General features: G+C 37.2%; 4 protein-coding genes and 1 pseudogene across 5 annotated transcripts; 4 read left to right on the plus strand and 1 right to left on the minus strand.

Annotated features, from left to right (window-relative positions):
* The first annotated feature begins 21,646 nt into the window (after window positions 1–21,646).
* ARG1 (arginase 1) lies at window positions 21,647–36,804 on the plus strand. The gene is made up of 8 exons (XM_054569973.1): window positions 21,647–21,800; window positions 26,848–26,920; window positions 30,162–30,336; window positions 33,452–33,611; window positions 34,641–34,735; window positions 35,078–35,182; window positions 35,385–35,521; window positions 35,765–36,804. The coding sequence occupies exons 1-8, from the start codon at window positions 21,744–21,746 to the stop codon at window positions 35,929–35,931; spliced, it is 969 nt and encodes a 322-aa protein (XP_054425948.1). The 5' UTR covers window positions 21,647–21,743; the 3' UTR covers window positions 35,932–36,804.
* A 1,054-nt stretch (window positions 36,805–37,858) lies between these two features.
* MED23 (mediator complex subunit 23) lies at window positions 37,859–81,147 on the minus strand. Of its 2 annotated transcripts, XM_054569971.1 has the most exons (30): window positions 80,866–81,147; window positions 80,500–80,531; window positions 80,258–80,345; window positions 77,771–77,895; window positions 76,183–76,294; window positions 74,682–74,780; window positions 73,217–73,318; window positions 72,530–72,599; window positions 71,067–71,179; window positions 69,435–69,530; window positions 68,842–68,859; window positions 63,622–63,822; window positions 61,859–62,002; window positions 59,487–59,632; window positions 58,297–58,542; window positions 56,240–56,382; window positions 55,039–55,213; window positions 53,838–54,001; window positions 50,371–50,495; window positions 49,250–49,452; window positions 48,991–49,171; window positions 48,046–48,216; window positions 47,436–47,652; window positions 45,768–46,004; window positions 44,633–44,798; window positions 43,995–44,067; window positions 42,776–42,990; window positions 42,017–42,137; window positions 41,143–41,274; window positions 37,859–39,530 (listed from the first exon to the last, which is right to left on the minus strand). In XM_054569971.1, exons 1-30 carry the CDS (start codon window positions 80,911–80,913, stop codon window positions 39,363–39,365), a joined length of 4,131 nt encoding a protein of 1,376 aa, XP_054425946.1. In that variant the 5' UTR covers window positions 80,914–81,147; the 3' UTR covers window positions 37,859–39,362. The 2 variants fall into 2 exon arrangements, with proteins under 2 accessions (XP_054425946.1, XP_054425947.1); XM_054569972.1 differs by lacking the exon at window positions 68,842–68,859.
* A 12,901-nt stretch (window positions 81,148–94,048) lies between these two features.
* On the plus strand, window positions 94,049–178,116 carry ENPP3 (ectonucleotide pyrophosphatase/phosphodiesterase 3). The gene is made up of 25 exons (XM_054569975.1): window positions 94,049–94,253; window positions 97,199–97,274; window positions 102,660–102,782; window positions 104,519–104,644; window positions 110,554–110,614; window positions 117,483–117,580; window positions 128,532–128,611; window positions 130,304–130,423; window positions 130,985–131,094; window positions 132,362–132,427; window positions 133,141–133,213; window positions 142,130–142,238; window positions 143,841–143,969; window positions 144,361–144,392; window positions 148,310–148,437; window positions 153,301–153,367; window positions 155,183–155,270; window positions 156,575–156,753; window positions 158,387–158,438; window positions 159,542–159,696; window positions 167,409–167,544; window positions 169,636–169,713; window positions 170,327–170,459; window positions 172,012–172,168; window positions 177,946–178,116. The coding sequence occupies exons 1-25, from the start codon at window positions 94,176–94,178 to the stop codon at window positions 178,114–178,116; spliced, it is 2,625 nt and encodes an 874-aa protein (XP_054425950.1). The 5' UTR covers window positions 94,049–94,175.
* Window positions 178,117–219,371: 41,255 nt separating this feature from the next.
* On the plus strand, window positions 219,372–279,483 carry ENPP1 (ectonucleotide pyrophosphatase/phosphodiesterase 1). The gene is made up of 25 exons (XM_054569976.1): window positions 219,372–219,608; window positions 242,619–242,691; window positions 245,075–245,191; window positions 245,922–246,047; window positions 248,133–248,193; window positions 250,447–250,544; window positions 252,496–252,575; window positions 254,196–254,315; window positions 255,389–255,498; window positions 256,902–256,967; window positions 257,260–257,332; window positions 260,063–260,171; window positions 261,156–261,287; window positions 263,542–263,573; window positions 264,357–264,484; window positions 265,689–265,758; window positions 266,809–266,896; window positions 267,991–268,163; window positions 268,987–269,038; window positions 270,339–270,493; window positions 271,982–272,111; window positions 273,628–273,708; window positions 274,575–274,707; window positions 276,203–276,365; window positions 279,264–279,483. The coding sequence occupies exons 1-25, from the start codon at window positions 219,372–219,374 to the stop codon at window positions 279,432–279,434; spliced, it is 2,778 nt and encodes a 925-aa protein (XP_054425951.1). The 3' UTR covers window positions 279,435–279,483.
* On the plus strand, window positions 251,304–251,448 carry LOC129068086 (uncharacterized; annotated as a pseudogene).
* Window positions 279,484–288,358: the final 8,875 nt, after the last annotated feature.

Below are 288,358 nucleotides of genomic sequence, written 5' to 3' on the forward strand. Positions count from 1 at the left end.
GTAAAATGCCTCAGATTATTATCACATCTGTTAAAATTGTATACATTATCATCACAACTTTGTTTAGATTAAAGGTTCTGATTATAATCCCATAATTTCCCCCTAAAATTCTTCACCCATTCAGCCTGATGAGTATTTGAGTGCTTATCAAATGCTCTTGGTGGGACAAAATGAACACGCGGCGGGTTTGAATGCAACTTCTAAGACAACGTGTTATTAAGTGTCGCAACGAATGGTCCCGACGATAACTGCTCTGCAAGTGGAAAGTTGGTGGAGCTGAGCGTCCCGGGCGGACTGAGCAGGCTTCTCACAGCAGCAAGAAACTACAGAGTGTTTTTCCTCCTCTTAATCAAGCCTTCTGTTATCTTGTCGGATAGCTTTCATTAACAAGTATGTACAACCGATAAAATGTTTAAAGAAGAGTTTCCAAAAATTGCTCCAGGATTGAGAGCTGTGCTTCAGTTTTCCTGTGAGATTAAATTTTATTGCCTAAACTCAGATCTTAAAAGATAATGGCGTTCAGTGAATTCAGATGTTACACGCCGTTAGAATGATTTTTCCTCAAGGGTTTTCCAAAAGCAACCATGCACAGCACGGATCATGTTAGGCACCGCTTAGTCCTCTGTCCTCCTGACACAACCTTAGTCTCTACAACCTCAGTAATGCACAAGTCTACTTGAACCACTTTCTTAAGAGTATAAATTGCTTAATGCTTCTGTGTGCATTTCACAATCATCCCCCAGTTGTTCACATCAAATAAAGTAAGTAGGAGTGCGTCATGGCCTTACTTTAAAAAGAGGTTTTTAAATCCCCCTTTCCACAACAAGCTTTCACCCAAACAGCTCCCAGTTTTGTTTTGTTCCCAGTTTGTGGAAACAAAATCTCTAAATTACATGTGCAAAGACCATATCATAATCATAAAGAATGTTGATATAAAGTCCATCACAATGTTATGACAAGCTACCAAAAATTAAAAGCAAAAAAGTGATCTTCAGTTTGCTACTTTGAAAATTCAACTACTGTGACTAAATATACATACCATTCATCAGTGCATATAATAAATACATATGTGAAAAAAAGTTCACATATTTCCCACTTTAATATTCATAGTAATTTTTCTGGGCTTGTTTATAGTTGACTAATTGGTAGAAAAGAGAGTTGCCTAATATATCAATACCATAAATAACATGATGTTCATGACAGTGTTTAGCTTAGGTTAAGATCATTTAGGACACACAGCACTTTAGCAACAGCATCTTGTTGTATTTGATGTGTCAATTGTATATCTATTCCTTCAAAAATGTTAGCACTTTGAGTTACTATTTTATTTGAAGGCAACAAAGCAATATTTTCTTGAATGATTTCAGAATTCAGACTTCTCACTCAGATTGACCTTCCTCTGAGTTAGCATGAATTGGTGAGCTGTTACTGCATGTGGATTTTTCTGTTTATATGACAGTTTCATGTCCTAAAACAAAAGAAGGGATTGGCCTTAATGGAAAATGCATCTTGCTTAATGCAGCTATTCACCTGCAGGGGGCATTAAGGTAAAGCGGGACAGTGCACATTGTTTTCTTCCCTTTTCTCAAGTTTATCTGCAATTGTAAGAAAGTAAATACCAGTTGATGAATTTAATTTCTCAAAGTTAAGAAAAATGTGTTAACAAAAATGCTACAATCCAGTATTAGTGGGCACTCCTAGCACCCAGATCTTGGTTTCTACATACATTTCTCAAATACAATGGACCAGGGATCTTTGGACAAATGCCTAGTCCCGAAGTGATATCATGGAAAGTACAAGATAAGCTTGGGATATCTTGTGGGAGTTGTTTAAAAAGAAAGCTACAGGAATCAATTTGAAACATTGGCCAAATCTGGAATACTCTGAACAACAAAACAAATAATGATAATGCCTTAGCTCAGGAAGCTATAAAAAAAATAACACAGACTGAGTAACTTAAAAAACAGAAATTTATTTCCCACAGTTCTAAAGTGTAAGACTGAGGAGCTGTAGGATAAGTTTCATCTGAGGCCCCTGTTCCTTGCTTGTGGGAGGCCACCATCTGAGGATGCACTCATGTGACCTCTGTGTCCTACGTGGAGAGAGGGAGCAAGCTCTGTGTTGTCCCCTTTTATAAGGGCAATAACCCCATCATGAGGGTGTAGCCCTCATGACCTCATCTAAACCTAATACCTCCCAAAGGCTCTTGTCCCCATATACCATCATATTGAGGGGTAGGGCTTCCATGTACGAATTTGGTGGGAATGCAAACATTCAGTCCATAACAAATAACAGTGGATTATAACCCATAGAGTAAAATAAGAATATGGTCCATGGTAATGTAAACAATTAAAAGAATAAAGAAAATAAATAGGAAAAAACAAAAACTCTTTCTTAGAGTGGAATTCCAACTAATACATGTAAAAAATGATGGAAATAATTACCATTTGGCAAATGCCACGGTAATAAATTATTTTAGTTAAGAATCATCAATGGAAGCAAAACTTAGTGGGTTAAGTATATTGCAAAACAGGGTAATTTTATAATATTAAAGTATCACCCAACCCAAGATACTTATTAATTACCAAGAAAAAAAATAGTAACTTCATAGTCGAGACTCCTGGCCGATCCTACCATAACCAAGTGATCAAAATGAACATCAATGGTAACTGGACAAATTGACAGCCCATGCCTTCTAACATGATACATTCAGTACACAATATTGCTTTTGTGGCATTCTTGCAAAAATGCAAAACTTGGATTTTTTTAAAAGATTTTATTTATTTATTTTTAGAGAGAGGAGAAGGGAAGGAGATAGAGAAGGAGAGAAACATTGTTGTGTGAGATCAGTTGCCTCTCGTGTCCCCAACCGGGGACCTGGCCCACAACCCAGGCATATGCTCTGACTGGGGGTCAGACCAGCGACCTTTCAGTTCAGAGGCCAGCACTCCATCCACTGAGCCGCACCAGTCAGGGCAACAAAACTTGCATTTAATCAGAGGAAACTTCTTAGACAAAGTTAAATTGAGAGACTCTTAATTTCATGAAAGGCAGAAAACCCCAGACCCAAACAAAACAGAATAAAACAAAAACTGAGACACTGTACCAAATTAAAGGAGACTGAGGAGACATGACGAGTTCATGTAACCCATCATCCTAATTCATTCTAAATTCAGGATAGTGTCTATACAGTACGCTTTTGGGTTCCACATAACAAAAACACTAAGTAGAATGGATTTTAGTAAATACTTATTGATTGATTACTTTCTAAGGACTAGATGGGTGGAGCCATCTGCCTTCATCAGTCCCCCTCTCAGTGAGTGGAAAAACATGTGGAACTACCCATTGAGCATAGGTGTGCACTTAGGTAAGTCACAGGAACTCTGACAAATGTAAGTGAATTTATAATAAACAGGCCGTAAAAAATTGAACAAGTGACTTAAAAGTGCTAGACCTGCCAAGTAAAGATGCTTCATAATCTCAGAGATGACTGATGTTTTTGTTCTTGACTCTGGAGAACCAGCAAGCCAAGTCTCCTTGCTGATGTGCCCTCAGTTCATGTCCTCACAGTATCCCTCCAGAGACATGGTAGCTTGTCTATTTCTTGTCACTGGAAAGATCATAAATTAAACTTCCCACAGTATTTGCTTGCATATTATCAAAAGTCCACCTGCAAACTTGCTTTCAGTTTTCAAAATGGTAGTCTAGGTTATTGAGCTCATCTCTCTTAATGAAAACAACTAAAAATGCTGGGAAAAACCTATTTAAAAGCAGTGAAGTCCTAACATGACACTAAAGAATTACAAGGCTAACATTAAAATGGCAAATGGGAAGCCAAAGCTGTAACCTAGAACAGAAACTGCTTTTGCTCTGGGGCATTGGACAATTCAGGTAAATTTTAACTTTTGCTTTGATAACCTCATGGAGTAAAGGACGTACATAAAAGCTCCAGGCATATAAAAAGTTCAGAGTTGAAGAGGGGACCTTAAAAAAAAAACAACCTGTGACCCTAAGATCTTCAGGGTAAAAATCAACAAAAAGTTAACGAGCTTTCACAACAATCTGCACCCAAGTTTTAATTCCCCTGAGTGGTTCAGGGAACCTCAGTCCCTGAATTTGATTTAACGTAGCCCTACACTTGTCTTGCTTTTATGTGCCTGGAAACCACACAGATATTTCCTGCAGGAGGATACCTTCATCATGTTTTCACATTATTTTGCCCCACCCTATATTTTCAAGATGGGGCAAAAGTAGGTTTACAGTTGCCCCTATAGAAAATAATATAACAATTAATAAATAATAATACAAGAATAAACTCTGTGATTTGCATACTCACAACTGTAAATCTACTTTTACCTCAGCCTGTATTTTCATTCACAAGGACCAGTACAGGGACAAAGGATCTGATATTAAAAAAAAATAAGTCACCGTAAGAAAGAAACAATAAGAACAGTGGTAGGTCTAGAAGGATTTGAAACACTAAAATTACCAGAGACAGACTGCAATCTGAGTATATTTACTATGTAAAGAAATAAAAAATACTTGGATGTAACTGTTAGAGAGAAGGAAACCATACCCCCCAAATTAATAATATAAAAATTAATAATGAGAATTTATTGACCAGAAAATTTAGCTAAAGAAAGAATAATTGAACCAGAAAATAGGCCAGAATGGGTCTTCAGAATGCAACATAGAAGATTAAAAGTAAGTGGTAAGAGAATGGAGGTAAAAGGCTTAACACACTTTTAACTTTAATCCTTGAAGAGAAGAGAGAACATGAGGTGCAGAATATGAAACATGAACACATTATAATGGCTAGGAATTTTAAAAAATCGATAAACAATATTTACCCACAAATTCAAGAAGCCTAACAAATCCAAGAAAGAGATATAGAAATCCACAATTAGATACAGCACCCCCAAACTACTGAAAACCAAGGGCAAAGAGAAAAATCTTAAAACCAGCTAGACAAAATCCACTTTCCTCCAGAAATGCCTCAACTGACATATAAATAAGTTAGTTCCCAGAGCATAAACCAAGATATTTATTTTTTTAAAAAACCCAAACTGTGCCATTTCTTAGATTAAGACGGTTTTAGTTTCCTTTAACAATTATAAGACATTGATATCCAGTGTCAATTAACAAGCAGACACACAAAACTCCTCAACAAAAAATAAAATTTTGCTTTCAATTTAAATTAATTTTCCAGAGATACTTTGAAGGCATCCACCATTTAATAGAACAAATCAAAAGAAAGAAAGTACTGAAACATAAAATAATCAATTTGTCTTGATTCCCTGGGTTTACACATGATAGATTTTCTACAGGTTCTCTGTCAGATTTTTAAGTGTATGGTGTACTAGTCACTCACTGGCATTAGTTTCTGAAAGATTCTGAATATCCCCTTTGTCTTCTAAAAACAAAAGATTGACTATCTCTTTGACAAGAATGAAGAAGTCTCAGAGGTGGAGAAGGGTGACATGAAGAAGTGGAAATAACATTAGAGGGACCCAAGTCACATGGATTCCAGTCTCAGTTTTAGAGCCAATTAGCTGTGTGACTTGTATAAGCCACCCTGCCTCATGATTATTTCATAATGCCTGCCATCTTATGTTGCAGGCCACTTACACCTTTGAGGAAATCTAGATCCCACCAATGGCCATATGCAGCAGTTCTTGGGCTCCAATATTTGCCCATGAGTGCAGGATATTAAGTCCAAAAATATTTTAGGTGGCACCCAGAAGTGACTATATGTACTCATGATCTTCATGATTTTATTTTCCTGTGACTTATGCCTTCTTCCTCTCCTTATTTTTTGACTCTCTTTGGGAGTCAGTAGCTGTAACCTCCAAAACGAGATGTGAATATCTTCCCCCAACAAGCTGCAGTTCAGGGTCTCATTGAGCACTGGGTCATATCTTTGTAGACTAGAATGGTGCAGTTCCCCACCTTAGGTTACTGTCTGTCACCTGGGGCAGTAACTCCTTGAGCTTCTCATGCTGTTAGAGAGATTAAAGACATTGCTTCTCCACATGTTTTATAGGCTCCACACTCCCAGGAGTCTGGTTGGGAAAAGAGAGAGGGAGGCAAAGATAGAAGAGGAGGCTACAAGCATAGAATGAAGCATCATGAGCCTGACACTGAGTGTGAACTTTCTGTTGTGGCCACCCACTCTGCTTAGGCTCATAGCATGTCTCAAAGGGGTAAGGCAGCTTCTACCCAGAGATATGACTAGGTTACTTACCAGAGATCATTCTGTTTGAACATTCTCATAAACTCAGGTGTTCCAGGAACAAGCCCATTATATTGGATTGGAACAGGAACTGTACTGGATTTAAAGAGTCTTGTCAATGTACCGAATGAAATGGCTCCCTGAAATCACATTAATGATTTCGTTCCTTGGATTTTGTGCATTTTCTAGTCCTCTATAAAAGTGCTAAGAATCTTGGGCTTCATCTGAAAAGAGTCTTGTATGTTAGCTGGTTGATGAAAAGGCCACAGTTTGGAGTCTTAGAAAGAGGTAGAGAATAAGGGTTGTGTCCATTTTTGGTTCCTCTCATTATGCAACTTATTTATTCATTTTTTATTATTGCAAAAACATTTATTGAGGGCTCTTACGGCTGCATTGTGTTCCCCCAAAAGATATGTTGAAATCCTAATCCCCAGTCCCTCCAATGTGGCCCCTTGTAGAGACATGTCATTGTGGATGTAACTGGTTGAGATGAGGTCACACTGGAGAAGGATGGGCCTTTGAACAAATATGACTTGTGCCCTTATGAAAAGATGGTCACATGAAAACAGAGACACAGGAGAATATCATATGAAGACAGAGGATGAGAGTGATACCTCTATAAGGCAACAGACACTGAAGATTGCTAAAAAAAAAACCCTCAAAAATCAAAAATAAAAGTAAAAACACCAGAAGCTAAGAAGAGGCAAGGAAGGATTCTGCTATAGGATTCAGAAGAAGCATGGTTCAGCTATATTTTGATTTCAGACTACTGGCCTCTAGAATTTTGATTTCTTCTCTTTTAAGTTGTCTAGTTTGTGGTATTTTATTATAGTAGCTCTAGGAAACTAATACAAGGGGCTATGTGCCAAATCTCATTCTAGTGGCTTTGGATGCATGTTGAATAATATGTGGTCCCATCATCAGGGAAATACCAGATAAGGAAAGAGGGAGGGCGGGGGCGGGGGAGAGGGAGATTCGTTAAGAATTTTGCATTGTTAGGAGAAGGGGTTTAAAAACTTAATATATATACTATAAAATAAAAAGATTGAGCTGAAAAACTAGGAGCTGTGATAAAATGACATAGATAAGATGGCTTTTTATTCACTTTAGAAATCCTGAGATGGTAGCTTTTGGAGATTGAAAATATGGTTTATGTTTACAACAAAAAGGAATCAGTGATCACTAGAAGTCACCTCGAGTTCACCAGGAGCAGGTTTTGTCACGATGAAGTCATCACCTTGGAAGGAAAGTCAGACTGGCAGTTGACAAAAGGCAACAAAAGTATAGCAAGCATTTATTGACACATTGGATAGTTTGCTCATAATGTTCTCATGGATAAGATGGAGTGGTTTACTTGGGAATTGAGTGAACAGATGTGTGTATGGATTGATGATTAATTAAGAGACCGATGTCAATCTGGGTTGAGGTTTCCAGTGGAATGCCAAGGAGCTATTACATAAGTGTTGTCCTGGTCAACATTTTTATCAGTGAACTGAAAAAGTCAAGCATTGCCCAATATTTCTTTGATGGGCCAGATAACTTTGTCTACATCTGGACATATGAACTTAGTTCTGGATGGAATCACATATTCAAGGAGGGCATAGGGAAGTCAGAGGATGTTTTGAAGAGAGTGATGAAGTTGATAACCTGAAGGAAAGTATCAAGCATATGATTTATTGATGATAGCCATTCTCAAAGGTGTGAGGTGATATCTCATTGTGGTTTTAACTTGCATTTCTCTGATGACCTGTGACATCAAACATCCTTTCATATGTCTATTGACCATCCGAATGTCCTCTTTGGAGAAGTGTCTATTCACATCCTCTGCCCATTTTTTAATTGGATTAAAAATCCACTTTTGTTGTTCAGTATTTTAAGTTCTTTATAAATTTTGGATACTAACCTGTTACCAGATGTATCCTCGTTAGATATGTTCTCTCATTCAGCAGGTTGTCTTTTCATTTTGCAGATGGTTTCCTTTGTTATGAAAAAACTTCTTAATAGTCCCATTTGTTTATTTTTTTTCTTTTGTTTTCCTTGCCAAGGAGACATGTCAGAAAAAATATTGCTACAAGAAATGTTCAAGATTTTACTGCATGTGTTTTCTTCTAGGATTTTTGTGGTTTTTGAGTCTTACATTTACATTTTGAATCCATTTTGAGTTTATTTTTGTGTGTGGTGTAAGAAGGTGGTCTATTTCTTTCTTTCTTTCTTTCTTTTTTTTTTTTGCACATATCTGTCCAATTTCCCCAACACCATTTACTGAATAGACTATCTTTATTCCATTGTATCATTTTGCCTCATTTGTCAAATATGAATTAACTATGAAGGACTAGGTTTATTTCTGGGCTCTTTATTCTGTTCTGTTGATCTATATGTTTGCTTTTATGCCAGTACCATGCTGTTTTGTTTAGTATGGCCTTGTAGTATAGTTTGATATCAGGTTGTGTGAATCATCCAACTTTGTTCTTTCTCAAGATTGCTATGGCTATTCAAAGTCTTTTGTGGTTCCATATAAATGTTTGGAATATTGGTTCTAGTTCTGTGAAATATACCTTTGGTATCTTGATAGAAATTGCATTGAATCTATAGATTGTTTTGGGTAGTAGGGACATTTTAATGATGTTAATTCTTCCTATCCATGGACATGGTATATGCTTTTATTTATTTGTATCTTCTTCAATTTCTTTCTTGAGTGTCTTATAATTTTCTGAGTATAGATCTTTTACATTCGTGGTTAAATATAGGACTTTTTTTTTTTTTAGTTTTCCTTTCTGATAGTTCATTATTGGCATGTAAAAATGCTACTGATTTCTGGATACCTATTTTGTATCCTGTTATTTTACTGAAATCATTTATCAGTTCTTGTTTTTTGGTGGAACCTTTAGGGTTCTCTATATACAGTATGATGTCATCTGCAAATAGTGACAGTTTTACTTCTTCTTTTCCAATTTCGGTGCCTTTTATCTTTTCTTCTTGTCTATTTCTGTGGCTAGAACTTCCAGTACTATGTTGAATAAGAGAGTTTAAACAATATCCCTGTCTTGTTCCTGATCTTAAGGGGAACACTTGTAGTTTTTGCCCATTGAGTATGATGTTGGTTGTGGGTTTGCCATATATAGCCTTTATTATGTTTAGGTATGTTCCCTCTATTCCCACTTTGCTGAGGGTTTTTTATCATGAATGGGTGCTGGATTTTATCAAATGTTTTTTCCGCATCTATAGATATGATCATGTGGTTTTTATCCTCCATTTCATTTATGTAGTGTCTCATGTTTATTGATTTGCAGATATTGTACCAACCTTGCATCCCTGGAATAACTCATTTGATCATGGTATATAACATTTTTTATATATTGCTGCATCCAGTTTGCTAATATTTCATTGAGTGTTTTAGGATCTATATTCATCAAAGATATTGGCCTATAATTTTCTTTTGTTTTAGTCTCTTTATCTGGTTTTGAAATCAGGATAATGCTGGTCTTGTAGAATGAGCTTGGGAATCTTCTTGCTTCTTGCATTACTTGCAATAGTTTGAGAAAAATGAGTATTAGTTCTTTAAATGGTTGGTAAAATTCACCTCTGAAGCCAACCAATCCAGCACTTTTGTTTTTTGAGAGTTTTTTAAATTTCTGCTTCAGTTTCACTAATTGTAATCTGTCTATTTCAGATTCTCTGATTCTTCCTGATTATGTTTTAGAAGATTGCATGTTTCTAGGAATTTATCCATTTCATCCAGGTTGTCCAATGTGTTGGCCTATAGTTGTTCATGATGTTTTCTTTTAATCTTTGGTATTTCTTTGGTGCCATTTGTTACTTCTCTTTTAATTCTGATTTTATTTAATTTGGGTTCTCTCTCTCTTTTTTCTTAATAAACCTGGTAAAGGTTTGTCAATCTTGTTTATATTTTCAAAAAGCTCTTTGTTCCATTGATCTTCGTATTGTTTTTCTAGACTCTATTTCATTTATTTCTGCCCAGACCATTACTATTTTCCCTTGTCTACTCATTTCAGGCTTTGTTTGTTGCTTTTTCTAGTTCCTTTAAGTGTAAAATTATATTGTTTATTTGAGATTTTCCTGGGTTTTTTGAGGTAGGCCTATAATACTATGAATTTTCCTCTTAGGACTGCTTTTGAGGTGTCCCATAGATTTTAGGTTGTTGTGTTCTCATTTTCACTTGTTTCAAGGCAACTTTTGATTTATTCATGGAATTCATTGTTAACCCATTCCTTGTTTGGTAATATTATTTAGCCTCCATGTCTTCATATGTTTTTCATCTTTTTATTTTTTTTGTGATTGATTTCTTGTTTCACAGCATTATGGTCAGGAGTTATATGATTTCAATCTTCTTAAATTCACTGAGACTTGTTTTGTGTCCTTACATGTGGTCTATCCTAGAAATGTTCCATGTGCACTTGAAAAGAATATATATTCTGCTGTTTGGGGCTAAAATGCTCTAAAGATATCAATTAAATCCATCTGATTTTGTGCGTCATTTAAGGCACTATCTGCTTGTTGGTTATCTGTCTGGAAGATCTGTTCAATGATGTCAATGGGGTGTTGAAATCCCCGACTATGACTGTATTACTGTCAATCTCTCCCTTTATGTCCATCAAGATTTGCTTTTCATATTTAGGTGCTCCTATGTTAGTTGCATAAATGTTTACAAGGATATATGCTCTTGTTCAATTGCTTTCTTTATCATTATGTAGTGTATTTCTTTGTCTCTTACTACAGCCATTGTTTTAAAGCCTATTTTGTCTGATGTAAACATTGCTGCCCCAGCTTTTTTTTTCCCTTCAGGTTTGCATGAAATATCTCTTTCCATCTCTTTACTTTTAGTGTGTGTTATCTTTCGTTCAAAGGTGGATCTCTTTTAGACAGCATATACATGGGTCCTATTTTCATATCCATTCAGCTACCCTATGTCTTTTGAGTAGCAGAGGTATCCAACCTACAGCCCATGGGCCACATGCAGCCCTGGATGGCAGTGAATGCGGCCCACCACAAAATTGTAAATTTACTTAAAACACTATGAGATTTTTTTTTGTGTGTGTGATTATGTGTCACAATGTATTTAATGTGTGGCCCAAGACAACTCTTCTTCTTCCAGTGTGGTACAGAGACACCAAAAGTTTGGACACCCCTGGCAGAGCATTTAACCATGTACTTTTGAATCGATTATTGATAGGTATTTTTGCTATTTTATTCTTTTGACTATATTTCTCTGTTACATCTCCTCCTCCCCTATGTCCTCCTTCTTCCCCTTCTTCTTCCTCTTCTTCTTCTTCCTTCATCTTTTTTATCAAGCACACCTTTTAACATTTCTTGTAATGCTGGTTGAGTGGTAACAAACTTCTTTAGCTTTCTCTTGCCTGGGAAGGTCTTTATTTTTCCTTCATTTTAACATGTTAGCCTTGCTCATTAAAGTAGTCTTAGTTGCAGGTCCTTGTTTTTTATCTCTTTGAATATTTCATGCCTATCCCTTCTGGTTTGAAATATTTTTGCTAAGAAATCAGCTGACAGTCTTATGAGAACTCCGCTGACAGTCTTATGAGAACTCCCTTGTAGGTAACTGTTTTTTCTCTTGCAGCTTTTAAGAGTCCCTCTTTGTCTTTAACCTTTTGCAGTTTAAAAGGTGAAAGATTTATATGATCTGAAGAGAAACCAGAGTATACCTTTTGCAGTTTAATCACAATGTGTCTTGGTGTGGGCTTCTTTGGGCTAATCTTGTTTGGGAGTCTCTGCACTTCCTCGACTATGTGTCTTTTGCCTTAACCAAGTTAAGGAAGTTTTTGGTCATTATTTCTTGGACTATGTTCTCAATACCTTACTCTCTCTCCTTTTTTTCTAGTATCACTGTGATGCAGATATTGCTATGCTTCACATTGTCCAAAAGGTTCCTTAAACTATCTTTATTACAAAAAAAAAAAAAATTTGCTGTTGCTGCTCTGATTGGGTGTTTTTTCACCTTGTCTTCCAAATCACTGATTCAATTCTCTGCTTTATTCAACCTACTATTTATTCCTTCTAGTGTATTCTTAATTTCAGATATTATATTTTCACTTCTGACTATTTAAAATGATTTCTAAGCACGTTTTCATGCTTTGTAGTTCTAAGTTCATCAATCATCCTTATAATGATTTGTTTTAAACTCTACATCTGATAAGTTGCTTGCTTCCATTTCATTTAGCTTTCTTTTCCCCCAGGAGATTTCTCCTCTTCTTTCACTTCACCTCAGTATATCTCTTTGTCTTCTCATTTTGGCTGCCTCTTTGTGATTATTTCTCTATATTAGGTAGATCTGCTATGATTCCCAGTCTTTGTAGGGTGGCCTTATGTAATAAGTGTCCTGTGGGACCCAGCAGTACAATATCCTTGATCACCAGAGCTGGGTGCTCCAGGAATGTCCTTTGCATGGGTTATGTGGGCCTTCCTGTTATAATGGAATCTTGATTGCTTTTGGCCCATTCATGTTGAGATTGACCTTGAGCCTGGCTGACTGTGAGGATAAACTTTGTTAGCAGTGTTCAAGTTCCTGTGCAGGTGCTGACCACACAAAGCAAAATTCACCTCAGCAGGGTCTGGTGTCTGCCAAGACTTTCCTTCAGAAATACTATTTGTGAAGCTTATTGGATCCTGTTCTTATGTTGTCTGAAGCTGATCACTGGGTGTATTGGCTCTGGGGCCTCCTGGGAGGGAGTCTAGTACAGGTCAATATCAGATACTAACTGTGACTGACCGTGAACAACCTGTTTAGAGTTATAAAGTGATCCATAGTTTGTGGCTGCTTCTGCTGGGCCTGGTTATACACAGGAGGGACCAAGCTCTGCACCAAGGCTGGTTCTTACCAGCACTGGGCCCAGAGGCAGGTCAGCAAAAGTCCCAGGACACATGGAGATCTGCCTCTGCCTAAAGACTACCTTTTCCACTCAGTCACTAAAAGTGCCTCTGGCTGTATTTGACTTGCATGAGGTAGGTTCCCAGTGAGTTACTAGCTAGAGACTAGTGCTGTTCACCAGATTGATATAGGTTCAAACTCAGTGCCTGTGTTGGGTCTGCAGCCACGCAGCAAGTGTTCTTAGGATATATTTAGTCTAGTTGCTCACACACATTTGCGGTGGGGTGGGGTTTCAGAGGGTCATCAGGGTGAGGCCAACAGAGTTTATTAGGCCCAAACAGACTAAGATTCGGCCATGTAAAGGGAAGGCTCTGTTTCAGTCGGGCATGTGAGGGAAAAAAATTGTCTCTGTTCTAGAGCCACATAGTTTGTCCCAGATTCTGCTGGGACAAGACAGAGTTCAGCAGGGTGAGGCTGCAGGGAGTTGAGAGGATGGAGCTAGCAGATCTCCCATGATGGGGAAGTGCTAGTAAGGCTTCAGAGAAGGTGAGGAGTGTGGTCCTTGCCATAGAGCCACACCGCTTGACCTGTCCCGGTATTTTCCTGATCTTGGCAGGGTGGAGCCACTAGGAGTTGAGCAGATAGGGCCCATAAATAACTAAATCAGTTTTTAAAAAGAAGAGCAAAAATGTTACTCTTGTTAAAAGAAGAGTAAGATATACTATAAAACTATGATAATAAACCAGTGTGGAAACTTGGTGTCCACAGGTACATGAGCCAATGGAATAGAAAAAAGAGCTCAGTGACAGATCTGTGTGTTTAGTAGAACTTTGTGTATGATAAAGATACCTCTCGACCCAGAGCAGGCGCGCACACTTGCGCCGAGTGACCGGCGAGGGTTGGCGAGCGTGTGTGTGACCCACGCGGGCTGGCGAACGCTTGCACCTGCCGGCAAGGCCTCACACAGACTGGCACCCATACGGCCTGCGAGGGATTGCACAGAGGGGCAAGGGCAGGCGTAAATTGACCTACCCGTCGCGATTGCGGAGCAGCCCACAAAATAAGTAGAGCTGCCCAGAGTCCCTGGAGGAGAGACCAGAAACAGGATTAACCTGAGAGTCCTAGAGCTGATTTCCTCCCATTTCCGTAGTCCCCATTTGGCAAGGGCAAGCAACGCACCCAAAGAGCCAAAAGCGGGGAAAACACACAATAGAAGGCCCTAAACTGACCAGTGCCGCGAAGCTCGCGTGCCAGGGAGGCCAGATGAGCACGGGAGGTCGCGAATAAGCCCCCTGGTCTGGGGCAAACACATGCGAGCCCAGGCAGCTGGGGGACCCTGCCGCGCTGGGAACGCGCTCAAGGAGCTCTCGTGAGAGCGCAGAGAGATCCCAAAAAATAGCCCAGCCCTGACCGAAGGGGTCACAGAGCTGCTCCAAGCAGGAGTCAGACACAGGCATTAGACTCCTGAAAGGCTCAAACAAACAACCCAAGGCCCTATAAGGTCAACAACTGACATCATCAGAGGCAGGCCCAGAAAGAAAAGTAAAGGACAAAAATACTTAACAGACTCTCACAAAAATGGGAAGAAAAAGAAGTTCCCCCCCAAATGAGTGGAAAAGGGGACTCCCCACAGAGAGAGCTCAATGAAATAGAGGCAAGGGAACTATCAGATATGGAATTTAAAACAATGGTTCTAAGGAAGCTCAATGAGCTCAGCCAGCTCAAAGAGAACTATGAGAAACTGCAGAGAAACTATCAGGATCTTACAGCAAACTACATTAGCCTGGAAAAGGACATAGAAACTATCAAGAAGACACAAGAGGATATGAAGAATACCATTTCTGAATTGAAGAACACAGTAGAAGGAATCCAAAGCAGGCTGGATGAAGCTGAGGATCGAATCAGTGAGATGGAGGACAAGGTAGAAAAAAGCTCCCAGAAAGAACAAGAAATGGAAAAACGGCTCAAAAAGAATGAAGAAGCATTTAGGGAAATGCAGGACAACCTGAAACGCAATAATATCCGTATAATAGGGATACCAGAAGGAGAAGAAGAGGAGCAAGGAATAGAGAACCTCCTCGAAAAAGTAATGATGGAAAATTACCCTAATTTAAGGAGAGAAAGGTTCTCATGGATCCAGGAGGCACAGAGGACCCCACTCAAGAAGGACCCAAGGAGGTCCACTCCAAGACACATCATCATTAAAATGGCAAATGTCAAAGACAAAGAGAGAATCCTGAAGGCAGCAAGGGAGAAGGAGAAAGTAACATACAAGGGGGGCCCCGATACGGCTAGGAGCTGACTTCTCAACAGAAACACTCCAAGCCAGAAGGGAATGGCAACAAATATTCCAAGCCATGAAAAGCAAGGGCCTACAGCCAAGGCTGCTCTACCCAGCTAGGCTCTCCATTAAAATAGAAGGAGAAATACGGAGTTTCCCAGACAAAAGAAAGCTAAAAGAATACATCTCTACCAAACCAGCACTCCAAGATATGCTAAGGGGACTGGTTTAAGCAGATGAAGGAAAAGAATGAGACAGAGAGGAACAGAAGTACAAAGAGAAAAGATGAGTAAGTTTCTATCAGTAATATCTCTCAATGTGAATGGATTAAATGCCCCAATCAAAAGACACAGGGTAGCTGAATGGATAAGAAAACATGACCCACACATATGCTGCCTACAAGAGACCCACCTCAGAGCAAAAGACCTACGCAGATTGAAAGTAAAGGGATGGAAAATAATATTCCAAGCAAATGGACATGAGAAAAAGGCCGGGGTTGCCATACTTGTATCAGACAAAGTAGATTTCAAAGCAAAGGCCATAAAGAGAGACCCAGAGGGGCACTTTATCATACTTAAAGGAAGAATCTATCAAGAAGACATCAACATTGTAAACTTATATGCTCCCAATATAGGAGCCCCCAAGTTTATAAGGAAATTGTTGGATGACTTCAAAAAAGATATAGACAGCAACACACTGATAGTAGGGGATTTCAACACCCCACTGTCCAAAATGGACAGATCTTCCAAACAAAACATTAATAAACATATCGTGGCGCTGAATGACACACTGAATCAAAGAGACTTAACTGACATATATAGAATCTTACATCCCAAAGAAGAAAAATACACATTCTTTTCAAATGCTCATGGCAGTTTTTCAAAGATAGACCACATGATAGGACACAAAGCAAGCCTCAGTAAATTCAGGAAAATTGAAATAATACCAAACTTTTTCTCAGACCACAAGGCCTTGAAACTCGAAATTAAACTCAAAGAGAAACTTCAAAAACTTGGAAACTCATGGAGACTGAACAGTACACTATTAAACAATGAATGGGTCAATAATGAGATAAGAGAAGAAATCAAAAAATTTCTGGAAACAAATGAAAATGAACAGACAACTGTCCAAAACCTATGGGACACAGCAAAGGCGGTCCTGAGAGGGAAGTTCATAGCAATACAGGCTTACCTTAAAAAGATAGAAACATTTCAAATAAAAGACCTAACACTACAACTTGAAGAACTGGAGAAACAACAGCAAATAAATCCCAGAGCAAGTAGAAGGAAGGAAATAGTCAAGATTAGAGCAGAACTGAATGACATAGAGACAAAAAGAACAATTCAGAGGATCAACCAATCCAGAAGCTGGTTCTTTGAAAAGATTCATAAAGTGGACAAACCTTTAAGCAGACTCATCAAAAAAAAAGGGAGAGGACCCAAATTAATAATATCAGAAATGAAAGAGGAGAAATAACAACTGATACCACAGAAATACAAATGATTATCAGAAACTATTATGAACAATTATATGCCAAGAAATTTGAAAATCTTGATGAAATGGACAAATTTTTAGAAAAGTATAATCTTCCAACACTGAAGGAGGAAGAAACAGAAAGCTTGAACAGACCGATAACAGTTGGGGAAATTGAAGCAGTAATCAAGAAACTCCCAGCACACAAAAGCCCAGGGCCAGACGGTTTCCCAGGAGAATTTTACAAAACATTTAAGGAAGAGCTAACCCCTGTCCTTCTCAGACTATTCCAAAAAATCCAAGAGGAGGGAAGACTGCCAGACTCCTTCTATGAGGCCAGCATCACCCTGATCCCAAAACCAGATAAAGACCCTACAAAGAAAGAAAACTACAGGCCAATTTCGCTGATGAACATGGATGCTAAAATCCTCAACAAAATATTGGCAAACCGCATCCAGCAATACATTCAAAAGATTATCCATCACGATCAAGTGGGATTCATCCCAGGGATGCAGGGATGGTTCAATATACGCAAATCAGTAAACGTGATACACCACATAAATCAAAGAAAAGACAAAAACCACATGATCATCTCGATAGATGCAGAAAAAGCATTTGACAAGGTACAGCACCCATTTATGATCAAAACACTCAGTAAAATGGGAATAAATGGGGCATTCCTCAACGTAATAAAGGCCATATATGAAAAACCTACAGCCAATATCATACTCAACGGGCAAAAACTGAAAGCTTTCCCACTAAGATCGGGAACACGACAAGGATGTCCGCTCTCACCGCTTCTTTTCAACATCGTATTGGAAGTCCTAGCCACAGCGGTCAGACAAGAGAAAGAGATAAAAGGCATCCAAATAGGAAAGGAGGAAGTAAAACTATCATTGTTTGCAGATGACATGATAGTGTACATAGAGAACCCTGTAGACTCTACCAAAAAACTCCTCAACCTAAAAAGTGAATTTGGCAAAACAGCAGGATACAAAGTCAACATTCAGAAATCAAAGGCGTTTCTGTACACCAGCAATGCAATAGAAGAAGAAGAAATCAGGAAAAATATACCATTCGATATAGCACGAAAAAAGATAAAGTACCTAGGGATAAATTTAACCAAAGACACAAAAGACCTGTATGCAGAAAACTATGCAACATTGAAAAAAGAAATTAAGGAAGACACAAATAAATGGAAGCATATACCGTGCACATGGATTGGAAGAATTAATATCCTTAAAATGTCCATACTACCCAAAGCAATTTATAGATTCAACGCAATCCCTATTAAGATACCAATGACGTATTTCACAGAAATAGAACAGACATTTCAAAAATTTATATGGAACCATAAACGACCTCGAATAGCCGCAACAATTTTGAGAAAGAAACACAAAGTAGGAGGGATCACAATACCGGACATCAAACTCTACTACAAAGCCACTATACTCAAAACAATCTGGTACTGGCACAAGAACAGACCCATAGACCAGTGGAACAGAATAGAAAGCCCAGAAATAAGCCCAGGTCTCTATGGACATCTAATATTCGACAAAGGGGGCAGAAGCATAAAATGGGGCAATAACAGCCTCTTCAACAAATGGTGTTGGGAGAGCTGGATGGCTACATGCAAAAAATTGAAATTGGATCATCAGCTGACACCATACACAAAAATAAACTCAAGATGGATCAAAGACTTAAATATAAGTCGCAACACCATCAAAGTCCTAGAGGAGAACATTGGCAGGAAACTCTCAGATATCCCGCGCAGCAATTTTTTCACTGATATGTCTCCTAAAGCAAGGGACATAAAGGAAAGAATAAACAAGTGGGACCTCATCAAAATAAGAAGCTTCTGCACGGCTAAAGAAAACATCAGCAAAATGAAAAGGGAGCCAACCATTTGGGAAAATATATTTGCTAATGATACATCAGATAGAGGTTTGATCTCCAAGATATACAAAGAACTCACTCGACTTGACTCCAAGAAGACAAACGATCCAATCAAAAAATGGACAAAGGACCTGGGCAGAAGCTTTTCCAAGGAGGAGATACAGAGGGCCCAGAGGCATTTGAAAGGATGCTCTGCATCACTAGCCATCAGAGAAATGCAGATCAAAACCACCATGAGGTACCACCTCACACCGGTCAGAATGGCCATCATAAACAGATCCACAAACAACAGGTGCTGGCGAGGCTGTGGAGAAAAGGGAACTCTAGTCCACTGTTGGTGGGAATGCAGACGGGTGCAGCCACTATGGAAAGCAGTGTGGAATTTCCTCAGAAAGCTGAAAATGGAACTGCCTTTTGATCCAGCGATTCCCCTGCTGGGACTATACCCTGAGAACACCAAAACGCCAATACAAAAGAACCTATGCACCCCAATGTTCATAGCAGCACAATTTACAATAGCCAAGTGTTGGAAGCAACCTAAATGCCCATCAGTAGATGACTGGATCAAAAAATTATGGTACATATACACAATGGAATACTATGCAGCAGAAAGAAAAAAAGAAGTACTAAACTTTGCGACAGCATGGATGGAACTGGAGAGCATCATGCTAAGCGAAATAAGCCAGGGGGCAAAAGACAAATACCATATGATCTCACCTATAAGCGGAACCTAACCAACAATACAAAGATGCAAGGAAAATATGACCAGCAACACTGAAAGGAAAAGAAATCAACAGAGACAAGAGGGAGGGGGGGGCAGGGAAAGGGAAGGGAAGGGGAAAGTCAAGGAACATATAGCAAGGACTCATGGACAAAACCAAAGGGGAAGAGCTGAGGGAGGGAAGGTGGGAGGGGGCAAGGGAAAGAGGTGGGGGGAAGGCAGAGACAAATGTATTTAAAAAGTAAATAAATTAATTTAAAAAAAATCAAAAAAAAAAAAAGATACCTCTCAAGTCAATGAGACAAAATGGAGGAACTATACAGATATTTTTTAGGAAACTGATGGACTATACAGGAAAAAGTGTAGTTGAAAAATTTTCACAATATACCAAACTGTGTGCAGATGGATTAAAGAAGTAAATGTGAAAGATAAGCTCTAAAGCACACAGATGAAAATATAGAAATGTATATTGTGATTTTTGGAGTAAGAAGGACTTAATCAAAGTTTCCAAATTAAGAAAAAAACACATATGGGGGAAATTATTCAGTTGCCTATCTAAAAATTAAGAACTTGGGGTGATAACATGTACAAAGTTGTCAGATTACTGACATTTGGGAAAATATTTTTGCAATATCAACACCATAAACAGCATTTTCAACTGGTGTGCCACAAGAATTTTGGAAACATGAAATACCTGACAATTTAGTTAGAGGCACTGACATCTTTTCTCTTAGATTGTCAAATAAAAAGGCAACACAACAATATATGGGAAGCCTATTTGGAATATGGTCCTATTAAAAGGGACCTGTGAGCCCTGAGCAAATAGCTCACTCGGTTGGTTAGAGCATCATCTCAATATGCCAAGGTTGCAGGTTTGATATTTGGTCAGGGCACATACAAGCATCAACCCATGGATGCATAAATAAGTAGAATGACAAACTGATTTCTCTCTCACTCTCCATTGCTCTCTCTAAAATTAATAAATAAAAAAATAAATTAACTAATAACATAAAATGGACCTGTGAGACTTTGGTTTTCTCATTTGCACATTCTATAAATATTTATTAAGTGCTTATCACATAGCAGCATTATTCTAAGTCCTGAAAATACAACAGACAAAATTCTCTGCCCTCACAGTATTTGAATACTCCACAATGTTCTCTCCCACTAACAGAAAAGGAAATTAGTTTCTACTAACTTAATTTTCCTTCTTAGCAACAATCATGTTATTTTAAATTAAAAAAACACTTGGTGCATTTCTCCTAAATCCACACTTTTGAATGGCAATAACTTCTCTCACAGATTTGACAGGCATGGATATTTAACATACGGCTCATGTTTTGACTGTAAAGCCTAGAGGTTAGGTGGATCCAGAGTGCTTAAGAGTGAATCATAGCTCTTTCTTTACAATCTGTGTGACATTTGGCAACTTTCTTGAGTTTCAGTTTCTTCATCAGGAAAATGTCACTAAAGTGGAGACTTGACATAAAGTTGGTATAAGGATGAAATGAGGTAATATAACAGGACAGAATCCAGCACGTGATAAAAACTCAGTGTTGGCTGCTTTTACTTCTATATCTTGATTATGTATTATGATTCTGAAAATTTATTTCCCTACACACTCTATTTAAAAATTAGCATGGTAACACCTCTTGGTTATTAATGAGGCAATTAAAATTTTCTTTAAGTAATAAGCAGAAAAGGAAGTCTTATGTTTTCCCTAAATCTATACCCTAGTGGTGTATAATGTGTGACTAATTGATTAACCATTAATCCTAGTGTGTGAAACCTGAACTCAGGATTGTAGGGCTTGAAGGGATGTGAGAGATTATTTTACCAGTCCCAGCCCTTTTTTACAGAGAAGGACTCAAAAGCCTAGAGGATGTACGTGCCTTTCCCCGAATTGGCACAGCTAGAAGATGGCACTGCTTATGTGATAGAGATGAACTGATGATTAAAAAAGAGTATCACGATTGGGAAATAAAGATTGTGATTAGGGGAGGTATTACCCTAGATGACTTGTCAAATGGCTGTGAATTGGTGACATGAATAATCTCACTTAATCAGAGATCCTGGACTTGGAGGATTTATAGTTATGCCACATATAAAGAACTTGTGAGACTTCCATTACACTAACATTCTTTAGTTCAGTAGGTGGAGCCAATCTTCCTCATTAGAATAAAGCAAACAGATCCAACCCAATTATAAGTGGGAAAAAAATGTGCCTTCTGTCACTGAGGGTTGCAGAGAGTGGTGACTAGCTGGAGAACTCGGGTGCAGTGACAAGAAACATCAGAGCATGAGTTCTAAGTCAAAACCCATAGGGATCATCGGAGCTCCTTTCTCGAAGGGACAGGTGAGTAAAAAGCCTGCCTTTGAATAGCTGGAATTTATTAGACAGTTCCAGTTTTTAAAATTAGTAAGGTGTTATTGTCTAGGTAGTTAAATTCAAGCTGGCCCTGAAATAGTATGTAGTTTGACATTGTCTCACCATTTTGAAATTCTGTACAATTATGTTCACAAATCCATTTATATTAGTGGCTTCTAATCTCAGCCACAGTCTACTTTATTTGAATGTACTAAATTTCCCTTATATTTTTAGCCTGCTTCCTGCGTGAAGCATTGCTCAAATGCTCACTGCCTGGGCCCCTCCTGTGTGTTTTTCTTCCCTGGTCACCACGAAACCCCAGAATAGGGCAGTAATTTGCTGATTGAGATCAGCAGCTCCCAGGAAGCATGAGAAGCAAATGGTTTTGCAGTAAGTACATAGTTGGTTATTATTTAAGATGAGGATGGAAAAAAAAAAAGTTCTAACTGGGGGAAGATATTCTTCTGCTTTAGGTGTAATGTCAAATGTACCCAGTAACTCTTGATATGACTAAGGCATTCTTAATACATTTATTTGTGGTTTGTGGACCAGATGGATTAATACTATACACACACTTTTGGGGGCTAAAAATTAATTTGAAACTCATCTTCTGACATCTTGAAAAAATAATCTTTTCTCATTGCCTGTTGTTTTTTCATCTTGCAAAGTAAGGAAAATTAATGTCAACTTCCAGTTAACTGTATAGAGATTTTTGGAAAAGAAATCCTCTCTTATGGGTACTAATTTCTAGCAGCATGGAAATCTATTTTTCACAACTAAGGTGAGTAGGGCTGCTTCAGTGCTTTCTTTTCACCAAGAGTGAGAAGTCTAAAATCCTATGGAGAAAGCGGCCCATTTTCCTGGTTCTTAGCACCCCCAGAAGTTTCGAGAGCCTTCTCTCCTTGAAGATGAGCCCTGCCATGCTGCAGAGGGCCTCTAATGACCCGTGCTCAATACCTGCACCAACTAGTGTGCTTACAAGGCTTAGGGGGCAGAATGCCAAAGATATGACAAAGAGAGAGGCTTTTTGGAGAAGTAACATTATATGGCTTCTGTTTCGGCAGTATTTTGTCTCACCTCTTTTTCCCCCAGCAAGGGACTCAAACTACTTTGAAATGTCTCTTCACTACTCTGTTTTCTAGAAATTAGGTGTGGGGTTTTATCTTGTTTTTCCACTGAGATAATTTCTTATTAGAATAAAATATTGCTCTGGCCAAGAACGTTGATTCAGAACGTTGTCCCAAAATGCCAAGGTTGTGGGTTCGATCCCCAGTCAGGGCCCATTCAAGAATCTACCAATGAATACATAAATAAGTGGAACAATAAGATTCTCTCTCTCTCTCCCCCATTTCTCTAAAATCAATCAATAAAAAAATAATGAAATGTTAAGCTCAGTCTGGTAGGAAGACCATATTTTAAGTTTACTAAAGAAATATGACCCACCCCTCATTAGAATGCAAAGGTAAATACATACATCTGCTGCCTGTAGTTGCCCTCTCTAATATGGCTCCATTTCTTCATGTCTCAGCTCCATAGACTATATATATTTACGTGGTTCTAGTTTACAATAGCCGTTTCACTTACTTTAATCTCTCCTTTGCCAAGTGAGTGTATATGTAAGTGTTGTCTCTTGTTAACAAGAGAAACCCACAAAAGTAGAGGAAATCAAAATTAGAAATACTAAACTTGCATTTGAAAGAAAAACACTTTATGTAAAATGTTTTTTCCACTCATTTCAATTTCATTTTTCAAACATGTTAATTTTTTTTAAATGATAAAGAAATAGCATTTTTAAATGATAAAATAGCATTTTTTATCTGTCACAGAGCAAAAATAGCAATTGCTCTGTGACAGATAAAGCAGTCAAGTTCTTTATGAGCATTATCTAATTTGATTCTCACAGTAATCCCATGAGTTGGTTACAGTAACGGTCTTCACTTTATAGATGAGGAAACTGAGGCATAGAAAGGTGATGTAACTTAGCCAAGGTCACACTGATTGGCTGGTGGAGAGGTGCAGCTGGGATTGGAGCTTGAGTCTTTTAAAATCCAGAGTAAGTTAAATTAAGTTTTTATAAAAAATAGAGAAAATAAATTTTCCTCATATTTTTAAAAAAGAAATATTTTTATTTGAATGGAAATGGGCTATTTCTTCATTTTAGCTACTTATTTAGATTTCCATGTTCTCATTGTTTTTAGTGCTACATAGAGAAAGAATTTTTAGAAAATACATTTATTTAGTTACATAATTAATGTCTAGAAAAATTTCATAGAGTGGCATCAACCATCAGAGTTCTTTTAATTTGAATAACCTATATATGATTGCTTTATGCAACTTTGTGAATGATTCATACTTTTAAGGGCTTTAATAATTCTATAAAGTGTTAGTCCATGTATTAAAGAATCCTTTGCATACCTTTCTTTGAGGCAGGAAAAAAGAAAAGTGAAAGAAAGAAAATCTGACTGTAAGTTGGTAATGTTGAAAGAGCTAATTAGTGGATTTAAGAAACTCTGAGACTGCCCAAACATGACAGTAACATTGAAATCCACTCTTTTTTTCTTCTACCTGGTCACACTCATTCTGGTAAATATAGTAAGATTACAGACACCAAAGACTTGGACATATAAAAAAAGAGCAGATTCGGACAAGTGTGAATTGACACTCTTAAGGTTATTTTGTTGTTGTTGTCATTGTTGTTGTTTTAAATGGAATTTCCTCCAAGTTTCTCAGAACTTTCTCTTTGCTCACCCAGGCAGTGTTATACTCTTCTTAGTGTTGAACTCCTGCTTTGCGCTCTGGCCTCTTATTGCAAAACCAAATAGGATGGGTCAGAGGTTAGAGACCCAAACTGCATTTGGACGGTCAGTAAATACTGCTTCACTTTCCCTGGAAGTCCTTCAAAGGTCTTCTCAGAACACAGGGACATTTTGTGACACTGAAATGGCTCTCTCATATATATATGTCTATATATATATATGTCTATATCTATATAAACAAAATAAAATTTATTGTGCTAATGATCAGTTGTTTCACAAACCACCTGAGTCTCATCCAAGACCACATGCTAAGAACTCCTATCCTTAAGTATACCTAGAGCACAGTAGGGCTACTGTTTTTTGCACTGTATTCTACTTATTTGTTTGATTATATTTATTGGGGTGACATTGGTTAATAAGGTCATATAGTTTCAAGTGTGCATTTCTAAGATGTCTGGTCTGTACATTGCATTATGTGCCCACCACGTTTTGCTGACTCAGAAATTGCTCTTTTAAGGCTGCGGTTAATTGCAAAATCCTCAAAATGTTCACTTATTCTTGGGCAGGTTGTAACAAAGATAGAATTGAAACAACACACAAAAGAAAAGGAGCAAGGGAGACAAGAAGGGAGGTTGGGAAGGGGGAGAGGGCGGGAGAAACAGTGCGAACCTGCTCTGGGCCCTGGACCTCGGCAAAGGCATTAGGCAGATGATGACCCCTTTAGGGGACGTAAACCAAGCAATAAGAAAGGACTGTTCCTGAGAAGCAATTTGAATCAAAGAAATAAAAAAGAATGCTAGCAACGGTCACTCTGGAAAAATTTAGTGACTGTGTTAGAGCAAATACAGTGTCAACAAAGAGGTCCATAAAATTTGTTCTAAAGTTTTGAAGGGAGAAGGAAAAGGCCAGGGAATTTTATCCAACTGACAATTTTTGAGCATCGATGAAGTGTCATTATAAAGAAACTTGGACCATAACCTGATACAAAACCACAGGCAAAATTTGAGCCAAGCAGCATTCTATGGGGCTGTAAAGAATGAGAAATTGTATCTATTTGATTGGAGTGGGGGTGAGGAAAGTCAGGTGAAAAGGGAATGGAATAAAGGAGCGAAATGAGTCAGGCAGAGCACATGTGGTCCCATACTGCCAGGGACAGGAATTTGAATTAAGGATTTGCTTGGCAGCCAGGACAAGTCATCTGCTCATTTGAATTGGGAAGAAGTATTTCTTGGTCTGGTGCCACAGTCCAATCCTACAGACAGATGTATGTCTTTTGGCACCTCTTCTCTGACGACAGGAAATAACTTTGTATGTAAAAACCTTGTCGGAAATTAGAATCAGAGAGATGCATAAAAGAACTGTCTCTTTAGATCACTAATCTGCCAGGAGCTGGATAAGGTTTATTACCAGGAGGAAGTAGGTTAGCTTCCCTGACGTAAAAACAGCAAGTGCAGATTTCTTGTTCACTGAGTTTATTAAGCAGGTCAAAAGTTGACATACCAGGTTGTCTTTGTGGGTTCAGCCAGCTCCTAGGTGATTTTTCCTTGCTGCCTGCGTGGTCCCCAAGACCCCCACGTTCTACCGTGAGGGCCTGCGTGTAGATTTCTCCCCAGCCACATTCTAAAAAATGCCTTTACTCAAGCTCTTCCCCAGCTTTACAAAGTTTCTCCATCACCCCTCCGTTGTCCTGAACTCATGTTGCAACACTAAACTGAAATACCATCTGCTCCACCCCATACCCTCTGGGTCTGGCAGAGTTAGGAGTATCTTGTTTCTGTTGTTATGACGTCTTGTACAGTATTTGGTTTGAAGCAAATCTCTAAGTACTGGAATGGAGGTTAAATATCCAAATCTCCTATTGCCTCATGAGTTACTTAAAAGATACAAACCCTCTCCTTTTAATAATTGTATCTCCATCTATTGGAGTGCTTTTATACAAAATAAATGTTTACTATGTGGGTAACATGGTGTGATGGGAAGAGGACATACAGGTTTTGGAATCCGAAGGACCTGGGTAAGGTCCTGAGGCTCTGCCACTTGTCAGCTGTGTGCCTGTAGGAAAATTATATAAACTTCCTGATTCTAGATCCTCATGTCTGACATAGAAGTAATCCCCTCTACCTTGTTGTGTTAATTAAATGAGATTACATAAATTTCTGGCTCTGTAAGAACTCAATAAATCACAAGTTGCTATTCAACTGATTAAAAAAATAAGAACTTCTTATTTGTGTGCATCTGATGATTAAGATGATGTCTGAATTTGTTTTTTAATCATTCAGCCACGAGGAGGAGTAGAAGAGGGCCCTACAGTATTGAGAAAGGCTGGCCTGCTTGAGAAACTTAAAGAACAAGGTAATTTTTTTAAAAAATCTTATTTATTTATTTTTTTTTGGAGAGGGGAAGAGAGGGAAAAAGAGGGAGAGAGAAAACATCAATGTGTGAGAGAAACATCTATCAGCTGCCTCTCTCACACACACCCCGACCGGGGATAGGCGGGCAACCCAGGCATGTGCCCGGACCGGAAATCAAACCTGCAGCCTTTCCATTTGCAGGGTGACACTTGACCAACTGAGTCATGCCAGTCAGGGTGAGATCATTTTTAAGTTGCAAGATGATCAGCTTGATTTCCTCCCCACTCTGAAGAGAAGAGCTCTTGTTAACCCAGGGTGTGTCTGGAATGACATCTGTGCTACAGAACTGCAGCTCTGGCTGTAACTTAGACACACACCGTATTAAGAAAAAGCAGCATATGGGGGAAATGCATGATCAGTATTGTTCATTTACTCAGCATATTTTGTCTTTCCAGCCAGATTACTGTGTAAGAGAATCTGTGTGTTTAAGAACTGGAGTAAGGGTCGGTGGTGGGGGAGTTGAGGGGATTGAAAAGGAAAGGCAAGGGGCAGCAGGAAGTGCACTACTAGCAAGAGGAGCCCTATTTGTAAGAGGAAATAAAACAGTAATAATACTGAGTCTTTGTTTGACCACACCATTTTCCTTGGTAGGGGCTTAGCGCCAGCGAAGAAGCGGCAGGCTTCAGGTAGGTCAAGTTGGGCTGGGAAAGTGTGCTCCTCCAATGGGTCAGGTGGGGAACCAGGTTCCTAGGGCCTGGTGTGTAAAAGGAAGAGGCACTGAGGAGCTGGATGCAGGAAGAACAGCGCCCCCCACCCCAACCTTCCCAGCTCTGTGAGGGAGGAGGAGGAGGAATCGGGGCTAGTTGTTCAGCGTCTCAAGGCTTTTCAAGCCCTTTGCCACCCAGAGCCCATGAACGGGGTGGCCTATTGCATCAACAGGCCTCCTTGGATACCACCCTTCTGTCAATGGTGTTAGGGCGGCCGGTACCACGGGCTGTGAAAGAATTCACAAAGAGAAGGAAAGGCAGAGAGCAGCGTTTTATTCACTTCACACGGTGAGAAAGGACCTGGTGTGAAGAGATGTGAAATGACGCTGTGAGTTTTTACTGGGTGATAAAGGAAGAGGGGAGCGCAGCAGGGTAGTCATGGCAATTAGTTGCAAATTAGGAGGTTTCCGGCTGATTGAGCAGGCTTCAGTTTGTTCTGCTGTTATCTTTAGGTTCAGTGTCTAGGCGTTTGGGTCTAGTATGACCTGTTTGTATAAGTTCTTAAAACACCTGTGTGGGGGATGCTTTTAGTAATCTCTCCAGTCCTAAGGATAGAGACGTAGAGAAACAACAGTTGAGTAAGCCTGACATATTCAAGGAAAGAGATAGCTAGCTCTGGTAAAGAGGGCTTGAAAGGTGCTTTTTTTTGTCCTTTCAGTTGATTCTGAAAATGGGGCCACTCAAAAGGATTGGGAATGGAATGGACCTGGGGTCTCTGAGTCAGAACCAGGTGGGGAGGAATACCTATGGAGCTTTCAGCAGCTTTACCATTAGGCCTGGGTGGCTATGCCAAATTCCTTGTCTTTCCACATTGTGCAAGAGTAAAGTTAGAACTTCTTGTAGACAGCTAGCTACATCCACGAATACCTACCGTAGACATCAGAATGAGCTATTAAGTCAAAACTGTATTTTCTTTCAGTTTCTGCCTTTCTCTCCAGGCACTTCCTTCCACTAGCTGGAGCAGTTCATTTCCCTTGGCTGTTGCAAAAACTGATACTTATTTTTCTTTAAGAGGAGGACTAAGCTCTCCAAAAATATGCCCATGAACATCCACTGTAATATGAGAAATAATAAGGGAGTATTAAGTTACACCACTGCTATTCATAAACATGGGAAGTATAAACAAAAAACCACTAATACTACTGATATATTTCTATTATTACTCATACTATACACACATATGTATTTGCATATGTGAGCATCCCAATGAAAAGTACTTTGTATTTTAAAAGCATAGCTAAAGTAAATGTCACCTGTATATATAAAAAACACTGATGAAGTGTTGGTGAGGATATGGACCACCTGGAGCCCTCAGATGTTCCTGATGAGAAGTATAATGATACAGCCACTTTAGAATGGAAATGGGCAATTCATGGACTGCAAAGGGCCCCGAGGGATCTTAGGGGGGCAGTGGAACTGTTCTAAATCTTGACTGTGGTGGTAACTGAAAGACTGTAGATATTTCTGAAAAAAATCATTGACCAGTATACTTAACATAAATACATTCTAGGAAATAAGAATTACATTTAATAAGTCTAAAGAGAGAGAGAAACCCCAGGAGAGAAGTACTGAGTAAATGAATGGCACTAGTTCATCAGTTAACAAGCATAATTTGGTCACATTTTATTTCAGGTTAAATCTCTTGATGTTGTTACTGAATCATGGATACACACAGACATGAATGAATACAATACACAATGACCGTTCAGTTGAGAACACCGAACTGAGCCCCTATTACAGTTTCGCATGAAGCTCTGTGTCTTGAGGCCTAATGCAAGGCCTTTTAAAAAGTGCACCCAGGTCCTTAGGAACTTTGGGTTACCTTATTTAAAGAGTATAATAATTAAGTCTTTATTTCTTGAGCTCACTGAAGCGTTACGATCAATGGTAACCACATACTCTTACTAAATTCTGACAATACCACTGTGAGGTTGGTACAATGGACAGAAGAGGGAGCTGAACAGCTTCATCAGGTGACAGATTGGATTGAAACCAAGGATTACAAATAAAATAATGGTGTGTTTTCTTCTGGGCATGTACACACACACACACACACACACACACACACACATATTCTATTAAAATGATTTATTTCTTTACTACAAATAAAATGCATGCTTATTGTGAAAAGTAGAAAGCACACAAGCCCAGACAGAGACAAAGACAGTGACACCACCCATTAAACCCAAACTAGAAGGACGCCCGCTGCTGTTGTACTTACAGCCTAACTGGATGGATCCAAGTGTTTCCTGAGAGCCCAGTGGGCAGCAGGCTCCGGGGTGCAGCCCAGGTGAGGCGATGATGTCAGGCAAAAGTAGGCATTGTTTCTACCTTCACAACTTTCTAGTCTGTTTAGACTTTTTCTGTTCATACTTTAGAAAACATACCTATTTTGTACATTTAAAATCATCCTGCACAGGCTGTTTTGCAATCGTTTTTTTATTTCATAACCTGCAACTTTCCATTTGTTTATAGAATGTGATGTAAAAGATTATGGCGACCTGCCCTTTGCTGAGGTCCCTAATGACAGTCCATTTCAAATCGTGAAGAACCCAAGGTCGGTGGGAAAAGCGAATGAGCAGCTGGCTGGTATGGTGGCAGAAGTCAAGAAGAATGGAAGGATCAGCGTGGTGCTGGGTGGAGACCACAGGTGCTGTTCAATGATGAGCTCTATGGTGCCCTGGCACAAATGGCATGAAGGAAGTATAACCAGTATTGTGTGACGAGAGGACATATGGATGGGAAAGCACTGATCAATAGTTTACACCACATTTTCTGCCCTTAAAAAATTTGTATTGGTTACTACTTTATTTTGGAAAGAGACTTAGCTCTATTTTAAGTCATGCATTATCTTTACTACAGCAGAAAGTACATGAAATATGAATGAATTTCAGTAACATATTCAGCACAGGCTTACCTTTCTAAATAAATAAGAACTGAGGAAATTCATAGTCAACTTTTTGTACTTGATCATGAGTAGGAACAACCCAGTAGGTCAATCTTTAAAAGTGTTTTCCATTATAAAATAATAATTATACAATTTTTGAAATATATAACACATAAAAGGAAAAAAAACAATGGTAATTATAGTTCCCTAACAAGCTTTTCAACTGGAATTGAAAATCTGGCAGTTTCCTTCCTGCCAAAGTTTTTTCCCTTTTACACAATTTTTTTTTTAACATTTGTGTGCATGTGTGCATGTTATCTTGCTTTGTTCTTAATCTACAGAAATTTCCTTATCTTACTTCATGATCTATAAGCATATTTTTTACTGTTTCATAATTTTTCATTAAATTATTATATCATTGTATATACCCATATTGTCTGATATTCAGGTTATCTTCAAATTTTCAGCATTACAAATAATATGACAAAGATAATTTTTGTGCATAAGCCTCTTTAATGTTTACTTTCAAGTTCCTAAAATATGTTAATGGAAGTATGATTAGATCAAAAGTATAAACATTACAATGGCTCGCAATGCAAGAGACAATTACTTCCCCCTCCTCAGTTTTCTTCTCTAAAGTCAAACTCTTACTAGGGCTTCTAAGACAAACAGCAGTTGATGAACTGGGGCTTGCTTTCTATTTTAAGTGGAAAGAAATTTAAGTGGACAATTTAGAAGTGGCAAAAAAGACAAGAAACCTAAAAGGAAAACAAGCATCCAGCTGAATAATCAATACTGAATATGAAAGCACAATTGCTTCCACTTTAGAAACCAGACACTCATGATTCTCTGAAGGATACTCGAAACATTCAAGAGTGGGAGAATAAGGGTTTTGTATGGTCAGTCCTAATCTTTTAACTTTTGTGTAAGATTTGTTTGTTGATTTGTAAATGATGGCCATTCTGACTGGTGTGAAGTGGTATCTCATTGTGGTTTTAATTTGCATTTCTCAGATGGCTAGTGATAATGAGCATCCTTTCACATATCTCTGGGCCTTCTATATGTCCTCCTTGGAGAAGTGTCTGTTCAGGTCCTTTGCCCATTTTTTAATTGGATTGTTTGTCTTCCTGGAGTGGAGTCATGTGAGTTCTTTATATATTTTGGATTTCAAATCCTTGCCCCAGGTATCATTGGCAAATATATTTTCCCATATGGTTGTTTCCCTTTTCATTTTGCTGATGTTTTCTGTAGTCGTGCAGAAGCTTCTTATTTTGATCAAGTCCAATTTAGTTATTCTTTCCTTTATGTCCCTTCATCTAGGGAACAGATCAGTGAAACTATTGCTGCGTAGAATATCTGAGAGTTTCCTGCCTATGTTCTCCTCTAAGACTTTTATGGTGTCACAACTTGTATTTAAGTCTTTTATCCATCTTGAGTTTATTTTTGTGTATGGTGTAAGTTGATGGTCAAATTTAATTTTTTTACATGTAGCCGTCCGGATCTCCCAACACCATTTGTTGAAGAGGCCATTTTTACTCCACTTTATGCATCTTCCTTCCTTGTTGAATATTAATTGACCATAGAGACATGGGTTTATTTCTGGGCTCTCTATTCTGTTCCATTGATCTATGTGTCTGTTCTTATGCCAGTACCAGACTGTTTTGATTACAGCGTGTGGCCTTGTGATATAGTTTGATGTCAGGTATCGTGATCCCTCCTACTTTGTTCTTCTTTCTCAAAATTGCTGCAGCTATTCAGGGTTGTTTATGGTTCCATATAAATTTTTGAAATGTTTGTTCTATATCTGTGAAATACATCATTAGTGTTTTAATAGAAATTGTATTCAATCTATAAATTCCTTTGGGTAATATGGATATTTTGATGATGTTAATTCTTCCAATTCATGAACACAATATATGCTTCCATTTATTTATGTCTTCCTTAATTTCTTTCTTCAGTGTATTGTAGTTTTTTGAGTATAGGTCTTTTACCTCCTTGGTTAAGTTTATTCCTAGGTACTTTACTTTTATTGTTATAATAGCAAATGAGATCTTTTTTCCTGATTTCTGATCCTGATATTTCATTGCTGGTATACAAAAATGCCCTCAATTTCTGAATGTTGACTTTGTATTCCACTATTTTGCCAGATTCACTTATTAGGTTGAGTAGTTTTTTGGTGAAGTCTGTAGGGTTTTCTATGTACACTATCATGTCATCTGCAAACAATGACAGTTTTACTTCTTCCTTTCCAATTTGGATGTCTTTTATTTCTTTTCCTTGTCTGATTGCTGTGGCTAGGACTTCGAATACTATATGGAATAGAAGTGGTGAAAGCGGACAGCCTTGTCTTGTTCCCAATCTTAGTGGGAAAATTTTTAGTTTTTGCCCTTTGAGTATGGTGTTGGCTGTAGGTTTTTCATATATGGCCTTTATTATGTTGAGGTATGCCCCCTTTACTCCCACTTTGCAGTGTTTTTATCATAAATGGATGCTGTACCTTATTGAATGCTTTTTCTGCTTCTATTGATATGATCATGTGATTTTTGTCTTTCCTTTTGTTTATGTGATGTATTATGCTTATTGATTTGTGGATATTGAACCATCCTTGCATCCCTGGGATGAATCCCGCTTGATCATGGTGGATGATCTTTTTAATGTGTTGCTGGATGCTACTTTCTCTGTTGTTATAATTGGTTAATTGACATCTCTGATTTAAAAACCTATGAGAAATATCAGACATTTTGACTTAAAGGGAAACAAAGCATGAGCATTGAGTTAATAATATGATGTATGTAAAGAGAAAACAAAAAGGAGAAAGAAAGAGGATGTACGTTATGATACTGCAAACCTGAAATACACACAAATTTTTCCTCCCAAGTTTGGCGATTGGAAGCATCTCTGGCCATGCCAGGGTCCACCCGGATCTCTGTGTCATTTGGATAGATGCTCACACCGATGTCAACACTCCACAGACAACCACAAGTGGGAACTTGCATGGACAACCTGTGTCTTTCCTCCTGAAGGAACTAAAGGGAAAGGTAAAAGGCTGGTTGGTATTTTATTACAAAATAATAACCTTAGGAGCAGTTCAAGTGGAGGGAAGGAAGAACCTTTCTGTCATCTTATTCTTGGTGGTACCTCAATTTTCTTGGAAGCCAATAAGCAAAGGGTTAGAGGATAAAGGTGGTAATGTTCAGTACCTCTCCTTTTTTTGACAGTTTGCAAACTGACTTTATATATATCCTTTTGATTCTTAAACTACCCTTTTTAGTAGGTGGGGCAGAGTGTAGTCCTTTATAAGCAACTTAGCAGGGGCTCAGAGGTTAACCCTGCTCACCCAAGATCACATGCCAAGAGTAGTCAGGAGTCAGGAAAGGGCCAGAACTTGTTTCCTAAAGCCAACCTCTTTCTATCACAGGCCACACAGCCGGCCTCTTATTCTTACCAAGTGTCCCCTCTGCATGATAGGGCCTTTTCAAAAATGGAGTTTTAAAATGCAGATTACAATGGCTTATTATTTAACATCTTTATTGTGAAAAGCACATATCTAAATCATAAGTAGAACTACCTCCTTGCTCCCTAGAAACTTCTTTTCTAAAATATGTAAGATAAAGCAAACTTGGCTCTAGGATATTTGAAGAACAACTAAAGGGTTAGTCAAAAGTTTCCCTCAGCCACTCTGAGCCATCTTCTAGATTAAGTCCTTACTGAGAGAGAGGAGTTAAGAAGGAATGGAAGTGATGGAAGCACACTGACTTCCTTTTGGAAGAGTCCCAGGAAAGGAGGGCCCAGTGGAAATGGTGCCCACTTGATTAAAAACTGCTGAACTCTGATAAATGATTCAGGTTAGGTCTGGGCCACACGGTCAAGCTGAGTGAGGCCAAACTAATCAAGGTACTACCAGGGGCGGCTGGCATTCTCTTCTTCATTTTGTATTCTTTTAATGATTCTTAAAAATTTGTGTTCTAAATATAAGACATATGCAATCCAACAAGTGTACTTAAATTTCAATGTAAGATTTGCTCAAGAGAAGCATATATAACCAAATGGAAACATTGCGATTTCAGATCCCAGATGTACCAGGATTATCCTGGGTGACACCCTGCATATCTGCCAAAGATATTGTGTATATTGGCCTGAGAGATGTGGACCCAGGGGAACAGTAAGTTTATTCCTTGATGTGATTGACCTTCATTTTTGTCCTTTTGTGTGCTAGGTGTACTGGCCAAACGTATGAGGAAAAATTATCTTAAGCACTGTCTATATATCTATACTTATAAATACATGTACCTATAGGCATATATGTATGCGCACGTGTGTGTGTATTCAGATGATTTTTATATTGACTTGCTGTTAATAATATGTTGATATATACATAGAGTTCACAGAACTTAAAATATTTTATGTATCTTACCACATTGATCTTTCCTTAAAAACAAACAAGAGGGCATAGGGTCAGCCTCCATATTAATTATGGATTATTTTAATATCTCCTCTTTCATAGCTACATTTTGAAAACTCTGGGTATTAAATACTTCTCAATGACTGAAGTAGACAAACTGGGAATTGGCAAGGTGATGGAAGACACACTCAGCTATCTACTAGGAAGGTATGATGCTTGTGTGTATAATATAAATATTGTTAAAAGAACTTGCTACTGACACTAATCAATGTTATTAATGAAGCCTTTATGTAAAATCATGACACTTCATTAGGCTGTTCCTTTTTATAGAGCAAAGTAAGAACTATATTTATTTACTAAATATTAAACCACTAACTTTAAACTAAATTCCTTTCCCACCTCTTAAAAGAAAGAAAAGGCCAATTCATCTGAGCTTTGATGTGGATGGACTGGACCCATCTGTCACACCAGCTACTGGCACACCAGTCCCCGGAGGTCTGACTTACAGAGAAGGTCTCTACATTACAGAAGAAATTTACAAAACAGGTAGGTATATATCTGAGTGAATAAAGAAGCAGATATACAGCTAAACATGGCCAATATGTATTAATACTCCCTGATCTGAAAATCAAGCCCCAGTTGACACTTCCAGAATACCCATCACATGATGTAAGAGCTGAAGTGGTTTCAGTGGGTCATCCCCTCTTTGAACTCCTGAGTAATATTTCAAAGTCATTGAATTTAAAATGTCAACTATTTAACAAATTAACTTATTTCCATTTGTTATAGGACTACTATCAGGATTAGATATAATGGAAGTGAACCCATCTCTGGGGAAGACACCCGAAGAAGTAACTCGAACAGTCAACACAGCAGTAGCAGTAACCTTGGCTTGTTTCGGTGTTGCCCGGGAGGGTAATCATAAGCCTATTGACTACCTTAACCCACCTAAGTAACTGTGGAAACATTATATATAAAACTCTCAGCTAATAACAGAATTACCAAATCTAATCATTTACTTAAGGTTATAGTTATCCTCTTATAGATTTGGTATTTCAGAAAACTGTTTTGCCTTAGGAAATAGTAGTACAATTAGTAACTGTATCAATTCCCTCTTGGTGTAAAAGATTTGGAAATTCAAATTTTTGTCAACTTACAAAGCTTATATTTTGACAAAAGACATAGAAATATACATTAACTTCCAAATAAAAATTTGCTGGCATAAAAAATAAACACACTCTCACAAGAAAGTGGCAAGGAATATTCAAAGTGATGAAAAACAAGGACCTATGACCAAAATTACTCCACCTAGCAAAGCTGTCATTTAGAATCAAAGGACAGATAAAGAGCTTCCCAGGCAAGAAAAAGCCAAAGGAGTTCATCACCACCAAACCAGTGTTACATAAAATGTTAAAGGGTCTTCTTTAAGAAGGAAAAAAGATAAAAAATATGAACAATAAATACATATCTATCAACAATCCAATCTAAAAAGCACAATAAACTAACAAGCAGAAACAGACTCAAAGATACAGAGAACATTTTGACGGTTGCCAGACAGGAGGAGTGTTGGGGGGATGGGTGAAAAAAAGTGAAGGGGTTGAGGAGCATAACCTGGTTGTCACAGAAAAGTCATGGGAATGTAAAGTAGAGCATAGGGAATAATCTAGTCAATAGCATTCTAGTAACTATGTACGGTGTCATGGATACAGGATTTATCAGGACATTCACTTAGTAAGTTATATAATGTCAAATCACTGGGGTGTTCACCTGAAAGTAATATAATACTGTATGTCAACTGTAATTGAAAAATAAAAAATGATTAAATGTTAGAGCTTCTACCTTCTGATTTTTCATATGCAGCCCAGAATTTCAAACCTAACCATTGACGTATGGACTTTGTAAATAAGTATTTTACTGTATTACTTTTAGAAAAGAGCAATTAGCCTGGATCTTGCTTTAATGTATATTGTCCAATACAGTAGCCACATGTAGTTATTCAAAGCTTAATAAAATTTTAAATTCAGTCCCACATTTCAAGTGCTCAAGAGGCACATGCAGTTACTAACCACTGTCTGGAACAGCACAGACACAGAGTATTTCCACTGCCACAGAGAGTCCTCGGGAACAGAGCCGCTTTAAAGTTACTAGTAAAAAAACAACAAAGCAAACAAAAAGCTTTTAGGATGTAATGAATATAAAAGCATTTTTGCCCCTCAGGTGCATTATAAACCCAAGTAAAACTTCTGCTTCTGCCTTCTATTAATGTCTCTGATTAATAATTCTTTAAAGAGTCCATTTGGGGAAAATCATATTCCCATTTTTTAAGCTAGAGAAGAAGAAATTGAGTTTTTAATAAATGAATTGAAATGTATAGATCCTTGAGAAAATTATATTGATCTTTTACTTCCTTCACGCCATTTGTGTAATACCAGTGTCATAATTATTCCCATTCTAGGATCTCAAAGCAATATATTCCTCAAGGTAGCAAGACTGTATTGAGACTATGTTAAGAGAAGCACTTGAATTCATGTCTAGCATAAAATCCCTCGAGAATTTTAACAATATTAGCCTGGAAAATTACTTACACCATTATATAAATATTAAGCAGGACTTGCATGGCAAATAAAGGTTTAGTGAGTACAGTAATATGAACCACGAAGAAGGGTCTAGAAAGATGTATTTGGAAATAAAATTTGAAGTATTGTTGATTAAACTTTAATAAATCTTTTTTTAAAAAATCAGGACCCTTAATTCTAGGTCAATGTCAGCCACCAGCTGTACTGTACAGCCCATGTGCTTTGTAGCCCAGCTCTGTTTTAACCAGCCAGCCCCCTGCCTGGTACACAGCAGACGCTCATTCACACAGAATAGTCAGTCAGACAGTTTATTCATTTAACAGATTTTACTAATTACTTTGAAATCTTTTACAATCTTAAGGCAATTTCCCCCCAGAATTGACATTAAGTTCCTCAAAATTTAATAAACCTTGAACAAAATTGTACACTGCATTTAAAAAATAAATATTTAAAAATGTTAAGATTAGAAAAATGCAAAGAATCACATCATCTGCCAGGTGAGTGTCAACCTGGAAAAGCAATTAATGTATTTTTAAAAACAGAGATTGAAGAATCACCATTTAAGCATGAATTATTAAGTTTATGCATTTCTAGCTATGCTATTTACTTACATTGCTTCCAACTCATTTCCTACAGTTAAGTTCAAGTCCACAGCAAAGGCATAAATTTGCTAATCTACCTCAATTAGGAACATTAGCTCATTTACTTGGAAATCTATGATAAAAATTTTAAGCCATTTAAAAAGAATATGAAACTGTGTTTACTCCTGCAATGCAATGAAATCCTTAGTTCTTTACATGACAAAAATCTCTTATATCAAAGACAGACAAAATAGATTTACGTATAAAAGGGTATATAATAACTGTTCTACATGTGTGGTGCCTTTAAAACAATGTATTTGAAGGCTGAATGACATTAATAAAAAATATAAAAACAAAACCCATGGCTAGAATAAGAAAGACTGAGAGTTATCTAATAAAATCTTGATCACAGATACCTTGATGTTCCTAGGCAGCTCTAATAAACAGTTATGGACACCAACAATGTCTAGTTTACTCGATCTCTTAGAGACGTAAGTATAGACAGGGAGATGGGAGTTACAAGGTGTCAACAGATTCACTATTTGAATCAAAATATTGGGTTGGCCAGAAAGTTGCCATGGTTTTTTCCATAAAATAAAAGACAATTTTCATTTTCACTAATAACTTTATTGATCTGGATATTTTGAGTTATGTCAGCTATCTCCCATATGGTATAGCATTGATATTTCTCAATTAATGTCTCAATTTGATTGCTATCAATTTCAACTGGTCTATCTAACTGTGGAGCATAGTCCAGCAAGAAATCTCCAGCACATAACTTCGCAAACCACTTTTGACATGTTTGATCAGTCACAGCACCTTCTCCAAACACTACACAAACCTTTTTTTGCATTGTTGTGTTTGTACCTTTCTTTAAATAATAAAGCATAATAGGCTGAAAATGTTGTGTATTTTCCTCCATCTTCCGTATTAAAATGGCTACACAAAATTTCACTAATTTTGATAAATTTTTTGTAAATGCACGCTGAGACGACAGCTGTCACAATACAATCTAACAAAATTGTTTTGAATGAAGTTAAAGACAACTAAGACATATTAGAGCCATCTAATGGAAAAAACCAAATGGACTTTTGGGCCAACCAAATGAAATAATCTGAACGTCACTGCTTCTACTATATCACTGTGTAGCATGACCATGTTCAGATTTAATAGACTTGAGTCCACTTTCCAAGACGATGTGTTTCCATTTCACCACAGTACCGCCTGATCTCACTGAGTCACTGGTAAAGACACTGGCACCTGATTAGACTGAGGTGCTGGAGACCCACTATTTATGGCTTGTGGGGGTACTGTGGCTGGTTCCATCTTGCTAATGTGTGTGATAAATCGAAGACGAAGTTTTAAAGCTGGTTTTAAATTACAGATGATCTTCTCTACCTAAAAAATGAAAACACATGAAAAAATATTTCAACCAGAGAACTTTAATTTCCCACTTTTTAAAGTGATTTATACATATCCTGAGACAATAAACTAGGGATCAGGGTGGATGAGAAGTTTATCTATATGTTTTGTGTTTTAACAAAAGCAGATACAATTATTTCTTTCTCACATAAGAAAAATGTGTTCTCCCTCACATACATTCTACATGTGTATATGTGGGCATATGCATATATCTATGTATATGTGCATATATTTACAAGAACATATACACTTAGCTAGCCAGTAATTCCACTGTCAAAAGTTAGTATAGTTTACACTGGAAATTTTACACATGCAACAGGTGATCATCCTTTTAAAATGCCGTCTTCACAGAAGCATGAAGCACAATTATATTTGGAAGTTCTTTGAGTAACATATGTCTGTAACATGTATCTACAAAGCTAATTTCTTTTGGTTCTGATTTATATTTGGAATTCAAACTAAATAATATCAGATCTACTCTTACTTGAGATACTTTAAAGAAATAAATACATCAAGCAGTTTCGGTTTTCTTCGCTTTACTCAAATGCTTTTTGGCCTTCTCAGGAAAGGTCCCCCCATTAATAATTTTTCCTTTCAGCAATGACTATGTGTCAAAGTGCTGTAGGCCCAACTATAAGGGATATGTTAAAGAAAACATGCCTATGTTGGTTCCCACTCAACTTTCCTTGACAATCCATCTGAAAATGGAGTCAACATCCTCCCCTCCCCATGTCCACGGCTGCAAGGAAAGGATCCTGTGGACTAGGGTTCCTATGTTTTTTATATCAGTTTATCTCTCTTTCCCATTAGAAAAGGAAATAACATTAAGTATGGAGGAGAGGCTATTTAATGTCTCCACTCTTCTGAAATGGCCAAGATTGTTTCCTACAGACAGGAAGCTCAATTATGGCTCAAGGAGGTCCTGTCTGCTTTCAGACAGTTGTAACAGGAAGTGGATCTTTGTATGCTGAGTCAGAATGTGCTTCCCTTTAACTTCACCAGAGTTTATATGCCCTTTGACATGACACAGAACAGATCTAATACCTAATGCAAATGGCAACCCTCCACATAGTGAGGACACAGACAATTCCCTAAGGATTCTTAAAATTCAAGTCAAGCATTCCCAGTTCCTTCAACTATTCTTCATGAAATTGCTCTCTGGGCTCTCCTGGCTTCAGTGTTCTAGTGGTGCCGCAATTTGTCTACAGTTCCATGATGTACCCTGATCGCTGTGGGGAGAAGTAGGGCCTCCTTCCCTCGTAACACAGCACCTATCTGGCTTTTCAGTAGCCACACCAAACTGTTTCTTCCTATTCAGGTTACTGTTAATTAACCCCCCCATGTCTTTTTCAGATGTCCTGTTGCAAATATCAAGGGGAAAATGTGGGAAGTTATAACATGTATTTACTTTTACTTTGATACTATATCCAGAATAATATGCTCATGTAGTGTAAAGGGGTCTGATATCAACGTTTTTCCCTTAAAAAAAAAAACACATTAAAACCACTCACCAAAACAAAAAAATTTTATTACCATATGGTCAAATTTTCTCAACTAAACATATTAAAAATAATGAAAGTTAACTTACTTGCTCTTTTATGCTGTCACCAGTAAACATATACTTCATATGATACAGGAAGTCACAGATGGGATCCATGTAATTTAAGTGGGCGCTACACTGGTCTACATTCAGCAACATGTCGTAAAATGCCACACCAATCTATTTAACAAATAATATAAAATTATTCAAATGTTCAAAAATGGTTTAATGACTCGGCAGGATGCAGTTGGGTTCCATCCCAAGACTAGCACAGAGGGATAACATGTTTGTAGAAGAACTGTCCCTGACCATGCAAACCTCTGTGTGCATGGGAGATCGGACAGGGCCTGCGGCACGGGAGAATCCACAGCGCCACAGAAAGCCCCCAACGGGGCTTCAAGGTGATTGCTCTTTATAGTTCAGTAATTTCTCTTAAAATTAAGAGGCAGACGACCCCCTTTCAGGAAACCATTTCTCAATTTATGGGATAATCGCAGTCTCAGGGATCCTTTACATTATACCCTCTTAGTTCTATTTGGTGGCTCATATGTTAAGGTTCTATTCCTGCCTCATTTTCTTTCCTCTGCACTCGTGTTATAGGTGATTGACTTCATCCAGTTCCACGATTTTAATTAATTTCTCTGTACTATAGTGCAGGTTCTCAAATGCATTTCTCCATCCTTAAATTTCTTCTCAACCTCGATGATGAGTACTTCCTCCTGCATCTCCAGGTCAACACATCCCACACCAAACTCATTATGGGTATGTATATTAAGTCACTAAGTCCTCTAAAATCGCTCTTTGATCCTATTACAGACTTCACCACTGATTATGATATGAAGTTTGAAAAACACTGGGAAAGAAACCTAAATAGATTTTTTAGAACCTAAAGTTATCACAGAAAACCTAGATTATATTTTACCTCTATCATACATCGAGTTCTCTCTTGTTGAAATCTTTGTAAAAATGGTCCCACAAGATGGTACACATAAAGCAACTGGAATTCAGTCTTTACTATAGGAAGAAGTACTTCAGTGAGAAACCTAAAATTTGAAGATAACATTTCATGTGATTCGAAATCAGTTTAATTGTTTGACTTTTGTTAATACAGCCTATCCCAGTATTCGCAAAACTTATAATAATTTTTTTAAAAATTTCTTTTAATTTTGGTAACATTTTAAATTAACCTCACATCTCTCAAATCTTTATCCCAAAGATTTATTTTCATTTGATTATTAAAATAAATTGAGATTTAAAATCATTCTTAAAAATAAAATTACTGAATGACAGAGCTGAATAATCAATCTAATATAAATGTCATGCTCTAGAAATTTGAATCTAATTAATACCAATTTTATAGTCAAAGTAAAGAATCAGAAAATAGCCTAAATAGCAGTTATACAGTTCAGAAGGCAACTTTTGGAATACAGTCTGGAAAAAGCCTCTTTAAAATGTAATGGAAAACTAGTTACCAAATTATTATTGCACAAATTACATTTTTTCAAATAATTCTGGAATAAAAGAGCCTTTTTTTGATTATCTACAAACACTGCTTAACTCTTACTTTGCAAGTCGTTCTACTGAAGGAGATATATATCTTATATATAAATTAGGTTATAAAACAAAACAAAAACAAAATGAAAAAAAAAGCCAAATTTCTTTAAGAAATCATAATACCTACTTGGGAATGAGAGAAAGCTGCCCGATGCTGGAATGGTGCCACACAGCATGTGCTAGAGCTAATGTATAGCTACAGCTCATCTCAGAGTAGGACTGATGACAAGCAGTGAAGTCAAACAGGCGGAATGGATAGCCGACCCACTCTGTTTCAGACGTCAGGCTGGGGCTGCTGATAACACTCACAATTTGATCGTGAAGGACAATCCAATATGGCTCCTTGAAAACCAGAGGACAGCCTGACGAAAAATATCACTTACCCAGTATTCCACCCCATATTCATTATCACACTCCCACGTCTAAAATAATAGCTCTTTCTCATTCTTTAATGTTTTCTACTTATCCAGCTTGTGTCTTTGTGTAATAGGGATTTTAAAATCAAAACTGGGTGGCTTCATAATGAATCATTAACAACCTGAAGAGAAATGCTTGTGAGTCAGAGGGCTCCATACACACGCCTGTCCTGTTCATTTAGTACCTGATACATACTACACAGTGAACCCACTTTAACAATATTTACTACAGACAATACCAATACGCATATAAAAGTGTATATATATATATATATATATATATATATATATATATATATAGTGCGGAAGGAAAAAGTGACTCATAGAGGTGCATACTCAAAGAAGTCTGGAGAGCACAGTTTTAGACAATATTATTGACATTCAAAGATACAACAGACAACTATGTGGTGTTGACTAGACGCATGTGGAGGTCACAGAAGGGAGACTTCAGATGAGTGGCGAAGTCAGGGAAGGGTTCCTGAAGAAGCAGGTCTAAGCAGGCAAAGAGTGAGTAGCTTTAGGGAAGCTGACAGAGGAAGAAGTGTTCTGGCATAACGTCTTATTCCCTAACATATCAGAGGTACCAGAAACATGTCTCAATGAGCATTATTTGCATGAAAAAAGACTCTAGATATATAACATGCTAAATGGTCAAAACTAGATCAAATTTTAACTTAAAAACTAAGGTTGGGTGAATAAGGTGGGACCAATGGATGTAGAGACCCAAAAGTCAGGGAGATTTAATTAGGTTTGATGCAGAAGGCAAACAGAACAGTCACTGTAGATTTTTGAAGCACTAATAATATGAAAACTTTAAAAATATGAAACACTTCATTAACTTTATGAAGTCCAGTGTAAAGGCATCCTATTCTTTCGGCTGACAGGCAACACCGCATTCCATTGCTAGGTACAAATCATAGTTTAACTCACTGGTAGAGCAGTGATGATCAATCCAATTGCATTCATCCATGCTGTAATGTTCTCTCTTGGTACTAAAGGCTGGCTACAAGTTGGAAAAAGAATAAAAATGTAAAATTATAAAACATTTCATATGGTTGGCAATGGATCTTATTTTGAGAACATATATAATTTGGGGGCTTACAAGTGACCTAATCCAATAAATCTATAGTAGATTTCTATTGAATAAAAATTTAATATACAGAAACGAAAGCAACATAAAGCTTTTGTTTTGAGTTGTTTCCTTTAACAAATGGGCTGAAAGACTATTTTCATTTATTTATACTTCTCTAGTCATTATCCCCTATTTTATGTTGGTCTTTAAAGAAAGGACTCTTGACTTTTTTTTTCCCGAGAAGTTAACATTATTCCTAAATCAAATGCCAAACAACTAATAGAGAATAGAAGATGGAACAAACCCAGGTATTCTGACACTGTCCAGAGCTCATTCCACTACACATATATTATAAGGTTAAGATCTGGAACCAAATGACAGTTACTAGCCAATGCGCATCGGCCTTGGAACAACAGATTTGTCTAAAAGCTCCAAATGAAATATTATTCCCTTTACAAATAAGCAATAATCTTATTTCATACGACAGGATACACACCTTTTCAGCACAACATTTAGAAGAGCATTTCCAACTTCTTTGCCTGAAACAGCTAAGGCCATGAGTTCCACACAAGTAACATGCAGAGCATGGGCAGCTGGGTTGGGAAACTCATTGAATCTCCAGTCACAGTTTGGAAATGGACCAGGAGATTTGCCAGCCATCGGTGCAAATGATTAAAGCAATAACTATTTGATTATTTTGAGATCAATGGTTCACATTTGTATGGTGCTTTATAGTTTTCAATGTTTCACATGTAAACATGTCATTAGATTATCAATTTATCTGATTATGAACCCCCAAGAAGTGATTTATCCAAGAGATCAGAAGGCAGATAATACAAACCAAACACAAATAAGCTTCACATGACAAATGTATTAATTGCAACGATGTGATCAACCGTAAGGTATAAAACGTCAATCTTATACAGGTGGGCTTTTATAACTGACGTGATAGCTACAGATGCAACCAAAGTGTGACTATAACTCTCAACCTATTTCTTTTAATTGTTATAGGACAGTTAAAAAGAAAGTTACTTCATAATAAGTAATTCTTTTATGTCAGGAAATAAATTCCTTGTGTAGGAAAATAAATTGTGTCCATTTATATACAATTTCTCTACCTAGTAAAGGGTAGCATGGTATATTGACATATTAAGTACAGCGTGCTGATAACTTAAAACACGAAATCAAAATGAAGAAATAAAAATACCAATATAGCAGCTTTTTAACTAAAAAAGAGAGAAAATAAGTTTTATTATTATTTAGTAACATTTTTAAAACATTCAGTCATTAAAGCAACAAAATTCTATGTTCACCAGTAGCAAACAGATACATGTACTATAATACATAGTTCATTTATTTAGAAATAGGATTGTGTTCTTTGAAACAAATCTTATAATATCTGTTTTTAAATATAAATTTTAATGGAATGAATTTCTGCCTATCTGGCACAATACTGGTAATTTAAGATTTCAAAACCTTTACAGAAGTAAAACTAAAAATGACCTTTAAGAAACTTGAAGTCTTAGAATATATAAAATAATTACCTTGAAAAGACAATACACCTATGTTCTCACAAATAATACATACAGTTATTTCTAAAAATTCTGTAAAGATCACAATAAAAAGGATATTATCTACTAGTCTGCCAATCAATCTGCAATAGTAGGTGTCATCTGGGACCCAAGGATTGTCTTCTCGTGCGTTCATAGCACATTTCAGGTAAGTGTCACTTAGACACCAACCCTGCGGTCGATTATCCTTGAGTGAGCCAATGATCGCATGGACAAGTTTTCGTTTGAGAAATGTGCGATCTCTCAGGTGCTTTTCATAATAGTGCAGAGTATTATACAAATAAGTCACTGGACGATCTGCCAAGAAAACAGATCACCACAATGCTTATCTGGTTACTGACAACTATGAAAAACTAATGCTCTATTTTCTAGATTACTAAAAAAGAGCTCAGAAGATTATGAAACTATTTTACATGCTGGGTAATTGCAGACAATGAATATTTTAATTTTAGGACGAGGCAGAAGACTTCCAATAATATACACATCTTGTATTTAAGGGTATTCATTACATTCTGAGGTAGTGATTTCACTCCTCACTCCTGCAAAAATGACATGTACAAGGACATTCCTTGCTAGGTGACAGGAATGGGGCATTTTACTGCATATGCTTCTGTACCGTGTGCATATATCACCTAATCCAAACGAAAAATGTTTTCAAAGGAATGCTCACTTGAACTTCATACCTATTCTGTAATGCTAAAAGACAATTCAAGCTTCTGCACTGGAGGAAAACACTTTAGTTTAAAGACCAAAAAAGAACTGTTTCCTCCCCCTGACCACAGAAAAATATACTTTGTCCCCAGAGTGGCTGTTCTGGGACATTCATGCTTTTGTCACTGACTCTACCATTTTCCACACTAGGTTTAAAACTTTAAAATTGTCTTTAATTTCTTTCTTTTGATATTCTCCCCATGACCAGCCAACCAAGTCCTATTCCTCTTTCTCCTTTGACTATCTGTCCCTTCTTTCTCATTTCCAATGCCATCATACATGTTTAGATACTATTCACACACCTGAACTTATTGACATAAGCTGTTAAAATGGCTTTCCCTTCCAAGGCATGCTGCCAACTACAAAAGGATTTATCTAAAATAAATATTTTCCACTTATGCTTTCCATGTCATTACCTTACTCAATAACTTCTAGTTTATTATTGATTATTTGCAAGTTATAAAATCAAAACTGCTCATTCAGGCCTTTAAGGTGATCTGTCAGTACAATATATGAATTTTCAATTTAACCCACTGAGGTGACTGTTTTGAAAATGCCTTGTTTTTAATACCCTCATGAGTTTTTCAAAGGATTCTTTCTGCCTAGTACGTTTTTTTCTTCTGTTTATACAAATCACATATACCACAGTTAAAATCCTATCCATCCAAGAAGCCTGCCAAGATCCAATTTGTTCACAGGTAACATCAGTCTATTGTGGACACATAATTTTCCCCTTCTATACTCATTTGGCAATTAATCATACACTATGTAAAATAAAGCATCTCTTGCATATCATTCTTCTTTTTCTGCTATTTAATACATTTGCTATGCTTACCTATTCATATTTATATGTCATCTGTTTTATATTTCATAGTATCAATGTATGGCACGCACCCTCAAAACACTTTTATTTTAAAAAAATTAAAATCTTTAGAACCACTATTACCTGAATAATCATGCTCAGCCCACTTTTGTTTATAGAGCTATTAAATGGGAATAAAATTTGAAAAATCTCACCATGAAATTTATATAACCCCCCTAGGTGATCTAGTAGAGTCTCCAGTGACTTGGATACTGGCAGCAACTCTAAAAATCTGTGGATGACTATATCAAACACTGGAAGGAACCGAAGACACACATTTCCAAAATAGATGGGCAGATAGGGGGACTGGATCTGCACAGGGGGGTCGACCTGCTCTGCCAGGCCCTCGAAATACAGCTTCTCTGGATATTTCTGTGGAAGTGAGGAAATGGTAAACGTTTAGGGTGTATTTTTTTTATCCTCTTAAAAAAAAGAGCTAAATAAACTTGCTGTTTTTAAAAGAACATGAAACTGTGTTTGTTCCTACAATGCAATGAAAACTAGAGTCCTTTATTTGGCAAAAATTTCTTATCCCAAAGATACATTAAAAAAAATCATGTATAAAAGGATTTGCAATAATTTTTTTCATTTTGTACTGTAAGTACCCATGTCTACAAAAACTGTAATTTTAACTTATTTATAACTTTAGAGATACCATAGAACCTTGAAAAGTTTAGAGACCAGAGAGAAAACAGCCATATCAATACCCAAATACCTAAGTATGGCTTAAAAAGGATTAACTGAAGTGCAAATATGAATTAGTACCTTGTGATAATTCATGTGCTTGGTGTGCCAATCATTCTGCAGCCAGTGCTCTGGGGAATTTTCCTTCACAAAGTCGCTTACTCGGTTTCTAAAATCATTTGGTTTGAGTAACAGCAACTGAATTATGAAATAACAAACCTGGGCTTCATTTCCTTCGTGACTACGCATGGCCTTTGAAGAACAACAGAGAAAGTCTATGAAAACACTCAACCTGTACAAAAACATGGCTCTGCCACTTGACAGTCTAAATTTAAATAAGTCTTATTATATCTCTAGTTTATCCTTTTTTTAAATTGATTTACAGATTTGCATCATTTACCCTAGTGGAGAGTAACCATCTTTTCTATCTATGCTCCACAGCTAAGAGATTAATGTTAACCAACTAAGTCACCTCCAATACCACCACTATAGTATTAAAAAATGCAGCATTGTCCACCCTGATCCATTATCTTTTTCTTCAATTTTTGCCTGAAATAGACACCAAAGTCAGGAGCAAAAACCATCTGGGGAATCCTGGGTGGCTCTGAGTCAGTTCAGTTGTGACTGTGGCTACCAAATTGTACAGAAATGGTATCAGCACTCTGCCAAGCAATGCAGTGACTTATTAACTTCTGATGCTGGTGGGAGACTTTGAGAATCAACTCAGGTCTAACTGCCTGTACTGTTAGATAATCACAAGGTCAGGTCATTTCTGTGCCATTTACTCTATACCTTCTGTGCATAGAACATAGTAGATATTCAATACATACTAATTAAATGAATGAATAAAGAAACTTGGAAATCTCTAGTTCTTTAGGGAAATGATATCAATGCTTGATTATAGTATAAATTTATCAAATCCTTAGAAGCAATATACAGCAGATAAGCACACGATCCATCAATCACACACCTTGATCCGAAAGAACACAGACAGCTTAGAAACTTATTAAGTAAGCATATTCTTACCAAGCAGAGAATTAGTCTGTCCAATGTAACAATGTTGTACTTCCACACCATGTCATTAAGAATTTCAATGCATTTGTTGAGCTGCTGACCCCCAGCGGATGTGGAGAACTCATATACCAGGAAATCCGCAAACGTTCTCACGTGGGCTACTAAGGCTCTGGCTCCAATTCTTTCTAACACTCTGGAAAGCAGAGAGTACAAATTGCTGCATGGTAAAACAGGCTGCCAAATGGATTGCAGATCTAGGTTTCTGGCTTACCTATAGCCAATCTGATTAATATGATCTGTTTCCAAGAGCATTTTCCAGAGGAGACAAAGAAAGAGAGGAGAGCCTTGATTAGAAAAGTGGGTAATGATGTTATTTTCATTGCTCATTGACTTCCACTTCCGATACTCCTCCTCCACATTTTTTTTCAGATTAAAACGACTTTCCTGAGGTACATTATTTTGCTTGAAGAATGCCTAAAAGGAAAATCAGAAGTTTATTTCAATGGTTGTAGTAAAAAGAGCACTGGCTATAGAGTCAAGAAATCTGTTCTAGACCTGACTCTGACACTCATAAACACTCAATGACCCCAAGCAACTCAGTAATCAAGGCCTAAATTTCTATATTGGGAAATGTGCAGGCTTGACTAGATTACTGTGAAGATTCCGTTCTTAGATTTCCTAAACAGAAATTCCAAGCAAGCCTGAATTCAAAGGTTCTTCAATCATCTGGTGATAATTCTGTTCCCCTTTAAAAAAAAGGAAAAAGAAAAAGAAATTTATGTGCCCTTTGGTTACATATTTTAGTATTTCTGTAAGGAAAATCCATCACACCGGCCCAGGGGTTCTCTGAGTGCGGTCCCCAGGCCGTCGGCACCGGCCGCAATTGGAATCCAGGCGATTGTAATGAGTTTGAGGACTACTGCTCTAGCCCCACTAGAAGTTACAGAAAACAGATGTTCATTATGCCTAAAATTTCCTCTGAAAAGTAGATGACAGGTAAGGTTTTCTTTCTCTATATTACAAAAGTCAAGTTTATTGTTTTCTCTCTGTGTGATTTTTTTAGAAATATACTCAAGTGTAGCATATATGTATTCTGTGAAGCTCCATTAAATTATATTTCTCTCCATTTCAGTTCTATAAGGATGAATTTTTCAGGTAATGTGTTCATTCTCACAAGAATTAACTAATAAAATGAAGCCATCATAATTAAAATTTTAGAAACATATAGTCCTAGAATAAAACAAGGAAAAACTCAACATTTTGGAATAGCAAAGATTTTTTTAAAAAAGCTAACTTTCTTTGGATGTCAACAGAACTAACTCTCTAGAATAACACTGTAAATGGGAAGAGTGATTTCATATATATTCAATATGTAATTCAAGACCAACTTACCTGTAGTGGGCCCGGAAAACAACTAAGAGTATGTGAAGCCCAATTATGAGGAGTAAAACTCATGATGGTCTGAAGTATGTCTTTACACCAAGTTCCCTGGATTGAATCTGAGCCTGTAAAAAAATCTAAACATAAACAAATAGATGTAAACCGCATAGAAATGATCATATCTACAATTCATCACAGAGAAAGCCACAAACAATTATGTACACTCAGAGAATCTCACTGTAGTGCATTTACTGCTTAACTAGTAATATTCAGCTTAGGACCTGAGTTTGAATGATATGAATTACCACATTGGTAACTATGAACATAACGAGTGAAAAGAAGACCAAAGACAACTGGTATCTTCTTAAGTTAGAGTATCAATGATATAACTTTTGTACAGGTCCACTATGATTGCTCATTTAGTTCATTCTGATAATGTGGTATTGGAACTCTTCTGCACCAAGAGAATAGAATTAAGAAAGTATCCTTTCTGGTCGTTGAAACAACTATAAACTACAAGTACCTCCCTAAATTAAAGAGATTTATTTATTTACACAAATGTAATTTAGATTATTAAATTCAATAAATATTTCTTTAAAATAGCAGTTCTCAAAGTGTGATCTATAGACTCTGTGGTCCCCAATATCCTTTCAAAAATCAAGTCAAAGCTATTAAAGTAGTATAGCTAAAATATCATTGGCCTTTGTACTGTATTGATATGTGCATTGATGGTGCAAAGGCAATATGGCTAAAGCTGTTGGCTCTCAGAACAAATCACTGGCACCAAACTATACCGATAGCCTCCTCACCACCAGACGTTCTCAGTGAAAAAAAAGTTCCAATTTCACTTAAGAATACCCTTAATGAAGTAGGTGATAAAATGCACTATACCTCAGGCCTTCAGTGTACCTATTTTTAATGTTCTGTGTGATAAAATGGAAGAATGCATAAAGTGTTCTAGCTATACACCAAAGTGTGAAGGGCATGTTCAGGAAAAGTACTTGTGTAATTGAGTGTTCAGTTAATTTAGCTTTTTTTTTTTGCATGTCAAATATGTATATTGTTCAGGGTCTGGTTTTATGTCAGGCTGCACACCTTTCATCAGTCCACGCTCTCTCACACCACGTCAAACTGGCCTCAGCTAGCAATACTTCATTAAATCCAGAAGATTGAAAAAAGAAAACAAAGCCTTAATTTTGAGGAAGAAAATCCCGTTCTTTTTTTTTTTTCTCATGGAATTCCAGTTTTACTTTAAAGAACATCTGACAGATAACTTGGGCATTAAGGAGACTTTTTTTTTTTTTTTTAAATTAACAATGGAAGCCTGTCACTTCCAGAAAAACAAATGACTGCATCTTTTACTGAAGATAACATTTGACCTTTCAAATGGAAATAAGAATTTTGGAAAACTCCTATCCACTGCCATGAAACTGACAGTTTTCCAAAACTTGAAGACTCTTCTGATGAAATTTGTAGTAAAATCAACACAAGTAATTTTATGATACTGTACAAGGAAATGTGTCAACATTTAGAAGATCTGCATAACCCAGTGAACCAATGTTTTTCAAGAAACCAATTCAAAAAGTTACAAAATCATCATGATTTAAAAAATCCATTAAAAGTACAAAATAGATCCATGGATTATAAGGTAACAGAGTGCAAAATACTCACTGACAAGATTTTGCATTCCACATGTCAACTAACTAATGTTTAAGAAACTTGTCCAATTTTGTGTGACATCGAAAAACACGCACAATCAGCTGAAAAGGCTATTAAAATACTCCTTTTCCAACCTCCATCTATGTGAGGCCATATTTTCTCCTCTTACTTCTACAAAAACCAAATATTGCAAAAGATAAAATACAGAAGCGAATATGAGAATCCAGCAATCTTCCTTTACATCGGCCATTAAAGAGATGCAAAAAATGTAAAACAATGGCACCTCTTCTGACTGAAGTTTTGTTTTTTGTTTTGGAGAAATTAGAGTTTATTTTTCATAAAATATGTAATTTATGTTAATATGTTTGGTTTGTTATTGTTACTTTAAATCAAATAAATATTTTAAAAATGTATATTTTAATATATCATAAAGTAAGTATCAATAGATATAATCCATGTAAACAGAAAATCTTCGGGAATTTCAAATTGTTTTTTTCACATTTTGTATGAAATGTCCAGAATAGGCAAATACCTGGAGACAAAGTAGGTTAGTGTTTCTCTAGAACTGGGAGGAGGGAAAGAATGGGAAATGACTACTAAGGGGTATGCAGGTCTTTTGAGGGTGATGAAAATGTTCTGAAATTAGATAATGGTGATAACTACATAACCCTGTAACTACAATAAAACTGAATTTTACACTTTAAAAGGGTGAATTTTGCCTTCGCTGGTGTGACTCAGTGGACTGAGCCTCAGCCTATGAACCGAACGGTTGCTGGTTCGATGCCTGTTCAGGGCACACGTCTGGGTTGTGGGCCAGGTCCCCAGTGAGGGGCGTGCACGAGGCAACCAGTCGATGTTTCTTTCACATATTGACGTTTCTCTCCTTCTCTTTGTCTCTCTCTTATCCTCTCTCTAAAAATAAATAAATCTTCACAAGAGTGAATTTTATGGTATGTACATTGTATGTAAAGAGAGAGCGAGAGAGACAGCTGTGGCATACTCACTGCTCTTACACTAAAACCCCAATTTTAAAGGCCTACAAGGCCCTTGTGACCTGGTCCCTGCTGCTTCTCCTAAACTGACAAGTAAAATGTACAGTGCCAGATGGTGATAGGTTCTATGAAGAAACAACAACAAAAAAAGGCAGAGCAAGGGATGAAAGAGTTCTGGTGGTAGGGGATTTGCTATGGAAATAAAGTGGTTCAGGAAAGGTCCTCCCGGGTGAAGGTGACCATAGTCAGAGGCCTGAGGGAGGCAAGGGAGTGAGCAACACAAGATGTAGCAAAGTTAGGGTTACAGTTGTGAGCACCTGAAGCAGAGTTGATTCTTGTGTTGTCATTGATTAATTATGGTATTATTTTACATATGAACAACTGTAAATCCACATTTGCTCCACCCTGTATTAATATTTAACTGCTTGATCTGCACTTTGCTGGCTCTCCTCCAGACAAATGAGCCTCCTCTCTGAACCACCGTGCTCGGTTGTTCCTCTGGGTCTTCACCTGGGTCCCATCTACTTGAAACGTCCCACTCCCAGCCCCTCAGTTATTTTTTTATTAAGAGTGTAAAGCGCGGTCCTGAGACCAAAAAGCTCAAGAACCACTATTGAAAAATGGCTGAAAACTGATGTTCAACTTAGTTAAAGTGACACTGCACAGAAGAAGCTACATTAATGACTGAAACGGTGAAGCTATCAGAACAACTGTTTTTTTCTCGAGCAAGTGGAAAGCATTTTTTCAATACGCTATCCCCCTGATAATCAGTAGAGGCCTAGCACGCTAATTCAGCTGTTTTTGTTAGTGGTGGTGGATTCACTGTACCTGTTACGTGAGTTGCTCTGGCTAATGTCAATATCAAGGCTCGGTTCAGTTCTTCAGATTCCGCAGACAGCACTGTTTTGGGATCACTAAGGAAGCGTGTAAACTGTGGCTGTACCTCGGAGCTACCTAATGCTGTTATAAGCCTAAGTGCAGTGCTCTCAACACTGAAAGGTGGGAGAACAAAAAGAAGCATGAAAAAGGTAACTTGCTTATAGATTTCAGAATTACAGAATTAAATCTAGCTCTAGGTTAATTACAATGGGAAAACACAAAACTATGAATTTTCCTTCTTTGATTAAAAACAAACAAACAAACAAACAAACAAACTTCTGTGTGAGATGAGCTTTGCTTAAATTCTTTTTAAAACCTGAGCTGGCAAATTTTGTAGTGAAAACCACCTGACATGTTTGCACATTTGAAAAGATAGCTTATCACCCGTAGGACTAAAAAAATTCATCTATGATAAACAGCATTTCAAAAATTACATTATTTTTATTTGTATTTTTACTTAGAGCAAAATCAAAATGACATTATTGATACTTTGACAACAGTCTGAAGTATCTTTAAACCCGACAGTTTAAAGGGTTAAGTTAGCTCTGGCCAGATAGCTCAGTTGGTTAGAGCATCATCCTGATATACCAAGCTTGTGGGTTTGATTCCCAATTAGGGCACATACAAGAAAACTATAAATAAAAATTTTAGCCCTGGCTGGTGTGGCTCAGTGGACTGAGCGCCAGTCTGTGAACCAAAAGGTTTCTGGTTCAATTCCCAATCAGGGCACATGCCTGCATTGCTGGCCAGGTCCCCAGTAGGGGGAGTGTGAGAGGTATCTCTCACACATCAATGTGAGAGATCGATCGATGTGTCTGTCAGACATCAATGTTTCTCCCTCTCTTCTCCTTTCTCTGAAAGTAAATTAATAAAATCTTTAAAAAAAAATTTTAAAGGGCCAAGTTAGACCATAATGTCAAAGGCCTTGGAAGTACTTATTCTCAGTCCAAAGATTCCAAAGCAAGGACTCAACTACCTTAATAAACTTTGGTTTAAAAAGTTAGACTCCATTCTATACTGGAAATAATATACCCCAGAAGCAAAGGAGTTTTTTTGACAAGTGAGTACAAATATTATAAGGCAAAGGTTTAAGTTCCCATCTCCAACAAAGTTTCTTATAAATCTTAAAGACAGTTTCCAATGAGCTCACCAGAGATGGAGCTGGTTCTGGTTTGTCTGGGCAACTGCAGCCAAAGTATGGAGATGACTCAAGAGTTGAACTCTGTAATGAGGCTGAATGTGGTGCATCCGGTAGCTGAACATCTCAAGGAGTGTGTGTAAGATCCCCCAGGCGTGAGACTTGAAAACAGTTGGCAAAAGCTGACCTTGAGGAATAAGGTAATTTAAGACACCAATTGGTAAAAGCTGTGCACTGAAAGGCGTTTAAAGAAAAGTCACACTGAATAAAATCTATGCAAAGGTTTGATTGTGAACACACACACAGAGAACCACACATATGTACGCATATTTCCCAAATTTTCCCTATAATTTCCACTTTAATTGTAAGAAAGAAAATCAAGATCATAATTATAATACCAAGTTTGCTTCCCCCCATCCTGAAACTTGACAACTGATCTTCAAGTTCATATGGACAAATAAGAGACAAGATATGAAAAAAGTTATTCTAATCTTTCTCACTTCTCAGTTATTTTTTAAATTCTTTTTATGAAGTTAATGTTCCCAATGTTTTGAAGCAAGGGGATCACTTTTTAACACAGGAATTGCATCACGTGTGCTCTTATTACTTTCCCCCTCCCAAAAAATTTTATTCAGCTCTCAATAATCAGATAAGAATAGGAACTATGGTTAAAAATAAAATTATATTGTATTGGTGAAAAGTTAGAATTATTATGCATTAGAAAAACGCTTCCATTTAAGAAAGTATTTATTATTCAGAACCGCATAATAACTAACAGACATTATCAGCTCCCATCTGCCATGCAGGAAAACTCCTTGCATACTTCCAGTCAGCTTTAGTACTCACTGCTGAGCCAGAGGCAAACAGGCAAAGAGGCAAATAGGACCATGACTCTTGCATTAAGACAATGACTATGTCTGTCCTGCTCCCTGCATCCCAAACACAATACCCTTTTCTTACCATAACTTTACATAAAAATGCAACTCACGCCCCTGACACTATCCCTCTTTTTAATTTTATTTTTCTCTGTAAGATTTGTCCCCTGACACATTGCAATTTCATTTATTTACTTTTTTGTCTGTCTCCCTCATTAGCAGGTGACTCTGTGGTGGCAGTGACTTCTGTACACTGCTGCATCCCCAGCACCTAGAAGAGTACTTGTTGAATTAATGAATGGGTTACTGGCTATAAACACCCGAAGGTCCTGGCTTACTGATGAATCCTTTGATGCCCAAAGACTCTATTTCCATATAGACCAATAAGCGACTGTACGTTTCCACGAGGGCTGGAGCCAAGGCCACACTGGACTTTGCATGAGCAAGTTTTATCACTCTGGTAGCAATGCTGTGGATAAGGCTGAGGAGAAACAAAAAGAAGGAAAATAAAAATCCCTTACTTTTGGCATAAATACAGGAGTTACTCTATTGTTATGAACTCAAACATATGAAAAGAATGTCCCACTTTAATCATGTAAGTTGTGCAGGACACTTGGTAGCAATGCAGAGTACAACCTGAGACCTACTCTGGTTTCCGTGGTACTTCCAATGTGCATTAGGATCCCTCTGCTCACGGAAAAGCAGAAACCGAGTATGTCTTGTTAAGAACATGCTTGAATAGTTCCAGCACATTTTTCTTTTTCAAATGTGTAACTAAAAAACCATTTAAGAAATTTAACTTTTGTTACAGAATTACTTAATAAACCAGGCTAAGACCCAAATGCTGGGTTCCACCCGGTCTTCCCTCAACTCCAACACACGTGCTGCTAAAGTACACGTGTAATTCTACCACGGTTTACCATCTGAAAAAGAGCATGGCTTCCCTAGAGCTTACGTCCCACCTAGAGGCCCAGAGATGAATGCTCTTTGACCTGCACAGTATTTGAAATTTGAGCCAATACTTAAGAGCCGAAAGACTAGAAATAAAAATCTGAATTTCTAGCCCTTCTCCAAAAAATGTACAAGAGCTCACCAGGCTGGCCTGCACTCTTACACTAGAGAAATTAGCTAAAGCAGCAGCAGTAAGATGGGCCCTGCAGGCCCCGGTCAGCGCGGCGCCCCCCATGCACAGGTGCTCCCACATGCACCAAGAGCCGGCTCGCCTTCACTCAGTGCCCGGCATCACTCCTCTGTTCTAGCAGTTTGGCCCTTGGAGACACTTGAAGTTTGAGAATCACACTCAACAGAATCTTTCTGTCTTTTAGAAACCATAATGCCAATTCTAAAAGTGCCCATTTTGTAATAAACACAGTTAAGGCATTGCAATGTTTGCATCCTTCGACACAGCAATTCTATATTCAGTGTATATTTAACAAAAATATAATTATGGATAGAGGCAAAGACAGCCATAACGATAGTCTTCATAACCATCTTTATAAACTAAGATAATGCAAATAACTTCAATGTCCAACAATGTGGAACTGGCTAAATAAATCATTTATAGCCAATGTTGGCCAGGTAGCTCAGCTGCCTAGAGCATCGTCCCAATACGCCAAGGTTGTGGGTTTGGTCCCTGGTCAGGGCACATACAAGAATCAACCAGTAAGTGCATAAATAAGTGGAACAACAAATTGATGGTTTTTTTCCTCTCTCTTTCTGTCTCTTTCCCTTCCTCCTTCTCTTAAAGAAATCAATAAATAAAAACTTTTTAAAAATCATTTATAGCCACACAAAAGACTTCTTTGTAGTGATTAAAACAATTGTTTTTGAAGAAAACTAAAACTAAAGAGGAGCCTGAGAGATTATTATGGGAAAAGATGGTTAAAAAACTGTATTGCCCTTAAGGGCCCATTTTGTTTCAAGAAGTCCATACAGCCATATTTATATATAGAATAAAAGACTCAGAATATATACAAAAATTTTTACAATCCATATTTCTCATGGAGGGATTATAGCAATTATTTCCTTTGGGTATATTTGTATATTCTAGAAATCCTATAATAAACAATTATCAATTTATAATGAAGGAAACTACTTGTAGAAGACTTTATTTATTTTTTTATTTTTAGAGGGAAAGGGAAAGAGGGAGAGAAACTTCAGTGCAAAAAACATTGATCAGCTGCCCCTCGCACGCTCCCCATTGGGGGCCAGCCTGCAACCTAGGCACGCACCCCAACTAGTGACCTCTTCGCTTTGCAGGCTGATGGCCAACCAACCAAGACACACTGGTCAGGGCAAACGAAACCTAATTATATTTTAAAAATGTACCTGACCATAAAACATACTTAATCATGATATCAACTCCATGACATAGGACCAAATAAATCGACCATACCTCATTTTGGCATGAACCGTCAGTGAATCCAGGAGGTTCATTGGTAAGGGAGTGATAGATGCTGAAGCCAAACAGCTTGTTCCAGGAAGAGGTATCCTCATAATTCCATTTCCATAAATAGTTTCTACCAGAGCTCCCATGGGTAACGTAAAACATTCTGAATTTGTAGAGTATGCATTACACAGCAGGGCAATCTTATAGTCATTCATCTGTAAACTTTTATTTCTAAGACTCTGCTGTAGGAACCTAAAATGTCAAGTCCCATTAAACAGGAAAAATGTAAACCATTTCCAGTAGTTAACCTGCATTTTTTTTAAAAAGTTTCATTTCATGCAACTATTTACTAATATTGTCTTTATTCCCACAGGTTTTATAGTTTCTGCCCAAAATATGGAGTAGAAACACATATAAAAGTGTAAGTAGCATTTCAGAAAGAGTTTAAGTAATTACAAGTTAACAATTAGTATTTTTAAGTATGTACTACATATACAGCACTAAGATTCAGAAATGAATAACTCACAAATTCATGAACAAGGTTTCTAATGTTTATTATATATCTGCTTAAGCACAACAATAGGCCTTCAATATATTGTAGATGTAACTATGAAAAGATGGGTAAGGGGTGTCTGATAAATGAAACATAGTTTGACTATTGTGCAGTCTCTTATGAAGTCCTTTCCAAAAGTTCTGGGTGGGAAGTTCAGATACTCCTAACACCTTTGACTGAAGCCCGGTCCTATCAAGGGAGGGCGCCTTTGGGTAACCACAGCCTAGAGAGTGATGTCAGGGAGCATGCCAGGCAGGACAGCCCCATCAACCCTGGCAGCCCGGGGAGTGAGAGACATGTCAGCCAGGTCATGCTCGAATCCCAAAAACTTAAGAAATTTTGAAACATTTTCACAGACTTTGGGTAATTTTTAGTAAAAATTAAAGTAAAACATATAAAAGCAAAGATTAGACCTGATTAAATATATATATGCACATATATATAGAAACAATTAATTTTCTCATTGTTCTCTGATGCAGATATTGGTCAGTTTCTCTTGGTATGACATGCATATTAAATATTCACGCTTACTTCCAGTGAGTGTGGGGAGATTTCTATTCTTTATACAAATACTAAGAATAATATTAGTCTATAATTCATGATTTATAAAATAAAAATTAACTGTTAAGCTACAAATACTTACTCATGGTGAAGGTTTAGGGAATGAGGTATTGGAATTTGTAGCTTGGAGTTGTCGTTTTGGGCTTTTCTATTAAGATGAATCCAAATGCAAGTCATTGCAAAGGCATGAGTTGACTGAGGTTTGTTAATATCAGGAACTGGAATACACTAAAAAATAATATCAGAAAGAGAAAAATTATCTAATTAAAGCTATTTAAGTAATCTACTTTTGATATAGCTGTTTTAAAAATATCCTGTACTAATTCTTAGCTCCAATAGGTCTTTGTTCAGTAATATAAATCAGAAGATATAACAGCTATAAAATATTGAAACTATTGCAAGATTGTTTTGATTTATCAAGAAAATAACAAATTCACAGGTGCTTAGTCAACCTTTTCCTTCTACAGAGCATTCACTACCATGAAAATATTTTTATTCTTTAAAAATTAAACACTATGAAGTCTTACTGAGGGGGAAGTGGGTATGAGGGGACTAAATGGTAATGGAAAAATACAATAAAAAATGAAAACAATTCTTATGGAATGTGATAAATATAATGAAAACACAAAATTTCTAAAAGTCACATATGGTTTTTTAAAAAGTTTTATTTACTTTTTCTTAGAGAGAAGGGAAGGTAAGATAAAGGAGAGGTAAAGCAACATTGATGTGAGAGTGAAACACTGATTGGTCGCCTCTTGTATGCACCCCAACCTCAGACTGAACCTGAAACCTAGGCATATTCCCTGACTGGGAATTGAACCAGCGACCTTTTGCTTTGCAGGATGATGCCCAACCAACAGAGCTACACTGGCCAGGGCATATATATACTTTTTTGAGAAAATAAAAGTTAAGGATTTGCTTTTAAAATGTCCAGCATTAACAAAAAAGATAAAAAGGAAAGATGAAACAAGAATATTTCTTGGCGATAGGTACATAGGAGCTTACTTTTGTATTCAATCTTAAAAATTTAAAGATTTCCACAAATTACCCTGGTCAGGTAGCTCATTTGGTTAGAGCGTCATCCTGATATGCCAAGGTTGCAGGTTTGATCCCTCGTCAGGGCACATATAAGAATCAACAAATGAATGCATAAATAAGTGAAACAACAAATTAATCTTTCTCTCTCTCTCTCTAAAAAATCAAAATAAAAATTTGAAAAAAATTATCATAAATATTTAAGGAAATGCAAATAAAAACCACAATGAGATACCACCTCACACCTGTTAGAATGGCTACTATAAAAAAATACAAGAAATAACAAGTGTTGGAGATAATGTGGAAAAAAGGAAACCCATGTGTACTATTGGTGAGATTGTAAATTGGTGCAGCCACTAATTTATTCAAGAACGGAACTACTATATGATCCGGTCATTTCACTTCTGGGTATTTATCTGAAGAATGTGAAAGCACTAATTGAAAAGGTATTTGAACCCCTATGTTCACTGCAGCATCATTCACAGTAGTCAAGACAGGGAAAAAAACCCTAAGTGCCCATCAATGTATGAATGAATAAAGAAGATTTGTACACATACACACACAATGGAATACTACTCACCTATAAAAAAAGAATGAAGTCTTGCTATTTGTGACACCATGAATGAACCTTGAGGGAACAATGCTAAATAAAATAAGGAGAAAGACAAATACTATATGGTCTCCCTCATGTGGAATCATAAAAAAGAAAAAATAAACAAAAAAAACCTCCCAAACCAAACAAAATAAAACAAAAACAAATTCATGTATAGAGAGAACAGATTGGTGGTTACCAGAAAGAGAAAGGGGTCTGGGGGTGGGTGAAACGAGTGAAGGGAGTCAGTTGTAAGGTGACGGATGGAAACTAAACTTTCAGGGGTGATAACTTTGTAGTGTACACAGATATTGAATTATACTGTTGTAAACCTAAAGCTTCCATAATTTAAAAAAAAGATGACCTGATACAAAACTGGAAAAAATTTCCATAATAAAATGTTTTTAAAAAACATTGGGAGGGGACACAATTGGCAAACAAACAAAAAAAGATATTCAGAGACACTAATGATATCTGCTTATTTAATGATGTGCAAGCTTAAAACAGCATAATGCTTTGTAAAACTGTGAATCTACTTAAAATGTAGAAAACAGTTTGCTATACTAAATGTTCAATTGTGGTTTAAGATAAACTTCATGAATAATTTATTTTAATTTCATTATATATGAGTAAACTTGTGACAAGAGAGGCCCAATTAATTGATGTCTATCCCACAATTGTGGTTAGTCACAGAATTGAGGGAAAAAACCAACATGGATTTCCAGGTCTTAAATCCAGTGCTTTTTTCACAAAATCACACTAAAATCCTTAAACATAAATTAGACATAATTCACTCGTCACATTGTTAACTACTCAGTAAAACTTACTTCTTTTTCTGGGTACAGAAGGTCAAAGAGTTTCATGACAGGGAGAAAATCAGCTAGTGCGTTTTTCTGAATACTTCCGGAAATGAATTGCAGGAGAACCCACATTAGATGATCTCTGCCTTTAATCAGTCCTCGCCCTGCTAACTGGAAAAGATGTTTAAACACACATTTACATGGCCAGTTCAAGAGATAGATGCAGTAAAGTTTAAAGATGAAAACAAAAAGGAGAAACTGTGCTTTCTGAGTGTTAGCATCTAACTTTGATATTTGCTAACTACTTAGTCTCTAAGTCAAGACACACCAGGAAAAGCCTTTTATGTTATTTCAATATATATTTTTCTTCCATGACCCCCACAACTATGCATATCAAAAACTTAATGTTTTTAAAGAAAAAAACAAAAGAAAATTAAGTGTTTTAGAACATAATTAAGTTGCTCATATGTGCATGAGAATCGAGTTTAATATGGGATAATTACTACCAATACCTCACCAAAACATGAGGAATGCTTATTAAACTCCCCAAAATTAATTTAAGATTCTCAAGATTCTCAGCCTGTTGGCTAAGCTCAAATATAATTTAAAATCCTTATGGGTTGGTTATCAAAAAACACTTTTTCTGGTTTCCTGTAGATTATAAAAGAAATCAATGGTGGTGGTGGTGGTGGTGGGGTGGTTGGGGGTAACTGGGGTTGAAAGAACTTTAGCAATTCTTCTGAAAAAAATTTCCCCAAATAATCCATGTTAGAGAGATGTTACAAATATAACACTTATTTTATTCCCAATGTGTCTGACACCTTATGACTGAAATCAACTCATCCCACAAACTTACTCTTCCAATGTTTTGCATTCATTTTCTTACCTTTCCATTCACTGCGAAAGTAGATACCAGTGAGTGATCCTAGACTCCTGTTACTCCCTCTGTTACCTACAGTCTCCAAGCTCTATTCAACTCGGCATGCCTGCTCTCTGGCTTCTCCTCCCTCTCTTGGTTCAGGCCTTCTGCGTCTCTCACCCAGACCACTGCAATAGCTCCTCGAGTAATTTCCTTGCCTCTGATTTTGGCCCTATCCATCTCCACGTCACCATCATCCTTCATGTGGCCATCAACAATCTTTTCAACTTGTTTATGAAGATGTCATTCCCCTCTTCGTCTGCCTCCCAAAGAAAATCTAAGCTCCTTAGAACAAACACATGGCCATATAAGGCTTTGTATGTCTGGTCTTACCTTCCTGTCTTCCTTATCTCACCAACACTTTCCCCTTGACATTTTATTTTCATTTCTTATACACTTCTATCCCTTTTCAAATGATGATCTTATTGCCATGGAAACACTTTCCCAGCTTCTGACAAATTTCTGTTTGTCCTTTAAGTGCTAGCTTCGAGATCTCTTTGATAAAGCCACTCCTATGTCTTTGACTGGGACTCTTCTTCATTCCCTTCAGGGAAACATGTTTTCATTATGAAAACTACTAAATTATAATCAAATTGTCTCTCTATCTTTTCTCTAATAAGGAGGTCATTGAGGGTCCTACAGTGCCTTTTCATCTTGTATCCACTCCTTCTTGCCCTGTGACTATATAGAATGAATGACCAAATGCAGTTTTTGTAATGACGAGAAAGTGAAAAGTTAAGAAACCACTCAACAAAACATAAATTAGGACTCAAAACTTCTGCCAATGCTGAAATCACTAGACAAAGTCCACACCAGGCTAAAACAGACTCATCAACAGGTGAAGCAGCTCTAACAAAAGATTAGCACTAACCTTCTGATGGAGAGACAGAACCATATGTGGAAAACTTGCAAACTGGAAAAGCACAAAGAAAATGAGCTGACTTGAGAGATGCTGCCACAGGAGTTGACTTGTTCCCCCATCATCAAACTTCTCCTCAGTCTCAGATCGCTCCATGGCATAGACCACCAGGTCCACCAGCTGGTCCTCCAGCACAGGGCAGCGCTGCTTATGCTGTAGGGCAGAGATTAAATACAGTATTCCAAAAGCCTCCTGGTTAGTTTCCTAAGTTACCAGTTAATGGGCATTATTTGTAACAAGAGGCTGAGAAGCATGAAATGAAGTTGAACTTAGAAAGTTAAGGTTAGATTTAGTCTATTAAAGCTGCATCATGTTACATTATCACAGAGGATGAGTTTCATTAAAAAAACCCTTTTTCAGGCCTCACACAAGACAGACTTCCCATTAACTTTTGACTTTTGCTGTAGACATCATTATTTCAATTTGACAAAGGGCACTGCACAGAACATTTTGCTATTTATCCTTTGAAAAAGTTAATTTAAAAGGCATATGAAATGGAGATAGCAGTATTAACTTTCAATCTAACCCAAAAAATGAAAACCCAGGATTTTCAGGAATCAAATATTGATAGGAGAGCAAAGAAACATGTGAATTTATTTGAAAGTAACCACAGATTTACTCTAACTTTATATACAGAGGTATACCTATAAAAAGCTGCCAGATTACTCAAAATCTCTTTTTTCAATGAGTGCTACTGATCCTAATACTGAAATGGAAACTTCCTTTAACAAAAAAAAAAAAAAAAAAAAAAAGGTCTCAAAGTTAATCTCTGCTCTTCTCTCTTAGAAGTCAAACATAATGCAGCTTTAATTGTAAATTAGACTATTTTAAAATCTAAAACAAGAAAAAGAACTGAGTTTAAACACTAAAAATGAGAATGCAACTTCCCTTTCTAGAGGCAAAAAGATTTATGCTTTTTAAAGTGATTTAAAAAATATATTTTACCAAAGGATATGTGTTAAGCCATATTTTATGCATTTTCATATTTCCTTAATAAAATGTTATATGGCTTAATAGTGAGGCAGTTACATGCCTTTCTAGTGAATACAATTACTAATATACGTGCTTTCCTTCTAAACTTTAGATGTAGTTATTAGTCTTTTGCCATGAAAAAGGGATATGATTTCTTTAAATTTAGGGAAAAATGCAAAATGGGGACGAATTTGGGGAAAAAAAACAAAACATAATGAATAGCATCCCCTCTTTTGCATGCTCTTTGCCAGCTCCAAACTTTTAAAGCTCCAGTATAGCTGCACTTTCTTAAAGCATGCACATAAAACAAACATCTATCCGAAACAGTAAGCATCAATGGTTGGTTCATATTTTTTTCCAAAAACACAATGCCATGTTCACAGTTCAACCACATTACAGGTTTACAAATAGCAATATTAACACCACCAGTTGAGACTACAGTACTTTTCCTCCAAATGTAATTATCATTATGAAGCAGAGCAAAGTGCAACAGACAACACTACAAACTATTTCTTAAATCAGCATGCAAAACTACTGTGTACAGGGCTTGAAATTCACTAGTTCTGCCAACCACCAACAACCTAAGAAATGTTTCAGACAACACAAATTTAGAGTGAGATCATTCAAAGTATATAAGAGTCAGAAAAATTCGGGAAAAGGAGTAAAGCCATCATTTCCAGTAGGAATTTTTCATTAGTGATGGGAATTCGCTTCGAGTTTGCCAACTAACCAATTTGTCACCTAGTCTTCCATCCGTGATGGTCTTTCACCAATCTGCTTCAGGAAAAAGGAGCAAACTAAATAAAGTTGGTTTTAGCATCTGAATCATTTTAGAGTTACCCTTTTTAATATTAGCTATTTTTTTTAAACTGGATTTTCACCTACAGATTTTAGGGGTGTAAGTGATGGTCATACAGTTAATGATTTAAGGAGAAAAAACAAAACTATTAAGGTTTTGATAAGGTAGAAGGATATTTTGACAAAGTAGAAAGGAAATTTACAGTTAAAGCGGATGATTTTTCAATACATACCATGACTCAAGGTTACATGCAAATTTTCTGTAGAGAATTAAATCAGTAAGGATCTCCTCGGTGCCTAAACGCCCCAGCGTCTGAGGGAGGCAGAACGTCTATCAGGATTAACTCTACATTTCCCAGGAGTTTTTGGTTAAAACCAAGGATACTTCTTAAACCCCTAACTTGAACATGTTTCTTTGTTTACGTGCAAATTTTAATAATACCAAAAAAGAAAATGATCTGTGCTACTAACTACTTTAAAATAATAAATTTTGCTGTAGTTTTCAATTACTAAGGTAAGTACATTAAAATTAAGACTTCCCATCACATAGATTATTGTACAAAGTGGAACAAATGAAAATTTGCACAGCTGTTAAATGATCTGCAAATAAAGGTTAATTATCAGTCACTAGGTTATGATAATTCTGTAGACCAATAGATACTATGTCTATGGTTACTCACAATTTGCTTTCTGAAAGCTTTTATAAATTTAAGTCTTCATTATATAAGTGTATTAAGTTGAATTAGTTTGTATGTCTATATGCATGTTTAGTTAAAACCTCTTTTAATGATAAAAATCTAAATTCAATATTTTAACAATTCAAATTCTGTATAATAGCTCAAACTATATTGGAAACATTTTCAACTTTCAGCTTTTACTGAAAGCTGAGGCATTAAGAGAAATATTAACATTAACCTCCACCCATGCCCCTGATTCTTTACCACCACGATTTCAGATGGCAGATGATAAGGCTTTTTTCAGTCTCAGTAATGATATTCCAGCTAAGCAGCCTCTAATACTTTCATATAACAGTTCTGGTACTGCTTTTGTGGTAAAATTTTAATATATTGTATTTAGGTGGCTTAAATAAATTTAAATCATTATTTCAGTGCTAGAAAACAATTTTAAAGCAATACTTATTCAGGACAAGGTGGGAAAAAATATCCCTTTGTATGTCATTTATTATATTCTCTGCCAGTAATAACAGGAACACCATGCCAGTTAACACCACTTCAATGGTGCCTCTAAACAGTGATTAGTCTAGTACTTCACTGTCTCAGGGTAATGAGAGTTCATAGACTACCACATAAGAGCTTGAGGAGTATGTTTTGTAATGCTCTTATTCAGTAGAAAGAACACAAACTCATGTAAAACACACAAAACGGTATTCTTCCACTGTGAACACTCCACCTTGCTGGTCACAGAACTGGGCTATTTATGACCTTCTAAATGTGAATGATTTTAAGATAAAATATAGCCCAATTCCTACTGGAAAATGCAATTTGGACAGCTCTTAAAAGCCTTCAAGCTTTCATTAATTACTGCATTGCTAGAGAAAGGACAAGAAAGTACAGTGCAGGATATAGTTTTGTAATGATAAAAGATATAATGTGATAACTTTCTTAGTTTTAATCATATTCGCCTTATACTCTGTGTTCTCATTTTCTTCTCTACTGGTGATAAAAATAACATATCAAGTCAATTCAGCATATTTCTTCCACCTCCAAGTCCATTCACTACAGCGTTCTACTGAACCACTACGGATGAATCGTCAATTTTTGACAATGTTTACACTTCAGTGGGACCAATAATAATAATGTTCTGTCAGCATTTCCATTATAAACTTTATTTTTTATGGATTTATGTCTTAGTCATAAACTTTTTTTAGGTTGAAACTTGTTATTAAAATGATTAGATCAGAGATACTCTTCTTTGAGTTGTTCTGTCAATTTTTGGTTTGAGAAGAGCTGCCCCCCAAAAGAAAGAAGCTAACGACAGCCGAGGCTGCCTGGGGGAAGGTGCTCGCAGCTCAAACGACCAGGGGTACATTTATCCACCAAACTGTAAAAAAATTGAGTCAAGTTTGATTTCAAGTTCACTGTAAAAATTAGTTTTAAGACACAGCATGAAGCATTCTTTCAAAGTTATCTGAATACTTACCTCTAACTCAAGTGAAAGTTGATCAGAATTAATGACTGGGTATTTAGGATGTTAAATTGACAGACTGATTATATGAGGTAACTGTCAGATACTGTGTGTGAAACAGTTTCATTTTCACATGTACAAAGGCTTGTCCAAACAAGGAAACTTGGTAAATTTTTCAGAAGAAAAAACTTAAAATAATAAGAGATACTGCTACTAGGGTGAGGTTTGGCATGCAAAGTTTCAACACTGAGCAAGTTTTATGGCCAAGCTATATGTCCTTAAAAATAGGGCTTTATAAATGGAAGCACTGGCACAACCTTCACTATAGTATTGCAAACAGTAACGCTATTTTATGTAACCTAGACAAGAACGTCTTTTTAAAATAAAAAAGCTGGTCTATTTTAATATGTTGGGCTCAAAAATTTTTAACAAAAACAACTGGAACCACTATTTTGCTTAAAATCTCCAAGGTGAAAAGTCCGGGAACAGACTTGGGACTGTATAAGAGTTTGATTTTTAAAGTTTGGCCATGGTGTTTTTCTCCCACCGTAGGTGAACTTCAGTGGAGAGGAGGAGCTCACTTTAGGAGGAGGACACCTCGGCAAAGACTGACAAAGAAGGGTGTCTGTCAGGCAGGTGTGGGGGCACCTAAGAGTGAGACATTTCTTAGTCAATCCCCATGTTTCCAAAAAAACCCTTCCCTGTATAAAGTTTACCACTCCAGGTTTTCAAAGTAACATATCTCTATTAAAGTGCTTTTTTTCCCTTTTGTTTTGTTTTTAATTTGTTTTCTTTTTTAAGGCAAAGCAACGTAAGTCTTTTATTGATGTTGTTATTTATTTATGTTTTAAAAGTCTGGAAAGATAAAGGCCACCACAAATCTTTCCATCTCTAAAAATGCCACCAGGCTAGCTTTAGCCCTATAGTATGAAAAACAGTAAAATGGAGTGGGAAGGAAAAACAACCCGTCAAAAAGTGACAGGCTTTATTGTGTGCCAGGTGTTGTCTCTTTGTTAAAAAGAAAAAAAAAAGAATATATTAAAAAAAAACACCAAAAACCAAAACCAAAAACAATCCAACAAAAACAACTCTCATATCTCATATCCCAAGAAGAAAGTCATGATAGTGGCCTTGGTCTCAGCATGGTCCTGCCAATTTCAAGCCCCGACCATACATGTATTCTCTAAATGAAATCAGTGGCTACAAAGCGGCCAGCGTATCGTTAGTCACAATACAACAGTAAGGTTGTGAACATACCTGAGCAATGTTCAAGGTCTAGAGCATTGGAGGATGGGCAGGACAAGACAGGACAGAACAAAAATAAAGGAAGAAAAAAAGAAAAGACAAAACAGTGACTATGAGGCCAGCCTCAAGGAACCCAGAGTCAGCATAAACCCTCCCACATGTTAAACCACCAAAAAACAAACATACACCAAAAAAAAAAAAAAAAAAAAAAAAAAAATTCAGCCATGAGGCCACGCTGAAGATACTAAGGGTCATAAAAAAGGATACCCAAACAATAAAAAAAAAAGTCAAAAATTATGGTTAAGTCATGTGTAGGTTTCTCTGGCAAAAGGTATACTTGAAACTGGCCTTATAGAAAAAAAAGCAATGCAAAATAAACCAACTTTTAAAATATTTCCTCTTTAATTTAAACATTCTTAAAGCAATATATATATATATAGATATATGATAGGAACAATACATTGTTGAATAAATCAAGTTTTTAAAAAAAAAAAATCACCCAATAGTTTTTAACTGTTTTGCTCAGTTAGCTATAGCAAAGAAAAGAGAAAAGAATAGTGCAGATTCTATGCGGAATTTACTGGGTTTCTAGCACAGTACAGTACCTGCTTATTTAAACCTAGCATATTGCAGACCATATCCCTGGAATAAGGCTGCTCCAATACATATCTCAACAAAGCAGTCTGTGGTTCAAACAGATCCTTTAAAGAAAATAAAGAAAGAATTATTGTTTCAAGATCAAAGTAAATGTTAATTCAAATAATTTGAAATTGGGATCAAAAAATGCCTCTAAAAGCACTTGTTACCTGCACACAGTAGGCAGTATCTAGTGAAAAAAAAATCATAGGATTTTAGTGCTTGCAATTAATCTATTCCCACCCCTTGTTTGATAAGTGATAACTAATGTGAAAGGACTTGCCCAAAGTCATGCAGAGAATTTAGAAATGACTTCAGGTAGTCACATGACAGTCATAAGCATCACTGTAAGAAAAGGATTTTCTGCTCTGAAATCTAATCCAAAGAGAAATGGTGGCAGTTTCCAATCACCCTTGTACAAGTGAAAAAAACCCAATTTCCAAATTTGGAGAGGAGAAATGACTTGACAGCACCGGGTTTAAGAGTGTAGATTCTGTGATCATATTGTTTGAGTTCAAATTCTGATTCTACCACTTCCTAAACATTGGGGCCTCACTCAAGTTACTACCTACTTTGTGTCTTATTTTCATCATCCATATAATAGAGATATTAAGATGATAGTTAAAAATAAGGATCTTGCAAAGTAAAGTTTTTAGAATACTACCTGGCACATAGTAAGCACACAATAAATTTATCTGTTTTCATTATTATTACTATCACGATGACAGTAAATTCCATTTAGTTTACCACTTTTTCACATTCCAAAGCTTTCTGACTAATACACCAAGAGCTCAGATTGTAACCTGTCTATTTTACCTGCCTCACTTTTGGACAAGTTCCCTAATTTTACTCAATGTATCACTTTTGACTTGAAACATTTACATGAAAAATTATCTAGCCCTGCCCATACCCTGGTCTGTTTTTACGCCAGTCCCCAAGACAATATAATGATCTGTCAAATTTCATTATAGCTTGTCTTTACCTCATGTTTCATTTTATTGAAACTTGTGAATTTTCTTTCCTTTGAGACTTTCTATTCCACTTTTGTTTCATACCCCCTTTTAAAAAATCTAACACCAGGAAGCTCACTCTTCAAATTTTACAGACATTGCAAATTCATTTTTGGTCCTCCCTTTGTAAAGGAAGAATGAAAACAAGGATTCGATTTAAAAAGTCTGTTTCCTAACACCAAGAGCTTTGCCAGAGGTGGGACCACTGGAGTATAAACACCTGAAATATTGCAAACCACAGAGCATATGTGGATTCTGGAATCACACATTGAGCCATACACTATCTTTCATTAAAAGTTACTTCTTCAGCCCTAGCTTGGTAGCTCAGTTGGTTGTAGCACCGTCCCGATATACCAAGGTTGTCGTTCTATCCTCAATCAGGGCTCATACAAGAATCAACCAATGAAAGCATAAATAAGTGGATCAACAAATTGATGTTTCTTTCTTGCTCTCTCCCTCCCAAAAAATCAATAAATTAAAATTTTTAAAAACTTACTTCTTCAGTGTATGAAGAGACAATTAGTATCACACATTATGTAATACAGGATGAAGACTGTTAGCCCAGAAGTTCCATTATAATTAGCAACATACCTTATCATATGGCAAAAGGCCTTTCAAAGGAAAACGAAGAGTTGCAGGATCCAATTTCCATGAATTACAAATGGCACCTGAGTTATTTACAACTGGCAGAAGGCTGCAGCGGCCTGTGTGTATTACAAAAAATGTTTTTAAGCAAATGTGAACACAGCAATGCCTAGTCCTTCACTCACTCTATAAATATTTAATGAGTATCTGTGCTGAACCAGGCACTGGTTTAAAAAATGTTTTAATCAGATAAAAGTTTGAAAATGTTCTTTAATTCTTTTTCTTTGAATATTTTTAGTCCAGGTGGTTAGAGACCAATTTGTGAGGTTGTGGACATACAATGGGTCTGAAGGTATCCACAAAGTCTGATACCAATTTGTACAGGCCTTCTAAACTCAAAAAGGTTGCATTTATCTAAGTATCTAGGACGGAGGTCAGCAGTCTATAATCCATGGGTCAATTCCAGCTTGCTACCTGTTTTTGTAAAGTTTTATTGGATCACTGCTGTTTTGGACGACAATGGCAGAATTGAGTAGCTGCAACAGACTGAATAACCCACAAAACCTAAAATATTTACTGTATCGCCATTTATAGAACAAGTTTGCAGACTTCTCTAGTCTAGGGTCAACATGATTAACTTCAAGCATAATGTTCCCAGAGGCCTTTGATGCAGCATGTGACTAACAGCACATAAACCCAACTGCATGATGAATGTTGCCACTTGGGTGGCCCATGGGTACCTAAAGCTCAACATGTGTTAAATTGAACTCATCAACATACTTCTTAAACCTGTGCCACTTTCATAATTCATTAAATGATATCAATCTCCACTCAGTTACAAAAGCTATAAGTCTGAGAATTATCTGTCTAGTGTTTAATTTATTTTTGTATTTCAGTATCCAGAATAGCATCGTACTCATAGGAAGTGCTGCTATTGACTAAATAATGGACTATATTCCCAGACAGTTCTGAGGCTACCATGCTTATTGCAAACATTGTCAAATCACATGCTTATTTTTAAAAGAAAATTCTGAGAATCCAAGAAAACATGAAAAAATGGAAAATAAAATAAGTGAAATAGAGAGCAAAGTTGTGAATTGGAATGGGCTTGAAAGAGTCTCCTAGTTTTGTATATTGTGGCCACAGAGGGACAGGTCTGTAGAGATTCCAGTTCTTAGAGATTCCATGGTGCTTTACTAGCTCTATTCCAAGTTCCCTCTAATTGCTAGGAAAGGCAGCTTTTAGAACAGTTCTCTCTGAAACTTAGACTCATTCCAGACATTTTCTTTTCCCTCCCTTTATTCAGTACACAAAGTACCTAAAAGTAAGTAAAAGGCTATTATTAAACTCCTAGAGAGTTACTAAAATGACAAGCCATCAAGACATGTATAAGATACTGTCAACTTTGTTCCATAGTCAGATCAGTAGAAATCACACATTATTTAGTATATTTTGAATTATAATCCTACCACAAATGGAGTTTATCCTTGCTGTGGGCCTGAAGGTATCCACAAAGTCTGATACCAGGTTTCCAAGTAACTAAAAACAAAACAAAAAAACAAACAAATATAAAAATAAAATCAAGACTGCTCTTAATATAATGATCATTTACATCAAATGAGATAATATGGAAAGATTTAGTATGATGCCTGGAACATTAAAATTACTCAAAGTTTAATTCTCTTTTGCTTCCTTCCAATTACTTACCAGTTCCTCTCTCTCTGAATTAAGCCAAGTCATACCACAATGTCCTTAGCTATTGATGAAGCTACGCGTATTTTATCACGTAGTACATAAAATGTTTCAATAGGAAAGCAGAGAAATGAAGGAAATAGAAAACAATAATAAAAATATGTCGTATCTAAGGATGAAAGTAACCATTTTAAAAATAAGCATAGCCTTGGCTGGTGTGGCTTAGTGGACTGAATGCCAGCCTGCAAACTGAAGGGTTGCTGGTTTGATACCCAGTCAGGGCAAATGCCTGGATTGTGGGCTAGGTCCTTAGTTGGGAGCACATGAGAGGCAAATCTCCTCTTTCTCCCTCCCTTCCCCTCTAGAAATAAATAAAGTCCTAAAAATAAGCACAAAAAAAGATTAATATAACTATTTTTAAAATAAAAATTGCTATTACATTTTTTGAAAAATATCAAACTTACCCAGTGTGGAAGTTTTCCCTCAGGATATAGTTTTCTGATCTCTGTGACTGCAAAATAGGCTGGTAACAAACAGGCATTTCTTTCCAAGATATATGCTATAACCTAAGAAAAATAAAAGGGCAATATTGTTATTTTTGACTAATTCCTTTAAATGAATTTAAATATATTTGTTGTTATTATTGATCCCTTTAAATACAACAACATATTAAAAAGTAAAAATATTTTCATTAATTTCTTGGACTTAAACTATAGCATAAAGGAAGTCATTTATATGTGAAAAATCTCTAAAAATGAAGATTAATAAACAATGAAATGGCCCTGGCTGGTGTGGTTCGGTGTATTGGGCGCCAGCCTGTGAACAGAAGGGTCGCCAGTTCCATTCTCAGTTGGGATGCGGGCCTGGGTTGCGGGCCAAGTCCCCAGCTGGGGGTGTGGCAGGGGAAACTGTCGATATCTCTCCCTCTCTTTGATGTTTCTCTCCCCCTCCTTCTCCCTCCCCTCTCCTTTCTCTAAAAGTAAATAAATAAAATCTTAAAACAAACAAACAACGAAATGGATTGCTGATGGTTATTAAATAACGTTGAAAATGCTTTAAATATTGGTAGATTATCTCCAACAGAAGAGCAACAGACCCAAAGTAACAGTTCTTGCAACATTAGTTACAAAACACAAAGGTCTTTTAAGTGGTCCATAGGCTGACATCTTATAAAGGTTGAAAATACTTTTATATTTATATTTTTACAATTAAAAATGAATTAATTAAAAAGTAAAATAGCATCTTTAAAACTAAAAGTGGCCCTGGCTGGTGTGGCTCAGTGAATTGAGTGTGCTGGCCTGTGAACCAAAGGGTACTTGGTTCGATTCCCAATCAGGGCACATGCCTGGATTGTGGGCCAGGTCCCCAGCAGGGGGTGTGTGATATGCAACCACACACTGATGTTTCCCTCCCTTTTTCCCTCCCTCCTCCTCTGTTTAAAAATAAATAAATTTTTTAAACATTTAAAAAAAAATTCGTTACAAAAACTACAAGTGATTTTGGGTACACTCTCCATCTAAGGGAGCTTACCCATGCTCTTGGGCTTGCATCTCCTTAGCTCTAAGGGTGCCCAAGAGACCTGCAATGGGCAGCGGCAGCTTGTCCCGGACTCGCCCCCTGAGCCTGTATCCAAGGCCCCTTTTCCCAGCCTCTCCAGTGAGCCAAAGCAGCCCCGCCACGGCTCATTTCTCTCCCATAACATTTCTAGAGCAAAGCAGCCCCGCCTGGGCTCTCTCCTGTTGCTTCTTTTATCCTAAGCCCTTCCGTATTTCACTGTCCCCAACTTTAATAAATGTGTTTTTTTAAAAGTGATTTTTTAAGAAGTAAACTAGAACATTTCACAAATTACATAAGTTTTAAAAGCACATAACTCCATAAAACTACTTTTTGGAGGCTATGATCAATGCACTGCAGACATGTTTAAATTACCTCTCTTGCTGTTAGAAGCTGCTGTACAACAGCTGAGCTCACTGTATTAGGAATTGTCAAGATTTTCTCTAAAATTGCTTTTAAGAGATCTCGAACACCCTGATTGAAAAAAAAAGCCATTGGTTAAAACTAAGTAATGTTCCCTGTGCTAGTTAAGCATCTAGTTTCAAGATTATAACACTCAGAAAAAAAGTTTCCTTCAAGGTTACACCTTCAAGTTTTCTGAATCAGAGTTAATATTCAAGTCCCGAACATTAACCCCAAGACATGAGTCGTGTTCCAAGACAGAATTCTAAAGGATGCCTTGTCATATGAATGAACAAAGAAAGTCACTAATATATAAAAATGAAACTTTCCACACTCTGCTAAGCTTTTTTGACCTTCATAACATTAAGAGTTTCTATTGTTATAAAGGCCAAAAAAGCTTGATTTGGGCTTACAGACAGATACGTATTTCAATAGAACCTGTAAACAACCTGAAAATATGGACAAAAATATTAAACTTTCTGGCAGATGACCCTTTCTGCTCCCTCCCTTTGGCATATTCTAACTTTATTCTCCGTTCTCATCACTGCATACCTTAATCCTTCCAATTTATCCAACAAGGCTATTCTGTTAATCATTCATCTCCTTATATCTATTACAAGTTGCATTATTTGAGAGCAGAATCTGATATATAGAGAAGAAATTCAATATACACTTACTGAGTATAAGCTATGTGATGAATCTTATAGAGAAAACATATACATGAGAAATTTAAAACACAAAGCATCATATAAATAAAAAGGCAAAAACTGCATATTAACTTGCTAAGGAAACTGAAATAAAGAGAAAATAATCAGAAAAAGCTTCTTAGAATTATTTTGTATTAAATCATAATTCATGTCAACAGTTATCAACTAAGTCATTTTAGATTAGAGAAAATACAGACATGAAACACAGGGTCAAGCATTGGCAATTCTTTCAGAAAGGAAAATAACAAAAGTGGCTTAAATGAACCAGAATGACTTTTGCAGCTATTGAAATACTGAGCTTTATTATGAGACACAATGAGAGTGTATGTATATGCTATTGTTTTTGGTCAAGAGCAGAGCACCAAAGAAACTTGTTAAGAAAGGACACGTGTGCAAGGAAGGTCAAGGTGGAGGTGAGGCGGGGCTTGCTCCCTTCCGTGGTTGATGCCTACATCTCTTAGTTCTGTGTATTCCTCCCCAAAGCTTTTGTTTGAAAGGGACCCCGACATTGTAAGAAACCTAAAGTCTGCTTGGCAAATTCCCTACTCACCACAAAAATGTATTAGCCACCTGCATATTTATGTTGGGAGGCGCGCAAGGAACTGTAGAAAACAATGAGTAATTTTAAATCCTTTTAAGAAATAAGCAACACAAAACAGATTTAGTAAATGTTCCCACTTCATTGCTCCCATCTGAAATTAAGATATATACAACTGAAAAATTAATCTGGCCTGAAAGCAATTATTTTTATAATCAGGAAAATATACCTTATAATCCACTCCACCAATTATTTTCCGAACCAGTTTAAATGTTAAGGCCCAAAGCTGTGTTCTTTCCCATTCAAGAGTATCAGAATTTATTAAGGATTCACAAACCATCCTAGAAAAAAAGAATACCCATTCCAATTACAAAGACAGAATTTTGCAAGTTCTCTAATAGCCAGGGTCTTTATACCCTGGATATTACATTTGTCATAGTAAGTATCTTTCATAAAAGTACATTATTCAAGCACACTTTTTAAAAATTGTGTATAGTACTTTACATATTTTACTTGTATAAGAAAATAAACACAAAGTAGAACTAAATAATACTCACTATATTTTTACTAAAAAGAAATCTATCTAAAGATAGATGGTTAAATGTTTGCCATCTATCAGCTTGTGGTAGACTGTATATTTCCAAGACGGCTACAATAAGATTTTGATACTCATGCCCTTTAAAATATGTCATTGATATTCCTCCTGTGAAAAGGCTGGAGGAGAGTCAACATTCTCTACCCTTAAATTTGGACAGGCCTAAAACCATGGCAAAAGGGATGCTGTATGACTTCCAAAGCAAGATGATACAGCTTCTACCTAACCTGCTTTTGAATGCTTCCTCTTGGAGTGCACCACGCTTTGAGAAAGTCCAGGTCACATAGAGAGGGCAGGTGCAGATTCAGGCCAATAGCCCCAGCGAAGGTCCCAGATGACAGCCCAGCACCAACCACCAGACATATAAACGGGGAAGTCTTTATCATGACGCTAGTCCTAGCTACTCCCTGACTATAATCATGAGGCTCTGAAAAAAAAAAATGTCTAGGAAGCCCAGTCAACCACCAGTAACTCTGAGTGTTAATAATAAAATGATTATTATTGTTTTGGGACATTAAGTTGAGGTGCAACAAAAGTAACTAGAACAAGCTCATCAAAGTGAGTGATTTTAGCCTCTGGGCTGAACGGCAATGCCAGCCTGTTTTTAAGCCTTTAAATATACAATTTGAAGAATACTGTACCCTAGCCCTGGCTGGGTAGCTCAATTGGTTAGAGCATCATCCTAATACACCAAGGTTGCAGGTTGGATCCCTGGTCAGGGCACATACAAGAGGCAATCAATGAATGCGTTAAAAAAAAAAGAAAAAAAAAAAAAAGGAACAAATCAATGTCTCTTTCTCTCTAACAAAAATTAATAAATAAAAAAATTTTAAAGAATCTTGTATACTAGAAACTAAAACCCGAGATATTATAAAGAATTCTTGTTTTTTATAAAAATTGATTGATTTTAGAGAGAGAGGAAGTTGGGGGGGAGAGAAAGAGAGAGAACGAGAGAGAGAAACACTGATTTGTTGTTCCACTCATTTCTGCATTCATTGGTTGATTCTTGTATGTGCCCTGACCAGGGGTGGAACCTGCAACCTTGGTGTATTGGGATGATGCTAAAAACCTACTAACTACCTGGCCAGCACTGAAGGATTGTTTGTTGAACCTAACGTCCTTCTTCATTTCCTTATCCTTTTATAAAAATCTTGACCAATTTCCAAACATTAATTAAAAAAAAGAAAATTCTTTGGATTGTTCCCACCTGCCACAAACATACCTGGGTGGAAGGAGACCAGTCTCGACTGCCATTGCTAAGCAGTCATAAAGAAAAGAAATTCTTTTAGGACTATGCTGGCCATGAATGAATTTAACAATCCACTGGATGCATTGTTCATGTGATTCCTGGAAAATTAGAAAATGATTGTATTTTAAGTTTAAAGTTCTATCTTGTAACTAACAAATGGCTAATACTATACCTGGGAGTATATCAAGACTGTGACTGAGATACTGAACTATAAACGTTCATGGGTAAAGACAATTTTTAAAAAATAAAAAAATTCAGATTTTGTATTTTACTTATATTAAGCTTAAAATCTTACAATTATATAGATTAAACTACCATCATTTTTATTACATGGGACCTCCAAAAGGAGTAAGAGATCATTAACATATTTGTGGACAATAGAAAACTCCTAACACAGACCGTGTAAGCTATTGTAAACAGAGACCTATCCAACAGCAGATATCAATATTCCTGTCGCTGAGGGAAACATTCATTATGGGTTAGTACATTAATTAGCCTCATGAGAATTTAATGTGAATCTAATCTGTAGGAGCTCAATCAAATATGAATCCAATGACATAATGAATTTCTAGACTTATATAACATGAAATCTGATACGCAGATATAGTGCCATATCAAAGTCTGTCTTCTAGGATACCCTTGAGAAGAGCCTATGTCCTGTTCCTCTGCACCTCCACTGCCCTCGCACATACTTCGATTGTTGAATGTATCCTGCTGATTTAGAAATATCCATTTCCTTCCCAGCTCCCCATTAGAATATAATCTCCTTTGAAGATAAGGGCCATACGTTACCTCATAACATGTTTAATGAATTATTTAAAATTTTAACTATTTTGGAAAGATGTTCAACATCACTCAGAGAAATGCAAAATAAAATTATATGGAGATAACATTTCTCATGTTTTAGATTGGAAAAGATCAAAAAGTTCTGCCCTGGTCAGGTGGCTCAGTTGGTTGTCCTTAGCACTGTCCTTTCCACCAAAAGGTTGTGGGTTCAATTCCCAGTCAGAGCACATACCTAGGTGGCAGGTTTGACCCCCTATCGGGGTGCATATGGGAGGCAGTCCTTCAACATTTCTCTCACATCGATGTCTCTCTCTCTTTCTCTCCCCCCCCACCTCTCTCTTCATCACTCTCTAAAATCAATAAAGGAATCTTCCATCAAAGATTAAAAAACCCCTTACCACTCAATTATGAGCCTATTGGGAATGTATACTCTCATACATTGCTAATCAAAGTATAAATTGGTGACCCTTATGGAAAGCTATTAGGCAATTTCTATAAAAATTACAACTATATATACCCTCTGACCCAGCAATACTACTTCGAGGAATTTGTTCGGTGTTTGCACATTAATATCATTCATTTTACATTGTTTAAGGTAGAAAAGGTAAGAAGCAACCTAAACATCAGGTAGAGGGAGTCTGGATAAATAAAGAAAGGCACAGCCAAAAAATAGACTATTATGCTGCAAGAAAGGAAGATAGGCTGAAATTTTAACTTTTAGTGGATTTCTGTAGAAATTATTTTCAGAATTTATTAAGAGGGAAAAAAAACCAAGGTGCAAATGAACAGTGTTCATAGTATATGACTGTTCTGTAAAAATCATTCTACATGCATAAAACACTTCCAGAAGAAAACAAATTGATCATACTGGGTGCAGACCAAAAAAAGAACAGGTAATTAAGCTAAAAGAGATGAAAGGCAAACTGTTAATTGGGTCCACCTTTTTGCACTTCTTGCATCTTGCACCATATGACTATATCATCTATAGAAATAGAATTAAAAGGTTTTTTAGAAAAGCGAATATTTTACCACTATGTGATCCACATCTGAGTAGCAAGTCTTACCACCAGCACCTCAACTGCAAACATTTCCCTACCTATCAGAAATCATAAGAAGAAAATGCATCACTGGAACATGAATTTTTTAAGGATCACACATTTTGTCTTTTTCAAGGATACATTTCCTGGTGACTGTTCTTTGTAACTGTTTTACTGTTCTTTTCCTCGTTTTTATTAAACCTTTATATCCTTATTATAAAATCACTGTATCCTTATTGTGGCATTTCTGTATATTTAATATAGTATCTTCATTATACCGTGCCAATTCTTTGGATGAGAAAATAAATGAAATTTTTACCCTTTATAATCTCTAACACATCTGTTTTCTTTCAAGTGTACCAAATAAATCAGAATAAGTTGCAAATGGTGTTATATAATCTAACATGGGGGAGACTGTTAACATCTCACACTGCGCTGTCATCGACCTGACTTCTTAATACAGGTTCTCCCCTGGAAGAGTACAAATTGGAACAAATGGAAACCTGAATGGGCAAATAAAAGATGATAATTTTATCTTTCCCTTCCCAGTAAACCTCAACAGTAGCATCAAAATAAATATTAAAAAGAAGGGGTCAAAAATCATCAGCTGAATAAGTATTAAAAATGCAGTACTCACCTGAGGAAGACCACCCCAAAACTGTCTGAAGGCCCCCAAACAGCTAATTAGTTTTGTTTTTTCATCTTCAGGGGTATCCATAAACATTCTATAAACAAAAATCACGTTATTTGCCAGTAGTTTGAGAAAGGTCATTCAACACTACCAGAATAGTTACAAACTTCCAAGGCAAAACTACGGGAAATCGTACAAAGATGACACCTTCACGTTAAAACACAAAAATCTGCCATGCAAACACTCACCCAGGGAAAGCCTCTTCTATAATTTCTGTTTTCTGTAAAAAACAAAAGAAAACGACGTGATTTTTTTTTAAAAGAGGGGCCTCCTCGAGCAAACAATTACAATGTAACATCGCGCAAATCATCCTAATCAGCTCCGTGCTAGAAACTAACAATTTCTGCCTAGCCTATCACAATGGGTGTTGTGGATTTCAAAAGGACTTAGAATTTGACAGCAGTTTGAGAATCGCTAAACCTCTGCACACACACACACACGGTGTCACAACAAAGGAGAGGCTGCGAGAGGTTGTGAGTGCAGGTCCCTTGATCTGCTGCCCCAGGTTCTCCCCCTCGCCCAGCCGGCGCCCTGGATCCTTGGCGTTCACTCACCACCACCTCCTCAAAAATGCTCTGTAGTTGCGTTTCCATCTGTACCATCGCCCCCGCCCCCCTGGGCGCCCGGCTCGAGGCCGGGTGTCAGGCCAGAGCTCCGGCAATAGACCAGCAGAAGGGCGGAGACGCCCGCAGGAATCCGCAGGTAGATAGGGTCGCTCTCCACTTGAAACGCTCAGCTGGGAGAGTCCTTTCTACGGCCCAGCCAACGCTCGGGGCCTGCACGGAAGCGCCGGGAAGTGCCTGGCGCTCGCTCATTACCAAACCCTCAGAAACCAGGGACCCAGCCAGATGGTTCCGCGTGACGGGAAGGGCGGTCTATGAGCCAGACGAGAGCGCCCCCAAGTGGAGTCTCAAGCCTAAGTTACCCCAAGGCGTTGTCGGCGCCAGGTCGCCACCTCCCGGCTGGAGGAGGATTTGCTGCAGCCTGCAGGCGATGTTTCTGCGGCAACCTGAGTCAACCTGAGTCAACCTGAGTCAACCTGATGATGTCTGAGCTACTGACTTGTAGCTCCGTTTGCAGCTTGGAAGCGGGAGTTGAAACCACACTTTCCCTGGCCACAGGGACCATATCTTCTTAACTATGGTAACCCTAGTACAGTGCTGAACATACTGCAGGTTTTCAATGAATATTGAAAAGAAGTCATCATTGCTTTTTAATTAGAATAATAATACACTTTAAATTATAATAATCTAAAAATAATTATATTTACCAGTTACTGAATACCTATAACCTATTTGGTGGGGGTTGGGGTCGAGAAAGGTGACAAAGAGGAAGGCTCATTCCATGGCATGGTCAGAGCAGATGTCTAAGTGCACTGACTGGCGTGCGCTCCACCATTTTATTTCTTCAAGCATCAGTTTGACAGATTCTGGAAACCTAGTCCAACTTTTTCAAGCTGATTTAAAGTCCTTTTCTTTATCCTTGTATAATACCTTCGTGCATAACTAGTAGAGGACTTAATTTATGGAAATTTTTTCACCATTCGCTCGGTGCTAGACATGGTGTTAGGTATTTAATGAATTTTTTTAAAAAAGATCTTTAAATATCCTCTTTTCTTTTTTCCTTTTTTCTTTCTTTTACAAACTCTTGTGTGGAGGGCTGACTTTCTACAGCTCGCAGCACAGGAGCTGCTCTGCTACTCTGCTAGTAGAAACCCCGACCCAGAAGCAGGTCATCTACAAATGGTTTAGCGTTAATGAATTATTGCACTAAGCAGTTTTGCAGTGTCCAAGCTAGATGAACGACAGAGCTAGAATTATTAAAACTCAACTTCCTTAACAATCCACTGTTTTTTTTTTGTATTTTAAACAGATTCTTATTGTGGATTATCTTGAATCAGAGACTCCTCTAAAACAGTTTTCACCTACTATCAAGCATATTGTCATGCTTTCACTCTGTTTCCAAATCATTGTATTCTCAGCAAGTACCAGCCAATTAAAAAGGTAAAATTAATTAAAAGGTAAAATAGTCAGGAAGGAATTATATTTTTGTCATAACCAAGTACACACTAGTATTTATATCATGCTTGCTGATGCTTCAGTCATTGAATAGAAATTGACCATTTCTAGAACCTCTTAATGTGTCTTCTTTGTACACTAAATTTTAACATTGATGCATAACTTCTTACAGTGAAATGTATACATTTTAAATATACAGATTCATGAATTTTGACAAATATTTACACTTGTTTAACTACACCTCTGTCAAGATATGGAACAACATTCATCACTCCAGAAAGTCTCTGTTGTTTCTTTGTACTCAACCCTCCTCTCAAACACAAACCATTAATTTATGCAACCATTAACTAGTTTGCATGTTCTTGAAGTTTATACAATTGGAATCATGCAATATGTATTCTTTCATGTTTATTTTCTTTCTTACGATATTGTATTTTGAAATTCATTTATGTGTATCAGTCCATTGTATGAATGTACTACAGATGACGTAATGATTCATCAGTTGGTAGTGAGGACTTTTATAAGAACTTTAATTTCATAACTTGTGGTCCAATATTTGGAATCTTTTTACATATTGTGGATGATAAAAAAGAGTTCTATGGAAAGAAATCTCACAAGCTGGGCAGATCATGGTGGGCAGTCATGTCCCAGGCCTATAACTTTTTTAGTGAAAGGTTTTAAGCTAGACCTGTCCATTGTTTTTGTGCTTGTAGGTTAAGATACCTTTGACATACCAGAATGCCCATGGAAGGGGTATTAACCTCAAAAGAACACATAATCTTGTTAACTATCCTATAACCCAACCTCTACCCTGCTTTTTTTCCCACCTCTATGTAATCTATTCATTATGTTCCCCCATAAATTTTAAATGCATAAAAGAAGCTGCAAAACTGTTCTTCTGTGGAGTATAAGAGAGCTTTCTGCCAGCATATGTCAACTCTTATAAAAATTCTCTACATGTTTTTCACTCAGACATTTACTTGGCAGGATTCTGACAAAACCTACCCAGGGCCACCTTGAAGTCTGGGACCAAGTGCTAGGCACAAACAAGGGCCCATTGTGCCCCATCGCTATGCATCAGGTGACCAGGGGTGAGTTTCTCTTGAAATTCCAGGCATTTTTGCTTTAAGTAGCAGGTTATGACTTTATCTGATTTATTTTTAGAAGATCCTGAGGTGGATACGGGTTAAGATAGCCCAGGAAAAGGGGGGGGAAAGGAGGTTCTTGCTTTTAATTTTGGCTTTTTAATTGGATTATTTAGTGAACAAAATCTTTGCTGGTTAAATGAGATACTGAACTCTCTTTAGCTCCAAAAAGAAAAGAACACTTGCTTTTGAACCTAAGTATCAGTGATGTGACAATAGTGCTGTAAATTCGGGATGTGACCCTGAATGTGGAGAGGCAGAGACGGGCTCTGCAAAGTGTCCAGAAGTGTCCAGTGCAGTAGCACAACCAATCCTGGAGAAGCTGGAGCGAGCCCTGGGAGAAGGCCTGATCTCCCTGGAAAGGGTGCACCCCAAGAAAGAAGCCCAAGAAGGGGACCTCTGCTTTGGAAAGTCATGATTTGGGCTGCATTGGGTAAGTTTTTGCTTTACTCGGGTTTTTTTAGGTGACTTTGAATCTTGGGCTTGCTTGAGAGGGTAAGGCAGTCCTCATCTGGAGATATGCATGTAAGGACGAGTTTTCCCTAAAAGTTTGTTCAGACTCTACAGATCTCAAAATTAACAGGGGAAATCATCCCTCCCAGGCCGAAAAGACCCACCATAGCCTCCCATATATGACCAAGATAGCCAAGGTTCTTTAATACTTCTAAATTAATCTTTGTGTGCATAATTAGAAAAAGTTAGCTGTAAAATTAGGCAAAATGAAAGGAAAAACAAAAGTCTTAGAGACTATTTTAGAATTTAAAAGGCTTCCTCTCCAAAGCTAGAAGTAAAAGGATTTAGATAAATGGATCAACCTATGATATCTTTTAGGTGTCAACCAAATTGAATTCTTTGTGGAATTAAATATGTCTGTCCTCAATTTAAAAAGAGGAAGGTCATTTGGAACTTGACTCGTCAAGGACACATATAAATTTGTAAATGCTTCCAAAACAAAATTTGGATCCAACTCTTCTGTTTTTGTCTGTCTGTGTATGTCTGTATATGTATGTTGTAAGTGCGAGATAATTCCCTACCTCTGGATAGTATTGTTAAAACTAATTTAAAGGCGAGTGCTTGTAAGGATAGGGTATTCTCAAATTCTCAGAAATGCAGAAACTAACTCAAATGCTTTTCAAGTTCACATGATCTAAGATTAATCCCTAGTAAATAAAAGCTAGCTTAAGTTTGCATGTTAGTAATTGACTTTTACACCTATGAAAAATGTTTCTAGGGGTTATAAAATTTCCAAGCCCAACCATGTTGATTGATTAGTTCTTAGTTTGTATTAGACACTAAGATTTTAAGGGTTAAAATCTCAATATATGGAGGAAAACTTCTAGGGTAAATTGTATGGGTAAACCATGGTTGTAAATTAAATGCATAGTTGGGGCCCTGGGAAACCAAGGTGACCACTAGTTCTTCCCGGGTCCCTGGCTTCCGTTTTTCAGATTTCGCTTCCCTTTATACATCACAGTGCATTTAAGCTGGACTTAGATGAAGCAACTTATGAGCTGACATTATTGAAAGGAGATATCTTACACCCTTGCCAAGTTCTGCTAAAGTCGAAAATGTCAGTTTGGGAACTGCTTCCTCTCACAGTGAGCTCCCAAGAGACAAAGACTTTAGATATTGATTTTTGGAAACGACATCAAATAAAAGACACTCTTCAACCTTCTTGGAAGGGATGTTATCAGGCGCCCATCCACAAATGGACTTTGACCCCTGTCTAGGAACTTCAAAGTCTCCTTGAGGAAAAGTAACCACCAACGGAGGTGGACAGCTAGCCCAAGGCACTGACAAGGCTTATATAGCCATGGATGGATGTTTGTGGACGAAAGGGGCCACATATTCAGGGGGGGCCTGTGTGGGCAGCCTTACTGCGTTTGTACTCAGACACCTAAAGTAACCACTGAGGATGGTTTGAAATTAGTACATTTTAACTAAAAGCAATTCTTGGCTGGTAGTTATGTCCTAGGGCAGTGTTTTCCCCTAGCAAATGTCAATCATTACCTATCCGTCTTTTGTATATAGGATAACATAACTGATAACATGCCTTTGGAGTAACAAAATAATCCCCCTCACCCCTCATTGTTTGCATCATGGTAATTGTTGGCTGTTAACTATCCTGTACCACCTATGTAAAAGAAGCATGTGTCTATCATTTTACTTTTTATTCAATTCCAGAGGTTTTTTTCACTTTGCTTTCTCCCACCTCCCTAATCTGTCATCAATGGATTTCTTGTAACCCACTTACAATATGTCTTCTTTTTTTTATTGTAATGTATAAAATAAGGTGCAAAACTGCCATTGTTATGGAGAATTTTCTCAATCCGTTGAAGTTTTGCTTCCCAGCAGTTGTCCTCAGTTTGGTTCAGATAAGCTCATAAAAATTCTTACAGGTTTCAATGTGTTTTGCATTGACATACTGAACTCAGAATATACTTTCATTTTTTTTTCTTTAACTGTTGCTAATGATATTCATCATAATATTACTTTTGTATTGGGCTTTTCTATATAGTCCAACCATTTATGATTGCTGAACATGTTTAAAATAACTTCACGGCTTATGTAAATGTTATACTAGATGCCAAATACAAAAAAATGAGAAGGCAGCAAAATTCAGATCATGATAGTTTATAAGGCAAAAAAAATCCAGAGTGTTTTTTTGCAATAAAGGCCATAAGACCTGACTACCACCCGTTTACCTTCACTTACCTTCCTGGGAGAAATTCAGCCTCAACACAGACCCCTCCCCCAGGGGTCAACGAGACCAAGTCACTGAGACTTCCTAGGAATGGGCCCTCCTAGAGCTGTGACACCACACTCTCTTACCACAAGGCTGACTATCAATGTATTATTCAGGTTATTATTATTTTTAAAGATTTTATTTATTTATTTTTTAGAGAGAGGGGAAGGGAGAGAAAAAGAGAGGGAGACAATCATGGACTGGTTGCCTCTCACATGCCCTCAGCTGGGGACCTGGCCTGCAACCCAGGCACGTGCTCTGACTGGTCAGCGGCCTTTTGGTTTGCAGGCCGGCACTCAATGCACAGAGCGACACCACCCAGGACTGGTTATTTTTATTTTTTATTTTTTTTAACCACAAAGGGGCACTGTGAACAAAAATGGTGTTTTATGGAAAGTAACCTCATAGGATGATCTGATAATAAATTCCTAACCAGGCAGGTCATGGTGGATAGTCATACCCCAGGCCTATAACTTATTTAGTGAAAGGATTTAAGCAAGCTCTGGCCATTCTTCTTGTTCAATTTGTTAGTGAAAAGTTTTATTTATTTGTTCGTTTGTTTATTTATTTATTTAAATACTCACCTGAGAATATGTTTATTGGGTTTAGAGAGACAGGAAGGAATGGGGAGAGAGAGAGAGAAAGAGAGAGAGAAACCATTAATGATGAACATCCAATGCAAGCATGTGCTCAAACTGGAAATTGAACCCACGACAATTTTGGTATATGGGATAGTGCTCCAACCAGCTGAACCACCCAGCCAGGGCTTTAGTGAAAGGTTTTTAAGCCATCCCTGTTCAGCGTTCCTTTGCTGCTGGGTCAACACACCTTTGAAATGCCAGTAGCAATACCCCTAAAGGCAGTAACCACCCTTAAGAAAGCACAGACCCATGTAATCCAATTCCTGCCTTGCTTTCTCCCACCTTCATATAATCTTCCTAATGTTCCCTTCTTAATTTCAAATGCATAAGAGAAATTACAAAACTGTAATTTCTGCAACATTTTAGATCTTGTTTCCGGAAATTGTCATTTTTGGCTCAAATAAACTTATAAAAATTCTCTACAGGTTTGAATATTTCTTATGTCAATACATCTTACTATGAAAAAATGAGTACTCAGTGTTCCTAGATATCCCTCACATTTCCTGCATCCCAATCTTACCCATGTATCAAAATGTATTGGTTAGGTAATTACAGACTACTTATTGTTTTGACCCTATAGCTATTATTCACGCATTAGCAACACAGTACCTTGTGATTCCATTTTCCTTTTCTGTCAAACTTTTTATTTTGTTTTTGGAGTTAAAAATTGTCTAATGGTTTTTCCTTTGCTTCGTTTTGAATGTGTCTATTGCTAATTCATCTGGAAACCTCTGCCTGAGGTGTTAATTTCCTCTCAGGAAGTTCAGGCACACAAAGAATTCACCTGTTTTGTCTTCCTCTTGGGGATATCCATCCTGGAATCTCTGCCTTTCTCTGCCTGTCTGGACTGGCTGCTTTCCAAATCTACCTCCCAGCTACTGCCCAGGAATAGCATCTGGCCATTCTCTTTCTTCTCTGCTATACACATCTTTTGTTAGCTCAGTTTCATGACTTCCTCTTCCTCAATTTACTCTCTTGTTTGGAGATGGAAGAATGCATATTTTCTATTAACTTCCTTAAAATGACTGTTTCTTTCTTCCCAATCTTTCTTTTGAAAAAATTTAAACCTAGAGAAAAATTGCAAGAATTTTATAATCAGCACACATATTTTAAATATTTTACATTTGCTCTTTCTTTGTCTCTTCTCTCTTTCTTCTTTCCCTCCATCCTCCTTCTCTCTACTAATCAAACCTCTATGTGAACGATTTGAGACTTATTTACAGATAACTTCACCCCTAAATATTTCACCATGTGCCTTCTGAAAGTTATGCATATAAAACCTGACTTTCATAACCATGGTGCACTTATCACAGCCAAGAAATTAAACAATACAACACTACCATGTAAAAGATAGTCATACTCACATTTCTTCAACTGTCCCAATAACATCCTTCATTTATCATTTTTTGTCTTCCATCAAAGATCCAATTAAGGCTCTTGCATTGCATTTAGTCATTAGGTCTCTGTTCTCCTTGAGTCAGAGCAGTTCACTAACCCTTTCTTTCTCCCACTTTTCATAAAATTGACATTTTTGAAGGTTCCACACCAATTTTTTTTTCAGGATATCTTTCAGTTTGGATTTATCTCATTTCCCACTATTATATTCAAGTTAAACATATGTTATGCTCTATAAGTCATGTTGTATCAAAGAAGTGCTGTCTCTTTGCCTTTGAGATTCTGACGTAAGCCTTATAGAAAACATACATATGCATATATATATATATATACACACATATACATGCACATATATGCAAATAAAGTTTGTGCATAATTTCAAGTGTTTCACAGACGTTTCTTTGAAGCCTATTCATGCAAGTGCGTGTAACTTGACAAAGATGGTGCTGTAAGCACAATTGCCATGAGAGATGAGACTCATGCTTCCCCTGCTCAAAAATGTGAACATTTTCTAACTGCCCTGTCTAGTAGAAACCATAATTTTTTCAGGAGGTTGTATTTTACTTCTGTAAAAATTATTCCTTTATCGTTACTTTCATCATACTGATCCTTACATGTAAGCTGTCCATGTTGCTAAAAAAGGAGGCCATACGTACAACGGACTCTCCTTAATATTGTGCAATTAAACTGTGGCTGTTATTTCTGACGTAGCAAGACATTTTGTTTTCCCATTGTAGGCACACACAGTGTCTCTTTAAAAGGCTGCTGTATCCCTGGCCAGGTGGCTCAGTTGGTTAGAGTGTTGTCTCAATACGCCAAGGTTGTGGGTTTGATCCCCTTTCAGGGCACATACAAGAATCAACCAACGAATGCATAAATAAGTGGAACAACAAATCAATGTTTCTCTCTCTCCCCCTTCCTCTCTCTCTAAAATCAATTAATAAAAAAATAAAATGCTGCTGAAGTTGTAGAGAATGTAGCTCAAATGGTAATAAATAGTGACAGTTTAAAAAATAAAATGCTACCTCTTAAAGTACTGCTGTGGGCTGACTTGTTCCCCTCAAATTCATATGTCAAATTCCTAACCACCAGTGTCCCAGAATGTGACTGTATTTGGAAGCAGAGTCTTTAAAAAGGTCATTAGGTTAAAATGAGGTCCTAATCTAAGATGGCTGACATTTATCAGAAGAGAAAATTGTGACAGAGATAGACACGAGGCAGGTTAATGCACATGGAGACAACCATGTGAAGACAAAGGAGAAGGCAGCCATTTGCAAGTCGAGCATGGAGGCCTTAGAAGAAACTAGCCCTTGATCTTGGACTTCTAGCCTCCAGAACTGTGAGAAAATAAATTTATGTTATTTAAGCCACCGTATCTTGGATACCTTATTATGGCAACCCTAGAAACTACTATAAGTACCTTTCTGAATCCTCTTAGAAAATTTTATTATTTTCTACTGCATTCCCCTAGTACTTCATTATTTTCACTAGTATAGCCCATATCACATAGTATTGTGGTTAAAAATATCTGTTTCTTCTATCAGACTAAAGCTGTTTAGAGAAGATACGGAAACTGAACATTTTTGCATTTCCAAACACCTGACATAAAGTCTGGGGCTTGGTGGTACCCACTTATTATGTGTTACTTTGGATTGAATAAAGGCATCTAAAGTCCCATTACTTCACAGGAAAGGCTTCCTTTGAGGAAATAGCTATTTCTGAAATATTGGAGGTAAAGAAAGATTTAGATCACATACAAAGTTATCCCTGTAAGGTTATTATAATTTATAACAATTTGTTTCACTAGATGTTTATGTGGTAGACTTAGAGCTCCAAGGTTATTCAGCAAGTGCTCATTGAATGTCTTCTAGATGCTGGCCATTGTGCTAGACACTGGAACAAAATGGCAAGCCCAAGCTAACCTAGTCCTGGCCTCTATGGTGCTGACCTGGCAGAGGGGATGCAATGTGTGTGTGTGTGTGTGTGTGTGTGTGTGTGTGTGTGTGTGTGTGTTGCAGGGAGATGGTTTGCAATGTTTTGGCAAATAACCCAGTTTCTGCCAGGGTTCAAGAAGTAAAATGAACCCGCAGCCTATACCTTCATGAACTGGCACTTACAAAGGCCCAGCCTTGGAGAACTCAAGTAGCATGCTGGCACTCTGGTTTTAGAATGTCTCTTCTGGAAAGATCTCTAGAATTTGAATCATGAATGGGGCCCACTTCAGAACATTGAAAACAAGAAGAGTCTGCTAGAGTCTAGGAAACTTTTGGAAATAAAAATATTTCTGAGTTTTGAAGTGAACAAAAGATGGTTGCTAGAATTCTAACACTAGTTGGGCAGATTGCTGCACTTGATGGCAAGTAAGAGAAGTAGCCCTCCAAGGCCCATGGCCCTGGAAGTGTTGACTGTAATGCCACAGGAGGCATCAGGTCAGGTTCGGACTGTCTGAACCATTAGAGGTGCTAATGTGTGGTTGAAGTGACAAGCTAATGCGGGTTTCTTTGGTTAAGTTTAGTAGTTGCCAGGCTTTGAAACTTGAAAGAATTAAGGGGATAGATCAGGGATCCACTACAAAGGGCCAGTTAGTAAATCTTTTAAGCTTTATGGGCCAAGAGGCAACACAAAGGTATTATATAGGTATATGTATGAAGTCAAAAATGTGTGTACTTATATAGTAAGAGAGAAAACAAATTTTCATAAGTTTTTATTGATAAAATTCAAAATATAAAAGTAGAGTATCTCCCCCCAATAAGTTTTGGGAATAATGTTTTCTCTGAGGGTCTAAATTACTGTTCCCTTTCTCCATGTTGATTATAAATTTCATCTGTGCTCATTAAAAATGAGATATTACATATCTCATCTTGGAAAATGTTTTTCACATACATAGATACTGCAAAATAACTGATACCAACACATAAGCATTAACTCTATCATTTGGATGTCTAATAACTGAGACACTTAATTTATATTTCAATTTCAAAAACTTGAATCCTATAGTCCGTACTGAGATTTTGCCTCATCTCTTTCTATATACCATTACCTCTAGGCTTGGATTTGTCATTGCTAAAACCTCGCCCACCAAGGCAGCTAGCTCTAGACTCAGCTTCAATATTGGATCTCCCCTTGTCAAGGACTAGCATCTGTTCTTCCTATACCAACTGCTTTCCTGGTTAGTGTTCTGCTTGCAGAACATGCTCATCAATCTCCCTGTAGGTTTTTCTGCCTTTTTCCTATGATGGGCCCTGTATTGTAGTTGGCCACCTGCCTACCCAACCCTACCATGTCATTTGAGCTCTCCATGCTTTGTTGGACTCTTTCCTGCTGCTGGACTTGAGCCTAGTATCAGCCTCACCTCCACCACCCTTCTCCAGGTGTCTACTTCCTCTGAACTTTCCCCATCTGGCTTGCCCAATTACCACCTGGCTTTAGTGCTAGAACCAGGAAGGACAGGTTGATGAAACTTAAGAAAGTAGATGGTGGCAGTCCCCTTGGGCTTTCCTGAGATAGCAACAAGTGATTTTTCTGTGACTTACAAAAGTTTCTTGAATTCTGCGGACACAGGGACCTTATAAAATATGAAAAATATTTATGATTAGTGGGGGATGTAATGTAACAGTAGCTGCCTTGCAGAGCACAGGTGTTCTTGGCAATAAAGCATTAAAGTATGCACAGTGAAGGTTTCAGAACCCAGAAGGTACAGATTGTTCTAAAGTTAAGGGGAAAGGAATCATGAAGTTTCCAAGGTTCAGGTAACTTCGAAAGTATAAGCTCAAATCCACATGACACAGGCAATCTATTCCAAAGTCTAAATTGCATGAAGGGTGCGGATTTGGCTGGTGTCCAATGCTCAGGTGAACAGGTAGGAATGTTTCTCAGATTTGAGATACTTAAAATAAGTTGGGATTTAGGGTTCAGTGATGGGAACTGCAATAGCAGAAAATATGACTAGAGACTGGGCAATGCCAACATTTCTACTGTACCTTAGGTAGATTCCCTGAGGTTTACTCATTTCAGGACCTGAAGGACTAAGGTATTTCTCCATTATAATATTCAAAACTTAGTAATTTACAAATAATATGAGATCATCTTAAAGAATTTGTTGTCAAGAGTCAATGAACTTATAAGTTGCAGAGATAAAACTATCAGAGGCCCACAACGGTCTTATTTAGTATTTTGTGTGTGTGTGTGGGTGGGTATGTTTAAGTGGGGTGAGGGATGCTGGTAGTGTGGGAGATAATAAATTACATTGACAATTACTCCCTTTGGGTCATTTAAACTGTAAGAACTTAAACTATAAGAACTTCACAGCCACCATTTACTATAACTCTCTTTGGCTTCATTGCTATTAATTTAGCTTCTTTCATCATAAGTATGTTGTAAGCAGTTAGACATACATGAGCAGAGCAAAGATGACGGACCAGGTACAGAAGGTCCCCAGGGTGGAAAGCCCCAGGTGCCTAGCAAGGGGCAACACTGGGGAAGCAACCACTAAGGTAACATTTTCTCCCCTGGCATATCACTGATCGTGTGGTTTGGACCCACTGACCTTTCATATCACTGGCCATGCAGTTTATACCTCCTGACCTTTCCTCCTTAGAGATAACTTCTAGGCCTCAGATGTAGTTTAGCTCCAGGATCAGAAAATTGGCGAAGCCACACAAGCAACACTATGGCTGCTTCAGGCTCAGCTGTGATGACTAATGTCCCTCTGCCCTGCTGCTGATGATCAGTGGAGACCACAGCCCTGAAATGCTGGAAAGCTGATGAATAGTCTGCTGAAACTCTCCCCTGAGACCTCCTCTGAGACCTCCCCTAAGATTCCCACCTGCAAGAGAGATAAAACCCAGAGGGCAAAGGACCCAGAGCCCACTCTCCCTCTGGGTAGCATGCTCTTGCCTTTCCCTTTTTCCTTTTCTTCCCCCACAGGCAGGCACCTCCTAAACTCTACTAAGGCACCCCACAAGACTTGCAACCAGGGGAGCAGCAGGCAGTGGCAGCTTGTCCTGGGCTAACACCCTGAACCTGTCTCCAAGGCCCTCTTTTCTCTGTCTTCCCAGTGAGCTAAAATAGTCCAGCCTAGGCTCTCCTGTTATTTTTTCTATGCTAAGCCCTTTCTTGTTTCACTGTTGTGAGTGTGCTTTTGCAGCAGCCAATAAATTCTTGCTTTACTGCACTTTTCTCTTGACTGAAATCTTTCCTTCAAGAAGACAAGAACTGAAGTCTCGTCATTTTGCTGGTAGCAAGTACATGATTCTATAAATGTAAGAAAATCATCTGTTTAAGTGGTTAATAAAAAGAGCTTTGGCTATGGAGAGTTAATTGAGTAAATACTTGATTTGGGATAAATAAGATACAAAATTTAAATAACCAGAGTCTTACTTTACTCATTAATAATATAAGGATAAAATGTTGGTAAGGGATATTGTTAAGTTTGACAAGAGATAATATGTATAAAACATGTCAAATTGTGAATAATATAAAACACAACATATAATTATCCCATAATTAAGTACTTTGCATTGGTATAGTAGAGTTGGAATTATTACTATGGTTAAAGCACATTTTTTAATGTTAGTTTTCAACTATGACATAGAGTGTATGTAAATATTTAAACTCCCTGGAGTATCTGTAAGGGGGTTTTTTGTTTTGTGTTTTTAGTATAAACCAAAAAGAGAGAAAGCACAAGTTATCTACAATGTGCTGGACATACACATTCTCATCTCTACAGCGATGTTATTACAACTTTTTTCTTCCCTCTTGATTGTCCAATCACTAAAGGTCTGTGATCCTCCCAAAGAGTTAATAAGTCAGCCACGTATTAACTGCAGCTGAGAAACTGCTGCAGTTTCTCTTTGCCAGCCTGGAGAAAGGAAGGAGTAATCTGTCACTGCTAAAACAGGTTTATGCAGCTAAAAACCAATGGATTCTCTGATGACTTCACCAGAGGAAGAAACTGTTAAGAAGAGCACTCTTAAGAAATATAAAATAATTTGTATTGTAAGTACAGCTTATTTTTTATTTTAGTTTATGGTAGCTTTGTGTCAAATGTTAAATGTACACTCTCTTCATACTTGTTTGTGTTACTATTTAAATATACAGTTATAAGTAACTGTTCAGTTTTATAACAACTCTAAGGCAGTTAATAGTGTAATTCACATTTTACTAGTAAAAAAATTTGAGCAATAACGATGAATATTTTATCAACGTGAAAAGTCCGGGTCTGCGCCAGAACACTTTGCAGCATTTCTTTTAGTATGGTTACAATTACTTCCCAAGTTGATCTTTTGTTGCATGAATATTTTAAGACCAGAAAGAGAGAAATTAAAATCACTGTATCTTATATCCTTTGTTGGACTCTTGATTTTACCCTGTTTTATTTCCCTCCTAGAATTCATCTCTTTTCCATATTTTCTTTTTCTTGTTTTTCTCTGTCCTAAAAACAAAACAAACAAAAAAACAACTACAACAACAACAAAAAAACCCTTTTCTTGATTTTATTACACTCTTTTCTTTCTACCATCAAACGTTCAGGAAAAGAGGCGCGCTTTCTATTGCTTTGTTTTTTTCAGTCCTCAACCATTCCTTGTTGTCCAGTTTTGCTTTCACTATACTGAAGTTACCCTTTGAAAGTTGGTCCTCCCCTGTCCTGCTCCAGTCTTTATGACAACAATACATAGATATTGCTGAGAGTTTTCTCATTTTGAATTATTCTCTCCTTCTGTTTCTATGATGGCATTAAAATTCCCATTTTTATGACTTTTCTCCTTATCTGCATTCTTGGTTGACATCTTTCTTTTCAATTCAAAACAGTCTTTCACCAAGTCATATCTGAAGATCTTCAGATGATCTCATCCTTTCTCTTTTTAAGAGGCATATTCTGAACTGACAATTCCAAGTACCTTGCTCTGAGCTCTCCCTGAGTTTCTGTCTCATAATTTCAAGTGCCTACTTGCTGGCCCCTCAACCAGTACCTCAAGCCAAAACCTACCGCATAATTTCCCCACACTTATCCTGCTGCTGTGTTTTTTCCCAAAGTCCTTACTTGAGTCAATGTCACCACCATTCTCTGTCACTCAAGCATTGTTTCTAGGAATAAATAAGACAATGTGTATAAGCATTGAACCCAGTGGTTATAGTGAAGTAAATAGTGAAGTTCTTTTATACTTACTATCCTTCTGGGAACTTTGCAGAAACTCCTTTTAGCTCATATGCCATTCGTTATATTTATCATATCTGTTACATTCAGGCAATGATAAACTCCTTGGGAGTAAAACTTAGGCATCATTTATATACCTTTGTATCCTTCTAGAGGTTTATTAGTACATATGCTAGAAGCTCAATACTTTATAATCATAATTTCAAAGGTACCCTAATGTTTCCAAATTTTAACATTTCATTAACATTTTTTTAAAGGTATCTACTATGTTTACAGCACTCTTTAGTCAGCCAAGCTGAAGCCCAGTGTTGGATTCTCAGTGATTTTTGGAGTCCCCTTTGCACTTTGTAGATAGCATGAGATAGTTTGACATACATAGGCATCTCAGTATCAAGGTGCTTATTCAGAATTACATATTTAGAGTAAATAATTATATGAGATTAAAAAAAAACCCTTCTTACTATCAAGGAGCTTACAGAGCAATGCAGAGGGAAAGCCATAAATATATAGAGCAAGTACAAAGTCAGCTAGATGTTGCTTATTTTTCCAGTAAGTTTGAACTGCCAAGGACTAAAGATAAGATGTACACAGAAATATATCAACTTGTAAATCTATGGTGCATGAGGTTTATCATAGGAAAGCTTCCCAGTGTTTTATTTCCTTGTAGTAGTCTCGGTCTTGACCCCAGTGGCTTTTGAGCATCATAACAATGTACTAAGTGCTAATGATGTTATTTAATAAATGTTTCTGTTCACCTTTTCCTCTCCATCGTTTGCAATAAATGAACACCGGCAGGAAGGTTACTGACCTTTGGGTGAACTTGGGACTTAATATGAGAATTATTTTCACTAGATATATTAATTTTTCAGTCGATTTTTAGAATGCAAACAGACAAAAATCCAATAGTTTATGTAGGTCTTCATTGGTGAAGCAAATTTTGATGTAGGGTTTGTTTGTTTGTTTTTTTTTCATGAAAGTGATTTATAAAAAAACACAAAAACTATAGCAAAGGCCATTGGGATTGTAAGATACTTCCTATGTGATCTGTGCATCTGTTGCATTCATATTCTTTATGGCAATATATAGTATTCAGACTCTCATCCAATTTGCTTATCATTGGATTTAGTAGATGGGGAAAGAAGTGAGAGGGAAGAATTCTCTTTAATTATACCACAGTTTGACACTAGTCCTAGCATAAAGTCCACTTCATTGAAGAGCTTTGTCAGCAATGGTGATACTGAATGGTACGCACAATCTTTGGTCATATAGCTTCCAAGTTACACTACATCACTTTTGTTTGAGCTGCAAATCAAAGCAGATTATATATCAGCTAATTTTTTGGACACTATGTTACATATGTTAAATATTCTCATTTTCTTCTGAACTGACAATGAGGGGGAGACTGCACGTAAGAACGAGGTAGTTAAAGACTTCACAGTTTTGGAAGGTTTTCTTTAGATAAATGACCTTCAAACAGTTGTCTAGTTAAGAAAAAAAAATGAGCAAAGGTAGATGGCTTCCATGGTTTCATGTGTTTAATTCAATTTAGGATTCAGCTAAAAGGGACTAATGTATTTAAACTTAAAGATCTGTAATAATATGTTTTCCCAAACCTTTCTTATTGTCTGGCATTATATAAAATTATGTGCCTCTGTCATTGTTGGATCTGGTATTATGCATAACCAGAACACTGTATGGCCTTAAAATTTGTGGAGGGAAGCAGTTATCTGGATCTTTGTATATATCGTTTTAAATTGTAAAGGTCACTTTTCATTTTTTGTAATAGGTTCTTCTCGCTTTGTTGGTGATTGTGACACTTGGATTAGGCCTGAAACTTGGACTCAGGCAACTAGATGAGCAAGGTATACCCCTCAGTGTTTTCTCAAAATATTTCTTAATTTCTTCTTTCTCCTCACCTTCCCCTGTGAAAACTTGCGCCCTCCTCCCTCTCTCTCCTACAAGTAGTGCCCTTCTACTAGGCTCTCCCTCTTCTAACTCTACTTACCAGGAGCCCATCTCTGTGATTAAGCATTATTTGCTGTCATTTCTGGACTTTACTCTTCACCCTCACGCCTCTGCTCCTTTGAGAGTCATACACGTCATTCGGTATTTTATCCTCACTTTTCCTTACCTTCCTTAGAGGACTTTGATAACTGGATTAAAGACCCCTGACCCAATTCCTACTCTAATCATGAATATCTGATAATCAGCTGGGCCTCAGGTCTCTATTGCTCCCTTTCCAGGACCTCCTGCTACTTCTCCTGCCTCTTGATGTCACAGGAGTATTACTCTTTCCCTGAAATCTCAAGATTTTTTGGTTAGGCAGCGCCATATTCCTGAAATGTAGTGCAGAATAAAAGCTTCACAGTTTTTTGTTTTTTTTTCCCATAAGAAGCAAAGAAAAAAATAAAAGATACATTTCCCAAAATATCAAAACACCTCACATCTTTTTGCTATATCTCATTAGTAAGAACTGTGAATAATCCATTTATGTGACTACGTATTGTTTTGGTTATTTTACTAAAGGGAAGTACAAAGTGAAATGATAGATAATTTGTAAATCTTTTTATTTTAATTTGGTTGACTCATTTCTAGTATGACTACTGTGGAGCAAGTCTTATCACCTCTCTCTGAGGGGGATTCTTGGTGAAGTCAACTGACAATTTTCCCATTGTTTTCACTTGAGAACTAACCAACACTCAGTACCCCTAAGGTAACATGAAAACACAGTGGAACTGAAAAGGTGGACATTACCTACAAAATTACCCTTTTTTCTTGGTCACTTGCCTGCTGTGTTTCCAATCCCAGCGCCCGTGTTAATCTAACAAATGTCGGCAGGCCATTTTCGCAGCAGGATTCGGATATTAGAGCACACAGGTGGGCATGATTTCTTGGTTATTTTATCCCACAAATTACATTGAATGGCAAGAGGCACATACTAATCTCTGAATGAAATCTCCAGCTCTTTGACTTTCTTCCTTCCGTTAGTACTACTCCTACTGGCTGGCTTCCCAAAGTAATTGTTCTGCATTCGTTTCTCTTCTCTCAGTCTGTCAGCCCTGACCTGGCGTCACTCCCTTCCCCTCCAGCCCAGGGCATTGGTATTGAACTCCAGCCCCTCCGCACTTTTGTTCTTAATGTGCTTATCCTCTCATGCATCTACCACAATTGTCTCCGAATCCTTAACCCTGGATCGTTTTCAACATTCTTTGCTCTAGTTAACCCGCTTTTTACGGGCAATATATTTTTCTCTAGTGTGAATTTTTAAAGTAGCTTTTCTACTTTGAGTTTGTATGTGTTTTACAAATTTATTGTTTTATGTGCATGTACTTTTTTTTCACTTATTCTTTAATGCTTGAGCACTGACTATGGGCTAGATATTATTCTAGTTAATATAAATCTAGGTACTATTCTAATTAATGTAGTTCTAATACAGTGATAAAGAAACAAAAATCCTTCAGAGAGTGTACTTCCTAGCAGGGAAGACAGACAATAAGAATATGAATAAGCAATATATATATAATAGTAGAGGGAAAGTGCTAAGGAATAAAAAAACTTTTAAAGAGGAGTGTGGATTATTGAATCAGGGTGGGGTGGGGTGGGGTGTGTGTGTGACATAACTTCTGAGTAAAGAGCTGAAGGAAATGAGCATGAACCAGGATATTTTGTGTAAGAACATTCCAGGCGAAAGAAAATAACAAGGGCAAAAACCTAAAGCAGGAGATTGCCTGGCACGTTTAACTTCAAGAATAGCAAGAACAGTGAGCTAGAACTTAAGAGGACTAGAAGAAGGGTAGTGAAAATGAGATCAACCAAAGAGGAGCCAGGTCAAAGAAAGGTGGGTAGGTCAAAGTATGATCTTCAGTTTTCATTCTGAGTGTGATGGGAAGTGATTGGAGGTCTTAGGCGGAGGCATGACATGCTGCAGTTTGCTTTTCAATATTACTACTTAGGCTGCTATATTATTAACAAATGGCAGAGTGAAACAATGGGAAGAAGAGAGACCAATTAGGAAATAATTGTGATAACACACATAAGCTTTATGTCTTGGACTAAGATGATAGTGTGTAACTGGTGAGATGCAGTTAGATTCTGAACATTTTTTGATGTGGTGGATAGATTTTATTGACAGACTGGATATAGGGTGAGAAAGAGAAGACTCAAGAATGGCTTTAAGCCCTGGCTGGTGTGGCTCAGTTGGTTGGAATGTCATCCAATGCACCAAAAATTTGTGGGTTTGATTCCCAGTCAGGGCACACATGAGGGGGGACCCAAAAATCCCCCCAGAATTTATTTATAAAAAATTGTGTACTTATTCTTACATATTTAAACTTCAATCACCTTCAAAGTAGCCTCCATTTGATGCAATACATCTATCAAGATATTTTTTCCACTGCTCAAAACAGTTTTTGAAGTCATTTACTTTGATGCCTTTTAGTGCTTCTTAAGTTTTTTGTTTCACTTCTTCCACATTGGCAAAATGTTTCCCTTTGAGGGCATTATTTTATCGAGGGAAACAACAACAACAACAAAAGTTGCTTGCGGTGAGATCCCGTGACTAAGGACGGTGGGGCACAGAGGTCAAGCCATTTCTGCTCTAAAACTGTTGAACACTCAGCAAAGTGTGGGCAGGTGCGCTCATAAATCACCCATCATAAAATGAGCAAACATGCTGAAAGAGTCTTCAAAAAATTCACTGAAGCCTAATGCAGCCTCTCACAACAATGCCCGCTGGCACACTGGAATAGATGGGTTCCTAGAAAAGTCGCCTAGTGGGGGAAGCCTGTACCATAAGGGGCCCACCCTCCAGAAGATAACTATTTTTTTGGGTCCCCCCTCATTCCTAGGTTGTAGGTTCAACCCCCCGTTCATACTCCCACATATGGGAGGCAACTGATTGATGTTTCTTTCTCTCCGTTCCTGTCTCTCTAAAATCAGTGAACATATTTTTAAAAATTTTTTTAAAAAAGAGTGACCTACAGATTTCTGGCATGAATGTCTGAAAATAATGGCATTTTCATAATTAGGTTGGGGAAGATTGTAGAAGAAGTTGGTTTGGGGAGACTAATTAGGAGCTCAGTTTTGGATATGTTAAATTCGAAATGTCTACTAAATGTCCAGGTAGAGAAGTCAAGAAGATAGTTGGATATATGGGGCTAGCTTTAGAGGGGAAGTCCTGGATGGACATACAATGTGGTGGTTATCAGCACCATATGTGGGATTTAAAGCAATGTGACTGGAGTACACTAACCTTAAAGGACTGGGGAAATGAGGGGAAAATACAAGACTAAGAAGTGGCCAGGAATATTGGAGGAAAGTCATATGATTGTTGTTTCCTGGAAGCCAAGTATGGAAAATGTTTCAAAAGAGGAGAGTGAATGTAAAAATGTAAAGGCCTTTTGTGTAAATGGTATATAAACATTTTTTCTTACCTTTTTACTGAACATTTTTAAAGATTGATCTAAATTGCTATGCATACATCTATTCATATACATCTATTGGCTTACCTCTTAGTACTCTTTGACATGTATCCAGCATGCCATTTGACCTATGATCTCTCCAAGTGCTGAAAACCAGGTTGGCTTTAATTTCTTAATACTACAAAAATTCTTTATGTTCTCTTACTGACCTGTGTGAGGTTTGCTTTGTCATGTACTCAAGAATGGAATTCCTGCGTCTTAAGGTTTACATTTAACTTTGGTAAATAGTCCCAGAAGATTGCTTTCTAGCCTACCTTACCTTCACCATGAATCCCAAATGACCCTTGCAATTATCTGCCTCTCTCATTTTTGACAATGTAAAGTTGGATATAGAGTGATATCTTTTATTTTAATTTTTGTTTCTTTGTCTTGCTGCTCCAATCTGTATTGGTTGTTCTCTTGTTTTGTTTGGTATACTATGATTGGTGTTTCCGTGTCCTCTACATTGTACTGGATCTTACAATTTTTGGGTCTCTCTCTCTCTCTCTCTCATTTAACTTCCTCATTTTGCTAAAGAACATCCTTCAAGCAGCTTCCTAAAGACTTTCATCATCTTAACACTTGATCGTTTGGCTAGATATTGAATTCTGAGATGAAAATAATTCCCTCCAGAAATTTGAAGACATTAGTTTCCTGTCTTCTAGCTTCCAGTGTTGCTTTTAAGAAAGTTGATACCATTCTGACTTGTGATCCTTCATAAATTGTTCATAAACTTTCTCTAGGAGTTTTCAAGTTCTCTTTATTCCTGTTGATCCCTTGGTGTGAGTTTTGCCCTGGAAAATGTAGTGAGCAATTTTGAAAATTTTTCCATTATGGGAAATTTTTTAATATGACTTTTTTTAGTAACATCATCTCCATATTCTTTGTTTTCCTTTTTTGGCACTACTTTTTTTTTTATGGTCAACTAAGTAGTAGCCTTAATTAAATCTGCAAAATCACTTTGCCATCTAAAGCAACGCATTCATGGTCTCAGAAATTAGGGCATGGAATCTTTTTAGGAACCATAAATCTGCCTGCCACACTTTTCTATTGGATTTTATTTTATGACTGCTCCTACGTTTTTATTTCCAAGACCTCCCTGAATGTTATTTCTTTTTTTAAAAACTGTATCTTTCTTTCTTATTTCATGGATGCAATATCTTCTCTTTTCTGAGGATCCCATTATTAGTTGTATATATGTGTTGGGGGCGGGGAGGGGGCATGTTTAACTCTTATGCTTCCTGCATTGTTTTCTTTCAATTAAGCTTTTTCTTTCTTTTTTTTCCCTTGTTGTTTTGGTCTTTGTCTTTTTATGCCTCAAATGTCTGGTAACTATCTGTTCACATTGAAGAGTAAGGTTTACTCATCTTTTCTCATCATAGCCATCCTCTATGTTTACTGTCTCTGTGATAAAATCTGCTCCTCCTAAAATGCTCCAGGTTATGATCCTTCTACTCTGCAGTGGCAGGTGGGGTGGTAGTCACTGCTTTATATCTGATTTTCAATCAGTTCCACTATATTCAACCTTTGATTGTCCCTCCTACCCTCACCTAATAGAACTTGGTGTCTCCAAGTCTAGAACCTCTCTGGGGTCCTGGGAAAAATCATTCATTATTTGTCACTCATTATTTATCACTGTACTGAGAGATCATACAAGAAAAATTCTCTATTTGTCTGTCTGTCTTAGCCTACTCTAGGTACCAGTGTGCTTTTATCATCTACCTATGCACTCTACCATCTAGCTGTGAGATCCTAAGCATTGGTTTCCGTATTTTCTTCACTCCACAGGCAGCTGCAGGAAAAAATGCTTTGATTCTTCATATAGAGCACTGGATGGCTGCCGGTGTGATGGGGGATGTAAAAACCGAGGCGACTGCTGCTGGGATTTTGAAGACACCTGTGTGGAATCAAGTATGAATTCCAAGAATAAGTTTATTATCATGTTGGTTGTGCTATCATTAATGCATGTCCAAATGTTTACCATACACCTTGTATATTAGTTTGCTAGGGCCACCATAACAAAGTGCCACAGACTGGGTTGCTTAAACAACAGAAATTCATTTTTCTCACCGTCCTGGAGACTAAAAGTTCAAGATCTAGGTGTTGACAGGGTTGGTTCTTTCTTATTAGTCAAACTAGTTTAGGGCCCACCCTCATGACCTCATTTTAACTTGATTATCTGCAAAGATCCTTTTCAAGTAAGATCACATTCATAGTCATGGGGGTTAGAACTTAAACTTTTTGGGGGGTGATTGTCACAATTCAACCCATAACATCTTGTATAGAGGGTCTATTATTATCTCTTCCCCCTTTACAGTGATAAGCACAGAATCCACACTTTAGTTAACTGAGGTTGAGGTTTCCAGTAGGTGAAATGTTGTATAATTATGTAAGTTTCCATGGAGTTTTGCCATGACTTAACTTAATCATTGTACTTAGTTTCATTTGTAGTCATTCTCAGATCTTAGGGTGCATAAGACTTACATGGAAAGCTGATGATTCTTGGAATTCTTTTGCCAGTGCTTCACAAAACACAACTTGAGAAAAATACTCTTCTCTAGGTAGAAGACATAGTTACAATGTTTAATTTCCTAAGAAATTGGGTTAAGCGGAGGTGGGTCTAGTGGTTCCAGGAGGAGAGAAGATTAGAATCTCTTGACCTGGCTGGTGTGGCTCAGTGGATTGAGCACTGGTCACCAGTTCCATTCCCAGTCAGGACACAGGCCTGGGTTGTGGCACAGGTCTGGGTTGTGGACCAGGTTCCCAGCTAGGGGTGGGGGGAGTAGGCATGGGAGGGGTGTGGGGCTCCTTATGTTATGCTCTTGGAAAAGAGCAAGAGGGGGAGGAATAGCCTCATATAGATAAGATTTGTATTCCCTTCACTTAATCTCCAAAGACCTTTTCTTTCTATGTTATAGGGAGTGGAGAACTCAGTGCTGAAGGAAGCTCACAGCAGTCACCTATTCAACATATTTGTCTAAGCCCAGGGCTGATACTGATTTTAGTTACTGTTTCCTAGCAGGTGCCACTAGGAAGCAGCCTCAGTCCAGCTTCACGTTGTTTTTAGCATTGGGATTTATTCAAACTATCTCAAACATTAGTGTTTAGCCTGCAAGAATACCAGTGGCAGGGTGAGGCATTGATCTACCATTTCTGTCACTCTCAGCTGGGAGATCCAATGACCTGCCTATGTTCTCACAGACCTGACTGTGCTCCTGTTACTTTTGTTGTCATGGCTCTTCCTTGCTGCCTGTCCTCAGACAAAGCTGGCAAAACAGCTCTTGGGTGACAACAGTCACTCAAGTGTTCATAGTTCTTCACCATCAGAAGCTCCTATCTTTTGGTGCAAATAGGGCCAGTGTTCAGATTTTCTCCAAACTCAGGAGTGTATGTGTTAAGTAGACCAGAGTTATAGCTTTTAAAGCTGCAGTTCTCTTTGTCACCCACACCAAATGAGGAAAAGTAGTAAATTGCTTCTCCTCAGTAGTAGACTGCATTTGTAGTACATATTCTCATTTATTAATGCAAGTTAACCGAGAAATTGAGTGTGCAATAATACAAGGAGAAATGCAGGAAACTTATAAATATTTGTATTGGATTCTTAAAATAAGTTAAATGTTCAAAACCAAATCATGTGATTTTTGCAGCTCGAATATGGACATGCAATACATTTCGTTGTGGGGAGAAGAGGCTAGAGTCCAGCCTTTGCTCTTGCTCGGACGACTGTTTGCAGAGGAAGGACTGCTGTGCAGACTACAAGAGTGTTTGCCAAGGTCAGTGAGGATGCCAATCCATTTTACCTCTGTGAGACTAGTGACCCTAAAGCTTCAAAAATTAAAACAAGACGGAGAAGGACTCCACATAGAAAAAAAGACAAGCTGTGTTTACTGCGGGAAGAAATGTGGTTTGCGTGCTACAGAGGAAGCAAGCTAATAACATAGATATTACAAGGAAGAAGAGAAAGATTAGAAGTTCATATTTGTCTCTTAAGGCAAGGTCTTTTTCAGTCCAATGACTATGCTAGACATACCTGTGGTTTGAGATACCAGCTGGAAGATTCTATGGATAAAACATCATGAAAGAGGTTATTTGGCTCAAATATCAGTTTGTTAAACCAATATTATTGTTGGAACAACTGCATCCTGGGTGGTTAAATTATTTATTGAGGACCCTCAGGAGTTAATGCAAAGTCAAGATTAAAAACCAGGTTATTCAACTCCCGATTCCACCTGCTTTCCATGTTCTTGTGGGGAGCGCTGCAAGAGGTGCTCCTAGATCTAATGATTACTGTCCAGAGCCAGCTGGGGAGGGAGCGGGGCTCTGAATCCCACAGAGCCCACCCTGAGGTTGTCATGGATGGGGGAATAAACACTAGTTGTTGCAAACACTTCTCTGTTTGCCAGGAGAGGGGACAGGGCTCTTCCCTCTAGTGGAGAAGGCCCTGAGCTCCCACGCCCAAAAGCTTTTATTGAGAATCATATGCACAAGGATATGGATGCAAAGCACATCAATCAATGTCAAAAACTACATTTGCAGGAAGCAAATAGAGTTCATAGATAACAATTGAAGGAACACAAGAGATCTGCCTCGGGTCAGGGTCTATGAATAATGAAAATTTTTCTTGCCAGTATGAGCTGGTTATCATAGCTTTTAAGGGAAGAACAAAGCATGCTTCAAGGAACTTACTTCTAGACCTGATTTTCCCCTGGGAACCGCCCCATCCTGTTTAGGTCTGTTCCTGCCTTTAGTATTGTTTCAAGCCTGAGCCAGATGGGTGGGGCAGAGATGCCAAGAGATAAAGAGACTTCTTTCAGATAGAATGAGGACTCCTAGCCATATCAAAACCCAGCTGAGGGGTGCAGACCTTTTTGCCCTTCCTCCATGTCCCCCAAGTCCTTGTCTGCTGCCCATACCAATCGTGTCTGTCTTAGGTCGTCCCTCCTCGTGAGGAATATTACCCATCATCAACTACCGACCATCACAGGGCCAAGCAGGGTGATGTGAGGGGGGCTGAGGCTGTGCCCCTGCCTGGGGGACAGGTTTCGTCTCCTCAGTGGCCTGTTTTTCCAAGGCCTCCTTGATTATTTCCAGCCTGAGGCTCTCTCACCTCTCGGTGGGACCACAGTCCCTGAAAGCAGGCAGGGCTTTTCCCAACATGTTATAAGTGATGTCAATTTTTAAAAAATCACCAATCCCTTTGAACATCTGGTGGGATTTACAAAAATGCACATATACACACAACAAAGATTTGCTTCAAGCTATAAACCCCCTTTTCATAACACCAAACCTGAATCAGCTAATTACAACTTACACTTTCAATATTTTTAGACAAAAAAGAATTTAGGTTGAACTCTGATTTTTTTTTTTAAATAGGAAGAAAATATTGAAGTAGAAACATTAACTATATAATCCCTTAATAGAAAATAGATTTCGTACTAATAGATGAATCAGTTTTTATATAAAATATAATGGAAAATTAGTTTAAAAAGGAAATCAGAAAGGGAAATATTTGATATTTTGATATAGTATTTAATATAGTGAATATTATACCATTAAAAATTCCTATAAATTTCCAAACACATGTGTAGTTTCCAGTTTGCTTATTTCTCTAAAAGTTCAGTGACCTTATTGCATCTGAGCTCTGTATTCTCAGCCTTCATCTCTGATTTTGGAAATCTTAACTTTTATCTCAAGACTAATCCTGAGGAGACTTCCAGCAAAGATGAAGGCATAGGTAGATATACTTTGCTTCCTTGCACAAACAAAAGAAGGACAACAACAAATTTAAAAACAAAAAATAATCAGAACCGCCAGAATATGAACCATATGGAAGTCTGACAACCAAGGAGTTAAAGAAGAAACATTCACCCAGACCAGTAGGAGGGGTGGAGACAGGCATCCAGAGCACAGAGGACTCATGGTAAGGGGCTGGCAGATGAGGAGTCCCACGTTCGCAAGCAGATAAACCAGGAGGAACAGCTGGGGATCAAGACAGACAGTGCAATCCTGAGTTCCAGTGTGGGAAAAGAAAGCCTCAAAACCTCTGGCTGCAAAACCTGTGGGGGATGCAGCAGCAGGAGAAACTCCCAGCCTCACAAGAGAGTCTGTTAGAGAGACCAATGAGGTCCTAGAAAGTACACAAACCCGCCCACCTGGGAATCAGCATTAGAAGGGCCCAATTTGCTTGTGAGTAGCAGGGGAAGTGACTGAAAGCTGGCCGAGAGCTGAGCAAGAGGCACTGTGCCCTCTCTGACCCCTCCCCCACATACAGCGTCACAATGCAGCCGCTGCATTACCCTGCCCTGGTGAATACCTAAGGCTGCACTCCTTCCAGTGTAACAGTCATGCTGTGACAAAGAAATATGGCCCAAATGAAAGAACAGATCAAAACTCCAAAAATAGAACTAAGCGATGAACAGATAGCCAGCATATCAGATGCGGAGTTCAAAACACTGGTAATCAGACTGCTCACAGAAATGGTTGAATATGGTCATGAAATGGAAGATAAAGTTAAGGCTATGCAAAGTGAAATAAAGCAAAATACACAGGGAATCAACATTGAAGAGAAGGAAACTGGGACTCAAATCAACGATTTGGAGCAGAAGGAAGAGATAAACATTCAAGCAGAACAGAATGAAGAAACAAGAGTTTAAAAAAATGGAGAGGCTTAGGAACCTCTAGGACAACTTCAAACATTCCAACATCCGAATCATAGGGGTGCCAGAAGGAGAAGAGGAAAAGCGAGAAATTGAAAGTTTATTTGAAAAAATAATGAAAGAGAACTTCCCCAGTCTGAGGAAGGAAGTAGACTTACAGGAAGTCTAGGAAGGTCAGAGAGTCCCAAAGACGTTGGACCCAATGAAGCGCACACCAAGGCACATCATAGTTACGTTACCCAAGATCAAAGATAAGGAGAGAATCTTAAAAGCAGCAGGAGAAAAAGAGACAGTTACCTACGATGGAGTTCCCATAAGACTATCACCTGATTTCTTAAAAGAAATCTTGCAGGCAAGAAGGGGCTGGAAAGAAGCATTCAAAGTCATGAAAGGCAAGATTACTCTATCCAGCAAAACTATCATTTAGGATGCAAGGGCAGATAAAGTGCTTCCCAGATAAGGTCAAGTTAAAGGAGTTCATCATCACCAAGCCCTTAGTATATGAAATGTTAAAGGGACTTATCTAAGAGAAAGAAGAAGATCAAAAACTATCAGCAGTAAAATGACAACAAACTCACAACTATCAACAACTGAACCTAAAACAGAACAAAAAGAAAAACAAAGTAAGCAAACAACTAGAACAGGAACAGAATCACAGAAATGGAGAGCACATGGAGGGTTATCAGAGGGGAGGGTGAGGGAGGAGAATGGAGGAAAGGTACAGGGAATAAGAAGCATATATGGTAGGTACAAAATAGACAGGGGGATGTTAAGAATAGCATAGGAAATGGAGAAGCCAAAGAACTTTTATGTATGAACCATGGACATGAACTAAGAGGGGTGGGAGTGTTGGTGGGAAGGGGGTTGCTGGGCATAGGGGAATAAAGGGGAGAAAAAAATGAAACAACTATAATAGCATAATCAATAAAATATACATATTAAAGAAAAGCAAAAAAGATTAATCCTTAAATCATTTGGTAAATTTTTCCAATGAGGTCATTGCATAATATTACACAATTTCACAGAAACAAAAGTAATTATCATAAGCAATATTGAAGTTTACCATTACCACTAATTGAGTACTTTGATAGTTACTAATTTTATTTCATTTTTTAAACAAAAGTAAGTGTTTTTCACTCTAAGGATTAACACATTATATTTAAAGATTTTAAATGATTCTTGCCAAAATTAGATATTCAGACAATGTTCTGAGTGGATTTTAATAATTTTTGTGCATGAAACCAGCTGGTCACATTTTAAGTTTAGAATTTTAAAAAGCTTTATGATAAATTTCTAACAAACATAGGAGAGGATATTATAACGTTTTCCCATGTGTTCATCACCTAGCTTCAGCAATGATTAATTATTCGCCAACCTTGTCTCATTGACACAGTATAAGTTTCAAAAAGATAAAAACATGAATCTCATGGGAATATAAAATAAACATGTCAAAGATTTATTAACCTGATAATAAGATAAGAAACTGGGATGTTAAGCTGTTCAAAGAGAATCAAAGAGCGAAGTGTATATGAGACTGGAAGAATGTTAAAGTAAAATGACTAAAACTAACTTTTGATGGGACAAAATTGATCTACATTTCTATAGGACTATTTATTTGTTATCAAACAAGAATCAATTATATTACTATTAGTTTTCTACCAGTTAACTGCTACCCTTATTGAGTTGTAAAATGACTAGTAAAGAATAAGCAAGATAAAGGTATATACTCCTAGGTAATTGGATAATCCATGTGTAGGCTTTTTTTTAGATAATTTCCAGAGTGACTTTGAAATTGAAATTTAGTGATCAGTTGTCTTTTTGTTTATTTTCAAGTTTTGGATTTTTTCCTTAACAAAGTATCCTCTTTATTCCCCACCCACCTATCCCAAAATTTTACATTATTTTGAAGCAAATTCTACAGTTAATATAATTCATCTATAAATATTTTTAGTATGCATCTAAAAAATGAGGATTGAACAAAATCACAATACATTAACATATCTAAAATAAAGTTGGTAATGATTGTCATCAAATATCCATTGTGTTCAATATTGTCTGTTTCATAAAATTTATTTAAAAGATTGTTTGACATATGATCCATATAGATTCCATACACTGCAATTGGCTGATATATTTCGAGTCTTTTTAAAGTAGGTTTTCCCTTCCTCTTTTTTTCCCTTTGCAATTTACATTTTGGAGAAATGGGGTCAGTTGTCCTGTGGTTCTAGTTTGGGTGTGCAGATTGCATCCTCTGTGATAGGTAGTTTGTCATCACCTACATCCCCAGCAAACTGGTAATTAGACCCTGAGGACTGCTCAGATTCAGGTGTAATTTGTTTATTTATTTTCCAAGTATACTCCATTAGATGGGGGTGTTACTTCCATTGACAGGCACATCTTATCTGCTTGTCTCTTTTGGGGAGATGTTAGCTATTGATGCCATTGCCTAGATCCATTAGAGGTTGCAAATGATGACTTTCATATTCTATCAGTTATGCTTTATTAGTAAGCTGGAATGCTTTATAAACAGAAGAAACATTTATAGAATAAGAATTGTTAGTTAAGATCTTAAAAATGTGTTCAATTTTTCCCAATTTATATCAATTATTATCACTGGGTGTTTTTTTTTTTTTTTAAATGCCATCTTTTCTCTGTTTTAGATTATATACCTGTATTTGTTAAACTCATTTTTTTCTAATGGGAAAATATTGTCCTTGAGGGTAAAAACAATTATAAATAAAAAAAGAAAAGAAATGGTCCCTTTGCTAAAGCTAAAGGAATTCCCTTTGCTTTTCTTAGTAAAGACGGGTTTACTGGTGTTCAGTCAGTGTAGATTACTGATCTGTGCAAATCACTAGAGGCACTGAGCTTGCCAATATGTAAAATAGCACTTCACATGTTCTGGAAGAATTTCCTCATAGGAATAATACAAACTGTAGTTTGGGATGATCTTGTCCATCGAACATGTGTTTCTCTTTCTTGTCTGTGGTGCAGCAGTGTAAAGATTTTGATCTTATGCTTTTCAGGAGAAACCCCCTGGGTGAAAGAAAAGTGCAGCACAGACCAGCCATCTCAGTGTCCAGAAGGGTAAGGACGATATGGGGAATTTTATTCCTCTTGAACAGATGGCACAGGGGATCGTGGGAACCTAGAAACGTAGCTAAGAGGCAGGATAGAATTTCCTCCACTCTGTTTACATTTACAAAAAAAAAAAAAAAGGTAACAAAAGATTAGATTCCTTGTGGCTCAAACTGTTAAATGACTTCTGTTTGCTTTATTGTTTACAAAGCACTTTTACATTAATTTATTACACTTGTGTCTTAAAAAATGCCTTAAAAATTGGTTGAAGTATTTATGCTAACATTCCCAAGGTCCTATGGTCAGGGCTGGCATTCAGATCTAAATTACGTCAGCCAGAACTCTTTTCTATTAATACCCTGACACGTCAAATTTATTCTTATCAAGGGAAGGGAAAGAGATTGTCCATGGAAGGCCTCAGGGTGAAAGGTGGACCTTGAAGAAGAGCCGAGCGGGGCTTTGTCAGGTGGGCGTGGGTGATGAACACATGAGGTAGCACCCCTCTCTCCCACACCTCCCATGCACCCCCTCCACACGGTTATGATGTCTACTTCTCCGACTGCCCAAGCCTGGCAACATGCCCCCTGTCATCTCCCGGGCAGGGTGGATTTCCCCTTCCCTCCAGTTGCCCCTTCTGCCCTTGACCTGCTTCATTTTTCTGGCCCAAGCACTGGGAGGATGTCAGTGGCATAGAAGGAGGAGAAGGGAATATTTGGTAATAGGAAGACTCAGTGGAGGCATTTTAGATAGCTTTATTTCATTTTTTAAAAATCTGTGTGGATACTGTGTTTTTATATGACGCTACTTTTGTCTAACCCAATCCTCAGATCTAGCTGCCTTCTTCAGCAGCTTCTAGGTAGGAGAGCAACAAATTTAGAATAAAAAGGAGACTTGGGTTTGAGTCCTGGTTTTTCCTGTGGGACTTGGCAGTCGTCATTTTTCTGAGCTTCATCAATAAAATTGGAATAATAATAATAATAATGACAATATAATAAAGTTCAGGTGATTTCATGTGAGAATTGTCAACAAAATAATGTCCAGCCTAGAGAGAAGTTTTATAAGTTTTCTTGAGCCAAGAGTTTGAGGACATTCTGGGAAGCAAGATCTCAATGGATTGAGAAAATGCTCTGGAGAAGGGCAGTTTTGCCGTTTATTTTACACATTAGAATGGAAAGAGAAGCTGTAAGGAGAGTTACATGAAATCCATTGATGGTAGATTAAGGAGGTGGGAGGTTTTGATAAAAAGCAAAATGGAGAGACACATACTTCTTTTACATTGGTGGCTATGGTGTAGTTAATAATGAACAATTACAGAATAGAGCCATAGTTTATGGGAACACGGTTCAGTTGTCTTGTGCTCTGGGGCCTGCGGTTTTGCCTTCAAGGGGTCTAGAAAAGAAAATTACTCTGACAGGGTTCACTTAAGGTAAAGATTGACCCTTGCTAAGGAAGCTATTGGCCTGGAATGTGACAACCTGATAAGAACTGCCCAGCTAGGAATTAATGAATCAGACCATCGCGTGTGGTTACTTTGATCACTGAGCTTTTTGGGCCTGCCATGTGCCACTGCCCCCCCATAGCTTGTCAGGTTTATAACATAGCTCCTTTTTCTTTATGTTCATAGAACTGAATCAACATCTTGATCTCATAGATGTTTGATGCTGTTTTTAACCTGCAAGGTTATTTTGGTGGCATATTTATAAATATAAATTTTTAAATTAACATTATACCAATGCAAATTGCAATATATCACTTTAATTTCTTGAAGAATTTTTTACACATTGCAGTTGAAACAGTCCCAATTTTCCATTTTTACTTTTGAGGTATAATTCATCGTCATTGAAATGCTCACACTTATGTGTACAGTATAATGTGATTTGGAAATTCAGAAACCTGTGTAACCCACAAATATAGAATATTTCCAAGGTATAGAATATTTCCTTTATGCAGAAAGATGCTTTATGTTTTAATTTCTATCACCATAGATTCCTATTCTTAAATTCCATATCATGGAATTATACCATATGTTCTCTTGTGGTTTTTGTGTGTGTGTGTGTGTGTTCTTTTCTTAACCCAATGTTTTTGAGACTCATAAATGTGGTGTGCATGTATCATATTTCTTACATGAGCCTTTGCACAACATATTTTCCTTGATTCAAATGTTGGTCCCATGCTCTTTAAAAAAAAGTGATTTTATGTACTTATTTTTAGAGAGAGGGGAGGGGAGGGAGAAAAACCAGTTGCTTCTCACACGCCCCAACCAGGGACGTGACCCATGACTCAGGGATGTGCCCTGACTGGATATCGAATGGTTTACGGATGACGTCCAACCCATTGAGCCACACCAGACCTGGAAGTTCCATGTTTTTTTCAATGTTATTTCTATTTGTTCTTTAGGGTTTGCTTCACATATCATACCCCTGGAGAGTCTATTCTCACAAAGGTTAAATTTGACACCCTTTTATATACTTGAATAGCACCCTGTATGCAAATTTAGCCCTTAGCCATTCCTGTTTACTTATCAATTTCACCTAGTCTCTTCTAGAAGAGAACAGATGAGACTGTAATTCCTAGATAAGTGCTGTAATTACTTTGTACCTTTATTCTTAGTCTAAATGAATTATTCTACAATAAATCATATTCTGGGAAGGCAAATAGACTTGTCCTCTAGTCTCTTTTTCCCAGTTTCTTTTACAGAGTGAAATTAGATGGCTATACTGGTATTTTTTCTAGTGTTATTCAAGCACATTAAAAGAAACTGAAATTATTTTTCTTTCTTTTCCAATGTACTTTTAATTTGACCCAAATAACTATCCCTATGGATGGAGAAAAGATTGGAAGCACTGTTCTCCAATTTCTCGCTGAGAAAAAAGTGGGCATTTCAGTGATGAGCATGGAGCACCCCTCTGTCGAAGAGGGCAAGTGCTACCATTTATTTAACAGGTGGATCCATTGTTGTTGCTCCTTTGGGAACCTTGCAGTTCTTTGCCATTGGTCAGCATTAGGTCAGGTGTTACTTTTTCATTGACTTCTGGGATTTGCATTTCACTCCTTCCCTGTCAATTATCACTGGGTTTCAGGAGGTCTCATTTTGGTTCCCACAACTTTTACTGTCACAACAGCAGCTGCATATGATTTCATCTATGAGCTACAGTTGGCACATTTCTGGGTTCTTGTCTTGGCCTTCATAGGCTATGGCCCTTTTAGGGTTCAACTCAAATTGAGAAAATGTTATGTTTCTCTCTGGCTTGTCAACTACTTTGTTATGACATGTATCTTTGCATTGTTGTTATTTTTCTTATTTTTAGCTGGTATCAGCATTCAGAATTTTCTTTGTAATAATATTGAGTGTTTGTCAGAATATTTAAAGACTTATTCCAACAACATTTCTTGAAAACATATGTTTTGCTCAAAAATTTCAAACTCTGAATTTAGAATTGAAAATTTCTTCCACATAATCACTTGCATGTCCTGTCTTTGCAATTTTAAACAAGTTTACTGTGTTCATAATTGCTATTCATAAGAGCCCTAACTTGAAAAGTACCTAAATACCTGTTAATAGTAAAATGAATGAGTTGTTTATTCATTCATTGCAATGCTAGACAACAATGAGAAAAACTACATGCAACAAGATGGATAAATCTCAAACATAATATTAAGTAAAAGGAAGTCAGACACAACAAAACACATACTAAATGATTTCATTTATATTTAAGTATTGCATATAAATAGGTGCAACTAATATATGCTGTTGGAATTCAGGATACTAATCATCCTTGGTGGAATGGTGGTCTGCAACTAGAAGAGAACAGAAAGGGATGATTCTAGGGTACTGGTAGTATTCAGTTTATTGTTCTAGTTCAGATAGAAAAAATTGATGAAACTATACATCTGTAAAACGTGTTTGTGACCTCTGGTCAAGATGGTGGCATACACAGACATGGCTCACCTTTTCACACAACCACAACAAAATTACAACTAAAATATAGAACAACCATTGCTCAGAACTGACAGAAATTGAGTTGAATGGAAGTTTGATAACTATGGAATTAAAGAAACCACATCTATCCAGACTGGTAGGAGGGGCACAGACGCAGAATGGGCTGGTCCCGCACCCATGTGTGGAGGATAAAAATTCAGAAGGGATCTCGGGAGCAAGGAGTCCCAGACCCATACCAGGACCCTCAGCCCAGGGTTCCAGTGCCAGGAAGATTAGTCCCAACAACTTATGGATGCAAAAACCAGTGAGGATTGAGTTAGTGGAAGAAACTTCTGGAGCCCCAAGCAGTTCCTCTTAAAGAACCCACAAATGGACTCACCTACTCAGACTCACTCCCCCTGGGCAGCTGAGGGGAGGCAGCTTGATGGGCACTAATGGCCTGCAGGGGAATGCTGAGGTGCCTGTCATCAAGGCAAGCAGAGATCATTGTCCCTTTTCTGGGCCCTCCCCTCATAGAGCCAGGATGCAGGTGCCATATCTGAGACTCCATCAACTTGGCTAACACTGTTTGACCCACCTTGGAGATCCCCAGAGACTGTGCCCCACTCAACTTACGGGCCCACCCACACTGCTCTTCCATATGAACAAACAAGCAGCAGCTGGCCTCAGTGAGTCCAAGGTCTGGAACTAACAGCCTAGATTCACAGCTTGGCTTCACCCGGATATCTATAAGCCCAGCACAAGCAGCAACTATCTCAGATTGCTTTATAACTCAGGCAGGGTGGCACCAGGAAAAACACAGGTGGGGGCTGACTTTGGCCTGCACCACCCAGGAAATCCTAGGGCCAGCGCACCCAGTGGACAGCTACAGACCATGTTGGAGCACCACCACCCTGCATCTGTACAGCTGATCCTCCACAGAGGGTGGAAGTTTGTGGTAAGTGGTTATAGCCAATCCTTGCAGTTGACTGGCCTGGGTAAATCTTTCCCATTGATCTGTCAACAGCAACCAAGGCTCAACTACAAGAGGAGGGTGTACTCAGCCTACACAAAGGGCACATCTCTAGTACCCAGCTTGGATGATAGGGGAGGCTGTGCCACTGGACCTTACAGGACATCTACTACATTAGGCCACACTACCAAGACATGTAGTTAAAGCAGCTCTACCTAATACATAGAAACAAACACAGGGAGGCAGCCAAATTGAAGAGACAAAGAAACATTGCCCAGATGAATGGACAGATCAAAACTCCAGAAAAAGAGCCAAAAGAAATGGAAATAAGGAATCTATCAAATGCAGAGTTCAAAACACTTGTTATAAGGATGCTCAACGAACTTGGTGAGGACCTCAACAGCATAAAAAAGATCCAGTCAGAAATGAAGGATACACTAATTGAAATAAAGAACAATTTACAGGGAAACAACAGAGCGGATGTAGCTGAGATTCAAGTCAATGATATGTAACATAAGGAAGCAAAAAACAACCAATCAGGACAAGAAGAAAAGAGAATCCAAAAAGAAAAACAAAAGAGGATAGTGTAAGCAGCCTGTGGGACAACTTCAGGCAATCCAACATTTGCATTATGGGGTGCCAAACGGAGAAGAGAATAAGGAAGAAATTGCAAATATACTTGAAAAAATAATGAAAGAAAACTTCCCTAACTGGTGAAGGAAATAGACACGCAAGTCCAGGAAGTACAGAAAGTACCAAACAAGATGGACACAAAGAGGCCCACCCCAAGACACATCTTAATTAAAGTGCCAAAGATTAAAGATAAAGAGATTGGTGAGGGGGTGTGGGAGAATGGGTGAGAGGTGAGGGGATTAAGAAGTATGAATAAGTAGTTACAGAATAGCCACAGGGATGAAATGTACATTTTAGGAAAAGGAGTAGCCAAAGAACTTACATGCATGACCTGTGGACATGAACAAGGATGGGGGGACTGCCTGAGACACTGGGGGGTCCTGGGTGGAGGGGAGCAAAAGGGGAAAAATCAGGACAACTGTAATAGCATAATAAATAAATTATAATTTAAAAAAATGAATGTATTTGTATATAAAACACAAACATTTAAAAGTAAAAAAAAATGGATTAAACACTGTATGGGTCTAATGCAAAAATTATCTTCTATCATTTCAACTTAAATACTGGTCTAAAAAGAAATTATAAAACTTTTGAGGTTAATATTAATATCCTGAGATATTAGACTAGTCAAAAGATAGAGCTTTAGAATAATAAGATACTTCATAAACTACACTTAATTAGCTCCATGTGTATCTCTCATTGCAAAATACTAAATATATTTGAAGTAACACAATGTATCAATATTAATGTGCTATATTATAATGATTTCAAAGTATTGGGTTGGGATCAAGTTTTGAGAGGTTAAGTAACTACTTAAGGTTAAATGAATAGTAAGGAATGAAGCTGAGAATTGAACTTAAATATTTCTGAGGCCAAAACCCTTCCCTTTTCTATATAATATACTTCCTTGTCATAAACTTTCAGGGCTAGAGAAATTTCACACATGGTAGACCTGGAAGTCATAGATAGCCAATGCCAAGGAGAAAACAGAAATAAAGAAAATTAGCCAAATGTATTTGAACTCTAGAACTCAAAGGGAAGTAGATGCCAGAGTTGTAAGGCCCAGACAATTACAGTAGATATTAAAGTTGAAAGTCCCAGATAATTATGTACTCTTTATGTTTTTTTAATTACCCATTTTATTAGATTACTAAAATACTAGAAGTACTGATTGTTATGGAAAATAACAATTTTAAAAAATAGAAAGGAAAACTTGACCTGGAACTAATTTTTCTAAGAACTTCTTTAATTTTAAAAAGTTGTAAGTAGTATAGAAAGGTGTGTGTGTGTATGTGTGTATATGTAATTTTTTACAATCAAAATCATGAAATAATTTTTGTTTTCATTTTTAGATTTGATCTGCCACCAGTTATTTTGTTTTCCATGGATGGATTTAGAGCTGAATATTTACATACATGGAGTACTCTAATGCCTAACATTGATAAAATGAGTAAGTCTTCTACAATCGGAGGCATACAAATGATAATGACACCTAGTTAGTCAATCTCTAGATGCTGCACCTCTCTTTCTGACCTTTAATGTTTGTGGTTCATCTTAACCTAGGTCCTCTCAAGATCTGGTGACTTTACTACATATTTATTTTTATACTTGTTGGCTCCTCCTTCCTTTTCTGTAGCATACTTGGCTCTTGTTTTAAAAAAATATTTATTTATTTTTAGAGAGGGGAAGGGAGGGAGAAAGAGAAGGAGAGAAATAATCTGTGGTTGCCCCTCGAGTGCCTCCTACTGGAGTGGCTCCTACAGGTTGCAGGCATGCGCCCTGACTGGGAAATGAACCAGCAACCCTTTTGTTCACAGGCCAGTGCTCAAACGCCTGAGCCACACCAGCCAGGGCTCTTTTTTTAATTTTGATTTGCTTTGTATTTGAATATATCTTTTGCTCTAAGGAAACCTGTTTACATATATTGTCTCAATAGTGGCATTTGTCAGACCTGAATTCTGAATAGTGGCATTTGTCTTAGCAATTGGATATGAGTGGCAAAGACAGGCTCATACCAATACTCCAGTAGGTGAATAGTCCATCATTTATGTCTGGTTCTGGAAACAATGCACCTGGAACCTGGCTCTACCATTTAGTAGTTGTAGACCATGGGCAAGTTTGTCCTACCTACTGGAGTCTCTTCATCTGTAAAACAGTCACTTCATACCTGATAGAAATACTGTGAGAATATATACATGGTGTACATTGGATGATTTTAAGTTATCATTATAATCATTTTTATTATCATCTTTATTATGATATTTTACACTTTATAAGGGCACTTCACCTTCATACAATTTTATAAAATTAATAATAAAAAGAAATTGAGTTCCAACTTTCACTGCTCCAATTCCTGTCTTTCTTTTCCCTTCTATCAGCCTCCCCCCCACACACTTTTTTTTCCTTTTAAAGTCCTCAAGTTTTATGACAATTTTTACTGGTTTCCTGTTTTTATTTTTCTCCAAATTAAAAAACTGCTGTTTGACTCTGAGTAAATCAGTTACCCTTTCTGGGCCTCAGTTTCCTCATTTGTAAAATGAGAGAATTAGATCTAATGATTTCTACTGCTAATTCCAGCTCTAAAATTTCATGATTGCAGACATATAAACTTCTTCCCCTACAACACATGGTGTTTTGTCTCTTCAGCGTCTCACTCTCTGAGCCAGGTCCTTAGCAAAAAGATTAAGAGTTTGGGGCTCTGATAGAACTGGCTCAAAATTCAAGACTGGTCTCATATCGCTGAGTTACTTTGGCCAGGAAGGTTAACTAATACCTCTCAGTTTCTATTTTCTTATCTAAATTACCCAGGATAGTTTAGATATCAAACTCTGTGTCCAAAAGGGAATTTAACTGGCTAGGCTGAACTGAGCCCCATGGAAGTGGAATTATTTGATTTTCTCAGGCCACTTAGAATTAGAAATAGTGCCAATGGAATGTTGGGCCATTGAGAGCTCTCCCCTAAGGTCTAAAATATTTTTTTAAGTCATCCAGACAGCATCATGTGTGAATACTTCACTAACTGAATATAGCAAGGAAAATGTGCTGTTAGTTTCTTGGAGGCCCAATTAAGAGAAAGATTAGGACCTCCCCAGAATGATAGGCTCGAGGGGAGGTAAGTGACAGCAGGCATTGCTTTAAGGAAGTCTAGAATCTCATCTCTAGTGCCCCCATTAAGCTGCCTGGATTAGGATGGGCTACAGTGGTTGTAGAAACTGAGCATGAACTAACAGCACAGATCAGTGAGTCGTATCACTGAGTTATTAGGTTAGCAAGGGGACTCTCAGGATTCAACTCTAGTGAGAAAGTGAGACCATTGTCTTGTCTCAGTGTGAGTGGAAACAAAGGGCCAGACCCAAGATCAGAAATGTCAGGTGAGATAGAAGTGATTTGGCTTGAACTGGAAGTCAGCCTTCCTGGAAAAGTAGGTAGGAAACCAGGGGTAGAACAAGACGATTAGTAACAAGTAGATCTGGCAGGTAATGGGCGGCTTTGAAGATTAGAGTTAATGTGGTTTACATTCATAAACAGTAGAACACAAATTCTCCACAGCAGATGCTGTTTGCTATCTGCCTTCTCTTCTTCCTCTTATTCTTATTTTTAAATTTTTATTGTGGTAAGAACATTTATAGTATAGTTTGATATCAAGTAGTGTGATTCCTCCAACTTTGTTCCTTCTCTTTTGCTATGCAGAGCCTTTTGTGGTTCCATATACATTTTTGAAATATGTGTTCTAGTTTTGTGAAATATGACTTTGGAATCTTGATAGGAATTGCACTGAATCTCTAGATTGCTTTGCACAATATGGACATTTTAATGATGTTAATTCTTCCTATCCATGAATAAGGTACATGCGTCCACTTATTTGAATCTTCTTCAATTTCTTTCTTCAGTGTCTGATAATTTTCCAACTACAGGTTTTTTACATCCTTGGTTACATGTATTATGAGGTATCTAATTCTTTTTGAGCAACTGTAAATGGGACTGTTTTCTTAATTTCCCTTTCTGTTAGTTCATTATTGACATATAAAAATGCAACTGATTTCTGTATTAATTTTGTATCCTGCCATTTCACTGAATTCATTTACCAGTTCTAGTAGTTTCTTGGTGGAATCTTTGGGGTTCTCCAGGTATAGTATCATGTCATCTGCAAATAAAGAGAGTTTTACTTCTTCCTTTCCAATTTGGATGCCTTTTATTTCTCCTTATTTGATTGCTATGGCTAGGACTCCCAGTACTATGTTGAATAAGAAAGGTGAAAGGAGATATCCCTGTCTTGTCCCCGATCGTAAGGGGAACGCTTGTAGTTTTTGCCCATTAAGTATGATGCTGGCAGTGGCTTTGTCATATATTGCCTGTATTACATTGAGGTATGTTCCCTCCATTTCCACTTTGCTAAGACTTTTTATAAATGGGTGCTGGATTTTATTAAATGATTTTTAGCATCTATTGATATGATCATGTAGTTTCTATCTTTCATTTTGTTTATGTGGTGAATCTCATTTATTGATTTGAGAATGTTGTACCAATATTGCATTCCTGGAATAAGTTCCACTTGATCACGGTGTATGATCTTTTTGATGTATTGCTGTACTTGGTTTGTTAATATTTTGTTAAGGATTTTAGCATCTATGTTCATTGTTGTATTGACCTGTAATTTTCTTTTTTTGTAGTGTCTTTCTCTGGTTTTGGAATAAGGATAATGCTGGCCTTGTAAAATGAGCTTGACAGCTTTCCCTTCCCTTGAATTTTGTGAAGTCCAGAGCTTTTGTTTTTTGGGAGTTTTTTGATTACTGCTTTAATTTCACTAGGTGTAATCTGTCTATTTGGATTCTCTGATTCTTCCTTATGTAATTTTGGAAGATTGTATGTTTCTAGGAATTTGTCTATTCTGTCCAGTTGTCCAATCTGTTGCCATATAGTTGTTCATAATATTTTCTTAGAATTCTTTGTATTTATTTGGTATCAGTTGTTATTTCTTCTCTTTCATTTCAAGCAGTCCAAGTGTCCATCAGTAGATGAGTGGATAGAACAGCTATGGGACATTTATACAGTAGAATACTATTCATCCATAACAAAGAAGAAAATTTTACCCTTTGGAACAGCATGGATGGACCTGGAGAATATTATGCTAAGTGAAATAAGTCAGTCAGAGAAAGACAAACAACATATGATTTCACTCATATGTGGAATCTAATGAACAAACTAAACTAACAAGCAAAATAGAGACAGACTTATAGGTAGAGAACAGGATGACAGCCATGGTGGTGAGGAGGTGAGGGGGTGGAGGGATCAAGCAAAAAGGAACAAGGGCTCATGGACATGGACAACAGTGTGGTGATTGCAGGGGGAGGGGGCTTTACGGGGGTTAAAGGCTAATGGAAAAATAGAATAAAAATCTTTTAATAAACAATAAAATGGCAATAAATATATAAAAAAGAACATTTAATAGGAGACCTACCCTCTTAACAGAGTTTAAGTGTCTAATGCAGTATTGTTATATACAGGCACAATGTTGTACAATAGATCTTTAGAATTTATTCATCTCGTGTAACCAAAATTTTATACTTGCTGATTAACAGCTCTTTGTTGTCCCCCACCCCCAACCCAGCCCCTGGCAATCATCATTCTATTCTTTTCTTTTATGAGTTTGACTATTTCAGGTACCTCATATAAGTGGTATCATGCAGTATTTTTCTTCCTGTGACAGGCTTATTTCACTGAAATGTTCTCAAGTTTCATATATGTGGTTGCATGTTGTAGGATTTTCTTTTTAAAATAATAAAACTCTATTGTTTTATAATAATACATATATAGTGTTATATATATATACCACTTTTTAAAGAATCCATTTTTTGTTTGTTTATTTTGTAATCCATATTTCTGTTGATAAACATTTAAGATGTTTCCATATCTTAGCTATTATAAACAGTGCTGCATTGAACATGGCAGTGTTAATATTTTTTTGAGATTCTGATCACAATTCTTTTGAATAAATACCCAGAATTGGGATTGCTGTATCATAGGGTAGCTGCATTTTTTATTATTAAAGGAAGCATCATATTTTTTTCCATGGTGACTGCACTATTTTGCATTCTTATCAACAGTGCACAAAAGTTGCAATTTCTCCATATCCTCACCAAAATTCTCTACATTGATCCAAAAACACTCCTTTTAAAAAAATATCTATCTTAACAGGTGTGAGGTGGTATCTCACTGTGGTGCTGATTTGTACTTCCCTGATGTTTAGTGACACTGATCATTGATCGTCTTTTCTTTTACCTGTAGGCCATTTGTGTGCTTTTGGAAAAATATCTATTCAAGTCTTAGCCCATTTTTATATTGGATTATTGATTGTTTTTTTCTATTGAGATGTAAGAGTTCATTATGTATTTTAGAAACTAATCTCTTATGAAACATGTGGTTTGCAAATATATTCTCCCATTCTAGAGGTTGCCTTTTTACTCTGTTGATGGTTTCCTTTGCTGTGCAGAAGCTTTTCAGTTTGATGTAGCCCTACTAGACTATTTTTGTTTTTGTTTCTTTTGTTTTTAGTGTCATATCCATGAAATTATTACTAAGATCAATATCATGAAGCTTTCCCACTTCGTTTTCTACTAGAAGTTTTACAGTTTCAGGTCCTACGTTTGAAATTTTATTTTGAGCTGGTTTTTGTTTATGGTGTATGGTAGGGGTCTAATTTCCTTTTTTTGCAAATGGATATCCAGTTTTTCCAACACCAAAGAGACTGATCTTTCCCCATTGTGTATTCTTGGGATCCTTGTTGAAGATGAGTTGATCCTGTATGTGTGGATTTATTTCTGGGCTCTCTGTTCTGTTCCATTGGTCTATGTGCCTATCTTTATACCATCACCATCACCTTATTGTTTTAATTACTGTATCTTTGTAGTGTGTTTTGAAATTATGAATCATGAAACCTCTAGCTTTGTTATTCTTTTTAAAGATTATTTTTGCTATTCAGGTACTTTGATTGTTCCATAGTAATTTAGAATTTTTTTCTATTTCTATAAAAATGCTATGGGAATATTGATAGATATTGCATTGAATCTATAGATCTCTGTGGGTAGTATGGAAATCTCAACAATATTCTTCCAATCCACAAACATGGCTGTCTTTCCATTTGTTTGTCTTCTTTGATTTCTTTCACGAGAGTTTTACATTTTATACTTCAGTTAGGTTTATTTCTAAGTATTTTATTATTTTTGATGCTAATGTAAATGGGATTGTTTTCTTAATTTTCTTTTCAGTTTGTTATTAGTGTACAGAAATGCAACTGATTTTATATGATAATTTTGTATCTTGCAACTTTACTGAATTCATTTTTTTTTGTATTTTAACTGTTTTTATGTCTGTAGTTTTTAGGGTTTTCTATATATAATAGTATATCATCACACAGGAACAATTTTGCTTCCTTTTTGATTTGAATAACTTTATTTTTTCCTTGCTGATTATTCTGGCTAGGATTTCCAGTACTATATTGAAGTGAAATGGTGAGAGTGATCATCCTTGTCTCTTCCTAATCATGGTAGAAAAATCCTCAGCTTTTCATTGTTGAGTATGATATTAGGTGTGGACTTTCCATATATGGCTTTTATTACATTGAGGCAATTTAATGAGATATTGAATCCAGTCTGTTAGCATTCTGTTGAAGATTTTTGTGTCTATGTTCATCAGAAACATAGGTCTGTAGTTTTCTTTTTTGGTGCTGTCTTTTCCTAGCTTTGTTATCAGGGTAGTGCTGACTTCATAAAGTGAGTTGGCAAGTGTTCCTTTCTCTTCAGTTTTTTGGAAGAGTTTGAAAATGATTACCATTAATTCTTTTTAAAACATTTGGTAGAATTTGCCAGTGAAGCCCTCTGGTCTTGTGATTTTCTTTGTTGGAAGGTGTCTGATTACTGATTAAATTTCCTAACTAGTTATAGGCCTGTTCAGACTTTCTACTTCTTTATGGTTCAGTTTTGGTAAGTTGCTTTTAGAAATTTATTCTTTTATTCTAGGTTATTATTTAGTTTGTGGAGGATACTTTCTAATAGTAGTCTCTTATTTTTCTTTATTCGTAATGGTTCTTCTTTCATTTCTGATTTTATTGAGGAAATAAATTTTATTTCATAAAATTTAATATTTATCTTAATAAGAATATTTAATTTATTCTATTTTGGGGGTTGATTTTGTTTATTTTTATTCATCTTTTGAAACAACTAAAATTGTTTTTGATTTTTTATTTATGCTATAATCTTTATGGCTTTTCTCTCCTTCTGCTAACTTTTTTAAAATACATTTTATTGATTATGCTATCACAGTTGTCCCACATTTTTTTCCCCTTTATCCCCCTCCACACTGCACCAACCATCCCATCAGTATACCACACTCCGCCCCCCAAAGTTCTGGGTCATGGGTTGTACATATAAATTCTCTGGCTTCTCTATTTCCTACACTATTCTTAACCTCCCCCTGTCTATTTTGTACCTACCATATATGCTTCTTATTCCCTGTACCTTTCCTCCATTCTCCCCCATCCCTTTCCCCTCTGATAACCCTCCATGTGCTCTCCATTTCTGTGATTCTGTTCCTGTTCTAGTTGTTTGCTTACTTTGTTTTTCTTTTTGTTCTGTTTTAGGTTCAGTTGTTGATAGTTGTGAGTTTGTTGTCATTTTACTGCTGATAGTTTTTGATCTTCTTCTTTCTCTTAGATAAGTCCCTTTAACATTTCATATACTAAGGGCTTGGTGATGATGAACTCCTTTAACTTGACCTTATCTGGGAAGCACTTTATCTGCCCTTGCATCCTAAATGATAGTTTTGCTGGATAGAGTAATCTTGCCTTTCATGACTTTGAATGCTTCTTTCCAGCCCCTTCTTGCCTGCAAGATTTCTTTTAAGAAATCAGGTGATAGTCTTATGGGAACTCCATCGTAGGTAACTGTCTCTTTTTCTCCTGCTGCTTTTAAGATTCTCTCCTTATCTTTGATCTTGGGTAACGTAACTATGATGTGCCTTGGTGTGCGCTTCATTGGGTCCAACGTCTTTGGGACTCTCTGACCTTCCTAGACTTCCTGTAAGTCTACTTCCTTCCTCAGACTGGGGAAGTTCTCTTTCATTATTTTTTCAAATAAACTTTCAATTTCTCGCTTTTCCTCTTCTCCTTCTGGCACCCCTATGATTCGGATGTTGGAATGTTTGAAGTTGTCCTAGAGGTTCCTAAGCCTCTCCATTTTTTTAAACTCTTGTTTCTTCATTCTGTTCTGCTTGAATGTTTATCTCTTCCTTCTGCTCCAAATCATTGATTTGAGTCCCAGTTTCCTTCTCTTCAATGTTGGTTCCTTGTGTATTTTGCTTTATTTCACTTTGCATAGCCTTAACTTTATCTTCCATTTCATGACCATATTCAACCATTTCTGTGAGCAGTCTGATTACCAGTGTTTTGAACTCCGCATCTGATATGCTGGCTATCTGTTCATCGCTTAGTTCTATTTTTGAAGTTTTCATCTGTTCTTTCATTTGGGCCATATTTCTTTGTCTTGCTGCATCTGTTATGTTGAAAGGGGTGGAGCCTTAGGTATTCACCAGGGTGGGGCAACCTGCATTGCTACATTGTGGCGCTGTGTTTGAGGGAGGGGTCAGAGAGGAAACAGTGCCTCTTGCTCAGCTCTCGGCCAGCTTTCAGTCACTTCCCCTGCTACTCACAAGCAAATTGGGCCCTTCTAGTGCTGATTTCCCAGTTGGTGGGTTTGTGTGCATTCTACGACCCTGTGGTTCTCTCCAATGAACTCTCCTGTGAGTCTGGGAGTTTCTCCCGCTCTTGCATCCCCCACAGGTTTTGCAGCCAGAGGTTTTGAGGCTTTATTCCAGCTCTGGAGCCCTGGGTTGTACAGTCTGTCTCACTCCATAGCGGTTCCTCACGGTTTATCTACACAAATGTGGGACCTCCCTGTTAGCCACCTCACCATGTGACCTCTCTGCCCCTCCTACCGGTCTGGATGAATGTTTCTTCTTTAAGTCCTTGGTTGTTGAACTTCCATACAGTTTAATATTCTGGCAGTTTTGTGTTTTTTTGTTTTTAAATTTGTTGTTGTCCTTCTTTGGTTGTGTGAGGAAGCAAAGCATATCTACCTATACCTCCATCTTTGCCAGAAGTCTCATGTATATCTGAACTTTTTTTTCAATTTTTTTTTGAGGTGTAAAATTAGGTTATTTCAAATTTTTTGTATTTTAATGTAGGTATCTATTACTCTAAACTTCCTTCCTAGTACTACTTTTGCTGCATCTGTACAGTCTTCAGCTGTTTCACCTATTCATCCATTTACTCTTCTGTTCCTTCTTAGAGTTCATAGTTACTATGGATATGTTTACTCTATTTATATTTTCAAATTTTTTTAAAAATGTTTTCTTAAGCAGTAAACTATGCAGATGATAAACTTTTAAAAATGCATTAAAGGTGTATAGTAAAAAACAATCAATCAAACAAAAAAAAACCTCTTGATCTTCCTAGTTTTTCTCTGCAGAAGCAAATACTCTCATTCAAGTATTGTGTTTTTCCAGAACTATTCAGTCATAATTTAGATTGCTAACATCTGGAAGAAACAATGATAGATCTTGTTTTCTGTGTGTTGTTCTATAAAAGCTGTAGTTCAAAGGCAGATGATTGAAAATGGTAGTCTGAGTCTGTAGATAGTCAACAGGGGTGGTCTGTTTGAGACATTTGATCAGGGAGGTGTCATGTTTTCACATTCCTAGTAGCTTAGTTTGTATTTTGTTTAATACTCTGTGCCTTTACGCATTTAAGAATTTGACTGTATCACTCATGTCTCAAGGAAATACAAACAGAAACTGACTTTACCTCTCTGTTTATTTTTTGATTTTTCCCCACCTCAATTCTTTTACTTATATAAATGGATTATATTTTATTTCATTTCCTTATCATATAATTTCTTAACAATATTAAATGTGTATTTCCCTAATTGAGGACAAGATTTATTTATTGGCAGTATTAACTAAAAAAACCCCAAAAAAGTATTTTAATCTTTAATTATACTTTATGAGTCAGTTCCTAGAGCAGGCCTGAGACTTAAGTACATTAGAACCACTTGGAGTGCTTGTTAAAAATGAAGATTTTTTTTTTTTGAGCTCTCTTTTGCTTACTTTCCACCCAGCCTCTCATCCCCACCAGTCCTATTTAATAGACTTGATATAGATCCCAAGAAGGTTCTGAAGGAAGAAATTCCTGGATCATATTGAAAACACTGAACTAGAGGCTGGGAAGGAGACTAACTCCAAATATGTTTGAGAAAACATTCATTATTTCAAACTGCAAAGTTTATTACGTTCTGGACAACAACCATTTTTACTTTTTGTTTTAATCTAAATAGAATCTGTAATGGTGAAGCTTTTGTTTAGAGTTTGAGTTGACAGGATTTTAGTATGAAAAACTTCTTGTACTTCATAGCTGCTGAGGAAATAGCAATGCTCTATTATTGGTTCTGACTTCCTCAAACGAAGTTATTGCACAGGCAGAAAAAAACAATTGAAAGCAAAATTAATGTCATGGTTTATGGAAAACAGATACAGGGAACTTTACTCATCAAATGGAAACCGTGCTGAAAATAATAAACCGCCAAGTTAGCTCATTTTGTGAACATTACTAATGATATGGGCTTATGCATTTATACAAGTTAAATTCCTTTTTAGTTACCTAGTAGTTGTGATGACTTCTGTTGTATTGGATACTTTACATATAAGAACTATTAGCTGAGATGCAAATGTATAAAAATTCTAAAGGAATGACCTGGGTCAGAAAGAGTGGAGCAACAAAAGCAAATAAAGCTGAATGTGGAAAATTTAGGTTATCTTAGCTCAGGGGTTAGCAAGCTGTGGCCCATGGGTCAAATCCAGCCTACCCTGCTCATTTTTGTATGACTTGCTAAATGCTAAGAATTGTTTCACTTTATTAAATAGTTAGAAAAAAAAAGAATACTTTTTGACACATAAAAATTATGTGAAGTTTAAATTTCAAAAACCATAAATGAAATTTTATTGGAACACAGCCATGCTTATCTGTTTATGTGTTGTCCATGGATGCTTTTGGGTTTCAAGAGCAGAGTGTGAGCTGTTGCAACAGAGACCACAGGGACATGCGATTTATTATCTGGCTCTCTCTGGAAAAATTATTTTGAGGACTTAGCTCAGTCCTCTGACTTAGCTCACTAAAAACTGACATTCCTTGGAACTGAGGAATTCTAGGCATCAGAATTTTAACCTCTTCATTTTCAATTCACTCTTTAGTTAGTTTTCTATTTTTCTCGGAAACTTGTATGTTCAGATTTTTAGTTATCCAAAAAACTTTGGAGGAAGTAAAAACTTTAGCTTCTCACTATATTATATTGCAGAAACATGTGGAATTCATTCAAAATACCTGAGACCTATCTATCCAACCAAGACCTTCCCAAATCATTACACCATTGTCACGGTAAGTACTTGGCTCAGTGAAAGTATGACAGGCCACAGAGAGGCAACTGACCCCTTCACCAGACATGCTTAGGCAGGAACTGGGGGAGCCCCATGGTACACATTTTACAGGCGCAAGTCACCACTTCATGTTCATGGCTTAATTCAGGCTGGGAAGTGTCACTATGAGGCCAGTCCAATGCTGTGAAGTGATAACTATGAATGATGCCCAGGCATTAGGTTAATTCACCTTTGTCCTAAGCCGTTATAAAGTCTTTGTTTCATAAATGAGCTGATACTGGCTATTTCTCTTTAGATAAAGCAAGTAAAGCAAATAAATTCTCCTTAATGTATGAAAAAACAAGTGAAATGATCAAAATGAATTCAAAGGAAAATTAAATTTTATAACATTTATAGATTTAGAACACTTCTTAAGGGGGCCACTGCCTCAGCCTTTATTGTCAAAGCCTTAACTGTGTCTTTATTACTTTGCATTTAGCCTTTTATTGCTGTAGAACAATGATTATAGCTTATTTAAATTTTAACCCTTAAGGATTATATATGTATATGTGTGTGTATATGTATATGTATTTGCAGATTCTATATTTGTAGATTCATCCACTTGCTAAAATTTATTTGTAATCCCAAAGCCCATACTTGTGATATAGTCATAGTCATTTGAGAACATTCATAAAGCAGCAAAAAATTTGAGTTTTCTAACTCACATGTTCCCAGCTGAGGTCTAGCAAGGAGACACTGTACCTTCTTGTTTTAGCTCTCATACTGTAAATGTTGTTTTCATAATCCATTGTCTATTTAGTGCTGTGTTTTCTGCATGTTTGTGCTTTTTGTTGGTGATTTTGCTGTTTAAAATGTCCTTTAAGTGTAGTGCTGAAATGCTGTCTAGGGTTTCTAAGAACAAGATGGCTGTGCTTCATCTTATAGGGAAAACATATGTGTTACAGGAGCTTCTTTCAGGCATGAGCTAGTGTGATCCAACAATATATATTAAATAATGTATCTTTAAACAGAAATACACATAAAATAAGATTATATATGGATCAGTAGACAGAGTTGTTGTGACCAGAGTCTCACAGGAACCTAACCCTATAGTCTCCCTAAGAGCAATGTTATAGGTATTTGGTGTTGGCAACAACTTTATGGAATATAACTACCTTGAATAATATGGATTGACTGTGTGTGTACATAAAAACAAATATTCATACATAAGATGTCATACACACACACACACACACACACACACACACTCGTGTGTGTATAGAAGGGAAGGTGGATGGAGATTTGGCAGGCTCTCTTTTAATGTGCTGGTAACAGACTTTAACCTATTTAGCCAGGAAATTTGATACTTAAAGTTTCTATGTAGTAAATTTGTAGATATTATTGCCAACATAACCAGTGGATAATCCTTATTATAATATAGGAAACCTCAATTAACAAATAACTATTAATCACAAAGGGTTATATTAACACCATCCACACAAACCATCTAAATAATATCATTCATTTGCTGCTATAGGTCATGCTGGAACTAGATATACAAATACTAATGTATTTGGGTTCAGATTCAGGAGTTTAATATTGAAATACATATGATATTCTTCCAAGATATATTATAGATCTATGCTATTTCAATTTAATGTTCTAGTAATATATTCTTTTACCTTACATTTTTTTTTTGAAATTATTGTTTTAGGGCTTATATCCAGAATCACACGGCATCATTGACAATAATATGTATGATGTGAACCTCAACAAGAATTTTTCACTTTCTTCAAAGGAGAAAAATAATCCAGCTTGGTGGCAAGGACAACCAGTATGTAGCATTCTGTTTGTGGCACCAAAGTAACCTGCATTTCCCAATGTGACAGTGGACCCCTCTTTTTTTTCTGCTTTGGGTTTTCATTATCTTTCCAATTCTAAGGATTAGAGGTAGGAAGTCCTTAGATCACTATTTAACCACTATTTATAATCTTTTAAATATTTATGATTGTTCAACTAAATGACCATCTGTTGAATATTGGATGTTGTATTATAAACACATCAACCTGGAAGTTACTTGGAAAGATTACCTATTATTTTTTTCTTTATACTGTTTTATAATTTTTTTAAAAGGAAAGAGAAACTATAATTTTATCAAGTTGAAAAAAATGATCTTCTTTCTTACCACCTTACTACATTTTTTATTTTTCAGATAGATCCTTGGATAATTATATAGTTTTAACTGTTATAAAGATAAATTTTTAATAATTTAAATATATATTACTACTTAAATAAATTTGGAAACTGTTAATATCATTTAGTTTCTAATAAGTGGAACCATTCTGCCCAAACTGATTATTCCCTTGGCTTCTACTTAAATTTTCTCTCCTTATAGATTTGGCTGACAGCAATGTATCAAGGCGTAAAATCTGGTACCTACTTTTGGCCAGGATCAGATGTGGCTATAAATGGCTCCTTTCCTACCATGTATCTGCCTTACAACAGGTAGTAAAGCACTTACAGATATTACCCCATTTTGACAAGAATAACTAGGATTCTTTTCTATTTTAGTTTTAATCTTGATGGTAATTCTATTCTTTCAGTTTTGGGGCCCAAATTCATGAAGTCCTCATTGGTTCCTCCTCTTACATCCCTCATCCAGTCCTTCAGTATATGCTCGTAGCTCTAATTCAGAACATGTGCTGAGAGCTTTTTATCACTGCCAACATTAACATCTGGTTTGAGCTATCATCATCTCTTGCATGTATTACTTTGCTTACCTCTTCATATGTCCCCCTGTTTTATTCTTGTCCCCTAGGATCTATTCTCAACCCACCAGCCCGAATGATTACTTTAAAAAAAAAAACAAACAGGTCCAATTATAACTCTCCTCTGCATCCAAAACTTCAATGGCCCCATTCCACTCAGAGTAAAAGCCTACAAGGACCTATGTGGTATGACACATAGGACCTCATTGTCCCGCATCCTGCCTCTCAGATCTCCTTTCTCACTACATCCCTGGGTGCTCACTCTGCTCGAACCACCCTGATCTTCAGTGGGACAGACTTGCTTCTGCTGTTGGGCTTCTGAGCTGGCTATTCCCTCTGTCTGAGATAATCCCACTCCTTGTATCTGCACAGCCTGTCCCCTCACCTCCTTCAGGCCATTGCTCTAAAATTACCTTCTCAATTTTGTCTTAGCCTTATCACAGTATGATTTCAAATTCCAAACCACCCCACCCTACTTTCTCAGTGTCTCTTTCTCTGCTCATCTCTCTCTTTTTTAATAGTATTTTTTTTAGTATATTATATAATTTATGTATTAGATTTATTATTTTTTATTTGTCTTTCAAGATAATATAATCTCTAGGAAGAAAAGCATTTTGGTTTGCTTGCTGATAAGTTCTGTTCAAAATAAACAAATAGTGTTTGGCATTAGAAGCTTCATATATATATGCACAAATGAATGAAATAAAATAAATCACATGAAAAGATAATAATTATTGCTCTTTTATTTTAGTTGGGGGAATACTGAAGGAGATAAAGATGAGAAGGAAAGAAAATCATATTTAATTTGTAGTGAGGCAAGTGTATCTCTATATGAGTCTTAAAAATAGGAATCCCTTGAAGAAATACTGAACTCTTTTCAGTATTTTGGCCATATTTGAACACAAAATGGGTATCTTAAAATATCAACCTGCCTTTCTGAGTAAGAATCTAATGGAATTATTTTTGATTTGATTAATTAAAAAATGATTTATTCTACTTTTCAGTAGCGTACCATATGAGCAGAGGATCTCTACACTGTTAAAATGGCTGGACCTGCCCAAAGCTGAACGGTAATGTCAGAGAAGGGCTGGTGCAGTGGGATATTTGTGGGCGTAAAATGAAATTATTTCTTTACTTGAAATGACCATTTTGGACAAAGAAAGTTGACATTTCCTCTTAATTGGCCCTTTTTACGAATTATTGCCTAGTGCAGTTGACTTTTTGCTCTTGAGAATGTGGTTGTTACTATGGGACAATAGAGACAAAGTAGAGGCGACTGCTACAGAACCAGACATGGGTTGAGAGCAGAGCTGAGAGCAGATCTGAGACTCAGGGGTGAGGCCTGACTCGAGGAGCCAGAGGCCCCAGAGCAAGGCCATGGCAGCAGGCTGCAGTCAGAGCATCCTGGAAGAGGGCGCCAGGCCAACAGCACATCAGAAACCAGACACTTAAAGGCAAAACTGGAGTGGTAGAACGGAGCCAGCCAAAGGTCAGAAACACGGAAATATAAAGGGCTGAGGCACACCAAGAGGGCTCTTCATGGTAAGAACAAGACAGGATTCCTGTTACTGAATCAGACCAACACTTACACTTATTTAATTCCCATTTGGAAACTATCTCTGCTGGGGCCAAGTGGAGCCTCTGTGCCTAGATGAATAGGGGGAGGCCAGGGGAAAAGAGAAGAAAACTGCCGCAAAGTTGTAGATTTACAAACTTCCCAAATCCGACCTGTAGGTTTATTTCAAATCAATAATGCCTTTCTCTGTTTCACTTTTACCCCTAGACCCAGTTTTTATACACTATATGTGGAACAGCCAGATTCTTCAGGACATAAATTTGGACCGGTTAGTGCCCAAGTAAGTTTTTATAAATATATATAAATATCAAATCACCTAGCCTTACCACACAAAATGAAATGGTATTACTGTTATTTCATGGAATGAAAACATCAAGGCGAGCTACTACATGTGCCTATCCAACATGTTAACGTAGCCCATTTCGTACTAACTCACCTGCAAGTCCACTGTGCGATACCCAGCTGTCTATTCTTGCCCATCTTCATTTATAAGTTCCTTGTAGTTGGGCTTAATATGTTCTTGCCTCAGGCAGAGTTATTCCCCTCCTGAACTCCCACTATAATTGAAGTAGACTTTTTAACATTAGTTTCTTCATTATCTAAACCATTCTGCTATGGTTTTACTACAGAAATATAGTTCTTCAATGTTACTTTAAAAAAAATCATCTCTCTTCTGAAACGCACTGATGTAAAGCGGCAAAGGCCGTTTTGAGTATGGCATTTCCCCACCCTGTGGGAGCTCGTTTAACAATTATTCTCAATTGTCCTCAAATGGAACGCAAGCATATTTATTCTGGCAGCGTGACTTGCTATTTATCAGAAGCGCCTTTTCCTTTCCATTAAACCAAAATGATTTCTAAATAAGGCCTGGCTAATTCTTGCCACTTTAACCCTTCAGTCTCTTTGTCCGATACCACTCTAAACTGCAGCACAGAATTTAAAACTTAATCAGGTTATTCTGACAGTGAATGGCTCACTTGTACGAGTGTCCAACATTTTGGCGTCTCTGGGGCCACACATTAAATACACAAACAGTAATGAAAGCTGATGGTAAAACAAAGGTTTTAAGTACGTTTACAGTTTTGTGTTGGGCTGTATTCATAGCCATCCTGGGCCACATGTGGCCCATGGGCTACGGGTTGGACACTCTAAAGCATGTTCACAATTTCCCCTTTCCTATTTTAATTGTTACCATATTTTTTTTGATTAATCACTTGAGGGAGTATGCTATAATCTGCATTTGTCTGATCACTATAGTTGACTTAATATTAGGCACCATATCTTTTTCTTTTAATCAATGCTCTAGTTTAGCACCCAAATAAATTTTAAGTATATTTATGAAAAGTGCTGCAAAGGAAAAGATCACAGTGCCCGGAGAGGACTTTGAGGTAACTCTCAACTACTTGGGTTGGGTGAGGGCTGGGGCTGGTTAGAAAGTTCTCCTCTAAATAACAAAAGGAAAAAAGTTCACAAACAGCCTCATCAAGAGTGGAGCTGAGCACATCAGAGGATCACATAGATTGAACCTAAGGGACAGATAGGTGCAAGGACAGATGGCTAGACAAGTAGACACCACAACAATAGTCAGAATAATAACAGCAGCTAATCCCTTTGGGCTACAGTCGGGGCTGGCTGCAGAGTTCATGTTCAGTAGAATGTGCCACCTGTGGAGCGCATTTTTTGAGAAAGGCGCTGTGCTCAGGAAGCCCGAGATGAGGTAGGTTGCCCAGGCCCTTCTCTGCAGGAACACTAGCTCTCCTGGAGAGGCAGTCACATGCCTAGGAGGTTTCAAAACTGTGGGGAGTGCAACGGTAGCAGAACTCCCCCATGCTGGGGGCGGACAGAGGTGGAGGCTCTTGGTGTAGAGAATGAGTGAGCAGGCTGTCTATGTGAAAGGGGACATAATTACGCCATGACAACAGGTGAAAACTGTGGCTCTCATTGGCAAACCACAGTGTATGGTCACCCTAAGAATGAGGCTCAGGAAAACATCTTGGAATTTGGTAGATTTAGCAGTAGATAAGGGTAGTTTCCGTTCAAATGATGGAGCCACGGACACATTACTGAACTTCTTTAAACTCTGATTTCCTGGCCTCTATAACTGGAATTTCTAAGAGGCCCACCCACAAATGTTTGCTGTGAGGGTTTCTTGAGATAATGCACTAAAGCTCTTAACAGAAACTGACTAGTAGAATTCTTTTTCAAAAAAGAAAAAAAGACAATCATTATTATAATAGTACTAAGAGAGATTAAACATTTTTCCCCAATTGATGGCTATTATACTTTATTATCCACTGAAAAAAATTTAAAAAGTGATGGCAGTTAAAACTTATTCATTTAAATCTTAAGTCAGTTCAACGTACTATATTGATGAAGTGTAGAAAAATTTAAAATCACAAAAGGATGTAGACAATGAAATAAAAATAAACTCCAATTCACTATTCAGAGGCAGCCACTGTTAATAATACATACCTTGATATATTTCCTTTTCATTTTTTGCTCATGCGTGCTTACTAAGAAATGCTAAGTGTATTTAAAAACAAAGTTGGGATTATGCAATATGTATTAGTGTGTATACAGTTTGGTTGTACTTTTTTATGTTTGACATTGTGTTGTCAGCATTTCCTTATGCCATTGTTCTTTAAAAGTATTTTATAATGGCTGTCAAGTACGCCTTCTCAAAGGTGTGGCAAAACTTTTTTTTTTGGTATTTAAATTCTAAATAAATGCCCCATGAATGTCCTTGTATGTAAATTGTACTGTTTATTTAGGACAAGTGCCCAGAAGTAAAATTACTAAATTAGAGGATGTGCCCCTTTTAACTCTCTGATTACACAACTCTGGTTGTTACATGATCTTGCAGAAGGTTCATATCATTTTGGTTCCCACAGAAATTTCTGCAGATTCCCCTCTCCAACATTGGGCACTATCATGAAAACCTCTGCAACTGAGTAATGTTTGTTGAGGTTGAACATTTTTCTCAGATATTTACTGAACTGTAGTTTATCTTTCTTTGTAGGAAGATACCATATTTTGCAGTGTATAGTGCATATTTTTTGGCCCAAATTTTTGAAGGGAAAATAAGACAATGCATTATGCATGAGTAGTGCTAGAAATACCTTGTATCTGTTCTTGTGTTTTGTAATTACTTGTTATATAAAGTTTCTTGTACCATAATATGTTCAAAAAATAAATGTTAAAATTCCTTTATAATACAAAAAAATGTATCTATAAATAAATAAAAAATCAAATTAAGAAATTAAAATGAAAGATTTTTTTTTCCTAAAAGTTTGGGCCAAAAATGTGGGTGTGCATTACACGGGAGTGCACTATACATGAAAAAATATGGCACTTAAATTTTTTTTTCTTTTTTTCTTTCTTTCTTTATTTATTTTTAAATACATTTGTCTCTGCCTCCCCCCTACCACTTTCCCTTTCCCCTCCCTCCTTCCCTCCCTCAGCTCTTCCCCTTTGGTTTTGTCCATGAGTTCTTGCTATATGTTCTTTGACTTTCCCCTTCCCTCTTGTCTCTGTTGATTTCTTTTCCTTTCAGGGTTGCTGGTCATATTTTCCTTGCATCTTTGTATTGTTGGTTAGGTTCCGCTTATAGGTGAGATCATATGGTATTTGTCTTTCGCCCCCTGGCTTATTTTGCTTAGCATAATGCTCTCCAGTTCCTTCCATGCTGTTGCGAAGTTTAGTAGTTCTTTTTTTCCTTTCTTTTTTCTGCTGCGTAGTATTCCATTGTGTATACGTACCATAATTTTTTTATCCAATCATCTGCTGATGGACACTTAGGTTGCTTCCAACACTTGGCTATTGTAAATTGTGCTGCTATGAACATTGGATTCTTACGTTCTTTTGTATTGGCGTGTTGGTGTTCTTAGGGTATAGTCCCAGCAGGGGAATCACTGGATCAAAAGGCAGTTCCATTTTCAGTTTTTTGAGGAAACTCCACACTGCCTTCCACAGTGGCTGTACCAGTCTGCATTCCCACCAACAGTGTACTAGGGTTCCCTTTTCTCCACAGCCTCGCCAGCACCTGTTGTTTGTGGATCTGTTTATGATGGCCATTCTGACCAGTGTGAGGTGGTACCTCATGGTGGTTTTGATCTGCATTTCTCTGATGGCTAGTGATGCTGAGCATCCTTTCAAATGCCTCTGGGCCCTCTGTATCTCCTCCTTGGAAAAGTGTCTGCCCAGGTCCTTTGCCCATTTTTTGATTGGATCGTTTGTCTTCTTGGAGTGGAGTCGAGTAAGTTCTTTATATATCTTGGAGATCAAACCTCTATCTGATGTATCATTAGCGAATATATTTTCCCATAGGGTTGGCTCCCTTTTCATTTTGCTGATGTTTTCTTTAGCCGTGCAGAAGCTTCTTATTTTGATGAGGTCCCACTTGTTTATTCTTTCCTTTATGTCCCTTGCTTTAGGAGACATATCAGTGAAAAAATTGCTGCGTGGGATATCTGAGAGTTTCCTGCTAATGTTCTCCTCTAGGACTTTGATGGTGTTGCGACTTATATTTAAGTCTTTTATCCATCTTGAGTTTATTTTTGTGTATGGTGTCAGCTGATGATCCAATTTCAATTTTTTGCATGTAGCCGTCCAGCTCTCCCAACACCATTTGTTGAAGAGGCGATTATGGCTCCATTTTATGCTTCTGCCCCCTTCGTCAAATATTAGATGCCCATAGAGACCTGGGCTTATTTCTGGGCTTTCTATTCTGTTCCACTGGTCTATGAGTCTGTTCTTGTGCCAGTACCAAATTGTTTTGAGTATAGAGGCTTTGTAGTAGAGTTTGACGTCCAGTATTGTGTTCCCTCCTACTTTGTGTTTCTTTCTCAAAATTGCTGAGGCTATTCGGGGCCGTTTATGGTTCCGTATAAATTTTTGAAATGTCTGTTCTATTTCTGTGAAGTACGTCATTGTATCTTAATAGGGATTGCGTTGAATCTATAAATTGCTTTGGGTAGTATGGACATTTTGAGGATATTAATTCTTCCAATCCATGAGCACGGTATATGCTTCCATTTATTTGTGTCTTCCTTAATTTCTTTTTTCAATGTTGTATAGTTTTCTGCGTACAGGTCTTTTACGTCTTTGGTTAAATTTATGCCTAGGTACTTTATTTTTCTTCTTGCTATATTGCATGGTACTTTTTCTCTGATTTCTTCTTCTTCTATTGCATTGCTGGTGTACAAAAATGCCTTTGATTTCTGAATGTTGACTTTGTATCCTGCTGTTTTGCCAAATTCACTTATAAGGTTGAGGAGTTTTTTGGTAGAGTCTACAGGGTTCTCTATGTACACTATCATGTCATCTGCAAACAATGATAGCTTTACTTCCTCCTTTCCTATTTTCCTATCTGAGAAGGATGCCTTTTATCTCTTTTTCTTGTCTGACCGCTGTGGCTAGGACTTCCAATACGATGTTGAAAAGAAGCGGTGAGAGCGGACATCCTTGGCGTGTTCCCGATCTTAGTGGGAAAGCTTTCACTTTTTGCCCATTGAGTATGATATTGGCTGTAGGTTTTTCATATATGGCCTTTATTACGTTGAGGAATGCCCCATTTATTCCCATTTTGCTGAGTGTTTTGATCATAAATGGGTGCTGTACGTTGTCAAATGCTTTTTCTGCATCTATCGGGATGATCATGTAGTTTTTGTCTTTTCTTTTATTTATGTGATGTGTCACGTTTACTGATTTGCGTATATTGAACCATCCCTGCATCCCTGGGATGAATCCCACTTGATCGTGGTGGATAATCTTTTTAATGTATTGCTGGATGCAGTTTGCCAATATTTTGTTGAGGATTTTAGCATCTATGTTCATCAGTGAAATTGGCCTGTAGTTTTCTTTCTTTGTAGGGTCTTTATCTGGTTTTGGGATCAGGGTGATGCTGGCCTCATAGAAAGAGTCTGGGAGTCTTCCCTCCTCTTAGATGTTTTGGAATAGTCTGAGAAGGACAGGGGTTAGCTCTTCCTTAAATGTTTTGTAAAATTCTCCTGGGAAACCGTCTGGCCCTGGGCTTTTGTGTGCTGGGAGTTTCTTGATTACTGCTTCAATTTCCCCAACTGTTATCGGTCTGTTCAAGCTTTCTGTTTCTTCCTCCTTCAGTGTTGGAAGATTATACTTTTCTAAAAATTTGTCCATTTCATCAAGTTTTTCAAATTTCTTGGCATATAATTGTTCATAATAGTTTCTGATGATCATTTGTATTTCTGTGGTATCAGTTGTTATTTCTCCTCTTTCATTTCTGATATTATTAATTTGGGTCCTCTCCCTTTTTTTCTTGATGAGTCTGCTCAAAGGCTTGTCCACTTTATGAATCTTTTCAAAGAACCAGCTTCTGGATTGGTTGATCCTCTGAATTGTTCTTTTTGTCTCTATGTCATTCAGTTCTGCTCTAATCTTGACTATTTCCTTCCTTCTCCTTGCTCTGGGATTTATTTGTTGTTGTTTCTCCAGTTCTTGAAGTTGTAGTGTTAGGTCTTTTATTTGAAGTGTTTCTATCTTTTTTAGGTAAGCCTGTATTGCTATGAACTTCCCTCTCAGGACTGCCTTTGCTGTGTCCCATAGGTTTTGGACTGTTGTCTGTTCATTTTCATTTGTTTCCAGAAATTTTTTGATATCTTCTCTTATCTCATTATTGACCCATTCATTGTTTAATAGTGTACTGTTCAGTCTCCATGAGTTTGCAAGTTTTTGAAGTTTCTCTTTGAGGTTGATTTCAAGTTTCAAGGCCTTGTGGTCTGAGAAAAAGTTTGGTATTATTTCAATTTTCCTGAATTTGCTGAGGCTTGCTTTGTGTCCTATCATGTGGTCTATCTTTGAAAAATTGCCATGAGCATTTGAAAAGAATGTGTATTTTTCTTCTTTGGGATGTAAGGTTCTATATATGTCAGTTAAGTCTCTTTGATTCAGTGTGTCATTCAGCGCCACAATATGTTTATTAATGTTTTGTTTGGAAGATCTGTCCATTTTTGACAGTGGGGTGTTGAAATCCCCTACTATCAATGTGTTGCTGTCTATATCTTTTTTGAAGTCATCCAACAATTTCCTTATAAACTTGGGGGCTCCTATATTGGGAGCATATAAGTTTACAATGTTGATGTCTTCTTAATAGATTCTTCCTTTAAGTATTATAAACTGACCCTCTGGGTCTCTCTTTATGGCCTTTGTTTTGAAATCTACTTTGTCTGATACAAGTATGGCAACCCCGGCCTTTTTCTCTTGCCCATTTGCTTGGAATATTTTTTTTTCCATCCCTTTACTTTCAATCTGTGTAGGTCTCTTGCTCTGAGGTGGGTCTCTTGTAGGCAGCATATGTGTGGGTCATGTTTTCTTATCCATTCAGCTACCATGTGTCTTTTGATTGGGGCATTTATCCATTCACATTGAGAGATATTACTGATAGAAACTTACTCATCTTTTCTCTTTGTACCTGTGTTCCTCTCTGTCTCATTCTTTTCCTTCATCTGCTTAAACCAGTCCCCTTAGCATATCTTGGAGTGCTGGTTTGGTAGAGATGTATTCTTTTAGTCTTCTCTTGTCTGGAAAACTCCGTATTTCCCCTTCTATTTTAATGGAGAGCCTAGCTGGGTAGAGCAGCCTTGGCTGTAGGCCCTTGCTTTTCAGCTTGGAATATTTGTTGCCATTCCCTTCTGGCTTGTAGTGTTTCTGTTGAGAAGTCAGCTCCTAGGCGTATCGGGGCCCCCTTGTATGTTACTTTCTCCTTCTCCCTTGCTGCCTTGAGGATTCTCTCTTTGTCTTTGACATTTGCCATTTTAATGATGATGTGTCTTGGAGTGGACCTCTTTGAGTCCCTCTTGAGTGGGGTTCTCTGTGCCTCCTGGATCCATGAGAGCCTTTCTCTCCTCAAATTAGGGAAATTTTCCATCATTACTTTTTCAAGGAGGTTCTCTATCTCTTGCTCCTCTTCTCCTTCTGGGATCCCTATTATACGGATATTATTGCGTTTCAGGTTGTCCTGCATTTCCCTAAATGCCTCTTCATTCTTTTTGAGCCATTTTTCCATTTCTTGTTCTTTCTGGGAGCTTCTTTCTACCTTGTCCTCCATCTCACTGATTCAATCCTCGGCTTCATCCAGCCTGCTTTGGATTCCTTCTACTGTGTTCTTCAATTCAGAAATGGTATTCTTCATATGCTCCTGTGTCTTCTTGATAGTTTCTATGTCCTTTTCCAGGCTGATGTAGTTTGCTGTAAGATCCTGATAGTTTCTCTGCAGTTTCTCATAGTTCTCTTTGAGCTGGCTGAGCTCATTGAGCTTCCTTAGAACCATTGTTTTGAATTCAGTATCTGATAGTTCCCTTATCTCTATTTCATTTAGCTCTCTCTGTGGGGAGTCCCCTTTCCCACTCATTTGGGGAGAACTTCTTTTTCTTCCCATTTTTGTGAGAGTCTGTTAAGTATTTTTGTCCTTTTCTTTCTGGGCCTGCCTCTGATGATGTCAGTTGTTGACCCTATAGGACCTTGGGTTGTTTGTTTGAGCCTTCCAGGAGTCTAATGCCTGTGTCTGACTCCTGCTTGGAGCAGCTCTGTGACCCCTTCGGTCAGGGCTGGGCTATTTTTTTGGATCTCTCTGCGCTCTCATGCAGGCTCCTTCAGCTCGCTCCCAGCGCAGCAGGATCCCCCGCCTGCCTGGGCTCGCATGTGCTTGCCCCAGACCAGGGGGCTTATGCGCGACCTCACGTACTCCTCTGGCCCCCTGGCCGGCGAGCTCCTCGGCACTGGTCAGTTAGGGTCTTCTATTGTGTATTTTCCCCGCTTTTGGCTCTTTGGGTGTGTTGCTTGCCCTCGCCACATGGGGACTATGGAAATAGGAGGAAGTCAGCTCCAGGACTCTGGTTAAGCCTGTCTCTGGTCTCTCCGCCAGGGACTCTGAGCAGCTCTCCTAATTTTGTGGGCTGCTCCGCAATCGCGGGCGGGCGGGTCAATTTATGCCTGCCCTTGCCGCTCTGCGCACTCCCTCGCAGCCCGTATCGATGGCACTTAAATTTATTGTCTATAGAAATATAGGGAAATTGGTCTTTGGTAAAAGTCTCTGATGTCCTTTTTAAAATACTAGTAATTTCAGAGAAGAATATATGTTTAATTTTCACTCAGTTAATGATTTTGTTAATTAAACCTTAATTCATAAAGACAATCTTAACTTCAATTTTTTTTTCCTAAGGTAATTGAAGCCTTGCAATCAGTAGATAATGCTTTTGGAATGTTGATGGAAGGCCTAAAACAGCGGAACTTAGACAATTGTGTCAATATAATCCTTTTGGCTGACCATGGTATGCTTTAAAATATTATGTTTTATCATTTATTATGTTTACAAAAAGAATAGTGATATTTTTAAAGTCTGTACTTCTAGACCTAGAAGCTGCTGAATAAGCAAAGAATGAGTTTTAGGTAGACAGTGATGAATAGAAGACTAAAATTTAAATTTCTAGTTTAATTATTCTAACATTCATTTTGAAAATTTATACATACACTTTGGTAAGAATGAAGTTATTCATACTTAATGGATGTAGTTAGATTATTATTCAATCATTAGAAATCATTTTTTTCAGGGCTTCCTATCAGTGGGTGATTACTTCATATAGATTGACTATAGTTTACTATACTGTCTAGTTTTATCATGCCCTGTGGACTTTTTTTTTAAGTTTTATGAATAGAGTTCTATAAAGTCCCTGTCACTTCACATTTGTCTGCTTCAGGTTAACTCTTCATTTCAGTTAACCTGAATGTTAAAAGACAAGGAAAAGCCCTGATCTATGTGGCTACATTGGGCGTCATCCTGCAAACCAAAATGTTGCCAGTTTGATTCCCAGTCAGGACACGTACCTGGGTTGCTGGTTTGGTCCTTAGTCAGAGTGTGTATAGAAGGCAGCCAATCAATGTTTCCCTCTTTCTCCCTCCCTTCCTCTCTCTCTAAAAAACAAAACAAAACAAACAAACAAACAAAAAACAAACAAGGAACAGCCGCCACAACGTTTGCCACCTCACACAATTTTAAAGTGCTCATTCAACAAATATTTTTAAGTGCTTACTTACTGCAGAGTACTTTATTAATAATGGTGTATTCAAAAGAACCGAAAGCAGAAACAGACCTTTTCTAGATGGGACGGTCAAAACCGTCTTCTCTGGAAGGACATTCAGTGACCTCCAAGGGCTGCGAAGGAATCAGGTGCGGGGCAAGAAGAGGAAAAGGGTATATCTGCAGAGCTTTGGTTTCTATTTTAGAACATCGAGGTAATACGAAACATGGTGATTTAATAAAAAATTCTTAAAAGATTCCCTAACACTTTGGCCTCCTGTTTTCAAATTAAAAAAAAAAAAATTAATGCACCTTTTGTTAAAAGAAATTATAAACTATAAACCTAAATATAAAAGATAAAATATTAGTAATTAAAATTTAGATGTAGTTGGAAGAATCTTCAAAGAAAGTGGTTTAACTACCACATTGTTTTTAGAGCACATGCTGCTTATATAAATTTAAATAGTACACTTACGTAAAGTAAAAATATATCATGTTACCTTAGTTACCAATCAGATATTATAAAATCTAATTCACTTCCTACAGAGGATTTTCTTCAAAATTACTTTAATTGATCCACATCAAACAAATGGTCCATTGATAGTTTCTATCAAGTGTTCTCTTATAAACATGACCCTTCTCTTCCACTGCCAGGATTTTCAGGGTAAATTCAGAATAAAATAATAGGGTAATTGTAGGGGTTCTCAGTAAAACTTGGTTTGTAATCTATAACATAAAACGTGTCCTATTTGACAGGATTGAAGACAACCAATTGTTAACATCCATATACTTTCAGTGAATAATGTGTGTGTGTGTGTGTGTGTGTATGTGTATTTTTTTTTTTTTTTAATTTCAGGAATGGCTCAGACTTACTGTGACCAGGTGGAATATATGACTGATTACTTTCCCAAAATAAACTTCTACATGTTTCAAGGGCCTGCCCCACGTATCAGGGCTCGTAATATACCTGATGAATTTTACAGCTGTAAGTATAAAGGCATCCATATAGGAAAAAAAAAGGAGAAAAAGGTAAAACTGAGAGTAAATAACCATAGCCCCCTGTTAGGAAGATGTAGGGATTACCAGGCCCCCTATTCTGATTTCTTGGGAAGGACAGAAGAAGCAAATGAGAAATTCCCATATTTAAGTTCAGTCAGCCTATAAAAACTATGGTAATACCTAATATTGTTAGGTTAAAATATATTCTCCTCCATTTTTAAATGCTAAAATACTTCTTGGCTTGTAACAATTTTCTATTTAATTGTACCAGATCATAACCATTAATGTACATGTCAAATTCATCTGAGTTGCTCACAGTTTTTGCCGTTGTCAAGTATCAATTGTAATGTGATTTATATTTTTTTCTTTTGAAACAGTTAATTCTGAAGAAATTGTTAGGAACCTCAGTGTAAGTATACAGTCTCCTAACACATCTCTTTAAGTTAATGTGATATCCTTAGCCTGGGTCTCAAGAAATTTATATTCTATATTTCTGCATACAAGCCACTTGTAATTCATTTTCTAAACCTCTGTCAACATTGTTTTATTTGCACATCAGTCATTTTTATCTTCGTTGTTTCCATTTTGGAGTTGATACCGCCACAGGAAATCAGTTTGGGGTTGACAGTGGCACTGCCTCCCAGTTGCCATTGAATGGGCTGACGTTTCATTCGAAGGGGCCATGCTAGTGAGCTTCAGGCAGCATCGCCTTTCATACTGTCTCTGTGTGTGACTTAATATCAGAACATAGTGAATCACAGAGTCTTAGAGATCTTTTTTTTATAGCTCAGAAAACCATCTCTTTCCCTTCCAAGTATAATTCAACTACCTTTTGTTGGTTCTTCCCACATCTTGGATTATGAGAAAATGAGCAGGGCCAATTCCAGTAGAGCTCAAAGCAGTCTGAATTTTTCAGGGTGGAGTTCACTACACCTGGAAAGACCTGAAGCTAATCTCGTGTGATAGTTTTAATAGTTCTGTATTTAAAGCATATTCATAAATATATATCTACCATATCGATATAGTCCAGCTACTCTATTCACAAGTTTACTATTGCATGGGATGGGGCCAGATTTTTTAAGAGTAGAGGTGATGCACAATTATAGTAAAAACTGTTAAGATGAAATGTGAATGATTAAGGATACACTTAGTGAAGAATACAATGACTATAATCTTGGACACATTGCAAGTTTGAAGTAGGAATGACCACGAGAGCAGAAATCTTTTAGAGCGTTAAATAGTTCTTTTTTCCTTTACACCTTCTAATAATCTGATCTCGAGTAAGCATGATAGACTATTCTCACCCCCTACTTGTGATGGGTATACATGCACTGTGTTCTTACTGATTGGATGGGTAGTTGGGATTTTTTCAATTTGTGGATTCTCTAAATTCATGCACTAGTCTCCCTTTTATCACTTACCTCATGATCTATATAGCTGAAGTCCTGTTGGTGACGTGAGGAAGGGAAGAAACTAAAATAATCCCACTGGTACAGGGGATTGCGTGCCATAGAGTTTGGAAATCAATTACATGGCATCAGAAATATGGACTAGACCTGAAGCAGAGGCCCTCAAAATGGACTACTATTACACAAAGTAGTCCACTATCCCTGGGAAAATATTTCCTGTAGTAGTTCAACATTCCTAGTACTGCTTTCTTGCGCCTATATTGAGCTTGTATTGCACAAATATAATCAAATACACACTGGCAACTCAAGTAAGTTCCACAACATTCTGGCTGCATGACAGACAATAGTATCAACTTTTTTCTTTGGATAAAATAACCAAAATTTAATCTCAACTCTAATGTCTTCATATCAAATTGTCAAGCACAAAAAGCAATCATGTACTTTTTCAGGGGTTAGCAGTCTACCTCAAATTTCCTCTGGATTCACTCTGTCTACATTCTCTTCCCACTAGGAAAGTATGACTTGTCAAATGCTATTGGCTTAAGAAGGAAGTAATGATATAATAAATAATAAAATAGTAGAAAAATAAGCCTAGAAAAGACAGCAAACTAAGGAAGAAAAAAACAGGCAGAAATATCTGTGCAATAATATTTTTCTCTTCCTCGTTTTGTTCTATAACATACATTATTTTCTTACTTTCTACTTTATATTTCTTTAATAGTGACACAGACTTGAAATATTTGAGATTATTGAGGCTTAACATAATTGAGACAATAAGGAAGTAGAAAAAAATTATTTCCCCATGTCTACATAAGAAATGTCCAAACCTGTAGAGAATGTGTATGAGTTTATTTGAGCTAAAACTGAGAATTGCCAAAAAGCAAAATCTCAAATGCTTCAGAGAATAACAGTGTTGGCAGTTTCTGTCATGAATTTGAAATTAAGAAGGGAAGCAGGGAAGATTACATGAGGGTGGGAGGAAAGCAAGGCAGGGACTGGATTACAGGATAATTAACAAAGTTACAGGGCTCTCTTGAGGGTGGTTTTGTTTATTTGAAAGGTGTGTTAACATGGATGCACAAGAACAATAGACAGATCTTGCTTCAAACACCTTGCACTAAAGAAGTTATAGGCCTTGGGAGTGACTACCCACCAAGAGCTGCCCAGTTAGGAATTTATGGTCAGATCACCCTGTGAGATTACTTTCCATAGAACTCCCCTTTCATTCATACCCATATTCTTATTTATATTCTTTTTCTCTTCCCAAAAAGATAACGTGGGAAAACAAGTTCCTTCATAGTCTAATTTCTCATTTCCTCATTTTTTTTTTTACATGAATAGATACCAGCTTGATTTTTGTTTTTACAGATTTTTAAAATACGCCATTTAGGCATAGCAGTAATACTTAAAGAAACAATATTTCTCTCCAATTGATGGGAAATCTATGAATATATAACAAATAGGGAGACTGTAGTAAATTTCAAAAACTACTGGCTTGATTTGAAATTAAGTAAATATAGGGTTATTTAAAGTGTAAATTGAGCCAATTGTGAAGGGATTTTTTTGGTACAGGTAAAGTGATTTTTAAAATTTTTACTCATTCTGCTAATGCATAGTATATACTTTTCACATATAATTTAGACTAAAAAGTACCATTCTAAATCTAGATTTATATCTATTCTATCTCAAAAAAGGAAAACAGGAAGGGAAATTTATGATGGGTAAAAAGATACATACACACACACACACATACAGGAATAAAAACTTAGAACATTAAACAATATAATTTACATCATATTTTCAATTACAACCTAAATATTGCTGCAATAATAAAAATAACATAGTAAGGGAATGAGACCATGTTGGTAATAGGTTTAATATTCCTGTTGTATTAGCTGAACTTCAATCTTCTTATTTTTAAAAAGTGCCTCACAAAATGTCTTAGGAAGCAAAATTTTTATTTTTTTATTTTATTGTATATATATTTTTTATTATGTTCAAATACATTTGTCTCCATTTTCCCACCACCACCTTCCCCTGCTCCCCGCTGCCGCAAAATTGTTGAATTAGCTTTCACAGTTTATATGTCATAAAGAAATAATTTATCTGCAACAAACAAGTGCTTGTGAGAAGGAGGAGAAAAGGGAACTCTCATACTTTGTAGGAATGCAGATTGGTGCAAACGCTATGGACAACAGTATGAAAGTTCCTTAAAAAATTAAAAATAGAACTGCCTCATGACCCAGCAATTTCACTTCTGGGTATATATGTGAAGAAATCTAAAACACAAAAATGAAAGAATATATACACCCCTATGTTCATTGCAGTGTTATTTACAATATGCAAGATTTGGAAGCAACTCAAGTGCCTGTCAATAGAAAAATAGATAAAAAAAAAAAAAAAAGTAGTGAGCTATGTAATATATCACTCAACCATAAAAAGGAATGAAATTTTAACCATTTATGACAGCATGGATGACCCTAGAGGGTATTATGCTAAGTAAAATAAGTCAGAGAAAAACAAATACCATATGATTTTGCTTATATGTGGAATTTAAAAAAACAAAATAAACAAGCAAAATAGAAACAGACTCCTAGGTACAGAGGACAGACTGATAATTGCCAGAGGGGAGCAGGTGTTGGGGGAGGACTGTGTGACAAAAGGTGGAGGGATTAAGAATTACAAATTAGTAGTTGCAAGATAGTATGGGGACACAGAGGACAGCATAGGGAATGCAGTCAATATTGTAATAACATGTATGGTGCCAGGAAGGTACTTTAAATATCAGGGGATCACTTTGTAAGTATATGATTGTCTAACCACTAGGCAATACATTTGAAACTAATACTAAGTGATATCCAATGTAAGCTGCAATTGAAAAAGAAAATTGAAAAAGAATAATTCATTTGTTTTTCAGTGCCGAAAACCTGATCAGCATTTCACACCTTATTTGACTCCTGATTTGCCAAAACGACTACACTTTGCCAAAAATGTCAGAATTGACAAAGCTCATCTTCTGATGGATCGAGAGTGGCTGGCTGTGAGGTTTGTGTGTCTTTATACTTATAATACTTTTAGCAACCATCTTTCATTATAAATTTATTTGACCTTACCCTGCTATTATGATCACATAAGTTTTTATGAGCATGTTATTTTCTTGACTTTTTATAAGCTATCCAGCACGTCTGTATTTGAAACGAGTGTTATTAGATTGCTGGTTTTAGCTTTCTACGCTTCATGATATAGCTGAGAGTAAGGCAAAAAGCTGAGATGCTCCATTGACTCTTCCAGAGGCCGTTAGTTCCAGCACATTCTTACCCAAACCACTGTGGTCTCCTTTAGGTGGCAGACAGGATATGCAAATGATATCAGTTGTCTTCCAGGCTGGCTCTTTAGGATCTTTGTCATCTTTGTGGTTTTTACAAAAGAGCACATTACATTTGTGGCTGTAAGGCCAAGCCAACCAATTGGTTGTCACATTTTTTTTTCCTAATTATAGTTGTAATTCATGGTGATCATGGAGCCTTTGCAAAATAATAGTGTGTAAGGAAAATAAAAATTATTCTGAATCACTGCATCCCCAAAAGACCAATTAGTCCATTGATTTAACAAGACTTTCTTGATGCTTGCTGTGTGTCAGACCCTGTTCCAGCCATTTGAGATACAGAAATGATTCCTGCCCTCCTTCTCAAATGGAGAAGGCTGATCATCAGCCAGTAAACAAATAAATACACATTTTTCTGGTAGTTTAATATTTCCTATTTTAAAATGTTATTCCAGTGTTTTTCCCATGTGCATAAGTGGATGTAAATAGAATGAAGATCGCATTGTATTTTCTGGCCTATCTTATTTCTAAGCTACATAAAGCCAGGGAAATACCTAAGACAGTAAGAATAAGTGTCTGAAAGGTATGTTTAACAAAGAAAGAGGAGATGAAGGTAGACAAAGGAGCTGGGCTCTAATATAAGTGTGTGCAGGATGAGGAACTGGAGACTTGGCCACGCCTAATTTACAAGGTACTAGGAAAGCCAAGCAGGTACATTGCCTGGCCACAGAGTATGCAGTTTCACATCTGGTCACTAGATGGCACTGGCCTCTCTTCTTGAGACTGGGGTTTCATAGCCTTTGTGCGCATCATTGGGGTGTACGGTGGCTCAGAAAAGTGTCCTCGAAAGGAAGATTAAAATACGTGAAAAAAATTACGCTTTACTAATGTTAAACAAATAGGATTGTTGGTAGTATATGTACGTACCATATAAATAAATATATGTCCAAATGTGGGTAAGTTCTCCAACTAATTATTGTTAGCAGTTTGAGACCAAAGAAGTTAGGAGGCCACTGGTACAAATGAGAAAGTGCCCATCCATCCCACAGCCTGACCTATGGGTTATATAGGAGAGTCCAGCCACCAGATTAGCTCTGGGTCGTATGCATTAATACACAATCTCAAATTATGAACGTTGTAAGTTTAATAGCTAGCAGTGAGATGTTAAAGGAAAAAAAAAGCCGCCAGAGTTCAAGACCTGTCTCTGCACCTAGCTTGCTGTGAGAAATAGAACTAATTAATGTCCCAAGTCTTCATTTTTCTAATCTGTAATGCAAGATGACCCTGGTTTTATTATACTCGTACTATTCGCATGCAAAGTAAACTAGCTCACATCATAGGAATGGTTGAGTACAGCCCCAAACAGAACAACAGAGGAGTCTCACCTGAAGAAGTCCTTGGGTCACTGTATGTTCAAAGCTTAACACCTGAGTCTCAGGCTACTTATTTTCTAAGTTAAAGCATGCTGTCTTTAGTTATAGTATTCAATATTTAATAGCTACATTAGATTCCCACTTAAAAATTATTTCAAATTTCATCATTTTAGCATAATCTATTTTCTTCTTCTTTCATCGTCATCCTTATTTTGCTCCAAATGTGTTAGATTTTATTATTTTGGGGAAACCCAATCACTTTTAACACTGTAGCTGAAGTGCTGTTAAAGAGCCCTTTCAGATAAACATGAATAACAACCTTAAATTTTATTGGCAATAAGCTTATTAGAAGCTGACAAATACATGTCAAGCTCCTTTCTAAGAAAGGGAAATAGACACAATTCCCACCTTAAAGATCTTGGCGCAGGTGGGGAGGGAGACAACAGCTGTAATCAGATGTAATGATTGCCCACTAGGATCAAGCACAAGGCTCAGGTGTGTCAGAGAAGGAATGCTTTCTGGTATGCACGGTGCCTGCTCTGTTTTGAAGACTCAGGATGAGTTAGGCTAACTGCTGCCACACACAGCAGATCTGCCCTGTGCAGCTACGCAGTTAGTGCCTTGCAAAGGGCACTCAGCAAAGCAGGTGAGGGAGCAGAAAGGTAACCCTCTCCCAGCTCCCCAAGCCCTGACCTCACTGCATTTGCAGGAGAAAAGGAAGTATTTTTCTTTGCTGCGAGGCACCCATCTGCTTGCCAGGCCTTCAGCTCTGCCAGGTTGTATCATCTCAGAGGTGCTGCTTTTCTCTAAATGCTCCTCCCAGAGCAGTGGGTCACCTTTTGAAAGCCAGGAGCAGCCTTGGGGCAAGAAATGGCAGAAAGAAAGAGTCAGGTTTCCAGGCAGAATAACTGGATTCCAGCAATTGCCAAGTCATCCTGTATCACTAGGGCACTGGGCGAATGAAGCTGCCTTCTGCATGAAAGACCTTCTCTGTCAAGACTAGGGACTGTGACTTTGATCCAGAGTAAAATAAGAGACCACTGGTAAATATAAGGAGGCTGGAGGTGAATATAATGGGATTTGCATTTCAGAGAGCTCACTCCAGCTGCCACGTGGAGGAGGAAGGTCAAGTGAGAGGCAGGGAGGCCAGTTAGGAAGACAAGTAGGTTCCATTCTTCAGGGTTACAACAGCCCCAAGGGGTTGTGGGGCGGTGGGCAGATCATGGTGAGACTAGTTAGGTAGCACACTACCAGGAAAGGAATTATAGTGAACTCACAACTCATATTTTTCAGGATCGTACTGGTTCATCATATTCTGTTCCACATTTGTATTCATTAAAAAACAAATTCCATTTCCAGCAGTGATAAATAGTGGCAAATAGGATTAGGGGAGCGTGTATATGAGTGTGTATGTGTATTTTATAGGATGTTTCTGAAGTTCTGAGTCAGATAACGCATTAGGAAATTAGTTCAGATCAGAGGTAACGAGGATCTAGCTTAGAATGGTGGCAGTGGAAGAGCAAAGCAAGGGAAAGGGTGGAAGATGCTACAGAGAAAGATAGCAGTTGGCAACCGAGTGAGTATCTGGGAAGAAGTCTTGTTCATCTGTCATTTGTGTCAGTGCCCAGCAGTGGCAGAGAAACCTGGCCCTGAGTTCGACTTTATTAATTAGACATGAAGAACATTAAAAAAAAAAATTGGTCCAAAAGATTTCATATAGCACTTGGAAGTTGAGCTAAATTATGACAGATAAAATTAACTCATCTTTTCCAAACGACAGCTTCCATTTTTCCATATGTAATTTCCAGAGCCAAATTAATAGTTGGAAACATAAGCAGAATGGTTGGAAGAGCAAGTTTCTAAAGTTTTCACTTGCAATAGGAAGTAGAGCTTTGTCAAACAGTATTTTAATTATCCTTAATTAGATAGTTCCTGTAATGTTGGGGAACCAAATATCTATGCAATAAGGATAAGAATAGTTTTTAAACAACTTTTACCTTATGCCAACATTTTATTGAAAGTAACTAAGATAAGGGCATGACTGGGCACTTCAGGGTAATCAAATGCGAACCCCCTATCAATAGGGCCCCTCTTGCTTCTCCATTCCTGGTGGTACTTAGCCTCTTTTCTTTTCTCTATTGGATAGAGTTTAGTGTGGCCTGATCAATGTTGTGACTTTTTTTAATCTTATGATTTATTTTTATTTAAGCTAAGTGAGAGTTACTTATGATTTTTTTAAAAGCTGATTTTTTAAAGACCAAATTAAAGTCCTGCTCTCAGTTGAGCCTAAAATTCTAAAAGAAATAGAGATAGTGTGTATGTGTATGTTTGCCTTGGAGAATGGGATGTGAGAAGTGGAGGGGCAAATGAGAGAAATGTTTTAAAGTCAACCTTTAGAATACTTAGAAATAGTCTCCCTTCCCCCCAAATTTAGAAATATATTTGAACCAGTATAATATTGTTGCTTTAAAAAAAAATAGAGATTCATTGATGGCAACTTTGTTTTCAGTACAAAAACCAACTACATATAAAATTATTGATACTGTTCAATTCAAAGACTGAAATATCAAAAGTAGGCGAAAAACAAATTAATTAAATATGAAAAATCATTCAACTTATAGAGCAGAGCTATAGAGCATTCTATAGAAGAAAATCCCAAAAGTTAAAAATAAACTCTGAATTTACAGAATATGCTGGCTTGTCCTTTTCAAGTGTTATAACGAACATGCCTTAAGTATTTTTATTTATACTTCCATATTATTTTCCTAGACATCTCTGCTATAATATAGAAATCAATATTTTTTCCAGCTCAAAAAAAATTATTTCTAAAGCAAAGTGGCATATTAATAAAACTATTGTACTAAAACAAGCATTAACATGTAAATGTACAGGTAAACATGAAGACAAATTCTTTCTTTTTAATCTACGCCTTTGTTATTATCCTTTCATTAGTGTCTAACAGTCAGAGGCATTTGACTTCTCTTTGTAGACCCAGAATTCTCCTTCCTTCTCTTCTACCATTCTGTTTATTTCTCTGGTCTTGTGAATTTGAGCATGAAAATAACTGTATTTATGCTGTTGTTGACAGAAAAATTTACTTATCTAAAAGCAGAAGCTACATTAGGACATAAAAGTCCACTAAAGCTCATTTTGCAATAAGATCTCATATTAACAGTTTAATCAGAATGTAATAATATTATTTCTTTATAGGAGTAAATCAAGTTCAAACTGTGGAGGAGGTAACCATGGTTTTGACAATAAATTTAAGGCCATGGAGGTAACTTACTGCTTTTTTTTTTTAAACAAATATTTATTGAGCACCTACTTCCTAATAGACAATATTCAGGACTCCTGACTATATCTGCAAACAAAACATAAAGATCCCTGCTCTCACGAAGTTTTCTTTCTAACAGGAAGGTATAGACAATTGGCATAATAAATAAATATATTATTTGATATGTTAGTGGATGAGTGCTTTGGATATAAAGAAAAGGTTAAGTGGAGTAGGGTGAAAATTCGGGTGTTTCAAGGTGTCATGAGGTCAGTATGAAGCTTTAAATAAGGTGGAGAGGATAGGATTTATTGACCTGATATTTGAGCAGAGACTTTAAGAAGGTGAAACAAGCTTTCAGATAATCAGGGGACAAGTGTCCCAGGCAGAGGAAACAGCCAGTGCAAAGGCGGGAACGGGGTGTGAGAGCCTCCATAGACTATGGAAAGGCTGTTAGGCTGTGGCTACAGCTAGTCAGAGAGGAAGAAGTGAGAGTTCCGTGGGACATGTTAAGTTCAGAGTATTCAATAGAAATAGGGATATTCTATAGGCAATTAAAGAGAAGAGTCTATCCAGAGAAGAAAAACTGAATTTTAGGTATATAAATTATGTAAAAGATATGTAACTAGATAGATCCTCAGAGATTAAGTGTAGGTAGAGAGGAGGACCCTCAGAGCTTTTAGTTGAAGAGGTTGGGAGGAAAAGAGTTAAGATAGAGCCAATGAGAAAGAAAGAAAACCAGGAACATGTGATGTTCCAGAAGTCCAGGGAAGAAACTATTTGGAGAAGTCCATGAGTAAATGTAGCCAATATTCCCCCACAGGTAAAACTTTATGATGTTTGTAAACCTGTCTGTCTTATCTAGTTCCATTTAAAATACACACACACCACATCACATCGCATACACAGTGCGCACACACATACTCCTTTCTAAATAGAGAAAAATGTGTTAAGCTTTTTATGAATATACTGCCTCTCAACATTATTGTGATGAATTGTATGTCTTGGTAAATATTTTTAAAATCACTGGAGATAGGTTTTCTATTAATTAAGATACTATCTGATAAATACGTTAATTACTACAAGAAAAATCTATGCTTCCAATTCTTTGCTGATTATCTTGGGAGATTATATATATATATATATTTTTTTTATATATATGTATATATATACATATATATATATAAAATTCCTGTGACCAGAAAAGAATTGTTCATTTATGTTTGATACTTTTCTACTAGTTATTTGCGATCTAAAACAATTAGATCTGTTATAAACAATATAATTAAGTTGACATTAATTAATAGAAATAAAAACATTTAGATCTTTCTATCCTAAAAAATAAAAAGGATAGATATTTGAGAAATCAGTGGGTTAGTACAAGTTGTGCCAAAATTTTAATGCTCAGTAACTTCAATATTTTCAGCAAGTATTAACATATCTGAGCAATGATAGGAAAGAATACGAAAAAATATACAATGGTATATGATGAATTTCTAATTTATATTGTCCAGATGTTGTAGAATTGTGCCAACGTTGGTTGTCCAATGTTGCTTGTATTCTCCTAGTCTGTCAACATATGAGGTGCTGCAGAAGCAGGTATATTTAGAAAAAGTAAACATGGTATGGATTAAATTTGACTGGAATTGGTACAGCATCACAAGTGAAAATATATAAAAGTCCCTTTCAAATCTGAAAAGAAATCCTTACTGAGACCTAAATGCAAATAGGAGAGCTGTTACTGAAAGAAAGCTGTGTCATTTCCAATATCTGTTTTTGAGTTTAGATGGCATTTAGTAATAGTAGGATTATTGCCACTAGGCTATCTTTTTGGCACATGGACCCAGTTTTAAAGAGAAGACTGAAGTTGAGCCATTTGACAATATTGAAGTCTATAACCTAATGTGTGGTAAGTATATTCAACAGCAAATTGTGAATATAATTTAATATATTTTGAAATTTGTGCTAAATTGAATTCCAGAGGTAGAGGCTCTACACTAAGACAGAAGGTAAAAAAGATGAGGAAGAATTATTTATTATTCAGAATTATTTATTTATGAGAGTGAATTTGTTTTTGATTTTCTAGTAATGCTAAACATTAGATCTCAGGAGACCAGCTTTTCTATTATTTAGATACTATATGAAAATTTAACTTAATAAAACTTAGATAAATAAAATTACACTTGCAAATTTTCAAAGTAGGTATAATATACCTGGAAATGCAAGTATTCTCTTGTAATTACAGAGAGCGAGCTTCCGGCATAAAAGGATGGTAAGAAAGTCTTTTTTGGATAGACACTTGTTATTACTCTCGATAGTATATACCTTAAATAATTAGAGTTTTAGGGAATGTAACCCACCTTTCTGCTTACATGCTCATCTGAGACCATTGTATTAAAAAATTATTTATGGAAGCAAGGCAGCGAGTAAGTTAGCTGTAGGAATTCATACATAAATATGATCACAGTTGCCACTTTTAAACTTGCCTTGGCCTATAGTAATTAAATATGATTTAGAAACCAAAATGTATCTTTTACAAATAATGTGTTGTTGCCTTAACAATTAAAATTTTTGGTTCCTAAGCTGAGTTTATGGTCAGGGCTGCTGGCCCCTTGTGAGAAGGCTTAGAAGGAAGCAGGTAGGATTCCAGTTCTTGATTGGCCGTACTCAGCAAGAGCCACTTACAAGGCTATCTTTGGAAAAATATTTGTGTATTTTGCTTTTATAGGAAAAACTTAGAGAAAGTCCTCCTAATATTAAGCAAAATTCACTAGTATAATTTTTAAAAAGTACGTCCTTAGAGAATTTTCACATTATTAAGTAAATATACTAGAGGTAAGATTATTTAATTTTGTAAAACTTGTTTTACCAGAAGTATAGCTTTTTGTGCTAGAAAGTCATCATACGCTTAAGAAACAAAGTGATCATTGTAGTGATGACGCGGTTCTATGGAGAAACGGAAACAGTTCCTGAAAGTGCCCGCGAGTCCCTGCAGCCCACCCATGACAACTAGTCCCATTGTCTAGAAAGACCAAGTGATGGAAACTCTTAGGGAAGAAAGTCAGTAAACCGAAAGGCATATGCAGTTGGCGACTGCATCACAGCAGAATTTATTAAAGGAAGTGAACAGTGGGTGTTTGTTTTCTCCCATCTCCTATTCAGATGTTGTTGCCTTCCAATTTAAATCTACTTTGAACTTATTTTTTAAAACAGATCTTCTACACATTCAACCAGCACCGAACAATGGTACCCATGGTAGTTTAAACCATCTTCTGAAGGTGCCTTTTTATGAGCCATCCCATGCAGAGGAAGCGTCCAAGCTTTCTGTTTGTGGCTTTACTAATCCATTGCCCACAGATACTCTAGGTTGCTTGTGCCCTGAGCTACAAAACGTGAGTAATAACTTAGGTAACTACAAGAATGTACAGGGCAAGCCAATCTATGTCCAAGGTAGCTTACAACCAGTTTTGTGTTCTTGCCTTGATATTTACTAAGTAAATATTCATGGGTTCATCTGGAAATGAAAGATATGTCATAAGATTAAGTATTTGAATTTGCTTTGTAAACAGGAAAGCATTATTTGGAAATTGTTAATTCTTTTATGAGCTAACTGTCCGTGACCATTCAAATCAACAGAATCTTGGCGCTCTCTTTGTTTTCCCTCATAGACTGTCTCTCTTACAGTTTAGGAATCAGGTGGGCGTGGATGGCTATGTGGAGCAGAAATAGCTGGGATGAGCAGAGATTGTGATCTAGTGTCAGGCACAGTCACTAGGTTAGGTGCTGTGGAGTCTACTCAGCAAAAAGCCTAGCATTCCTTGGGTAACACTGAAAAATCTCCTTCAGGCAATGCTTGGAGGCTGGCTGACAAACAGCATTGGTGGCTTCATTGTAGTGGGTGGGGTAACTTGCTGTGTTCAGGGGTAAAACTTTAGATCCCAGAAGACTTTCAGTAAGGTGAGTTTCCAGTGTGAGGAAGGGCCCCCCAGTGGCAGAGAGTTAGAACAGGAGTTCAAAATGCAAGGACCAAACCTACTCGTGAGGATTACAGTACATGTGTGGGGCTGGGATTTCAGAATGGAATTGTGGCCCAGTATCAGAAGTCTATGAAGCTCGAACTAATGTCAAGGGACACTTGAAGCCAAGTTCCGAATGTGGTTGTAGAGCTAAATAAACCTGGTCTCTCAGATAAGAATTATTCCTTATAGCCAGGAATCAGCAAAGTCTTAACATTCGCTAATCATCAAAATACCGTTACACCACATACATACATACATAACCAACAAAAAAGAGGCTTCAAGGGACAAAAGCCCAGTCAAGCTTCTCAATAAAAAGCAAACACAGAGCAAAGATCAGAGTAAGAGTGTCAGTTTCCTACATACCATTGCAGATAACCTCAATGGAACTGCCATTAAAAATAATAATAATAATAATAATAATAATAATAATAAAACATTACAAAGCACGCACTTCAGTCCCCATTTTAAAGACAGCGAGGGCTAAGAAGTTAGATAAGTTGTCCAGGTCACAGAAGCTTGTTCTACCTAACTGCAAGGCCAAGCTCTTCTCTGTCAAGAGTGCTTTGCTGTTCAAAGTGTGGTCCCAGGATCAGCGTCTGCATCACATGCAGGCTGGCTAGAGACTGAGGATCTCTGGCCCCACTGAGCTCAGGCTTAGTGAATCATAATCTGTATTTTAATAAGGCCCTCTAGTGAGCTGTATGCAGAGTAAAGTTTGAGAAGCCTTGGGTGTGGTCATCCAAATTTAGTAGTTGATTTCAGCTGTTTTCAGGATGCTTTGCTCTATTAACAATTACGTCATTCAAACTTGCACACAAAAATATTACAAGGAATAGTACTATATTTCTGAGTGAGTGGCAGAACTGGTATTTAAACTCAAGTTAGTCTGGCTTCTTTGTTCGATAGTGAAACATTCATGTGATTACTGCAGAAATAATCTTGATCACCTTTTAAAATGTGTTATTACCTTGACTTACTTCCTCCCCTGTCCCGCATTATCTTGCAGAATATTGCTGTAGAACAGGCGAATCAAATGCTAAATCTCACTCAAGATGAAAGTAAGTCAATAGAATGCATGTTAAGTCCTTGATGGTTAGACCTAACAAAATACAATATTGCCTTCTTGGAATTCTTCAAAATAAGCTCACAGGGACTTTTGCTCATAAAGATTTTATTGCCAGTATAAGGAGGAAAAACAAACAAACAAACAAACAAACCTGGAACTATCAACAACAATAGCAAGCATGGGGCAGCTGCAGTAGTTTTGAGAACATAACAGACTCCTAGAAATGGTCGTGTGTGATCTACTGTCCCATGTTCCCTTTCTCACATGTGAATAAACCACGCTGCCTGGGTTCAGTCCTACTTCTATTGCTTTCTGGCTGTGTTACCTGGGTCAAACTATTTAATCTGTCTGTATCTCAGTTTTCTCATCTATAACAAAGATATACACGTCATGTAATAAAGATTAAAAGTATTAATCCATGGAAAGAATTAAAACAGTGCCTGATCTAAAGCAGTATTTTATTACTTATTACCTTTTAAGTATTCTTCTATTAAACTCACTAGGCCTGTTTCATCATTTATAACATGGAGAAATCCACTCTATAGAGTTGTTATGAAGATGAAATGAGTTAATATATGTGTTCACTTAAAATAGTGCCGAGCACACAGTAAGAGTTCAGTTAGTAGGTTTGTTGTTTGATAATCTGTTGAGTGTTATTCCATGGCACAAATATCCCACAGGTTTTTTTAACTATCAATAATTGATTAATTTTTAGATTATTTTGGCAAATAAATAAAAATAAATATATTAGGATATAGCTATTATAAAATTCTAATATCTTCCCTAGAACAATGATTAAAGTAGATCATCTTTGTTATAAACTTTGTACTTTTGTTTTTAAGGTTTTATCTCTTCAAATATGTCCTATGAGCTGTTAACTGCTTGGCTAAATTGTGTATCTAAGTCTTAGTTTTGTAACCTATAGAATGGAAGAGTAACATCTATAGCATAGAGTTAAGTATGAAAAGAGGTTAAATATGTAAAATATTTACCAGAGTACCTGGCACATAATAGGTCATCTGAGAATGGCAGGAATAATGCCTAGAAGCATTTTCTAATTTCACAAACATTTTAATTTTGTTTTTTTAATTTTAGTAACAGCGACAGAGAAACTAAATTTGCCATACGGGAGGCCCAGGGTCACGCAGAAGAACAAGGAACACTGCCTCCTTTATCACAGGGAATATATCAGCGGGTTTGGGAAGGCTCTCAGGATGCCCATGTGGAGCTCGTTTACAGTCCCCAAACCCGTAAGTTCCTGTGTCCATTGGTCTGAGCAAGTTGGAAAAAATTTGTAGTTCTTTAACATTCTAAGACTTGAACTTTGATTTTTGGTAGCGATCCCAAAGGGATCTCACTGGCCTGTTTCTTGTAAGACAACGCCCCAGGTATTTATAGGTGCTATGTGGGTGCAAAAGAAGAAGACATTGTGTTGTGCCTAGGGAAACTGATTACATGCCAATTGGCCAATTGGTAAGACAGGTAGAAAGGAAGATTTCACAGAGAAGCAACAGGAAGTAAAGAGGCACACTCTTCATTTGGTGTATTCTAAGTACAGGGTAGAGCAAAAGTAGGTTTACAGTTGTTTATGTAGAAAAATAATATAATAATAAATAATAATATAATAATAAAATATATTTTGTGTACTCACAAGTGTAAACCTACTTTTGCTCCACCCTGTCCATGGTGGGTATACCTAAAATGTGATGGTAACTAGATTATGAAGACCTTTGTGTTTATTTGATTATTTAACAAATGCTTTACTATCTGCTGTGTACTATGGTATGCACAAGGAACATGGTGTGAACAAGAGGCAATTCTTCCCTGAGGGACCTAGTACTCTAGTAGGTCAGGTTAGACTTACTTGCATAGGTGTGCTATATCAAAGATCTCTCCAGACTAAGGTTGAGAATACAGTTGTTTAAATCCTCTTCTTTCTTCACTATCTAGCAAGCTCATTTTCACTAAATGACAGGGACATTTGGCTACTATAAGAAAGAAAATACTAGACCTCTACCTTATACCATATACAAAATTAAATCGCTGGTAGATTTATAGACCTAAATTTGAACAGCAAATCTATTTCTCTTTGTGCATAGCTTTATAACCTTGAGATAAAGAAGGATTTCTTAGGATATAAAACAAAACAAAAAAAAAAAACCAAAAACAAAAACAGAGAAAATGCATTAATTTGACTGTATTAATGTGTGGCAAAAAGACAAACTTAACAATGGCACAATCATTTGCATTGTACATAAGAAACAAGATGAGGGTATATAATAATAATTAGGATCTAGAATAGCTAATAAATTTTTACCAATAAACAAGAGAAGGACAAGTATCTTAGTTAATAAAGGAGCAAAGGATATGAGCCAAGCAACTAAACCTCATTAGCAGTTAGAGAAATGTAAATTAAACATCAGAATCTGCCAAAAATTAGTTCAATTATACTCTTTTTAAAAAAGATTTTATTTATTTATTTTTAGAGGGAAGAGGGAGGGAGAAAGAGAGAGAGAGAAACATCAATGTATGACTGCCTCTCAAACGCCCCGTACTGGGGACCTGGCCTGCAACCCAGGCATATGCCCTGACTGGGAATCAAACCAGCGACCCTTTGGTTCGCAGGCCAGCACTCAATCCGCTGAGCCACACCAGCTAGGGCCAAACACTCTTTTTGGGCAGAGATGGTTTCATTTAACATATCCCAAGCACACCAGAGTTGCCCAGTACATGTTTAAGGAATGAACGCATTGATAAATTAATCTCAACCACTATTTTTAAAAACTTAAAGACAAAGCAGTACTTTCAATAGTAATCAGGAGGCTATTTTTATAGAGCAGAGCTTAGTATTTTTAGGTTCAAAGATTCTGATGACAAGTCTCAACCTGTTACTGTTCTTTTATGACTGGAAGTGACTGGTTGTATCTGGTTTATTTACTCTTGTTCCAATTCAAGATTTTTTGAGAAAATAAGCATGGTTTCCCACTACTAGTTAGAATTTTGTGGGCTCTGAAAGCCAACTGTGCTGCTGACAATGGTTTGATTGTGGTGAGTGGTAGAAGAACACTAACGTTGATTTCCGATGTGGGCAAATATTTTATAGTTACCTGAGTTCATATGAATGGTTAATGGTGAAGGGGTTTAGGGTAGGCCTCCCCAAGATATACCACTTTGGCATGTGAATTATTTTGAGCTGAAGGCAATAGAGACCCTGCAGGCTTATGAGAAATGTTTAGCTCTCCCTTAAAGAACTTAAATTAGGGGCATTGCCCATAATAAGAGTTGTCAACAGAAATAACTTTTTATGACCTATCTATAGAGCAGGGCAAACTTCTAATTACTGAACATCTGTTCTTTCCATCCTACAAATGACCTCTCTCCCCTGTGAAGCCCCAAGGTGTCATCTTATCCTTAGCTCCGAATGCTGTTTATACCTCATTTTCCCTTTCTGACTCTGAACCTAAAAACCCCCAGAATTTACTTATAAAAAAATATGTATTTGTTCTTACATGTTTAAACTTCAGTCACCTTTAAAGTACCCTCCATTTGATGCAATACACCTATTGAGATTTTTCCACTGCTCAAAACAGTTTTGAACTCATTGATTTTGATGCTTTTTAGTGCTTTTGCTGGTTTTTGTTTCAGCCCTTCCACACTAGCAAAATGTTTCCCTTTGAGGACTTTTTTCATGCAAGGAAACAAACAAACAAAAGTCACTCGGGAAGAATGAGTGAATAGGGAGTAGGGCAAGGGAGTCATGGTGTTCTTTGTCAAAGACTGCTGAACACTCAGCACAGTGTGGGCCGGTGTGCTCCTGAATCTTCCATCATGAAATGGACGAACACATTGAAAGAGTCTTCAAAAAAATTCACTGAAATCAAACACATCCTCTCACAGCAATGCCAGCTGGTCCACTGATAGAGAAGGGTTCCTAGAACACTCACTGGGCAAAGAAAGCCTGTACTACAAGGGGCAGGACCTCCAAAAGATAATTCTGGTTTTTGGGGTGTCCCCCTAGTATGTGGGGTCCCCATAAGTATGTGATTAAATTTGGATATTTTCTCTAACTAATCCATCTCATGTCGATTTAATTATTGGAGTAGCCGAAAAAACCTAGAAAAGGTTCTCCCTTACAATGGAAACATCACTTTCTTAATAGGCACAATGTTCAGCTGTTTGTGATTTTCTTCAACATGCTGTGAATCATACTATGAAGCATACAACCAAACAACAATATGAAGTTATTCATTCCTTAAAATAATATCTATTTGTGTTTGTTATTGAGAGGGGCCGTATATTCAAGGCCAGTCTTACTATTCAGTTCTCTATTTTGAAAAGTCCAGGTACCAGGGATCATGTGGAATGTTTATGTTTTTAATACTTTCCCCTGCTGTCTCGCATTCCTGAATTTCTATGAGTTTTAGCGGAAACCAAGGGCGGAGAGATTTTAAGTGGACTCAGACTAGGAGTTTTGTACAATTCTTTTTTGTTATTGTTTTAAAACTAGCTTCTTTGTTACCAAAAGTTCCTGTCCACAGAACTACTTGTGTATTTCTCCTTACATGTGACAGGATGGAATTCTAGCAATTTTCTGCTTTCTAATTCAGAAATTACTCTGTTAGTATGTTGTGGCTCGAGAAAATTACATACAAGGATGTTTTGAGATTCACATAAAAATGTTGTAAATCAACTCTGTGTTTGAAAAATCAGACTTTAAGTAAGCACTTTTTGGAACATGGACCCAACTGGCTTGTGCCTTTAAGTTTTATGGAACTTTTGTTTTTCGGTGGTTTCAGTGGGTTTTTCTAATTTTTATTGTTGTTGTTCTTGTTGCTATTATCTCAGAAGCATTCTGGGAAAATTGTTGTGATTTGAAATCGTGGTTCTACAACTGCTTGAAAACCAAGGTTATCAAGATTGGATTAAGATTGATCAGACTCTGCATGTGTTTTGCTTCCGAGCTAACTCAGTAGGAAGATGTGAACTGTTTTTGTTTTTTTTTTTTCTGTTGCTAGGTGAAAAATTAAAAATAAGAGCAAGAATTATGATTATTATTTAGAATCTATAGTTTATAAATTTAATCCAAAATCAAAAGCTTTTTCAGAGAAGAAAATTAAACACACATTGAAAAATATCTCCCTTTCTCTCTCTCTATTTATATATATATATTTTTTAAAGATTTTATTTATTTATTTTTAGAGCGAGGGAAAGGGATGGAAAAAGAGTTGGAGAGAAACACCAATATGCATGAGATACACTGATCGATTGCCTCTTGCATGCCCCCAGCCAGGACCCAGCCTGCAACCCAGGTGCCCTGATTGGGAATTGAACCAGCAACCTTTGGCTTGCAGGCTGGCACTCAATCCACTAAGCCACACCAGCAAGGGTGTCTTTATTTATATTTGTATAAAGGTCCTATATCATTGAATTTTTAAAAAGCCTTGTTTGTTTCTAAAGCTTGTTAGCTCCAATATGAAGTTATGATCCAATTACATTTTGTGAGTTTTTAAAAACTTGGGACAATATTGTATATTATACATGCTTTTATGTTTAACTATAAGAAATACTTTTCCCGAGCACCAAGGTCCTGCCAGCTGCTCTCTCAGTTCTCTCCCCGGGGCCTCCTTCCCCAGTCTCTCCTTGGGCATCTCTGGCCCACTCTGCCCCTGCCTTTGCCAGAGACCAGGATGGCCAGGGATAGAGAAACTGGGAATCAGGAGCCTGAGGTCTTGCTGTGGTCCAGGTCCTTGTTCACAGGACTATGGCAGTGATGTAGTGTGAATTCTGGGACACGGATAACCCCCTACCATAAGATATAAAAACAAAACAACAACGAAGTAAAATGTAGATACTGCCACCACCTACTACATACATACCTCTAAGATTCTGCAGTTTCGGTTCCAGACCATGAAATACAGCAAGTGTCACAATAAAGTCAAATCCCAATTGCAGCTCCCTCCAACTGCTTCTCCCAACCAAGCACTTCTCATTCCTTGACAGGAGATCTCTCATGCTAAACTGAGCACCCATCAAAGTTCCTTACATCACAGAACTTCAGAATTACCAAAATTACTGATTTAAGTGGAGGTCTTTCCAGTTTTTCCCTCTTGCACTCTAGAATTACAAATCAGTTCAATTGAGAAGACAGGTTTTTCTGGCTATTTTGTGTCCAGGTATAGAAAAATTACTTCTAACAGCTATTAAGTCATGTTTTAATTGTTGTTTTAGTCCTAAATATTTCAGCAGCAAATGATGAAACATAAGAAACTCAGAGGTGGCCTGCCGAAATAAATTGCATTCCTTGTGCAGACAAAAAAAAGAAAGAAAGAAAGAAAAGAAAGAAAGAAAGAAAGAAAGAAAGAAAGAAAGAAAGAAAGAAAGAAAGAAAAGAAAGAAAGATATTTTTCCCTACAGAAAAAAGTTACATCACATGACCAGAAAAATAATTTAAAATGCATACAGTTTTATTATCCTACCATAAGGCAGGATCATAACTATCCAACCTTAAATAACTTTTAGCTTTTCCATTTAGTCTACAGGTAAAAAGAATCTATGACTTCAATATAAATAATTTTATTCCCTGTTCAGGTTTTATTTTATCCCTATGCCAGACTAGCAATGAAAGCATCTCACTTTCCTGTCTATTCTCATTATTTACTTCTCTTGAAGAATTCAGAGAGTTAGAACACTTAGATCTTACCTGTGGCTAAGTTCTATTTATTTTTTTCTTGATTTTCTATCCCCTGGCTTAAAAACCTTTAAGGAATTCTGAAAAGATAGCAAGACTGGAACTGTTTATGTGCATGTATAGGGTAGGGATATAGAGTAGGTAGGTAGCCCAAGACTCAGAAAAGACGTGACCTTACCTCCCTTCCATCCTTCTAGAGCATAATCTTATCTCTCTAAAGAAGTCCATATCCTGTCTTTCTTAGTCTTGATGCACTTATTATATTTAGGGGTTCGAGTTTGGTGTGTAAGAAACAAAATTTTTAGTTAGCACAAAACATGTAACCTTTTTTAGTATTTCCTGGCTAATGCCATCCTGGTCCATTTCCCCCAATCCAAAGTCTGTGCCACTTTGAGAAAACAGTAAACATTTCGCTCAACTAATTGTTTTGAGCCCAACTTTCACAGCTGCAGTCTGGTGGTCCTGGCTGTCAGCTCATAATTTAACCGTGAGGCACTGAGCTCATCGGCTGGGCTTGCCAGTGACCAGGCTTTGCTGTAGGTTGATCAGGACAAGAACCAGGCATTGTATTAGGGACTTCCACGTGTAATTATCTAGTTTTCATTTCAGGCTGGCTTGTCTCCTAAAAAGGAACACTTATAATCTGACGAGTGGTATGAGATTGGCAGGCTACATGGGGACAATGAGATTGGGAGGAATCTTAAATTTTTATTTAATTCCATTGTCTTCAATATGGTGCACCTGCTCTCTGAGATGTCTTGTGGCCTTAGTCTGATCATCCCTCTGGTTCACCCTCTCCACTGAGTGAAGATCCTGTTTATCCTGTTTACAGACATTCAACCTATTTTCTTTCCAGTCCTATACTCGTCTCCTGTCTTTAGTAGACATCAAGCTCTACCTTGGGGTTCTGTAGTGGAAGCTGGCTTCTTTCTGCTTTCCCCAACCATAGACTTTCAGTTGTAAGTGTATTCTGGTCTACTAGGTGCGGTTACATGTGTAAACAAGTTTGTTTATCTAATTTACACTTCTGAAAGTTTCTTATCATCCCTTCCTTATCTTTATCCATTACTATGTTTTTAATAGGATTTCAAGAGTGTTCGATCCAGTTGAGAGGTCTACTCAACTTCACCGCAGTGTTTTCCAGCTGCACTGCTGCGATGTGGTAGAGGGTCCATTCTCGGGCTTTCCCTAGACTCCCCCTACCTCCATCTCCTTCATACTCCACATCTCACCAGGGTATTCTCAGTCTTCGAATAGAGAGCACAGTGTACATTGCCTTTTCCTTTGTGAGCTGAGCTTTTATATTTATTTATATATTTTCCCCCAGCTTTATTCAGATAGAAATGGCTTATAACATTGTGTAAGTTTAAAGTGTTCAATGTGAAGATTTGATAAAATGATTACCATATACATTTTAGATGCCAGAGCTAATTTTTGCTTTTAGCGTAATGCAGTAAATGGAAGGTGTCATAATTTAATATTCTTTTTTGTAAATTATAAAATTTGTTAAGAAATATATACATTGTAGGCAGCTGAGGGCATATAAATTCAAATCTCTGAAAAAATATAAATGAATAGCCAAGTGCTACTTACTCATGCTTATATGCTAATAAAAATATAATAATAACTTAATACTATATTATCTTAAATACTGGGGTTAGACAGCACATTTATAAGATGCTTACTAGAGAATAGATTATGGTGTTAGTTTTTAAATGGAGTTACAAAGAAAATTATTTTTTAAATTTTTATATTTCATGAGGAATGATGCATAGCTAAAATTAATTGAAATCCCCAAAGCAGTAAATTTAGACAATGTACAGCTTCTTTGAATTAATCTTAGGTTCATTAAAAGTTCTTGCCCAGCTGAAGGATAATATCCTTAGATCAATATGTATTACTTAAGTTTATATTTTATTTTCAACTTTTATTTCCAAGTACCACATATATCACCACCTAAAGTTAGATCCTGAAAAGGATTTTGGTCTCTAGCAGCAGCTCCCATCATTCTCTGTTCTCAGTTCAGGTTTTCTACTGCAAATATTTCTTTCCAAGGTGTATTTGATTTGCCCTCCTGGTGTCCCTAACCAGAAGGGAACCACAGAAGAAAACATTGCTGAAGGCATCCATTTTCATTGCTTGCGTAGACCTGATTCACTAAGAAAATAGGAAAAGGTTAAATGAAAAACATTCTAGGGAAGTTACAAACCATATAAGGTGATGGGTGAGCCACAGCTGTGGGCGTAAGTTTTTTTCTTTTCTCTCTTTCAACAGGGAGACACATCGCCTCTTCCTCCCACTGTCCCAGACTGTCTGCGGGCTGATGTCAGGGTTGCTCCTTCTGAGAGCCAAAAATGTTCCTTCTATTTACCACACAAGAATATCACCCACGGCTTCCTCTATCCTCCTGGTTAGTATAACTCCTTTTTAGAGCAGCAGGTTAGAAAGCTCTCATCAGCTGGATGTGGGCATGTGCCTTAAACATATACTCGCCAGCGAAACTATCTGCTTGGGCTAAAGGAGCGGGCCAGGAGGCTTCCAGTGGTTGTGGGCTGGCCTGAAGCAGCGCTACAGCTATAATAAAGACTAATAAATTTTGCAGTGGGAACCACACATCAGTTCTAATCTGGCCCAGATGTTCAGAAAGTTCGGCAGGTTTAAGTTTGATTTTAAAATTGAAGATTTTTTGGAGAGGGACATGAGCATCTAAAAAAAAACCCATTTTTTTTTTCTGGCTGCTGCCCAAGCTAAGCTAAGGTCCGTATCGAGGATGCAGCTGTGCCCATGAAAAGGAATCCAGCTGGAACTCAGGCCTCTCACTCATGCTGCATATCCAACAATTTTAAACTGTGGATTAAGCAGCTGAATGAACTTTTAAGTTGTTTTTAGAAAGCATCTCTGACGGGAACATGCAAAAGCCACTGTGATGTTCTAAAACTCATCCCTCTTGCCTGTTCATCAGGAAAAGCCATTTTCATTAACTTATCTGTGAGATTTTAGACAATTTCAGCTTCTCGAACAGGTTTACTCTTGATATTCGGCATCATTTTTCTGGAAGCCATGACCAAAGAGGTCAATTTAGAGATTTGTAATTTCAAGATTCTGAGATTTATAGTTGGGGTGGGGGGTGGGTAGGAAGGCTTAGTGACAGCAAGTATCATTGCTTGTAATGCTAATGTAAACTTCTACATTACTACATTAAACTACAGTAGAAGTAAACTTGTAGGTTTACATTAGCATTACTTGTAACACAGAAATAAGATAAATTGATATGTCTTATTAAAATATATATCTAGAGACAATCACAGCTACCAAACCTATGCAAACCTTAGGATAAACCTTAGATTCTTGTGGTAATTTATTAATAAACAATTTTAAATTGGTATATAAAATTGTATATGTTAAACCATAAGATGTTGGTTGGTACATATGTATATATATGTTTGCTTCAACAGAAGAATGAAATTATAATTAAACAGCTTGTCTAAAAACGTTAAGGATAAAATGAAACTTTCTTTTAACTCTCCACTATATATTCTGTTCAAAATTACATAATAAAATAATTCTTATTTTTTCTCTGATAAAGCGGTAATGTTATAATGACATCCTAACTTTCAGGCTTTAGCTTAAAAAAGTAGAAAAGACTTTTGGGGGATCTAAGGACCGTGAACATCATGTGAAGTCTTAAGTTAAAAACCAACAACTTCCATTTTCCTCACCTTTTGGGATCCATCCACTGACGTTTCATTTACATTTTAGTCAAGATACCCAAGGGTAGTTTAAATATAAAAAGTATTATAATACACATGTGTAGGCTTGCAACTCTTAACCGCCCTCACAGTACTTCTATGAGGTAGATGCCATGAGACAGATGAAGCAGAGGGACACAGCGCTTTCTTCAAATGGGTTGGCTGGCAGCTAGGGCAGCTGCGGTGCCAGGGCGTACGCGCCCAGCACTCACTATGAGTGCAGCACGTCTGTGAGTCCTCAGAGCCAAGCGTTTGCAGTGTCATCAGCAGTTGTCATTGAGTTAAAACCCACTTTCTCCAGAAAATGTTATTTTGGAAGAGTCTTGTAGAATAGCGTTATGATTTTGTGGACATTCAATAACTATGTGTTCATACTGGCATCGTATTTATTTCCTAGAGTTGGTGTGATAGACTGGTGGCCTTAAAACAACAGAAAAACGTTTTCTCACAGTCTGGAGCCCAGAAGGCAGACATCAAGGTGTTGGCAGGGCCATGCTCCTTCTAATGAAGAGAATATAGAGGACAATTCTTCTTTACCTCTTCAGGCTCCTGGGGGCTCCAGGTGTTGATTGGCTTGTAGTCACATCACTCTGGTCTTTGCATAACACGGCCTGCATTCTTGATGGCCCCTATTGTACTTAGTATTTTTGTTACTACTATTAATTTACTTTAGTATGTAATAGTAATTTGCCTATTATTGTATTATGTCATATTTTCTCCTATTGTTATATTTAATAAAATTTGTTTTTCAGCAAACAACAGAACTTTGGATAGTCAATATGATGCTTTACTTACAAGTAATTTGATCCCTATGTATGAAGAATTCAAAAGTAAGTATATATTTAGATTATTAATTTAATAGTACCTAAGTGACTCTATAACCTTACTGACTAAACACATCTTTAATTGCAAATTTTTCCTATTAAATCATCTCCTTTTAATGTTTTCAATAAAGGAAAAGGAAATATGTCAGACATAATTCCTTTTTTGCTTACTTCATCTTTAGGGTGACTTGTTTTAAAAATTTTGATAATTTGTTTTTTATCCTAGTTTAACTGCAAAGAGCTATTCAAAAAATAAAATTTTATTGACACTCACCATAATTAAATGAAAGATATTTATTCCTGGAGTCATAAGACAGTATGTATGTATGGTCTAACCATTTTTTTTTTCCCACTGCTCTGAAAGCAACTCAGGCCTGGGGAAAAATTTGGAGACATATTTCATTGTAGTTTCAAAACTGTACTACATTCACAACAGAAAGCTATTATCAATGTGCCTATTCATTTTTGTTGCATGGGCTATATTGCAGAATTACCCAGTTACCACTGATGATTATTGAAGCAGAATTTGATGCTATTTAAGTGTACCTGTCTCTAATAAAAAATATTTCCATGTTCGGTAGAAGTAGATATTTTTAACACCTTATTTTTTTATTTTTAGAAATATGGGATTACTTCCACAGTGTTCTTCTTGTAGAACATGCCATGGAAAGAAATGGAGTAAATGTTGTTAGTGGACCAGTATTTGATTATAATTATGATGGTCATTTTGATGATCCAAATGAAATTACAGAGTAAGTAATTTGCAACCAAATGGACTTTTTGGTTTAGCAATTAAGTATTACGAGGGGAAGCCTCAATATTTTAAATAAAAGCTCAGTATTCTAAATATTACATAGTATATTTATATAAAGATGTCATTGTTGACTTTTTTAACTAGACTATCTAAATATTTAGCAAAAATTTTATATGGCAAAAAATTAAACTAATGGGCAAAGAAATAATGATGTCTAGGAAAGGTTTAGCAAAATTTATATTTGGAAAATTTCTAAACTAATGGCTAAAGGAAAAATATAATTATGTTAAGGTTAAAGAGATGGGTAAGACATTGTATTATTGAAAAATATATAACCAGTCCAGTAACAAATTAAAAAACACAAGTAGTGACAATTCATAACATTGTCCAATAGTGGGTGATCCATAAAAGTATCTCCCACAAGACGGTGTAGGCTTCGTGTCAAAAACTAGTCCTTCTTAACTACATATCTGTACTAAACCTTGTCATCATAGGTTGCTAAGAATTACCTTTGAATGCAGCACACAGGAACAGAGAGATTTAGAAGTATCATCTGTTATTTCTCTTTATTATCAAAATGTATAAATAGCCAAGCCTAGATTACACAGTAAAAGCAATAATTTCTACCTATACTGCCTGATAAAGTAACATATATAACTACTAAGTGTATGGCCCTTTTCTATTTTGTTTGCTATGTCCTTATTTCAGTGTTTATTGGTCCTCTATTTGACCCTTTAATAATTCTGCAAACACTTTGATAGCATTTTTCTACTTGCAGGCACTTTTCTAAGTACATGTATTTCATGTAACCTACAAAACATCCCTATGTTAGATTCCATTAACCCCATGAGGAAACTGAAGGACAGAGAGGTACTTGCCTGCATTCTGCAACCAATAAGCAGCAAAGCCAGACAGCCTAGAGCAGAGTCCATGTAGAAATTCGAAGTCACAATAATATGTTACTACTTATACCAGCTCACATTCCTTTTAGGGGACTCATACTAATAGCTTAACTTTATTCTGCACTTAAAACTTTTGAAAGCACTTTCATGTTTGTTATTTGAAACTAAAGGACTGTCATATCAATTTTATAGATTTATCCCCATGTCTGCACTATGAAGTTGCTACATAGGTTCAACTCCATGTTAAAGTTGAGTAAACTTAGTAAATCATAGACTATTAGAGGATTAAAACACATCCAAATATCTGGTGGGAATGCATACCTAGAATTGGAACGTGGGCTTATTTTCAGTCCCTGTTCTTAGAAAATGTCACTGTGAAGTATAAAGTCAACAACACTAAGAAACAGGGGTCATAATAGCATGCCCTACTTTCCTTTGTATTCTAATATTTCCCCATAATGTTTAAATAACCAAGTTTGGACTCCTGTAAATCTCTCGCTCATCGACATTTAAAGTATGTGATGTGTTTTTGTACTTTCCATTATATTATACTTTTACCTTGGCATTTCTTTAAAAATATATAAGGACATTTATAATCTTTAGAAGTAAATGTATAATAACATCAAATCTTTTCAATTACGTTTTTAGATACCTAGTCAACAGCAGCGTTCCCATTCCGACACACTACTTCGTGGTACTGACTAGTTGTAAAAATAAGGACTACACCCCTGACGCTTGCCCAGGGCCGCTGGACGTCCTACCCTTTATCATCCCCCACCGCCCTACCAATGTGGAAAGCTGCCCTGTGAGTATACTCCCCGATAGGCCCTGGTGCCTAAGAAAACGATTAGTCAGAGCTCCTTTGGGCTCTCATAAAAGTGGCTCTGACTACAACAATATATTTTTTAGGTGTTTTGTGGGTAGAGTTGTACTAAATATAACCTCATTTGAAAACTTTTTTGTAGACTATTGATCTTTACGTAACTGGTAACAATTTAAACATATATGTGCCTACATGAACATGTGTTTATATATGCACTTCTTATGCATTTTATTTATACATTTTATTCACACTCACCAATAAGGGAAAAGGTGGTATCTTATTAAAATTTTGATTCTGGACACACACTTTAACATTTGAAATAGGAAACATGAGGTCTAAAATTAAATATACTGATATATAAAAAGATAAATATACAAAATAAGTTAGTTGAAGTAACATTCCTTTTCTAACATCATGTATTCATCCTCTTCAAAATCTTTTGGATCAAGGCAAATTATATGTAAATAGTTACTTCAATTGGATATAATTTCTTTATATAAGAAAATATGTATCCTGATATTTGGATTTACTGAAGTTAATAACAAATATATTGAGTACCTGCTAAGTGCACAGTTATAATATGAACTTTTTAGAATGCACCAAGGAGTAAGACATTGCCTCTGTCCTCAAGGAGTTCACCTATAACTTTGATATATAAATGAGATACATAAATAAAATATAAACAAATATGAATAAAATACAGCCATGCAAAATAAATATGAATGAAATATAGACATGTGAATGAGTCAGTTGATAACAGAAGAATTATTTTTCAAATTAAAAAGTAAGCAAAGTCATCATTAATTGCCAAATAAGGATTTAGTGTTTCAAATTCAAAACACATTTGGCTGGAGTAATCAAAAAGTTACATAAAATGTGGTGAGAGTAGGGCCGGGCCCTGAAGGATGGGCAGAATTTGAACAGATTAAAAAGATTAGGAAGAATGTTCTTAGGAGGAAGTGAAGAATGGAGAGGATTTGGTAATTTATTGGATGCAAGAGCCAAATGAAAAGGGAGAGAGACTTAAAGATAAATCTGATTTTAAATGTAGATCATTAGGAAAAATAAAGGGGACAGTTAGGAATGAGAACTATTTGGGGAGGTAGATAGAATAATTAAGTTCAGGGATGTCCAGTTTGTAGAAATGGAAAATCCCATTGGTTATTAGACTGGCAATTAAAGCTTAGGTTCTAGGCCAGACTGGGATTCATTTCTGTTCTTTTAGGTGTTTATCACATAATTGACTTCACAGGTACAACAGACGTGAATCTATCAAAAGGGGCTCATAGTCTAGCCCTTAGAAGCCTAATAAGTTAGAAGAGGAGATCAGTGACACAAAGTGGGACGGACCAAATTGCTGTAAGATTTCAAAGGAAAAATACTTCCTGGTAGGGATGGTGGCACTTTTTCAGGGCCTTGAAGATAGAATTCAAACGTGAGTGTTTGAACGATCTTTTAGGAACTAAAGATAGAGAGCAAAGGTTAGAAACCGCACAATGGGTCACTTGCTGTCCTAGAGTAAGAAAGCGTTTCCAAACAAGACACTCTCAGAAAATGTTGTCTACTTGAATCTCTTCTATTTTTCTCATCAGAATTTTATTTAGTTGAGACAAGGATAAGCTATTACTCTTCACTTCCTCTTCCAGTGGCAGACATTGGTGACTGATAGAAAGAGTTTGATGCTCTTTACCCCTGAATCAGGAGTAGATAGTCGTTTATCACAGGGGTTCTCGGTAGCCATTATGGATTGATTAGAATGGGTGTGCAAAGAAGAAACTATTTGCTGTCCTTGGTCTAGGCACTGATCACCTTCTATTAGAACTTCTGAAAATGAATTGTAAGTAGCTTCATTGTCTTCTCTCCTCCCTCCTCCCCTTCACCTCTGTACACCACTGCCAACTTACTTAAAATTTAGTTTTTTATCACATACTTTCTTATCGCCAAACTTTGATTATCTACCTCAAATAAAAAAGAAAAAAAAATCAATTGAACACAAATATCCTAGCCTGTACACAATTTACCTTCAGTTTACCCTTTTAGAACCAAGTTCTAGGCCAACCAAAGTCCTTGAAATTTCTTAAACTCATCTTGAGTTTCCCTACTTTGACATCATTGCTCATGCCCATCTCTCCTCTAGAATGTGTTTTTTTTTCCTTTCTGCTTAAAGTTCCTCTTCATAGTACAAATGGTACAAGGCTTTCCCTGATCAACCAAAGTTAAGGTGATCTCAAAATTAATAGGGCATCATCTGTATTGAATAGGACATCATCGCTAATGAACTGGACATTATCTAAAATTTTAAGGAATTTGCAGCATAGTAATATGGATATAAAAACTATAAAGATACTTATGAGACATGTGATGAGCATAAAACAAACTTATACCAAGCTATTGTTATAGGAGAAATTGTGAAATTAATCAGAGGTGGCTGTCCATTATATATGGGCAGGGAAGAGGTAAGATGAGAGAGTGTCAAAGCTGACTGAAAATTTAGGCATGACCAGCCAGGAAATCAGTTGTAAGACAATCAGTTGTTTTGGGAAGAATGAACTTGTTCTTGATGGTCTTCAGAATGAGACAACTTCCTGGATATCGAGGAGGATATGTGAGAAAGAATATCGACTAGAACTTCAGTGAACAGGTTTTGTAGTTGGAAAGCCTAGGTTCAGTTATTGACTTGGCCTTTTTGGGTAAAAAACTGAATGCTAATCTCCTCAGTTGTGTTAAAAAATTCCCCACCTTCATGAAGTTGTTGTGAGGATTCAATGAGACATTTCATATAAAATCCTAAGAATTCTCAATAAATAATAAGCAAGTGGTGGCTATTATAAAGAAATCACTTCTAGTGATGAAGTAAACATTCTGAAATCAGCATAAAGTGAAATTGTATACAGGTAAAATCCTCTATAATCAAATCACACTGAAAATACAGTATATCTGCAAGCTGTGCCTTAATAAGTCCAAATCAGCCAATATTGCCTCTAACATTAGAACAGGTAATTGCACTTTAAGCACGCAATGAAATAGCTGGCTTGCTTTAAGGAGCATGTTACATAAAAAGTCGCACTTTTAAACCACTTAATCTGGGGAGGTATCCCCACTGTCAGAGTTTAAGGGAACATGTGTCAGTTGTTGAAATGATAGATCCACAATTCCACCTTACACTTGATATAGGGGACTAGACTCACATTGTTTTACTTATTTTCTTTCTTCCCTTGTCCCTGCCATCTTTTCTGTCCTTCTTTTCCTTTTTTCTTTCCCCCTCAATTTTGTATTATTAAATTCCTATCAGATAAATGAAAATGTTGCCACAAGTCCAAGTGATTATCCTTACTGCAAGACACTCAACAGGTATTGAACAGTACAGGTATGGAACTTGAAAGGAAAATCAGCACTGTAGAGATAGATTTAGTATTAAACCATGGAAGTTAAATAAGATCAAATTTAGGGAAATATCTGCACTTCCAAAATGGGAAAAAATAGGATCAGTCGAGGAAATAGGTGTCATCAAAAGAATCAGCAGTCCAAGCTATGGAAATAAAAGAAGGAATTTTGGAAGCTCGAGGTGATCAACAATTGGAAGATCTAAAAGAAATCCACTCAATTAGGTGTTCCTTGACAAAGCAGTTTCCTAAGTGTAATAGCAGCGTGACCGACGCATAAGTGATTAAGGAGAGAGAGTAAGAAAGTGGTCAGGGGAGAAAAATACTGAAACTGACATTGCCTCAAAAAACTAACAAGGAATTGTATTTTGGGGGTATTAAATACTTCTATTTATGTAACAGTTCTAATATGTATATAATCAAATATACATAAGTCAATTATATGTTCTAGTCCAAGGCATATATTTAAATACCGCTCATAAAATCTGTACATTTGCAAGGCTGCTATTCTGTTGGGATGCCCTGGCACACCGAGAGCAGTGTCTGTAGCTGGGTCTGCTCTGGCTAGTTGGTGCTGGCGAACTTTCTGGTATTAAAGAGCTTGAGTATTACCCCTGCCTCGGTGTAGTCTTGTGTTATACTTTAAGATCATTTAATTATAATTTTAAAAGAGTATAGACTGTCAGGTGTCCAGTAAACATTTAGTTGGAAGGAAACCAAATAAGTGAGGAGAGAGAGGAGTACTATAAACCTAGTAGGAGAAAACTTTATGAAAATAATCAAAATATTAAATGCTGCAGAAATGTGAAATAGTAAAGAGAAGGGGAAAAGAGTAAATTAGAATCCCATTGAAAATATGAGCTTTAACTGGTACATTGCATATTTATTTTAAAAAGTTAACTCAATTATGAATCTTAAACAGCAAAAGAGAAATTCTTTAGGGGTTAGGAACAAAAAGTGACTCCCTCTTACACTTCCTCTTGCTTAGATAGTAGCTGCCTATTTTAAGCATGAATATTTAAGAGGATACCACTGTGCTAAAGTTGAATGAGTTATTAAAACACACTTATCTAATTAAACAGACTTTTAAGCTTTCTTCTAAAAATTTGACTGAAAATCACCATTATGATATGAATATTAGAAAATTAATAAAGAATATTAAATTTCACAGAAATCCATAACTCTGAATTACTGAACTTACATTAACATAGTAAAAAGAAAACCTATTAAAAGTCAAATAGCCAAGAAATATCTAAAAAGATACACTATTTCACACCATGGTTTGGGAAGGATGTGGGAAAACGTGGTGGTGTTCACTGCCAGTGGAAATGCCATTTGGCCTAAACACTTTGAGGAGTGCTAGGTTGATATTTGGTAAATCTGCATGGACTCTCTGATGCAGAAATTCCACTTACGTATGCTAGAAGTTCCTGTTCTTGAACACAGGAGGTATGTGCATAGTCATTCATTACAGTATTATTTATGATGCCAAAAATACTATCAAATGTGGCAATAAAAAATAAACTGTACAACCACAACACAAAGGTAAAAACTGATGACTAAAGATCAAGATATGTCACTATGAATAGATTACAAACATAATGTTGAGTGAAAAAGTAATTATTGAATACCACTTATAATATCACTTATGTAAATTTGAAAACTCATAAATCAATAGCATATGTTGTATATCGATGTGCAGTAAAAGTTTAGAAACACAGACGGATTCACATTGATTCATGAAATGATGAGCACCGAGAAGGGGAACACTGGGGACTTAACTTCATTTGTAATACTTCATTTTTTAGAAATTTACATCTGGTCCTTGCTGGTGTGTGTGGCTCAGTGGACTGAGCGCCGGCCGTTGAACCAAAGTATCACTGGTTCAATTCCCACTGTAGGGAACATGCCTGGGTTGCAGGCCAGGTCCTCAGCGGGACCGTGCGAGATGTGACCACATATTGATGTTTCTCTCCCTCTCTTTCTCCCTTCTTTCCCCTCTCTAAAAATAAATAAATAAAATCTTAAAAAGAAAATTTCAATCTGAAGTGGATACAAAAATGGCTAAACTTTGATGACTTTGTGGTGGGTGTATTTGTTATACTTTGTACTGTTGTTTTTCTTTTTTATTTTAATATACAAAATTTATCTATATCAAATTAAGATTTAAGGCAGTAGGCAGTAAAAACCACAGGAACAAATATCAAATTATGACACTGTACACTTGAAACTAATAGAATGTTGTATATCAATTATACCAAAATTTTTAAAAACACAACAAAAATCATGGGGAAAAGGACAATTTCTAATAAAAGATCTTTCTATTAATGAAAAATTGTGCCCCATGTGATATAGCCTTTTCTTTCTCTTTTTTAGGGCAATAAACCAGAATCTGTTTGGATTAAAGAAAGGTTGAATGTGCATGTTGCCCGGGTCCGCGACGTGGAACTTCTTACTGGGCTTGACTTTTATCAGGAAAGAGCACAGCCTGTCTCCGAAATTTTGCAACTAAAGACGTATTTACCCACATTTGAAACCATTATTTAACTAAATATATAAAAAAGTTTTGGCAGAATGTGTAATTTTTTCTGTTGAAGAATCATAAAATAAAGTTTTCTATTTTTCCCTAATCTCTCTGCAAACTTTATTTACAAAAACAAATGGAAGAGTAGATATGACCCACGTGCTGTAGTTTGTCAATGCCTGATGTATACTATAAAGTTGGGTGGGGAGAGGCTGGAATTAACAGTAAAAAGGAAGAGAGAGATAAAATTTTGATTTTGTGCCTTTTTTGTATTGCTTAAAAAAAATTCCTCTATCTATGTACCACTTTAATATTTCAAGATGTGGTTATTGATCAAAGAGCTCCTAGTACTTTTTTGAAGGGTAATACCATTGGTCAGTTTTTTGGATTTATCGGACTGGCAATGTTCCAGAGTCTTCTCTGCTATAAAGATCAGTTCTTCCAGGGGACCCAAGCTTTGCTGGTGATGAAAAATCTTATACTTGAGCTTCAAAAGAAAAACAAATGATTTCTATGAAGATTTCAATGGAATTATAATCATTAGCTATAAGTAATTGAGATGTTAGTTTAATGTCATTGGATTTTTATAAAACATTTTATTCACTTGTAGGATTTAGTTTGAAAATTTATGCAGTATACGAAACAAAAGAAAAAACAAAAAATAAAATGAAATTTATGCAGTAAAAAATATACAATACAGAGAGGTTGGAAGACAAGGCACAAATTGGAGTCTATTTCCAGCTATATGGTAAATATATGGTAAAACATATGGTAAATATATGGCAAAAAATGTTAGTTTCAAGTGTACAAGTATGGTAAAATGTTAATATCCTGTCTATAGATAAAATCCCTCCAAACAATGTTCCCTTGGCCCACCGAGGCCTAGGCCCCGGAATTTAGAGCCCACTGAGGGAAGACAAGTAGAGGATGCTTACAACCCTGAAATGACTGAACTCTGGATGCTCTCATTGCTTCTGAGTTTCTCTCACAGTGACTAAGTTATTTTCTACATTCTTTTCAAATGATTACTAAACATAGAAATAAAATTTTCAGTCACAGAAAAATTTGTTTTTTTGCATAGATATTATGTGATATTTTATTTTCTTTTTGTAGACTCATTATCCCATTAAAAAGAAATATGACAAAGTACAGCCTATGGAGTATAGTCAATAATATTGCAAAAAAAAATGTATAGTGTTAAATAGGTACTGAATTTATTGGGGTGGTCACTTAGTAAATTATATAATGTCCAATCACTGGGTTGTACACCTGAAACTAATATAATACTATATGTCAACTGTAATTAAAAAATTTTTAAAAAGTATTTAAAGTAAAAAAAAAGAAACATGCCTATGTAAAATTATTCTGAAGGAAGAACACAGACCATGGAATTACACTTTGATTCTGGGATCCAAAACAGAATCACTCATTGCATTCAGTTTTCTTTTCTCTTTGATCTCCTATAATGTGCAACCATTCCTCAGCTTTTACCAAATGATGTTGACATTTTTGAAGCACACAGGTGATTTATTTTGTAGACTGTCCCTCAGTCTGGGTTGGTTTGACATTTCCTTATGATTGGATATATATGTTGCATTTTTGGCAGGAACACTACATCAGTGATAAAGTGCACTCAGTGCTTCGTATTTGAAAGCACTAGATGTTCATTTGTGCCATTATGGAGGCCAAATTTGATCAAATTTGGTTAAGCTGGTGTTCACCAGGCTTCTCTTCTGTAAAGGCAGTATTTGCCCTTGGTAACTTATAAGTTATTTGTGGGGGGTGAGGGGGGACCCTGTAAGTATCCTGATTATCATTAAATTTTTACCCACTGGCTTTAGTACCCATTAATAATTCTTCCCTGATTCAATTTTTACTAGGACAGTTGCTAAAGGGTGATTTTTTTAAATTGCTATTATTTCTTCTACATTTATTGGCATTTTACTGTAACAAAAAGCATCCTCTTATTTTTTTTGTTTATTTATTATTTGTTAGTTACTTGTATGAATATCAATGGGTTATAATACACTATAATAATTTTTTATTCTAGTACTTAAATAGCCCCATATTTGGCCTGTGGGTGCTCCCGCAGGTGGGCTCTTGTATTCTTTTGACATCTGCTCATTACTTTGGGGCACTTCCTTACTTTTTGGTACCAAAAAAAAAAAAATGTTTTAGGCTCATCTTGTGCTTACCCTCTGCTAATTCTGAATCAACCACTTCTCCAAGGAATTCTGATTCTAATTAGTGGGACCTGGAGCCCTAATCAATTCTGGGGTTATCAATGCATCCAGGACACTTTAATCAACAAAAATACATTTGTATCTATCTCTTTCTGTCTATTTCTCTCTATAACTACAAGTATACAAAGTGATGAGTTCAACTGCTATCCAGTACTATATGGCTCTTTCTAACCTTTTCCTATTTCATAATTCTATCTTCATTATCCAATCATGAGAAATTTGTTTCCCAATATCATCAACATATTTACTCATTTGCTCAATCATACAATATAGGAATATAGGAATCGACAACAAATACCACTGAGAGAAACAAATCTACTAAATACTGTGTCTCTAGATTAAGAATTTATAGTGAGAATTCCGTGTTCCAAAATTAAAGGACATAGAGGATATTATGCTAAGGGAAATAAGTCAGAGAGAAAGAAAAATGCCATATGATTTCATTTATAAATAAAATTTAAAAAGCAAAATAGAGGGGTTAAGGGGTAGAGAGATTGAACAAAAAGGAAAAGGGACTCATGGACATGATAACAGCTGTGATTGCTGGGAGAGGGGGGTGTAATGGGACTAAATGGTAATGGAAAAAAATACAATAAACATTAAATTAAAAAAAATAAAAACCAAAATGAATGAATAAACAAAACAAACAAACTCATAGATACAGAGAACATTTTGAAGGGGGGTGCAATTTGGGGGGATGGGTAGAAAAAGAGGAAGAGATTAAGAAGTACAAATTGGTAAATGCAAAATAGTGATGGGATTATAAAATATAGCATAGGAATATAGTCAATAATATTGCATTAACTTATATGGTGATAGGTGAGTATTCAATTTATCAGGGTTTATCAGGGTGATCACTTAGTAAGTTATATAAATGTCCAATCACTGTTGTACACCTGAAACTGATATAATATTGTATGTTAACTGTAATTGAAAATAAAAAATATTTTTAAAATACTTGGATTAATTTTTTCTCCCTTCAGTGTAGTTACTTTATTCCATTTAGAGGTTTTCCCATCCTTGTTGAGTCTATTTTGTTTTTATGAGTATGTAGAATATTAATGTGGTTCCAAAGGTAATAGCAGATAAAAAAAGAGACAATCAGAAGAAGTGTCCTCCCTTTCTCTACCCAGTCATTTTCCATTTACTCTGTATTGACAACTAATGTCATTAATTTCTGGTTTATCATGCCTGTAATTATTTTGAAAAATAAAAAGATATTTAAATTTTTTTCTTTTCTTACACAAAAGATGATACTTTTTTTTTTTCTTTAACTTGACACTCTGTCTTGGAAATCATTCTGTATAAGTTTAGATAGATTTTCCTCATCCTGTTTATTAGTGCACAGTATGGAGTGTACTCCATACAAAGGTACCATAGTTTTTTAAAAGACTTTTTTAAAGGGCAGTTTTAGGTTTACGTTAAAATTGAGAGGAAAAAACAGAGATTTTTTATATACCTTTCACCCCTACACATGCATAGCCTTCCCGGTATCAACATCCCTTACCAGAATCATCATTTTTTCCAAGGATTAACCTACATAGACACATCATAATCATCCAAGGACCATAGTTTACCTAAGGGTTCTTTCTTGGTGTTGTACATTCAGTGATTTTGGTTATTCATCATTACAGTATTATATGAAACATTTTCACTTTCCTGAAAATCCTTTGTACTCTTGCCTGTTCATCTCTCTTTCTCCCACTACCTCACACTACCTGCGACCACTGGCGATCATTGTTTTGTTGTCTCCATACCATTTCCAGAATGTCATATAGTTGGAATCATAAAATATGTAGCATTCTCATATTGGCTTCTTTCATTGAGTAATATACATTTAAAGTTCCTCCATGTTTTTTTATGGCATGATAGCTCTTTTTTTTTTTTTTAGTGCTAAACGACAGACCATTCGGCTTTCACCTACTGAAGGACATGTTGGGTGCTTCCAAGTTTTGTCAATTATGAATAAAGTTGTTTTTAACATCCATGTACAGGTTTTTGTGTGGGCATAAGTTTTCAGCTCCTTTTGGATAAATACCGAAGGGCATGATTGCTGAATTATATGGTAAGGGGGTGTTTAGTTTTATAAGAAATTGTCAAACTGTCTTCCAAAGTGGCTGTTCCATTTTGCATTCCCACCAGCAATGAATGAGAGTTCCTGTTGCTCCACATCCTTATGAGCATTTAGTGTCATCATTGTTCTGGATTTTGGCCATCCCAGTATTTGTCTAGTGACATCTCATTGTTGTTTTCATTTGTGTTCTCCCGATGCCATATAATGTGGAGAACCTTTTCATATGCTTATTTAGCATCTGTATATCTTCTCTGCTGAGATGTCTGTTGAGTTGTTTGGTCCATTTTAAAATCAGATTGTTTTCTTACTGTTAACTTTTTAAATTGTTGACACTATTACAGACATTCCCATTTCTCCCCCACCCTTTGCCTGCCTCCACCCAGCCCCCACCCTCTCTTCCCTCTGGCCATCACCCCTTTGCTGTCTATGTCTATAAGCTATGCATATATGTTTGTTGGAGCTTTAATAATTCTTTGTATTTTTTAAAAATACCTGATCACATCTGGATTTTTATTTAGGAAACTGCCCTTCCTATTGCCATTTATGAACAAGAGCAGAATGATTTATAATAACAGAGGACTAATTCTCTCTTGTTTAATTTTAGTTTAGTGTGTTAAACTTAAGAACCAAAAAGCACTCAGTACCAGGCCTATGCTAAGGCTTTGGCTTTCAGTGATTTTGCTATCCATCTCATGCTGATTTCTTTGCATATTTTGGATAACAATCCTTTGTAAGATGTGTATCTTGCAAATATTTCTCCCAGTTTGTGACTTGTCTTCTAATTCTCTTGATATTGAGCAGAACTTTTTAATTTGAATGAAGTCCAGCTTATCAATTATTTCTCTCATGGATTGTGCCTTTGGTATTGTATCTAAAAACTCTTTACCAAATTCAATTATCATTTAGATTTTTTTCCTATGTTATCTTCTAGAACTTTATAATTTTGAATTTTACATTTAGGTATATGACCTATTTTGAGTTAATTTTTGTTAGGAGTGTAAGTTCTGTATTCAGATTTCATCTTTTTGGCATGTAGCTGTCCAGTTCTTCCAACATTATTTGTTGAAAAGCAACCTTTCCTCCATTGTATTGCCTTTGCTTTTTTGTCCAAGGTCAGCTGAACGTATTTATGTGAGCCTATTTACAGGTTTGCTATTCCCTTGATCTATTTGTTTATTCTTTCATCACTACCACTCTGTTTTGATTACCATAGCTTTATAGTAAGTAATGAAGTCAAGTAGCATTAGTCCTCCAAAAATGTTCTCTTTCAATATCATGTTTGCTATCCTGGATGTTTTACTTTTCTATATAAACTTAGAATCAGTGGGTTGATACCCATAAAATAATTTTTTGGGGTTTTGACTGATATTGCATTTAATCTATAGATCAAATTGGGCAGTACTAACATCCCAAAGATATTGTCTTCCTATCCATAAACATGGAATATCTCTATCTTGTTTAGTTCTTATTTTAATTTGCTCATGTTTTGTAATTTTCCTCATTTAGATCTTGCACATATTCAGTTTGATTTATAACTAAGCATTTCATTTTGGGGAGTGGTAAAGCAATGGTATTGTGTTTTTAATTTCAAATGTTACTTGTAAATGAATCTTACAATTTGCTGCCTTGCTATAGTCACTTATTAGTTCCAGAAGTTTTTTCTGTTGTTGATTCTTTCAGATTTTCTACATGAACAATCATTTCATCTGAAAACACTTAATATGTATGCCTTTTTATTTGCTTTTCTTGTCTTAGTACGTTAGCTAAAATTTTGAATATGAATGATGAAAAAAAGGGGGGAGAGGGAACATCCTTGCCATATACTTAATTTTAGTGGGAAAATTTTTAATTTCTTACCACAAAGTATAATGTTAGCTATAACTGTTCTATAGATATTCTTTATCAAGTGGAAGACTACCTCTATTCCTAGGTAAGTTATTTTTCAAATCAAGATTGGGTATTTAATTTTGTTAAATGCTTTTTCTGTATCTTTTTTCCCATTTTAAAATCATTTTTATTTTGCAATTACAGTTAACATACTCTATTATATTAGTTTCAGGTTACACCCCACTGATTAAGCATCACATAACTTACGAAGTGATCATCCCAATAAATCAGCCATCTGACACCAAACACAGTTATTAGACTACTACTGACTATATCCCCTATGCTATACTTGACATTTTCATGCAAAATATTTAGTAATTACCAATTTGTACTTAATCCCTTAACATTTTTCACCCAACCTACTAACCCCCTCTCATCTGGTAACTGTCAAAAAGCTGTCTGTATCAATGAGTCTGTTACTGGTCTGCTTGTTTGTTTATTTTGCATTTTAGATTCAATTATTAATAAATATGTATTTATTACTACTTTGTTGTTCACATTTTTTATGTTTTATTCTTTTTCTTAAAGAAGACCCTTTAACATTTCATGTAACACTGGTTTGATGGTGATGAACTCCTTTAGCTTTTTCTTTTCTGGGAAGTTCTTTATCTGTCCTTTGATTCTAAATGGTAAATTTGCTAGGTAAGGTAATCTTGGTTGTAGATCTTTACTTTTCATCACTTTGAATATTTCTTGCCAATCCCTTCTGAGCTGCAGAGTTATTGTTGAGAAATCAGCTGGCAGTCGTCCCTTGTAGGCAAATAATTGCTTTTCTCTTGCTGCATTTAAGATTCTCCCTTTGTCTTTAAACTTTTTAATTCTAATTATGATGTATCTTGGTGTGGGACCCTTTAAGTTCATCTTGTTTGGGACTCTGCACTTCCTGGACTTATATATCTATTTCCTTGACCAGGTTAGGGAAGTTTTCTGTCATTATTTTTTCAAATAGGTTTTCCATTTCTTACTTTCTCTTTTCTCCTTCTGGTACGCCCATGATGTGAACGTTTGTATGCTTAAAGTTGTCCTAGAGTCTCCTTATACCATCTCAATTTTTAAAATTCTCTTGTCTTTTTTATTGCTTAGAGAGACAGGGAGAGAGAGAGAGAGAGAGGGAGAGAGAGAGGGAGAGAAACATTGATGTGAGAGAGAAACATCAATTGATTGCCTCCCATATGTTCCCTAACCAGGGATCAGATCTGCAACCTAGGTATGTGCCCTGACCAGGGATTGAACCCACAACCTTTTGGTTTATGAAACCAAACTAACTGACTCCAACTAACTGAGCCACACTGGCCAGGATTCTTTTTGCTGTTCTGATTGGGTGGGTTTTTTTCCTTATATTCCAAACCACTGATTTGATTCTCAGTTTCATCTACTTTACTATTGATTCCTTGTAAATTATTCTTCATTTCCCTTAGTGTATACTTCCTTATTTTTTTTTTTTTAGATTCGAAGGATTTAGTTATTTATTTATTTAGAGTTGAAGGGAAGAAGAAAGAAAGAGATGTGTGAGAGATACATTGATCCGTTGCCTCTCTCATGCCCCATCAGGGGGCCAGGCATGCGCCCTGACTGTGAATCAAACTGGTGACCTTTTGGTTTGCAGGTTGGCACTCAGTCCATTGAGACACACCAGCCAAGGCTATACTTCCTTTCTTACTGACCCTTTTTCATGTTGGTGACATTCTCATTAAGTTCATTGAGCAACCATTGTTTTGAACTCTGCATCTAGTAGATTGCTTGTCTCCATTTTGTTTAGTTATTTTTCTGGAGTTTTGTTCTTTTCTTTCATTTGAGACATGTTTCTTTGTCTCCTCATTCTGACAGCCTCCTTGTGTTTATTTCTATGTATTAGGTAGAACTGCTATGTCTTCCAGGCTTGGTAGAGTGGCCTAGTGTAGTAGGTGTCCTATAGAGCCCAGTGGCATAGCTTCCTTGATCATCTAAGCTGTGCACTTGAGGTGTGCCCCTCATGTGGGCTATATACACCCTCTTATTGTAGTTGAGCTTTGATTGCTACTGGCACATTGCATCTATTGATATAATTATGTAGTGTTCCTTATTTAGCCTGTCGATGTGATGAGTTTTATACACATACACACACACACACACACACTATAAATTATTACACATAATTCCATTAACCAATAATTATAACTATTAAACTCTATTAACCCATGGCCTCTGAGAATAGCTCTCCTTTGAATATAATATTTGAACATGAGATTTTGGGAAATGTCAATACATGCTACTTTGGTTGAGATTCAATTTTCACCCCCTCAGGGGAACCTCAAATTTTTCAGAAAAATTCTTGTATTTGGGGTTGTAAATACCCCTTCTATCTGAAAATATAACTTATTGAAGCAAGTAAGAAAATGAGTGCTTGAAATTACAATAAATACTTTGATTTTTAAAAAAATTTGTACCAAAGATATATGTAGCTGAGTATTAATGGAGACTCATGTGGCTGATGAACATTCATTACCCCAGTCTTCTTGATTTAGTTTTTTGCTTTTGAACAATAGAACTACATCATCTCAGGTGATGCAATATTTTTTTTATTCTGCTGACATTGAAATATCTGATCAATTAAATTTTTGACAAGTGTTTTTATATATTGATACATGATAATTTAATACAACAGCATTACTTTTAAATAAAGAGAACAATGTATTATTGCTATTTTTAGTTATTTATATTTTGGTAGGTAGGCATATAAGAAGGACATTTTTGTGAGTTCCAATGTTGCTGAACCAAATATTATAACTAATTTTTGTTTGTTGAAGAAGAACTTTCCAATCAAAGTGAGGTCAGCTAAGGTCTTGGGAGCAGACTTGGGAAGAAGGGACATTCTAAATGTTGACTTATTTTGCAGGCTTAGTTAAAATTCTGGAAATTTATTCTTTCAATCCATTAAAAAAAAAACAAAGCTTTCAGAGTTTTTAGTACCATAGTTGGAATTAAGGCAGCTCAGTGTCTGTTGTAGAACATATCAGAAACAAATGAGTTTTCTGGGCAAGTAGAAGTAGATTGGTGGAAATGAATGGGAATAAGATGTACACATATTGATGTTCCAATGATTCGTCCTTAGCCACTGTTTCAACTGCAATTTGGTATAAGAACGTTCATCAGTGTTTGATCATTTTGGAATAAGTAAATGGAACTTCTAAGAGTCCATGTTTCTGCTTATAGATTGGGCTGATCTTGATCCTATAAATCTCATCTGGTTTTGGCACTAGAGTTTATTTCCAAATTACATCTGGGTTCTCTGAAAATCCTCTTGCCCTGGGGAAATCTCTTTCCTTCCTCCACCTCCATCCCCGCCCCTGCATCACCGCTACCCCACCACCGCTACTTGTCATCTGTTTACTTTGGGAGGGCTGGGCATGGGAATGGAAACAGGACACAAACTGAAACAGTTTTCAAAAACACAAACAAGGCTGTTGGAAGACACGACTTCCTTTTTACACAGCACCCTTGGCAGACCACAATCACTCCCTCAATCAGTGGATTCACGCTTGGACAAACTTCCAGACAGGAACAAACCTCAGCCTTCCAATGACAGAGAATTTGTGATGTTCCGACTTGTCCCAAATCTACAGTTTAGACGTAGCTGTCTGACACTGGACTTAGAGCTGGTCTGGTTTTGCTATCATAAGATATTAATGTTTCTAAATGTATAAATTAAAGACTTATAGGTATAGAAGAAATCTGGAGAGGCCAGCTAAGCTATCTCTTTAGGTTCACTCTGCTAAAGAGTTATGCTTTGTATCTCTAAGGAATGAGCAAAGACCTTAAACATTTTTTTGTATTTCTTGAAAATAAGATATTTTGCCTAGTAATCAGCAGTGTTTTGTCTATTTAATATGATATCTGTAAAGTTTGTGTACAATAGTATCCTAATGAATCACCTTTTTTCATTTGAGTGTTACAGGTGATAATAAATTGGTAAAAACATGAGTTCTGATAATAAATTGGATACTTAGATTTAAATCCTGGCTTTTTAGCTGTGAAAACCAGAACAGCTTTCTTAGATTCTAAAACTCAGTTTTCTCAGCTCTCTAAGGGGAATCATTTAGTACATACCTCATAGAGTTGTGGAGACTCAGTAAGCTACCAGATGTAGAACATGTACAACACAGACAGCTACACAGTAGCACTGCCCCTCTCCCAATCATATGAAAAGCAGTCTTTTGAACCTACCAGGCAATTGTTTCTGCTCCACTTTAGCTTTGGCACAGCCTCAGTGACTCAGATTTGTGAATTGTTTCAGGGTGATCTTTTCCATGCGATTTGGAGGATTGATTCCTATATTTCCTGCCAGGATGGGATAGTCACGTCAATAGCATCCTCCATCAGGGTTTGCGGTTGTCCCGATCTTTAAATTTGGCCTACCTCTATTACAATCCCTGTTCATTGGTGAGGTTTAAGAGTATTTTTATAAGTTATGACCACATTAGCAATTTGAGGGGAAAAAAAAGAATCATGGCATAGTTAATCCTGTTCCTCTGGCTCAGATCAGCTGGACTTGGCAATAGATTCATATTCTCCCTATTTCTCGGGATCCCATTTCAGAAAATGGTTTTATTCTGCAGAAATTCCATCAATTGTCGCCTCAGATTCTTACTTCAGTGCCTTGGAGCATTTAAGCAAAATTTTCCACTAATCAAGAGCAGAAATTTAGAATTAAACTTTAATTCATCACTTTGATACTAAATGTCTTCATTTCTTTCTGTCCCTCTGAATCTGAAACAAACTACCTTTTCCTAGTCAATCAGCAACATGTCCTGACTATTCAAAATCTTCTTATTAAATATATTTATTCAACTTATGCTTATGAGCTCCTACTATGTTCCAGGTATCATTCTACGGGTTTTGGGTAATCATAAACAAACTCAACAAAGATCTCTGCCATTCAGAAATGTATATGCTAGTGGGAAAGATACAATAAATAAAAGATACAAAAATTAAATTATATGTGTTAAGAAATGGTAAATGTTATGGGAAAAAATGAAGGGTAAAAATGATGAGGGCAATGGTAGGGATAAGAGGAGCACATTGCAAAAAATATGAAACAGGATGGTCAAGTTTGGCCTCCTTTAGGTGAGATCTGAACAAAGATTTGGAGGAGGTGAGAAGTTAACCACGCAGATACATGGAAGCCATCACAGCACGTGTCTGGTGTGTTCAAAGGCTAGTAGAAAACCAGCATGGCTCTCATATCTCTCATAACCATTACCTGGGATCTACCTTAAGAAATTAAGAATAAAAAAGTAGATAAAGGAGATTTTTTTTTAATGTTGCAACCAACTCAAAAAAAGTGATCAATACTTTTGTCATCGTTGTGTTTCATAGGAACTCTGAGTCACCCTGTCCCAGAATAAAATCTCTTTGTAAGCAGAGACAAATTATAAAGGGCATATATAAAATTCCAGCTGGCAATAGCAAGTACAACTGCATTTTGTCCTCTAGTCAGATTATAATGTTAGGATAGGCCATTTGTATAACTCAGAAACACTATTAAACACTGTCAGTTTTATGTGATTTAACTTACATCTCATTTCAATAACATTATAATAATACAAATTGTGTTGATTGCCAGGGACATACTTTGACATTGCCATATTTTGTCTTTTGTCATGGAGTTATAATTGCTTTGTGAAGCATTTCTTCAATTTGTACTATGTATTAAACACTTTCACATATCTCTTTAATTAACAATCTTTTGATACAGGTTTGGTTATTCCCAGTTCACATATGACAACCCTGAGAAAAATGGAGTTTGAATTATTTCTGAGACCACAAAGTTACTAGAGTGCTAAGACAAAGTGGTGCACATTTTCTTTAACTCCAAATCCAGTGCTCATTCTATATTTACATAATTACAGTCTATTACTATCAATTAATCAGGGTATTTAGGGAGACAAGAATTTCAAAATTCAGGAGGCTCTTCCTGATTGTAGAGGCTCTTCAAAGAGCCTCTACAATCAAGCTAAAGCTGGGTTTCCTAAAGTGAGTTCTGTGGAATCTTACTCTCCAGATGCAATTATTAATATAATGTATTAATTTGGTTGGAGCTATTCTGGATGTTTCTGTGGAGGTAGTGTCTTAAATGAGATTTATATTTAAATTGATGGACTTTGAGAAAGGCAGAGTGGTCTGCATAATACAGGTGGGCCTCATTCAATCAGCTGAAGACCTGAGTGGAACAAAAGGCTGACCTCAAACAAGAGGGAGTTTTACAGCAGAATGCCTTCAGATTTCATCTGCAACATCAGCTCTTTGGACTTGAACTACATATTGACTCCTCCTGGGAAGGAGCTAACATGTATATATATACATATAGACTAAATATATATAATATATACATACAATAATATGTTAGTTTTGTTTTTCTGGAAAATCTTGACTAATAGACCTGGGATGTTCCATTACAAAAGGGTTTATATGTTCAGAAAGTTCTAAGCATTATTTGTTGGTTGGAAATATTTATAATGCACATTAAGATATCAAAGGCTCCAAGAATTTTTTTTCCTTTGGGTAAAAAAAGGACTTTAAATTTAATTAAAAACAAAACGTACCAGCAACCTGTGCATATGGTTCTAGTGTTGGAGGAATGGAGCTGATTTGTACAAGCTAATACTACCCAGAAGGCCCTGCCAAGCGCTCCCGGAAAAGCGCAGGGAAGAGGGAGTGCAGCCCAGTGGCGGAGGGCAGGGCTCTCATGCGATTCCGCGTAAACTGTGTGTGATTCGTTTTCACGGGTAAAAGGAGACCGTTTAATAGCTGTGGTAAGGAGCAAGTGACACAACACACAAAACATGCTTAGAAAAGTGAAAAATGCTGCTTTTACTAATATAATATTACTTGCTCTGAAAATTACCATCAGCTTATATAGCTCCGTGTGAAAGAACTTAGACTAGTCTTAAAAGTTAAATTGCAGAAAAATAATGCACTCTATCAAAAATATAGCACAATACACAACTTTTCAAATATAATGATTTGAACCACAATGGGTGGCGCTGTTATAAGACACATTATAGGTTCAGTTACATTGTTAGCAAGAGACTAGTAAAAAACTGGCTGATGGGATTTTGTTTTTGTTTTGTACCTTAACTTGAGAACTTCTGTCGACATGATGCTCTTAAAAGTAATTTTGGTGCGTAAATTGTATCACAATTATATATTGAGATGCCTGTGAACAATTTGAGGGTAGGGACCTTGTCTTATTCACCTTCGTACCAGTAACTACCAGTATGTCTGATTGAGAAAGGGCTCAGTAAATGCTAAGTAAACTTAACTGTTCCTATTTGAGCTTTTGTTAGAAAAGCACTAAGAGTTTCAGCTATTCTGAACTATACTTACAGAGACTTTATATGTAAGGTTGTAATAACATGATTTGTCCTGCCATATATTTAAGTTTGAGTGTGAACAAATTCGGCTCAATTTTATTTTTTTTTAACTCATTCAATTCTTTTCCTGGGATCTCAAGAGATGATAGTTGCCTGAGTGTATGTAAAACTCTGAGGATAACATGCTGATAATGGAGGAAGGATCAGCAGGAGAGCCTGGGGTGATTCAGGGTAAACTCTCCTCCTTCACAGATCTGTAACCAGAAACACATATTCATGAGGTACGTCAAGGACAACCGTGGACTGTGGCCACCTCAGACAGGGTGGGTGACTTAGGTTCTGAGAAACAATAGCAAACGAAGAAGTCAAATATTAAAATCTAAAATTGTCTTTATTTTAAAATAAGAATAACCTGGATAATAGGTAAGCCTAAATTTTGAAATCCCAAAACAGCAAGGATGAAAGTGGAAAAATTACACTCTCTTCCATTTCAAAAAGCAGTGAGAGAAAAACAGCACACCACACCGTAAGACTGGAAACCGGCCGTCTGGAGATTTTAGCAGTGCCAATGAGCAGAAAAATTTTCCATATAATTTCAATAACCAAGTAGCGTCAGGGTGACTCAAGACATGTCTGGTGTTTAGACTTATTTGATGGAAACTTTGTAGGCTGGGTTTTCCTCTTTTCCCGCTCTGACTTTACAAGCCAGAGCCCACATACTTGGAAAGAGTAACTGGGCAATTACTAAATGGTTGCTGAGTGATGGTGTAAATAGTTGGGAAAAAGCTTGAATTTGGATTTATGACAGTTATCAAGGTAAGTCTTGTTATTCTCATGTTATAGACAGCTTTACATACTAATAGGACACACGGCTATTAAAGGAAAGTAGAATTTTGCTATGTATTTCCAATGAAAATTCATCTTGATCAGTCAAATGTGTTATACAAAGTATAGACAATTTTTTTAGGTTTTCAAGAAAAGTTGTTGTTTTTTAAAAAGAATACTTAAGACTCCACGTGTTCTCAGAAACCACTGCAATGTGCTTTATGAGAAGACAGACAGGGGAGGGCTCCTAAATAGAGGGAACTTAAGTCAAAGAGCCTTAAGTCTGTCCCTGGGGGCTCCAGAATGGGCCAGCTCATTCTCCTCAGAAGCTAAAGCTCAGGCCAAAGGCAGGTTGAGTGCAGACTTGAGAGAGGCCGTGTCACAGCTTTTTATATTTATCCTTCTGGTGAAAATACTCTTCTCTTAGCTGCAAAATTTCACCACCAACACCACCACACATACACCTGTTTGGTGGGGTGAATATTTTGATAAACTCCTTGGGATGAAGCACAAAATAGCCATAGACCAGGCTTAACTAGCAGTAGTTATTGGTCTGTTTTTTTATGGCAGTGGTGATGGCCGTTGTTTGTGAAGGATATTGCTGACGTCTTGCCTGGGTATCTTTTCTGTGACTGAAGAATTCAAGCCAAAGGTGGGATTTGAGTGTTAGAAAAAGAGTGAATTTTTCGATTGGTAGACAAGAGAAGGACCTGGGGGCAAACTGGGAAGATAAACTTTTGTTAAGTTTTTCTAGGTTATATGTGATGTAATTTCTTTTCCTCACTTCTCCTAGAAATCTTCAGCAAAATTGGTATTACTCAAGAATACATTGTATTCTTGGATTTTATTTGGAGGTGTGGCAAAAGCTGAGTCTGGCTTCAGAGTAGGCACAGGGTGAGAACAAAAGCCACCATGGAATTTCCGGTACATCTGGATTGCCTGGACTTTCAGGTAGCGGTCCAACTCTCAATGGAAAATGCCGTTATAACTAACAGGTTATCTGCCGTTAATACTTGCCCTCCAAATTTAGAATGTTGAATAAAAAAGATGATTACTTTCTGTAGTGACAAAGTATTCTTTTTCATATATGCTTTATGATTATATCTGTTTGTCACTAACAAAAATTTTAACACATGTTAAACTGTTAATGAAAAAAAATAAGACCCATTTTGCAAATAGGTATTTTGAACTATTCAGTTAACAGGAAAATTTTGGGTGTAAAGAGAGATGAATTAATACCCACTTGCAATGAATTTAAAATATTATCTTTAAAACTAAAAACCACTTTTTATTTTTTCTTGTTAAAAAGCTATAAAGGTTTACTGTAAACAGAGAATACAGATAAGCAAAAGAAATAACACTCAAAATACTACCAAACAGAGCAAATCACTGCTAATATCTGGATATGTATCCTTCTAGTGCTTCTTGCATAGGGTTATATCCTGTACCTTGATTTATCTCTCTCCTATATCCAAGTATTGTGCTAAGGGTTCTACATACAATATTTCATTAAAACTCTTTTTACACTATTAGGTATGTGCTATTTTACACATTTGGCTATGCTGCCTTTGCAAGTTCTTCATAGAATAGTTCTCTTATTTATCCACAGCCAATGACAAATTATCTAGGTAAGCTCCGTTGTTACTTATATTACAGCACTCACCATACACTAGACTAAAGAATTTCACAAGGATATTTCAAGAGTATAAAGAAATCTAGACCAAAGCCAAGCCTCTTAATTTATGGAAGAAAGAATTCAGAAATAGCTAATGTTCCAAAAATTCTCTTTTTATTTGTTGGAATGTAGTAGAACACATCCTCATACTTGGCTTGTTTTAAAATATGAAAGTGTTAGAATTGTCAGGGAAAAAAAGTTGAGTCATCCCAAATAATACTCAAGGTGGTTGTATTTGAACATTATATGTTTTAAGTATGTTTATTAAAATATTAATTAAAATACTATTAGCATTACCCTAATTATTGATGATAATTATGGTTTAAAACAATGAATGTAGGTGACAATATGCTGAAGTAAAAATATCTTATGCTACAAGAAATATGTAACACTTTTCAGCTTTAATGAGCTACATACTAGTTTATCATGTTTAAATTTCTTAACAGATACATTTCAAATTTAGGTAAAGTGAGAACCTTCCAAATGAAACTGTTAAAGGCAAAATTTATGAAATATGAGTCACTTGCCAGACTTCCAGGAAACCAATGTTTCTGGGTTTCCTTACACATAGTGATTCACTCTTCCAGGATGTTAAAGCAGATGTCCTGAAAGGTGGGTGGCAAAAAACAAATCGAGAGCAAGAGCAAGAATTAAAGAATAAAACGTATCTTATTTTACACATTAGTGTTTCTCACCTAAATGGATATCCTTGGTGTTTTCACTTATTTTGGGAAACTCGATCTTTTGTTTTTTCATTTCTATATGATCAGTGGTAATTCACTTTGATATGGAAGTTATCAGGAACTACCAGAACTGCTGAGGGGATGAGTTTTTTTAAGTAACTAAATTTTCCATTTGCCTGGAAGTTTGCCTCTAAGGAACAGTATTTAAAACCATGTAACTGCACTTGATCAGCTGCTTTATAAAATGTTTTACATCTTTTCCTGCCCCTTTAAACAAGTTATTCTAAACACAGCCAAATATTTACCTAAAGACATTGTTCATTTTCATGACTATAAGCGCACTCTGCCCTTTCGTTGGTGTTCTTCTGTTGATGTTTTGTGTTTGTTCTTCATTTGTGTTTTCCATGGCTGCCCTCGACTCCCATGCTCCATCCAGCCTTGCACTCACCGTGTTCTCTCCCTTGGTCTCCGATGGTTGAGTATCACTTCTCTCTTTGCTTTTGTGATTGCTTAGACCAGCCCAGCCTGCTACCTGTCTCATTTGCATTACAGAGATGGTGTTGTGGGCTGAACAGTCTTCTCTCCAAAATTTATACATTGAATTCTAATCCCTAATACTTCAAAATGTAACATTATTTAGAAATAGGGTATTTGCAGGTGTAATCAAGTTAAGATGAGGTTATTAGGATGTACCTTAATCAAATATGACTGGTATTCTGATAAGGAAAGAAAATTTGGAGACTGATGCTTACAGAAGGAAGACAATGTGAAGCTATAGGGAGAAGATGACCATCTACAAACTGAGGAGAGAGGCCTGGAATAAATCCTTCCTCACAGCTCTCAGAAGGAAGCAACCCTGTCAATACCTTATCTAAGACTTCTAGTCTCTAGAACTGTGAGACAAATAAGTTTTTATTGTTTAAACCATGCATTCTGCAATACTTTTTATGGCAGCCCTAGCAAACTAATAAAGGTTGATTTGAAATTAACTTAACCAAAATAGTTAATACCATGAAAAACTAACCATAAATAAATTTTGAAAGAGCCCAAGGATATTATTGCCTTACGAGCTTTATGATATGAATATTGGCTATCCAGAGTTCTAGTCACTCCATGCTACCCTGTTAGATGTGAGTATTCACTCAATTACTTATTCAATCAATGTGTATTTATTGAGCCTTTTCAATGTATCAAACATTGTGCTAGACATGGTACAGTGAGGTATTGGTATAGCCCTCAGGAAGCTTACAGTCTCAAAGAGGAAAAGTCATGTAAGGAACTAGTTACAGTAAATTACTACAGATGCATAAGATGTCGATGAGGTTCAAAGGAAGAAGTGATTTATTTTTACCTAGAGTCTCTTTATAGAGACAGTAATTCTTGAGCACTTAGAAGGAAAAAGAGGACATTACACTTGGGGCATTCTATGGACTGAACAGTGTCTCCCCAAAATTCATATGTTGCAGCCCTCATCCCCAGTGTGATGATATTTGAAGATGGGGCCTTTGGATGTTATTAGGTTTGAATGAGGTCAGGAGTGTGGGACTTTCATGACGGGATTTGTCCCCTTATTAAGAAGAGATACTAGAGAACTTGTTCATTCTCTCTCTCCCTCCTTCTCTCTCTTTCTCTCTCTGCCACATGAAGATTCAATGAAAAGGCAACTGTCTATAGGGAAGAAGAGAGTTCTCACCAGAAAGTGATAGTACTGGCACCTTAATCTTGGACTTCTAGCCTCCAGAACTGTGGGAAATTAAATTACTATTGTTTAAGCCACCCAATCTAGAGTATTTTGTTAATGGCATTCTGATCTGACTAAAACAGAGCATGAAGCACAGGGCATAAACAGAGACTCAAAGGAACTCATGGCTAGAGGGCTTAACTAGTTATTCATTAATTCATTGGTTCATTTTCTTACTTGCTTGTCCTATTAACATATACCAAACACCAATTATGTGTCAAAAACTGTATTAAACCTTGGGAGTTCAGAAGTGAACAAAGTCTTTGTTCTCACAGAACTTACATTCTAATGAAAAGATAGATAATAAACAAGATACTTTCAGATTGTGAAAGTGCTATCAAGAAAAAGAACAAGAAAGAGATGAATTCAAACTTAAGTGGGCATTCTGTACTTTTATTTGCTGAATTTGGCAACCCTAGCTGGAAAGCACAAGAGCAGAGGTGAGGCAGCTATTGTAATTGTTCAGAGTGAGATAACAAAGACCTGAAAAGGTATGAAAGTGGAAGACCAGTAGAAGAGAAGGGATGTAATAGTTGAATACTCTGGAAAGAGAGAGGTCACAGACGTTAATGGAAAGGAAGGAGTCAAGAGTGACTAAGTTTCTGAATTGAGTAGATACCTTGAGTAGAGGCACAAAAGAAAGAGCATATTTGGGGAAAGAAAGGAACTAAGTTCCGGAAATTTTGAATTTAAAATGTTAGTGGCCTATTCAGATGAAAATATACAGCAGGTGATTGGAATTACAGATCTGGACGTCAAAAAAATTCTGGGTAAAGAATTCTGGGTCGCTGATTTGTGAGTCACCAGCTCAGTGTTGTTTGATAATGATCATACAGGAAGTGCACCTTAGGGTGAGAAAGTGACCTGGACAGACCTTATAATTCTGATATTTAAAGAGCAAAGAACAGAAAAGGAACAAAGAGGAAGATGAGTTATTGAACGTGTGTGTGTGGAGAGAGACTGAAGGTATTTTTGGAGTTATGAAGAAGTTGCCAGTGTTACCGGGAAGGGTCTAGGCCGGAGTAGGTCTGCCTTGGGTCAGCCTGTAGTGTGTGGGTTCTTGACTTCATACATTTATTGAAGCTGGGCACAGTGAAATAAGCAAGGGCTTAGAACAGAAGAAGCAGCAGGAGAGAGCCTAGGCAGGACTGCCTTGGTTCACTGAAAAGTCAGAAAAAACAAGGCCTTGTGGACAGGTTCAGGGGGTTAACCTGGGTCAAGCTGCTGCCACCCATTGTACCAAGGATGCAAATCTCGTGGGGTCCTTTAGAGTTTAGGAAATGTATTCATGTCGGGGGAGGAGAAGGGGAAGGGAAAGGTGTGGGCATTCTCCTGGGAGGAAGAGCACAGCTGGGTCCTTTGTCTGAGGGGCTTTTTTTTTTCCTTAAGTGATTTTTTTAAAATTTTTATAGAATGGGAGAGGGAGGGAGAAAGAAAAAGGGAGAAACATCAATCAGTTGCCTCTCATACAAGCCATAACTGGGTACCAAACCCTAACCCAGGCATGTGCACTGATGGGGATTTGAACAGCTGACCCTTTATAGGAGGCCCAGTCAATGGAGTCCCACCAGTCAGGGCCAGCTTGAGGGTTTTAAAGCCTTGTGGTTGAGGGAAGGTCTTATGGGAGGATCTTATTAGAATATTCATCAGCTTTATGCTGATATGCCAAAATGAGATTTATTCCCTTAACTTCCTCTGTCCTTGGTTGTGGTTGGCACAAATGGCAATAACTAAATTTCTGCTCTCTCTCTCTCTCTCTGAGTCGGGTGATTTAAGTGGCTCGCCTTCTGGTTGGGGAGGAGAAGCACAAACCATTTACTTTTAATTTTCCTTGGTTAAGAAAGATAGGATTTTGCAATTTACTAGATGGCTGTAAGCTGCTTGGCGATTTAACTATCTGTCTCAGTTTCCCAGTTCCATGCACATGTCCTGGTTTAGTAGTCTGTCTCACCAGGGCAAGTTCACACATATAAGTGAACAGGTGAGTAAATGGATAAGAGATGGCCTCCACTCTGTCAGCTCCTGAGAGAAAAGAAGCCAAAATGCTTGAGATGTGGTGAAATTTAAGAATCAGTTCTGTGGGGTATAAAAGAGGAAGTTGACTAGAGGTGAGCCCCTCAATCAGTCAGTGGATCAGGGGGTCTTGAGCTCTGAAAAGTGAGTTCACTGGGTGGTTGAATTCAAAATACATGAAATATTATGGTGTGTGTCAATGTGAGAAACATTCAAATCTGTAAGAATTTTTATGAGTTTATCCGAGCCAAACTGACAACAACTGCCGGGAAGCAAAACCTGAACAGATTGAGAAAATGCTTCAGAAAATGGCAGTTTTCCACATTTTTTTATACATTACAATCAAAAGAAGAGGTAGAAAGGGTTATGTGAAATCCACTGGTGATAGGTTAGAGAGGTGAGAGGAAGCAATGCAGGAAACCTCTGGGACTGGATAAAACATAAAATGATAGACACATTCTTCTTTTACATAGGTGTGTACACAATAGGTAACAGTCAACAATTAACATGATAACAATAACAATGAGGGGATTTGTGGTCCCCTCAATCACTGTTTTGGTGGTGTGGTTGTGCCCCAGGGGTTTGGGAAAAGCCTTGACATTCCAAAGTTATGCTATCATAGATTTAAAAAAATCGACAGGTTCGATTAAGATAAACATTGGTTTTTGTTAGGGAAGGTTCTAGCCTGGGACATGACTACCTGTCATAAACTGCTTTTAGTTAACAAGTTTTAATTTCAGACCGTCCTATGTGGTTACTTTAGGTCTCTGAGTTGTAAAGCCACCACACAGACCTCCCCCTGTGCTTGTCAGGCTTGGTATGTGGCCCCTTGTGTGTGTGTGTGTGTGTGTGTGTGTGTGTGTGTGTGTGTGTAGTTACCTATCTAACTACCTATGTCTTTTAATACATCAGTGCACTTTATGTTTCTGCTTCATTTCAATGCCTGTTGCAAACTCGTGGAGACTGTCAGAACGTCCTGGGATGTGGAAGACCTAAGCCGCCGCCCGTGCTGGAACCAAGAAGGTATACGTCATCAGCCAAATACCTGACCATGAGATTCCCCATTCTCAGAATCCAGCATCCTGCTAGAAACCGGTTGAATTCTCATTGTCTCCTCCCCTCTCCTTCGAGCTTTTCCCAGAAACAAGGCCCATAAATCTCCTTGATTTAGGAGGAAATGTTGATTATGAGACAGAAAGTCCAGGAGATTTATGGGCTTATCAGGCATGGTTGATTCCAAGACAGAAAGTCTTCTCTGCCTGGTGCAGAGAGGGTACCTTGCTCATGGGAAATCTTATGGTTTGTTTTTAGGTATAAAGGGAGAGGTTGGAGAACCCTACCTACATCTCCTGTTTTTTCCAGTGCCCTTAGCTCAAAATAATCAATACGCCAAAGCAGCATATTTGATTGGCATGGTCGAACCCCTTTGGGGCCATGGCTGGCCTTAGTTTTTCTCCTGGCTCTCCTTAGTTTTTCTCCTTGCCTATAGATTAAGTGTGATAAGGGCAAGATGACTTAAGAGGAGCAGCCTAGCCAGAGACCCCTCCCAGGTTAACTGTTAATCATTGCTTATCTGTTCCTGTAGCCCGTTTTCACATCCCTTCCCCCGCCAGGGTAGCACATCAATCTCATCAATCTCCCACTGGAATGCTAATCCCTTCCCCCACCTGGGAAGCCCATCCGTTTCCCGCCGGAATGCTAGGGCTTATAAACCCCTATCTAACCCCGATTCGGGGCTCAGAATTTGGAGACTGCCTCCTCTGAGCCCGCGCGTGTGAATAAAGGCTTACTCCGTTCCCTGAATCGTGTCCTGAGTCTGGCTTTCCGTAACAGGTGAAGGCTGATGGTGTAAACAGAAATGCTGAGAAGTGATTCACTGGAACTGCTTCCTGCCTCCCTCCCCTCTCCCCTTCCTCCTCAGATTATTCTCAGTGGGAAAGAGGATCTCTATTGCACAAGGTCAAAAGTATTTCACTATCTAAGGTCTCAAAAGGGGAAATAAGGAGACAACAATCCTATCTCGACCTAGTAATCAACGTTGTTGAGCTCTTAAACCACATGGGCTCTCTTTTGTTAAACTAATTATCTTGGTTGAAAGCCTATCTTTGAGTTACTCCCAAAAGACAAGTCTCCATGACGAGAAAAAGATTTGAAGATTTTGGGTAACAACTCTGAGGGGCAATGCCAACAAATCCGCCAAGGCTGTTCTCAGGCTTTTCTGGCAGATTTCCAAAGCCCCGAAATCTGAAAAGTAAAAATAAAAAAGGACAGAGAAAGACCGATTCTTTCTTCAGTGAGTGAGCGGCCACCCGGGAGCTCTTCTTCCAGGCTCAGGCTGCGGCCTTGGCTGAGGGAGAACCGGCCAGAGCAACTGACTTCACACCTAATGCTCACTGTGTCTTCTGCCAGAGGGTTTTGTTTGTTTGTTTGTTTGTTTTTAAATAATTTTTTTTATTTTTCAATTACAGTTGATTTACAATATTATATTGGTTCAGGTGTACAACTCAGTGATTAGACATTTATATGATTTGCAAAGGGATCACCCCAATAAGTCCAGTACTAATCTGATTCATACCCAGTTATTAGAATATTACTGACTTATTCCCTATGCTGTACTTTACATCCCTGTGACTATTCTGTAACTACCAATTTGTACTTCTTAATTCCTTCACTTTTTTCACCCATTCCCCCCAACAGCTCTCCCATGTGACAACTGTCAAAATGTTCTACCAGAAGGTTCTTTTTGTGTGTAGTGGCCAGTGCTTCTAGGTGCCACTGACTTGTTTCCTACCCTGAATTTCCCTTTTGATTAGGGATTAAATTCAGGCATCCATGGACCCACGCTGGAACATGGCCGGGAGAGGCATTTTGATGTAATAGTGAATATCCACAGCTCTGGGCCCGAGTTACCACTTACCAGACAATTGTTTAAATAGAACTTCTAAGTCTCAGTCTGCCTTGGGAAAATGAGAATAAAAATCACACCCACTTGAACAGGTTGTTATGAGGATTAAATTTAATTGTGTCCTTAAATGCAGGCATATAATAAGTATTTAATAAAAGTCAGCATGAACAAAGAATAGCTTTGGGGGAGTTAAGGCCTTGATTCTGGTTTGAGAGGAGGTGGAAGGGCAAATAGGACTGAGTTTGTGGCTAGAATCCATTGAGTCGGGAAATGTGACCCCCCCGCCCCCCGCCACCTCGAATGGAGCCTTCCAGGCAGTTACTTCTTTAGTAAAAGTACTTCTTTCAGTTCCCAAACCCGAAGCCATAGTATTTAACACAGCACTACCGTTTATGAGGGTGATGTTTTGGAAGTCTGTTTTCTTTAATCGTTCTTAACTTTATGCCATGAACCACAGAACCTCAGAGGTGCCTTCATCTGCCAGGAACATTACCCGAGAAAAAGACTGCTGCTCCTCATGCAGTCAGTTTCCGTGTAAAGGGAATACGAGGAAGCTCGGAAGATTCAGGTTATTTGAGAATGGTAGGAAAAAGTGAACTATTAAGTACTAAAAATAAAGAAAAACGATTGACTTAAACTGATCACTGCAGCTGGCAACAGCACATTGAAAGTCAGTTGCAAAACGTGATAACTTTCAAAGAATCTTTTCATATATTTTCTGAGGTCTTTCTGAAAGGATTCCTTTCTTAGTGAACATGGCTGTTAGGAAGGGCCTCTAGAAACCAAGATGAGTTTGAAGGTAAGCATGGCTCCTAGAGGAATAGAAGCTTGATTCAGAAATGGTTATTGAACTGGAGAAATCCAACCGACTTTGCCACTCAGGCGTACCAATTTTTCTCTTTTTCAAAGCAAAGCCCACATCTTACATTCCTAAAGTCCCATTGGGGAAATCCGTGGGCAGCTCTGGGGGCACAGGCTCGTGCTACGTCTGTGTCAGTACACTCTTCTGTGACAGTGGGCTGCTTCGGTGACATGCTGGCCTGCACTCTCTGTGTCCTTTCAGATTATAAAACTACTTGTGATCAGTGGAGTGGTTTTTGACCTCCACCCCTTAGTTAAACATTCACTCCAAAGACAGAATATTTCTTGTTTTCTCTTCTGGATCTTCACTGACCTTAACTGCTGAGAACTTCTACAATGACCTTCAGTTAACACGAGAGCAGTAATTCAGGGTCTGAGAAGGTGAAACTGGCTATGCAGAAGCCACATCTTTCAGTGTCCCTCATACGCCTGGGGAGAAAAGTGTTTGCGCGCCGCAGAGATCAGACACTTTAAAGCTAAATGCGAGGATTAAATGAAATAATGCAAGAGAGGAGTGCCTGCCTCAGGGATGGGTCACAAATGTTCAGCATTTCCCTCCTTTTCCACCCCACCCTGCACCACCCTTTCGGTAATAGAGGCAGCTATTATGTGTCCCCCGAGTCTTTCTCTCTGGGCAAACACCTGTTTTTTCCCTTAGCTGTTGCTCCTCAGACAACAGCATCTGTGTACCCCCTCAGTATCTTTGCATTGTCCTCAGCTTAACGTTGCTTTTCATTTCAATTGTGGTGTGTGGAACTAAAGTCAGTACTCCAGGTGATGTGACCTTCCCAGAAGGGAGTGGCCTTTATATACTCTGAACATATTTTCTTTCACTTTCCAGGCGGAACTCACCCTCTTGCTTCACTCAGTGTGCCACTGATCTATATCACGTTACACTTTTGTACAGATTATACCATTCATTTGTCAGGGACCCCTGCCATTCAATCGGTTGGGAAGGTACCTACTTTATTAGTATCCCACGAAAGGCTTTGTCAAATGTTTTTTGGAGATCCAGCTTTGCATACCAGGCACATGGAAGACACTCAGTAAATGATTTTTGAGTGAATGAATGAATGTGCACTTTGTGAATTGAATGGGCTCTTCTTGCTCCCTGAGACTGGCTTTAATATATGTCCTTTAAAGTCAAGCTATGGCCTGTGCAATTTACCGTAGGGAAATGTAACTATAGCAGCCCTACGGTCTTCTTCTGTCCCTCAGTCAGTACGTTTCAGTTCACCTCTCAGAAGTAATTGGAAACGGCTCAGAAACCTTCAGAGCAGGGTCCCTGCATGTGCACCACTTTAATTTGTGGGGACGAACTGGTTCAGAGTAGCCTTCCTTTCTATCTCACAAGCTCAACTACCTTGTGCTTCTAGATCCTCTCGTTAATGTTTGTTCTACCACTCTTGGTCCGAGGTCCATTCTTCTTGAAAGAAAACTGAAAAGCAAAATCAGTCACATTTTTCACTCCTGCTTTTGCTCTGTCTTTTATCAATATTAAAATATTTTCCCCAAGAAATAAGCCTGTCTTCTTTAGTTTTCTAAATTTGCATACTATTAATGGAACTATTTTGTTGGCCTGGGGTGTTATGATGAAGAAACCCTGGTATTAGACATCTGTGTGTTTCAGTTGCTGATACCTTCAACTTGCTAACAGAACTGCTGAAGTTCTCACAGAGAAACCTAGAACTTACGCTGTCAATGAGCCTTACTATTTTGAGTAGTACAGAGGGTGCTAAAGTGAGAAAATATTTTTAAGTATTTGAGCTACAGTGATGGCTTATAGAACACTAAAAAATATAACATTATATATTTTTAACCATTTCATATAAAAATGTTGTTATGACTATGTGTGGTATATGACTGTCTCACCACTAAGCTGTACACCTGAAACAAAGGCAAAATAAAATTGAAAGAAAAATAAATAAAAATATTGTGATATCTGTAATAATTACACCTATAAAACATATGTCACATTGGGTGCCTCAAGCATAATTCTTACAATGAGATGGTTGTTTACATCTTTACAACTTGGAACACTAAAGCTTCAGAGTATGCCGCTCACTTGCTTAGATGTTGCAGAGCTAATACTGAGACTCACGTTTACCTACTCAAAGCCTGCACTTTTCCCTGCATTACCCTGCCTACTGACTTCCTTTTATCTACTTGAAAAATATTTATTGAGTGCCTGCTACATACGTCAGGCACTGTTCTAAGTGCTTAGGGAACATCCGTGAATCAAAGCAAACTTTCTTCCCTCCAGAGTTTTAGATTCCAGTGGGAGACACAGACAAAAGAAAACAACACTTCGTTCCTTGGAGACCTCTCCGGATTTCTCACACTGAGGTAAAGAGGAGACAAGTGCCGCATGTGCTCACTCTCACAGGACCATGGGGCTCTTGGGAGTGGCTCAGTTAGTTCATTTAGCTTATTTCAACGATTTTTCCCCAAGCATGCAACTCTGACCTTGGCGGAAGCTGGATTCACATGTGGGAAAAGTGCGATAATATGTCTGTATCTACTTTTATAAGTCTTTTAGGTCCGTTGGTGGGCCTGTAAAATCTGAATAGGTGTCCTACAGCTTTCCTGATCTACACTCTGCTCCTTAAGGGAGTGTATCCCTTACTCTATTAGAGAATAAACCAGATTAAATATCACAGATAGATCTAATGAAATATCAGTCTGCTTATTGCTTCTTATGATTTGAATAATGGTGGAGAGATTGCCTGAGGAAGCAGGGGGTGCTGGGTAAAGGGGGGAAAAGGAGGAAAATCAGGACAACTGTAATAGCATAATCAATAAAATATAATTAAAAAATAATATCTTTAAATAGAATGTAAAAATGTATTTAAATTAGAGGGTATTTTCTTTTTTCTCAACTTAGTCTTACCTTAATAATAAGAGGTGAACTGTGATGTCATAATTTTGTATGTAGAAAAATAGTGCTTCTTTTTTATATACCAATAATTGATTGTATCTTTTTATAAATCCTAGTTTTATATTGCCAAAGTGTAATGTGTTATTAAACTCCAACATTTCTTAACCTAAAAAAAAGATTTGAGTATAATTTCCCAGTGTTTCATGCCTCCTTCTGCAGAGTAAATGAAAATGTGTGCCTCTAGCAACTATTATTGCAACACTATGCAAATTTCTTAAACTCTCTAAGCATCATATTTTTTCATTTATAAAATGGTATAATAACAGAGTGTAGATGTGACAGCTTTAAAAGGGTAGCCGAGCAGGAGAAACCCTGGGATGCGGCAGAAACCAGGGTAACCTGAATACCTGGGGAATATGGAGCATCATACCAAGGCACTGTGTCCTCAGAGCTTTCTCTCAGGCTCTTGCTGTAACACCCTTGTCCCGATACCCCTCACTTTTGAGTGTGGGTTTTTTCATTCCCTACTCACCAAGGGATGCTCCACCTTGTTCCACTTGCCTCACAGGCTGCGGGATCCTGGTTTACCTTGTTCACCAGTTTCTGCGTCTTTCTTTTACCTAAATTACTTGCGCTGTCCTCAAGGGGGGATGCCGTCAGGGGGAAGGTTCAGTAAAGGCTGGAAAATCAATAAGCAAACTGATTTCAGAGTCCCTTTTGACCGCTATGTACACCCTCATTTGCCACAGTCATTTCAGATGCTCGGTGCCCTCATCTTCTCTCTCTTCCTTCCCTGTCAGAACCAGCTCCCGAGTTGTCATAAACTTTTCTCTATTAATATTTACATGCTAGATAAAACATATTCTGTTATCCCTGTCAAGAATATTTGCATTTTGGTAAATAAAGTGTTAATCCAGATGTCCCTCAATTTATGATGAGGTTATATCTTGATAAATCCTCATGCATTGAAACACCGTTAAGTAAAAAATGCATTTAATACCAAACACCATAGCTTAGCCTTGCCTCCCTTAATGAGCTCAGAACACTTACATTGACCTACAGTGTTGAATATCTCATGTAATTTATGCCAAAACACTAGACAGAGTATCTAAAAAATACAGGCAACATGATACACTGGCAGAGGTGTCCAACCTGTGGTCCATGGGCCGCATGCAGCCCAGGATGGCTCTGAGTGAGGCCCAACACAAAATCATAAATTTACTTAAAACCTTCCTTTTGCGCATCAGGTATCATTAGTGTATGTGTATTTACTGTGTGGCCCAAGACAACTCTTCTTTCAGTGTGGCCCAGAGGCACCAAAAGGTTGGACACACCTGCTTAGAGTATCTTTTGTTTACCCTCTTGATCGTGTGGCTGGCTGGGAGCTGTCCCTTGCTGCCACTGCTCAGCATCAGGCCACATATTGCTAGCCTGAGAAAAGATCAGAATTCAGAATTCAAAGTATGGTTTCTGCTGAGTGCATATTGCTTTAGCACCATTGTAAAGTCAAAAGTAAGTTGATCGTAAACTAACTTTATGGTTTATAAAACTGTCTACTGAGGTAAATAAAGTATGAAGCTAATCAAAGGCATTCCTAACGTAGCAATTAGGTAATTCCAGCATCTGCTGGTTACTCGTGGGATGCTGGAATCTGGAGGCTTTGGTTTCTGACTCCAGGTAGTGAGTGCATAGAACAGATGGATCCACGCTTGCCGGACACCTTCAGATCTGTCCTTCCTACGGCTGGGGACCCTCAGGACTGTCAAAAGATTAATCTATGTACAATGGGTGCTTCATTTTTTAAAAAAGAGTTTATTTATTTATTTGTTATTAGAGAGAAGGAATGAGAGGGAGAGGAAAATCAATGTGAGAGAGAAACATTGACCACCTGCTCCTTGAACACGTCCAGACTGTGGGGACCAAACTTGCAACCCAGGCGTGTGCCCTGAGCAGCAATCAAATAGGTGACCCTTCACTTCTTGGGATGATGCCCAACCAATTGAGCCACACTGGCCAGGGCGGGACTTCATTTTTCATTACAGAATATAGAGACCATAAAATCTTTAGACTTCACTCTTCTGGATCACCATTGATTAAGAAGAAATGAAACATATTCAATAACTCTTAGGTATAGGAATAGAGCCAATTCATCATCCTATTGGTTACTGACTTCCATCTTTATTTCTCTGTAAGAAATAACCATGATTACATGTATGCATTTGTATTTCCTGATATTTCCAGCATCTGTGATTTTAACTTTGTTTTGGGGATTTTTGAGAACTATAAGTGCATTCTCGTTAGCAGAGCCGTATTCCAGGCATTGGCAACTCAGAAACAATTAATCATAAAAAATTCTTTCTGGTTGCAGTAATGAAGTCTGGTATCAATGTATTTTTCTATGGTTACTTAGCAACACACTTAAGTAAGCCCATTTTGACAAGCGTGAGCTAGGTTTCCCCTCCCTTTCTTCTCTCCTATTTTTCTCTCAGGAGACTGGTAAAGAAGAAAATTGCCCTATCTGGGATGGCCACCCTCTTTGTGTTCAAACTCTTTTCCAGAGCTCTGCCTACTCACTCTGCACGGACATAGCTTCAGCTTCACATGTGACCCCTGGGCATGGGGCTGACAGTTTCTACAGGAAAGCTGACAGAGGAAAAGGAGGGTGGGACATGCCCATGGGCCGGGCGCTGATGGAGGCTAGATTTCTCTCCTCTGCACCCTGGGAAGTGAGCGGTCTTGTTGACGTCCCCTCTCAGCACAGATCCTGGCTCTGGCATGAAAATCAGGCAAATCCTCACAAGAAGCAGAAAGAACAAAAAAGGTATGAACAGGATTTCAACATTTCAAAATCCATTCCTCCTTTAGAAAACCAAATAAACAACAAATGATTTGAAATTTCAAAATAAGCATTTTTATTTGGTTTACCAATTATAAAATCGTATCACAACATTGATATTTTCTTCTGAAATACACATGCTTCCTTGAAAGTCTAATATACCACAGAAGCTCTTTGACCTGGAATATGAGTGATCTGGCCAGGGGTCCTAGTGCCCCTGGGGCTGGGGGTGGGGTGTGGAGAACCACTGGAATTACCCAGACCCCTGCTCAGCAGAGTTCACCTTTAAAACACTCCTGGTATGTTGGGTCTACTAGGAGCATGCGGTACACCATGCAACGGAATGGATTTGGCCGTAGTCCCAGCGATTGGATTACAGGGAACAGCCAACTGAAATAATTCAACTTGAGAAACATATTTTCTTTCTTCCCTTCCAGTTTGCTTGATGTTTTTGAAATATAGTGGATGATTCTGAAATTTAACACTTGTGCACAGATTGATCCTAATACCAGTGAAAAATTTAGAAATGTGGTATGCTATGCAAGCCACGTATTTATTTTTTATGAGCTTAATTATTTTTCATTGTAACCTTGCTATTATTGCAGGAGAATCATTTTTTAAAGAGCTGTTTCTTTAATAGGATAGCACCTTGCAAGGACTTCTTTCTACCATTAGTCAAAGAGTAACCTATAATCAGCAAAACCATCACTTTTTTCAGGATAATAATAATAATATAATTTTGCATTGTTATGTCTAATTATATTATGGATATCATATAATAATAACACATTTTTGGAAAAGAAAGACAGGAGATATTGGGGGATGGGAAGAGGACCGAGAACTCTCCAGAATCTTCCTTATGAAAGGACACTTGAACGGCCCTTATTGTCTGAATGTTGATGTCACTTTGGAATAACAGACTACAAAGAAGTGACAATAGGCCAGGATATGGGGAAAAAATGTTAACGTAATAAACAAACCTTATGTGATTTCTTTAAGAATGAAGATTATGATGGAGAAGGAAAGAGAGGACAGAGCTGTTTACCTTGGCACATACAAAAAAAGACACTGACTTTTTAAGCTCAAATTTTACTGTGAAATAAAGGGTCATTTTCTCATACAGACTTCTGTATATTTAGAAATTTACTTTGGATCCTCAGAATGTCTACAAATTTTTACAAAGAATGTCCTTTGAAACAATTAAGAAAACCCAGTTTGCTTTCTCTGTGGTTATACCCGTACATTTCTTTTTTCAGGGTAAAAAAATTGTTTTTCAATAGTCATGATAGGTAATTAGACATGAACATTAATTTAAACATACAATGTTTACAAGTTATGTTTGCCAATACTTAATTAGTTTAAAACATTAATGAATAAAAATCCTAGGAATTTTAGAGGAAGCAAAGCACCACCCCATTATGGCAAATACAGACTTCAAGAAAAAACAGTTTGCTGTCAGTTTACAACTATTCCATGGTAATTATAACAGGTACCTCATCACCAACCCAAAGGGATTCTTAAAAATTTACAAAGGCTTTCATGTCCACAGTGTTAATTAATATTATAAACAGCCTCTTTTGTTCTTGAGATTGGCAAGGCTGATAGTATTATCATCCTCATTTTTAAAATGTGGGAACCAAAGTGGAAAGAATTTAAATGACTTGACTAGGGTGATCCAATTATCAAATAGAGGAACTAGGACTTTAACAAAGGTATATTGATTCCAGAGCTTTTTCTCACCACAAAATATTTCCTCAACTACCTTTATTTACAAACTTCTGCAGACTCACCTCCCCCCAACCCCCCAAATACATTTCATTTTGTACAGCCCCCTTGGGACTCAAGGGTATTGGGCACAACCTAATCATGCACTTCCTTCCTGCCACCTCCTCCCCTTCTCTTCGCCTACTCATCAAACGAAAATCTCCCATTAAAATATCCAAAGGAGTAACCAAAGGAGAAAGTTGTGTGAGTAATTATATTTTAAGAAGCAGATTTTTCAAATGTTGGAGTGAGAGAAACAACTATTTTTTAATAGGTCTTACGATCACCCTGAGATTCCATATAAACTGATCGACATATAAATGCTTAGGATGTCTTCAGCACATCATAGATATACTATAAAGAAAACAAAACAATATAAAATTGTGTGCAATATCTACACAGTAATTCAAGCATCCTGAGTCAGCAATAACTTAACCTTGAAGTTGCTTCAGAAGACCAAAAATGTAGCTTCACTTTCTTCCCAGAGATGACCAGAAGATTTAAGCAACAACTTTTAATACAATGTGTCTGTATTCTGCTTTGGATCCATGCCTCCTTTCTCAGAAGCATTTCTCTCACTGCCCTTCAAAAGCTACCTGTTCTTTGATGGAAAACAGGATGCTAATAAGCAGTATGGACTCAATTCTTCCTTTTTAAAGACTAGAATTCCCACCTTGAATATGATGCCAAAGCCTTCCAACCAAACACATGCCCACCTCCGGATAGAACTCTCCCTCTCCTACCTCCCCTCCCCCTGCCCCCCTCCCCTACCTGCCAGCCATACCAATAACTAGGGTCAAGTCACAACTTGGGAAATGTTATCTAGCAGGTGAACTGCTGGGCCTGCTTGGGGAGAAGAGGGACTTTACACAGATCACATGTAGAATCTAGCTAACATATACTGGCAGTTTCTAAGAGAACTTTTAGGAGTGTGTCAAATCAAGTGGGATGGAATGTATAATATTTAACATGGTAAAATAAGAGTCTATCAATACAGGAACCCCCTCTCTTGGCACAGGACTTAAACTGGTACAGTCCACTGAAGATGATATTAATATATTGCTAGACTTAGACTGGCTTTGGGAACTTTGGAAAAATAATAACTTACACCCACTTAAGTAGAAATTCCTGCAGTCTCTGATAAAATGTTGAGCAAGAGATCAAAAGGCTCATAGAAGTGGGCATGCTAAAGCGAATACGTTGCATAAGGCCAGAAAGCCTACCAGCGGTGGGAGAGCCCAGAAAAACACAGTTAACTAAACCCATAAGGAATGCACTGCTGAGGGTACACTGGCGCTGTGCAGCTCAGCGATATTCTTCTCTGGAGGCCAAGGCTGAGAATAGGAACAGCTTTATAGAGCTGGGCTTCCTGGGAGCCCCGAGGAAAACGGACCCCCGATGATGGCGTTTCACCTTCAGAAGCAAGGTGGGTGCTATTATCACAACGAACAGCATTGCAGGAGGGGCAAACAGAGGAAAGAGCCTGGGCCACCAAGAGCTACGAAGGTGGTTAATGGAGCATGCTGTTCCTAGGGCAAGAAAACTGGGCTGAGAAATGCAAATAACACTCCAATGAGGTACCAAAACAAAATTCGAACCATATAATGAGGGATTCAGAAGCATGGGCCCTGGCCTCCAAAGCCTGAGTGGCTGACTGGTGATGTCACCTTCGGCAAATTTGTTCCTCTCTATTTGCCTCAGTTTTCTCATATATAAGATGGTGATGATAACAATAGTACTTATCCCTTAGAGTTTTGTGAGAATTGAATGACTTAATGTTTGTCAGCCATTTAGAACCCCACCAGAGTTGAGTAGACACTAACATGGGATTGCTATTATTAGTGCTATATTGACAGTTTGGGGGTAGGGACAGAAACATTCATGCATTGCCTGTAGGAGAGTAAATTCATTTATTCTATGTAGAAGGCCATTTGCCAGAATCCTTAGAAACTAAAATAAGTGACAATCCAGCATTTCCATGTGCAAGGATACATCATACAAACGTAGTGACTCATGTGAGAAATACGGTACATGCAATGGTATTCATTGTATGTAACATTGTGATAACAAGATTGGAAACAACCTAATATCCCATTCCATCCACAAGAAATTGGTTTGAATATGCGGTTACTTTTTACAATGAAATATTGTAAAACTGTCGCAAACTTCCAGTCTCCTCACCTGCAAACAGTGTCGGTGAGACCTGCCTCTGGCGCTGAGATTGTGGCAACACAACTTTCTCGCTGTTGGTGGTTTGTAAACAGTGGAAAGAAGTGATCACAGAGCATCTGTGAATTGCAAAGCTCAGTGCCTAGCTTAATGCTCCAAAAGTGATACCTAGTATTATTTTACTATTTGTTATCATTTGCTGTCTCCATATAATAGAGTCACATTGCAACAAGGTGTCTATGATTGTTTGTATCAATGTCTATTAAAGATACATCTGGCTTTTTCAGTCTTTGCTCAAAAAAAGCAGCTCCCTGACCAAATGGGTCTGTGAGCATCAGTGGTTTCCCAGTCAGGCCCAGTCGTGGCTTTGTGCCCGACGGCAGGAGAACATGATTCAGTGAATCCCTAAATGTCCTTTTTGTCTCCACTTGGGGATACTTCCCTGTGTTTACAATAATACAGCAGCTGCTAGAGACGATGGCTGGCCATTCTGTTCATGTGGCAGCCTCTGCTCCAGGCGGAGAAGTCAATTACTTCCTTGTGGAAAGACGGACAAAGGTCTAAACATTGTGACCCACAGTGTCCACATCCTCTTGTTTGGGAAAACACATAATAATTTACTAAAATGAAATTTTGGTACATTTTGCAATTTGCGGCACCGTATTTATGAGGGTTAAATATGTCTCTTCTGAAGAAACTGTAAAAATAACCAAAATGAATCTTTATGTTACATTTTCCTGTTTGCCAAGCACTCATTCCTATGAAATGTCTTTGTAAGTTTAACTTTACATGATTGAGGAGAAAAAGCACAAAGCATTCAATTTCCTATTATAACCTACTATGTAGGTCACTCGTTGTTTACAGTGTCTCACAACTCAAATCTAAACAAAAATATTTTACTGATTTTCTTTCTCAACATCATTCTGTGACTTGCTCTCTTTCTGAATCTCCTTTTATATTTACTCTGACACTCCTTAATTTCAAAATATACATTTGAACCTATGTTCTCTAATTTATGGTCTCTCTTTTTCTTTTTAAAGTATATATACCTGAATTACATTTCAAATGAATATTATTATTTTAATCCTTTGAAAAAAATGTTTTAACTTGTCCATTCAAGTGTCCCTTGGTATCTGGATCCCAAAACTATTTCTTTCAATGTTGGTGTGTGGGGGGATCTTGAATTGTTCTCATGTATAAAAGAGAACCCATAAAACTGATGGATTAAGAACTGATAGTCTCCAGTTTATGACTCATGGTCAAAATATTTAACTTCTTCCTAAGATTTAACAGATCTTACATGACCAACAAAAGCCATTTTTCAAAATCATCTGGGTCTGTGGCCTTACTTCCACTTCCTCTAGTTAAGCCCTACTTATTTCTTAAATCTTGGCTTAAGCATCACTTTTTCAGGGAATTCTTCTCTGACCACATCCTACCCCTACCACAAATTGGTTCAGACACTGCAGTTATACATTCCAGATTCTCATACTTTTTTACCGTAGTGTTTACTATACATTCTTAGCACTTATTTGATTAATTTTGGTCTCCCTTCACTCGACTATTAAACTCCCTAAGGAGAGTGATGTTCTCTTACCCTTGTAGACTGAGCCTAAAATAATGCTTGGCTCACAGTAGAGATTCAGTAAATATTTAGTGAATAAGTGAATAAATAAGAGGTTAAAAACATGGATGAATGACTAAAGTCCACAGAACCACGAACGATACACTCAATAAAATGATAGATAATATTATTATTCTGCACTTCCATCCAGATCAAATCAATTTGCTGAGTATTTCAGTTTGTTGAAGACCTGATTATGGCTTCAGAAACCAAAAGTTATGTACCCCTTCAAATATGTTGTTTCCTATAGTTGAATTGTTTTCTATTGTTGTCCAATAGACAGATATGTAGATAAAGATAAATATATGTGTATATACAGGTGAATGTATAGCAATAAAGAATATATCAATAATATTTAGATATGTGAAATAATCTTTTTTATTTAGTAATCATGCATATAAAAATGTATATTTACTTTGATTTTATTTAATTTTATTAAAAAAGTTAAATTTTTAGTATAACTTTTACCAGTTCTTATCAGGGTTTCCACAATAAAAAATATATATAACTTGGAGTAAACAAAGTTATTATTCATACTTTTTTGAAACTTCGATTTTCTTCATTTTAATTCGAACACTTTAATAAAATTTGTAAGTTCCAGACTTTCATTTTCCTTTAGAAAAAACTATGATAATCCTAATAATATGGGGATTTAAGGACAACTAATTTTGTTATAATAAAGTTAATTTCTATTTTGATTCTCAATGTATTGGTAGCAAGAACTCAGAATTACTTGATTTTACATGCACATGGAAAGTTTGAGACTGAATAATCACTATTCCATTCATCTTACATTTAATTTTTAAAAATAAGTTTACTTATAGCTCTAGATAATCAAGATATTCTGAAAATATTTTCCCCTCTGAAATCATTTTCTAAACAGAACATTTATACATAGCAATACTTCTGTAAACTTTCCTCTTAGACCAAGAATATCACAACTCATCCTATCTTTTTTTATTAAATTTATTGGGGTGACATCGGTTAATAGGATATATAGGTTTCAAGCGCACATTTTCATGATGTATGACCTGTATATTGTATTGTGTGCCCGCCACCCAAAGTCAAACCCTCTTCTGCCACCACATATTTGCTTGACCCCCTTTACTCTTTACAATGCTACCTCCCCACCCTCCTTCCCTCTGGTAGCAACCATACTGTTGTCTGGGTCTACGAGTTTTTGTTTGTTTTTCTTTATTCACTTGTTGCTTTCAATTTTATATCCCACATATGAGTGAAATCACACGGTTCTTAGCTTTTTCTGCCTGACTTAAATGGCTTAGCATATTATTCTCAAGGTCCATCCATGTTGTTGCAAATGGCAATATTTCATCTTTTCTTATGGCTGAGTCGCATTCCATTGTATACAAGTATATGTACCACATCTTCTTTACCCAATCATCTACTGAAGGACACTTCCCTTGTTTCCATGTCTTGGCCACTGTAGAAGTGTTATGTCTTCTTAATGTGTTAGTCTTTTTGTATATAAGGAAAGAAACCCACTAAAATTAGATCCTGGCAAAAAGAAGGAGCACTCTTTTAAGAACACAACAGGTAAAATCCAAAGACAGTAAGCAAAATATATCTCCGCCATACAAGTCCTGGGCTGGGACGCTGAAAATCAGCAGGTCACTCCCGTTCACTCCCACTGCTGCTTCTCTCCCAGTGCCTGCTCCGTGCTTCCCTTCATGCCCACAACAGGTTGCTCTGCTGATTCACCTTGCTCAAGCCCAATGTGGTCTCTCTTACTCACTCTTTAGAGCTGCATCATGACTTTTCAGCTGGGTGTGATGTGAAATTCTCAAGTGACAGCTATCCTCCAAGCTCAAGTCAGAGTAAACCTCAGCGCAGCACAGCCAGTGGATGGGCTGGATTTCGCTGAGGCTTCTGATGACGTCAGCTGTGATCACACAGGGGCAGGGCCGTTCCCAGGGTATGCGGGGCTGGCTCTCAGAGAAAGAGGTTTTCTAAAGAGGACTACAGGAGGTGTAAGCAATGGTGGCCACGTGGACTGTGACCCTCCATTTTGGGATTGGTACCTTTCTATGGGCTTCCAATACCTTGGGGATGCACTTCCATAGTTGTCAACATGCTCTATTGCAGTTAAATGCTAATATTTCTGTCCCTCCCACTGGGCTAGGAGCTTCTTGTGAGGATGGATTATTCTAGCTTTTCTTCTTTATCCACAGTATTTCTAGTACAGTATATAGTAGGTAATCAAGAGAGGACAAATAAAAAAGTTAAAAGACATGAAGCATATTGAAAACAATAAGTGAAAAGCATAAATGCAGACTATTGGCAAGTCTGAGTTTTGTGCAAAATGAGGTATGAGAGACAATGGGGGAGAGGGGAGACAGAGAGTAGACAACCAAAACGTGAAGACCTGGCAGCAGCTGCTTTTAAATGGGATACGCGTTTTCCATTTTTTTCCCCACAGTTTCTGTTATTCTCAATTGCATCTTACATTTCTGGGTTCACTTCACCCATTTTTGACCTGACTGACAACAAGGTTCCTGTCTGCCATCCCAGATGGGTAAGTATTCCTTCTTCCCCACACAGGCTCTCCCTCTGTAGATGCATATCCAGTAGCAGTGCTCAAACCTACCCCAGATTTATGTATAAATCATGCCTAATTTAGGTAAAAAGAAAATAGGGATGTTTTCTCTCTTAGGGGTAGGAATTGGGTGATTTAAATGCAAAAGGAATAAATTTAAATTTTTAGGGAAATTTGGGAAAGGTTAAACCTTTTGTTGGCATTTAGAGATAGTAGTGCAATTTCATGGTATTATTTGTAACCTCATTTTATAAATGAAGAAACCAAGTCTCAGAGAGTCCTTATAACCTCTCTCCCAGGCCACACAATTACCCAAGCTTATTCCAGAAGGCATGTTTTTGTGCTTATAAAAAAGAAGGATAAATGAAGATGTCATACAAATATCTTAAAAATAAATTAGTGTCATAGAAATTTTCTTTTCTAAGTCTCTTAAAGATTAAAGAGCTTTGTGGTGTTTTTCTTATTAAGACTGAGTTAGATGTCTTTGGTGTTTCACCAGAGAATTGGAGAAAGCTGGGGAACCTTTAGAGCAGCTGCAAAAATAATTAGTCTACAGCATATTGCCTTTTCTAAAAGCTGAGAAGAGTTGTTTCTTGAGAATTCATAGTTTAAATATCGAATAATAGGCTATGTTTGGTGTTTTGACCTGTTCTATATCTAGAGTACCAAGGGAGAAATGTTTAAATACTTCTGTATAATAAAACTTAAGAAATCTTATAAAATCTTAAACTATTATCTTTATGGTACACTAGATTAGAGCCCTCAAACATTCAATCAGCACTCAATCAGCAGTGTCTTTCGGCTGAAAGTGCACCATTCATTGTTCACCTTTGCACTAACCAGAGGACCAAGTTGTGTTGCAGTTTTATGTCTCATGATCTCATTGTGCTTTGGAGTGTAAAGCTGTCCCTCAGACCATTTAGAATCTAAATAAGAACAAGGCAAGACTTAATGACAGGCATTATGATGTCTACAGCTAGACAATATGAGTGGCACACTTGATTCGTTTTTATTCCTCTGATTTTAGAATTGCAATTGGATTTTTATAGTTACCCATAAAAGTCCCAACTGGCACAGGCAAGTCTTGAGCTTAAGGCAGAGGCCACATCCTGGTGGCGTGTGTGCCAGGCCCACCCTGCAGATGTGTTACATTTTGTTTGGCCTTTAATGTGTTTAAAGAAATTGTTTTTGTGAATTTTGTAGACAAAATTTTGCAATCTGGAGTGTTCAAACAAACATCAAAATTTCCTGTTTCTCTTGAGAAATCTATCTGGCCACAATGGGCACACGATCCATTTACTGATGACTAACTGCTGCCCTCACTAACAGGGAACATCGTTCACCTAAAGGAGGCTGTCTCACTTATTTCTGGTTCCTCAGGAGGCCTAGATGTTTGAGTTTGTGACCCTGCAGACTGTATACTGACTTTTCCAATGGCTGAAGTCTTTAAAGTGATTGATTGCCTTGGGATGCAGACAACGTACTTATTCTGTCAGGTTCAGAGCCACTTTGGAATTTCTCTGTTGAGTTGCTTTTAGAAGTTTTGACACTCATTTGACCAGTCTTCCTTGACCAAATCTTTGTTCCTGAATTTGATTTTTGGAAACAGTTAAGGGAAAATTTGGAGCCAAGTATGGGGTAAAAAATATGTGACTACGAAATGCTGAAAACTTGTTTCTCTTGGGTGGTTTGTAAGCTGACTCAAAGGTAAAAAAAATAATGCTTTGACAGATTGCCTTCCCTTTTTCCAAATGTCAGTTACCCTTTCCATTAAGCCTTTGAAATATCCCTATTCTTGACTCTATAATGCATATATGACTCAGGTAATAATTTTTTGTTTATTGCCTCCACCCCCTTGGGTCAGACTGTAAGCCACTTTGGAAAGATACTTTTATTCATCTGTGATGTGGAATGCATAATTGGAGGCTAACAGCTTAAATTGAAGGACTCATTATTGAATGAATGAATAAATGTAAATGAAAGCCTCCCAAGTTGAATACTTTAAAGGGGACAACACACACTTTATATTGGTTAAACACTGTTCTCATTTAAAAAAACAGAATATGCTCATATAATCAAAATGAATTGAATACGAATTGTTTTGGATTGTATAATTCTCGTCGGTCAGTGAAGGCAGTCCCTTGCAAAGCCCTTGGAAGTCACTGGTTTCCCCTTGACAGGCAAGACTCCCTTCATTACACATTTGTGGTTTTTCTAACTGATGAGCCAGGAAATGTAAAAGTTGTAGAATCAAAGGTGAATCAACACCCACCAAGAATCATGGCCTACTGTTCGTGCCCTGGCTCAAAAGTAAACTATCAAAGTATTTTAGGTCGCGTTAGATGTTCGATACTAGGAACCAAGTATCAGCGTCATCAACCTCAGGAGAGGGCGACACCATACTTCAAAGCTTTCAGTATAGAAAGTGTAAAAGAGCCAATACGTAAAGATTTTTAAAACAAAAGCAAGGACAAAACCCTAGAAACTACACACACACACACACACACACACACACACACACACACACACACGCCCGGTGGAAAACTAAGTATTCCTTCCACGTGTTTTGCAAAACCAGATCCTTAAGGCTGGATGTTCTGCTCTCAAGATAGTGCAGAGCAGGGTTTTGAAGGCATTCTTGTTCGTTTCTACGTGGGAGAGAAGAAGGTCGCAGTTCCCCACACTCGGCCCTAGTGTATTTGCGTGTGCATCCCGAAACATGGGTCTGCCCCGACTCCACTCTCCCACCTTGCAGCCCGGCCGCTGCATCCTTCTGCTCCCGCTCTATTTTGGGGCCCCGTGATCTCATGCCCTCTGCAGACCGCACTGCAATTCCAGTCTAGTCCAGCCCGCGCCGCGAGGCCACTCAGGGCGACTCCTGCAAGTGTTCGAAAGGTGGCCGGGGCGCGGGGAGGGGAAGGCTTTGGAGGAAGTTAAAGACACGCCCACGTAAAGGACCCAAAATAACCGACACGCAGTGTGCCCGAAATCAGACAGGAAGCCAAATAATCAAGGGCGCTGAGTTGCTTTCTCCTCACTCGTAGCGCCGGGCGGAGGGCTGGGAGCCAAAGATCTGGCGGCGAGGGGCGGTCCCGCCGGAGGGCCGGGCCGGCGGGCGGGCGGGGCTGGGCGGGGCCGCCGAGGAGCCTATTAAAGGCGCGGCAGGGTGGCGGGGCGGGAGCGCCCCGACCACGATGGAGCGCGACGGCTATGCGGGGGGCGGGAGCCGCGGCCAGGGCGGGCACGGCCGCCGGGAGGGCCTGGCGGGGAACGGCCGCGACCCCGGCCGCGGCCCTGGTGCCGAGACGCCCGGGGACCCGCAGGCGGCTGCGTCTTTGCTGGCCCCCATGGACCTGGGGGAGGAGCCGCTGGAAAAAGCGGCGCGCGCCCGCCCGGCCAAGGACCCCAACACCTATAAAGTGCTCTCGCTGGTAGGTCGGCGGCCGGGCATCCCGGGCGGGGAGGGCGGCGCCTGGCTCCTGCGCTCCGATCGCGGTCAGCACCCGGTCCCAGCAGAGAGGCATCCTGTTCGCCCCTCGTCACTTTCACGTTCCGCTCCGCAGGCTGCAATACTTGCTCATTATTCCTGTGCCTGTTCTTTACCCCAGGGAAATTATGTAGTTCACTCTCACTTGTATTACCTGATGCTTATAAAAGGGCCTGTGTCTAAAAACAGGGTGTTAAAAAAATTGTGATCTTTAGAGATGACACCTGTAACCCTCAGACAAGGTTCTTAGAGGAAAAAACGACCAACTAGAAAGTATTGGGAACCACCAACAATGTCTTACTCCTGCAAGTTGGCATTTGGGTGGCTCGGGGTGCAGTGCTGATGACTTCCCTGATCCCATTAACTGATTCCACTTGGAAAGATTTAGCCGAGCTCAAGTTTTGTCAGAACTCCAGAAAACACAATTTCCTTTGGTTCTGTTTAAGAATTTCCTTGCAGCTGTTCAAAACGTGTGAGTGTCAAGAAATGTTTATGATTCTCCACTCTTTTAACCATAAGCTACATGGTTTTTCTTGCTAACAAAAGTCATTATTCCTCTGTTTTGTTATGACAGTTGTGGGATCCAGTCAGCTTTATGAAACGTGGGGGTGGTTTTTCAGTTTAGGTCAGTGGTGAGAAGTGCTGGACTGAGAGTCAGAAGCAGGTGTTCTTGGTTTCATGCCTGTGATTAATTGCTGAGGCCTTGTATAACCTCTCCTCGAACCTCAGTTTGTTGTGTGAGAAAATGAGGGCAGCATCAACCCCCTTGCACGTTGCATAAGATTATTGTAAGGATCACATGGAACAATGTATGAAGGGAAATAAATTGAAATCTACAAGGAGATGCAATTATTTTTATTATGTTTTTTTGGAAAGAACAGATTTTTATGTATAGTGTACCCTAAAATATATCCTCACTTTCATATTATGATTGAAAAACGCCGTGTAGAGATTTTCTGATTTTGCAGTCTTTTTTTCCTTTCATAAGAATTTCCGTTTTCACTCTATTTTGGGTATCATAGAAAAATTAGAGTACTTTGAGGAACCAATCACATATGTTTTTATCTGAAGATATTTTTTGTATTAGATATCACCATTGATGAGAACTTAGTTTTTGTCTAGACGCATGTTTTTAGTTTTCGTTATAATGGGAGACCTTAGCTTTTATATCCCAATCACCTAAATTATTTAGTATCAGTACTTTCAGGTATTTAGCACATTAAAAGGTATTCATTAAGTATACATTGAATCTGTATGTGAAATCAGATCTATTTCACAACTCCATTGTGAAATCAGATCTAAAAGCTCATAATCTTGAAGGGTTGCTAAATTTCTAACTGCTAAGTTTAGTTTTTAAATCTTTTCTACCCATTTGCTTAGAGATCCACAGTCAGTGTCAGTAAAAGTGTGCTTCTGGCGCATGCATTCCAACCTTTGCTCTTTGCAATCAGCTTATGGGACAGCATTCTGTTCTGCTCTGATGATACAACCCTGGGCATTTGACAGGAAAGTATCCTAGGACTTAGTTCCATGACTAGGACAGTTATGAATATTTTTTTTTTCTAATTAGATGAGGCCTTTTGTTCTAATTGAATTGGAAAGAATCTTTGCCTCTTGTCTTTTGATGAAATACTGTGGAACATTACACCAAAACTTATTTCTGTATTTTTAAAACTCTTTAATTTACCCAGTCTTCTTTTTGTTCCCTTCTTCAATACTCTTCTTCCCCCCAGACCTTTTCCAAAAGATGCACTTCCAAAGGGAAAAGTCTCCAAAAGGAACATGACAATTGTCATCAAAGAGCTGTGGGACATGTCTTCTAGAAATGAGCTGCAATTATGGGATTCCTTTTTCAGGTTAAACATGAGCATACTTTTCACAAAGCTAAAGAAATGGATTGACTCACCGCGTCTGGGGTTGAGATCATGAGAGGCCAGCCACCTAGGCGGTCCTTATGCACACAGTTTATATCCAGCAGGATAACTATAAGAGATGCCCTCCAGGGGAATATCAGTGGCAACCCGACTGTTGCATTTTTATGACGATATTTCACATAAACTTAAATGATGTAGGTATGTGAGACTTGATGCAGGGGGGAAGATCCTGTCCTAGCCTCGCTTCTCCCCAGTGTGGTATTTGATCCCAAGGGAAGACCATCTGGCTCCACTGTAGGCACCAAGCCAGATTGCAGAAAACTTCCCAAGAATTTTCTACTTGTATAGAAAGTAGTAGTCTCTATATGCTTCAGTAGGCATGTTACATACTAGACGTCTTTCCTTGGTTCCAAATTAACTTTTGAACTGAAATGTCCACTTCCACTGAGGTTGGACTTGAAGACTTATTTCAAATGTCCTTGTCCCCTGGGGTAATTTTTTAAAGGGTTAGGTAACTTTGAACCACGTGACAGTAAATTTCCTGCATTCTCCAGTGTGCTGTTCTACAGCATCATTTTAGTCTGTGGTCTGCTGTACTTATGAACACATAGACCTCTGTATGTGTAAAGGGCCTGTGAGCTGGTGGTGGGGAGTGAAGACTACTTTCACCTTTCAATGAAAGAGTTCTTTCTAAGTGGCAGAAGTAGCCTTATCAGAAATTTAGATATGAATGTTATTAATTCTGTTAGCTTCCCTCTGCTTCCTCTTGCAACACATTACGTTATTTCTAGATTACAGCATAGAGAATATTTAAGATCGTTCTCTGCTCCTAATCTGAATTGGAATTGACATTGCTCTTTGGTTTATAAAATTTAACATCTGTCCAGCCATAGTTGTGCATTTTATTTCAAAATTACCAGAGCATCTTTGTAAGTGGCAGAAGTTGGCCTTGTTTATCAGAAATTTGGGTGTGAATGTTACAAATTCTCTTATCTCCCTCTCCTTCCTCTTGCAACACATTTCACATTATCAAAATACAGCATGGAGAATATTCAAGGTAGTTTTTGCTCTTAATCTTACTTGCAATTGACATTGCCTTTTGTTTGTAAAATTTAACATCAATCCAACCATAGTTTCACATTTTATTTTAAATGACCAGAGTATCTTAAAGGCCAGAGGTCTCCTGTTTGCCCCTATGGTATTTGTTTCACATGTTCTAAAAAAAAAATGCCAAATATTTTTTGGAACCCAATAAGAATGTTGTGTTTGCTCCCAGGCATAATTCAGTGCCTTACATTTCAGTATCAGCTTTTGGTTGAATGAATGAATGAATGAATGAATGCACTGCATTTTCACTTGGACCTAGTGACACTTGAAAAAAGGACAAGGTGGAAAGACAAAATATACACCCACTTACTCATATGGCCAATTGAAGGTCAGGAACCCAGATATAGGTGCCCTTAGAGAGATGAAACTTCGGTGTAAATTTAGGGAGATCAAACATTTCATTAGCGTATAATGATAATTAGTACTATAATAATTATATATAATGTAATTATTGCTATCGAATGGAGATGGAAAATGCAATAAATGAACTATAAGCAAAAGTTACTACTAAAGCCAGTGTACTTAGTAAGCTAAGCAGGGCCTCTGATAACTTGGATTCATACCTAGGATCTAGCCACTGGACATTTGCTTAGGTACAAAAAACCCAAGTGTGACCATCTGGCATGTACAAGGCCATCCTGTAGGTGCAAAAATGAGGCTCCGTTGCTATACACAAGGTCTCTTCTGTTTTGGTGACTTAGCTATCCCACCTCGAATTCAGCCTTTGTGGCTATTGTAGGGAACTGTTTTCCCCAGACTTGCTTTCTATTACTTCCTTTCTTTTGCTTTGATCTGTATTCTAATCATTATCTGTCTCAGCATTTGTATCTCAGCTATTTCTACTCCATGCAGTCTCTTTCTCATGGATACCCAGCCACCCTTTCAATATCTTTCTTCTTCCCTTCTCTTCCACAGTTACTTTTTCAGTTAACTGTTTACACTCAATTTTGCCATGTTCTGTCCCATCATATCTTAATTTTGTTTTTGATGATTCCATTGCAAAATATTTGTGACTTTTAAGATATAGCAAATGTATTTTTCCTATAGTATGGCTTGTTGGACAAGCCAGAGAACTTAATTTTGATTCATAATTTCTTTTTTTTTCTTCTTGGCCGGGGAAGGGCATTTCAAGTCCCAAACAGTTTAGGAATAAATAAGCTATTGGAATACAACTTGTGATTAGAGATCTGCCTGCCTTTGGTTAAAATAAACATGCATCTATCAACTATGAAACATCCTCCAAACAATAAGAAATAAACAAAAATGTGTTTAGCAGAACAGAGATTACTCTTCTAAGCCTAAATCCTATGCAATGAGAACTGATAATCAGAATGCTGATAATCAGAAAACCCTTTGGCATAAGATAAGAGCTAAGCTATGTATTTATCAATAAAAGAAAGTATAATAATACATTTAAGAGAGATTTTTTAAAAAATGTCCAGAAAGTTTATCTAAATATTAACTGGATAGAGCACTCTATTTCCTGAGTATTTTAATGATCTGAGATGGAGTTACAAGAATTAGGATAACATCTGTAATATTTTTTATTATTTTCTTCACTCACTTTTAGTTTTTAGAGTAAGATTTGGTGATGTAGTCATGAAAGCTTAAATGAGTATATTATTCACATAACACTTTGCAGTTTTAGAAAGCATTTCCATATATTCTTTTTTTTTAAAGATTTTATTTATTTATTTTTAGAGAGAGGGGAGGAAAGGGAGAGAAACACTGATGCTCAAGAGAAACATCGATCAGTTGCCTCTTGCACCCTCCCCCCCTCCAACTGGTGATCTGGGCAGCAACCAAGGCATGTGCCCTGCCCGGGAATTGAACCAGTGACTTTTTCAGTCTGTGGGACGACAACACTCAACCCACTGAGCCACACCAGTTGGGGCCCATGTATTCTAAGTTGATTCTCAACACGTCAACAACTTTGAAATAGGAAAGCATGGTGACAGTCCTACTTTGCTGATAAGGACACTTACCTGGCTTACAAGGGTACAGTCAGGATTTTCAAACATTATTGTGCATAGGACCCACTTGGGAACTTAAAAGACATGGATTCCGGGGTTCCAGTCCCAGAGATTGTGATTTGGGGTATTTGGAATTGTAGTGGACTGAATGTTTGTGTCTACTCCCACCCCAAGTCATGTGTTGAAGCCCTACCCTGAATGTAATGGTATTTGGAGGGAGGTCCTTTGGGAGGCATAATTAGGTTTATACGTGGTACTCTCATGGTGGGATTAGTGGCCTTATAAGAAGAGGAAGAGAAGAGAAAGATCTTACTTTCTCTTCATGACCTCGCTGAGGAAAGGCCTTCTTGTGAGGACACAAGAAGGTGACCATCTGCAAGCCAGGAAAGAGAGCTCTCACAGGGAAGCAAATTGGTCAGCATCTTCATCTTGGACCCCCAGTCTGCAGAACCGTGAGAAAATACATTTCTATTGTTTAAGCCACCCAGTTTGTGGTATTTTGTTATAGCAGTTGAGCAGACTAAGGCAGGCATGGACCCAAGGAATCTGCATTTTTAAACAAGTGCCTCAAATTATTTAGATGTAGGTGGTTCATTTACTCTGCTTTGGAAACTGTGGGTTAAATTTATAGTCAAAAGTCACATCATTAATAAGTGGTGAACTGTGGTAAGTGAAAGGACTTTTAACTCAAATTTTTATTCTGGACTAATAGGCATTACTATCTCATCCATTTGCTATTTGCATTGTGTGAAGTCAATAGTCCTGTGTTACTCTGAGCTCCCAGTGTATACAAACTTTTGAGAAAGCGGCTTTCTTTTTGAGTTTCCTTCTTAATACATTTAAAATGTACTAGAACAGGAAAGCAGTTATGATAGAAAGTCATTTTGGAGGGAGGGCGTTTTCCAAGAGTATCTCACTTGTGGATTGATCACTTTCTCATCATTTCTTTTGACTTTGCACACATTTAGGTGGCAAACATTTTATCACAGGTGTGATTTGGGGCTCTTAAGGATCACTTTATCTTGGTTTTCAGGAGCATAATCTTGAGTGTGTGTTGCAGGAAGGGGGAGGGACGCGTTGCAGGGAGCTCCACGGTGGAGCGTGGGGCTCCTGGATCTGAGGGTTACTGTCCTACTGTCTGGAGCCAGCTGAGGAGGGAGCAGGGTTCTGAATCCCCGCAGAGCCCATTCTCGGGCTGTCAAGTATGGGGGGAACAAATATGAGTCATCGCAAACACTTCTCTGTTTGCCAGGAGAGGGGGCCTGGCTGTTTCCTCTAGGGGAGGGAAGGCCCCAAACCCCAGTGTCTAAAGGCTTTTCTTGAGAACCATAAGCACAGGGATGTGGATGCAAAGCTTATCAATCAATGTCAAAAGGCTATGTTTGCAGAAAACAGACAGAGACCATTGAAGGATCACAAGAGATCTGCCTCAGGTCAGGGACTGTGAATAATGTAAATCTCCTTCCCAGTTTGAGCTGGTTATCTTCACTTTTGAGGGAAGAACAGGCAAGCTTAGAGGAACTTCTAGGCCAGATTGTCTCCAGGAACTGCCCCATCCAGTTTAGGGCTGTACCTGCCTTTAGCACTGTTTCAAGCCTGAGCCAGGTGGGCGGGGCAAAGCCACCAAAAGATAAGGAGACTTCTCAGATTTAAGAGGACTCTGGCCCTGTCCAAGCCAAGCCGAGGGGTGCGGGCCTTTTTGCCCTTTCTACTTGTTCCCCAAGTCCTTGCCCTGCTGCCCATACTGGCTGAGGTCTGGCTTAGGTTGTCCCTCTTCTTGAGAGAACTTGCCTGTCATGGATCACTGACCATAGCAGGGCCAAGCAGGGGGATACGAAGGGGGCAAGGGCTGCGCCCCTGCCAGGGGGACAGGTTCCCTCTCCCCAGTGACCTGTTTTCCCAAGGCCTTCTTGATTAGCTCCAGCCTTGGGGTCTTCTTGCCTGTCGGTGAGGCTGCAGTCCCTGAAACCAGATAGGGTGTTTCCCAACAAGAGTGTAGTTTGTTCTAAAGTTGGTTCTTTCCCTTGAAGAGCTTTTTGACATTAGCAAGCATCTGGAACTTGTATTCTTTCATGGGGAGAGAAAAAACTGAAAGAAAACACAAGTGGGTCTTTCTAAAAAAAAAAAAAAGATTTTATTTATTTTAGACAGGGGAGGGCAAGGAGAAAGAGAGAAATATCAATGTGTGGTTGCCTCTCGCACGCCCCCTACTGGGGACCTGGCCCATAACCCAGGCATGTGCCCTGACTGGGAATTGATCCGGCCATACTTTGGTTCAGAGGCTGGCATTCAATCCACTGAGCCACACCAACCAGGGCTCAAGTGGTTCTTAATGATGCTTTTATGCAGTAAAATAGATACAACTACTATGAGACTTTTTTCAAGCAAAACCTCATATTCTCCAGAGTGCCTTTTTGTGATTTCAGATAAATATGTTCATAAATAAGATAACACATGTAGAGGTGAACGTTAGCCAAAATACAGGGTCCAACAGAAGTAACACCTGCTTGAGTGTGGTTTGTAGGGTATTAATATGGGTATATAATTTATAGTTTTAATTTGAACATTTCACCTACAATGTCGTATGGTGTGCTCGAGTGTGATATTTTTATTTTGCAGAATTACATGCTTATCATTTTGTAATAAAAGATTTTGTAATAAAAAAACGGGTGTTATTTGTGCCAGACCTTGTATTGCAGGTCTGGCAGCATGGTCTATGGGTCCTGGGGGGCAGGGGGGTGGTCTTTCAGGGGGACCATGAAGTCCACAGTGTTTTAATAGCAACAGTAAGACGTTCTTTGCCCCTTTCCCCATGTTGACATTTACACTGATGGTATCAAAACATTGGGGCCAGTGGAACGGCTGGCCTCGTAGTGGAGATCAAGGCAGTGACACCACTTGTAAAAGCAGTCAGGCACTTGCAAATAAAAAAGAGTGTTTTATTGATCAATGCTTCTCTCTCCCATCAATGTTTCTCTCTCCCTTCCTCGCTCCTCCTCTTTCTAAAAGTAATGAAAAAAAATATCCTTGAGTTGAGGATAAAACACTTTTTAAATGTTTTGCTTAAAAGAATGTACTAGATGAAGCAGTAAATGTCCTTGGTGAAGCAAATTTTAATAAATTTCAACCCTAAAGTATCTGTCTTTACTATTCCATGTGACAAAATTGGAAGTATGCATATAGCACGTCTGCTGCACACTGAGGTACAACACTTGTTTTTTGGAGGAAAAGCAGTTGTGCAGTTGTTTGAGTTGTAAGCTGAACGCTTTTCATGAATCATCGTTTTTGGTGGAACAATTGACAAACTGGTTATTCAGACTTGGGTATTTGGCACATATAGTCTCAAAAATGAATGGTGTTAGCATGTCACTTCAAAGAAAACAAATGAAAGTAACTGTTGCCTCTGATAAAATTTGAGCTTTCAAGCAAAATTTAGAATTTTGGAAAACTTGTATCTGCCATTGTAAGCTTGATAGCTTCCCAGCCCTTAAAGGTTTTTCTGATGAAATTGATGGAGATAGGAATGTGATTTTTTAAAAAATGGCATAGTGACATGTGTCAGCATTTGAAAGAACTACATAACTCAGTGAACCAATATTTTCCAAAGGACCAATGGATGATTTACAAAACTATGAATGGGTTTGAGTGCCATTCAAAGTGCAAAATAGACTAATGGATTTTAGTGTTACAGTAGGAAAAGTTCATTAATATCATTTCAACTTGCATGTTGCATTTTGCCTTTAAGAAATTACCATTTGTAGAATTTGATGCAGTTTTAAAGAAGAATGTCCACAATTATTTCAAAAGGCTTTTTAGGATCCTCAGTAATTTTTAAGAATATAAAGAAATTCTGAGCAAAAGTTTTGAGAATACCTGCTTTGAGAAAAGATACACATTCATTATTATTTATGAACTAGGGAGGGGGCAAAGGAGGTTAAGACGTAAAAAGAATCAGCAAGTTAAAACAATTGTATCTTTATTTAAGTAAAGCCCTTTATAGATTTCAAATAATCTTACATCTAGTACCTCCTTTGGTCCCATCCTCAGCTCTGCCATTATTCCCATGCTAGAGATTAAAAAATGAAGGCACAGAGAAATTTGGGGGACTTTCCAAAGTCACAGAACTAATAAACTTCTTAATCTCATCCCTGTAGCTTAATGGCGAATGGTCTTGAAGTCAGACAGAACTGGGTTTAAATCCTGGTACTGTTATTAACTTAAGTTTCCTGAGTATCAGCTTCCACAACCATAAAGGAGAGATGATAAAACCATGTTGGGTACTGTTAGGAGAATTAAATACATATTTTATACAAAGTGGCACATAGTATGGCCTGAATAAATGGTTGTTTTTCTTGCTAAGCTTTAGTGTGACTTGAGTTTTAATTTTTTCCTTACTCAGAAGCCACTTTATGTCCTTGCTACCCAAAGCCTGGTCCGCAGACTAGCATGTCCGAATCACCTTACAAGTTGGAACTTGTAAGAAATGTGGAATCTTGGGCCTCATCCCAGGCCTAGTCAACCAGAATCTGCATTTCCACAGATCCCCAGGGATTTGCCTGCACTTTAAAGTTTGAGGAGCAGCGCTCTATAACCTGTGAGTGGTACAGGAGTCACAGCAACTAGAATTTTTTTTTAGCTGGGGCTTCTAATCAACCTTTGTTCAGCCATTGACTTCATACGTGATGCTATGATAAAAAATGAAAACATTATTAAATGTTCCTTCATGACCTCAACCATATTGGCATTGGGTTAAAGTGCTGCTGCTGCTGCTGATTGCATTTTGTCCCTTTTTGTCCTTGGACCTCCGAGATGCATTGATGAAAGCAGCCCCTTGCTGTTGGATACACTAGACACACAGTCTCCTGCTCCCTTCACTGTGCTGTTTCCGTCTCTCAGGAGCCAGCCCATGCTCTCATTTATTTTCTTATACTGTAACTGACTTTTCCTTACTCTGCCCTGGCTTGTCCTTTAATTGCTCTTTATTGCTTTCAGTTATGTTCATCTTCTGTCTTTGTTATGATCCGATAACACTCAGAGGTTCTTTCTAATTCAACCATCCACCTATCAGAACATCAGGTAGATTTCACTTTGCATCTTACCATCAGTAGAGTTCTTCAAAGTTTCCACAACAGTACCTTCTCCACAGTCAACAATATACTTAACTCAAAACCAAAACAAAGGAATATTTAACCAGGGTTTTTTCAGGTGGAGTTGAATCAGGTTAAATGTCCTTGGCACAGAGTTTGTTCCATATTACTTAGCCAAACACACTGGGTTTCTATAAAGTGCCACCCAGCATCATTTAGATTAGAAACTTCTGGAGAGTGGGAAACAGGTGAATGAAGTATATTCAAGTGGGAACGGTGTGAATCAGGAGTATTATGAATAGACTGTGTTGGTCTTTTCTGTTTCAGGATTAACCAGGGAAGTAAGTACAAAATAGCTTTATTAATTTAAATATCTTCCTGATAGCTCAAAGGGAGTAAATATGAAGCCCGTTGGCATGTAAAAGTGTTTTACATTTGTCACCTCTTGGAAACTTACAAATAAAAAGAGAACATTGATATTTCTGGGATGATTCAGACAAAGGTTTTGAGAGACGGGGTCAGGTACAGAGTCCTAAACTTGAGGTCACGAGAATTATTTACCATGTGACCTTTGAAAAGTCATTTCGCTCCTTTGACTTTCAGTTTTCTTAACTATAATAAGAGGGGTTTAGGTTATGTGGGTTCCTTCTAGGTTTAAAGTCTTTGTATAGAGAGCTTACGATATTTTCCCTTTGTTATAAAAATACTACATATTGCAGAAAGTTTAGAAAATGCAAAAAAAGTATACAGAAGTACATAAAAATTGCTCTTATTATATGCTATTTATATTTTGATTTATTCCCAGCGGTTCTTTTTCAATATGTATGGACCACTTTATTTTTATAAAACTGGGATCATACTGCATATACTGTACCCTTTTTTTTTCATTTATGTTCAGTTGTGAATTTACCATTTGCTAGAAAGCTTTTCAATGTGTCTCTCAGGAATAGGATTTGAGACTTTTATTCTATTAACCTTAGTTCATGGAGAAATTTTTGAAATTATCCCTACTAGTACCTCAGACATAATCAGTCCCCAATAATTTATTTTTTATTTTAATTTTTTAAAGATTTTATTTATTTATTTTTAGAGAGAGGGGAAGGGAAGGAGAAAGAGAGGGAGAGGAACGTCAACGTGCGGTTGCCTCTCCTGCACCTCCCGCTGGGGACCTGGCCAGCAACCCAGGCGTGTGCCCTGACTGAGAACTGAACAGGCAACCCTTTGGTTCTCAGGCCGGCACAATCCATTGAGCCACACCAGCCAGGGCCAATAATTTATTTTTTAGTACACATTTTTTTTGTTTTATTCATTTCTCAATTTTATTGCTATTGCTTGTGATTTTGATTATTAGTTTTCTAAAAATTATCTCTTTTTGTGGTTTGATTTTCAGTTTTCCTAATGATTTCCCTTCATTATGACTCTGCTAAGAGTTTCCCAGAGACTGGCAGGACATGTATAGGGAAATGTATACTCCTAAACTCAGTATTCTTTTTAGCCTTATTTCTTATCACTTGAGTAACACTCGGGCTTAGCATGCATAGTTTCATCTTTTCATAGCATTCCTCAAGGGCTGGAACATGTATGTGCAATCATTTAGTCATATTTTTCAAGCACTTAGAGCAGGCCCTTATACACAGTGTTACGTAGATGTTTGTTGAATTCATACATGCCTTCATGGAATTTACTCTTTGTCAGACCCTATGTTAAGCACTTTATCTCCTTTAATTGACACAAATGTATGAGGCAGGAGGGAGCAAACCTGTTGTCTGGGGAGGTGTCTGGTCTGGGACCCACACGTCAGTGAAACTCTTGTGTCCTTTATCGTAAAAGGGACATGTGTATAATGTGCAAAACTTGGAATTAGGAATTCAAAGGACTCCGGTTTCTTCAGTCAATTTCTGATCTTACTGCACTTTGTTAGTTTAGAGAGTCAGGGGCTCAAGATGTGTGTCTCACAGATGCTCCAGCTCTGCTGAAACACACCTTTCATTCCATCAGCTCAGACTTGTACTCTTCCCCAAACACACTTGTGTAGATTATTTCTGTCTCTACCGCAGGAGTGACCTTTGCACATCCCTTTTATTATGCAACACACTGGAATCAATTTATCCTCCCAAAGGAAACATTCTTTAGCTGCTCTTTGGTCAGCTCTCCCCTGTCCCTGAACTAATCAATGGTCACTTAAGCGTATTGAGGCCACAGAGTTTAGTGGTTAAGGGCTAGACTCTGGAGCCAGACTGCTGGTGTGGAAATCCTATCTCTGCCAATAACTGCTGCCTGTCCTTGGGCAAGTCCCTTAAATTCTGTGCCTCAGTTCCTCACCCGTAAAATGGGGATAATAATAGTCACTACCTCATAACTTTATGTTGAGGGTTAAATAAATAATTACATATGAAGTAATTATAAAAGTGCTTGAGAGAGAGTAGATGCTAGATTAGGGTTTACTGTTATGATTAGTGACTAATTCAACAAATATTTATGCTTCCTCCACTGTGAGCTTTGGAAGAGGTTAGGACTAAATGGTGAAAAGGGGAGGGGAAAGACTTATCCTCCGTTCTTTGTGGTCAAACCCACAGGACCAGGCAGACATTTATTTATTTATTTAAAGTATATTTGATATACAATATCATATCAGGTTCAGGTGTACAACATAGTGATTCAATGTTTAGATACTTTAGGATGTGATCACTACAATAAGTCTAGTAACATGTCACTGTACAAAGTTATTACAATATTATTGGACATATTTCCGGGACCAGATATTTATCAAGGAATCCCAAAAGGCTGTCTGATGCTGCATCTGTGATAAGTGCTGCCTAGAAACTGAACATAGGGCTTAGTCATAGAAGTCTGAGGAAGTGACAGGTGAGAGCAGAAGAAGACTCTGAGAGGGGTTAGCAGCATGTGCAAAGGCCCTGGGGTAGCAGGGAGCATGGGCTTTTCCAGAAAGGGAGGAGGCCAGGGTGGCTGGTGTACAGAGAGCTAGTGGTAGGTGGGGAGGCTGGAAAGAAAGGTGGTCCGGGCCCAGGCCCAGGCAGGGCCTTGCAGAACAGCTGAGGGATTTTGTTTTTGTTTTTTGTTTTTTGTTTTTTTTAAAGAACAATTGGAAGTTACTGAGGTTTTTTTCTGTTTGGTTTTTTTTTTTTTTCATTTTTAACTGTAGTCATTATGTTCCAAAAATTATTTCAGAATAAAAAGAAAGAAATCACAGAAACTAGGTGAGCGCAGTGGTGTTTTTTTTTTTCCATCCTTTGTGTTTCATCTCTGACCTACTGTCCTGAGTAGGCAAGAAACCTGCCTAAGCAAGACAAACAAGGTCTTTTAGATAGAACCTGCAGTACTTTACCTGTAGCCTCTTTTATCCTCTCCCTGAGGGTAGGAAGGGCTGTCCTATGTCATAAATAAAGTACTTTTCCTCCCTTTCCATCTCATGAGCTTAACTAGACTTAAGCATTTTTTTTTCTAAATCAGTTAATAGTACTTTTATTTCATGAGTCATATCTTTCTTGATCATCGCTTTAGAAGAAATGAACAGTTTTCAGGATTCTCTTGATCATGCTATTTTTCTTTTTTCTTCCTTGAAATTCAGTTGAAGCAATATGTAATTAAAATATGTTTTGTATCTAAGAGATTAAGAATTAAAAACAAGTGAACTCCAAAATGGAAAGTGTTTTCACCTGTATTAAATGTAGTGTAGAGTATGCCCTTGTGTGTGCGTCTGTCTGATCAGTTGCTCTAACTGGCCAGGGTCCAATCAGAAAAACAAAGGCCGTACTCGATAATTTATTCAGGGGAACTTAATATAAGAAACACGGGAACTTAATATAAGAAACACGTTACAAAGGTGTTCAAAGAGCTGAAAGCTGAACAAAGGGTGGTGTGGCAATGAGGCAACCCCTAATCATTTCTCTTCCTCCAATGAATTGATAAGAACCAGATCATGACCCCTGAGTGAAGCTGGCCCGCTGTGCACTTTCAGCAGAGGCAATCCTTAGATAGCTTCACTGATCACTTCACTTGGGAATGATTTAGGCGCACAGTCTGCGAGGAGAAAAGCGAGCACGCCCTCTCCTGTGGTCCGGGAACCGTGTTGGTTAGGCTGACCGAGTTGGCAAGTTCATCTTGTTCAGCATCTGGCCATCAGCTCTGCAACTCCAAAACCTCTCACAGTTTTGGATGGGTCAGGGTTCCGGGAAAGGCATGGCTGGACAAATGCGGTTCAGACTCTTGGAATTATAGCCAGATAGATGGTGGCTGGGTTGCAGCAGCAGGGGATGGAGCTTGTAAGAGCTGGCCAGGTGTCACTCGCCCACTTCTGTAGTTTTAGGACTTGTCCCAGTGTCTCTAGGCCTTGGGTAGTTTGGGCTCATTCACAGCATGACAGAGCCTCAGGGTAGACTACTGGGGGTGGGGGTGGGGTTGAAGGAGTTAAGAGCAAGTGTTCCAAAGTATTCCAGTGATAGAGCTACATAATTCAAGATAATCAGTTTTATATTGTTTGGGTTTACCTTATTACTCAATTTTTTATTAACAGAAATTCAAGCTATTTGTACATTATTGCTATCTTAAGTATGCTACAATAAATAAATATCTCTATGCATATCTTTATGTGCTCCTGTGAAAATTTGTATTTGATGATTGAATAGAGTTGGGAGTGGAAGATATGCACACTTTAAATTTAGGTAGGTCATCTAAATAACCTTTCAGAAAGGAATGTATATACTTCCATGAAGACAGTGTGAAAATGTCTGTTTCATCTCACATTCTTGTCATTGCAGTAATTTTGAAAACATTTTTCAATTTCATTAAGTAAAAAGGGAACTCTTTGATTTATAGTTCTTTGAATTTTAATGAAGGTAAATGCCTTATTTTTTTAAATCTCTTGTTTCTTTAAATATCTGGTTTACTATTTTTGGTATTATAAAACTGTGGGTTATCTTTTCCTTCTTGATTTTTATACACTTTTTATCTATCATGGACATAAATGTTGTCATATGTTGAAAATGTTTATCGGAGTTTCCTCCAATCCAATTTCGCTTTCAGTAGATGTCCTTTTTTTTTTTTTTAGCTTTACGGAAATTTCTATGGATTTTTATGGATTCAAATATATCAGATTTTCCATTATAGTCTCTGAATAATGCACAATGTTTGTAAAGGTGTTTACCGTCCTAAAACTCTAAAGTAATTGCCCATATTCTCTCATGATTTCATGGTAAACCTGTAAGTATTAACTCCATCTGTCATTTTATTTTGTTCATAAGGCAAGAGATAGAAATGCATTTTACTGTACACTTCCCTCAAGATCTTTACTCTCTCAGTAGGTTGTTTCCTTTAAGAAGCTTAAGTAAATCAGAAGATTATATAAAGGCCACAAAAATGTATTTTGCTGTACTGACAGTCCTACTGAAGACAGAAGACAGTTACATAAACCAGCAGACCAAAACCAAAGCATTGATACTTAATAATTCTGTGATCACTTGTGGCATTACCCGTTTGTGGATATAAAGAGAAGCCCTTGTGGCACAAAGCTGTGTGTGAGGACATTTCCCAGCCTTCCTGTGTGTTTCGCTTTGTGCTGAGCGGTTTTTTGGTTGCTGACCTTGTTGATTAGGTGCTTGTGCCTCAAGAATTAGTGAGGGTCCACAAGTAGTGGGCTGAAGGATGCCATCCAAACTGAGTCTCTACTGAAAACATTGTTTATTAGCAATGGATGTTTTCTTCTTTGACCTTTATCTTCAGCAAGGAATGGTCTGCAAGGACTCGGTGAGATCTGGGAGAAGTGATTTGCTCACGCAGGCAGAAGTTCTGAGTGCTGGCATTCTTTCCTTTGAAAATGCTTGGTACTTTTTGAAACAAAAACATAGCAACATGATGGGAAAGGAGAATCACTGCCCTAGAGAAATCAATTCTATGGAGGTGTTGCAGGGTCTCGGGAAAAAGTTCTAATATGATGGATTATGTAGGATGCAGGGTCAGTAGTGGTCCAAATGGAGGTAGGACCAATTGTCAGGGAGAATTAGATTTATAGATGTCTCCGATTTATTAGGGACTATAGAGAATATCCAGTCCAGTTCAATGAAGGAACTGTAGATGACGTGGCTCTCTCAGTATCACAAAGCTCCAAATGTAATGCACATCTTAATTTGGATATAAGGCCTTGAGAATTGTTGGTCTCTTTGTCATTAGGGACACAATTTTGCTATACTTATATTTTTAATTAAAAAGTGGCTAGAATTTTAGCCCTGGCTTATGTGGATCGAGCACTGGTCTGTGGACTGAAATGTTGCTGGACCAGTTTCTGGTCAGGGCACATGCCTGGGTTGTGGGCCAGGTTCCTGGTTGGGGGCCTGGGAGAGGCAACCAATTGATGTTTCTTTCCTTCTCTTTCTCCCTCCTTTCCCCTCACTCTAAAAATAAATAAAATTTTTAAAAAATTGCTAGAATTTGAACAATTTTATTATACTATATGGTAAAGTACTAGCATAGCATTATTAATTTTCTTAAGCCAGCCTTTTAATTTGATACTTTATTTTAAACTGTTCTAAAAAAGTATTTTCCAGTGATCATTACCAGCTTCCATGGGCTACTGATAGAAGCTTTCTTTGAGACTTTTCTTCAAATACTTATTTACCAGGATAATTCATTGAAAATCAGGGAAATGATGAAATGACTATTTGCTTAAATATCAAAGGTGCCAAAATACCTGGACTATTAATTTTAATTTAGAGGAGACTCTCATATTTTTATCTTCCCAAGAAACTAGTTCAACCAACTGTGTACTATCTGTGCTTATTCAAACTAATGGTTTTAAACTGCACTTTCTATTATCAGTGACTCCTAACAGATTTACATTAAATTGGGGACATTGTCTTCTCTGTCTTTCATGTACATAGTGTCATACCTGAATTTAAAAAAATATGTATCAGCTATTATCTTCCTTTCTCACTTAGGAAAGGGTTAAAGGCCCAGAGCCCCTGAATGACACATGGGAACATTTAAGAGGATCAGTATCTAAAATAATAATAATTTAAAGATTTCTGTTTTGTGCTTTGCAAAACTGCTCTACCTCCTCCCAACTTTATTTTTCTTCTGTTCTTTTTTTTTTTTTTTAAAGATATGGAAAAAGAAGAACATGAAGATTCCCAAAGAAGAGTGTGTGCTTTTAAAATTTTTTTCTTTTATTGATTTAGAGAGAGGGAGAGGAAGGGAGAGACAGGGAGAGAACATCCATGTGAGAATAAAACATCAATCAGTTGTCTCTTGCACACACCCCAAATGTGCACCAAACCCACAACCCAGGCATGTTCCCTGACCAGGAGTGGAACCAACAACCTTTCAGTTTGCAAGACAACGCCCAACCAACTAAGCCAACTAAGCCATACCAGCCAGGGCGAGCGTGTTTTTTTAATGTGAATATAGTTCTCTTGACTCATAACTAGAATCCATTTGGTAAAGTCTTTTCAACTCAGCCTGCTGCTGATTTTCCCACTTGCTAAATATGAGAAGTATTTGCCATTTTAAAAAATGCACCAGATTCATGGCACCATTTTTGACATAAATTAGAAGCAAGTACTGTTTGAAATGATGGCACACATCCAGCAATTCTGTTAATCATTACTGGGAAAAGATGTGTTGATGGACTCTTGGAAAGTCAAACAAAATTTCTGTGACATGTCTTTGAAGCTTGTTTTTGTGGATTTACTATCATCTCTCACTCTTCCCCTTTTATGTTTGTGGAAAGTGTTGTGCCGGTATCCACAGAGCAGAGATTCTTTTTATTCACAGAAGTAGGAGTGTCTCTGAGGGAAGGCTGTATGGCTTGCGGTCTTAGCGTTTTTGTACTACAAGGTCCTAGAAGTGCTTTAGCAACTGGGTTTCATCATGTAGTGACAGGTTCTACCTGCATGTCTGAATCTGTGCAGAGCCAAAGTAACCACCATAGAGTTACTCTGTTATGTTGTCATTAGCCTTCTGATTGGCCCTATGGTTACTCTTATGAGTAGTGGTTTGGTAATAGATGACTTTGTCCACCAAGACCCTGATATTTTGGGAGTTTGTTATCATTGTGTGTGTGCACGTGTGATGTGTGTAGTTTAATCAATTGCTACTTATTGCTTACAATTTTATAAAATGACTTACATTTTATTTTAGCACCTTTTCTTCCTTCTGTCATCATAGTCTTCAATCTATGCTAGTTGTAAGTGGATAGATACTGCTATAATGATTTCTATTGACTCGTAATTGAGATCTGTTAATGAGATAACAAACAATATCACTATCGCCCTGTTTTCCAAAGCTGACATAACTGCGAGATAAAGGACATTCTGCTTAAGAAAGTTATCATATTAGATGGTTCCCCTGGCACAGTACAAGTATGCAATAGTATTTCTTTCTTTTAAATTATATTTTATTGATTATGCTATTACAGTTGTCCTGACTTCTCTCCCTTTGCCCCCCTCCACCCAGCACCCCCCACTCTCTCAGGCAATCCCCCACTATTGTTCATGTCCATGGGTCGTGTAAGTTCTTTGGCTGCTCCATTTCTTATACTGTACTTTACATCCCCAGGGCTCGTCTGTAACCACCTGTTCTACTTCTTAATCCTCTCACCTCTTCACCCCTTCCCCTACGTCTCCCTTCCCTCTGGCAACCATCAAAATGTTCTCCATATCCATTTCTGTCTCTATTCTTGTTGTTTGCTTAGTTTGTTTTTTAGATTCAATTGTTGATAGATTTTTATTTTTTGCCACTTTATTTTTCATAGTTTTGATCTTTTTTTTAAATAAGTCCCTTTAACATTTCATATAATGATGGTTTGATGATGTTGAACTCCTTTAGTTTTTTCTTGTCTGGGAAGCTCTTTATCTGCCATTCAATTCTAAACAACAGCTTTGCTGGGTAGAGCAGTCTTGACTGTAGGTCCTTGCTTTTCATGACTTTGAATATTTCTTGCCAGTCTCTTCTAGCCTACAAAGTTTCTTCTGAGAAATTGCCTGAGAATCTTTAGGAAACTCCTCCAGAGGTAACTAACTTCTTTCCTCTTACTGCTTTTAATATTCTCTCTTTGTGTTTAACCTATAGCATTTTAATTGTGATGTCTTAAGTGGGCCTCTTTGCATCCATCACAATTGGGACTCTGCTTCCTGGACTTGCATGTCTATTTCTGTCACTGAATTAGGGGATTTATCTTTCATTATTTATTTTTTCAAATAGATTTCCAACTTCATGCTCTTTCTGTTCTCCTGGCACCCATATGGTGTGAATGTTGGACTTGAAGTTGTCTCAGAGGCTGCTTATGCTGTCTTCATTTTCTGGATTCTTTTTCTTCTTATTGTTCTGATCCTTATGTTGTATATCATTGACTTGAATCTCGGCTTCATCCTCTCTATTGTTGTTTCTCTGTAAATTGTTCTTTATTTAAATTAGTGTACGCTTCATTTCTGACTGGATCTTTTTTATGCTTTTGAGGTCCTCACTAAGTTCCCTGAGCATCCTTATAACCAGTATTTTGAGCTCTACATCTGATAGATTGCTTATCTGCATTTCATTTAGCTCTTTTTCTGGAGTTTTGATTTGTTCTTTCATTTGGGCCAGGCTTCTTCGTCTCCTTGTTTTGGCAGCCTCCCTGTGTTTGTTTGTATGTATTAGGTAGAGCTGATTTGAATCCTTGTCTTGGTAGTGTGACCTTAATATGGTAGGTATCCTGTGGGGCCCAGTGGCACAGCTTCCCTTATCACCAAAGGTGGAAACTAGAGATGTGCCCTTCGTGTGGGCTGAGTACACCCTCCTCTTGTAGTTGAGCCTTGATTGCTGTTGACAGATCAATGGGAGGGATTTACCCAGGCTAGTCAGCTGCAAGGATTGGCTGTGACCATTGACCACCAACCTCTGCCCTCTGTGAAGGATCAGCTGTGCAGGGGCAGGGTGGTGGTGCTCCAGCATGGTCTGTGGCTGTCCACTGGGTGTACTGGCCCTAGGATTTCCTGGGTGGTGCTGGTTAAGGTCAGCCCTCAGCTGTGTTTTGTCCAGGGACACCATGGCTGAGCTATAAGACACTCTGAAATGGCTGCTACTTGTGCTGGGCCTGGAGATTCCCAGGCGAAGCCAAGCTGTGAATCTACGGTGGATGCTGCTAGTGCTGGGTCTGGAGCTCACTGAGGCTGACTGTTTCTTAAATGAGAGGGTTTAGGAAATTGTGAAGCCTGAGCCAAGACCAGCTATTCATATGGAAAAGTAAGTTGGGTGGGCCAGTAAATTGCATGGGGTGGAGTCTCTGGACATCTCCAAGGCAGGTCAAACAGCGTCAGCCAGGTTGTTGGGAGTCTCAAATAGGAAGGACACCAGCTTGCAGGCTCTGTGGGGGTTGTTTATAAAGGGTACAATGACCTCTGCTTTCCTTGATACCAGACACTTCAGTTCCTCTCTTTATGCACTGGTGCCTTTCAAGCTGCTTCCTTGGCACTGGAGCTCAGAGGGAGTGAGTCTGAGTAGGTGAGTCTGTGGGTAGGTTCTTTAAGAGGAACTACTTGTTCAGCAGTTTCTTCTACCAACTCAATCTTCACTGGTTTTTGCACGCAGAAGTTGTGGGGACTTATCTTCCTCGCACCGAGATCCTGGACTAGGAGGCCTGGTGTGGGGCTGAGGCTCCTTGCTCCTGAGATATCCCTCCTGAATTTTTATGCACGTGGGTGAGGGACCAGCCTGTTCCATGTCTGCACCTCTCTTACCGGTCTGGATGGATGTGGTTTCTTTAATTCCGTAGTTGTCAGACTTCCATTCAACTTGATTTCTGATGGTTCTGAGTGATGATTTTTCTATATTATAGTTGTAATTTTGATGTGGTTGTACGAAGAGGTGCACATGTCTGCCTATGCTGCCATCTTGACCAGGCATTAATATTTCTTAAATCTAATATGAGGTTGAGCATGGGTTGGACATATAGAGATATAAAAAAATATATTTTGAAAGCTATCATAAGTTAGAAATGGAGGTAGTTTTGAAATTATAATTTTATTCTATAAAGAAATTGTGCTATTGTGGTGTAGAATTAAACTATGTTGAGAAGAAAATTAAAATGGAATTAGATTTCACAGCTGTCAAAATGTTTGTGATACCCGTGATACAGTTGCTCTCCTTTCCTTTACCCCCATTTTTTGGAAATAAGTTAGACCTGCTGCTTCAGTTTACTTATCACTCACCTCCTTTTTAGTTCTTGCAGTCGTCTAAGGGTAGGCACCTTGGGGAGAGAGGTCCTGTCTGTTTTATTCCTGAGTAACCAGTACTTAGCCTAGAGACTGCCATCAATTCTCAGTGTTTCATTTGAAGAAATGTGTTCATAAAAGCCACCACCTACTGCTCACCCTCTCAATTCACACATTCCTCCCATCTCTACTATCTCTTCATCTTGGCTTTTGGGAAAAAAAGCCTTTCCATGCCTCTACCCTGTGTCCCTGTCCATTCTAACCTCTGCCATTTCTTTGTTCCAGCCAAAATAGATTGCTGATTAGTCATGTGCCGCCTTCCATGTGCATTCCTTTCTTTGAGCTTTTCCTTATGCTGGTCTTCCTCCTAGATCTTTGCTCTACTCTGTCCTCTCTTCGCTGCTGTCAGCTCTGCCTGCAGTATCAGACCATCGTTGCCCCCCAAAGGCTTTCTCTATATGCACTTTCTGACCTCCCGCTCCTCAACCACCCCACACTTTCTCCTTTAAACAGCGATAGTGCTCTGCAACTGCTTTGTAGAGGCTACTAAGTATAAGCCATTTATGCTGTTATATTTACCCCCTTCCACAAAAACTGAAGCTACCTGATGTATCTCTTACTCTTTTCTTCAATGCATAGCATGGTTCTTATACATAGTTGGTGATTAATGAATATTTTGTTGAATTATCCTGCAAAGTGACATTCCAGGGAATTATCAAGGAAACTCCATCCTACTAAAAATAGTAAGGATTGTTTTATGGATTCTTCCTTTTTCTTCTGAGTCACAAATAAAAGTTCTGTCATTGTTCTTTGGAGTTGAATGGTATATTCACTTATTTTAAAATGTCCAAGGCCAGTCCTGGCTGGTGTGGCTCAGTGGACTGAGTGCCAGCCTGTGAACCAAAGGGTCACTGGTTCGATTCCCAGTCAGGGCACATGCCTGGGTGGTACCTGAGAGGCAACCACATATTGATGTTTCTCCCCCTCTCTTTCTCCTTCCCTTCCCCTCTCTCTAAAAATAAAGAAATAAAATCTTTTTAAAAAATGTCCAAAGCCAGAAGAATAGAGAATGAGAAAGAACCAAGATATTAGAACTGGAAATATTTTTAGGAATCCATGTAGTCTTAACTGTTTAATTTTACAGGTGAATAAACTGCTGTCTAGAATGCTAAAGTGACTTGCCCCAAATCATACAACCAACTTGTGGTAACATTTGGGCAGAGATGTACTCACCTAACCTTGTCCAGTGCTGGTTCCCACAAGCTGCCACAGTGGATGTGAGGATATTGTGTAGGTTTGTGTAGTCAAACTGTTAAAAGAGACATCTAATATTCACATTGCCTTTTATGGATTAACAAATAGGAAATTGAGTCTCTAATTAGATTTTCCTCTTTCTTCCTCTTAATAATTACAAGTTCTCCAACTGGAATAATTTATGCCAAGTGGAAAATTTCTGGCAATATTAACCTTGGATGCATAGATTTGTTGCTAACATTTAAGTAGACTTTTTTTCGTTTGAAGTATAGTGTACATACAGAAAAGTTCATAAAACCTAAGTGTGCAGTTTGAATTTTTGCAAAGTGAACACAATTGTGTGACCAGCACCATGATCAGGAAATAGGGTAGCACCAGTAAGCTTAGAAACATTTGATGAAAATTTGAAGAAATAAAAGGGATTGGAGCTATATAATTTTCTGTTTTTCTCCCTACAGGTATTGTCAGTCTGTGTGTTAACAACAATCCTTGGTTGTATATTTGGGTTGAAACCAAGCTGTGCCAAAGAAGGTAATTAGTACAGAGTGTATGTGTGTGTGCGCGCACATGGGCATTGACATTCAGCCTTCAGAATGTGATGAGCTAATCCTATGGCTACTCCACAGATATTGCATATTCGATTCTGATTTGAGCTATCTTAAAACTCTTTTATTTTAGCTATATAATAGTTTATTTACTTGAGACACTTAACCCAAATCAACAAAGAGGTGCTATGATTGAAAGACTAACCAAAGAAACAGAAAACCCCTGAAGAAACAGAAAATAAATTAAGAACAAAGAAACAGACTAGCAGACGAGGCCGACAGACTCTGGTGGGCGGCTCCTGCAGCTGGCTCCCTGGCCTCCTCCGGCCCTCCTAGGATCCTCTGTCTCCCCGGGCGGTTGGTGAAGCCGCCATAGAGGTTACTAGGTGACCAGTCAGCATCCCTGGACAACCAGAAACTGATCTTTACCTACTCTTAAGGCTTTTAAAATTGTGGGCAGAGGTGGTTTCAAAACTATCATGGTATTTTTGAGCTGCTACATGCATTTTCTTCTTTATAGCATATGTAGAAATTATCCAGCATTGATAAGATTACTAGAAATAATAAAACTGAATCACAGTACATTGTAGTAGTCATTTTGCCTCTGAGGTAGGTTTTCCTTCCTTGCAAAAATCATTGCTGCTGGCCTGTCTCCCTAGAGAATTCAATTTTGAAATTTTTTTTCCTACTCAGCTATTCTGTAATTGTAATATTAGTCATTTAAAAAACTTTCCAGGGATTGTTAAGCTGTCCTTTATTATTGAAATGAATGAAATGTAGCAATTTTATGTATTTAGTCAACAATCTGCAGGCATACCTCAGAGATATTGTGGGTTTGGCTCCAGACCACTGCAATACAGATAGTATGGCAGTAAAGCAAGTTGTCATCTTTTTGCTGGTTGAGGGTCTTGCCTTCAGTTTGTAAAAAACCTGCAGCATCTGTAGCTTCGTAAAGTGAAGCACAATATAACGAGGTATGCCTGTATTCAGAGCAAAAATTAAGAAGCTATATAGACTTTAGTGTTTACCTGTACACTAGTGTTTAGTTTTTTGATACGGAGTAATTTACCTTGAATTCAGTTTGATGCACAAAATTAGCAATTTTAATCTAAGCCCAACATAGTGTGCATAGTATTTTTAAAAATTGCTTGATGCATGTTAATGAGCTTAAAATGATAGCTGTTATTCTAATAGCTTTTCCTCTGCCCTGGGTCAGCAGGAAAATAAATACTTCTGACTCTAAAAGTTATTGTTGCCATTTCATTTCCGTAAAATTGCCTAGTTTCCCAGTATCTTGAGAGTTAAATTTTGTGGCAGTATCTTTTTGGGTCAGAAGACTATTAAAGTCAAGAGCTAGGATTATTCCTTTTTCTTGTTAGACTGCCATTATTTTATATATGTATTTTTTTCTCACCAACCCAATTTTTTACAAATTTAATAAAATCCTAGGTTTTTCTAGATACCTAGCAAAGAGTTACAATGTAAAATTATTGTTTTTAATGAAAAGCATTTTCTTCCATGTCTACCATTTATCTCTTTAATGAAAATGTATTAGTACCAGTTTATAGTGAAGGGCGTATAAGGGATACATTGTGCTGGGCAAAATTTAGGTGTGGCCTTTGTTCTTAAGTTTGATTTTAGTGTGAGACTGGGATACTAATCAAATAATCTAGTTACAAATAGAATTAAGCGACTGAGAGGAAGGAGAAGATTTTATAAAAACTTAAGAAAGAGAAGTGGACGTAGACTGGGGAGTTTGGGCAAGCTTCTCAGAGGGAGCCGCGCTGGGTCTGAAGGTGAAGAGGCTGTTGGAGGTGCTGGTGGGAGAGGGAGTCCCGCAGACGGGGCTCTGCACAATCACGTCACTTCTTCACACTAAGACAGGGTGAGGTGAGTCCGGTATTCTTTCGGAGTAAGGTCAGTAGGGTAGTCTTTCTCTTTCTGCAGGATTCATAAATGATCACTTTAAAAATCTTACCTCACATTTTGAAATTTTAGAGGGCTCCACGGTGTGTTAAGCCAACCTTTGGAACAAGCTCCTGTCCTGCCTCCCCTTTACCATACCAAGAAGTATTTCAGTCTAATCAGGCCTGGTAGGGTTTGTGATATGGGAGAGAAAAAGTTCTCTCTCTCTCTCTCTTTTTTTATGGCAAGAGACAAAATCAAAAACTGTGCACATACTGTTACCTTCTTTTTGTATCAGTTTCCAGGTGTACTTGTAAAAGATTCTTAGTTAACTTTATCATCCCATCTGTGTTTTCGAGAGCAGTATATGAATCTACTCTGTATCCAACTTAGGTGTATTAGTTGGTTTGCTTTGTGAGTCTATAATGATTAGAAACATCTAACTCACTGTTCAATATTTTCAGTTAAAAGTTGCAAAGGTCGCTGTTTCGAAAGAACATTTGGGAACTGTCGCTGTGATGTTGCTTGTGTTGAACTTGGAAACTGCTGTCTAGATTACCAGGAAACATGTATAGAACCAGGTAAAAATGTGCAGGGGGAAAAATGCAGTCATGGGCATTCATGAAAGATCACAGGATGGTTCTGCACCTTTAGTTTTGTGATTTCCCTAACTTTTCTGACATTTTTAAAAATTTGGCTTTCATATTCCCTTAGAGAAAAAATTCCACATATTTGTCCATTAAACATTGTATAGATAACAAAACTGCCTATTTTTAATGCATGCTGAACGCCTGCACAGTCTAATTTGCATTTAAACTAAGTTCACATAAAAATATGTGGATATTTTCATTATGGGTTTATTAAAGCAAGAGTTCTTAGATATCCACTTAAACTTTAAAATAAAACCTTTAGAACATGGAAATTTTCCTCAGTCTGATGTGGACTTCTTTTTGTATGACATGGAATAATATTTCAATGGGGGCTGAGCCAGATTTAGATTTAAGTTTAAGAACCCCAAAAATGGCTGGCAGAAAAGGTCAAGATCTTCATATGAATTATGTAATAAAAATTGTGCCAGTTTAAAATGATGAGAGTCTGGGGTTTTAGTGAAATAGTCACAATTGCTGCCCGCATGTTTTCTGTCTGTTGGCTGTAATTGACCATTGTGGTGGCAAAGTCTATGAGTGACTAAGAGTTATGGATTCGTTTGTTGTCTTTTGTGGGTCTTATTCCAGAAGACCACAACTCTGAGTTTCCTTTGAATGTGTTCGATTTGGAACCTAACATTTGTTTGTTGATATTTCTTTCTAGAGCGCATATGGACGTGTAGCAAATTCAGGTGCGGTGAGAAAAGGTTGCCCAGAAGCCTCTGCTCCTGTTCAGATGACTGCAGGGACCACGGTGACTGCTGCATCAACTACAGCCCTGTGTGTCGAGGTGAGGCCACCGTGTGCTGAACAGGCTCGACAGCAGCCTGACATCTTCCTAGGTCTTAGCTGGGTTTTGCACAGATTTTATTTCTTTACATTAGGAGTCATATTTATTGGCCAACTATATTAGTGGAAAAAATATTTTTAAGCATTTTATTAAAGAACATTTCAAGCACATATAAGAGTAAAAAGAGAGTAGGTAATGAATATTGTACGCATTCCCAGCTTAGTAGTTATTCTCTGCACATGGCCAATCTTGCTTTATCTGTAGTCACCCACTCACCTGTGCACCCCCTCATGTTATTTTGACAATAGCTATATATTTAATGCCGTACTATGGAAAGATCATCTTGGCTGAGTCCTGTGTCCCAGGTTCCCTCGTAAAAAATGAGGATAAAGTCTGCCATGCCACTCCCATGAATTCAATTTAAAAATAGCAACAACTTAGATGCTGAATTTATGACATGAGTAATAGGAGGAGCTTAAATTATAGGTTTACTGTTGGGCATACTATAGCCTGATATAGCTCAGTAAATGTGAGCATGATCCCAAGATTCTGAGACATCAGTGGAAGAGCTGGCTTATGGATTTCAGGGACTGTGCTCCAAGAATGAGCAATGTCTCGACACACTTCACTGAATAAAAGTAAATTTGTCCTTTATGATGACCTCCGCCTCTTAGGAATCATGAGGCGTGTTTTAAATGAACATGGGACTTTAACTTTTCCTTAGGGCCCTGTCTCCTTATTTCCTGAAAGTGCATTCAGGTAGCTATTGCAGATTGTTTGGGGATCCACAGCACACAGCCATGTCAGAGGGTCTCAGGGAGGGAGGTGACCATGTTCTCAAATTTAAAAAAAAAAAGTTCAGCAGGTATATAGCATTTCATCAAATGGGTCATCATGTCTGAGGAAAAAATGACTACACATTGCCTAAATTCTTTTTTTTAAATCCTCACCCGAGGATATGTGTATAGATTGGCAGAGGTGGGGAGAACAGAAACATCAATTGGTTGTCTCCCACATGTGCCCCAGCCGGGGATCAAACATACAACCTAGGGATGTATTCTGACTGGGTACCGAACCTGCAAAGCTTTTCGTGTACAGGACAACACTTGAACCAACCAAGCCACCTGACCAGGCCCATTGCCTAAATTCTTACCAGAAATAATTTAGGCATTTAGGATAACTTGTTTATTTTGTGAAATGTACAGTGGGGAAAATACTGAAAATTCAACTTCCTAAGGCAGAGTATTAAGGTTACATTTTCCTTTTTAAAAACTAGGTTCTTAGATTTCAGTAGGCGGTATTTTAGATTGTTAAAAGGAAGCGTTTGTTAAAACACAGGGAAAGGAGTATCCATCCTGTCTATTTCATTTCTGACCTACTCTCTCACATATTGCATTGGCCACTCATTTCAAACTTAATTGCACATTCTCTCATGCAATTAATTCTTAATTGCGTAGTCTCATGTGTTTACTTACCCTTCATAGTTAGATTATAGCAAATAGACACCATTTCACACTTTTATATTTAAAAAAAAAAGTCTGCCGTGCATTCAGAGAGTGGATGTGGAATTACTGCCAAAGATTATAGGGTAGTATGTACATCGAAGTTATTAAAATGCCTTGCCTAGAAAATTTTGTTGGGTGGAGAGGAGGGCTGTAAATTTTGGCCGAAAATATGAACAGTTTGGAAAGGTAAAGGGAGTCAATTATATGGTGATGGAAGATGATTGGACTTTGAGTGGTGGGCACACAGTGCAGTATACACATAATGTATTATAGAAACGTGCACCTGAAACCTAGGAACCAATGTCACCCAATAAATTTAATAAAAAATGAAAATGGAAAAGATACCCTCAAGGTCTCACAAATAGAATGTTTTGTTTAGTCTTGCAATCATGCGATTGCTTTTCTTCTTGCTGCTATCAACTCACTCTTTGGAAACAGATTGCCTCCCTCTTTTTATTCTATTTCCCTATGTAAATGTTAACACATTCTGTTTTTGCAGTCTGTCCTAAAGTATCTCACAAGCATCACAATTGTTATTATCAAGTGTATTCATGTGTTTTATTTCTTTAAAACATTTTAGGTGAGAAAAGTTGGGTAGAAGAATCGTGTGAGAGCATTAATGAGCCCCAGTGTCCAGCAGGGTAAGATGATATTTTGAGATACGAATTTTTTTTCTTTTTAAGAAATACCTGTATTTTCTTTCCAACTTGAAAAGATAAGAAATAATAATTATTCATTGGTTCCTTAAACATGATTTGTAGTCAGACCTCATATTTCACACAGGCAGCGTAGAGATACAGAGTAGTGTGACCTCCCAGTCCGGAAGGTGGTGGCAAAAAGAGAGGTCATGAGCATGTAGTCTTTAGTGTTCATGAGTATTGGGTGGACATATCTGTATGTTCCCTCTTAGGAAGGAAGGCCCTTTTCTTTCCTTTGGAGTTTTGAGAGTTGAACTTGTCGCAAATATAATTTCTCTTTATTTTTTGCATTTTGATACATTTATAAGTTTGGGGGATAAGCAACATGTCTGTGAGAGGATGTTACATGAGTTTTACAAGTCATATTTATTCCTTTTGTCCTTAAAGTATTTTGCACAGTACTCTATGTATATAAGGCCATCAAAATTTTTTTTTGTGGAATTCAAATGGTGGAAATTTTATTAAAGGTGTTAGGTACATTTAGCTTTGCTCCACTGGAACTCTACCTCAAATAGTTTGAATTATTCATCTTAAGAAATATATTTTTAATTCTTTAAAATGATGATTTTTTTTTATGTGGGGGTGGGTAGGGCAGGAGAGAGTAATAGGGGAAAAATGCATATAACTAATTGAATAACAATAAAATTTTTTAAAATGATGATTTTTCCAAACTATTACAAATTTTATATCTGTATTTTAGCTTATTTTACTTGCATATATAATTTATTTTTTGCTTTATAAAATGTGTATTTTTTTCCTTTTGGATGGGAGAGTATATTTTTGTTGTTTAAAGTAATAGTAATAGCAATAGAAAAAAACTGAACTCAGATGAAAAAATTCCAAAAAAGGAGGCTTTTTTCCAAAGGTCACTTCTCATGTACCTTAAGCTGCCTTGAAGTGCAAGATATATTGGAAATTTTAAACTTAGTGAATTTTGAATTTTTCTTTTCCTTCCAAACATTGATTAATATTTTTCAATTTTAATGTTGACCTTTTAGTAGAAAACGTAACCTCTTTCTTTACAGGAAGATCCTGATTTAAAATATATTTTATTATACTAGAAATTATTTTGCCAGTATACTTACCTGGTGGTCTAGTAAACTGTTTTTATGTTTTCTGTTGACTGAATATAAATAACTTTATACAGATATGGACCATTGAAACCATATGCAGCTGATTCTGCAGAGTCACCCAACAGAGCTCTGGTACAAACGCTAGTTAGTATAAATTACATAAATTATATACACATTTTCTCCTCTTTCTATTTGTGTTTGTATATGAGAGTAAGCTGGGAAGGAGATAGAGTTGAAACAAGCAAGGCGAGGTAAGCATTGGCTCTCAACTTTTGAATTACTGAGTAAATTTTCAGTGGGAAGTCTTTTCGTGGTTATTCAATGGTGCGCAGTTCTCCTGCCTTCTACCAGAGACCAGTAGCAGATGCAACATTTCTGAACCATGCCTGTTTTGGTGAGGCTCTGTAACAGTTGCCTATAGTTATTCTCTTTTGCTGAGTATATCATTGCATGTGTTTTTTTTCCTTTGTTGCCTCCCTGTTTAGATTTCCACACCACACACATTAACTGTGTGTGCATGCTATCATTGTTTGTTCATTTGTAGCATTGGATCATTTCTTTATTGTTTATATATTTAAAGGCAGTAAATACTGCTTAAACTTCTCTGTTAAATATGAATATCTTTTAAAAATATTAAACTTAAAAACTTAATATTGTATATAATTTATGTGATATTAGGTACCATCTATTTGATTCAAGTAGAGACAGTATCAGAAGGTGGTTGTTCAGGAAACAAGTTAATGGAAACAAAAATGTAATTTAGAAAATACTGTGTGAATGTTTATTCTCCTGCATATTGGGGAAATAATTACATTTTAGTACCGTTTGGTCAGCTTGTGGAATAGAAGAAACCACGAATGATAGTCTCTGATGGTGACTCAATGGTGTGAGTGTTTGGTAAATTCTATTTGAGGACATATAGGTATATAATAAAACAATATCTAAATGCTTGTAAAATATCCTCTATGAGGGTGCTGAGCTTGTTAGTTTAGTCTAGATTACATACCGACCTTAGTGGAAAACCTTCCCTGGTCCGTGCCATGGAGGGAGAACATCTCCACTGCATGTGTGTCTTCTTTCTTTAAACATGTTTTTTTTGTTTGTTTGTTTTATTATTTCCCAGGTTTGAAATGCCGCCTACCCTCTTATTTTCTTTGGATGGTTTCAGGGCAGAATATTTACACACTTGGGGTGGACTTCTTCCTGTTATTAGCAGACTAAGTGAGTAACTTCAAAGTTTACTATTGGAGTATCAGAATTTCAATGCCATAGACTAGGGATGCACTCATTTTTTGGGGAAAAGTACTGGCTGAACATGACTGTTTTACCAAACCCTAATAACAAGTGGTTGAATCTGATGATAAGGAATTAGTCTTTAATATTATAATTACTCTAAAGCTGCCTTTTAAATTCTTCTTTAAATCCTAAGATAATAGAGTTATCTTAGGATTTTTTTATCCCTTGGCTAATATATGTGTATATATTTACATATATATAAATTTTTTCTTAGAATTTTCTATTTTTTCATGGAAAAAACATTTCTTTATTTAATAAGTATTACATCTTAAAATAGAATTTCAAAAACTGAAGGTATTTCTGATGTGATACTAGTAGTGTAGCCATAGAATATTTGCCTGCTAGATATCCTATAAAATCTTGTAGCATTTTTCCAATTTCTTTGGCTCAATCAAAGCCTTAATTGAATGATTATTCTGTAAGTTACTGATACAATAGAATGGTCTTTTCTCAGTGTTAATGCCAATGTTTTAAATCATATTACCCACCAGTAATATGGGTATCACTTTTATCATCACTGTTACTGAAAAAGAAACAAAATTTGTATGTGGGGATATAAACTATAGAACTTTGCACATTTATCAGTGATCAGTATTTAAATAGCTACAGTGTAATAGTGGATTGAACTAGAAGTAAGTAAATACAACTATTTTAGTGTTCTGGAATTCTAAAATATTATTTGCTATCGCTTCTTGGCCTTTTGACTAAGATCAAGTGTAGTATCTGTTCTTATCAGTAAAATATTATTTGCTGGACTTGAGTATCTGAAATTGGTTTAAATATTAAAATTACTGCCAGTAAATTCATATGTACATTTATGGTACTCCTCTTGGGACAAGCCAAAATAATTTTGGAAAACTAAATATTTGAACTTTTAAGATCTAACTGGAAGAAAATGATCTTTATAAATAATAATTGGATATAAAAACTCTTCAGTAAAGAGCTTCTGTAAGCAAGGAATGCTCTGTCCGCATCAGCCAGGCCCATGGGCTTTGAAGCTTGAATCAGGCCCATTATTACCATTCGGAAGAAAGTTTGTCTCGATGGCACCAAATGTGGCATCCCGTGTTCAGTATTAAGCAGCTGTGGATGTCTGTACGTGAAGCTCAAAGGAAGCCAGGATACAGTTAGCCTGAGTCCCAGCTTTGGATAACTGGGGGACGTGGTCTGTGACTATGAATGGTTTGGATGGCAGTGAGGGAGACGCATGCCAACCTAAGAAACATTTTCAGGCAGTGAGGTATTGAAACCCTAAAAGCATTAGTTATATGTTCCTTCCTCAATGGCAGATGCAGGAGAAGAAGGCGCGACCCCAGGGCCACAGTGGGAACAGTCTGGCCTCTGCGCCATCTCTGACGGGAAGCCAGGATATGCCGTTTTCCTCTCTGCAGTGTTAAATTTGTCCAGTTAGCTACTTCTCAATCAGTGGGTCGGAATGCTCACACCAGCCACTGCTTCCCCCAAGTTTTCGTTTTAAGATTTAGCTATTAGTTCAGTTTTTTGTGTTGCTGTTGTTTTGTTTTGTGTTTTGTACTGACTCTTGCAGTTTAAGTATGTGACCACTAAATAGTAACAAAGATCTAGATATGGTTTAGATATGGCTTTTCTGGAACTTAATGTTATTGATTAGCACAGGGTAATTATTCCATTGGCTTAATTATTTTGTTTAATATTTTCTGACAAAGAGAAAAATTAACTGTAATATTAAAATTGAATTCAAAATTTTGCTTTATAATTCCCCCTGAGTTTATATATGATTATAAACCCCTCCTGAGTTATTTTTTATATGCTTTAGACTGCTGTAGCAGCAAAGCTAAATGAGGTAAACAGATCATCAGTTGTATTTAATAACAATCTTTAATTTTTTCCTTTGCAGAAAACTGTGGGACGTATGCTAAAAACATGAGACCAGTATATCCAACCAAAACTTTCCCTAATCACTACAGCATTGTCACAGTAAGCTCCGTATTTCAACTTTTATACGTTCACAGAAGTGAGATGTAAATGTAGAATTTTTTGAGAGATGAATTAGATATCAGATCAGAAAAAAGTAACTTCTTTCCCAATGCATAGTTAAGCCAGCAAACCTAGATTCTGGGCTTTGCTGTGCTGCTACCTACCTTGGAAAGGTCATTTGATCTTCTGAGTTTCAATTTTCTCCTCCGTGAAAGGAGGTGACTAATGAGCTCAATAAATGATTTCTTGGTTTCCTTTTAGTTCTGAGATCTCTGATGTTCATACTCTATTTTTTCCCTCTAGTTTTATAGCGCGCTCTCTTTGAGCCCCCAAACTGTCACGCTCCTGGGTCCTCGGCTTGTCTTTCCAGTCGTCTCGGTGTGTGAGTCGGAGCCAGTCCCTCCGCCTCACTCTGGATAGGATTACTGCCCTGTTTTTGTTGCAAAGTTTCCAGATTTAATTTGAATCCAGAAAAAAGAGGGGAATTCATTTGGCCTGGAAGCCAGAAAATTAATAATTTAGCTTGTAGTGATTGATAAAAGCCATTCTCAGACCCAAACAAAAAAAGTTTGTTCTGCAGAAATGCATTACTCGTTATTGTCACCAAGCCCTTATTGTATGAAATGTCAAAGGGACTTATCTAAGAAAGAGAAGATCAAAACTATGAACAGTAAAATGACAACAAACTCTCAACTATCAACAACTGAACCTAAAAACAAAACCAAAAACATACTAAGCAAACAAGTAGAACAGGAACAGAATCACAGAAGTGGAGATCACATGGCAGGTTATTAGCTGGGAGGGGGAGAGGGAGAAAGGGGAAACGGTATAGGGAATAGAAAACATAATTGGCTGCGGCTGGTGTGGCTCAGTGGCTTGAGTGCTGGCCTGTGAACCAATGGGTTGGATTCCCAGTCAGGGCACATGCCTGGGTTGTAGGCCAGGTCCCTAGTATGGGGCATGTGAGAGGCAAACACACACTGATGTTTCTCTCCCTCTCTTCCTCTCTGTCTAAAAATAAATAAATACAATCTTTAAAAAAAAAAAAAGCATTGGTAGGTACAATGGTAGGTACAAAATAGACAGGGGGAGGTTAAGAATAGTATAGGAAATGGAGAAGCCAAAGAACTTACAGTTATGACCCATGGACATGAACTAGGTGGGGGGGATGCTGGAGGGAGGGAGGGAGGGGGTACAAGGTGGAGGTGCAGGGTGGAGGGGGATAAAGGGGAGAAAAAAATGGGACCATTGTATATTTTATAATTAACAAAATATACTTAAGATTTGGAAAAAAAATGCTTTACTCAGCATTGCGAAAAGATAACAAGAGTCCTTTTCTTAAAAGACTCCCCTTTGGGGAGGCTGCCTAGTTATATAGACCTTCATCCATAGTATTGCTATCTTATCATCTCCTGTTCCATAGTTTAAAACACAAATACTACATTCAGTGTTCAATGGTTCGCTGTGTTTTTTGACAAGACCCATTGATTTGTTTTTCCCTCCCTAAACTGTGTTAAGTTCCTTGTAGCTTCAGTGTCTTGTTCCTCTTTGATGAAATTGTTGTGATTTTAACATTAAAACACTTGACACTTGCATAAAACCTGTATTTTATATTTTTAGGGTCTTTATCCAGAATCCCATGGCATAATTGACAATAAAATGTACGATCCAAAAATGAATGCTTCCTTTACACTTAAAAGTAAAGAAAAATTTAATCCTGAGTGGTACAAAGGAGAACCAGTAAGTTGTCTGCTTGTTTTAGCTACTAGAAGAGTTTGTTTTATTTTTCTCATCTGTTTCAATCACTGTAAAACACCAGATTCCCTGACACTCTTATTAACCTACTTCATTTGCTGTGTCTGTGGCCATCCTCCTGTAAGTGGAGGTGAATGCTGATAATCCTAAAGGCGGTTTGTGTCATTGTAAAGTGAGAACAGTCATTTATTTCAAAATTGGGCATGGGTTTACTCTGAACCGTATTTCTTTCTCCTTGATTCTACCTTCTTGCACTAGTAGCATATGGCAGTAGGTGAACAGAAGGTAATATTTTGATCTACACAAAGCTAATTATTTCTGAAGGAGGTACACTTTGACTTCTTTTGTATATGCTAACTTAGAAGATTCTCTGATTGTGATTTCGATGTATCCTTTTTTAATTTTTTTAAATTATAACAATAATTCTGTGGAATCTATTTGGATAATCTTAATCCTTTTAGAAGAAAAAAAGAGCATGATGTTTAATTTACAGGTTATAAATTCAAATTTTAGCTCTGACTTTTAAAGCTCTGTGGCTTTGGGCAAACAATTTCTTTCTGTGCCTTCATTTTCTCATCTCTCTGCTGTGGATAATACTCTCAACTACCTCATAGGCTTATCTGAGGGTTACTTAACTTAATATTGTAGGATGCTTATAGGACTACTATTTGGAGTTGTAATTGCAATAATAAATGCTTAATAAATGTTAGGTATGTAAGTTCAGATACCAATAAGTTGAACATGTATATTTGTGAATTTTTCTTTTTTCAAGGGGAACCTTTTAAATAGGGGGATGGCTCTAAAAGATATAGTAGCTGCCAACTGACTTATGTCCATATTTTTTAGGTTAAAATAATCTCTAATTATTTACTTTATTTGTGCTGCTGTTCAGAGTCATACGAAGTGATTATTTTTTCATATTACTTCTGGATCTTATTAACCTTAAAAAATTCCTAGCACTTGAGTGGAATGCATTGGTGTTGCACACACACATACTTTCCTAAGACTTAGATGAATATTTGCACAATTTTCTGACTTTCCTTTGTTATCTTCTTCAGATCTGGCTCACTGCTAAATATCAAGGCCTAAAGACTGGCACATACTTTTGGCCAGGCTCAGATGTGGAAATCAACGGAACTCTCCCAGACATCTATAAAATATATAACGGGTATGTGTAGATATACTTTTCCCAGCACCCATAGAACAGGTTATGTTTATCTCGGCGCCTCCTTTTTATCAAGTCCAAAATATATTGAGTATATGTTGCTGGAAAAGTGAGAGCTGTCAAAATAACTCTTTTTTTCAAAGAGTTTTAAATGGATGGTATAGCAAAACAAGTTTTTTTCCCCCCTCTATAGCTTTTCTAGAAAGCATTGGTATCCTTTTGGGATTTGCATTGAGATCTTTGGGCAGGAAAGAAAAATGAAGTCATGGTGAAAGTAGAGATCTCAGAGTAGAGGCACAGCCCATTTTAACTCCAGGCAAAGGAAGAGCTAGGAGAGGGAGACGAAAGCATGAAGGAGGACAAGGGCAGGAATGACTCTGGTGTCGGGAAATGTTACTTAGAAGAAGATGCTGATGGCAACTCTGGATTTGTATTTCCAAATGACTTCAACAAATATGCCATCTAATGTGAGAAACTGATTAGAATAACCTCACTGTGATATTAAAAATCCATGACGTATTGAAAGAAAAAAGAAACTTTTTGGGGGGAGGAAGATTCCCTGTGGGTAATTTTAGTGAGACCACCAAAATAATTTTATTTATTTTACACTTAGGAAATTTCTGTCACAAAGTCAATACAACAGAAAATAAATTCTAGACAAAAATTGCATAGTGATTTTCTTTGGTGATCTTATGCTACTGCTAATTCTTTATGGTTCCCTTGAGCACAGTACAATGCCTCTCCCCACCTCATTATTTGCCTTTATGGTCATTCCATGGATGGTAATTGAGATTTGATTGTCATGCTTTATAGTAGGCATGGGGGAATCCAAAGGTTAGTGATATGCTTCTCTGGGTTCTCAAAGTCTAATAGAGAACGCAACTTACTATACTTGAGGTTGGGCAGACACTTGAGCTTGGGCTCTCTGATGGAGTTTTGTAAACAAAGTCCAGTGCCCAGAGGAAGGTGTAATTAATTCTGCTGAGGAAATGTTGCCTCTTTCCCACTTTTACTGAGTCTTCAGTAAGGCTCTTCATGAGGTACCCTTTGAAGAGTGTATTGACACACGGGTTTTTCACATGGTAGCAATTGCTGTTCTCCCGTGGAGGAAAAATATTCTCAAGTAGACTATGGGAAGCAAATTTTTAAGCCCAACAGCAACTTTCATATGTGTGAAACTCAACTTTTGTTCCTGTGTTTGGAAAACAAATTCAAGCTTCCAAACAAAGCTCTTACATGGCTTCAAAAACATCCTTGATCCATGAGATTATTTGTCTTTCTTAATGCAATGTAAAAAAACCCCTAAAACTTATAAAAAAAACTTTTAAAAAATCTATAAAAATGTTATATTTTAAACTGAAACAATTGTCCCAGATTTGTTTCATTGTGTTTATTCTTAACTTTAGTTCAGTACCATTTGAAGAAAGAATTTTAGCTGTTCTTAAATGGCTACAGCTTCCAAAAGATGAAAGGTATGTATTGTAAATTCTCCTTCGTTTTATAGAAATTACACAATATTTTAAAATAGACCACAAGGAAACTTTGGTATTGGCTATGAGATTTTATATCCAAATGAACTCTTTAGTGAGCTCTTACAGTCACATTTTCAAGAATTTGAAACCTGTAAGTTATTTCCTCAGCAATTTTAGAAATGTTACCCCAGTGTTGTGTAATTTTTGTTCGCTATAGCTTGTTGAATTATTCTTTCCATTCTGTTTTACAATGTGTTCATAAAATATTACATTTTGATACTGTTTGATTTAGACCACACTTTTACACTCTGTATTTAGAAGAACCAGATTCTTCAGGTCATGCCTATGGACCAGTCAGCAGTGAAGTAAGTACATTCTATTAGTGGTTCCTTCATTAAACCTGATAACAGCTAACTGAACCTTGATTTGAAGCAGGTTTCTAGATAGTTCTATAAGATTTTATGATTCCTGGAAAGAGTATTACATATACTTTTACTAAACCAAAGAATGCACTTTAATCAAAGTAAGAGTTGGAAGGATAGTATTGTTATGTTTTCACAGTGCTAAAGTGAACTGATGATGAATTAAATCCAATATTTTCAGTCCCAAAGCCTTTATCCACACCAAGTCCCCCAACATTGGCCCCAAACTAACTACCCTTTGAAGATTTTGTAATCGGGTAAGACTCCAGTTTTTTAGGAAAATGGAGGATAATATGTCAAATAGCAGAAGCAGCACCCTATGAACTCCCCGCCTTAGGAAACGTATCTCTGACCATCTGAGACCGTGCTTACAGCAGAGCCCGGCCCTCAAAGCATGGGCGATTTTATCAAAAGTAGAGAGAACTTCAAATAGTCATTGTTTTATTGAGTGGTTATTAGGGGATGAGAGATAGGGAAACTGTTTGTGGTCTAAGGCTCTCAATGTACATCTTTTTTTGACCTGACACCCTCTTGGGAACCAAGCCCACCCCTGGCTATGTTTGCAATTGCTGCAGTGCTTTAAAGCCTCAAATACTGCTCTGGGTTTCTGTGTGGCCTTATCATTTTGTACCATGAGCATAGGGAACATTTGGGTGGAAAATGATATGAGCTTCTTTCCTTATGTCTCCAGGTTGACTTTCCTTATGATTTACATTTTATCTGTGACCTGCAATATGAAACGAAACAGTAAATAAGGATCTGCAAAAATATTGGTCATGTTGAAAGAAAGATATATTGCCAGGATCCCTAATCTCAGAATTCTTCTCTAATTATCCCCTCTCTTCCCCCTCCCCCCACCATTTCCAAGAAATATGCCAGGAGAACATGCTCTTCTTTAATAACTAGAGCTTCACTCCCAAATTCTCATCAGTTCTCCTGCCCAGGCAGCCCAGACTGGAGAGTTTGTATACCTCAAGGACTCCTTAGCATAGGGCTCCCGCAGCTGGGCCTGGGCTGTCTGCTGTGGGCCCTGGGTCTGAGGGAGCTACGTACCCTAAATGCTTACTTCAGCAACAGCACGAGGAAGTAAGAAAAAGCATGCTTATTTTTTTTCACTTGCATGTAAAGCAGCTGCCTAAACCATCTTTCCCCTGGTTTCCCTTCCCCTGGCTCAACCCTAGATTTGCCCTGCTAGAGAGTAGGTTCCCAATGGGTAACTTCTCATCAGGTAAAAAGAAGGTAGGAGACAGGAAAGGTGACCCTCACCTGGGTCACATTTACCCTTTGTATACTTTCCAGCAAAGTTCATCTCTAGCAGCTCCAGTGTAGGGAAGGAGTAACCCCACGTGCCTTTGCTTTGATCCTGTTCTTTAACTAAGCAGAAATGTTCCTTCTTAGAGGCAGGATGAGGAAGATGTGTGGGCAACAATGTGGCCATATCAGACTTGGGCAGAGGGAACAGTTTCTTGTAGCCTTTATCTTGGTTTGAACAATTGGCTAGATGCTAGTGGAATTTTCACTCTTTCACTAGTCACTGACACTGTATTCCAGCTCTAGGTCAGTTTGGCTCCAAAGAAGTCTAAGGATTATTTTGTAATTACAGACTATGCAAGTTTTAAAATCAGTGCTGCCTCTTCCAGTTCACAGAAGATTTTGCAAGTTACTTGTTTTTCTGACTCATCTTTATTCAAGGTTGAGCCCATTGCTTTGGAATCATCTCCATCAACTTGTAAACGCTCTTTAACTCTGCTGTTACTGGCACATCAAAACACAGTTTATCTTAATACTTGACAATTCCAATTCATATTGCTTAGATAACTTTGAGTGAATGAAAGACCATATTGAAAAGGCATGTTTCAAAAAACAGTAAAATACACTGACTATAAATAAAGATTAGACTGATTTGAAACATTATAGAACACACACACAAGACTGCATAAAAGGTGTCCTCAGGTGGTTTTGTAAAAATAGAAGAAAAGAGAAAAGCTAAAAGCAGTTTGCCAAAACCATTTGCCTGTTCTTGTGATATTCACATACAAAATACATGCAGTTTATAAGGAAATAATGGGTTATATTTCTAAGAGTTCTTATTTTAAAAATTAAGTACATAGAAGTATTTCATGAATAATTTTAACATTTTTGAAAATGAGGAAACATTGCATTTATGCAATAAACATTTAGATAATCAGAAAGAACAAGGAGAAATTGTAGAAAATGAAGTAATAGTTAAGAATACATTTATTTCTGGCCAAAACTATGAATTGGGTTCATATTGCTTCAGCCTAAACTGAGCCTGGCCTAATGAGTTAACATTATGAACTGAGGGAAGGAGAGCTAATCAGTGGAGCTAATGCCATTTCGAAGTCTTATAATTAAGTACGTGTGGAATTTGGGCCCTTTGGCTGTTAATGGTCAGCAGTTTTTCATGCCCTTCCTGTGTTACCTGACTTGTCTTAGGCTAATGTGAATCAGTTCATCATAGTATTTGCATCCACTGAACTCCTTCTTTCCTTCTTTCTTTTCTTTCCTCTTTCCTCCCTTCTTCCTCCCTCCCTCCCTTCCTTCCTTCCTTTATTCCTTCCTTCCTTCTTTCCTTCCTTCCACAAAGATAGTTTTATATAGGAAAAGCCATTACTGTGGAATGCAACACATAAGATTGGTTCTCTTTCTTAGGTCATCAAAGCACTGCAGAGGGTTGACAACATGGTTGGCATGCTGATGGATGGTCTCAAAGAGCTGAATTTGCATCGATGCCTGAACCTCATCCTCATTTCAGATCATGGTAATCGGAATTTGTATCATTTACGCGTCGAATTAAATGGTGCCCTACCCCACCCAAATTTACTTGATCAATTATTGTTTCATTATTTTCTCTGATTGTTATAGTTGATTCTTTTTTAAAAAACATACTTTCTCATTGGAAGTCTTTAGGTAAATATATTAAATATAAAGTACAAATGAAACAATTCATAGAAATCTAAGAGCCTATCAATCAAAATGCCCTCTCCTGTTTTGGGGAAGGCTTACACCAAGGATTTGGATAGTTAAATTTTTTTTTTGTTTTAATACTAAATTTTGGCAAATCTGTTCTAACAATTTTAGATTTAATTTGAACAGATTATTATGTGTCTTTTCTATTTCTTTTTTAGCATGATAAGTCTGACTTAGGAGGCAGTATATATTAGTTTTGGCAATATTTTAACCTCACTTTTACTGTGATCTTTATAACACATGCTTCTATATAGTCTTGGGACTATGGATGTGGTGTGTATACAAGAAAATAGAAGACAAGTTCTTTTTATTGTTTGTTTTTTTTTCTTGTTTTGTTTATGGCTTCAGAAATAATTACTGAAAATTGTTTCTAGAAACAGTCCTAAAAAGTCATATCCTAGAGAAACTCTATTTCTGGAATGAGAATAAGAATATTATATTCCCAGTTTATATCCTTGGCGATTTTAGGAAAATCACTAGGTTTTCATATTTAGCTTAGAAATGTGATATTCCTCCTCACTTGCATAAAGATATTATAATACATAAGTAAGAAGAAATGTTAAACTGATACTGGATACAGAAAAAAGAAGAGTTTTTTTTTTTAAGGGAAGTTGTAGATACAGCTGAAATTCTGTGTCTTACCTATTAGATATACAGCTAGCATGAACACTGGGTACATTTATTGAATTAAATTCTAGAAGTGAAAGAAATTTTGTTCTACATGTTAAATTTTTTATTTGAGTTGTAACATGTTTGGGATTTGTTTTTAACCTAGGCATGGAACAAGGCAGTTGTAAGAAATACGTATATCTGAATAAATATCTGGGGGATGTTAAAAATATTAAAGTTGTATATGGACCTGCAGCTCGACTGAGACCCTCCAATGTCCCAGATAAATACTATTCATGTAAGTATAGATCTGTGCTAACTTTGAATATGATTATACTTAGAATATATTCCTCTAAATCATTATATTTCTAAACTAAAGGGAAATGATCAAAGTTAATTTCCTTTTGATGATTAAATCTCTCCAGTGCAGATCTTCTGCACCCAAAGGGACTGGATGTGAGAACACGTCTGACCACTTATCCATTGGGTATTCATGGCTAAGAAGATTACTCAATGAGCTTAGTACGATTTCATGTCGTGTTGTGTGTTTTGCTTATATTAGGTTTCTCTTGTACAAAAAAAAAACTAAAAAACTTAAGAGAAAAGTTCAGCTACGTTTATTCAACTTTAATTAATGATACTCGATTAAAGTAATTTACCGAGGTAATAGAGTAATATTATGTGGAGGAATTCTGGCAGAGATGATTAATTTTATACGCAATTGATTTCTGTCCTCAAAAATGACTTTCTTAAACCATTTCAAAAAGCAGTAAGAATGTATTTTGTAAACAGAAGAAGAAATTTTACAAAATATTTTAAAAATGATTGTTTATTTGCAAGTCAAGCCTGTTTCATAGTTGTTTGTACCTCTGTAATACCCCTCTTTTCTGTTTGTACAAGTCATAAAATCTTACTGTTATAGGTAGGAAAATTCACAACAGTAAGGCTATCAATTTTTCTAAAATAAGAAGATAATCTTCTTCAAGAATTTGTATGTATACCCCTCTTTTTGATCACCATTCTTGGTAACTTTCAGTTACTCAGGGCAATTATGTTTATCTTTTCATTAAAGTTAACTTTAAAGTACCAAGAGAAAAAGCTTTTCTGACAGTTATCAAAATTGCATTAGGTTCGGGCACCACAGTGCTATGTTTCTGTTGAATAGAAAGTACTGTTGAATATCCATGAATAAAAAATAGATTTTGCTGCAGCCAAATGGTTATGCAAACATGTTAATATAGTAACCCAAAGCACAGACTCTTATCTACACAACAGCTTTTAATTAGTGCTGTATTTGACTTTGTATAATGTGCTCCTGTATATAAACCCCCATCTTTGGCCCAAGCTTTCAGGAAAAAAATCTTTCGTTTTAATTTTTTAATTCAGTTTTGTATTTATTTATATTTAGATACTTGTGTTTTGTTTATTGTATTTTGCATACAGATATCATTATTGTTTTCTAGAGTTACACTTTTAACACATAAGCATAAATAAAAGAATTAAAATCATTTTTATAGATACAGAATTAGTACTACTCATATATAATGCACATCCTTATTTTCCCCTCAAATTTGGGCAAAAAAGTGCACATTATACATGACAAAATGTGGTATTTTTAAATACATGAAAGTTAATACACACTAGTTATTAAACCTCTTATGAAAACTATAGAGGAAATGCCAGGCACCAGAAATGTTTAGCAGGGGATGGTTAAGCTTCAGCCATACCCTTGGCTCAGTTAGGCCCCCAAGTTTCTCAGATTAAAGCAAAATCTATATCTATATCTACTTATCTATATGTATACATAAAAATATACATACATTCTATATTCTTTTATCTGGATAATTTTCTCAAACTTACATAAAGTCTAACACAAAGTACACTAAGCAGTTAACTGTGGGCTTGCTATGCAAATGCTGTTCCCAAACTATTCCGCTTGTCCTCTCTTCTGCGTTCCCCTGTATACCTCTTATTATGAAATTCTGGAATCATCAGTGAATATCAAGGTATATAAAGTACAAAGGAGCAGTTTCCCACCATAAACTCCCCTAATTCACAACTCAGTTTCTCTCTTCAGAGATGTGCACTGTTAAGTTTAGACTGTGTCTCCTCAGTGTTTTCTATGTGTAAATAAAACACACCCATTTTTATTTTGATGTATGAGTATTTGGATGCATGAACAGATAGATGGGTGGATGAATGGATGGATAGATGGATATATAGGTAGTTGAAAAGACGGTCAGATGGATGAATGGATGTGTAGACAATGGACAGGCAGCTGGATAGATGGTCAGATGGACAGATGGATGGATAGGTGGTGTTCTGTAACCTGCCTTTTCATTTAACAGTATGACATTATTGCACAGACTTGGCATGGGGATTCCTAAACATTTATGTTATTCCTGTCAGTGACTAATATATAATTACTTAAATTTAACCTGCTTTGGTATTTAAATATATGGTTTGAGTCTGATAGTTTATATTTTTCTCTTATTTTTATTTCTAATTGTAGCATACCGTCAACTATTATTTTTTATCTTTATCCCCTTCAGTTAATTATGAAGGCATTGCCAGAAATCTTTCTGTGAGTATCATTATTTTTCTATTATCTGATTACTGCTGGTTTTGTGTAATATACTTGTATATTTAGAGAAGGTTCAGTGCTTGTTCTTGGGATTATAGGATTAGAATTTTTGAGTATCTGGGCCAGCATTTAAATACTTTGTAGTTTTTAAAGATCTTTAAGGACATGTCCCAATGACCTAGGTTTGAAAGTTTTTAAGAATTTGTTTATTGATGTTGTTAACTTTATGTGACAGTACAAGAAATTATTGAAAGTAATAGAAGGAAAATACACTATAGCTATACTCCCCTAAACACTGTTAACACTACAATATATTTTTTACTGGTCTTTTTTAATGCCTGTTTTTTAAATAAGCTTTTGTCCTAGTCAGATAGCTGAGCTATCTGTGTGTTTTTTTTTTAACTTGATAGCAAATTTTCACTTTTGGAAAAAATTCTTACAATTGTAGTTGCATGAGTGTTTGAAAACAAGATCATCATCAGTAGTACCTCAAATATAATCTTGCGACACACTCTAAGCACCCTGGGACAGCTATGCAGTCGTTATGACTTCATACAGAAATATGAATATTCAATAGCTAGGAGTATTCTACTTGTACATTATACAACTAGTAAGAACTCTGGTGTTTTTCCATGTGTATGCAGGTGTTTTTCCATTGGGCATGCAGGTAAAATGTTTGTTAGAAAAAAAAAAATTGTATGGAGTTACAATGCACTTTCCAAAGAAGTTTACACTTAAGGAAATATGCAAGTAATGTTTTCTCTTTGCCTCCTACAATTTCAGTGCCGAGAGCCAAACCAGCACTTCAAACCTTACCTAAAACAGTTCTTACCCAAACGATTACACTTTGCTAAAAGTGACAGGATTGAGCCCTTGACATTCTATTTGGACCCTCAGTGGCAACTTGCATTGTAAGTTCCAATAACCTCCCAGGTAAACTTAGCTGATCTATTAGTAGTTCAAGGTAGCCATTGAGTCCTCTCCAACAATGTTGTTGTATGAAAGCTGCACAAATACGATCCTCTGTACTCTATCCTAGGGTTTCTCACCCTTGGCCTCTTGTCATTTTGGATCAGATAATTCTTCATTGTGGGAAGCTGTCTTGTGTATTGTGGAATGTTTGACAGCGTTCCTGGCTTCTACTCTCTACATGAAAAAGTACTCATTCTATAGTTTTAACAACCAAAATGTCACCAGACGTTGCCGAAGTCCCCTGGCAAGGGGGAGGGGAGAATCACCCACTGCTAAGAACCACTGCTCCATCCCCTCACATCCATAGTGATTATTTCTCATGCTCCGGATTTGTATTACCACTTGCCGTTGTATCTCTTTGCACATTTCAATTTTGCCTAATAATATCATTGGTCCAGCAAATAATTGGCAAAAGCTCTCTACTTTATAATGTCCAATTACCTTCATCATTATACATAGTTTTTTAAATTCTTGTTATACTAAGCCATCAATACTCAGTTTATTGGTGTGTTCAGAAAATTATTTGAATAATTAATGTAGTTAACATCTCAAAACTTGATCATGAACGCTATTGATGGTTGCCAGGAAGCCAAGCATGATGAATAGCCCTGCCAAGCCAAACCTTAGCAGTAAACCAGAATTCAGTCCACAGAATTGCACTGTCTCTGCTTCATTAGTGAGCTGTGCTTTTGGTGCTGGGATAAATATGAGAGAGAGAGGACTGTTCTTACCCACGTGGGAAAACCAATATTTAGTGAACATCTACTATGTTTCAGGCATTTCTTGAGGTTAAACCATTTAATTTTTACGAACAACCCAACATGGCAAAATTAAAACCAAGAGGAGAGAATTAAATTTCCAGAGTCAAAGCTAACTACTATCTCAATCAGGATTCAAAACCAGTTCTGCTTCAATGATAGTGTTTTTATTTTTTTCCCTTTATACCATATTGCTTATAGTTGATTTGCCTACAAAAATAAAAAAATAAAGGTGGCTCCTTAATACTTTTCAAAGCCAGATGATTTTATTCACTGTTTCTTGGTCTAACAGGACTTACTTATTTTTTATTAATGAAAATAATGCATGGCTACCTGTATTTCTTTATTACTAGATTTTCATTAATTCTTATTATGTAAAAATTAGGAATCCTTCAGAAAGGAAAGATTGTGGAAGTGGATTTCATGGCTCTGACAACATATTTTCAAGTATGCAAGTGAGTAAACCTCTTAGTTTTTAAAAATAATAGTTATATATGAAGAAAAACTGATGCATAAACTTTTACTCTTAAAAACATATACATTATATGTCTTGAATTAAAAGTAATGGAAACATATACTTTCGTATAGCTGTTTTCCTTTGGGCATTAAATAAAGTAATAAAATTTTGTTAAACTGTTGTATTCATATTTCATGAACATGTGACAGGTACTTCCTACTAAATTTCCAATAATTATTTTATATATACTGTGCTCCATTAAGAATATATATTGCTTCACAGTAAATGAAAGACAGTTTTTTATTTTATTTTTTTAAACGTTTATTTATTTTTAGAGAGAGGGGAAGAGAGGGAGAAAGAGAGGGAGAGAAACATCTAAGTGTGGTTTCCTTTCACATGCCCCCTACTGGGGACCTGGCCCGCAACCCAGGCATGTGCCCTGACTGGGAACCGGTGACCCTTAGGTTTGCTGGCCGGTGCTCAATCCGCTGAGCCACACCAGCCAGGGCTAAAAGAATTTTAAATATGTGCATAATAATTATCTAATTTGATCCCTGCTACACTGTGTGAGGTGGGCAGAGTGAGGTTTATATTCCATTTCGTAGGTGAAAAAAGATTTCATTGGAATTCTGTTCTGAATGTCATCCGGAATTATAGTAAAGCTAAGAGAAATATCCCAGATATCCTTAGATTATCTGTTCAGTACTGGTTAAAAAAAACCAGTTCATTGGGCATAGTATTTTTCCTCTTAACATAACCAGCTTATATATGTACAATGTAGAGAAGATAAAATAACTTTAAAAAAATTTATTTGTTTTTTTTTTTCAATTACAGTTGACATTCAATATTATATTAGTTTCAGGTATACAGCATGACACTTAGACATTTATATAACTTATAAAGTGATTCCCCAATAAGTCTATTGACACCTGGCACCATACATAGTTATTACAATATTATTGACTATATTCCTTATGCCGTGCTTTACACTTGACCCACTACATGCATAATGGGAATTTATAAACTACTACTTTTCTGGTCCATCTAGGCCCTCTTTATTGGCTATGGACCTGGATTCAAGCATGGCATTGAAGTTGATTCCTTTGAAAATATTGAAGTCTATAACTTGATGTGTGGTAAGTGTAAATAGGTAACTTTCATCCCTTCTGAAAACAGAGCTGGAATAGGATGATCAAAATAGGTCACTTGATGGATACCTTGTGGAGATGACAAGGAGGCAAGATAGGTGCTTACATTTTCACATTTTTTCTTCCTGACCCAGAGTCATTGAAAATATGTGCCGAACATACCATCCGATTGCTTGTCTGATTCTTCCACTAGGCTGCACACTGGTCAAGTACAACACCCAGAGTGTGGAGGTGTGTACATCCCCAGTAGCTAGTACTCTGACAGGTCCTGGGGCTTAATTATATGACCATTGAATCAGATCAGCAGTAGAAGCCAGGGAAAAGAGTTTGGGGGGGCTCTGAAAGGTAGACAAAACAGGTAGAACTTCTGGTAGCATTAGCAGATGGCAATGTCAAGTTTGTAAAGGTGAAGGCAGACCCATTCTTGGTTTACTCTGTACCTTCTTAATTAGTACTTTATGGGTGTGGTATTACAGCTTAAATATTACTTCCTTTTTCTGATAATGATACTGGGCATTTGCAAAACCTGAAATATGTCCTAAAGATAATTCTTTTAATGGGGGCTGATCATCAATGAGTTTATAGATCCTAAAACACTTAAAACAGTGCCTGGCATAAGGTAAGTGCTTTAATATATGTGTTTGCTATAATTATTATTGTTATTGTTATTATGAGTGTGAATCTTAGACATGGACAAAGCTAGTTTGAATACGAGGTCTATTAGGTTAGTAACTTTAAGACCTTGGGCAAAGTGCTCTGATTAGTCATCTACCAAATATTGACAATAATGTATTAAATTGTTTGGAGAATTAGGAAAAGTATATTAGCACAGTGACTGGCATAAAGATACAACCTATGCTAACTATAGTTATTATACACATTAAAATTCAGACATTTTTATAGAGAAGCATGTATCTCAGTATTTCCAGTAAGAATAGCATAGTTGTAAGTACTCTGAAACCCAAAAGAGTTAAGAACTCATATAGATTTGGTTTTGAAAAATAAGAATTGTAGTACAAGCCTGCTATTTATTTGATTTTGAAACTTTTAAGTAACTCTTGACTATTCTTGGAATTATGCAGACTTACTGAATTTGACACCTGCTGCTAATAATGGAACTCATGGAAGTCTAAACCACCTTCTAAAGAATGCCATTTACACCCCAAAGCATCCCAAAGAAGCTCACCCCCTGGCACAGTGCCCCTTCATAAGGACCGCCCCCAGAGAAAACCTTGGCTGCTGGTGTGACCCTTCTGTAAGTATTGCTAAGAAGTTGAGCCTGGTGTGTATGTTTTCATAGCACTATCTGCATAGCATGTGCTGTGGAAATACTTCATGATCAAATTAAAATTTATGAGTGAGAGTAGGAATAATATTTATTTTTAATTCTAGTGACACACGCAGACCTTTTATAATTTATTTTTCCTCTACCTTGTTTTCATATTTTTGCCTCTATTTTTATCACTTAGTCTTGTGACTTGCCTTGCAGGTTGGGAGAAGAGCTGAGTTCTGTTAACCCAGCAGGGAGGGCTTGATTATAAACCAGTCACAATACTCCTCCTCTAAAGTACAACCCTACGTATTTTAAATTTATGAGAAAAATATCATTTTTTTTGGTACAAAATGGATATATGGCACTGTTCTATTTTTCTCCAACCTCAATATATATATATATATATATATATATACTAGTTGTCGTGAAAGGATGAAATATATGACAAGTTATGAACAAAATTGATAGGATCCCTAAAGGTAGAAATTTGGGGAATAGTTGAGTTTATGCTTTTTGTTTTGTTTTAGGGATTTAAAAAGACGATAAGACTAGAGATAGGAATTTTAAAGCGGGGATTATATTCTTATTTTTCATTTGTAATGCAGTTATGCTAACAATTTTGTATTTTTGTATTTGTAATCCCTACCCTTTTATCCTTTCCATCAAAAAATAATTTTGACTTGTACAAAATGGTTTTAAATTTTATCTTTTGTTCTACAATGGAATAGTTAAGCTATAGAAGTTGTTTGTTACAGAAAAAATTCATGCCTGTGATTCCTTAAAAATAGTATTACTAATTTTTTAGATTTTCCCAGTCGTGGACCTTCACACACAGTTGAATCTGACCATGACAGAAGGTAAGGCATGTTTGTTCTTGAGCTTGGAATGTGGAAGTAGGCTTTTTCTCAACAGTGTAAACCACAGAGAATTGGTTTGTGGGCATTTTTGAGAATAGTCAATAAAATAAAAGGAGTAGTGGAGGTCTGCCTGATGAGACATAGAGATCTCTTTGCTCCACAGTCTAGACCGTTGTTCATAAGGAAAGAAGGGATATTTACAGTGGAAATAGCATGCAATATGTTTAGTGGAAGCTGTTTTGAGATTTTGAAGATTTTTTATACGTTTATAATAAATCTGATTTCCATTTAAAAATACCTGTTAAATATCTGTCTCACTGGGTTCTTAGTTAATTACAAGTGAGAGTAAATTGATTGATTTATCAAAAATTATTTCTTCATAACTTCTGAATGAAAATTAAGAATATGCAGACAGCTGATGAAAGTGGTCAGTTGTGATTTGGATGTTCAGGGACACTTCCTTGCAGTCTCTGATCCACTTTGACAGTGTCTTTGGTAGATTAAATTACTTGTCTCACTGTTTTTTCCTGCCAGAATAAAAGGTAAATTCTACACTATTCTTTACTTTAACTTGTCTGTATAAAATTCTATAAATGTTCAGGTTGGAGTAATCTTTGATGATCCAAGGTGTTAAAATGCTGTGGTAAAGAATGACAGTTTTGGAATTAGGTAGATATAGGTTTGAATATGAGTTTAGGAATTATATGTTCATGGAAAAAGTATTTACTTCCTATAAACTGTTTTCTCATCTGTATAACAGGCATATAACCTTAATTCATAGGGCTATTTAAGAATTAAACTAGATGATGACTACGAAGAACTCTGTAAAGCACCTGACACTTGGAAAAAGGGCAATGAACACTATATATTATTGATTTATTCAGTTTAATCTCATAATTTCAGTTCTGAACATTTGCTTTCCAAATACATATATCATCCAGAAATTTTTCTTTCTGGAAAGACATCCTGAAGACTAAGTAAGTGAAATAACATCAAAGAATTTTAGTAATACAATTTAAGTCTTAATTGTTGAAATTTCTAGCAGTTTCACATATTGTGATATCTTCATATTACATTGCTCTTTCAGAATCTGCATGGGCAAAAAGTGCAGTGAATACCTTTTGTTCACTTCATTGTTTGTGGCTCTGTTCTTTGTAGTTAGTTTTTTGTTAGAGTTAAAGATAATTTTCCCATAGGGTTAAATAGATGAAAGAATTAGATGAGAGTATCACATATATTATCATGTAATGCACTGTAAGTACATTTAAATGGTGATTTTGTTTTCCTCCTCTGACCCAAGAGAAGGTTATTAAGCGCGGCACTTTACCCTATGGAAGACCCAGAGTTCTCCAGAAGAATAGCACTGTCTGTCTTCTCTACCAGCACCAGTTTGTGAGTGGTTACAGCCATGATATCCAAATGCCCCTTTGGACATCCTACACTGTGGACAGAAATGCAAGTATTTGTCACTCCTTTGTCAAATTATCATTTGGCAAAAACATTGAGAGCATTGTTTCACACGGTTCATCTCAAATTAGACCACTGAGCTGGGAGTTAGAAAAACTAGGTTTCAGCTCTGCCACTCACTAGCTTGTGACTTTGAGACTGAGAGCATATTACCTTTTCCTGCGAAATGAAGGATGTGTATGTAGTAAAGGCTTCTCCTTTGCCTTTGGTTAAAAAATCTTATGCTTTTAACTTTGATGAAATAATTTTTACAATCAGCCACAATTAATCACCTAAATATGTGGTATGTGAGCACAAGGATTTCCCTCAACTACTCAACTCGTAGCAGATTCTCACTGATGGAGAAGGCTTAGTAACCTCACTGCACATACCATCCACCACGGGAAGTTCCCCAGACCAAACCAGTGAGAAGCTGGGGATCCTGTTCACCCTTCGGACCAGATTATTTCGGCCTTGCAAGGAGTGAGAGAAAATGTCCCAGGGTAAAAACACCATTTCTCCTCACTCCTGGGTGCTGTGGTGTAAAGAGCAATGATGAGACATAGGCCTTGAAAGAGAGAATAAAGTGATTAGATGAGATTTAGATCTTACTTGGAATGGAACTTTTAAACTAGACTGATCAGATTTTCAGAAACTGAAACAGTCTGGCAAGCTTTATGTGGCCTTAAAAGATAGAAAGGGGATTTAAGAGAGCTTTAAACAAGTTGGACTTAAAAAAATAAAATATTGTTAATATCACTGACATTGCTAAATAAAAAGATAAAGATATATGTGTATATATACCTAATTTCTCTGTGTAAAAAATATATATAATACACACACTTAGATATTTACATAAAATTTCTACCTTAAACTTGAGTTTTAAAAAATGGTGATATTCAAACACAGTGAACACTTTACACTTTTTTTTACTTGACTTTGTACTGTATAGCACAATCTTGTAGGTCCCATCTGATTTATTGTTTAATACCTCAAATATGTATATGAAAATTGTTTAAATTTTCAGTTTTCCTATGTAGCCAAGGCTGCAAAAATTCAGAGTCATCACTACCCCTGAGGTTTTCACATTACATTGTTCTTCAGTAACTTTTTTACATGTGGCCTCTCCCCACCCCCAAACATTCGGTTGTGTGGTTGAGTAAGGAAGATAGTCTCAGGTCTCTAAAAATCAGCAATTCCCTACACAAAAGTTTGAAATCAAGTTAAAAAAACAGTATAAACAAAATTAGCATAATGCAGTAGGAAATACTTGCATTTATATGACACATGATTTATATCCTTAATATTGTAAAGAGTTTTGCACTTCCGATATAAAGAAGATGAATGCCAGAGTTGAAAACAAAAGCAATGAAGGATGCGAGCAGACAGCCAGAGCTCCATAATTTTATGATGTAGTTCACCTTTAACTACATACAGACTGATCTCCTTTTCTTCTAAACGCCTATACTTGATGGTGCTTTTCATTTTGTTTTTCAGGACAGTTTCTCCTTAGAAGACTTTTTCGGCTGTCTTTATGAGGATCTTCGAATTTCTCTTAGTCCTGTCCATAAATGTTCATTTTATAGAAATAACGCAAAAACAAGTTATGGGTTCCTCTTCCCACCACGTAAGTTTCTTCCTCCCTGATCTTCCCTTTCCCTTATCCTGTTTCTCTCTTCCTTTTCTTTCTTACAGGGCAATGTTCATCATCTTATTTATTACTGATGAAAATTATGTGAGAAGTATTTATTTATTTTTTAGTTTTTAAAATTTATCTTTTAAGAATCTTTTATTGATTATGCTGTTACAGTTGTCCCAGTTTTTTTTTCCGTTTGCCCCCTTCTGCCTGGTACCTCCCTTCCCTCTAGCAACCCTTCCCACCCCCTTAGTTTATGTCCGTGGGTTGTGCATTTAAGTTTGTTGGCTTCTCTTTCCTATGCTATTCTTAACATCCCCTTGTCTATTTTGTTCCTACCAGTTATACTTCTTGATCCCTGTGCCATTTCCCCTTTCTCCCCCTGCCCCCTCCCAGCTGATAACCCTCCAAATGATTCCTGTACCTATGATTGTTTTTGATTGTTTGTCTGGTTGTTTGCTTAGTTTGTTTTTGTTTTTATTTTTTAGATTTAGTTGTTGATAGCTGTGAGTTTGTTGCCATTTTAATATTCATAGTTTGATATTCTTCTTTTTCTTAAATAAGTTGCAATTAGGGGAAACTTAAAAATGTGGTCTAAAATCCAAGATTTAGAAAACTCTTACTTTTGTTTGAAGGGTAGTTGATTTAGTGCAGACACTGTGGACAGGACATTTTTCACTTTTCTGCATCTCTATTAACCAGAATTTAAGAAAACCCAGTGAGGTCAGAAAAGTGCATCTGGGTTCTTTGGAAGGAGATTCTATTTTGTTATTCAAAGACAAAAATGTAATTTGTCAAAGAACTAAGTAAAAGTAGAGCTTACTCTCTCACCAATGCACAGCGGTGAGGGAACAGCTTCTTTTTGAAGTTAGAGGTTCTGTTTTTTTAAAGTAGCAAATTTGTATGCTAATGAGAACCCATTTTGAGGTTGCCCTAAAAAGGCAGAAATCAGAAGGTTCCCAGTGCTCAAATACCCTCAGTACGCAGTCCCGTCTCTGGAATAAGTGTCTGAAGTCAGAACCTGGCTATTGCATTATAAAAATAGACCAGCTCCAAGCTGAAAATCCATACAAAGAAGCCTTGTACAGCATTTCCAGGCAGACATCCTGTGATGTTTTTTCTGGGTAGTAGGTGTTCTGAAGCCAGATATTGTTTTTTTCTTTTCACTGTGAAAGAGTTTAAGGACAGAAGATTGTCAATACAATATGCTTTAGTTGAATAAGAAAAATAAGGTAAAATTTGAAAATGTTTAATTTGGGGCCTTTCTTATTACAGTTTTTGTCTTTTGGTAAAGTTATCTTGAGAAAGAAAATAATCTAAATATTTTTATTTTGTTAAAGAACTTGAACGAATACATTGCATTTCTCCCTTGAATCAGTATCTGTGAAAGTTTTATGGGTTTAGAGTAATACTCAGCTTATTTTTTTAAATGCATCCTATGAGAAAGTATAATTCCTAATGTTATTTGAAAAGAATGAAATGGATGTTCTTTTTATTTTCTTTGTAGAACTAAATAAAGGTTCAAGTAAAATGTATTCTGAAGCATTGCTTACTACTAATATAGTGCCAATGTATGAGAGTTTTCAAGGTAAAAAATTTTCACCCTATATCTCTAGTTTTAATAAATTTCTGTGTATAAATGCATATTTTATGGCTATAATTTATATATAATAAGAATTATTATAAATGAAATGGCTAAATATCAAATATATTCTTACTGGTTTGTTTGCCTTTGAGAATTCCAATATATAAAAAATTCTACAAGTATTAAAATTATGGTATATTCCAATATCTGTTATTCTGTTCTCTCCTTAAATGTTTATAAACATTTTTGGTGAAAAAAGTATGTAGTGTTCTTTTTAATTTACCAAGCTAATATAGTCTACTAACATTAACATTCAGTCTGTTTCCCTATTTAACTACTTGGAAGTTCCTGATAATGTTTTTAGTCTTAAAATAAATAGATTGTATATTATTATTAATTATTGCAGCATTCGGCTCTTACAAGAATAAATATACTTTTTATACTTCATTGACATAGGGAATTTAAAATATAGAGCATACAAGAAAATTTTTATTCTAATTTACATCTAGAATACTTGTGACTATTTCATAGGGAATAATCAGACATTAACAATAAATGTGCATAACCTAACTTGTTTGTGTTCATGATTTTTAAAAAAAAAATTAACAATAATATGTGACCAAAGTTGATGATGATGTACAGGTTTCAGAAATGGCTAAAACAGAGTTGAAGTCAACCTTTGTGTGTTAGTCCTTCCAAAGGCCAAAGCTGAACAGTGAATTTTTGGCCTCACACAAAGACCAAAACCAAACAACTTTTATCTCTAATTACTACAGATGCTTAATTTTGAATTGTGGTATTGATTTATTTCACATGACAGTATGGCTCCTTGTTGTTTTGAAATTGCACCACCTTCCTTCTTGTTTCAGTGATATGGCGCTACTTTCATGGCACCCTGTTGCCAAGGTATGCTAAGGAAAAAAATGGCGTCAATGTTGTCAGTGGTCCTGTGTTTGACTCTGATTATGATGGACGTTATGATGTCTCAGAGACTCTGAAGCAGTAAGAACATACTTCATTTACTCTTTAACAACAGCTTTCAAGTGGGATTACCACTGAGATGAGTCAGCAGAACCTTGTCTAACCCATACTATTCAGATTTATGTATGTGACATTTCTGATTACACTGGAAGCCCCTTGAAATATCTTGAAGCCCCTTGAAGATTAATTTTAATGTTTTGCTCAGTGTGTGGTAAAATATTTTTAGATGAAAGAAGTAGTGTTCCTCTACCACTTAGCTCAGATGAGTAACTCTTGAGCTCAGGTTAAATACTGAACACTGCCATTGTTAGGAAGGTAACATCAGTGTTTAAAACCTTGGTGTGCGGCTAAGGTACTATCTTAGTTAACACACTTCTAATTGGAAGATGAAGAACCATGTGATGTAGCTAGAAGCATCTTGAGTCAAGGGATCGACAGGGTTATAGAGCTGTAGGCCGTGGGTGAATGTCCCAGCTTTTACCCGACTCTTGCTGGAAGGTAATGATCCAGTGACCATCGTCAGGAGACCATCAGTGGCACTGTTTTTATAAAGGCGAGGTGAAGAACATTTTGGAAACAAGTTGATCTTTAGTAAAATGATAATTAGAAGATTTTGGGAGCAATTTTTCTAGTAAGACTATGAGAAAAAGGGACTGATACCTCCACTGAGATATAAGCCCTTTCTGAGAATGTCTCTCACAGGCTCAGTTAAGGATTACTGTTTACACACATATATCTGTAATCACATTAGTTTACAAAATTAAAAATTTTTACTAATATTCCTTGAGGCATAAGGATCCCCTGTAACTGCCTCATAAGTCACAGCAGTAAAATGGGTAAAGAAAACAACTTCATACCTTTCCCATTCACTGCTTCAACCAGTCTCTGTTTTAATCTGTTTTATATATTATGGTTCTACGTAAGATTGTATTTGAAAGCAAGGGTCCCACTACTTTAAATTTTGAATGATGCTGGGGGGGAAATTTAGCTTTGAGACAAAAGGAGGTAGAATTAAGATGAAGAAAAGGTGTTATTGGGATAACTTTTAGGATATGCTTCAATTAAAAAATACAAAGTTATTGGTATAGGAAAGAAAATCCAGTTAAAACAATTCCATAGCAAGGTGGCTTCTCTGAAGCAGCTGGAATAAAAAAGTCTCAAACCAGTCCTCTCTGTGTCCACTGTATGTCCACACTACATAGAATTTAAATGACTATCAAATCAAAAATATTTGTGTCTCCATTCCAGTGTGTTAAGGTAGAGTTTTAAAAATCCCAAGTTCAATAAGTTTCTAATCAAAGTTATTTAGATTAAGTTTATCTGTCTTTTAATTCTTGTTCTCTCAACCTGACAGAATAGGTTGACTTGTTACGATTACTGACTTTTTATAATGCACTTAATTATTTGACTGAATTTTATTTTTAGATGTTGTATTTGAAAAAATGTTTTACTGAAATAGTCTTTAAAAGGAAGATAGTTGTTTCTTTCTTAAAGTGATTATTGTCATATTTTACAGAAACAGGAGACTCATCCGTAATCAAGAAATTTTTATTCCAACCCACTTCTTCATTGTGCTAACAAGTTGTAAAAATATATCCCAGACCCCTCCACAGTGTGAAAATTTAGATGCCTTAGCTTTCATTTTGCCTCACAGGACTGATAACAGTGAGAGTTGTGTGGTAAGTAGCCTTTGCTAATTTACCTTACACATTGGAAATAAAAATATATTTGTGTATGTCTTACATTTAACATAACTGTGGGAGAAAACATAACTTGAATATATGTGTACATATACTTTGAGAATACAGGATGGTTATTAAATTTAATTCTCTAAGATTATATATCTTCAGTGAGACCTCCTTTGTCTGTTAAAAACACTAAAAATCAGATGAAAATATAAAAACTTAATGACTTTGTATGGCTTAGCCACTAAATTCTAGGTTTCTTTGAAGTATGAACTTATTTTTGTTTCAAAAGTGAGTTTATAATTCCAAAACTGTCAGCATTCTTATAAATTAGCTTTAAAATTGTGGTTAGACAACATTTCAAATTAATTTTCTATATATCACTTTATTATAAAAATAATGTTTGCCCCTTATTATCTTTTTAAAATTTTATTGTCATTTGAATGTTTGGAAATAGTGGTTTTATGTTCTCTTATTTGCTCAGAATTTAAAAAACCTAAACTCTAGTCTTTGAAGAACAAGGTTGCCTTACAATTTTAGCAGTTTTTATGCTTTTCCTTATAGTGAGTCGCAGTGTTTTTTTCAGAGTACTTCCCAGATATCCTAGTTGGTTTTATTCTTTTCTTTTTCATCCATTGAAGTTATACAAAGTAAGTCTTGACCTAAACTGGCAAATATATTTGGCTTTTCTACCAACCTCAATGTCTCAGTGAACTGGTGGTAGACACCTGGGGTCCTACGGTCAAAGAGTCCCGAGGCCTGGCCTGAGCTTGGCTGGAGAGAGCGCTGTGATGGCCTATTCATTCTTCCCTTCACTTATTCTTTTATGCCTTCTTTGATCCAGTTATTCCTTCCTTTAATAAGTCTTTGTTGCTAGATACTCTAGGTACTCCTAAGGATATAGCAGTGAACGAAACAGACAGTGGTTTTTGGGGTGGGCCCTAGGGTATAGTACAAAGATCCATTTGCCATCCTTGATCTAGTAGTCTTTCTATATATTAGTCATTGAAAATTAATGAGGTTTTATCTCCCTTTAATTGTTTCTCTGATAAACTTTTAGAATTAATTGACCTATCCTAAGAGAACATGTTTCTCATTGTTATTTTTCCTTATTCTTCAGAATTAAGTGCAGGATTTTAACTATTTGGATGCTTGTTAGGCACTTAAATCTGCCAACTGCTCAATGTTGTGGCTGCTGTGGGACACATACCAAACATGTCCTCTTCATTGCTTCCTCTTCCTTGAGAGATTAAATTGTCATTAAAGGTGCCAGTATTGTGTTCTGCAGCAAGTCACAGAGAACCCAGTTACAGTGACATGAGCAAATTAGAGCTTCTTCATGTAGCAGAAAGTCCGGAAGGAGACAGTCTTGGGACAGTGTACTGGGTAACAGCACCGTTAGGGACCCAGAACTTTCCTGCCTTCCTGCACCACTGTTCCTAGCATGGGGGCCATATAGGATAAACATGGCTTCTGTCTATATTGTGACTGAATTCTGGGCCCTACTCCCAAAAAGTAGTCAGCAACAGACTTATGCTTACGTCTCATTGACCAAAATCATAGTAAATGCCGTCAGGTAGACGTTAGGTTCCTTTTTCATATCTACCATTCCAAAAGATATTGTACGGATATCTTAAATACAGACATGTTTATCAAATTTTATAATGACAGTGTACCTAGAGGAAAGTAAATATTGGATTTGAACCAGGGAGAGGATTGTTTGAAGGTGTATCACTCATACTTACTGATTCCTTCTGTATCATCTCTGAAATAGTGACCAAGGGTTAGCTGGATATTAGCCAATATTGGCCAATAATGGCCTGAGAGAACAGATGCCTTATGTGTAGTTTTTATATACTGCTGTAAATGTTGGAACAGATGGCAAATATCTACTGGCCTGGAGAGCCAGAATCCAGACAGTTGCAGAGAAGCTTACCGAGGGGGGCAGAAGCACTGAGTAGAAAATGATTGGAGGCCAGTGGGAAAAGGCAAATTATTGGCCTGTTCCCCTTTTATGTGAAAAGTCTGTATTTATCATTTTCAATAAAAAGGTCCCAAGGGTACATGAACCTTTATTGAAGGATGTCTTTAAAGTACAATTATAGCCCACCAACCAGTGAACACTTTCTTCATCTCACCTTCTCCAGTAACTATTTTCAGAAAAATTTACACTAATGTGGGCGTGCAATTTTCATCCACCTCTGTTACCTGCTTCAGCTACCACCTCTGCTTCCCTGTGCCAGAGCGTATGCCTGTAATTCTTTACTAATCCCATGTTAGCTAAGACTTCACTACCTCACCAGAAGTGAAATTGAGTTTTACCACTTCCCTCCACTCTTTCTTCATTGCAACTATACGCATAACTGACTCTGATAAGAACTAGTGTTTCTGTTGTGCATTTAAACACATCATTACTTTGGATCCTCAAAACAGCCCTGTAAGGAGCGTACAGGTAAGAGAATCAGGATTCAGATGTTCAATAACTTACCTCAGTTTACCTGGCAGGGTAATGGAAGAACATGATTTAAATCCATATTTCTTTATGCTAATTCTCATGTTCTTTCTACCATCTCACATTGCTTCTGTTTTCCAACGTTTTTTAACCCTACACCATTGAAGTTTCTTGTACCCAGGCAATAAATGAGCATATGATCCGGGTCTACATTTCTTTCCCCAAATTTGATGCATCTAATTAAAAAAGCATGCATAGAATACATTAGTAAGTTAGTCAAGAGCTGGGATCATGCCTAATAAATCTTGTGACATCTGCCATTAGGGAGCCAAAGTGTCAAAGGTGATTAAAATGGGGAATATGGAGAGCTTGTCGGAAAAGTGACTTTTCTGTGGCTTTTTCAGTGACTTTTCTGCTTTATTTCCCATCCATCCTCATAGGTTGGTAAGCCTGAATCATCATGGATTGAAGATTTGATGAAATTACACAGAGCTCGGATCACAGATGTTGAACACATCACTGGACTCAGCTTCTATCAAGAAAGAAAAGAGCCAATTTCAGACATTTTAAAGTTGAAAACACATTTGCCAACTTTTAACCAAGAAGACTGATATTTTTTTTCTTTATTCCAAAAACTTACCATAAATCTCATTGAAAGAACCTTCTATTTTATACAGTCCTCTCTTCACAGTCTTGTATTGTTTGGAATGTCGACCAGAGTTAGAACGGGGAGTCCTCTGTGATATGACCGTCTCAGGGAAACGGGCGGCCTCAGCACAGCAGTCGGAAAGTGTGCCTACCGAGTCTTGCGCACATTTGAACGTGTAAGAGTTGTTCACATTTGGGAATAAAGACAGACCAAACCTAAAACTGCTCTCCTACGTCTCTTAAAGGCAGAAGTAGCCTGTGAACATTGTCTGGACATCAGATATTTGAACCTCATTACCATTAATAAACTGTTATGGAGCTGGCAATGCCAGACTTATGAATAGGATTGGAATAATCCATGTTATGTTAGCATCTTCACAAGCATTTAAAGGAGACCCTAGATTCTTTTAAAGGTGATTTTGAAATTTCATTTATTGTAGTTTTAATTTTAAAAAATTAATGGAAACTAGCTATTTCTGAGGTTCTCAAGCCAAAATATGTAATCCTGTGGGTTTTTAAAAAAATATGATTGGGATTCTTAAGATTTAATAGCTTTATAACAAGTTAAAATTTGAGGGAAGATCTGTGAATTGAATATATTGTTCTGCTATAAAATTTTACTCTACATTTGTACCGAAAAAGAAAAATAACCCCATCCTGCTCACTGATAATTAACATAGGTTGAAAACTGCTCTGAAAGTGGTTCTTTTAGACTGTTAAAAATGTCTTATTTTGATGAAATTTCAGAGAACTTGTCAGCACTTGCAAGTTGGCATTTTTCACTAAGATGGTAGGAATGTTTTCCTCTGTGCGCAAAAATGACCCCACCAGCAGCTAAGCCATATTGTGCTGAGCTATTCATTTTGAGGTTCCATAGATTTGAAGAGAACCTGTCACCACCACTTCATATCTACTTGGTGGGCATGATAAATGAACTTGATTTCTCTACTGCAGAGCCTATATCATTTAGTGCCAACTTGTAAACACTCAAAGGCTACATTCACTTTTAGGCTACCTGGGTCTAATTTAGGTGTTCTATTAATGCACCAAGATTTGTATTTGTCCCTCAGGTGATACTTATTCTTCAACAGCCTTGGGGCCACAGAGGCCTTTAGATAATATAATTTGCATTTAAAATTATTTAATAATTTAGAAAGTTTCATTGATTCTTGTTTTAATACCACAGATCTCTAAAGCTCTGTGCATTATTATTGTTTTTATGTTTTATTTTTCTCTTGTTCAAATTGGGTAATTTCTATTTTTCTATCCTCAAGTTCACTGGTTCTTTTCTCTTTCTAGTCCATTATACTCTTGAGCTCATCCATTGTTTCTTTTTAGTTATTTCAGTTATGGTTTTATTATTTCTAAAATTTCCACATGGTTCTTCTTTATGTATTTTCTTTGCTGAAAATTTTTATCTCTTTCCTGAGACTTTGTATTTTTTTACTTGTTTTAAGAATGTCTATAATTGCTCATTGAAGCATTTTTATGATGGCTGCTATGAAATCCTTGTCAGATAATCCTGACATCTGTGTCATCTTTACGTTGGCATGTGTTGTCTTTTTTCATTCAAAAAGAATGTTCTCTTTTTCAGTGTGATGAATGATTTTCAATTGAAACCTGGATATTTTAGGTATTATGTTATATGACTATGGGTCTTATTTAAACCTTCTGTTTTAGCTGAGTTTCTCTAATACCCTAGCAGGGGAATTGGGGCATTGCCTCATTGTTGATGGATGTGTTCCCTACTCAGCCTCCATTGATGCTTAGGGTGAGAGGGGACCCTCCTTGCTATTGGAAGTGGTGGGGATTTGGCTCCCGACTTTACCTCCATTGATGCCTCCCTGGCTGGTATGTGTAGGGCACCCTGCACTGCCTCACGTGGTCTCCTCTGACACTGTGGACAGGGGTAGCAGGGGAAGCTTTATTGTCACCAGGCAGGGATGAAATGACCAGCTCCCTACTCAGCCTTCTTTAACACCCCCCTGGCAGGAGACTTGGGGCACCTGTTCACAGCCTGACAAGGGTGGGAATCTAGGCGTCCCACACTGTCTTTGCTGGCATGGGTGGGGTCATGGTCTTCTCTGTGGTGTTTGGCTGAAGTGGAGCAATTAGTGTTTTTTTCTCTTGCTAGACTACTCTTCTGTTCCTTTGGCCAGAGAGAGAGAGAGAGCGAGAGAGCGAGAGCGAGCGCAGGCCTTTTTTTAGGGCTTCTTTTTGTCTGTACTCAGCATTTCCAGGTTGCTGACTTCACGTCCAAGTCTGGGATATGTGACCTAACCAGATAACTCGGGAACTCATCATAGTGTTTTAACTTGGGCCTCAAGTACTCTAGCCTGTCTGTCTTACCTCTACCTTTCAGAATTTTCATGTTTGTTTTATATATAATAACCAAGCATTTTAGCTGTACCTAGAAGAAGGATATTTACTTCTTCATAGAAATGTCTCACAGATTTTTATCTATTCTTCAACACACGTGCAGACACACTCAGTTGCCTCTGCATGAAGTTTCTTAGCAGATCTTAATTACATGGATAAGAAGCCTCTCATCTTTGCCAGACACCAGGAATACAAAGCAGAATAAGTTACCATTCTTACAGTCTTAGAGAGAAGAGGCCGCAGAAGTGTAAACAATCCCTAAAAAGTGGTGAATGTATAATGGAGCCATAGGTGAGATGCCAGGGATGCACAAGGGGCTGCTTGGCAGGATTGGCCGTGGCTTCCCAGAGGTGGGGCCTTCCGGGCTGGGACTTGAAGGGTGAACTGGAGCTCCTCGGGTGAATGGGCGAGGAAAGGGCATTGTAGCCCCCCTTGGATGGGATGTATTTGTGACATTTTGCCATTTACTGCTACTTCTGATATTTTCTACAGGTATCACTGCAACTAATTTATAATCTACAACTTTTTTTTTTTTCACTTTGTTACAACAATCTCCCATTCTTAAAGGAAATGTCAGACTATAAATTCTGCGCTGACTCTTTAAAGGAAACGCCACCCGTATCTGTTTCTACTTAGCCTTTTCTTCCAGTTGCTCTTATACAATATTCCTTTATTTTTCTTTTCCTTTCTTGAAAGAAATCTCTCCTTTCACTCTTTCATCAATTTAAAACATGTGGTTAGTCGCCACTTCCTTAGTTTGGATGATGAGTTCACATGACCATACATGGAAACTCTTTCTCCTACCTTCAATGAAGGCTATTGTTTGCTTCTCAAATGCTAAGCATAACCTTTATTTGTCCCTAATTTTACTGCCATGCCTCTGGTCAGTATTACTTAAATGAGGTAAATAACCTCCACATAAAATTGCATAGCTGGTCAGTTTATACATGGCAGGCAAACAACCAGGTGGAACTTAAAAATACTTTCAAGTATCAGAGAAAAGGGGGCAAACCTTAGGGGGAAGGAGGCAAATGGCCAGGTTCCAGTGGGGTAAGTAGATATGTAGCGGATTGTTGGGCCAGTTGTCCTGTCCTGTTTAAGGAGACAAGACAGCTGAACCACCTCCTCCTGCAGGAGAGGCTATTTCCCTCTTTGACATTTTCCTGACATTTTCCTGTTAGTAGCTGCAGTGGCCGTTCTGCCCTGCTCTGTGGGTACATGCTTATCTCTAATAGAAAATAACACTTGAACTTCGAAACCAAATATGAAGATTACACTTCCTGCTGAAGCCTGTCACCGGACTTTGGTGTCTGTGTGCTTTCATGAGGATTAAATGAAATTTTAGCATGGCTAAAGTCCAAGGATATTCTCCCTGGATTTTTGGCCTGAGTATTGTAAGGTAGAAAAAAAAGAATCTATGGAATATAAAAGACTCTACGCAAATATAAAAGACGCACAAATACAAGTTGTATATATAGAAGCTTGGCTGCTTTCGTGTGTGTGTGTGCGTGTGTGTGTGTCTGTGTGTGTCTGTGTGTAGGGAGGGCAGGTGATAGGTGCTGGTGGTTCTCCAGGGACTGATACTGAGTGAGACTTTGGGACAACAGCTATAAACCACACACAATAAACCATAGCTACATTGTTGGAGAAAAAAGAACCAAAGTTCATTTCAGGTTCATAGAGTAAACATCTATTTCTGATCTGTGACCTATATTCTTGTTTTGGATATTTTAATTACATTTCATCATACTTCCAGGTAAAAACAAGCAACAGACATATATAAATAGCCTTCCAGTATTTAGAATGTTCTGAAACCAGGGGGAAAGTCTCCAGCTTGTAACTTCCATAGCTTTTTTTTCCCAACATGAAATATTTGCATCTATTCTATTGTACATAAATAGTGATTGAAGAAAAAATAATAATGTTGACTAGAAATCATTTCCACACCAGAAACCATAGATGTATAAAATATGCGTTAGCCTGTTAGAAAGAAAAGAGTTGCTGGAACAGATCACGTATCTATGGGATGCCAAAAGGGAGAAACAACACTCAGAAAAGTCCCTTTCATCCCACCTGAGCTTTTGTTTTAAATTTAACTTCATACTGGCCCATTATGGATGAGAACGTGTATGTTTAACTTCAGGGACTGAAAGCAGCCTCCCAGGGTGATCTGATCCTAAATTCCCAGCTGGGCAGGTTATGGTGGGCAGGCACGTCCCAGGCCTGTCGTTTGTTTAGTAAAAAGTTTTCAAGCCAGCCTCATCCACCGTGCTTGTGCATGTGGGTTTACACCTTTCACATGCCAGATATCTTCCTTTCCAGATCTCTTGAAGGTGTAACCACCCTCAAGGGAGCACATAACCTTGTTTACTTCCTTAGCGAAGGGTTTTAAACCAGCCCTGTCCATTGTTCTTATGCATCTAAATTAACATCTCTTGAAATATCAGAAGTAATGCCCCTCAAAGGGCATATTAACCTTCAAGAGAACACATAATCTAAAATATCCTGTAATCCGATCCCCACATTGCTTCCTCCCACCTTCATGTAATCTGCTCCCTCAATTTTAAATGCATAAAAGAAGCTGCAAACCTGTTATTCTCCAGAACATTTGAGATCTTGCTCTCCAGCCTGTGTCATCAGTTTGGCTCAAACAAAGTCATAAAATTCTCTACAGGTTTGGACATTTTTTACGTCAACAGTACCCAGACCCCTGATCTGAGGTCCAAATACAGCACTTGCTAAAGACAGTCTGAACCCATAAAAGGAAAGAAAATAATTTTAGGATGTTGTGGTTGTAGGTTCTGCATGGGACTTTCAGGGACCTGGCAAGATAGTATCCTAAAGAGTACACATTACCACAAACCTAATAAGGAAATCGAGAAGTTCCAAGAAGCTGCACTATCTTAAACATTCACCAGCCTGTGTTCTGTTAAATATGCTAAGATTGAATACTTTGACTTAATTTCCCCAAACTGTAACTTTGATGGGATGTCAAGACTGTGCTGTTTGACAATTCAATACTGTGGGATTTTCCCCTCTAGTGGTTGTAACTCTCATTGGGCGTTTAGCATATATTTCTTAAATTGATACATTCCTTTTCATGTATTTATTGTCTCCTAAGTCATCTGCCATTGATAACAGAAACAATGTTGGGTACATAGTATTTGCTCAATTAAAAAAAAATGTTCAGATGAATAAAAATGAATGAGATGATCCTACCAAAATATTCATTTAAAATAACTAAGGGATCCCAGGTCACAGACATGCAACTAAAACAATCACACAGAAACTAATTGTTTTTCACATTCTTAGTTTTTAAGTGCAAGATAGTATTTTCGATGGGATTTTTTTTTTTTTAAAGGAGTTCATTTATAGATATTTTCCTAGTGTACAGGCAGGATTGAAAAAAAAAAAGTAAATAGAGATCAAGTAATGCCAATCAAGGGCCATTCACAGTTGTTATATTGACTGCATCCTGTGGAAAGTATGATGCCTAATGAACCGAACAGGAAAGAATGAACTATTCAGAGTTTTGACATCTCAAATGAAACCTCTCTACAAAGCACGCAGTGTTTCTCCAGCAACGAGCTGCTGCTGCTGTAAACATTCACTGGCAGCAGCGGAGCACACGGGGGCGTCTCTCAGACCTCCCGCTCATCAGCTCCAGATAACACCTTCTGCTGTGAGGAAAAGCACAGCAGCCTGGAAGGGAAATAAGCAGGTGGTATAACAGCTATACCGGACCATCCGAAGCAGATTTCAGGCAACTTTGCTTTACCAAAGAGGAGAAAGATTTTCCCACCCCTTTCTCTTCTCTTTGAATCTAGCATTGGTGGAGATATATTGAACAAAGGAGTGTTAGAGGTGAGTGAAATCATCCATTAGGTGCCTGATGGAAGGCTGAGAATAAATAACCTCAAATTTTCATGTACCAAATGAGTCAATGATATTATTGTGATAACAAAGATCTCTGAAACTAGATCAAATGTGATGATAATTATAATAATAGCTAATCTTCACTGGCTGCTTATTTTGTTCCAGACATTATGTTAAATGATTTATATACGGTATATATTTTCTTAACAATTCTGTAATGTGAAAATACTAATCCTAACTGGTTAGTGGGTTATCCCTTGTGGGGATTTGACCCAGGTCTTGGCAAAGCTCAAAACAGTGTATCATATAGCTTCCTTAAAAAGTGCACTAAAAATGTTCAAGTTCACCTAGTTTTACTCCATTAGTAGTTGAATTCTAAACCAGTTCTTGAAATAAATGTATTAATAGTAGGAAATATCATTAATAAAAAAGAGCATAAAGCATGCCCTGGCCAGTGTGGTTCAGTTGATTGGAGCAACATTGTTCATAAACCAAAAGGTCAGGGTTTCAATTCCAGGACAGGGCACATGCCTGGGTTGCAGGTTCGAATCCCAGTCAGGGTGCTTAGGGGAGGCAACTGTTAGATGTTTCTCTCTCACATTGATATTTCTCTCTGTCTCTGTCTTTCTTCCTCTCCCTCCAGAATCAATGGCTATGTCCTCGAGTGAGGATTAAAATAAATAAATAAATAATGGAGTACAACACCACCAAAAACAAACAAAAAATAACTCAGAGTTGAAAAATGGGCAAAGTTTGGATTAAGACATTCATAGGAAAGAAATGCAAAGAGCAAACAAAATACATAGAAATGTTTTAGCTCATTAACTGAATCATAGGTCTGTCTGACTTTTTTTTCCTTACCATGTGGGAAACGATTAAAAGATGGAGATTGCAGATCTCTAGAGTTGTGAAGTTAATAGGCAGTCATGCTTTGAGGTTGTAGGCACAAGATGCTACAATGCATCTGAAGGAAATTTGATAGTTGTGTTCCAAAGATCTAAATATTGTTCCTAAACCATGACTCATATTTCAATTCTTCACATTTATTCTGAAGAAGCCATTTTACAATGTAGGAAGATACAAAATGGTGCTTAATCTAAATAGTTGTTGTTTATTAGAGAAATGCATATAATAGAATACTCCTTAAAATTTAGTGTTTATCTAAATTTACTAAAGTGGAAAACTTCACAACATAGGAATTGAAAATGATAACTTCTAAAATAGCATATGATCATTTGGCAAAAAGAAAAATTAAATCCCTTTTTCCTCCTCTTTTCCCTCCTCTTCTTCTGTACCTCTCAGTTTCTCTACACTCTTTCTGTTCTCTGGAAGTTAATTCACTAAAATATTAACAATGATTATACCCGGGTGGTGGGATTTGGGGTGATCCTCACTTTTGTGTTTCTCTATAATGCATGAATTTTATAATCTGGAAAAAAAGAATTCAGAAAATTCTGGTAGGCAATTTAAAAAAAAATTCGTAAAGTATCAGTTTGGGCCATATCTACCCTGTCTATCTGGTCATACCATATCTATACGTGGCAATCAGTGCCAAACAGCAGAAAGTACTGAGTAAGAGCTACTCCCTCATTGCATTGTTATTCACTGTAGCGATGTTAACACAATTCCAGAAGGCCCATGCTGTCTTGAAGGCTGCCCTATAGTCACTTGTCTTTTATCATCTTCCTTTCCACACACCTGCCCACCTTCCTCCTGTTCCCTCACAGAGGAAGTATGAATCTTCCCCCTGACCCCCCCCCCCCCAACTGACTCCTTCCTCCAGGGCTTTAACCTGCCTTAATTATTAACCCTTTTTTTCCACCTCTCACACACACATCTGTGATTCCTGCCTCTGTACTGCTTCTGTCTCTCTGCTTTGTCTCTGTACCGGTCCTTCCAGTTTCCCGCAGTATTTCCCAGTTGCTCCTGCCCCTGGCTCTCTCACAGCCCCCTTTCACTGTGGGGCAGGACAGGTCAGGGACTGGTGGTCATTTCCTGACTTTATTTCCTTACCAACCTCTTCCCCTGTTTGAAACTCCAGTCAGTTGGTTTCTGACCCCTTCCCCAAACCTTCCTACCTCCCATAACCTCTCTTTTGAAACACTAACAATGATTTTCTAATTGACAGATGTTATTTTATTTTGAAAATTAAAAAATATATATACTGTAAAGTAAAGGGAGGAAAAGCGCTTCCTGCCCCGCCCTACTGTCAACGCCCCATTTACTGTGTTCGCTCCGTAACCCTGGCCTTCATCTTCTTTTCCACGTCCCATCGCTGGGATGACCGCAGGCATCCTTGTAAGCCGGATTCCACTTTTCAGCAATGTTTTTCTTCTTCATTATTTGGGATTTATTTCTATATTATTTCTCTGGGCCTGCTATCCCCTTTAAAACTCCTTTTAGACTTTTATCATATGCTCTTAGAGTCTATCTTTACTTATTGGGTTCATGTTCCTATTTTTCTGTTTCATAATATGAAGTATTTCTTTGGTATTTCTTCTCATCCTTTGACTTATGGTTCCTCTTAGGTGGAACGAACCTCTCTCCGCCCCTCCCTCCCTTCCTTGCTCCTCTTTTGTCCTGTAGTGTAGTTGTTGAGTTTAATGGCATTAAAAAAAAAAAATCTTACTCA

Source organism: Pteronotus mesoamericanus, unplaced genomic scaffold (assembly GCF_021234165.1).
Source record: "Pteronotus mesoamericanus isolate MK-2021 breed Mesoamerican mustached bat unplaced genomic scaffold, CSHL_Meso_final contig_20, whole genome shotgun sequence".
Taxonomy (NCBI): Eukaryota; Metazoa; Chordata; class Mammalia; order Chiroptera; family Mormoopidae; genus Pteronotus; species Pteronotus mesoamericanus.

Excerpts from the sequence above, each read along its gene's own strand:
- ARG1 (XM_054569973.1), top strand. The coding sequence starts at position 21,744 with ATGAGTTCTAAGTCAAAACCCATAGGGATCATCGGAGCTCCTTTCTCG. Across the intron at positions 26,921-30,161 it reads TGAGAAACTTAAAGAACAAG|AATGTGATGTAAAAGATTAT; the intron begins GTAATTTTTTTA and ends ATTTGTTTATAG. Across the intron at positions 33,612-34,640 it reads TGAAGGAACTAAAGGGAAAG|ATCCCAGATGTACCAGGATT; the intron begins GTAAAAGGCTGG and ends TTGCGATTTCAG.
- MED23 (XM_054569971.1), bottom strand. The coding sequence starts at position 80,913 with ATGGTACAGATGGAAACGCAACTACAGAGCATTTTTGAGGAGGTGGTG. Across the intron at positions 59,633-61,858 it reads TTCTGTACCCAGAAAAAGAA|TGTATTCCAGTTCCTGATAT; the intron begins GTAAGTTTTACT and ends ATTATTTTTTAG. Across the intron at positions 49,172-49,249 it reads ATTAATCAGATTGGCTATAG|AGTGTTAGAAAGAATTGGAG; the intron begins GTAAGCCAGAAA and ends TCTGCTTTCCAG.
- ENPP3 (XM_054569975.1), top strand. The coding sequence starts at position 94,176 with ATGGATTCTCTGATGACTTCACCAGAGGAAGAAACTGTTAAGAAGAGC. Across the intron at positions 104,645-110,553 it reads CTACAAGAGTGTTTGCCAAG|GAGAAACCCCCTGGGTGAAA; the intron begins GTCAGTGAGGAT and ends TATGCTTTTCAG. Across the intron at positions 117,581-128,531 it reads GCCTAACATTGATAAAATGA|AAACATGTGGAATTCATTCA; the intron begins GTAAGTCTTCTA and ends ATTATATTGCAG.
- ENPP1 (XM_054569976.1), top strand. The coding sequence starts at position 219,372 with ATGGAGCGCGACGGCTATGCGGGGGGCGGGAGCCGCGGCCAGGGCGGG. Across the intron at positions 254,316-255,388 it reads AGTGGTACAAAGGAGAACCA|ATCTGGCTCACTGCTAAATA; the intron begins GTAAGTTGTCTG and ends TATCTTCTTCAG. Across the intron at positions 265,759-266,808 it reads ACATATTTTCAAGTATGCAA|GCCCTCTTTATTGGCTATGG; the intron begins GTGAGTAAACCT and ends TGGTCCATCTAG.